General features: G+C 45.1%; 1 protein-coding gene across 1 annotated transcript; it reads right to left on the bottom strand.

The window, feature by feature from the left end:
- Window positions 1-58587: 58587 nt before the first annotated feature.
- Window positions 58588-232923, bottom strand: PHF14 (PHD finger protein 14). The gene is made up of 20 exons (XM_044293783.1): window positions 232810-232923; window positions 226818-226928; window positions 221993-222654; window positions 220653-220797; window positions 204622-204781; window positions 191901-192012; window positions 190403-190540; window positions 187648-187794; window positions 183025-183319; window positions 182211-182317; window positions 179246-179341; window positions 155833-155936; window positions 155477-155608; window positions 148549-148717; window positions 120817-120960; window positions 118262-118381; window positions 112146-112202; window positions 111919-112043; window positions 78351-78468; window positions 58588-58664 (listed from the first exon to the last, which is right to left on the bottom strand). Coding segments are annotated over exons 1-20 (2958 nt in total). The 5' UTR covers window positions 232811-232923; the 3' UTR covers window positions 58588-58649.
- Between the last annotated feature and the right edge of the window lie 55435 nt (window positions 232924-288358).

Genomic DNA, 288358 nt, shown 5'->3' with positions numbered 1-288358 from the left:
GTTATAGTCTTGCACATAGGAGCAGTATTATAGTAGTTATATTCTTGTACATAGGAGGCAGTATTATAGTAGTTATAGTCTTGCACATAGGAGCAGTATTATAGTAGTTATATTCTTGCACATAGGAGCAGTATTATAGTAGTTATATTCTTGTATATAGGAGGCAGTATTATAGTAGTTATATTCTTGAACATAGGAGGCAGTATTATAGTAGTTATATTCTTGAACATAGGAGGCAGTATTATAGTAGTTATATTCTTGTACATGGGAGCAGTATTATAGTAGTTATATTCTTGTACATAGGAGGTAGTATTATAGTAGTTATATTCTTGTACATAGGAGGTAGTATTATAGTAGTTATATTCTCGTACATAGGAGCAGTATTATAGTAGTTATAATCTTGTACATAGGAGCAGTATTATAGTAGTTATATTCTTGTACATAGGAGGCAGTATTATAGTAGTTATATTCTTGTACATAGGAGGCAGTATTATAGTAGTTATGTTCTTGTACAAAGGAGCAGTATTATAGTAGTTATATTCTTGTACATAGGAGCAGTATTATAGTAGTTATATTCTTGTACATAGGAGGCAGTATTATAGTAGTTACATTCTTGTACATAGGAGGTAGTATTATAGTAGTTATATTCTTGTACATAGGAGCAGTATTATAATAGTTTTATTCTTGTACATAGGAGCAGTATCATAGTAGTCATATTCTTGTACATATGAGCAGTATTATAGTAGTTATATTCTTGTACATAGGAGGCAGTATTATAGTAGTTATATTCTTGTACATAGGAGGCAGTATTATAGTAGTTATATTCTTGTACATAGGAGCAGTATTATAATAGTTTTATTCTTGTACATAGGAGCAGTATCATAGTAGTCATATTCTTGTACATATGAGCAGTATTATAGTAGTTATATTCTTGTACATAGGAGGCAGTATTATAGTAGTTATATTCTTGCACATAGGAGCAGTATTATAGTAGTTATATTCTTGCACATAGGAGCAGTATTATAGTAGCTATATTCTTGTACATATAGTAGTTCGATTCTTGTAAAACTCTCCCCTGATAAAAGATGTGAAAGGAAGAAAGGATTGTGCATGCTGTATTTCAATGTCTTTTCTTTTTGTTCTCACAGGAGATAAGCCGCTGTCGCCATGTGTATGTGGGAGTTGGGAAGAAAACCTATTGGAAGAGTTAGTGTTCTGATTCACCTAAACATGAACAACACACACTACTGCCCAGAAAACCATGAGGGTAAATAATCTTCATTTAAAGAGGACCTCTCACCACAAAATGCAATGCATTCTGAAAGCACCATGTTATAGAGCAAGAGATGCTGAGCAGGTTGATATATATTTTTGTGGGGAAAAGATTCAGTAAAACATGTCATTTATACATTTATATCTTTGATTTTTCCACTTCCTGTGAACAGATATCGGTACAGGGAGGAGGCATTAACAGTGACTTACTTGAAACCGAACACTGCTTCAGTTCCGACTAGTACCTTGGAACCAAGTGAAGTTCGGTTGCAAGTTTTAAAGTGGTTTTCTACACGCGACTTTGTGAATAACTTATTTCGGCTCATCGGAACCCATATATTCTAATACTGTATGGAGACTAATCTCCGTACAGTATTATTCCAAAGTTTTGAACAAAGCAACTTCAGATTAAGCATCTGAAGTTCGCTTCGCTCAACTCTAGTGATGACCTATCCTCAGATGCAGTTGTGAGTTGTGACGGTGAGCAAGTAAATAATCAAGAGAAGGCAGCACTGGCTCGACGCGCACCAAGCATCAGCTGGAGTATCATTTTCATAAAGAGGAACATATGCAGTACAAATATCAATATGAAGGACATCTTTCATGCCGGATTGCAGGATTTAGGCGCTCATGCCCGACAGCCTCTTAGGTCAATATCATAGGAGGCTAATGTACCTCTTAATCTTTCTTTGTAGTGTGTGAAGAAACAGGAGTAACCCAACTTAAACGGAGAATATACAAGCTCCATGCAGAGGTACTCTTGGTCAGATTTGAACCCAGGACCACAAGAGTTGCTACCCTTGAGTTTCGATCTATTTTAGTGAGTTATTTACTACCAGGATAGAACTAGTTGTCTTGTAATCTGGGATGACCCAACTTTCTGAAATAGTCAACGACACAATGAAATTGCAAACCTATTTCACAGGGTTTTCAGGTTAAGAAACCTCAAATCATGTGCTCTGCAAAGTATCTTCATCTAATGCGCAAGAGCATCTGTCTGGAGTACCTAGGGCTGTGATGGCTAACCTTCAGCACTCCAGCTGTGGTAAAACTACAACTCCCAAGATGAACACTTGCTTGGCTGTTTTCAGAACCTAATGGAAATGAATGGAGCATGCTGGGAGATGGAGTTTCAACACAGATGGAGTGCCGGAGGTTAGCCATCACTGACCTAGGGCGTGCATTTCGTCCTGTATCATTTTAGGAGGTTGGCCAGGATGCCAAATTCTTTAGCAAAGGACCTCACTGATCACTGTCTTTCCATTTATGATGCTTACTGGCTTCCAGACAGTATCTGCTTCCTGGTCTGGTCTAGACACTCAGGAAATGCCAGGAAAAAGTGCAGAGTCTATGGCTGAGTAGGCTATTTTAGGCATTTCTCATGTGTCGAGACTAAACCAGAAACGAGAGACCAGAGGGATCCAGTAAAAAATCCAACGAGAGGGGTAGAGGATCGGTGAGGGCAAGTATAGATTCTTTTGTTTTTTAAAACCACTCTGAGCCCTTTGCAACATATTTTTCCCTGCTCAACAACTCCTTTAATGGACACAGTAATCCTTCATTTCACCAGTGGTGGCGCTGCAGAGGAGTTGAATATTCACTGAGGCTATAGCGGATCAATATGGCTCCCAGAAGTGAGAGACAACCTGAACAGCTTATCGGGTGATCCTTCAATTAAAAAGTCTAGGAAACTGACCACCATGTTAAGAAAAGCAATGGCGGTCATACTGGTCGTCACCCATTCTTCCTAGAACCATAAACTCTGGTTGCATACCAACAACTCATGAGGAAATGCTGTAAATATTATGAATATAATCCCAAAATTAAAGTGCTTACTGACACACAGATGGGACAAAAAAAAGGGCGGGCGGTGATAAAATATATCTCTGCGTACCCAGAAATCCAGATTTTTGTGGAAAGCCGGGTGACAACCCCTATTAACTTAATGGAGGTCACAGTCTGCTCATTGATGCCTGCAAGCAAATGGCATAATGTGTAAACCGTTCCGCCATTGCTTGCAATTAGCAACTATATGTTGCTTCTAGCAAGAGTCCAAAATACTTTATGAAGCGATAAAGCGAACAACATGAGGAATGGCCTTGGGTATGGAGATAAAATCTGATTAGCACTGGCTGGAATGCATGAGGCTTTTGCTGCCACCGAGGGACAGGAGCTCCTGTCAGATTACTGGCTGCTATGAGTCAGAAGGAATTAGTTTGACCTGCTGATCCAATGGCTAGTCATTAGTCAAAGTGCGTCTCCGGAGAAATAGATTCCCCTCTCCGCAAACACTGTAATTAACTGTGAGGTTTACACAGGTGATTATTATAGGAGGCTGGTCTCCGCCTGACGCCAACAATTTCTACAGCTGCAGGTGAACGCAGAAAGTTAACTCCGTATTCTGTGGATGGGAAGGGGGAAAAATGCACGACCAATGCGTTTGACAAGTACAGAGTTCAATGCCGTGGCTACAAGGGTCACTGAGGCATCACTACATTGCCGTTCAAAACACGCTTCTCCTGGAAAATGAATCCAGATTAGATAATTTCCAACTGGTTGAGAAGCATTTTGGTTTTGGCACCCCTACAAAATGGGAGATGGGTTTGTAGGGTTTGTCTTGGTCTCTCCTTCCACAGTGAGTGGGATAGCCCAGAAACTATATGGGATTGCTCAGTCAATCTTGTTAACTTCATTGTGTTTTTGGTTCACCTAGATGTTCAACGATGAGGTACCCATGTAGACCTTGCACGCTTGTCTGCCGACACAGGTAGTCCAGATTTAGGCACATCACCATATTGCCATACTGTGTTGTAAGGAGCCATAAGACATCCAAAAATCAGTTTCAAACAAAATTATTTGCAAAAAGTCTTTATTTTTGTAGAAATACATTTAAAAAAATGTTGCAAAGGTATACATACCCTGGGAACCTGCCAAAAGCTTCATACAGTCCAAAGCACTGGAAGCACGAAATTCCAACAGGCTCCTTGGTTACATTTATGTTTTATATTGAAAAGCTGGGGTGAGAAAGCAAAGGAGCTGGGCATCAGGAGATGGGTCATATTAGGCCACCACTATGGCTCTTAGCGTATTAGAGAGGTTTATGGGGTAAAGGTGCTCAAAGCTGAGCGCTTGAGTTGCAAGGGGCCCACATACTGTTCCTGCCTAGGGGCCCTCCGCTCCCTACATCAGCCTCTGAAGCTCTAAATTCTCCATTATCTGTATGAAAGGGTTTCATCATAGCTTGTGTACTTCACATTGGATGACTGACTGGTAGTTGACATGGGCTGCAAATATACACTGAAGAACCAGACAGACCATGAACGTTACATGATTTGCCTTTGTCATGGTCAATTACTCATACAGAGAGTGTGCCCATTCTTTGTCACCTGTCAGCCAATGATCCAAATTATAACCTCACCGCACAACAAGGCATCAAGTGAAGGCGGTAATTCCTGCATGTCATGCCCAATGACAGCACAGCAATGACTTGTGAATCATCTTACTTCCTTATAGTTAAATATGAAGGCATCTACGCTACAGGAGCCTTCTCATCATTAGCATGATCGACAAACCTGGCGGAGCACAGTTGTGTAGTTTTGGAACATAAAGTGGAAACCCATTCAAAATTAGTCTTCTGAGATGTAGTCCAAGAGTTCAGACCACCATAGGTTTCCAGAAAAGGGGCTACATCACTCCTTAAACCTCAAACCTATCCAGCGTCACTGAGAGTTCAGTTTCAGACATAACAATCTAAGTAAAAAGCCTCCTAAAACTACCCAGGCAGGAGATGCTGGGAAAAACAAGGTTCAAACATGTTGATTTAAACATGCCTGATCATTAGCGACCTCGGAAGATAAGCTACTGCAAAAGAGATCCAGCAGAGGCTTATTCCCGTCTACCCATTGAATAGTTGGTTGCTGAAGGAGCAAAAGTTCCCCAAAGAGTAGGGGCAGCTTTAATTAAGGTTTAACCTAATGCTGTGCCTATTAAGTTTGTTTCGCACACAGTTTTTAACTGTCATTTTTTGCTGACTTTTACTGTACTTGCCGTTTGGTGTTTTTTTTTATAAAAAATAAATCAAAACGCCACCTCCAACTGTTAGCTATGGAGATTATGAAATGCAGTATACACATTTTTAGCTGTATTTTTATCACTTTTAGTGCACTTTTTATTTTTGGTCATTTGCATTTTCTTAATTCACAGTATGCTCTGGCCAATACTCCCCCCTCATTTGCTGGTGTTTTTCTTCCATAAATAGATACCCAGTGCTTTGTTTGACCCCTGCATCGTGTGCCAATGTGTGTTGCATTTTTAATGTCGTTTTCACAATGCATTTTATTCCAATGGTTCCTTATTTTGGTCATTAAAGACACCTATCGAGACAGTGACATTGGCCGGGGTGCAAAACTTCCAGTGGCCTCATATCACATGGCTTCCAATAAAGTGCCACAAAAATGCATGTTGTAAAAGACAATATTTGTATAAAAAAAAATATATATAAAAAAAAATAAAAAAAATGCGTTGGGCTACTTTCACACTTGCGGCAGAGTGATCCGGCAAACAGTTCCGTCGCCCCCTCGCTGTGACTGACAGCGCTTATGCCCGACAGCCGGCTGGCTTTGCCGAACAGCCGGCTGTCAGTCACAAAAGAAGGGGCAGGGAAGGGGGCGCCGTTACCTTGACTTAAAGCAAGGACGCCGCTGCCCTCTTGACTTCAAGAGTGACTGGAAAATAGCGTGCTCAGGGGATAAAAGATCGTTATTTTTCCTGCTTTTACCGTATCTGACTGCAGGAAGAAAATCATTATTAGAAACACATTGCCGGCTACTTGAAGGTACTGCTGGCAGTTTGGGGTGGTTTTTGCCTCTGACAGGTTCCCTTTAAAGGTTTGAACACTGACTTATAAGATGGCTGCCTTACATCTGGTGGGATTAGAGGCGGAGCTTGTTAAGAGCTAATTTTCATCCCTTTCTTCCCAGAATTCCAGAGGAGCGTGTATGGCCTTTAAGTCTCCTCACGCCGACTAAAGTGCTCTCTCCCCAAGGAGAGATCGAACCCCCCAAAACATGCAATAAAAAGACCAGTGGTATATCAGGAATTTTTTTGCACTGAAAAAAAAAAAAAAAACAACATCAAACCAAAATTTACATGTGATAGAAGCCTAAAGGTCTTTCATTCTGTAAATCAGGTGATGGTCTGAGATCATGCATTTCACCAATGAGAAAACCATTCCAGGATTTTGATATTAATGACTTATCCTCAGGATAGGCCATCAGTATCTGCTCGGCAGTGGTCAGACATCCCACCCCCTATGATCAGCTGTTTCAGAGAAGCTCCGTCCTTTCCCTTGAAGTGAATAGGAGCAGAGATGGAGTTACAAGATCCGTCCAGTGCACAATGGGTGGAGCTGTGTAGTTCTGGCACTGAAGCTACTACTGAAACAGCTGATTAGTAGGGTGTCGAACTCCACCAATTAGAAATTGATGGCCTATCCAGAGCAACCATTTTTGGTTATTTTGAGAGGAAATTTTTTTTTTAATTTGTGATCAACACCATTTCCCACATTACAATTTGACTGAACTTTATGGCATTTTTTTCTTTTTATCTACAGCATAAAAATACAATAAAAAAAGAACTTTGATTTGATCCTTGCAGGTTAGCCTTCACCTTCCTTCTCCATGAGTAATCTTACATTTAACTCCTCTCCAGAGTATTTTGATGCACATCCACCAACTCAATAAGGAAAAACTGATGTCAAGCATATTCCGTTGCATTAAACTAATGTAATTTATGACATACAGTTCACTAAAAGCATCTGGAACCTTCATTTAAGTTTTGCTGATCCAACTCAGAGTCTTCTAATCAGAAGCTTCTTAGGAAATAGGATACATATTTCTAAATGCAATCTTCATACAGGTATGCAAAGTGAGCTAATTTACTAAACCCACTCACCGATAAATTAGTCTCACCAGCAAAATACAAAATCTTCTGCAAACTAAGATACAGAGGAATTAAAGTGGAAAATTAATAGACAAAAAAAATCTAAATATATTTTAGAAATCAAAACTGTGTTGTTAACAGTATTTATAACAGCAAGTTACACTCCGAGCATAACGAAGTTATGCAAAAAATTAAAGTCTCCTAGGAAACTCTATATGATCTGAAAAAAAGAGAAAAATTTAAAAACTAAATATCTTAAAGGGACACTGACAGGCCCAACAAGCATATTTAAGTATCTATATGACAGTACAGATCTTATAAGGGGTATTAAAATCATCTAAGTATCCCCCCTGTCCACATTCTAAATACAGTAAACTGAAGTTTTATAACTTGCTTGAACCGTCTTCAATCTGCCCAAGGGGCGGCGTTTCACCTCCACTTGCGCCCAGCCAGCCGCTCCCAACTGCCGTTTAGAAGCGCCGCCCAGCTCATCAATATTCACTTTGCTGGGCGGCTTCTGCTGTCCCCGCTCTGAAGCGCTGCGCTGAACAGTGCCCGGCGCATGCGCCGGATCTTGTGAAGTCCGGTACAGTAAGCGCCGCCCAGCTCATCAATATTCACTTAGCTGGGCGGCTACTACTGTCCCCGACTTCACAAGATCCGGCGCATGCGTCGGGCACTGTTCAGCGCAGCGCTTTAGAGCAGGGACAGCAGAAGCCGCCCAGCAAAGTGAATATTGATGAGCTGGGCGGCGCTTCAAAACGGCAGTTGGGAGCGGCTGGCTGGGCGCAAGTGGAGGTGAAACGCCGCCCCTTGGGCAGATTGAAGACGGTTCAAGCAAGTTATAAAACTTCAGTTTACTGTATTTAGAATGTGGACAGGTGGGATACTTAGATGATTTTAATACCCCTTATAAGATCTGTACTGTCATATAGATACCTAAATATGTTCCTTGCCTAACGGAGATCATTCGTAGGCTAAATTCTACTTATATACATGAGCGTGCGCTGGCGGGAGCCGGCGAAGCAGCCGCGAGGTTCGAGAGGGAATGGGGCATATGGAGAGTTTCTTCGCTCGCTTTACCATCCCCCGATTGACATACTTAAGCACATTTAATATATAGCCGATCTCCTGTTATATAAAAGTATACCTCTATAAAATTATACCTGTGTAAATGTTGCCTAACGATTGCACTGTACGTTTTTTATGTCTTCTTTATGTTTTTCGTTTAGTCTAATTTTGTTTGTTTGGTATTTTATTGTGGTATGTATATCGGCTAAGCTAGTGTTGTTAACGTGACCGTGTATAGGGCTGATTGTGTAGTTTGTCTTTTTTTATGTATAACAATGTATGTTTTTTTCTAAAAACTAATAAAATATGAAATATAAAAATAAAAAAAAACGGCAGTTGGGAGCGGCTGGCTGGGCGCAAGTGGAGGTGAAACGCCGCCCCTTGGGCAGATTGAAGACGGTTCAAGCAAGTTATAAAACTTCAGTTTACTGTATTTAGAATGTGGACAGGGGGGATACTTAGATGATTTTAATACCCCTTATAAGATCTGTACTGTCATATAGATACCTAAATATGTTCCTTGCCTAACGGAGATCATTCGTAGGCTAAATTCTACTTATATACATGAGCGTGCGCTGGCGGGAGCCGGCGAAGCAGCCGCGAGGTTCGAGAGGGAATGGGGCATATGGAGAGTTTCTTCGCTCGCTTTACCATCCCCCGATTGACATACTTAAGCACATTTAATATATAGCCGATCTCCTGTTATATAAAAGTATACCTCTATAAAATTATACCTGTGTAAATGTTGCCTAACGATTGCACTGTACGTTTTTTATGTCTTCTTTATGTTTTTCGTTTAGTCTAATTTTGTTTGTTTGGTATTTTATTGTGGTATGTATATCGGCTAAGCTAGTGTTGTTAACGTGACCGTGTATAGGGCTGATTGTGTAGTTTGTCTTTTTTTATGTATAACAATGTATGTTTTTTTCTAAAAACTAATAAAATATGAAATATAAAAATAAAAAAAAACGGCAGTTGGGAGCGGCTGGCTGGGCGCAAGTGGAGGTGAAACGCCGCCCCTTGGGCAGATTGAAGACGGTTCAAGCAAGTTATAAAACTTCAGTTTACTGTATTTAGAATGTGGACAGGGGGGATACTTAGATGATTTTAATACCCCTTATAAGACCTGTACTGTCATATAGATACCTAAATATGCTTGTTGGGCCTGTCAGTGTCCCTTTAAGTTGTCGTCCTCAAATTTGATTCAGTCATTGCTTAATTCTGTCTCTGGGAAAGCTGAATGACAAAAAACATATTCACTATTATGGCCTTTAAAGGGGTTGTCAGCCATTCTCTCTAGAGATGGAAAAATCCACAGGTTCTGAGCAGGAAAAGGGAAGCTACCTTTGGAGATCCTACCTACTGGGAGAATGGAAGTACCCTAAAACCTGTCCCTCAAGACAAAGAAGCTGGACACTTCTATGAATTAATGTGTGTACATATCTCTATTAAAGTCGCAGGAGTTACAGATACAGCCATTATAGGTTGGCTTCCAGTTGGGAAGGTTTGCTAATGAAATTGAGCCAGAATTTTGATGCTCATACCATGCCCCATATTTATAAAGTGTTCTAGATACTTTTTTTTTTCTATGTTGCTTGACAAGTTACATGACTTAGCAGGAAAAACTGTGTGCCCCAACCTTTGGCGGCAAATTTTGGCTCAAAATATGCCAATCAATAGGTGTAAAGTTAGACCAAATATTCTAAAAACAAAAATAAATAAAAAGTTTATCAAACGTATCTAAGTGTGCACCACTATGATAAATTTGGCCAATTTTTAGACTGTCCAGTCTAAGTTTACATTATCTAAATGTTAGATAGGATTGGAAAATCTGACCTAATATTTCACAAAAAAAAGATAACTGGAAGTTTGAAAAGGAGAAAAAGAAGAAAAGCAACAAGATGGGTAAAGAGAAGCTGAAATCATAAAAGCTCAAAAAAGAAGACTGCATATTGTGGTGAAAAATTACTGGGGGTCTAATCTCAATGTAGGCACTTAATATAACCTGACTAGCAATAAGAAGAAGCTAAAATGGGAAACAGGAACATTAGAAACAGTTAAAAGGCGGGAATGCAGAGCAATAAGAGAAAGGGGTGAACAAGAGGAATAGAAAAAGGATATAAAAAAGTGGAAGAAAAGGAAGGGTGTAATGAGGAAGAAGACATGCAAAGTGAAGAAGGGAAACAAGAAAAACAAAGAGGAACAAGAGATGAAGAAAGTGAAAGAGGAGATGAAAGGGTGAGAACAAAGAACACAAGAAGTGGTGGAAAAGGAGGATACAAACAACAAGAATAGAAGGAGAAAAAAAGATGAGGAAACTGAAGGAAGAGGTTAAAGAACTAAGACCAAGGACAGGATGAGAAAGTGAAAGAAGAGGCGGAAGAGTGAGTGAGGATAGAAGAGGAGAATGGAGAGCAGGAACAGAAAGAAGAATGTGTAAGAAAGAGAGAGAGAAAAAACCGGAGGAGAACATGAACGAGGAGGAGAAAGAGGAAGCAAGGTTGTAAGAGAACAAATGAGGAGAACAAAATAGAAAGAAGAGAAGGAGAACTAAGAACAAGAAGAGGAGAAAGTGAAAGGAGGAAAGAGTGAGCAGGCATAGAAGAGGAAAACAAAGAGGAAGAACAGGAAGAAGTGCTGGGAAAGGAGGATACAAAGAACAAAAAGAGAAAGAAAAGTGGAAGAGCAGGAGATAAAGTACGCTAAGAAATAAGAAAAGAAGAACCAGGAAGTCAAGGAGAATGAACAAAGTACAAAAAGACAGGAAGGAAGAACAATAAGAAAGTTACAAATAGGAGAACAGATATTAACAATAAGGAGGAAGTGGAAAACAAAGTGAAAGTGAAAGTGGATAAGGAGAAGTAACAGAAAAAGGGAAGCAAAAGGTGGATGAAAGAGTAAGAGAGGTAACTGGCTATGAGTACTTGTATATCTGGATGAAGCTGTCATTTATTTAAAGTAGTATTTCCATATTCTAGAGTGGTGGGTAGGGGTTGACCTCTGGGACCCTCACTGCTCCTGAGAATGAAGAGGCCACAGTGCCGATTTAAGGCTGCATCTCCTTTATGTCATACCTACAAAGCGACACTTATGGCAACTTGACGGTGCAAGGAACAGCAGCTTGAATGGTGGCACGCTGCAGTTTCCTGCACACCTGGTGGCCCCGCCACCGCTATGCAGGCAAAAGCAGAAAAGTAGATACAACGCTAAATCAGGGCTACAGCACGTTCCTTCTCAAAAGATTGGCTGGAGATCCAAGAGGTAAGACCCATCTGACAATAAGGTGATGGCATATCCCAGTAATATGTTTTCTCTTTAGAAGATGGGAATACCTCTTTAACCCCTTAAGTATCCTGGGATTTTAAATTTTGGTGTTTTCATTTTTCACTCCCCGCCTTCCCATAGTCATAACTTTTTTATTTTTCCATTCACATAGCCTTATGAGGGCTTATTTTTTGCGGGACAAGATATACTTTCTAAGGGCACAATTTATGGTTGCATACCATGTAGTAGGGAGCGGCAAAAATATTCTGAATGGGGTAGAATTGGGGAAAGAAAAAAAAAAGCAATTCTGATAAAGTTTTTTATTTTTTTTTTACACTGTACGCTATGCGGTAAAATTGACCTGTTATCTTCAAGTCTCCAAGTCAGTACGGTTCCAACGATATTACACTTGTATAATTTTTCCTACAACCATATTTTTTTTTATAACCATATTCTGTACCTTATAACCCTTTTGTAGCTATGTGTACGGGGCTGTGTGAGGGATCATTTTTTTCGGGACGATCTGTTCTTTTCAGTAAAACCAATATTAAGAGTGTGCGACTTTTTGATCACTTTTTATTAAAAAATTATTGGGTAGTTGAAGTGACAAAAAATGGCAAATTGTCTGTTTTTATTTTTTTTTCCTGTTACGCCATTTGCCATTAATATTGTTATATTCTAATAGTATGGGCATTTTTGGGCGATGCCCATGATTTTTATTTTTTTATTGGTTAAGTATTTTTATTTTACGGAAAGGGAGGTGATTTAAACTTTTAGTTTTTTTAATTTATTTTTTATATTTGTAAAAACTTTTTTTTACTTTTTTGGGTGACAATAACTGGCAATCATTCGATTGCCCATAGTATTAAGTGATGGCTAAATAGCCATCATTGAAGACTTCATTTGCACTATATCAATACAAGGCTGCCACCTAGTGGCCTGTATTGATATATACATCTAATCTACTCTGAAGCCTGCTTGAGGCTTCGGTCAATTAGCGCAAGGTAACAGATTCCTCGATCTCAGCCGGGGAAAGCACGTGACTTCCGGATCCGGTCTGCGCAGATGCCATGGTCACATTTGACCATGGCATCTGAAGGGTAAGATCTATGCGATCAGAATTATGGCTGATCGCATACATGTGCCGCGGGTCTCTGCTATTTAAAATAGCAGAAACCCCGCGGCTAAGGCAGCTGCTGCACGTGCGAGCGGGCGCCATGTTTATATGACGTACAGCTACGTCATGGGTCCTTAAAGGGTTAAAGGAGTTATCCCACATAATCTAGTAACAACTATCTCCTTCTAATAAACTTAGAACCAGCCCTGTACCTCACATGGATCCAGAGATCTGCCCATTCATTGCTCCAATTGTTCTGCTAGATTTATTTCAAGCTGGCATTTGATCTCTCAGGGGACGTGTCCTTTCTACTGCAGCTGGTGGCAGTTGAGGAAAGGAACTGAGCATGTGCTTCCATCTCAATGAGCAGGACAGAGAAATGAGAAAAAGAGCAAACAGCAGGTGTCGCTATACCGACAGACTTCAGTGAATAACTTAGGGGGTACACTCAATTTTTAATTACAAGCAATTACAAAATTATTCAGATCCAGGTGCTGGTTTGAAAAAAGCTGATTTTTTTTTTTTTTTCCGTGGGACAACCCCTTTAATATAAATCTTATCCAAATGAATACCCTGGTAGTATACAACCAATGGAATAAAAATACGGTACACATTCCATGGGCAGGCCAATAAGAAAAACAGAACGGTGAATATTCCCAAAATAAAATCAGCTACTTATTTCTTAGCGGCATAAAGTGATCTTGACTTTCACATCATATACTGAAAATAGCATGAAAGAGGATTAACAAAAGAAAAATGTAAAGTTCACAGTAGGCATACTGGATGGCTCTCCGCAGCTTTGAAACGCGGTTGTGCGGGGACCAGGTGCTTATTCATGTAATTACACAAAGTGCAAGGTCCTGTTGTGTAGTCAAACACAAGTTCTCAGGCTCCAGGAAATCGGCTGATTACAGTAGATACCAATCTTCTGAAAAGTATTTTTAGAGCTTTCTATGTTGTCAAAAGTGTAAAAACATAAAAAAATAGAAACAAATAACTATAGAGGAGCTTTAGGGCTTACATACGTGTTCCTACTGAAAACTGCAGGACCTTTACATACCCCTTGCAGCCCCATTACCACATACAACCTGTTTCCCTGCACCCTATATTTTGCGGATGGCAGAGGCCAGCAGGGGACACCCGAACTTCTATGGGTAACTGTGCAGATCATTATTGCAACCATTATTGTGGTTGTGTCCAACATAAGAGTACAGAAACCGCAATCTATACATAGTTACCACGCGATAACCCTATGCAAAGTCATATTTTATTTTTTTCTCTCCCAATGAATGGTTTCTGCAGCAAGTTGAGCTGCTCTCTGCCTCAACCACAGCAGGAATTCACAGCACGTTCTATAGCGGTTGGAGCCTTGTCTAAACATCTGAAGATGAGCATCACCGCCGATACTAAAGTGCCAGCAGAAAAAACAAATGTCATATTTTTGATTGATGGGAAAAAAAACTTTCATTCAATATAAAGAAGTGAACTTCTGACCCGTCCCGTTCAAATGGTCCCGATTTAAGGTGGAATTATTCCATATGGAATCTGAATACTGAGCATGTCAACTGGCTCCTGCAACACCGTTCACATGCAATGGGGAAAAAATTAGTAAACTTTGAGCGGGGAATAAAAAAAATAAAAATTCTGCGACTGTATAAATGTAACTATGCCAGTCAGGTGTAGCTAGATTTATAGCCTGTTAAAGTCAAAATTAACATATTGTTAAATAACACAAAACAGGTTTATAAAGATGCTTATCTATTTTGTTTTCTGAATGGTTGTCGGACACTGTTTTGTCACCACAGGGCCTGCCGCCACACTGCCCCCACAGAGCCTGCCGCCACACTGCCCCCACAGAGCCTGCCGCCACACTGCCCCCACAGAGCCTGCCGCCACACTGCCCCCACAGAGCCTGCCGCCACACTGCCCTCACAGGGCCCGCCGCCACACTGCCCCCACAGGGCCCGCCGCCACACTGCCCCCACAGGGCCCGCCGCCACACTGCCCCCACAGGGCCCGCCGCCACACTGCCCCCACAGGGCCCGCCGCCACACTGCCCCCACAGGGCCCGCCTCCACACTGCCCTCACAGGGCCCGCCTCCACACTGCCCTCACAGGGCCCGCCGCCACACTGCCCTCACAGGGCCCGCCGCCACACTGCCCCCACAGAGCCTGCCGCCACACTGCCCCCACAGAGCCTGCCGCCACACTGCCCCCACAGAGCCTGCCGCCACACTGCCCCCACAGAGCCTGCCGCCACACTGCCCCCACAGAGCCTGCCGCCACACTGCCCCCACAGAGCCTGACTCCACACTGCCCTCACAGGGCCCGCCGCCACACTGCCCCCACAGGGCCCGCCGCCACACTGCCCCCACAGGGCCCGCCGCCACACTGCCCCCACAGGGCCCGCCGCCACACTGCCCCCACAGGGCCCGCCGCCACACTGCCCCCACAGGGCCCGCCTCCACACTGCCCTCACAGGGCCCGCCTCCACACTGCCCTCACAGGGCCCGCCTCCACACTGCCCTCACAGGGCCCGCCTCCACACTGCCCTCACAGGGCCTGCCTCCACACTGCCCTCACAGGGCCCGCCGCCACACTGCCCCCACAGAGCCAGCCGCCACACTGCCCTCACAGAGCCTGCCGCCACACTGCCCTCACAGGGCCTGCCTCCACACTGCCCTCACAGGGCCCGCCTCCACACTGCCCTCACAGGGCCCGCCTCCACACTGCCCTCACAGGGCCCGCCTCCACACTGCCCTCACAGGGCCTGCCTCCACACTGCCCTCACAGGGCCTGCCTCCACACTGCCCTCACAGGGCCTGCCTCCACACTGCCCTCACAGGGCCTGCCTCCACACTGCCCTCACAGGGCCTGCCTCCACACTGCCCTCACAGAGCCTACCGCCACACTGCCCTCACAGAGCATGCCTCCAACACTGCCCTCACAGAGCCTACCGCCACACTGCCCTCACAGAGCCTGCCTCCAACACTGCCCTCACAGAGCCTGCCTCCAACACTGCCCTCACAGAGCCTGCCTCCAACACTGCCCTCACAGAGCCTACCGCCACACTGCCCTCACAGAGCCTGCCTCCACACTGCCCTCACAGAGCCTGCCTCCACAGTTGTATATGATTATGGGGAGCACACCTCTTCAGAGTGGCTAGAAACGCGGTGTGGGTCATACATATCCGGTCCCCGCCACTCGATTCCGGCTTTATCGCTACACGTTCGCCTTGGCAGATCCCTGGGAATCACCATCCTGTTGATGGGTGTCACATGAGCAGTCATATGACGCCCATCAACAGGATGTTGATACTCAGAGATCCGGAATCTGCCGAGATGGCTGTGGAGCGAAGCAACCGGAACCCAGCAGTGGGGACGAGGTAAGAATGAACCCCACCACAGGTCCAGACACTCTAAAAAAAATGTTTAGTCTTGGATAACTGCCTTAATTTAAAAAATATATATAAAAAATAAATAAATTCTGCATTATCACACTGATCCGTGTGAAAGTTGCAAGTCAGGTACTAAACGAACAGTGAAGAACAAAAGCTGGAAGAGAGCGGTGGAGAGCAGGTACGTATAGATCTCTTTAAAAGTCCCTCTAGATGGGAAGGGGGGGGCAGGGTATTTTAAAAAATAAAATCCTAGATCACCCCTTTAAGGGCCTTCAACATGAAACCATTCTACTATCATGGATTTGGTGCATAAACTAAAAATTGCAAAAAAATAAAATAAAAGAATATTTGGCAGGGACGGGGAGAGGTCAACAGATCAGAGCTGGCGGATGATAGGTATCGGTCCGTTTCCCATTTCAGGCACTACTGTATGGTGCTGGAAACGGAAGATGTCAACAGATCAGAGCTGCGTGACATATACCGTTCTCGAATACAAACCAATACATAAGAAGCAAATGTAAAGGAGACTTAATAAAGCTGAATAAAAATGTCCGCTGATGTAAGCTGTTTAGGATACATTCGTGACAAGGACACAGAACATGTCCCAGTATAAACCCGCCCACCTTTCATTTTATATGATGACCTCTCATGTGACAGCAAAGAAGAACTCACAATAAAGTCAGTAAGAAGGGGAAAACACGAGGTGACAGCTGCACGGCGCTCATGGCAGGCAGCCTATTATTTACGGTACCAGACGATACAGGGTATGGAAATTGTTACTTGTCACCGCTCGTTACTGTCAGCTTCCCTCTGTCATTAGGGGAACGCCCACCTAACAAATGACAGACATTCAAAAACAGGAAAGTCTTCGGTCTGTTTCCCACTTCAGGCTCTACAGTACGGTGCGGTGGTAACGGGTCGGAAGCAATTTCTATGGCAGGAAACGGAAGCCGTATCACCCGATCACAGTGACATACAGCTCTATGACCTTCCTAAGGGGTGAGGATAGCGGTACCTGCCAAACCTTTCTTGGCCACAGTCGCAAACTTTTTAGACCGCTGCTGTTCATGTAGCATCTGAATTATGCTGCCTGAGCATTGACCTGATATCTGGCTTCTCCTGTCCATCTCCGCATGTGACTCTTGCCCAAGTATAGGTATTTCTATATGAGGAGCTCTACAACCCATCATTATCCTTGCGGAGCGGACTTCATTCCAATACAAAAATATCACAGTTCTGCTAAAATATTCACTGTGTGGACCAAGATGGTGCTTACAGGAACGTCAGACATATTTAAGTGCTGCTCAAGATGAGAGCTTGGAAGTCCTATTAAGCAATCATTCTCTACCTCTAGTGTCTTCATAAATCTCTACCGCAGACTTTAACCTACCTTAAATGGGTTGTCCCACGAAAAATATTCTACAGTTTTCAAACCAGCACCTCGATCTGAACTCTTTTGTAATTGCATGTAATTAAAAATTTAGCATAACCACTGAGTAATTCAATAACATGTATCTGTATAGCGCCACCTGCTGTTTTTTTCATTTATTTCTTTGTCCGACTTACTGAGATGGCCGCACATGCTCAGTTTCATCCTTCAACTGCCCCCTGAGTTCTGATAGGGGGAGCGTGGACACACCCCTTTACCTGCAGCAGAAAGACACTCCCCCTGGGCTGTCAGCTTGATATAAAATCTAGCAGAGCAATTAAAGCAATGAATGTGGAAATCTCTGGATCCATGTTAGGTACACGTCTGGTTCTAGCTTTGTTAGAAAGAGGTTGTCAAGTTCTATGTGAGGTCTGATTTTAATTTTTTACATTACTCATAGGATAACCCCTTTAAGTTTCTGTGCAGGGCCGTCTTTAACGCGGAGCAAGAGGGGCAGCTGCCCTGGGCCCAGTTGCTCTTGGGGGGCCCAAGGCAGCTGCCTCTTGAGCCTCGCTGGCCACTGGTGACGTGGGGGGGGGGGGGGGGAGCGCGGTGCCAGGGCACAGGGAGATGAGCGCTTCCATTGTGGAAGTGCTCATCTCCATAGTCATCTGTATCGCCATCCTCAGGACAGCGATACAGATGGTAGTGCTGCGGCGGTGCAGGGGTGGGAGAGGCATCACCCTTCCCCATTCCTCTGATAGGCTGCAGGCCTAGTGCTTGCAGCCTATCAGAGGCCAGTGCAGGCGGCTCGATGACATCATCACGCCGCCTGAGCTGTACAGCGCGGGACACAGGCCGGAAGAGGCCTGCATCGCATCGCTGCCAGCATGATGGAGGCAAGTATAAGTGTTTATTTTTTTTATATGGTACTACTACTGGCACATGATTGGGAGGCATCTATGGGGGCACCTGTTACTAGCACATGATTGGGGGCATCTATGGGGCACCTGTTACTGGCATATGATTGGGGGCATCTATGGGGGCACCTGTTACTGGCACATGATTGGGGGGCATCTATGGGGCACTTGTTCCAGGCACACTATTGGGGGGGCATCTATGGGGGAACTTGTTACTGGCACATAATTGGTTGGCATCTATGGGGGCACTTGTTTCTGGCACATGATTGGTGGGCATCTATGGGGGCACTTGTTACTGGTACATGATTGGGGGGCATCTATGCGGGCACTTGTTATTGGCACATGATTGGTGGGCATCTATGAGGGTACTTGTTACTGTCACATGATTGGGGGGCATCTATGGGGCACTTCTTACTGGCACAATATTGGGGGGACTATGGGGGCATCTACTGAGGCCACAAAGAGGAGGTATTTTATATAGGGAAGGGGGGAGAGGAACACTATGGGGGCTTCTACTGAGGCCACAAAGAAAGGGTATTTTATATGGGGGGGCTCTGTATAGGGGTACTTTATACGGGGACATAATGTTGGGTACTATGCGGAAGGGGAGAGAGGAGTACTATAGGTTCATCTACGGTGGGCACTAAGAAGGGGTATTTTATACTTGCAAATTATGGGGGACACGGAGGGCATCTACTGGGGCACTATAAATGGGGCATTTTATACTGGTACATTATGGGGGGCAGTAGGAAGAAGGAATGAGAGGAGCACTATGGGGCATTTACTGGGGGGACTATATAGGGGTATTTTATACTGGCACATTATGGGGGCACTATGGGCACATTAGCTCAACTGGGGGCATTAAAAGGGGGTATTTTTTGCACTGGCACATTATAAAGAGAACTATTACTACTGGGGGGCATTATGATGGGCTTTATTACTATTTGGGGTCTATCGGGAACATGATTACTAGTATGGGCACTATGGGAGCATTATTACTTCTGGGGCACAGTGGGGACATGTTGGGGGCACTATTACTACCATGTGTGCTCTAGCAGAGAATTGTTCCTATTGGTGGGATTTTGGGAGTACTATTACTGTGGGGGTACCTTGGCACAGTATCAGCAAACCACAATTATTTTTGGGGGACGTTATGTTTGCACTATTAGTGTCAGGGGCACTATTTGCTGGGCGCAGTTATTTTAGGGCACCGTGTGCCAATAATTATTGAAGGCCGCTATCTGCATGGTACTAGTATTATCAGGGGGTTTATCTGTTTCTGCAGTATAGTATTAGGGAGCACAGCGGTACAGTATTGGGGGTGTTAGGATGATTTGTCCAGAAGATAGGAGGATGATGGAAAAGTAGTAAACTAAGATTTTGCTTGTCAAACTGCAGAGACAAGAAACGGCTGAGAAATGGTGTCTGGTCTGAAAGGAGAAGATGAGGAAAGAGAACATCTACATCAAAGAGACGTCACTGGATGTATTACCCTGAATGTAGGGGTGGATGAAGGGGTTAGTAGTACAGTACTATCTGCACATTGTAAAAAATAATCTGCAAAATACTATATATTTGTGTCAGAAGTTGTGCTTTTTTAATTTTTAGAATAATCATACAGCCATTTTATTTGATACTTTTGTGCCGATTCTTTTTTTTCCCCTCTATATTAAGGGACACTATAGTCACCAGAACCACAACAGCTAAACGTAGTAGTTCTGGTGTCTATAGCATGTCTCTGCAAGCTTTTTAATGTAAACACTGCCTTTTCAGAAAAGTAGTCAGTATTTACATTACTGCCAATGAACATCTCTAGTGGCCACTCATTATTATTGCAGTTTACTACTCTACGAGGTGTGTGGATTTTTTTTGTGTGTTGTGGTGGAGGGCGTGAGTGCATGCTGGGGTGTGGGAAGGCGGGATCCAGGGGGCCCAAGTAAATTCTTGCCCAGGGTCCAATCAATATTAAAGACGGCCCTGTTTCTGAGACAGTACATAGCTGCCTCAAAGCTGGCACTGTCAGCCATATCAGCTTCTATGAGGCTACCCATTTCGTCAAAAAAATGGATGTTACTGACTTATAATGCAGTTTGTTGGGTATTCTTTGAGGTTTCTGTCATTATGCATGCTGCAGTATTGCTGCAATAAAAAGTGACAAAACTGCTGACAGATGCCCCCGAATGGCAGTGTGAACATAGCCTATCCCAAAGAGGTTTTCCCCTTTCCTCTGTCGGTTCAACTTGGCAATTAGTTTTCTGGAGTAGGGGTAATTATACTAAACCATCCTACAAGTTAGGCCTTGTTCACACTTCAGTTATTTGATCAGTTATTTCCATCAGTTATTGTGAGCCAAAACCAGGTTTGGGTCAAAAACACTGAACTTTTCATTATTTCTTATGTCTGAGTAGCCTCCACTCCTGGTTTTGGTTCACAAAAACTGATGTAAATAACTGATCAAATAACTGACGTGTGAACAAGGCCTTATTGGAACATTTTGCCACCATGTATGTATTATTTATCCAGAATGTCCTGTCTCCTGCTTGGTGTGTTGTGTTTCTTTATAAATGGTCCATGATTTTCACAAATATTACTACACATCCAGACTGCTGTTATAGGGGGTTCTCCAGACTACACTTCCAGACTGCTCTTATAGGGGGCGCTCCAGACTACACATCCAGACTGCTGTTATAGGGGGTGCTACAGACTACACATTCAGATTGCTGTTATAGAGGGCGCTCCAGACTACACATCCAGACTGCTGTTATAGGGGGCGCTCCAGACTACACATCCAGACTGCTGTTATAGAGGGCGCTCCAGACTACACACACAGACTGCTGTTATATGGGGAGCTCTAGACTACACATCCAGACTGCTGTTATAGGGGGCGTTCCAGACTGCTGTTATAGGGGGCGTTCCAGACTACACATCCAGACTGCTGTTATAGGGGGCGTTCCAGACTACACATCCAGACTGCTGTTATAGGGGGCGCTCCAGACTACACATCCAGACTGCTGTTATAGGGGGCGCTCCAGACTACACATCCAGACTGCTGTTATATGGGGAGCTCCAGACTACACATCCAGACTGCTGTTATAGGGGGCGCTCCAGACTACACATCCAGACTGCTGTTATAGGGGGCGCTCCAGACTACACATCCAGACTGCTGTTATAGGGGGTGTTCCAGACTGCTGTTATAGGGGGTGTTCCAGACTGCTGTTATAGGGGGTGCTCCAGACTACACATCCAGACTGCTGTTATAGGGGGCGCTCCAGACTACACATCCAGACTGCTGTTATAGGGGGCGCTCCAGACTACACATCCAGACTGCTGTTATAGGGGGTGCTCCAGACTACACATCCAGACTGCTGTTATAGGGGGCGCTCCAGACTACACATCCAGACTGCTGTTATAGGGGGTGCTCCAGACTACACATCCAGACTGCTGTTATAGGGGGCGCTCCAGACTACATATCCAGACTGCTGTTATAGGGGGCGCTCCAGACTACACATCCAGACTGCTGTTATAGAGGGCGCTCCAGACTACACACCCAGACTGCTGTTATATGGGGCGCTCTAGACTACACATCCAGACTGCTGTTATAGGGGGCGTTCCAGACTGCTGTTATAGGGGGCGTTCCAGACTACACATCCAGACTGCTGTTATAGGGGGCGTTCCAGACTACACATCCAGACTACACATCCAGACTGCTGTTATAGGGGGCGCTCCAGACTACACATCCAGACTGCTGTTATATGGGGAGCTCTAGACTACACATCCAGACTGCTGTTATAGGGGGCGCTCCAGACTACACATCCAGACTGCTGTTATAGGGGGCGCTCCAGACTACACATCCAGACTGCTGTTATAGGGGGCGCTCCAGACTGCTGTTATAGGGGGTGCTCCAGACTACACATCCAGACTGCTGTTATAGGGGGCGCTCCAGACTACACATCCAGACTGCTGTTATAGGGGGCGCTCCAGACTACACATCCAGACTGCTGTTATAGGGGGTGCTCCAGACTACACATCCAGACTGCTGTTATAGGGGGCGCTCCAGACTACACATCCAGACTGCTGTTATAGGGGGTGCTCCAGACTACACATCCAGACTGCTGTTATAGGGGGCGCTCCAGACTACACATCCAGACTGCTGTTATACGGGGCTCTCCATGTAATACGTCTAATAAGCAACACAATTACTTATGTTTGAGGCTTAGGCTACTTTCACACTAGCGTTTAAGTTTTCCGGGTATTGATTTCTGTCATAGGGGCTCAATACCAAAAAAAAAAACACTTCAGTTTTGTTCCCATTCATTGTCAATGGGGACAAAACTGAGGTGCACAGAACAGAGTGCTCCAAAATGCATTCCGTTCCGTTTAGTTGCAAACCACTGAAAATGTATTTTGCTTTCCGTCCTGGGATGCGGAGCAAGACTGATCCGGCATGACCCCCAATGCAAGCCAATGGGGAGGAATCCGTTTTCTCTGCCACAATAGAAAACTGATCCGTTCCCTATTGACTTTCAATGGAGTTCATGCCGGATCCGTCTTGGCTATGTTAAAGATAATACAACCGGATCCGTTCATAACGGATGCAAGACGGTTGTATTATCAGTAACGGAAGCGTTTTTGCTGGACCCTGCTGGATTCAGCAAAAACGCTAGTGTGAAAGTAGCCTTAGTAAAGTAAGAAGACGTCTGTAAACTTCAGCTACTTCGTGGTTCACGATGGCCTCCTCCGCAGCGCCAGGCTCGCTTTATAAACAAGTTTCTATTAAGCTACAAGCTCTATAAATGCTGTAATGGATGAGAATGCAGCGACTGATGTGACATGCCAGAAGAGTTAAACCCTGGCACTCGCATTTTCATAAAATACAACTTCTTTTAATTTACCGCAGATATATTTTCTAGGAGGAAACTGCTGATGTTATCTTGCTTATAAGCTTGCCACCTAAATGATTTAGATTTTCTCTCTGCCCAACAGAACTATACGGCCTCTCTACGCAGGCAATGCATTATATTTGACACTTGCAGCCCATTTTATCGGTATCTTCTAGGTCAGAAAAATGAGGAAAACAAAATATTTATTTTACACAAACCGGAGAGGAAAAAAAATAAAAAATCCTGATAAAAAATGACTCATGGTGGGAAGATAAATCCTTGTTACTCATATTACTGGTAGGACTGGGATGAAACAAAAAGCATTGACTTTCAGCTTTGATTAACTCTAGCGAACAGAGACTTTACCTGTTCTTCTGCAGAGTTGTGCTGCTACAAGACAAGTCTTATTTTTTTTTATTTCTTAACAACAGCATCATTAACATTTTTATAAATGAAGGACATGACATTTTGAAGCAGGAATGGGCCTAGAGAAGAATAATGCTCTACAAACTTTGAGAACTTTGGAAAAGTTCAAAACTATCAGCAAAAGAACAACTGTGCAATAAAAAAGATGGACCGGCTTCTTTTCTTTAGAAACAGCGCCACTCTTGTGTGTTGGACGTAGGTGGTACTGTATGGCAGCTAAACCCCATTCAATTGAGGCTTGCAATGCTAGAGCAATTCATGGATAGGAGTGTTAAAGGGGTACTCCCGTCTCAGATATTGATGGCATATCACTAGAATATGCCATCAATGTCAAAGAGGTGTGGGTCCGCCTGTTTCCAGAACGGGGACCTCCGCAGCAAGGGAAAGAGCACACCGCGCATGCACCGCCACAGAGTGCAAGGCCACATCTCCATTCACCGCTAGGGGACTGTTGGAAATACCTGAGCCGGAACTTCCATAGCGGTGAACGGAGGGTGGTTGTGCATGCTCGGCTGCTCTCCCTAGACTTTGCGGGGCCCATTCTGAGGATAGGTTCCCAGAGGTGGGACCTGCACCTATCTGACATTGATGTCAAAAGTCTTACTCACTTTTTAAAAGTCCCACCACTCCACCTGGGCCTGCAGATGCCATTCATATTTCCATTATTCCTGCAGCCAATCGCTGACCCCAGAAGTTTATTTATTTATTTTTTATTTTACATGGACAACTACAAAAAATCTTGGAGAACAACTTTAACTGTTCTTTAAAACAAGCTTGGATCAAGAAACTAACACAATTATTTTTTTTTTTAATCATTCTTGTGTTTTTACTGCTAATACCAACACCGCCCCCGCTCCCCCCCCCCCCATACACACTCGAATCTATGTGCTTCCTCTTCAGAGCAAGTAACAGAACTTCTGAAGATATTCCTGATGCAATAAATCTTGGGCTACATTTTTTTTTGCCTGATGTGACAAGATTTGCTTCCATGAATTTATACATGATTTGGGAAAAAAATGCTGTTTCTAACCTTGAAAGTCTCAGAAAGGCACATTAATCTAACGGAACGTCGCTTCATGCAGTGGGTTTCGTTGTCAAGGTCAGGCATTCTCTATGTAGAAAGCAGAATGCCACAAACTAATGGAAAGTTTGCCAAGGTTCACTGCAGGTTACAGAACATAAAACAAGATTTTACTACATTAAATGACTCCAAGGTATCGAACAGAATAAATTCAACGAGGAGCGAGACACTGAAGTGGTATATACAGCCTTCACCAACCTATGGTCAGCCTGTATCTATTTTTCTTACCACTGTTACTTCAGCTCTGTTCTTTGCACTTCTCAGTTGATGGTGGGTCCCAATCAGGTGAGATCTTTTATTAATTCTAATAGAACAAACATAGGGGAAGGACTGAAGGGTAGGCCAGTCAGATGGTTGGTTGAAGAAATGAAAAATCTCTGTCTCCATTTCCAGTTTTAGGTAAATTGTTGTTCCTAGGTCCAACACCAACTAAAATCTCAAAGGAATCAAAGGCAATGGACTGGCCAAGTTGAGTTTGTCTTGAGTCTTCCATGGGGGCCATTAAATTGCTTGTTGAAGAAAACTAACCTTTGGTGAGCACGAGAACTTTCTGAGCGAAAATGAAAGAGTACCATATGTCAAGTCAAGTGGTCATCTGTGAAGACTACGACCAATATAGGTTTGGTGGCTCCAGGACTGAACACTTTAGAAAGTGGTGAGAGCCCTTCGAGGAGGCAATAGGACCTTTTAGTAAGAACTCTCAAACACATCAATAGATGGAGTTCTACAACACTTGGCAAATGGATGTATTGACTACAAGGCTCCAGGGGTTTGTCCACCCATGAGATACGTCACTGAATGAGGTGGAATTGACTTTAAATACATTTTATATTTGGCTGCTTATATTATTAAAGACTAACAGTAAGATTCAGTTCCACCCGATACCCCTGCTTTTTATCACAAGGCGCCTTTCACCATTTGTTGCTCAACATTTAAAATAGCGACAATTGCGTTTGCATTTCCTTATTATCTAATCTTTATGGAAGACTATACTAATGAGAGTCTGCGACTGTGACATTCGCTCTGTTGCAATGTTGAGATAACCCAGAAACAAGGAAAAGAAAATCTATACAGCTGCATTATTAATGACTGTTGGGTGACCTCTCCTTATCTCCACCAACTTAAAGGTGACATTGAATTTTTCAATAAAGTTTCTACTTTCGTCTTCGACACTTGCGCTGTAAGGATTGTGCACCAGGCCTATGGAAGGCTTGAAAGAGTCTTCCTTGTAACTTCTTTGTATTTAATAAAATAAACTTTGGAAAGAAACGTCTACAGTGAATCTATTATAAGCTGCGGCTTCTTCTAGTTTTTTTTTGTGTTTACTTTAACAGAAATCTTTCAAAAAGTTGCCCAAGCTTAAAAAATGTCACTAAATAAAAAGGAGATCAGTAAGATGCTTAATTAATACTGCAGATTAACCATTAAAGAGAACCTGTCACCGGGATTTTGTGTATAGAGCTGAGGACATGGGTTGCTAGATGGCCGCTAGCACATCCACAATACCCAGTCCCCATAGCTCTGTGTGCTTTTATTGTGGAAAAAAAAACGATTTGATACATATGCAAATTAACCTGAGATGAATCCTGTCCCTGACTCATCTCACGTACAGGACTCATCTCAGGTTAATTTGCATATGTATCAAATCGGTTTTTTAAAGCAATAAAAGCACACAGAGCTATGGGGACTGGGTATTGTGGATGTCCTAGCGGCCATCTAGCAACCCATGTCCTCAGCTCAGTACACAAAATCCCGGTGACAGGTTCCCTTTAAATGGTTTGTCCCACTAAAAATATTCTACATTTTTGAATCCAGGGCCTGGACCTGAATTCTTTTGTAAATGCATGTAATTAAAATTTTTGTATAGTCATTGATTTATTCTGTGAAGTCCATCTGTATAGCGCCAACTGATGTTCATTCCTTTACTTATTTCTCTGTCCACCTGAGCAACATCACTGAGGTGGTCGCACATGCTCAGTTTCATCCTTCTACTTGTACCAGCTGTATCTGTTAGAAGCTATGACATTTACAGGGAGAGAGTTGCAGCAGAAAGGACATGCTCCCTGAGCTATGAAAGAAACAGAGCTGCAGCAGGATGGTCATGCTCCCAGAGCTGTGACATGAAGAGAGCTGCAGAAGAATGGACATACCCCCTGAGCTGTGACATGAAGAGAGCTGCAGAAGAATGGACATACCCCCTGAGCTGTGACATGAAGAGAGCTGCAGAAGAATGGACATACCCCCTGAGCTGTGACATGAAGAGAGCTGCAGCAGAATGGACATACCCCCTAAGATGTGACAGAAAGAGAGCTGCAGCAGGATGGACATACTCCCTGAGCTGTGACAGAAAGAGAGCTGCAGCAGAATGGTTATGCTCCCTGAGCTGTGACAGAAAGAGAGCTGCAGCAGGATGGTCATGCTCCCTGAGCTGTGACAGAAAGAGAGATGCAGCAGGATGGTCATGCTCCCTGAGCTGTGACAGAAAGAGAGCTGCAGCAGAATGGTCATGCTCCCTGAGCTGTGACAGAAAGAGAGCTGCAGCAGAATGGTCATGCTCCCTGAGCTGTGACATGAAGAGAGCTGCAGAAGAATGGACATACCCCCTGAGCTGTGACATGAAGAGAGCTGCAGCAGAATGGACATACTCCCTGAGCTGTGACAGAAAGAGAGCTGCAGCAGAATGGTCATGCTCCCTGAGCTGTGACAGAAAGAGAGCTGCAGCAGCATGGTCATGCTCCCAGAGCTGTGACATGAAGAGAGCTGCAGAAGAATGGACATACCCCCTGAGCTGTGACATGAAGAGAGCTGCAGAAGAATGGACATACCCCCTGAGCTGTGACATGAAGAGAGCTGCAGAAGAATGGACATACCCCCTGAGCTGTGACATGAAGAGAGCTGCAGCAGAATGGACATACCCCCTAAGATGTGACAGAAAGAGAGCTGCAGCAGGATGGACATACTCCCTGAGCTGTGACAGAAAGAGAGCTGCAGCAGAATGGTCATGCTCCCTGAGCTGTGACAGAAAGAGAGCTGCAGCAGCATGGTCATGCTCCCTGAGCTGTGACAGAAAGAGAGCTGCAGCAGCATGGTCATGCTCCCTGAGCTGTGACAGAAAGAGAGCTGCAGCAGCATGGTCATGCTCCCTGAGCTGTGACAGAAAGAGAGCTGCAGCAGCATGGTCATGCTCCCAGAGCTGTGACATGAAGAGAGCTGCAGAAGAATGGACATACCCCCTGAGCTGTGACATGAAGAGAGCTGCAGAAGAATGGACATACCCCCTGAGCTGTGACATGAAGAGAGCTGCAGCAGAATGGACATACCCCCTGAGCTGTGACATGAAGAGAGCTGCAGAAGAATGGACATACCCCCTGAGCTGTGACATGAAGAGAGCTGCAGCAGAATGGACATACCCCCTAAGATGTGACAGAAAGAAAGCAACAGCAGGATGGACACGATCCCTCAGTTGTGACAGGAAGTGTGCTACAGCAGAAAGAACATGTGCCCTGAGAAAGGACACACCCTCCGAACTGTCATAAAGAGAGCTGTAGCAGAAAGAGCACACCCCCTTAGCTGTCAAAGGAATGAGAGCTGCAGCAGGAAGGACACAACCCCTGAGCTGTGACAGGAAGAAAGTTGCAACAGAAAGAGCATGTCCCCTTAGAAAGGTCACACCCCAGCTTGAAATAAATCTAGCAGAGAAATTGGAGCAATGAATGTGGAGATCTCTGGATCCATGTGAGGTACGAGGCTGGTTCTAGCTGTGTTAGAAAGAGGTTGTCATGTCCTATATGATGTCTGATATTCATTTTTTTACATTAATCATGACAAACCATTTAACTTCTTAATTGCCATATAGTGTCTTTACAGTAGTCAATCAAGGGACTTTTTCTGATGCTGCGTTCTGGTTTATGTCCGAAGATTAGAGAATCTGCTCTATAGAATCCCCACGCCCAGGTGTTTGCCAACGTGGGCATCAAGCACTGATCGAAGACCAATGACGCCGGACTCCTATTGTTTAACTCCTTAGATGTCAACAGCCATGATATATTAGGTGCATGAGAGACATGGGTGGGGGGCTCCCTGTGTCAGCGGCCTGACACAATCACGAGGGAGCGATCCTTTACTATCACAGCCTGGGGCCACAGAATTGGGGCCAGTGACATGGCCTAATAGTTTGCCTTAAATAGTCCAGCATATAAAACACATATTTGGTACCACCGCAATCACAACAACCAACAGAATATGGTTAAATATGAACCCATTATCTATCCTATAGAAAGGTAATAAGTGTGTGATTGCTGGGGTCTGACAGCTCCCACAGTCATGAAAACAGGGGTGCCCCTGGTTTCCGTTTTGAATGGAGCGGTGGTCAGAAATGTGCACTACTGTGCAATTTATTCTCTACGGGACTGATGGAGATCGCCAAGTACAACGCTCAGCTATACCCGACAGTCCCATACACTTTGAATGGAGAGTAATGCACATGCGCGACCATCGCTTGATTGAAACAGGGATCCCCATTCTCATGATCGTGGCGTTCCCTGTGCTCGGATCCCCAGCAATCAGGCACTTATCACCTATCTGTAGACAAAGTGCTGATTGCAGGAAAACCTTTTTACCTTTTTTTTGTTTTTTAAACCCAAAATAACAATAAGAATGTCAAAAATTACGAAGTTATTGCTTTTGGAATGTAGCTACATACAAAATGAATATTTCCATACTTAAAGGGGTTATCCCACTTTGCGTTTTTAAACTTACCTGCTGCCACCGCGCGTTCACTTCCTGGATTCTGGCTGGGGGCGGGCTTCATCTTGATTGAAGTCTTCTCCCGGCCGTGCCGCGCGCTGGACTGAATGCGCACGCCGCCGCGCATGCGCAATGGTGACTTATTCCTACAGAGCCGGCGTGCGCGTTCGCAGCTCTGTACTATTCTGGCCGGGAAGAAGTCACCGTCGCGCATGCGCGGCAGCGTGCGCGTTCAGAACAGCGAGCGGACCGGCCGGGAGAAAAGAAGGAGTCTTCTGGGCAAGCGCGACCTTCCGGCTTTTGGAGAAGAGCGGAGGTCGTAACCAGGGGAGACCGAGTCACAACAATCAGGTAAGTGGGGATGAATTTTATCCTAATCGGTGGGGATTTGTTAATAAAGTATATTTACAAAAATGATCACTGTCAAATCATTAACAGATTTAACAGTGATCATTATGATGGGATAACCCCTTTAAAGGGGTTTAACTGATGACCCATCTTCTGTATAGGTCATCAGTATCTGATCAGTGGGGGTCCGACGACACCCGGGACCCCTGCCGATCAGCTTCTTGAGAAGGCACTGGCAGTCTTAATAGCGCTGTTTCCTTCTCCAGCTTTTCCTAGGCCGAGTGACATCACATTCATCAATCACATGGCCTAGGTGCGGCTCAGCACCATTGAGGTGAATGGAGTTGAGTTGCAACACCAAGCACAGCCACTATACAATGTACGGCGCTGTGCTTGGTGAGCTGGGAAAAGGCCGTGGCGCTAGTGCGGGCGCCGATGCCTTTTCAAGCAGCTGATCGGCAAGGGTCCCGGGTGTCAGACCCCTACCGATAAGATACCGATGGCCTGTTCAGAGAATAAGTCATCAATTAAAATATCTTGGAAACCCCTTTAAACCAAAACACTTATTGGTTATCACCATATTCGTACCAAAACATCAAAAAAGGAGGAATTTTAAAGCCAATATTATTTTTATTTAACCACCCCTCCCCCTCCAAAAATAGATATATCCCCAAATTATGCCAGTGAAAAATAATTGGCCCACAAAAAAAACAAAAAAAAAAAACACGCTCCACATGGTGTTATTGGTGGAAAAACAAAGCTATGGCTCGGTGGACAGGACATAAAGGTCCATTGTGGGACAACTGCTTCAAACTCTGATTCTAACTTTTTATTAATTTGTAGAACTACTAGCATTAAAAGTTGGTAGGGAAGTACTCCGTTACACAACACGGCTCTGAGCATTTTGTCCACCCAGGAAAATATTTTCTAGCATTTATGCCGTACATGCCTATTAGTCCATGAAGGTCCCCGAGGCTGGTGGATTCTGCTTACATAAGGACTATGGCTGCAGGCTGCCCCGAGAGGAAATAAAGATACCATACACCGGAGGACAGATGAAAGAGGCGCTCTGCTGATTCTGACTACACTGTAGAGCTGCGCCAATCACCACGTTAAATGTTAATGATGTATGGAAAACGGCATCGGACTAAATAATAACAAGTGCAGGATGGAAATCGGCACATCACCTCTAGGTGAAGAAACCAGAGCTCATAGGAAATTCAAGAGAAGGGATTCTGCAGCAATTATTTCCCTGCTGATTAGATAGATATGAGACAGACAGATGGATAGATATAAGATAGATAAGTGGACACAGATTGATGATTGATAGATAGAGTAAATGGTACTTCAAGTGGCACTGTACTTCCAGTAAACTTTTGGTATGTCAAAGGGACATATCAAAAGTTTAGATCGGTGGGGGTCTAAGCGCTGAGACCACCACGATCTCTAGAATGAGAAGAGAAAAACACGTGCTTAGCGTTTCAGCACTCCGACCCAAACTTTTGATATGTCTCTGTGACATATCAAAAGTTTACTGAAAGTACAGTGCCTCTATAATCATTAAAGTGAGCCATTTGTGTGAGGGAGTTTGACCATCAATGATCATAGGTGTGATGATAGGTGGATGATTTAAGTATCTCAGAAAATACAAATCTCCTGGGATCTTCACAGCTAACAGTCTCTTCTAACAGAACGGGGCAATATACAAAAACATATAGTGAATGCAGTTCTGTGGGCACAATGCCTCGTGACTGAGAGGAGTCAGAGGACAATGGCCAGACTGGTCCAAGATACGAGGGAGGTCAGATTAAAGTTGTCCTTACACATGACAGAACTGCCAGCCAAACAGTTATCCCTTCCAATACTTCACACACATATATGCTAGACTCAGCCAAGCGTGCATGTGTGCCAAATGGGACATGGGTAAAATTAGCTGCTGCCACCACTAGTAGGCAGCTGATCTCTCCAAGAAGAATTTGGCATGTTGAAATCCAACCATCCTTCTCTCCCCAGGTATCTGTCATAAATAATCTGACATACAGCTAATATGTAGCATGAGTCAGTTTACCATGTGTTACACCCGTGGCCTACATAGGAATGTCTTTGACACTGCACCATATCCATCCCTAATAAGGATGGTCTACACCAGTAGAAGAGCATGGGTAACATTCCTTGTGGCTACAAAATGGAAACTTAAGCTATGGTGGCCAAATGCCAACAAGACTAGGAAGATAGGGACTAATCTACCGAATCAAAAAGAAAACCCATTCTTATATACAGTTTTTAGGAAATTCTTAATTAATAGTAGGGTGTTGGCCAAGAGAATTACAGAGTGAACATGCAATGAAAAATTTGCAGAGGCTCTAATGAACGTGTCCACCCTCATTGAATCCAAGCGACAAAAAGGACAAGAAGGTCTCCTATAAGTTCTAGAAAACCAAATCTAACAAAGGACTTTGTATAATCTACTAGTCCTAAAGTTAGAAAGTCCCTGGCCTACAGAGACATACTTGGCTTGGCAATAGCGCTTCCCTACATTTTTTGGTTGCCGCTCTCCTTAAAGTGGCCATACACGTTAGACAGAAGTTGGTTGATTGTTGGACAGCAATTGAACAAACAAACAAACATCTAAAAAACATTCATTTCGCAGACATGGCCATACACATTTTAGTCCACATTGGCCGTTACAGTTGTTCACACATGACCACACATGTTCATTCACAAACAATCTTTCGTCCGACTACTGGACGAAAGCCAACTTATTTTCAAATGATAATAGTCCATCACCGGTCGGAAAAATGATTGTTCATAGTTGAATTTCTACGAACATTCATTTTGGTTGAAATTGTCAGTTTTGATCAACTTTAGACTATTGTGTATGGCCACCTTCAGACTTTACTTCTTCAAGTCTCATATTCCACCTCGATAGTGCCATGTTTCAACTTTGCAACTTTATATGGCTACTTCTAGTAATCTTAGGGTCTACAACAGATGGTACATTATCCTTGATGTAAAAGATGACAATAGGACTTCACCAAATCCAAGGCAAACCCTAAAATGGTTCTCGGATGTGGACAATCTACACTGGTTAGAAGTGTTTGTGGACAAATAAGCTATTCATTAAGTCTCCCTGCTGGGACCTCTGGTGATCATCTGTAATCTGTAGAGCCACCTGGCAGTAAGTGTTCAATTACCCTGCAGCACCACAACAGGAGAAATGAAGTATTACACTGTGTCCAGTTCCATCAATGGTTGTCTCTGTAATGCAGGGCTGGACAGATCCTTAAGGAGCAAACAACGTTCTTTATAACCACTCTTCACTCAGCTCAAAAAAATGAGGATCTTAAACAGAGGACCCCCTGTAATAATTCAGAACTCCCTAATAGAGTGTATGGGAAATATTTTTTTCAAACCAGAGAACCCAATTAGGGTAGGCTTTATATAGTAAAATTTTGAAGGCCACATAGTTAGGTAAGATCTTCCCCCCAATGTCAGACTACCACCAGTAATATACGGGAATCGTCTCCAATCATCAGGATCTTTGCATAAAACCAGCCTCATTTATGAGTATTACAAGTCGGAATCTTCCTCTGATGGACTTGAAGCTGCTATTTCAAGTAAAAGGTCTCAACTGATAACATAAGTGCATGCAAGATACCAGCTGAACGAGGTTAATTCAATTTAAATCCAAGATATTGAGGAAATTAAGTGTGTGACTGGATGTTCTCAAATTGACCTTGCGGTAAAGGTGCAGTAGAAAGCAGGAGCGGGTAAACGGAATATTCTGCACGGATTAATAAATCTCTATCTATACATAGCAATTAGGATTTACAACACATGGCCTGTATCCTCTGAGCATGGTGATTAGCACAAGCAACCTTAAAGGGGGTTTTCCAGTTATGATTTTTAAGCAGGTGCCTGCAGCCTGCCTGCTAAAACAGAAGATTCATACGTACCTGATCCACGCGGCTCCGGTGGTCTGCGCTGCCTCTTCTGGTTCCCGGACTTCTTCTGGTCGTGCATAGGCATGGTCACATGCACCGCTCCAGCACTGATGTGGCCACAAGCAGCACATCACTAGTGAAGCCAGTTATTGGGTGGAGTGGTGCATGTGACCATACCCATGCACCACCGGATATAAGCAGTGCCGGGACTGGAAGACCCGGAAGTGCGAAGGAGAGAAGTGGCGTGGAACATTTTAAGGGCATATGTCAGAAAATTTGCCTATGACACTGGCTTCGGCGCTCGGCAGCTAAAGGCATCTGTGTTGGTCCCATGTTCATATGTGCCGAGATAAAGTATGTTTTGATATATGTAAATGAGCCTCTAGGAGCAATGGGGGAGTTGCCATTACACTTAGAGACTCTGCTCTCTCTGCAACTGCCACGCCCTCTCCACTTTGTCAGGGCCAGGCAGCGAAAGCGTCATCACGCCTGACCCTGTAAATCAAAGTGCAGAGGACGCAGCAGTTGCAGAGAGAGCAGAGCCTCTGTGTGTAACAGCCACGCCCCCGTTGCTCCTAGAGGCTCATTTGCATATAATAAAACATAATTTTTCTCAGCAATGCGAGCACCTACGAACATGGGACCGACACAGATTCCTTCAGCTCCTAAGCGCGCATGTAACAGGTCAGACAGCGTCATAGGTACAAATCTGCTGACAGATGCCCTTTAAGTACGAATCTTCAATTTCAGCAGGAAGTCTGTGGCCACTAACTGGAGAACCCCTTTAAGGAGTATGCAGGGTTTTTAAGGAATAAAAATGCAGTTCACAAAACTTTTAGCTACAACCAAATAGACTTAGGGCCCTTTTACAATGGTTGAGGATTCGGCCAATCTTTCAAAGAAATTCTCATTTCCAATTACTGGCCTGTGTAAATGGGCCGCTCATCATCAACATTATATTGGGGTGGAGACGGGAAAGAAAGTTAAAAGGATTTGGGTGCCTATCTCAAGAACGGGGGCCCTGAAGTCAACGAGAGCAAACTGCACATGTTCTCCATTCTCTTCTATGGGAGTTCCGAAAACTGCTGAGCAAGTGTGTTTGGCTATTTTTGGAACTCCCACAGTGCGCATGCGCAGCTTTCCTCTGTTCACTTTGGGGGTCCCATTCTAGAGACAGGTGAGGGTCCCAAAGGTGGGACCAGCATCTATTTGACATTGGTGGCATATCCTGATGATGTGCCACCAATGTCTGAGGTGAGGCAACCCCTTTAACGATTGGCTGAGCGAACACTTCCAGTGTGTCAAGTCCAGACCAGGAAGAAGTGGAGATTAAGGACCCCGGCAGTATCGTGTGCAATTGGTCTTGTAAGTAATGCTTATTTATTTTTATTTTTTTTAAATATTCTATTTTTTTTTTTATTGGTTTTATTTCCCCCAGGACACCCTCTTTAAAGTGTCCCCTTCCTCTTATCCGAGAGGTACTTGCAGAGCCCTGCTGAAGACAAGATGCAAATGAGTTCACTGACGACCACAGTATAGGCAGGCGTGGAGGAGAGCACAATGGGGGACACACACAACAGTCTTCGTAAAAAGGTTGCCAGATTAAGATATGGCCAATATAGTAACCTTGTTGCATCTGTGCCGTCCATGCACCGGAAACCACTGATGTCAATTATTTCTGAAATCTACGCTAGCTCCCCGTCGGTGTAGATTTCAGATATAATTTACACCAGTTTACATCCTCTTTCGTTAAGTTCTGCTCACTTTTTGAAAAGTGATGAGAGCAGAAAAAATTAAGTGTCTAATAATTTTTCAGAAAAAAATGCCCCTTGCGCCAAATTTTGAGATTTTATTATGCCAAAAACCTGGAGTAAAGCCTTTGTAAATGACCCCCAGAATATATATATGGTTTGTTAGACTGCAGGTAAAGAAGCTGTAGGCTACTATGGTTTTGGTTACATCCAGCTGATTGGTTGGATTTATGTAAGCTGTTTAGTTGTAAAAATACTGCTAGGACTTCCTGCTTGGAGAGGGGATAAGAAAGATACTTCAATCTCAGTCTGGACACAGAGAAGGGGTTGTCTCACTTCAGCAAATGGCATTTCTCGAGTAGAGAAAGTTAATACAAGGCACTTACTAAGATGTATTGCGATTGTCCATATTGCTTCTTTCGCTGGCTAGACTCATTTTCCCATCACATTATATACTGCTCGTTTCCATGGTTACGGCCACCCCGCAATCCAAAATCGGTGGCTGAGCTTGCTCACTAAAGGATAAAGCGCCGTCCTATGTGTGCTACCATGGTCCCAGCCACCAGAGAAGCCAGCGCTTTTTTCCATAGTGTGCGAGCACAACCACCACTGCTGGGTCACACGGTGGTTGTAATCGTGTAAATGAGAAGTATATAAGTATATATTTGATGGAAAAATGGATCAAGCCAGCAAAGGAAGTAATATGAATAACAACAATACCTTAGTAAGGGCCTGGTATTAAGTTTCTTTATATAAGGGGTGCACAACCTGTGGCCCGCGGGCCGCATGCGGCCCCCAAAGCCATGTTTGGCGGCCCCTGTCCTGTTGGGCAGAAACACCGCTGATTCTGTGATGGACTACAGCTCCTGCTCCCTCACTGTAGCAGGAGCGGAAAGGGTCCCCGGCTGTTAGAGAGAGCGGGGAAGGCGAGGAGAAGACAAAAGCTTATTATCAGCACTTCTGCCTTCTCCCCTATGAGCGCTCTGCAGTGTGGAAGCAGCGATCACTTGATCGCTGGGTGTCTCGGAGGCAGAGGAGCGCAGGGCTGCAGGGTGAGTAGACCCTGATCAGCTCTGCCCTGGCACAAAGCCCCGACCACCCCCAGCAGGCTTGCTTCCCTGTAACTGGGGCTCCTTTAGATGCTCCAGTTACAGTGGAAATAGTACATAAAAAAGTCTCTTATTGTCTCCCAAAAGGTCTTTCAGCGACCTCTTGGGGACAAATTATGTGGTAATAATATATAAAAAAAAAGTAAAAAAATAATGTAAATTTTTTTTTGAAAAATGTAGACAATATAATAAAATACAAATAAAAGAACTAAAATATTATGCAGCAATTTTTTTTAAATTATTTAAAAAATTAAAAAATTAAATACAGTAGAAAGGAAAAAGTGCTAAATAAAAGAGTGTTCACTGTTCCGCAACAACCTTTTTGCCATATGTGGCAAAAATATATTAAAAAAAATAGAAAATTAAAAAAAAAAAAATATCTATATATAAATAAAATAAAAAGGAAATTACAAAAATAAAATAAAAAACAAATAAAATAAAAAGGAAAGTGTTCATTGTCCTCCAAAAGTCTTTTTATGACCTCTTGTGGGACATATTGTATAAAAAAAATAATAATAAACAAATTCTAAAAAAAATTTTTTTACACAATAAAATATTAATAAAATACAAATAAAAGTAAAAAATTTTAATTGCAACATTTAGAAAAGTGACGGTGTTCCCCAAGGTCTTTTTATGACCTCTTGGGGGACATATTATGTAGCAGAAATATATTAAAAATGAAGTTAGAAAAAAAGATTTAAAAAAAATGCAAATACATAAAAGAAAAAACACCCACACCAACCATAACCGTCAACATTACCACCCCATTCACGTGAAACTATACATATTATATAACAAAAATAATGCTCTGTGCCTCTCTGTGATCTTTTTACTACAAAATCACGGTGACAACTTTCTCTCACTGATCACAGAGAGGCACGGAGTATTATCAATCATGTTACTGCTCTGTGTTGCTGCTGTCCAGAACGGGGCTTGACATTCTTTCCCGCAGCGGATTCCACGCACGGTATCTGCTTGTGTGAAAGAGCCCTAAGGAGCTATAGTTTGAAAAAAAATAAAAATACTTTTAAAAAACGTTTTGTACACTTTCCCCCCAAAATAAAAATGGTTGCAAAAATTATTTTGGTAGTCCAACAAATAAGATAGTTACAACCGTTTGAGACACCACACGCGCTAAATCACAAATAAGTGTCTGGTCATTAAGGCCTCTTGAGGCCTGGTCATTCAAGCGTTAACCAATAAGCACCTTCCCCAATAGCAAGGTAAAGTGATGGCCATGCACTGCCAGGTGTAAACAGCAGGGGCAGTGCGAAGAACCGGAGCGGTGGGGAGCAGGTAAGTCTAACTCTTTGGTTTCAGGGGCTATGCTGCAGCACGATATTCGGGACAATTACTGGGAACAAGTGTTCATAGGAGCGCTCATATCTTATATCTGGCCGGTATAATCGTGCAGCTGATCAGTCGATAAACAAGGGATCGGCTGATTTGCATATTTTTGTCAGGATGAAAGACGTAGGACTATCTGCAGCACATCTCTGTGTAATCTAAATGAAGGCGGAATGACTGTGATAGTGATCATTCCTTCCCAGTCACTTTGCATTGGCCTGTGTAATAGGCCGATGAGCGCCGATCAACACCTTGAAATAGAGCGATGTGACAATGCAGCCCCCAGACCAAAAAAGGTTGTGCACCCCTGCTCTACATGATAAGTGCCATTTGCTGAAGTGAGACAACCACTTTAAAGTGCAGCTACTGAAACCCAAAACTACACAAGATAGACAAACTAAATACCCAACCATTTAAAGTGTATTTCCCATACAAAGAGATTATAATTTCTGCTGAGCTGCAGCCTTAAAAAAGTTGTGCCAAATTTTACTACTGACGTACATTTAGCAAAATAAGCCACCGATAGTTGATCAGCAGGTGTTCGACACCTTGAGCCCCACAAATCCCCTGCTTCGGGGTTGCTCTGCTGCTGGAACTGGCTCCACAACTACGAAGCTTCGCCCACTGTAAAGACGCCGCACCCATTCAATTCAAGGGGAAAAGCACAGTAGTAACCAGCTACATCCACAAGCTGAGTAGGTTTGGTGCCGCCTTCTGACTTTGGACTTGCTGAAGAAAAGTCGATCCGCGGGGCGTCGGACCCCACCTATAAGATATAGATGGCCTATCCTGAGGATAGGCTGTCAAAATTAAAATCCTGGACAACCCCTTTAAGGTGTCATGTTCACCTGTAATTTTTAACAGTACATTACGTTCCAATTAAAAGACTGCAGACGCAGTAGACAAAGATAATATACAGCTATAGTCCAAAAATGCCACAAAAACAATACAGGAAGCTGCTTCATTAGAAGTCCATTAACAAAAAGGGAAAAAAGAAAAGTAAAAAAAAAACTGCCATGTTTTGGCACATGGGCCCTTCTCAAGCTGTAGGCAACACACAAACATCATCACCACCATATAAACCAGTGCTTTGACACCCCCTGGGGGTAGGAATGGCACTGAAAAACTGGTTTAAAAAAGGTGGTGATGTTTTTTTTTTGCTCTATACAGCTTCAGAAAGGCCTGTGTGCCGAAAGGTTGCCGATTTTGGTTTAAGTGCTCCAGGTAAAGCAGCTTATGCTTTATTTGGTGGCTCCTTAGAAGTTGCAAATTGGTTCAGACTAGGGCTGCAACTAACGATTATTTGAATAATCGATTATTTGCAGATTAATTTCTACGATTAATCGGGAAAAACGACAAAATTACAAAACAGAGGTTTATATGATCTTACTTGAAAAATTATGTTCAAAGGCCATATTAAAACAATTTGTGGACGACACTATTATGGGGGATCTGTGGAGGACACTATTATGGGGGATCTGTGGAGGACACTATTATGGGGGATCTGTGGAGGACACTATTATGGGGGATCTGTGGACGACACTATTATGGGGGATCTGTGGACGACACTATTATGGGGGATCTGTGGACGACACTATTATGGGGATCTGTGGACGACACTATTATGGGGGATCTGTGGACGACACTATTATGGGGGATCTGTGGACGACACTATTATGGGGGATCTGTGGACGACACTATTATGGGGGATCTGTGGACGACACTATTATGGGGGATCTGTGGACGACACTTATGGGGGATCTGTGGACGGCGTAGTTATGGAGAGGGGGATCTGTGGACGGCGTAGTTATGGAGAGGGGGATCTGTGGACGGCGTAGTTATGGAGAGGGGGATCTGTGGACGGCGTAGTTATGGAGAGGGGGATCTGTGGACGGCGTAGTTATGGAGAGGGGGATCTGTGGACGGCGTAGTTATGGAGAGGGGGATCTGTGGACGGCGTAGTTATGGAGAGGGGGATCTGTGGACGGCGTAGTTATGGAGAGGGGGATCTGTGGACGGCGTAGTTATGGAGAGGGGGATCTGTGGACGGCGTAGTTATGGAGAGGGGGATCTGTGGGTGGCGCAGTTCTGGAGAGGGGGATCTGTGGGTGGCGTAGTTATGGAGAGGGGGATCTGTGGGTGGCGTAGTTATGGAGAGGGGGATCTGTGGGTGGCGCAGTTATGGAGAGGGGGATCTGTGGGTGGCGCAGTTATGGAGAGGGGGATCTGTGGGTGGCGCAGTTATGGAGAGGGGGATCTGTGGGTGGCGCAGTTATGGAGAGGGGGATCTGTGGGTGGCGTAGTTATGGAGAGGGGGATCTGTGGACGGCGTAGTTATGGAGAGGGGGATCTGTGGACGGCGTAGTTATGGAGAGGGGGATCTGTGGACGGCGCAGTTATGGAGAGGGGGATCTGTGGACGGCGTAGTTATGGAGAGGGGGATCTGTGGACGGCGTAGTTATGGAGAGGGGGATCTGTGGGTGGCGTAGTTATGGAGAGGGGGATCTGTGGGTGGCGTAGTTATGGAGAGGGGGATCTGTGGGTGGTTCAGTTATGGAGAGGGGGATCTGTGGGTGGCGCAGTTATGGAGAGGGGGATCTGTGGGTGGCGTAGTTATGGAGAGGGGAATCTGTGGGTGGCGCAGTTATGGAGAGGGGGATCTGTGGGTGGCGTAGTTATGGAGAGGGGGATCTGTGGGTGGCGTAGTTATGGAGAGGGGGATCTGTGGGTGGCGCTGTTATGGAGAGGGGGATATGTGCACTGTTATGGGCATAACAGTGCACAGATCCCTTTCCTCATAACAGTGCACAGATCCCCCTTCCCATAGCAGTGCCATACACAGACCCCCCCTCCTCCCCATAGCAGTGCTATACACAGACCCCCCTCCCCATAGCAGTGCCATAGACAGATCCCTCCCCCCTCCCCATAGCAGTGCTATACACAGACCCCCCTCCCCATAGCAGTGCCATAGACAGATCCCTCCCCCCTCCCCATAGCAGTGCTATACACAGACCCCCCTCCCCATAGCAGTGCTATACACAGACCCCCCTCCCCATAGCAGTGCTATACACAGACCCCCCTCCCCATAGCAGTGCCATAGACAGAGCCTCCCCCCTCCCCATAGCAGTGCTATACACAGACCCCCCTCCCCATAGCAGTGCCATAGACAGATCCTCCCCATAACAGCCCCGGCCCCGATGCTTATAAGTCGGACTAATCACTGCATCTTTATTTTACCTTTTTACAATGACGCTCCTGTAACAGCCAGGCAGAGCGGACGGCGGCGCAACGTCACTCACTCACGTGACGCACCTGCTCCGCCCACCTCATGAATGAAGGTGGCGGAGCAGGCGTGTCACGTGAGTGAGTGACGTTACGCCGCCGTCCGCTCTGCCTGGCTGTTACAGGAGCGTCATTGTAAAAAGGTAAAATAAAGATGCAGCGACCGCCCGCCCGCATAGCAACGAATCGGCGATTATTCGATAACTGGATTCGTCGACAACGAATCCAGTTATCGAATATAATCGATTACATCGATTAATCGTTGCAGCCCTAGTTCACACACCCAATGGATATATATATATATAAAGGCTACGAGCAGCACCACAAAAAGTTATCAAAATGAAATCAGGCTGGTGGAAGAAAGGTGATCACTCTGGGAATTCTTAGTTAAATTTTTTTTAATGACTTCCTCCTCTACACTAATTTGCTCTAACTTAAGAAAATCCTGCACAATATGATGGGAAACTAAACAGATGTTGATTTTCTATTTGCTTTTAATTTCCTCTTAATACTTCATTCATCAGTGTGTGACAATTAATTAACTTAATTAGGCTAACTAAATTATGCTCTATCCTGGGTCAATACAGAAAGCCACTGCGACTAATAGCGGAGCTTGTAAAGCTAATCTGTTTATATGAGGCAAATTATGTCACAGAGAAGAGAATCCGTTCAAAACTAAAGGGGAAAATGTTATACGGGGAGCGTACAGCCTGCCTGCTACTTACGTCCAACCAAAGCATAAAAGTACAACTACGTAACAGTAAATCTACCAATTATGGTAATGTCCGCAGACAGCAATTACAAAATAAATTCCCCTAAAAACTGTAAACATTTTATCAAAAGGGGCAGTATTATAGCAGTTATATTCTTGTACATAGGAGCAGTATTATAGCAGTTATATTTTTGTACATAGGAGGCAGTATTATAGCAGTTATATTCTTGTACATAGGAGCAGTATTATAGCAGTTATATTCTTGTACATAAGAGGCAGTATTATAGTAGTTATATTCTTGTACATAGGAGCAGTATTATAGTAGTTATATTCCTGTACATAGGGGGCAGTATTATAGTAGTTATATTCTTGTACATAGGAGCAGTATTATAGTAGTTATATTCTTGTACATAGGAGCAGTATTATAATAGTTATATTCTTGTACATAGGAGGCAGTATTATAGTAGTTATATTCTTGTACATAGGAGCAGTATTATAGTAGTTATATTCTTGTACATAGGAGCAGTATTATAGTAGTTATATTCTTATACATAGGAGCAGTATTATAGTGGTTATATTCTTGTACATAGGAGGCAGTATTATAGTAGTTATATTCTTGTACATAGGAGGCAGTATTATAGTAGTTATATTCTTGTACATAGGAGGCAGTATTATAGTAGTTATATTCTTGTACATAGGAGGCAGTATTATAGTAGTTATATACTTGTACATAGGAGCAGTATTATAGTAGTTATATACTTGTACATAGGAGCAGTATTATAGTAGTTATATTCTTGTACATAGGAGCAGTATTATAGTTGATATATTTTTGTACATAGGAGCAGTATTATAGTAGTTATAGTCTTGTACATAGGAGCAGTATTATAGTAGTTATATTCTTGTACATAGGAGCAGTATTATAGTAGTTATATTCCTGTACATAGGAGCAGTATTATAGTAGTTATATTCTTGTACATAGGAGCAGTATTATAGTTGATATATTTTTGTACATAGGAGCAGTATTATAGTAGTTATAGTCTTGTACATAGGAGCAGTATTATAGTAGTTATATTTCTGTAAATAGGAGGCGGTATCTTGTACAAATTAGTTATCTTCTTGAAATATAGTAATTATATATGTATCTATCAGAAGCCGTATTAAAACGGTGTGGTAAAAATCTGATACCAACCCTTTCATGAAATGCATTGGAGGTAGGTGACACATGAATTCCCCCACTCTCACTCAAGCTGGTACAGAGTAAAGTATAGGAACAGAAGAGAAATGAAACAATCAGTATTAATACTATACACGTATCTGTGTAGACTTTATTCCTTAATCCTGGCATGGAATACAGTTCATAGGGGCAGGTGCTCCCTTATCAGAGGAAATGAAGTGTCACTTGTCAGACAGTACAGACGTGAGGCTGATCGGTGGTCACACTACACTGTACAGACGGAGTTAAAAATGTGTGCGTCTCCTTTCGCCTTTACCACATTAATGGAATTAATTTAATGCCTCACAAGGCACTTGCCAATGTCCCTAATCCTTTTAAGCTGCTTGTAGAGTACTTATGACTAATAGCAGTCGACTTTAGAACATGGCACATTTTTACCCATAAAACAGAGCGCTGCTCTGCAGCTGTGAATTACTGATGGGAGAAGTCTGCACCTTACACGCTCGTGCTGCAAGCTGAATGCTTAATAGCTCTGAAACAGATTAATGAGCGCCTACTTTAATCTTTCTCGAGATCTCTATTTTGAGTACTTTTTGCACAGTTTGGACGACTTTTTTTTTAAAACACAAGAGGAGTCGAGAACGTATCAGAAGATTACTCTGTGTGTGAACCGTTTCGGCCGAAAAAAAAAAAAAAAGTATCAAGATAGTGTCAAAATACAATCTATCTTAGGCCACGAAGGACAGTCTCTATGGCGACAACAATGAATCGCTCTACTGGATGTTTGTGTTCTGTTACGTACGTGGCGTTGAGTAAAGTGTCTGGTACGGTATCGGAGCGGACAAACTTTTCACATGAAAGATTTGCAAAAAAAATAAAAAATAAAAATGCATTAAAATTATTTTCTTAAGAACACAGGTTTTCCATGGTACTCTGGGAGAGGACCTGTCAGCTAAAAGGTGTTTTAATAAAAGCTTACATCTCCCTAAAATGCTGGAGAATCTCTTCTTAGAAAATTGCTGTTATTCTATTACTCCTCCTGGAAATGTACAAGTAAACTGCTAGGTGTTACCATAAATATGGCCGTCCTGACTAGACAATACAAGCGTATAGGGTCAAGCACCACTGACAAGGGGATGGTAACACCCAATTGCCAATTTTTCCAGGAGGAGTAATAAAGGAATTGTACAAGGGAGAGTGCTGTAAAAAAAAAAAAAAAATACTCCAGCATCGTTATTTTACAAGGAATACAAGAGTTTACATTTCAGGAGAGCTGACGGGTCCTTTTTGAACCATTTGGGGGAAAGATGAAAATATACTATACTTGCAGTGATACGATATAAAAAAAAAGGATTAGTTATAGCAAACTTGCAACATTCAAAAATCTAATACGAAAGTTACAATGGAGAATGACACAGGTCTAAACAATTAGAGATGGACTGGCACAGAGGTAACCATGAATGGCACACAAATCTCCACTCCTGTGCAGAGTCCATGGACAATGGAAAGACATGATAAACGGATTGTTACCGATAAATGATTGTTAGGACATTATCAATGTGTTGGATGTGTAGGAGGCAAATATAATACAACGATAACTACAGAGAATATTAATAACTTAAAAAATTACACTTCAGAGTCAAGTTTCTTTTTACCTAAATCAACACTTAAATCTAGAAGGCAGGGCAATGTCTTCACCTCAAGGACTAAATTCAGAAGGGAGGATACATTGAAAATGACAACTAAGAAGGGTCTTCTAGCTGGGAAAAAAAACCGAGCAGAAAACAAACACATCAAGCAGTTAAAGGGAAAAAAAGAAGTTTAACTGTTGCCGTGACAACAGAATTCTAAAAATGTGAACTTATTTTAATTGTATTTAATAGCTTTTAAATGATGCCTGGTGCTGAGCAGCACACAGAGAATGCCACGCTGATGAAGATATAAAAATAAACACCATAAAATATTGCCATAGTCCATCAAGGAAAAAAACAAAGCATAAAAAAATTCATATGATACAGTAACTTGCTAGGAGAGAAGAGTACTGCTTCCTACGTACAAGAAAATAACTACTATAATACTGCTCCTATGTACAAGAATATAACCGCTATAATACTGCCTACTATGTACAAGAATATAACTGCTATAATACTGCTCCTATGTACAAGAATATAACTACTATAATACTGCTCCTATGTACAAGAATATAACTACTATAATACTGCTCCTATGTACAAGAATATAACTACTATAATACTGCTCCTATGTACAAGAAAATAACTACTATAATACTGCTCCTATGTACAGGAATATAACTACTATAATACTGCTCCTATGTACAAGAATATAACTACTATAATACTGCTCCTATGTACAAGAATATAACTACTATAATACTGCTCCTATGTACAAGAATATAACTACTATAATACTGCCTCCTATGTACAAGAATATAACTACTATAATACTGCCTCCTATGTACAAGGATATAACTACTATAATACTGCTCATATGTACAACAATATATCTACTATAATACTGCTCCTATGTATAAGAATATAACTAGTATAATACTGCTCCTGTGTACAAAAATATAACTACTATAATACTGCTTCCTACGTACAAGAAAATAACTACTATAATACTGCTCCTATGTACAAGAATATAACCGCTATAATACTGCCTACTATGTACAAGAATATAACTGCTATAATACTGCTCCTATGTACAAGAATATAACTACTATAATACTGCTCCTATGTCCAAGAATATAACTACTATAATACTGCTCCTATGTACAAGAATATAACTACTATAATACTGCTCCTGTGTACAAAAATATAACTACTATAATACTGCTTCCTACGTACAAGAAAATAACTACTATAATACTGCTCCTATGTACAAGAATATAACTACTATAATACTACCTCCTATGTACAAGAATATAACTACTATAATACTGCTCCTATGTACAAGAATATAACTACTATAATACTGCCTCCTATGTACATGAATATAACTACTATAATACTGCCTACTATGTACAAGGATATAACTACTATAATACTGCTCCTATGTACAAGAATATAACTACTATAATACTGCTCCTATGTACAGGAATATAACTACTATAATACTGCTCCTATGTACAAGAATATAACTACTATAATACTGCTCCTATGTACAAGAATATAACTACTATAATACTGCTCCTATGTACAAGAATATAACTACTATAATACTGCCTCCTATGTACAAGGATATAACTACTATAATACTGCTTCTATGTACAAGAATATAACTGCTATAATACTGCTCCCATGTACAAGAATATAACTGCTATAATACTGCTTCTATGTACAAGAATATAACTACTATAATACTGCTTCTATGTACAAGAATATAACTACTATATTACTGCTCCTATGTACAGGGATATAACTACTATAATACTGCCTCCTATGTACAGGGATATAACTACTATAATACTGCTCCCATGTACAAGAATATAACTGCTATAATACTGCTCCTATGTACAAGAATATAACTGCTATAATACTGCTCCTATGTACAAGAATATAACTACTATAATACTGCTCCTATGTACAAGAATATAACTACTATAATAATGCTCTATGTACAAGAATATAACTACTATAATACTGCTCTATGTACAAGAATATAACTACTATAATACTGCTCTATGTACAAGAATTTAACTACTATAATACTGCTCTATGTACAAGAATATAACTACTATAATACTGCTCCTATGTACAAGAATATAACTACTATAATACTGCTCCTATGTGCAAGAATATATTACTATAATACTGCCTCCTATGTACAATAATATAACTACTATAATACTGCCTCCTATGTACAATAATATAACTACTATAATACTGCTCTATGTACAAGAATATAACTACTATAATACTGCCTCCTATGTACAAGAATATAACTACTATAATACTGCCGCCTATGTACAGGGATATAACTACTATAATACTGCTCCTATGTACAAGAATATAACTACTATAATACTGTCTCCTGTGTACAAGAATATAACTACTATAATACTGCTCCTATGTACAAGAATATAACTACTATAATACTGCTCCTATGTGCAAGAATATATTACTATAATACTGCCTCCTATGTACAATAATATAACTACTATAATACTGCTTCTATGTACAAGAATATAACTACTATAATACTGCTCCTATGTACAAGAATATAACTACTATAATACTGCTCCTATGTACAAGAATATAACTACTATAATACTGCTCATATGTACAAGAATATAACTACTATAATACTGCCTCCTATGTACAAGAATATAACTACTATAATACTGCTTCTATGTACAAGAATATAACTACTATAATACTGCTCCTATGTACAAGAATATAACTACTATAATACTGCTCCTATGTACAAGAATATAACTACTATAATACTGCTCCTATGTACAAGAATATAACAACTATAATACTGCCTCCTATGTACAAGAATATACCTACTATAATACTGCTCCTATGTACAAGAATATAACTACTATAATACTGCCTCCTATGTACAAGAATATAACTACTATAATACTGCCTCCTATGTACAAGAATATAACTACACATAATGGTGTCCTATTAGATCTTTAATAGATTGGTGGAGGATTGACTCCTGGCTCCCCCACTGACCAGCTGTTTTGGGCAGTGGTGGTGCTGGAATGTATATATTGTATAGAGAGGAAGTACACGGCTCTGTATACTGTTTAGTTTCCAGTGCTCAGCTCAAATTCACTGTAATGGGCACTGAGCTTCAGTATCTCGGTACAGACACTACTCAGTGTACGCAATGGTTTTCTTCCAGCTCCGTACTGTATACTTTGGCTCTAGTTGTTGCCGAAACAGCTGATCGTTGGGGATGTTGTGTTTTGGACTCGGATATGTCGGACTTGGATATGACATTGGTGATTTGCCTTGAGTTTAGTTCATCAATATCTGTAGCTCAGAGAACCCTTTTAAGGAGTAACATCATTCTGCCACTCCACCTCCCCATGCTTTTCACTGCAGCCCTTCTTCCTCAGACAGGTTGCAGAGTAAGCACATATTCAGTACATGCAGAGCAGAGATTGTAAACTATACCACAAGCAGACTGTCCTGCAGCTACCACACACAGAGGGGGGACGAGGCTTAGTGCCCCCCGCACAGCAATAATGTCTCTTTTAAAGTGCTCCTCTGCAAAAATAACTGCAAAAAGTGAGAAGTTTAATGACAAATCGAACAAACAGTTTTATTAAAAGAAGAAATGATGTTTTCATTTCGGAGGAAGCCGCATGAAGACGGTAATTATTTTCCTTAATAAGCAAACCTTTATATATAGACTCTATGGAAGATAAAGAGGCGTCCGCCGCAAATTACATTCCGATAACGAAGGATATTTTACTTTGTGACAACCTTCATTTCCAATTAACTCCTACGGGCGAAACTTAATAACGTTTCATATTCCTATTAAGTGATAGAACATATTTTATAATCATGTAAATAGGACTCAGTTGAATGTGCTGTAGCATACTGCAGGGGCCAACAGTGCCGAGGTAAGAAAAAAACATGGCCGCTCGCAGTTAGACAGGAGCGCCACTCATCTACTTAGGGTGCGTCTGGCAAGGTAATGGAGTTCCACGCACTTGACACAACCCACTGGCAGTAATGCCGCTGTTTCTAGAAGAAAGGATAGTAAATTAATATCAGATTGTTGAAGGTCCGACACCCAGCACCCCCAGCGACCGGCTGTTCTGGTGCCGGCAGCTCAGCTCCCAATCTCTGGCCTGCAGTACCCCGCACCACCACTACACAGTGTAACACACTGGCTATGCAGTTCTCATAGCTGTGTGGGTAAGTGCTTGGCCTTTGATATAGAAGGTTGTGAGTTTGAATCCCATCATAAACATTTCTGAAAGACAGGCTAAATAAGAACACGAGCACCAAATCTCCAACACTAGAGGCTGGTGGGAACACAGGAAGAGGAAGAGGCCTGCATCACATCGCTGACATGGAGGTAAGTATAAAAGTTTTTATTTTATATTTTTTTTCCTAATACCGGACTGTTACTTTACCGCCACGGGGAGGGGGGGAGGGGCTATTGGCGTCATGATACTGGCACATGGAGGGGGGAGGAGAGATGCACTTGATACTGGCACATTAGGGGGCAGGGGGGGGAGGATGGCACTATGATATTGGCACATGGGGGGCGGGAAGAAATGGACATGAATCATGAGGGGCAGAAATGTGAAATGATTGGGGGGGGGGGGGGGGGGGGGGGGGCAAGAAATGGACATGAATCATGAGGGGCAGAAATGTGAAATGATGGGGGGGGGGGGGGGAACGCCAAAATGTAGATTCACTTGTGTTGACAAAAATCCTTGCACCGTCCCTGAGTGGATTGCCGGTACAGATGATTGTTGGGGGTATGGGGTGTAGAACCCTCAACGATCTGAAATTAGTGATCTATTCTGACGATAGGCCATCAATCATGGAAAACCCCTTTAAAAAAACGAACTTAATCCAGTGTATAGGAAAATGCAAGTTATCCGCAAGTAGTCATCGGGGTGAAGCACTTCTGAAATCTTGGACATGTGCCGTTAATTCCTTTTTCCCCGTGTATGCGCAGTGTAGCAAACTGGCACATGCGCAGGAAGAGGTAGCAGCAGAGCTTGTAGTAAGATGTCAATCACGCCACAATGGGGTTGATTAGACTATTCACGGGAATGACTCCTCCCAGATGACTGCTTGCAGCTAATTAGCAAATTGCATGCGCTGGACTGAAAGTTTGAATGTGACTTTTAATAAAAGTGTTTGTTTTTTTCTGGCAGTCCACAAGATTTCCTTTCTCTTTTTGGTGGTACTGCTGCATTTGCTGCATTGCTGTTGCTTTTCACATGTCTATGTGATATTTTGGTTTGAAACAGGGGACCTGCTTGAAGGAGGCCTGAAGAAGGGACCGATGGGGTTAAAATGCAGAATTGCTGATTCTCAAGTGGAGCTGAAAACATTCACACTCTGCTGCAGAGCGGCTGACGAGGCACAAATCAGAGCAGTCTTCAGGCTGTCTGTGCAGGGAAAGATTAAATGTGAACATACCCGGCCTTCACAAGGCCTCTCCGAAGCCGCACTCTAGGTAACTCATAACTTAGAATAAAACCCGACTCAGCAAAATAAAATTACAACAAAAAATTTCCCTTATAAATAAATAAACGCCTATCTGTCTTCCTGCAACAGTGATCAACTCCGGGGGATACATGAGGAGAAAAAAAAACATTTACACACAGAATTCGGAGATGCATGACGAGTTCAACATGTAGTTTCAATAGTAAAATAATAATATTTTTTAAATTAAGTGATATAGAAATTTGCTACGGTAGTTATACCATTTTCTATTAAATGAAACTGTGTGACTACAGCAACTAACATCAGGGCTAGAGAGCAAATGGAAGGCTATGGACACCTTTGGGGGTGTTTTTTGTTTATTATTGCATCTACTTATTTTAGGCAAAAATATTTTTTTTCAATAGGGCTTTATTAAATTTTCATTTTCTTCTACAGTTTCCACTTTCACTGAATCTGCTTTTCCGTGAAGCCATCAAAAAGCTGCTCTGATGATTCCATCTGTAGCCTTTATTTCTGATCTTTTAACAGCTCCTAAACCAAGCATCCTCAAACTGCGGCCCTCCAGCTGTTGCAAAACTACAACTCCCAGCATGCCCGAACAGCCTACAGGTATCAGCCTACAGCAGGGCATTGTGGGAGTTGTAGGAATACAACAGCTGGAGGGCCGCAGTTTGAGGATGCCTGTTCTAAACACTTGTTTAAAGTGGTTATCCAATATCATAAACTGCCCCCCCCATATGTGCCGGGCCCCTCACAGGGAATATACTTATCCCACTCTCTGCACCGCTCCTGGTGCCCGCACCGCCGCTGCTGCTTCTCCCCATGCGCGGATGAAAACATCCTCGGGGAGAGCAGCCAATGGCAGGCAGGGATGGGGGGGGGGGGTAGGAGCCTCCCTAGCGTCACTTGCGATACTAGGGAGGCCAGTCCCCATCTGCCATTGGCTGCCCTTCCCCCCCCCCCAACACCGAATGTTTTCATCCACGCACGGGGAGAAGCAGCAGTGGCTGTGCCTGTGAGGGGCCCGGCAGATGGGGGGGGGGGGGGCAGCTTATGATATTAGATAACCCCTTTAAGCTCAATTCTTATCAAACTGGTAAGAAGTTAGCTTAAATTTGTGTTTATGAGCTGCTAGAAGACCAGAGATAAGGGCACCAGATCGAGCTGTCAGTGCCTCTCTAGCGGATTCAGTGTGCAAAAGCAGTGAAAGCAAAAGCTGTAGATGGAAAAATTGTTGAAAACTTTTAATAAAAAGCAACTGCAAAATAAATATTTTTAGCCACTAAATAAGTAAAAAATAAAATGTTTAATATAACTGTTGCCAAATTTGTCAGTCACCTGCGATGCTCGGGAGGCTCGTCCCCGAGGCGGCCTGCCATTGGCTGCCCCCTTCCTCCCCGTCGCCAGATGTTTAGATTACCGCAATGGGGAGATGCAGCGGCGGCCGTACGGGAATCACGAGCAGGTGTCGGGGAGCAGGCTAAGTATGAGGTGTCTAGGCATGGGGGGGGGGGTCATTATAGGGGTTGGATAACCCCTTTAACACTGGTCTGGGTTCTTACCAAAAGTAGCATGATGTGACTATGACGTGGCTTGATTTCCCTCCTATGAAGAAGGGGGGGGGGGTCGGATTTAAATAAAAATGTACAATACTTGAAGACAGATGAGGATTCTCAATAAGGGAGAAATACTGTGCCGACAAAGACTGAAAACGAATGTGGAGTAAAAACTGAACAAATAATCATAATAAAAAAATAATGAATAAAAATAAAAAAGGGTGGATAAGGTAGAACAATCCTGAGCTATCATTCGATAAGAGTAAAAATTAACGACAAAGGCAAAAAGGTGAGGAGACAGTGACTGTAATATCTTATCAGAATGCAGAAGGGCAACTGTCAGGAGGGAAAAAAAGTAGCCAGCCCGAGGCAGGGAACATTTCAATAAAACTGATTTACAGGTTTAGAATAATTTAAAAGGGTGCATGCGACAGTAAATTACCGAGGCTCTTCTTCACTTTCCCACCTTAAGCCAAAGAAAAATTGATGTTTTACAATCTTTTTTTTTTTCCCAGTTAATAACACAGATATAAGCAGAAAATAATACAATAAAAACGCATCTCCATTACTGAATAATAATAAAAAAAAACATTTAATATAAATATTTATTATAAATATTTAATAATGAATAAATATTGTATAACTATACATATAGAGCTGTCTTTATATATTTATATACTGTATAAGCTATAAAATAGTTACCATAAATTATTTTATGTTAAAAACACAAGATACCAGAGAGTGCCACACATTCAAATATTCCAGTTCCTGAATACGTTCGTAATTGCATGTAATTAAATACAGCGCCACCTGCTGTTTGTTCTTTTCTTTATCTCTCTGTCCACCTTGCTGAGGTGGAAGCACATGCTCAGTTCCATCCTTCAACTGCCAACAGTCGTATTTATAAGCTGTGACAGGTACAGGTAAGGGAGCTGCAGCAGAAAGGAAACGCCCGCTGAACTGCGATAAGGTGAGAACCGCAGTTGAAAGAACATGTCTCCTGAGATGTGACAAATAGAGAGCTCCAGCCAAAAGGGAAGATATGAGCTGTTAGAGGGAGAGAGATGCAGCAGATAAGACACACCCTGAGCTGTAATAGGGAGAGAGAGATGCAACAAAAAGGGCACATGTCCTAAGATGTGATAGGGGGAGAAAGGACACCCCCCGCCGACATAGGACATGCCAGTTAAGCTCACATATTCAAATAAGTCTAGAAGAACAATTAGAGCAACGAACAAGGAGATCTACGTGAGGTACAGGGCTGGTTCTAGCTTTTATTTTAAAGAGAGATGGTCATGTACTATATGATGACTGAATTTTATTTTTACTTTAATCATGGGATAACCTGTTTAAAAACAAAAACAACATCTTCATATTTGCTTTTGGGGAATTCTGAGTTAATCAAGGAAGGTCTCCATTAGAGACTGACTACAAAGAGCAAACAGGCAACGTTTCGGCTTAAGGGTACTTTCACACTAGCGCTTTTATTTTCCGGCATAGAGTTCCGTCCTAGGGGCTCAATACCGGAAAATAACTGATCAGTTTTATCCCCAGATAAAGGATGCATCAGGATGTCTTCAGTTCAGTCTTTTTGACTGTTCAGGACGGAGATAATACTGCAGCATGCTCCAGTTTTCTCTCCGGCCAAAAATCCGGAAAACTTGCTGGAGTGCCAGATCCGGCATTGTTTTCCATAGGAATGTATTAGTGCCGGATCCGGCATTAAAAATACCGCAATGCCGGATGTGTGAATGCCGGAAAAGTGAAAGAAATAAATGCCGGATCCGTTTTTACGGATGACACCGGAAAGACGGATCCGGCATTTCAATGCATTTGTAAGACGGATCAGGATCCTGATCAGTCTTACAAATGCCATCAGTTGGAATATGTTTTGATGGATCCGGCAGGCAGTTCCGGCGACGGAACTGCCTGCCAGAATCCTCTGCCGCAAGTGTGAAAGTACCTTACCACAAGGTGACCGTGACGCTTCCAGAAGGTGGGACATTGGTGCTGTCCTTGAAACAGAATTTTCCTGACTAGAAGGAGCGTCTTTCTTGCTTTGGAGGACCCAACAAATCTATCCCATACTGATGTCAATGGGCACCATGTAATGCTTCATTCCTCCTGTGGTGGTGCTGCAGGGGAAATACATACTTGCTCTCAGCAGTGGGAAAACCTGGAATCTGCTTATAACAGGAGAAAACACAAGACACTGCGATGCCCAGTGAAGCCGCAGCACAGGTTTAGTACTACTAAGAGCTGCTAATGAGAAGGGAGCATGGCATTTCTGAAGGCTGTACACTGCTTTGTCAAAGGGAATACCAGGACATGAGCCAAGAGGGTAGTATATTTAGTGTCCTTTCTACCTCACACACACAGGAGACACAACGTCGCTCCTTTACTGTACCTCTAACGGGCTGACCCTGGGTTTCCCACGTGAAGTTGGTCTGGTCCCGCTTTCAAATCACGAACCATGATGACGTCTCATGGTATGTAGTTACTCAATGTCTGAAGATAATCAGTGGCTGCTGAACTCCTTTGTTTGCATCTGAGCTCTGCACGGTCTTGTTGTAGTTCGACATTTTGGGGCCCCTCGAACAAAAAGGTGCTGTACCCACTGTTACGGGCAGTGGGTGGAGACCCATTGTACCAACCAACCGGTTTGGCTTTGGGCTAACTCTAAGGCCATTATCCTGGCAATCACCCGTATTCACCCCCATACTGGGATCTGGACTTTGCTGCGGGAGAGCTACCAGAACGCTATCTGAGACAGTCCCAGTGCAGTTGGCCACAGGGGTCCGAGTAACCGATGTAAAGTACCAAAGGGTCAGGCAGTACTTGTAGTCCGAAACAGATAGAGGTCAGGGCAGGCAGAGTACACACAAATCTGTGAAACCCCTCTGAGGTCAGGGTAAGCGTCAGAAAAGCAATCAAAAAGACAGGCAAGGTGAGGGCAAGCGGCTAGGAGACAGGGTCAGTAGTCAGGAAGGAACTGGACATGTGCATGCTGGCCCTTTACGAGGCCAGGAGTGAGCATGTGACCTAGAGAACAGGCCGGGAGGCTTACAAGAGGATGCAGGCCCCAAAGTCGGGAGAGGCCGGGACTGGCAATGGCTGGGGAGGATCAATCGATAGGAGGAGAGCGGAGCCCGCACCTGCTAGGAGGAATGGGCTGTGGCAGGCACAGGATGCCAGGCAAAAACACATGATCAATACACCAATAGTATCACCCGCCGGTATATTTTGCAGTCACGGCCGATGCTTTACTAGACCACGGACACCCCAACCTAAGCACATGGATCAAACTACAACCAGCAATACCCCCATAATCCCCCAGTCAGTGTCCTAAGTACCCCAATGCCGCCTTCAGGTTTAAGCTTATCTCCCCTTTGAACATCTCCCCCAATGCAAACTGAGCATATGTGGCTGTATTTCCCTGAGGCTGTGCCTATCACATGAGACCACCTGTGGGGACGGCACCGCTGGGTCTACCAGTCACCATCCACATAATGGGAGTAGTGGCGGCTTGGAGAACAATGGCTTAATTGACACTAACTAGGCTAATGGAATGACTGTTTTAGGCTACTTTCACATCTGTGGCATTGATTTCGGCAGGCTGTTCTGGCAAAGAACTGCCAGATGTAACCGGAATGCCTGCCGTCCCATTAAAGGGGTTGTATCATTTCAGACAATGGGGGCATATTGCTAGGATATGCCCCCATTGTCCTATATCGGGAACGGACTGCGGTCCGGCCACCACCAGGCGCTCTCCCCATACAAGTGAATGGGAGCGCTCCGCACATGACCGACCACCTCTCCGATTCACTTCCATGGGCCTGACGGAAAAAGCCGAGCGCTAGCTCGGCTATGTTCGGTCGCCCCATAGAAAATTAATAGAGGGTGGCTGCACATGCCCAGTGTTCCCTCCTTCACTTTTTGGGCCCTGTTCTCGATATAGGTGCAGGAACAACACCTATCAGACAATGGGAGCATATCCTAGCGATATGCCCCAATTGTCTGAGATGAGACAACCCCTTTAAATATGATGGGGTCCGCCTGCAATCCGGCAAATATGCAGGCAATCGGCTGGAAACAAACCGCTGCGCGCTGCGGCATTCTCTGACGGAACTGGAGGCCGGATGGTAGCGCCGCAGATGTAAAAGTCTGACTCTAATTACCAATTTTGTGCCCGGCTATATGTAAACCTAAGGTCTGTCCAGCACGCCTCACCTCATGGCTCCAGGGTCTGGATGAGCATGGCGTGTGTATGTGTGGACCGTGTCTCCCACAGAGACCCTTCTAAATTTCCCAGACAGGAACCGCTCTCGTCCTCCGTTCCCGCTGCCTGCACTACCCCAATCCACTAACAAAGTTTATATGCGCCTTAAAAAAACAGGAATACACCTTATAAACCACAGTAATAAAACTCAACGTAACCGGCGCTCAGAGCTGTAGATTCCGCGCCAAGTCCCTTGGTCCAGTAATCTTTAGTCCACGGCCAGCTCTTTAGTGTTACAATGCATCATTTTTTGCTGTGACACAAATGTAAGAAACTAAGTTACCCTATTTATTCTAGATGGTATCCATTTTATTTATTTTTTTTACTTTTTTTGTAATTTTTTTTGTTAACAGAGGTCTGATTTTCCAGAACGCAACAAATGCAGCGCTGTCAGAAGAGAAACCTTGTCACAGCCGTGATCAACACCTCTGGCTCCGGGGTGACAGGCAATATTACCAATTGTGAAAAAAGCAGATTTCATGCCCCGCAGTCACTGTCTATCTAGCGCTTGACACGCAGGGTAAAAAGAAGTATATTACGCTGCTTAAAAGCAACATGACTCCTATTAAATCCCTATGCACGCTGTCAAAAAAGATAAAAGGCGCGGACATGAACCTGAAAACTCGACTGCTTTTTTCCACTGTCAACTTTGTCAGGGGGGGGGGATGGGCAATATCCATCTTTCTCAGACCGAGTCTAACAGATATCTGGTCACCAGGAGAAAAGATTTAAAGGTCACCGAATTCACTTCTTCTGATGACCACTCAAGAAGACAAGTTACATGTATATCAGCTCGGCGTCTTAATCACCACTTTACATACTGCATCTTGGAAAATGTAAAAAGAAAAAAAAAACGCATTCGAAATTGGTTTCATGGTCACTAGGGATGAGAAAATCGACTTCGGCGGTCAAAATTCCGTGCTGGAAACCATAGGAATTTCTGGATTATTGGAAATCGAATTAAAGGAGATGTAGGTATTTTATCCAAAAATGGGAACGGGTCCAAAGCATTGCAAAGGTATTCCTTCTAAATATTTTCCCCTAAAAATAGGAACCTAAAAGATCCATTTGCTTTCTCAAAAAAATAAATAAAAATAAATGAAATATTTTTTTTATATATTTTTTTAGATATATACAGACACACACAGAGAAGGGGAAAAAGGGCAAAAAATTGGTGTCGGTAAGCTAGACCTTATCAAGCTGTAGTTTCATATTTTATATCAGGATACATTCACGGGATTTGATTTCGGCAACAAATCTGGACCCAAAGCCAAATAGGCACTTACTCCATTCACACCCAGAGCTGCATTCAGGAGGACAGTTGCTCTAGTCGGAATCAGTCGGCATTGTGCTGACAGGCAGAGCCCACCCAGAAAATGACTGTCAAAATTTTATTTTTATTTTTTTTCATAAATCACTAGCACACTGATTTTGGTAATATACTAAATAGTAGACGAAAGGGGGAGGAGGGGGATGCAGCTGGAAGTCTGTGAAACTGAATGCTGTGAGAGGGGAGAGGGAGCGACAGCGGAGAGTCAAGAGCTCTATAAGATACACAGAATATTACGCTAAAGCAAGGCTACTTTCTCACCGTTTGCAGTGTACGTTTGCCGCCTGAACTGGAAAAGTTCCCAGCGCATACGTCAAACTTGTTTACACAAACCCATTCACCCGACCAAGGCCAAAAGAATCTCCTTTGGTCTCCGTCAGCTCTGTATACATCAGCATACTGTATGAAATATCATGACAGACTGCCCTATTCTACACAGAGGCATGCAGAAGAAAAACCCATACTGCGCAGTAAGGTTTTTTGGGATCCTATAGACAACTGATGTGGCGTGAAAAGAGCTGCACGGAAAACATAACGTCTGGAGAAGCCATGAAAAGAGACGGACATTAGACACCACATTTCTAGTCTCCCTTCATCTCAAACACATCTACATCTGCACAACGATAAAGTTGGAACGGTTTGAAGGGGTCCCCTGGGCTACAGATATTAATGACCTACGTGTCCTCAGGATAGGTCACCCATATGGGAACGGTGGGAATCCGGCACCCCAACCGATTAGTTGCTTTGGGCACCTGCGGTGGTGGAGTTGGAAGCAGGCAGCACCGTACACGGTTTAGTGGCCGTGTTGGGGTACTGCACCTCAGATGCCATTCAGGTGAACGGGAGCTGAGCTTCAGTATGCCTGTGCCACAAACTACACAGTAGATGGAGCCTTCTGCTTCTGCTCCGCACACTGTATAGTTTCTGTTGCTTCAGCTGCCAAGTGTTGGACCCCCACCAATATGACCTTGATGACTTATCCTGTAAATAGGTCACCAATATCTATAGCCCAGGCAACCCCTTTAACTTTACACCACTTTAAAAAAAAAAAAAAAAAATACATAACACACAGAGGATAAAATGACCCTGCCGTACCTTGTTGGCTGCAGACTGACGTTGGACTGCAGCAATCTGAAAGGCTTTCTTCCCAGAGCATTCAATGTGGACCCTCCTGCAGAAATGTGGTTTAGATGGGAAAAGGAGGGAAGAGACATGTTGACGTTAAAGTCTAAGGAGATTCTAAAAGGAGGAGAGAGTGAATTAGACAGAGAAGGAGAAAGGAAGCAGACTGAAAAGGAGCAGCGCAGGAGAAGACACAATTGGGGTGCACAGCGCGACCGGACCACAGGATAGCAGTGCAAAGGTTTAAGCAAGGAGCATGGGATCCCAGAGAGCTCTGCATGACTATCTGTTCACAGCTTCAGGCGAGTGACGTCAGTGCATGGACTAAGAAGAGACTGTGTCTAATGTGCAGTCAAAGGCGTGGCCTTTCTACCTCGCTCTACGGTCAAAAGGGTCTCCCAAGTGAAGGTGACAAGGTCCCACTTTTCAACCAAAACTCTGCTTTAATAGCACAGCCCTTGAAGATGTGCCCCAGTATGTAAAAACTCAATGTCTGAAGATTGAAATTCGCTGTCAGACTCCTTTGTTTATGTCTCAGTTCTGCCCCAGATCATTTTTGGTCACATTTGGAGGTGGTACATAGGACAGAGCATGAAGATGATGGGGCATTTCTTTTTGATTATTTCAATCCAGAACATAAGAGAACCTCTCACGCCCTTTATGCTTACTTCCACTGCAACGTTTTGCACGACCGATGGACTTCACTGACTTATAATGTGGGGGGTGTCAGGTTTCCGATATCCAGACGAGAAGAACACTGCTGCGTACAGTGCTATTGCTTCTGCCAACAGCAGTGTGAACAGAGCCATTACCACAACTTGTCCATCATTTGCTTTGTTTTTTTACTTTATTCTGCTTACATCAATGAGCAATATTCTCTACGATTCCCCAAAAAATTACTAGATTGGGCCTAAAACAAGTCAGTGTGGAAGGGAAGTTTACAATACAGCAAATAGAACTGCTTTCCTTCCTTCAATCAGTCTAGCTACATGAACCCATATGGTGGTCACCTAGACAGGAAGTGAAGTAGTAGATAACCTGAAATCTACCATGTGAATTAGGCATATTGGGAAGCAGATTTTTACTGAGCTGTGCTTCTGGCTACAATCATAACTGTGAAGGAATAAGTCTTTTTATTTGGCTTCTCTAATGTCTTTCTGCCAGATTATTACCAGTTTCAGCTGCACAGCTAGATGCATTTCACTCAGAAGCAGGGGTCTTCTACCTTCTGTGGAATCTGCCAGCACTATATTACTGTGACTGTCTTTCTCTTACTTCCTACTATGTTTGTTATCAGCTCTGGAGCTCACAGAGCAGATAAAGAGGGGGAAATCACACTTACAGGCACAGAGAAAGCTCCTATAATCTTCAGAAGCCGCGCAGAAGCAGTTTTTGTATCAGGCTCAGGATCTCCGCTAGCTCTGACACGCCCCACTTCCTCTGATCCGTCTAATATGTCTCCGTTACCTTACAACAGGCTCTTGCCTTACAACAGGCAGTGGACTTTAAATTAGGTGGAAGTGAGACCCCTAGTGGCCAGCTTTTTTCAGGTGGATGCAGGCAGATTATTTTAAATGAAGTGATTTACAAATTTACTAGTTACACCATGTTCTATTAAATGAAATCGTGATAAAGTGCAGTGACTCTTCAAAGGCCCTGTTCACATGGGCATAGTGCCTTCTGTTCATACTGACGACGTATGGACCTCTCATACAATGGATCCCAACCGCATCCAATGAACACCCATGACTTATAATGGGCTACTTCAGAGCTCAAAGGTGTGTCCATTGGTAAGATTAGCTGTGTGCGGCACTATTCTTCATTTCCGGGATTGCCCAGCCTCCTGCTCAAGTGTGAACATAGCCCAGTAACATATGTAGCGGGGTCAGGCAGATGCACACATGAACATATATATGGAAGGGTATTTTCTGTACTGTAGTGTGGAATATGCCAGGGCTATACGATATACATGAAGACTACTGTATATGTATACACATGAAATATTTACGACTCTGCAGTCGATTTATAGATTATATCTCCATTCCATGATCTACTGATTAATTATTTTAGATTCTGAATGACAATGAAACCCCTTTTAACTAATAGTAAATCCCTTCTATTATAAGCCTGTGACAGGAATTCAATACCAATTCTTATTCACTCAAGGGGTGCCCAACATGCTTAAGTGGTAGAGGAGAGAGATCAGACAGCTGCAAACCAGGGTCGACAGCTCATTTCCCGCAACCACCTGCCCAAGTCCATCTCGACCACTGCTTCTGACGCCCCCCGCCCAATAAACAAAGCAATGAACTTGTAATTTCGGTTACTTCAGACTCCAAGGTTCCTTCCAAGTTCTACCTTAACGTGGATTCTCCAGTTATTTCTTCAAAGTCTCGAGGAAAAATATGAAGGTGTTATATTTTAAAACTATATTCCCTAAGGCTGTTCCCGCCATTAAAATTAAAGGAATTCCCTGCTAGCAGTAGTGTAGAAGGAAACACATGGTGGAGGCGGGGATGTGGTTGGGTAGACTGGGTGAACAGCGTCCGCTCTCGAAGGCCCCCAATATGGCGGACATTGGATTTACCCTCCTGTCACAAGGTTGAAATGCTGCTCTGGAGCATAAACTTCAGCTATAACATGAAATATTGTGCAGAATAAGAAAAAAATATATATATACATGTCATGGGTACAGGGTGTAGACCCTATCCACAAGATTGTGATAAATGTATGAGAGCGGGGTGTCTAATAGCTGGGACCCCCACTAATCACGAGAATGGAGGTCGAGGAGTCCACTATGCTCCATTTACTTCTATGGGACAGATGGAGACTGAGCTGTGTCAAAAAAGCTATGGTCCACAGTTCTTGTAATCGGTGGGGGTCCCAGCTGTCTGAAGAGATTTCCCTATTAATCTCAATAACTGTTTTGTAATACGACTTTTCTCCTGCAGTGGGCGCTGCAAAGGATATGGTGGACAGGCCAGGGCTTCCCACAGCAGTAATGTAATGTATGTACACAGTGACTCCACCAGCAGAATAGTGAGTGCAGCTCTGGAGTATAATACAGGATGTAACTCAGGATCAGTACAGGATAAGTAATGTAATGTATGTACACAGTGACTCCACCAGCAGAATAGTGAGTGCAGCTCTGGAGTATAATACAGGATGTAAACCAGGATAAGTAATGTAATGTATGTACACAGTGACTGCACCAGCAGAATAGTGAGTGCAGCTCTGGAGTATAATACAGGATGTAACTCAGGATCAGTACAGGATAAGGAATGTAATGTATGTACACAGTGACTGCACCAGCAGAATAGTGAGTGCAGCTCTGGAGTATAATACAGGATGTAACTCAGGATCTGTACAGGATAAGTAATGTATGTACACAGTGACTGCACCAGCAGAATAGTGAGTGCAGCTCTGGAGTATAATACAGGATGTAACTCAGGATCAGTACAGGATAAGTAATGTATGTACACAGTGACTGCACCAGCAGAATAGTGAGTGCAGCTCTGGAGTATAATACATGATGCTACTCAGGATCAGTACAGGATAAGTAATGTAATGTATGTACACAGTGACTCCACCAGCAGAATAGTGAGTGCAGCTCTGGAGTATAATACAGGATGTAACTCAGGATCAGTACAGGATAAGTAATGTAATGTATGTACACAGTGACTGCACCAGCAGAATAGTGAGTGCAGCTCTGGAGTATAATACAGGATGTAACTCAGGATCAGTACAGGATAAGTAATGTATGTACACAGTGACTCCACCAGCAGAATAGTGAGTGCAGCTCTGGAGTATAATACAGGATGTAACTCAGGATCAGTACAGGATAAGGAATGTAATGTATGTACACAGTGACTGCACCAGCAGAATAGTGAGTGCAGCTCTGGAGTATAATACAGGATGTAACTCAGGATCTGTACAGGATAAGTAATGTATGTACACAGTGACTGCACCAGCAGAATAGTGAGTGCAGCTCTGCAGTATAGTACAGGATGTAACTCAGGATCAGTACAGGATAAGTAATGTATGTACACAGTGACTCCACCAGCAGAATAGTGAGTGCAGCTCTGGAGTATGATACAGGATGTAACTCAGGATCAGTACAGGATAAGTAATGTATGTACACAGTGACTCCACCAGCAGAATAGTGAGTGCAGCTCTGGAGTATAATACAGGATGTAACTCAGGATCAGTACAGGATAAGTAATCTAATGTATGTACACAGTGACTGCACCAGCAGAATAGTGAGTGCAGCTCTGGAGTATAATACAGGATGTAACTCAGGATCAGTACAGGATAAGTAATGTATGTACACAGTGACTGCACCAGCAGAATAGTGAGTGCAGCTCTGGAGTATAATACAGGATGTAACTCAGGATCAGTACAGGATAAGTAATGTATGTACACAGTGACTGCACCAGCAGAATAGTGAGTGCAGCTCTGGAGTATGATACAGGATGTAACTCAGGATCAGTACAGGATAAGTAATGTATGTACACAGTGACTGCACCAGCAGAATAGTGAGTGCAGCTCTGGAGTATAATACATGATGCTACTCAGGATCAGTACAGGATAAGTAATGTAATGTATGTACACAGTGACTCCACCAGCAGAATAGTGAGTGCAGCTCTGGAGTATAATACAGGATGTAACTCAGGATCAGTACAGGATAAGTAATGTAATGTATGTACACAGTGACTCCACCAGCAGAATAGTGAGTGCAGCTCTGGAGTATAATACAGGATGTAACTCAGGATCAGTACAGGATAAGTAATGTATGTACACAGTGACTCCACCAGCAGAATAGTGAGTGCAGCTCTGGAGTATGATACAGGATGTAACTCAGGATCAGTACAGGATAAGTAATGTATGTACACAGTGACTCCACCAGCAGAATAGTGAGTGCAGCTCTGGAGTATAATACAGGATGTAACTCAGGATCAGTACAGGATAAGTAATCTAATGTATGTACACAGTGACTGCACCAGCAGAATAGTGAGTGCAGCTCTGGAGTATAATACAGGATGTAACTCAGGATCAGTACAGGATAAGTAATGTATGTACACAGTGACTGCACCAGCAGAATAGTGAGTGCAGCTCTGGAGTATAATACAGGATGTAACTCAGGATCAGTACAGGATAAGTAATGTATGTACACAGTGACTGCACCAGCAGAATAGTGAGTGCAGCTCTGGAGTATGATACAGGATGTAACTCAGGATCAGTACAGGATAAGTAATGTATGTACACAGTGACTCCACCAGCAGAATAGTGAGTGCAGCTCTGGAGTATGATACAGGATGTAACTCAGGATCAGTACAGGATAAGTTATGTAATGTATGTACACAGTGACTCCACCAGCAGAATAGTGAGTGCAGCTCTGGAGTATGATACAGGATGTAACTCGGGATCAGTACAGGATAAGTCATCTAATGTATTTTCTTTTAGGTAGAAATCACAAGTGTGGATAACAAGGAAAAGGGCTGACATATCCGTACATTAGCTGAGCACACCAAAAATATCTTCTGCAGCACAGATGACTTAATGACCCGTGTGATAGCTTGGGATTTCATATAGTTTTGAAGCCACTCCAGGCTAATTATGTGACACATTATGGCTGTTACTTTTACTGCTGCCAGCAAGTATATAAGAATACAGTATTTTATACAGAAGGTCCAACTGTGATGAGCATTAACTCTATGTGAAGCATCTAACATCTTAATAATGTGTTGTTTTTTTAATGTTCAGCTAGAAGCCATCAACAAACTGCTGTTGATGGATCTTTTATGTTTCCACAGCTCCACTCATGACACATGAATACCCAATTACATTATTAGCCAAAAGTTATTTAGCCAGTAAATATCAATCTCCAAAACATCTACCCCCCAAACCGTCCCCTACACACCAGGAGCATATAGAGTCTGAATGAGACAATATGTAATGTAAGTGAATGGTTGGGTCTGTTTGCTCCTGCACAAAACCATAGCTGTTTAAAGAGTCCCTGTCAGCAGGAGCAACCCCTGTTCTCAGGGCTCATCATGCTGATTAAAACGATACCTTTCTTTTGTCTGTATGCTGAACAGCTGCAGAGATATATATATATTTTTTTATTCATATACAAGTGAGAAAGTTGGAGCACCAGAGGGAAGGCTGGATCCTTACAGCACTGCTTTTGTACCAGCGCCTGTGCTCTGCACACTTCCCCCTCCCCTTGATTGACAGGGCCGGACCTCAGCATGGTGAGGACAGAGCTATGTCCTAGCACAGGGATCAGCAACCTTCGGCACTCCAGCTGTGGTGAAACTACAACTCCCAGCATGCACAGCTCCTTGGCTGTTCTCAGGACTCCCAGAGAAGTGAATGGAGCATGCTGGGAGTCGTAGTTTGACAACAGCTGGAGTGCCGGAGGTTTCTGATCCCTGTCCTAGCATGTACATATCATATACACTTAATACTACAGTCTTACCACAAGAGTGGATTTCTATTCTTAGAAAGCTAATACATATTAATGCTTTATTCACAGGCACAATATACGATTATAATGAAACCAGTAATATGTATTAGCTTTCGACATGTAGAAAGTCCTCAAAATAAGGCTGTGAGCCTGGAGTTCAGTGGTTAGCTTTGTATGTATAGATCCCAGGTTTCAATCTTGGAAGAGACTTTCAGATTTATTTCCCCCCCTCATTTAACCCATAAAACAGACTATCGTTTTAGCATATTGAGAATAGTGTTTTTAATGCTTAGAAAGCTAATACATATAGTCGGTTTCTTTACAATCATATATTGTATATATATAAAATCGATAGTTTTTATGCTTAGGGTACTTTCACACTAGTGGCAGGGGACTCTGGCAGGCTGTTCAGCCTGTTGGATCCGTCCTGCTGCTAGTTCACGTAGTGCCCCCAGACTGCCGCTCCTTTCCCATTGACTATAATGGAGGCCGGGTGTGGAGTTCCGGCGGCAGCACAGCGCCGCACTCCGAGAGGCTGCCGGACTAAAAGTACTGCATGCCTCCCCCGCCCCTATTATAGTCAATGGGAACGGAGCATCAGTTTGGGGGCACATGTGAACTAGCGGCAGGACCGATTCGACAGGCTGTTCACCCGCCGGAACTCTAAGCATAAAAACTATATTCCCTATATAGTAAGACTACATATAAAGCCTTTATTATGGCTTGATTGACCATATATAAGCCTTTATTATGGTTTAACCACCTCCCAACCGCCATTGACTATAAACGTCCTGGGCGGTCGGGTTTCTATCTGATCGGACGTTTCTGTCAGTGACAGCAGGGCACCCCAAAGAGAAGGCAGGAACCATTCCTGGTTGTCCCAGCCTTCTAAATCGCTGTACACACAGCGCTCAACGAGCGCTGTGTATACAGCAAGGAAGCGCTATGCTGCTTCCTGTCCCGGCCCGGTGATCAGGTGTGTATTTTCCCTATAACTAGGGCTACTATGTCAGCCCCAGTTACAAGAGAAATCAATAGTTAAAAAAATAAAAAATAAAAAGTTAAATGTCCCCCCCAGTGGTCTTGTATGACCTTATGGGGGACACAGTGTAAAATAAAAAACTGTTTTCTGGAAAAAAAAAAAAGTTTTAAGTTGAATGAATTTTTTTCCCTAAAAATGCTCTTATCGTGTAAATCGTAATAAAATAAATAAAAAAGACATTTGGTATTGCCGTGTCCGTAACAATTGGCTCTACAAAAACATCAGATCTACCCCAGCAAGTCAACGGTGTAAAAAAAAAAAACATTATACCAAAACAACTTTTTTAGTCACCTCACAAAAAAACATAATATTAATCAAAAAGTCATATGTACCCCAAAATGGTAGCAATAAAAATGTCACCCCGTCCTGCCAAAAACAAGCCCTCACACAAGACTATAGCCAGAAAAATGAAAAAATATGGCTCTAAGAAAAAAGCAACACAAAAACATGATTTTTTTTTCCCTAAAAATGCTCTTATCGTGTAAAACGTAAACAAATAAATAAAAAAGACATTTGGTATTGCCGCGTTCTTTTCTAAGAATGTTTTTATTGTTTGTCATACCCGATTTGTCTTTCACAAGATAAACTGATTGGGCTTATATTAGCCTTGCTTTGTACATGTTTATTTGAACTACTGTTGTTCTTCTCTTGAATAGTACGAACATGCTTGTCATCTCATTCTCCTTTCAATAAATTATGATTGAACCATAAGAATGTTTTTATTGTGTGAAACGTAAAAATAAAAAATAAAACTAGACATATTTGGTATAGTTGCGTCGGTAATGAGCGGATCTATAAAAATGTCACATGATCTATCCCATCAAGTGAACAGTGTAAAAAAAAAATATATATATAGAAAAATGACACCTCCCCAAAAAATTGGATAAAAAGCAACCAGGAAGCCAAATGTACCCCAAATTGCTCATTCAACAAAAAATATAAAAAGTTATCGCTCTTAAAAACCATGACAGAAAATTCCATGTTGTTAGAAAATCCAGATACCGCTCCTTCCCTTCTGAGCCCTGGCATATCCCCAAATAACAGTTTACAACCAAAATTGTACAGTATTCAGGAGAAAATGGGCAGAAAATTGTGGGTGTGTGTGTGTGTGTGTGGGGGGGGGGGGGTTATTCTCCTGTTATCTTTTGTGAAAAAAGAAAGTTTGGGCCTAAAGCACCATTTTCTTTAAAAAAAAATTCACACAAGTATTAAAAATTCTATGAAACACCTGTTGAGTGAAGTACTCGCTACACCCCTTAAAAATTCCTGGAATGGTGTAGTTTACACTTTTTTTTTTTACACTGTGGGGTTACCTCAGGGCCTCTTGAAATGCGACATGGTGCCCAAAGACTATTCCAGCAAAATCTGTCCTCCAAAAACCATATGGCGCTCCTTTCCTTTTGTGCCCTGCCGTGTGCCCATACAGCGGTATACGACCACATATGTGGTGTTTCTGTAAACTGCAGAATCAGGGTACAGTAATAAATATTGAGATTTGTTTTGTTGTTAACCCTTGATGTGTTCCAAGAATTTTTTTTTATTAAAATGGTAAATCTGCAACAAAAATGTAGAAATTTCACCTCTATTTTGCTTTAATTCCTGTGGAATACCTAAAGGATTAACAACATTTCTTAAACCAGTTTTGAATAGTCATTTATGGGCTGGTTCTATTATGCAAGGCCCACAAAGTGACTTCAGAACTGAACCGTTCCTTAAAAAAGCTGACTTTGGAAATTTTATTAAACATTTCTAAAATTGCTTCTAAAATTCTAAACCTTCTAACGTCCTAAAAAATAAAATTACATTACCAAAATTATGGCAACATAAAGTAGACATATGGGGAATGTTAACCATTTCACATCCGCCCATAGGATATAAACGTCCTATGGTTGGATGTTTATCTCTGAATGGGCACCCCAAGGTGGGCACCCCATTGCAACAGTACGGCACCCCAAGGAGAACAGGTTAAAGGTCAAAACTAGGCCGTCAACGGCTGAAACGTCAAATCAAGACGAACCAGCTTACGTATAAAAACAAACAACGTATTTAGAATGGAATAGGTATTGATAGTGGCCTGGCCCAAGAACAGGCCTCTAAGTCGATTAATGAAACAACCAGATGATACAACTTTCTATTCTCAAGAAAAGGTTTCTGGATAAAGGTTATCCCAGGAATTTGATACCAGGGGGCTGGATCTCACAGGCACGTCACAGGAAGGCAGCGCGATGCCTTCCTTAGACAACGCGCTACCTTCCATGCCATCGGGTCCCCCCTACAGTCGCATGGGGACCCGATGGCACCGCCCGCCGCAACTAAGAAAAGCCGCAAACCGCAGGTCTGAATTGACCTGCGGTTTGTGGCGATCGCCGACATAGGGGGGTCACGGGACCGGGCGGCGGCGATCAGAAATACACAGGGCGTACAGGTACGCCCTGTGTCCAGAAGACGTTAAGAGAACGGATGAACGATCACCGTTCAAATATACGACGTAAAATAGCAACCCATAGTGTATGCCGTCATTTTTCATTGCACCATGACGGGGATCCATCTACATTGAGGGTTAGGCCCCTTGAATGGATCCCACATTCTTATCAGACATTACGTAGAAAGGAAATGTTTTGGATTTTTAAGCTTAATACCCTTACCCCATTTGGTGTTAATGAATCGCTTGAATACACAAACTACTAATGGTCATCAGTTTTTATTGCTATATATATTTTGTACAATATTCATATAATCATGTCTTGTTAATGATTTTATCTATGCTTCTATTTATGTTTTACCCATGGAATACATCACCTTTTACACTACTATAGGTTCACCGTTTTTAAATATCACCACATTTTATATATCCTATTTGACTGTATCAACAGCGTCCCTTAGCGTTCACTATGTCCTCTAGTAGTGATTCAATATCATTAATATATGTTCCTTTTAGCTACATTTATTTTATTAATTTATTTTTTATCTCCACGATACCTTTTGCAGACAGGACCTCTCATTCCCTAATTTGCATATAGTCGTCTAGTGTTTTTTTTTGCCTCCAGGTCCCCCCTATGTTGTTACACCCCATTCTCCCACCCCGTCATCATAGGTGCTTTAATAGTACTATGTAGTGATTTTAGTTTCCTGTATGTGAAACACATTTTATGTTCTTTGCGCCGTCGCAGGGCGCATGCGCGCGGTCCGCCTTGCTTCCCAACTGTGCGTTCCACTATACATCATACCGGATGTTAGCCCATTTCCAGCCCCCCATGAGTTCTACTTGAGTAGTCCTTTCTACCCCAAGATGTACACATTTTTGCTATTTTGCTGCTATACCTTTAATTTCTACCCGGGTGTCATAGGCGCCTCTATTATAACACTATTCTGTAGTGATCTTAGTTTTTTGCATTCAGAACACATTTTGTCCATTGCGCTCCAGTAGGGCGCATGCGCACTGGCCACCTTGCGCCCCAGCCATGCGTTCCACTTTACAGCAGACCGGAAGCTAGTCCACTTCGGGTTCTCGTGCGTTCCACCTTGTGCTCTCCATTCCAGCATACCGGAAGCCAGTGTACTTTCCGGTCTTTTCACTGTGGACCGAGCGCCCTGATTTTAGTACTATTTTCGATCATCAGCCTTTTATATTGAGCCCTTATATACATTTTTACCAGCCTCTATTTGAATACATGTAATTGTATGTGCTGAGTTCACTTATTGTCAGTTTATATCACATGCGTTTCACAGTGGAACGCACCGCTTCCGGTTTGTCTCCGAAACCGGAAGTGAGGTTCATTTGGCGGGAGTTTTGTATTATCCATGTGTGTGTACACACAGGTCCTTCTAAAAAAATTAGCATATTGTGATAAAGTTCATTATTTTCTGTAATGTACTGATAAACATTAGACTTTCATATATTTTAGATTCATTACACACAACTGAAGTAGTTCAAGCCTTTTAGTGTTTTAATATTGATGATTTTGGCCACAGCTCATGAAAACCCAAATTTCCTATCTCAAAAAATTAGCATATTTCATCCGACCAATAAAATAAAAGTGTTTTTAATACAAAAAAAGTCAACCTTCAAATAATGATGTTCAGTTATGCACTCAATACTTGGTCGGGAATCCTTTTGCAGAAATGACTGCTTCAATGCGGCGTGGCATGGAGGCAATCAGCCTGTGGCACTGCTGAGGTGTTATGGAGGCCCAGGATGCTTCAATGCGGCGTGGCATGGAGGCAATCAGCCTGTGGCACTGCTGAGGTGTTATGGAGGCCCAGGATGCTTCGATAGCGGCCTTAAGCTCATCCAGAGTGTTGGGTCTTGCGTCTCTCAACTTTCTCTTCCCAATATCCCACAGATTCTCTATGGGGTTCAGGTCAAGAGAGTTGGCAGGCCAATTGAGCCCAGTAATACCATGGTCAGTAAACCATTTACCAGTGGTTTTGGCACTGTGAGCAGGTGCCAGGTCGTACTGAAAAATGAAATCTTCATCTCCATAAAGCTTTTCAGCAGATGGAAGCATGAAGTGCTCCTGTATCTCCTGATAGCTAGCTGCATTGACCCTGCCCTCGATAAAACACAGTGGACCAACACCAGCAGCTGACATGGCACCCCAGACCATCACTGACTGTGGGGACTTGACACTGGACTTCAGGCATTTTGGCATTTCCCTCTCCCCAGTCTTCCTCCAGACTCTGGCACCTTGATTTCCGAATGACATGCAACAGTCCAGTGCTGCTTCTCTGTAGCCCAGGTCAGGCGCTTCTGCCGCTGTTTCTGGGGAATGCGGCACCTGTAGCCCATTTCCTGCACACGCCTGTACACGGTGGCTCTGAATGTTTCTACTCCAGACTCAGTCCACTGCTTCCGCAGGTCCCCCAAGGTCTGGAATTGGTCCTTCTCCACAATCTTCCTCAGGGTCCGGTCACCTCTTCTCGTTGTGCAGCGTTTTCTGCCACACTTTTTCCTTCCCACAGACTTCCCACTGAGGTGCCTTGATACAGCACTCTGGGAACAGCCTATTCCTTCAGACATGTCTTTCTGTGTCTTACCCTCTTGCTTGAGGGTGTCAATGATGGCCTTCTGGACAGCAGTCAGGTCGTCAGTCTTACCCATGATTGCGGTTTGGAGTAATGAACCAGGCTGGGGTTTTTTAAAAGCCTCAGGAATCTTTTGCAGGTGTTTAGAGTTAATTAGTTGATTCAGATGATTAGGTTAATAGCTCGTTTAGAGAACCTTTTCGCGATATGCTAATTTTTTTAGATAGGAATTTTGGGTTTTCATGAGCTGTATGCCAAAATCATCAATATTAAAACAATAAAAGGCTTGAACTACTTCAGTTGTGTGTAATGAATCTAAAATATATGAAAGTCTAATGTTTATCAGTACATTACAGAAAATAATGAACTTTATCACAATATGCTAATTTTTTGAGAAGGACCTGTATATGTGTGTACCACCGGTATTCCGGTTTCCATTATTATCTCTGCTCCTGGTGAAGGGGATTATTTGTCTTCCCCGAAACGCGTTGAGCCGAATATCATTTGAATAAAAGGATCGAGGAAGAGTCGCTGTCCCACGTGCCGTTTATCTCCTTGCTGGTACGTCTGGAGCGCTGACGTCAAATCTTCAACATACTACAGGCGATCCCGGCTGGGGGGGTTGTGCTCCAGGTGTCTTGAGCTTTATCCTGGTGGCATGCCCCCTGTGAAGCGAGTCCATCAGGGTGCTCCCCTGTTTGATTTTAACACATCTACTATCACTTATGGTATGTGATATATGGTTTGACTTTTATTTTAATTTAATTCTAATCTTAATATTAATTTAACACTAATTAAGTGTCTATTTAATCATTTTTCTACTTTCTATATTTCTTCTTTTGGTACGTCCGAAAGTATTACCATTTTAACATTACCAGCACGTTAGCTCTATTGGTATCATCTGGTTGTTTCATTAATCGACTTAGAGGCCTGTTCTTGGGCCACTATCAATACCTATTCCATTCTCATTACGTTGAGAGTGGCGCTGACATTTGTTTGTCCTCTGTTTGTTTTTATACGTAAGCTGGTTCTTCTTGATTTGACGTTTCAGCCGTTGACGGCCTAGTTTTGACCTTTAACCTGTTCACTAAGTGTGTAGCTTTGCTAGCACTGATCCCAGCTGCCTTCTCCATCACTTTTGCACACCCTTCTCATTCAATATCTTCCATTTCCATCACCTTTGGAGCCTCTGGTTCATTACTACCTTTTGTGTAACCTGTACCTAGGTAGCTTTTGTTAATCTCATCCTCCATTTTTCTCTCTTTTTTTTAACATATCCATTGTCACCCCAAGGAGAAGCCAGGGACAGTTCGACGGTGTCCCTGCCTTTTAGATCACTGAGCGTTGTGTATACAGAGCAGGAAGCGCTGTGCACTTCTGGTCCCGGACCGTTGGTCATGTGAACGCCGGGTACGGGAGAGTGCAGGAGCTGTCGGGTCTTCTACAGACCTAGATCAGCCCTGCACTGAGGCTGTACAGCGTTGTATTCAGCTGGACAGCCTCTCTGGAGGCTGTAGTAGCCCCAGTTACAGGGGAAATATGTCAAACCCAGTTACAGGAGAAATCAATGGTGGGAAAAAAAAAAGGGAAGGTAAATGTCCCACCGAGGTCTTGTATGAGTGTAAAATAAAAAATTAAACAAATAAAAAGGTCTCACGTGTAAAAAAAAAAAAAAAAATTAAGAAAAAAAAAGGTTAAAAATAGAAAAAATAAAATAGACATATTTGGTATTGCCGCATCCATAACGAATGGCTCTATAAATATATCACACGATCCACCCTGTCCGATAAAAATATATTATTTAAAATAAAAACTGTAAAAAAAAAAGGCATTTTTGCCTCCTATCACAAAAAGTGCAACTCCAAGTGATAAAAAAAGGCATATGTCCCACAAAATGGTACCAATAAAACCATCATCTCATCCCGCAAAAAATCTATAGCTCTCAGAACATGGAGACGTTAAAACATCATTTTTTTGTTTCAAAAATGCTATTATTGTGTTAAAGTGAAATACATTAAAAAAAAAGTATACATATAAGGTATCGCCGCATCAGTAACAACCAGCTCTACAAAAATATCACATGACCTAACCCCTCACGTGAACATCGTAAAAAAAAAACTGTGGCAAAAAAGCTATTTTTTGTCACCTTACATCACAGAAATTGCAACACTAAGCGATCAAAAAGGCATAAGCCCCCCAAAATAGTGCCAATCAAACAGTCACCTCATCCTGCAAAAAATGAGATCCTACCTACGACAATCGGTCAAAAAAATAAATAAAAAAAATATGACTCTCAGACAATGGTTTTTTTTTTCTTTAAAACTGCTATTATTGTGTAAAACTTAAATGAGAAAAATATACATATTAGGTATTGCCACGTCCGTAACGATCTCAAATTTTTTGGTCACCTTGCCCTATAAAGTGAAATAATGATCAAAAAATCATATGTACCCAAAAATGGTACTAACAAAAACATCAACTCTTTTTAACCATTTTTTTGTTACCTTGCCTCTCAAAAAATGTAATATAGAGTGATAAAAAATTATATGTACCCCAAAATAGTACCAATAAAACTGGCACCTTATCCCTTAGTTTCCAAAATGGGGTTACTTTTTGGGAGTTTTTACTGTAAGGGTGCATCAGGGGGGGCTTCAAATGGGACATGGCATCTAAAAATCAGTTCAGGTAAATCTGCCTTCCAAAAACCATATGGCTCTCCTTTTCTTCTGCGCCCTGACGTGTGCCCTTACATAAGTTTACAACCACATGTGGGGTGTTTCTATAAACCGCAGAATCAGGGTAATACATATTGAGTTTTGTTTGGCTGTTAACCGTCGATGTGTGAAATTTAGAAATGCCATCTCCATTTTCCATTAATTAAAAGTTTGTAAAATCCGTTTTGAGTAACTTGAGGGGTGTAGTTTCTACAATGGAGTCATTTATAGCAGGTTTCCACTATGTAAGACCCACAAAGTGACTTCAGACCTGAACTGGTCCTTAAAAAGTGGGTTTTGCTTCTAAAATTCTAAGCCTTCTAACATCCTAAAAAAATAAAATGACATTTCCAAAATGATGCCAACATAAAGTAATAAATATTTTATGAGATACAACTTTCTGTTTTAAAAGCAGAGAAATATAAATTTTGAAAATTGCAAATTTTTCAAAATTTGGGATTATTTTATAAATTAAGGTGAAATATATTGACTCAAATCATGAAGTACAATGTGTCAGGAGAAAACAATCTCAGAATGGATTGGATAAGCAAAAGCGTTCCAAAGTTATTACCACATAACGTGACACAGATTTGCAAAATTAGGCTCTGTCAAGGAGGAAATGGCCCGGATGTGAAGTGGTTAATAAATGAATATTTTATGAGGCATCACTGTCTTAAAAGCAGAGAGAATCAAATTTAGAAAACAGTGAATTTTTTTCAAATTTTGGTTAACTTTTGGATTTTTTAAAATAAATAAATGTAAAACATATTGACTCAAATTTACCATTAACATGAAGTGCAATGTGTCACGAGAAAGCAATCTCAGAATGGCCTGGATAAGTAAAAGCGTTCCAAAGTTATTACCACATAAAGTGAAATATGTCAGATTTGCTAAATTAGGCCTGGTCAGGAAGGGGGCAAATGGTCCGGTCTGGAAGTGATCAAACGAGAGAGGAAAAAAATAGAAAAAAAAAAAAACATATACAAGCCTCTACTGGGACTTGAACTTAGGATCTCTACATGCAAGGATGACTACTTACCTCCAGACTAAAGCCTTATCATATTGAGGACTGTGGGTTTTTAAATACTTAGAAAACTTAGAAAGCTAACACATATTACTGGTTTAATTATAATCATGCCTGAGAATAAAGCAGTCATATGTACTGTATATTAGCTTTCTAAGCATAGAAATCCTCTCTTCTCAATGTGGTCAGGCTACAGTAAGTGGTGCATATAATATGTACATCTGATGTCTAGCCCTTTCAATCAAGGGGAGAGTCGAGTGTGCAGAGCACAGTGGGCGTTACAATAGCATTGCTCCAAGGATTCAGCCCGATGCTCCAACTTGCTCATTTGCATATGAATAAAAACACATATCTCTGCAGCTGTTCTGCATACAGTCAAAAGAAAGGTAATCGCTTTAGGCTAGGTCTACACAACGACATTTGTCGCGCGACATTTTGTTGCACCAATGTCCCGCGACAATTTTTTATAATGGCAGTCTATGGTGCCGCACTGCAACATGCGACATGCTGCGACTGCGACGCAACAGTCGCAGAAAATCCATTCGAGATGGATTTTTCGGCGACTATCGCGTCACAGTGGCATGTTGCAGTGCGACACGATAGACTGCCATTATAAAAATTGCCGCGCGACATTGGTGTAGCAAAATGTTGCGGTGTAGTTGCGACAAATGTCATTGTGTAGACCTAGCCTTAATCAGCATAATGAGCCCTACCAGGCTGTATGCCTGGTTTAATAGGGTTGCTCCTGCTGACAGAGCCTCTTTAAGGTAAATTCCGATACAATGAATCAACCAAAGGAAATAAAGATGCAGCAGGGCTGAACTTGGCATTTAACTGTTTAGTGCACCACAATAAATCTAAATTCACAGTATGGATCAGTGTTTCTATTAGGGCTGCAGCTAACGATTATTTGAATAATCGATTAGATGTCGATAATTTAATCGATTAATCGGGAAAAACACCAAAATTACAAACCAAAGAGGTTTATATGATTTTACTTGAAAAATTATGTTCAAATGCCATATTAAAACAAATTGTGGATGGCACTGTTATGGGGGGGATCTGTGGACGACACTGTTATGGGGGGATCTGTGAACGACACCGTTATGGGGGGATCTGTGGACGACACCGTTATGGGGGGATCTGTGGACGACACCGTTATGGGGGGGATCTGTGGACGACACCGTTATGGGGGGATCTGTGGACGACACCGTTATGGGGGGATCTGTGGACGACACCGTTATGGGGGATCTGTGGACGACACCGTTATGGGGGGATCTGTGGACGACACCGTTATGGGGGGATCTGTGGACGACACCGTTATGGGGGGATCTGTGGACGACACCGTTATGGGGGGATCTGTGGACGACACCGTTATGGGGGATCTGTGGACGACACCGTTATGGGGGATCTGTGGACGACACCGTTATGGGGGATCTGTGGACGACACCGTTATGGGGGATCTGTGGACGACACCGTTATGGGGGATCTGTGGACGACACCGTTATGGGGGATCTGTGGACGACACCGTTATGGGGGATCTGTGGACGACACCGTTATGGGGGATCTGTGGACGACACCGTTATGGGGGATCTGTGGACGACACCGTTATGGGGGATCTGTGGACGACACCGTTATGGGGGATCTGTGGACGACACCGTTATGGGGGATCTGTGGACGACACCGTTATGGGGGATCTGTGGACGACACCGTTATGGGGGATCTGTGGATGGCGCCGTTATGGGGAGATCTGTGGATGGCGCTGTTATGGGGAGATCTGTGGATGGCGATGTTATGGGGATCTGTGGATGGCGCCGTTATGGGGGGGGATCTGTGGATGGCACTGTTATGGAGAGGGGGATCTGTGGATGGCACTGTTATGGAGAGGCGGAGCTGTGGGTGGCACTGTTATGGGGAGGGGGATCTGTAGGTGGCACTGTTATGGGGAGGGGGATCTGTAGGTGGCACTGTTATGGGGAGGGGATCTGTGCACTGTTATGGGGAGGGGGATCTGTGCACTGTTATGGGGAGGGGGATCTGTGCACTGTTATAGGGAGGGGGATCTGTGCACTGTTATGGGGAGGCGGATCTGTGCACTGTTATGGGGAGGCGGATCTGTGCACTGTTATGGGGAGGCGGATCTGTGCACTGTTATGGGGAGGGGGATCTGTGCACTGTTATGGGGAGGCGGATCTGTGCACTGTTATGGGGAAGGGGATCTGTGCACTGTTATGGGGAGGCGGATCTGTGCACTGTTATGGGGAAGGGGATATGTGCACTGTTATGGGGAAGGGGATATGTGCACTGTTATGGGGAAGGGGATATGTGTACTGTCATGGGGAAGGGGATATGTGCACTGTTATGGGGAAGGGGATATGTGTACTGTCATGGGGAAGGGGATATGTGCACTGTTATGGGGAAGGGGATATGTGCACTGTTATGGGCATAACAGTGCACAGATCCCTTTCCCCATAACAGTGCACAGATCCCCCTCCCCATAACAGTGCACAGATCCCCCTCCCCATAACAGTGCCATACACAGATCCCCCCCCCCCCCCATAGCAGTGCCATAGACCGATCCCCCTCCCCATAACAGCCCCGGCCCCGCTTCAGATGATTACACGTGACGCACCTGCTCCGCCCACTTTATGAATGAAGGTGTAAGGAGTAAGTGACGTTACGCCGCCGTCCGCTCTGCTTGTTACTGGAGCGTCATTGTAAGGTAAAATAAAGATGCAGTGATTTAAAATAAACCGCCCGCCGGCATAGCAACGAATCGGACGATTATTCGATAACTGGATTCGTCGGCAACGAATCCAGTTATCGATTATTATTGATTACATCGATTAATCGTTGCAGCCCTAGTTTCTATTGAAAAGCTCAGAAAAAACAATGGCCCAAGAATTTGGCCTAAAATGTCCCCCCCCAAAAAAAACTGGGGCAGAGGATTCCGGCAGGCAGTTCCGTCACCGGATACTATGTAGAGATGGGTCACCTCCGGTTGTCCAGTCATATTGATGACTTATCATCAGGATAGGTCATTACTATCTGATCGGTGGGGGTCCGACAGCTAGGACCCCCGCCGATCAGCTGTTTGATGAGGAAGCGTCGCTTCCTGGTTTTTCGAATACGCGTAGTCTCCTGTAGAGTGGCAGCGTAGTCTAATTACCAGCATTCGCTCCATAAACTCCCCGAGACGAAGTGCAGTGCAATAGTGCAATGAAGAGGAAGCAGCATGCGCATGGAGCGCCGCCTCCTCTACAAACAGCTGATTGGTGGGGGTGCCTGGTGTGGGACCCTCACCGATCTGATACTGAACCTGACCATAGGTCATCAATATTAATGGCTGGACAACCCCTTTAAAGGGGAAGCATAGCAACTCCGGCAATGTCAATAGATACGTGTGATGGGTGGGGTCTGAGAATCTGCACTGCCACCGACTTCCAAACCCTGGGACTTACTTTGGAAGAAGAAGAGTCACATTCCTGGCAAATCCATCCATATCCCGTCTGCTTTGGAGACTTTTTCAGAGGAGGGTCCAAGCAGCCAAAGTGGTAGCAGAGCCTACATTCATCACACCTGCAAGAGAAGAGAAATACACCGGGGTAGCAAAACCTCTGAAAGTCACAAGGAAACAGCATGCGCTGCAGGACGAAGCCCGGGGACGGATCTTGTCTATTATACACGGGTGTTTAAATCTGGTTTACTTGCCCGGTAAATATAGGCCCATGTAAATGAAGGCTACATGTAGAAAGGCTCATCCCATCGTGATCTTCGCCCTTGTCACACACCAACTATAATGCCATTCTGCCTTCCCACTCTTCCCCTCTCACAGCATGCGGTCTCAGACACAGAGGGAACGTTGCAGCTGCATCCCCCTCCTCTCTATCTAACAGTATTAGTGCAAACAAATCTTTTTGAAGACTGATGGGTTTGAACATATACAAAGAGAGAAAAAGAAGAGGTGGCCACGTGATGCGGAGGTGAGGAAGATACAGCTTCAGTCAGGTAAAATTTGGTACAAAGTTTCATGTAGTCGCTAATTCAATTCTGTTAGACTGTTGTATCTGCATTGGAGAAAGCAGTGCGACTGCCTGGCTGTTATTACGCTATTCCACATTTACGAAGACTGGTGGATTTTTACACCCAAAAAAAAATAAAGGAGATTAGGGATGCAGCTATCAACTATTTTTGTAATCGAGTATTCTATCAATAAATCCAACCATTAATCAAGTACTCTGATATCAAACAACTATTTAAAAGAACGTTTTTCTTTATAAAACTCATCAGCTGCACCCTCAGTGCCACCAGCTTGCCCCACAGTGCCACCAGCTGCCCCCTCAGTGCAACCAGCCTGCCCCTCAGTGCCACCAGCCTGCCCCTCAGTGCCACCAGCCTGCCCCCCAGTGCCACCAGCTTGCCCCCCAGTGCCACCAGCTTGCCCCCCCAGTGCCACCAGCTTGCCCCCCCAGTGCCACCAGCTTGCCCCCCCAGTGCCACCAGCTTGCCCCCCCAGTGCCACCAGCTTGCCCCCCCAGTGCCACAAGCTTGCCCCCCCAGTGCCACAAGCTTGCCCCCCAGTGCCACAAGCTTGCCCCCTAGTGCCATAAGCTTGCACCCCAGTGCCATAAGCTTGCCCCCCAGTGCCATAAGCTCCCCCAAGTGCCACCAGCTTGCCCCCTCAGTGCCATAAGCTTGCCCCTCAGTGCCACCATCTCCCCCTCCTAGCCATATCCCCAGCACCAGTAAGATAAAATACTTACCTCTCCTGTAGGGGCGCCGCTCCACAGCTCGTCCATCTTCTTCTCCAGCTCGCTGCACTGTCGTCCTGACGATGTGTCGGGTGGAAAGTGCAGAGCGGTGCGGGCCACCACGGAGCGGTGAGTAAGAGCAAGTGCTTTACTCCCGCTCCGTGGTCACATGACACAAATGAATCCTCAATGCAAAAAATTTGCATCAAGGACTTTTTTGTGTCGAAATACTCGATTCAATCGAGTAGTCGTTTCAGCCCTAGAGGAGATACTGGAATGATTTGCATCTTTTGGATGGTCAGAAAAGGAGATCTTCCCATAGCTTTGGCCCACTTGCTCCTGTCTACTCTACTAAGGTTGAGTTCATTGGTCAGTGATTTCCAGCAGTTATTGTGAGTCAAAACCAGGTGCGGGTCAAAAGCACGGAACAGGTGCAAATATTTCCATTGCACCTTATAGCCTCATTCACAAGTCCGTGTCCGTGCTCAAATCCGTGAGCAGGTGGTCAGTGATGCATCCGTGAAGGATCCGTGTTGGGTCCGTGGGTCCATTTTTTTTGCTGTCCGTGTTGCATCCATGTTTCACTGACACTGAACAGCTGAAAAATTATTTTCAAAGCATCTCTTCCTAATGATCCGTGAAACACGGATGCAGCACGGATGGCATCCGTGGTTTTCAAAGAACCATAGACTATAATGGACGTGATGGATCCATGAACATGGACAAAATAGAACATGCATCCGTGCTGAAAACACGGACCGTGCTAAAACACTGATGTCTGAATACACATCAAAACGAATGAGGACGTGTGGAGAACACTGACGTGTGACTGACGCTCATCTCTGAGCAGGCTTCACTACTGGTTTTGGCTCAAAATAATTGATGGAAATTCTGATCAAATAAAAAGTGTGAACTAGGCCTTAAAAGGATCGTGCCACAAAAAATAGTCTGCGGGTTTTCAAACAAGCACCTGGATGTGAATACTTTTGCAATTGCATGTCATTAAAAATGTATGATAGCTGAGTTATTCGATGAAATACATCTGTACAGCGCCACCTGCTGTTTGTTCTTTTTTCTAATTTCTCTGTCCATCTTAGTGAGGTGGACACACATGCTCGGTTACATTATTCAACTGCCACCAGTTGCAGCAAAAGGACGTGCCCCCCTGAGCGGCCAGCTTTACATAAATCTAGAGAGCCTTTGGAGCAAGGAATGTGGAGAGATCCCCATGTGAGGCACAGGGCTGGTTCTAGCTTTGTTAGGTCTGATTTTCATTTTTTACATGGAAGGCCTTGCATATTTCAGCAAGACTATGTTAAACCACATACTGCATCCATCACAACAGCATGGCTTTACAGAAGAAGACTCCATCTGCTGGACTGACCTCCTGCATCCAGACCTTTCACCAATAGAAAACATTTGGCTCGCCATAAAAATTTAAAAATCCGGCATAGAAGACCCAGGACTGTTGAGCAGCAAGCATCCTACATCAGACAGAAATGGGGCAACGTTCCTCTCCCAAAACTCCAGCAATTCCTCTCCTCACAGGGGTTAAAAGAAGAGCTGATGCTACACAATGGTCAGCATGGACCTGGCCCAACTTTTTTTTTTACATGCTTTACTGCCATCAGGTCCTAAATGAGTAAATAAAAAGTTTTTTTCATGAAATGGTAAAATGTCTTACTTTCAATATCTTATTTGTGTTCTCTGATCTATAAGGTGAGAAATATGGGGCTATGAGATTTGTAAATCATCGCATTGTTATTATTTACATTTTACACAGCGCCCAGACTTTTTTTGGGAATTGGGGCTGTATTACATATAATATTTGCTACTGACAAGACAGATCGGCAAACAAGCAATAATTACGAGGAGGCGGAAGAACCACAGAAGAACAGACGGAGGAAATATCCTGCCACGGGGAAAGGACAAGTGAGCGGTTATATATTTCAATCTTCCACAATGAGCTTTAGAAAGGTCATTCCGCTGGAAATATATGTGGCCGTTCCTCCTCTTATTACACTGCAGGATTTTTATGCCGCACACATCACCTCTCTGCGCCTATTAATAAAGCTGGAATGAGGCGCTTGCCCTACTGTAATTCAGGAAGCCGGGGAGAAAGCGCTTCTGTACAGATCATTTCTGGCAGTAATTAAAGGGATATGTAGACCTTCGGAGGCAATTTTTTTTATGACTGCATTTCACAAATGTTTGGTCAAACATCATGTTTTCAATTGGCCTTTATTAAAAATATTGAGCCGTTCTGTCACAAACGGTTAACTGTTTTTTGTTTTGTTTTTTAACTGTGTGACTGGTACTTTCACTTTGTGCCGATCATCTAATAAACCTTATCTCTTAGGGCTCTTTCACACTTGCATTGTCCGGATCCGTCGTGTACTCCATTTGCCGGAATTACACGCCGGATGCGGAAAAACGCAAGTGAACTGAAAGCATTTGAAGATGGATTAGTCTTCAAAATGCGTTCAGTGTTACTATGGCAGCCAGGACGCTATTAAAGTCCTGGTTGCCATAGTAGTAGTGGGGAGCGGGGGAGCAGTATACTTACCGTCTGTGCGGCTCCCGGGGCGCTCCAGAGTGACGTCAGAGCGCCCCATGCGCATGGATGACGTGATCCATGCGATCACTTCATCCATGCGCGTGGGGCGCCCTGACGTCACTCTGAAGCGCCCTGGGAGCCGCACGGACGGTAAGTATACTGCTCCCCACTACACTTTACCATGGCTGCCAGGACTTTAGCGTCCCGGCAGCCATGGTAACCATTCAGAAAAAGCTAAACGACGTTTCCGGTAATGCGCCTTTCAATGGGCATTAATTCCGGATCCGGCCTTGCGGCAAGTGTTCAGGATTTTTGGCCGGAGCAAAAAGCGCAGCATGCTGCGGTATTTTCTCCCGCCAAAAAACGTTCCGGTCCTGAACTGAAGACATCCTGATGCATCCTGAACGGATTTCACTCCATTCAGAATGCATGGGGATAATCCTGATCAGGATTCTTCCGGCATAGAGCCCCGACGACGGAACTCTTTGCCGGAACAGAACAACGCAAGTGTGAAAAAGCCCTTAACTATTAAGAGGTCATAAACACTTTTTTAGGCCACATTCTTATCAGTAAGATAAGGACTGAGCTATAATGAGAGTTTATAAGGTCAGAGAGCAGAGATAAGGAGACCGTCAGCTCCCCAACTGATGGAAAAGAGAAAATGAGGAGGCTACTACAAAATTTATAGAAATTACATTTCTACAGACAAATCTATATATATATATAAAGAAAGACATATATATGTGTGTATGTATGTTCCACGATCACTCAAAAACGTAACTATCGATTTCAACGAAACTTGGTGTACACATCCCTTGCTACCTGGAAAGAAATCTTGTGGGGGTCTCAGCTCTCTAGGACGTACCGTTCCTGAGATATTTCCAAAAAAATTACCTGCATTATCCAATACAAGCCTTCAAGTCTTTCTCTCCATATCCCAGCTGCCATACACACGGTCACATGACCCTTATCAGCCAATAGAATCTCACAAGCCTTTAGTCTCCACATACACACACTTTTACTCCAGGTTTCCATAACAACCCAGCCATGTTTCTTCACTGCTGTAGGTCAGCTTTAGGCTAGGGCTACACGACGACAATAAGTCGCACAACACATAGGGCACAACTACACTGCGACATGTGCCGCGTGACAATTTTTTATAATAATAGTCTATGGTGTTGCACTGCGACATGTGAACTGCTACGACTGCGACAGTCACCAAAAAATCCATCTTGGATGCAGCATGTCACATGTCGCAGTGCGACACCACAGACTATCATTAAAAAATTGTTGAGACAAAATGTTGCGTGACACATGTCGTCGTGTAGCCCTAGCATTAAAGGGAAGAACACTGTGGAGGTCACAGGGGGCAGGGGCCACTATTAAAGGGGCAACTGCTGTGGAGGTCACTGTTAAGAAGGGAGGGACCCTGAGGGGGTCACTGTCAAGGGAGTGGGGTGCTGTGAAACTCACTGTTAAAGGGACAGGCTACTGTGAAGGTCAAAGTTCAGGGGATGGGCTCCTGTGGAGGTCCCATTTTAAAGTGGCGGGGCTCTGTGGGGGTCAGTGTTAAGGGGTTGGGGACTGTGGAGTTCACTGTTAAAGGGGCGGGTGCTGTAGAGGTCACTGTTATGGGGGATAGTGTCCATATCTTAACGACACACACAAACATTAAATGAAATAGATTAAATATACCCGTGCAAAGCCGGATCCTTCTGCTAGTATCAAAAAAAATGCAGCAAAGTCATCGGGATCTGCCCCCCCCCCCCCCCCTCAACAGGAAACGTGTTGCAAGACCAAATGTCATGAATTTTCCGCTCAAAATGAGTTAGTACTTGATCGATACAGTTGATCCTAATTGTACAATGTAAATGAGATAAACAAGATAATGACTGAGACAAGCGGAAGGTGGAGAGGGGGGGGACACTCATTTTATTTACCGCGCTTCCTGAGCCCATCCAATTTCATTACAGTGGAGGATCTCTTATCAGGCAGCCTGCAGAAGGCTAAATGTGCACACCAGGGGCCTCGCTACACTACGTGCATGGACAAAGCCGAGCCAAGAACACAACATGCGACATGAGGGACGAGCCGAGGACCGGCGCTGCTGAATCTAGGAGAGCGGATGAAAAATTCACAGGGAGTGACCGAGATAAGGCGTTAATATTCTGCAATTCAAGTAAATAATTAGCGCAATGATTTAAAGGGGTCTTCCAATTACATTTAATCGTTTAAAATTTTGATTTAATAAGGCATAACGACATCTAACCTCTTCTCTCCTTACTTCAGTCTGGCAGCCTACAGAGCTCTGTCCATCATGTCCAGGACAGAATGACTCCCACAGCTCGTCTTAGCATAGTGGCCACAACGCAACAGTATAAAAGTCCCTGGAGCAGGACCTGCAGAGCATTATGCGAGGGCCATGGAGACAGTCCTGTGAGTGAAGAGCTCCAGTTCATGCTACATTTCACCCAGTACAGGGTTAAATACAGGTAGACAAGCAAGCTGACCTTCCCACTCGATGAGAAGAGCAGCTCCCAGCAGGGAAGACACTATTACAACTCTGAGGCGCATGCCGATCCAGGAATGATGAGCAAATTGCTAATTTTCTCCTACAGGTGTGTAATCAAGGTGAGTTTACGGGACATGCTGGATCCCGAAAAATCCCTTTAAGACTAGATTCACAGGTGTACGATACGTCCATATTACGCAGATGTGTAACAGCCCAACTGACCCAAACTCACAACACCATAGATCCCTATGATGCTTAAAGGTCATCTGTCAGCAGTTTTGTACCTATGACACTGGCTGACCTGTTACATGTGCGCTCGGCAGCTGAAGACATCTGTGTTGTTCCCATGTTCATATGTGTCCGCATTGCTGAGAAAATGATATTTTAATATATGCAAATTAGCCTCTAGGAGCAACGGGGGCGTTGACATTACACCTAGAGGCTCAGCTCTCTCTGCAACTTCTGCGCAAGCAAGGTTTAAGGGTACTTTCACACTAGCGTTTTTGTTTTCCGGTATTGAGTTCCATCACAGGAGCTCAATACCGGAAAAAAAAACGGATCAGTTTTACCCTAATGCATTCTGAATGGAGAGCAATCCGTTCAGGATAAATCAGTTCAGTCCCTCTTACGTTTTTTGGACGGAGAAAATACAGCAGCATGCTGCAGTTTTCTCTCCGGCCAAAAATACTGATCACTTGCCGGAATGCCGGATACGGCATTAATTTACATTGAAGTGTATTAGTGCCGGATCTGGCCCCAAGTGCCATCAGCTTGTGTCTGGATTGCCGGATCCGACAGGCAGTTCCGGCGACGGAACAGCCTACCGGAATCCTCTGCCGCAAGTGTGAAAGTACCCTAAGGGGGAATCTGTTAAGGAATGGCTTCTTATTTATACTCTCTGTGGGACACATGTAAAAGATGTAATACCGCTGGACCATACCGTTATAATATGAAGGGGTCTGAGGACCTCTGCAGGGCAAAATAACCATTTTGCGGCTGCGAAAGTTTTCACAATAAAACTTTAATTATAACATAAAAATCTGACTATAACCCCAGCGCCATATATTTGGGGTCACTGGAGGCTGCAGAAGGGGGAGAGAGGACAGTAACAGGCTGTGATTAGTAAGAGGGGTGATGACACAAAGAAAGGTCCCAATAGCAGCAGAGATCTCGCCCTTTTCTGGTACAATGTATCATTGAAGGGAACACGAAGTCTACATTTACATTTTTGCATAATGATTTGCAATCACCAAAATAATTTGGGCAGCAAGTGAGGTCTTGGAGAAATCGTAACATCTAGACCCAGGCAATAACAAGGAGTCGGCAGTCTCATCCTCCACTGTATGCGGCCTAGATGTCGAGAGAACATTAAGTGAACGTATCCTTAATTAGTAGGTGGAGGAGGAAGAAAAAGACAAAGATACAAGAGATCAATGAAGCAAAAGGAGAGAAAGCAAAGCAAATGAGACTAACACTACATCACCGCGGCTGCCAATTCCACCTCTAATTAGCCTAATGATTCATGCCCTCTGAACACACCGCCATCAGGCACATGGCCGAGGCTCGCACTGATGACATCATTAACATCTGCCTCTGACAAGTCAAAAATGTGGATGCGTTTTATAGAGTCCATGAACATGTAATATACAGCTCCAGAGACGCTCCAAAAATATAATAGGAAGCAAAAGACAATGAGAACAAAGGCAAACAGGAAAAAACTGCTGCCGCACATGTAACGCCCGGTAAGTATTCAGAGTTCACATTCAGAGGGGACAGTGATCAGCTCTCATCAGAAACAGATTCTACTTTAAAGTTTTTTCAGCCCAGGGGCTTTTTTTTCAATTCAAACCATCTTATCTTCTGTAAGATCAAACACAAGGCAAGAGCACTCGGCAAACACCGAATACATGACCTAACAGTATTATAGTATTTATATTTTTGTACATAGGAGCAGTATTATAGTAATTATATTCTTGTACATAGGAGCAGTATTATAGTAGTTATATTCTTGTACATAGGAGGCAGTATTATAGTAGTTATATTTCTTGTACATAGGAGGCAGTATTATAGTAGTTATATTCTTGTACATAGAAGGGAGTATTATAGTAGTTATATTCTTGTACATAGGAGGCAGTATTATAGTAGTTATATTCTTGTACATAGGAGCAGTATTATAGTAGTTATATTCTTGTACATAGGAGGCAGTATTATAGTAGTTATATTCTTGTACATAGGAGGCAGTATTATAGTAGTTATATTCTTGTACGTAGGAGCAGTATTATAGTAGTTATATTCTTGTATATAGGAGCAGTATTATAGTATTTATATTCTTGTACATATGGAGCAGTATTATAGTAGTTATATTCTTTTACATAGGAGGCAGTATTATAGTGGTTATATTCTTGTATATAGGAGCAGTATTATAGTAGTTATATTCTTGTATATATGAGCAGTATTATAGTATTTATATTTTTGTACATAGGAGCAGTATTATAGTAATTATATTCTTGTACATAGGAGCAGTATTATAGTAGTTATATTCTTGTACATAGGAGGCAGTATTCTAGTAGTTATATTTCTTGTACATAGGAGCAGTATTATAGTAGTTATATTCTTGTACATAGAAGGGAGTATTATAGTAGTTATATTCTTGTACATAGGAGCAGAATTATAGTAGTTATATTCTTGTACATAGGAGAAGTATTATAGTAGTTATATTCTTGTACATAGGAGGCAGTATTATAGTAGTTATATTCTTGTACATAAGAGCAGTATTATAGTAGTTTTATTCATGTACATAGGAGGCAGTATTATAGTAGTAATATTCATGTACATAGGAGCAGTATTATAGTAGTTATATTCATGTACATAGGAGGCAGTATTATAGTAGTTATATTCATGTACATAGGAGCAGTATTATAGTAGTTATATTCATGTACATAGGAGCAGTATTATAGTAGTTATATTCATGTACATAGGAGCAGTATTATAGTAGTTATATTCTTGTACATAGGAGCAGTATTATAGTATATTCTTGTACATAGGAGGCAGTATTATAGTAGTTATATTCTTGTACATAGGGGCAGTATTATAGTAGTTATATTCTTGTACATAGGAGCAGTATTATAGTAGTTATATTCTTGTACATAAGAGCAGTATTATAGTAGTTATATTCTTGTATATAGGAGCAGTATTATAGTAGTTATATTCTTGTACATAGGAGCAGTATTATAGTAGTTATATTCTTGTACATAGGAGCAGTATTATAGTAGATATATTGTTGTACATAGGAGCAGTATTATAGTGGTTATATCCATCAACTAAATAAACGTCCTTGTATGCATAAATGCAATTGAGGCAACAAAGAAGGGAAAAATGATATGTACATACATATATAATTTTATAGAGGTCATACATATGCATGTGTTTGTACATTAGCATCTGAATGTATCTCGACACATCTTATGTAGAGTCTGTGTAAATAGGGTGCATTTAGCCAGCGATTAATATCTTTCTTTGTTACTCTCGTTCGTTACCTTTAATTAAATGTGATTTTGAATAACATCTTTAATATAGTGCCGCCATGAAAACCGCTGCAGGGAATCGCAGTGCACAACTGATAACGAGAGGTTGCTATTTCAATCCAAGGATAAGAAAAGGAGCACATTGCTTTTGACTCTCCCCGGCTTCTGTCACTTTCGAGTGGATTCAAGTACAGCGAGTCATCAATTGCCAGACAAACCAGGGAAAGAGACATTATTTATTAGGACAAGTCTGACAAGGCATTTATCCGCTATTTTCCAACAACGCACATATCAAACATTCTTGATGAGTGCGGGGAAACTGAACAAGAAAATAGAGAGCTTTGTCATTCTAAGTAGTGAGCTAATCAATTACATCCATGCTAACGGGATGAAAAGGGGGGACGCTGGAGGGGAAGATTCACGACTGGCTTATACCAGAGGCCTCCAAGACGACTTCTCTATCTTAGGCTACTTTCATACTTGAGTTTTTGCCTGATCCGGCAGGGATCAGCAAAAAAACGCTTCCGTTCTGATAATACAACCATCTGCACCCTTTATGAACGGATCCAGTTGTATTATCTTTAACATACTCAAGATGGATCCATGATGAACTTCATTGAAAGTCAATGGGCGACAGATCCGTTTTCTATTGTGTCAGAGAAAGCGGATCTGTCACCATTGACTTGCATTGGGGGTCATGCCTAATCCACTGTGTTCCGCATTCCATGACGGAAAGAAAACCGCAGCTTGCTGCGGTTTCCTCTCCGGTATGGTAACGCAACGAAAAGGAACGGAATACATTTTGAGGCATTCTGTTTAGTTACGTTTTTCTCTGGTATTGAGATCCTGTGACGCTATTGTGAAAGTAGGCTTAGATTGCATTACCGCGTTTGTTTGCATTACCGCTGTGTTCAAATTTCTGCTGGTCGCCACATGGAGTCTGTCGACACTGTGACGACAGACATGCCCACAGCTCCTCGTGGTTCTTTTTCTGGTTTCTAGGTTTGGTTGCACTACTACAGACACTGAGCTAGCGCATATGTGAGGTCCTGCATTCTGAACAGAGTTCTGAATGCAGCTCTGGGTATGAATAGAGTACAGTATGTCACTCTAGATGGCAAAATAATATACAGCAATCATATGCCGCTTCGAGCAACGTTGCAGATGACTGCGCTTTCGCATTCTGGCCGATGCATATCTTAGGTGTAGGGCCAGATATAAGTGTGCAACGTGATCCCAGGGAGGAAGATTAGAATGGGCTTCAAAACTTTTCCAGTTCTTTGCTTTCAATAGATCAAGCAGCATTGTATAGTATACTAGTTCACCAAAGTTTGTGTAGTACATAAAATCCTAAATGAACTCCTAAACTTTGCAGTTTGAAAGGGACGTTGTCGGCAAAGTTCAGCATTGTCATGCTCCACATGTCCCCAAACTGACAAGGGGGAAAAAAAACATCAAATTAATTAGCTTAGGAAGAAAAAAAAAAACTTCCTCTCTATAGGTCAATCCAATCTTCCCTTTTAATCATCAATAATAATGGTCTTTTAAGTTGCAGAGATAAGAGGAGCGGCTTTATCACGAGAACAGGGACATAATTAAGCCAAGAGTAGCTGTGTGATAAAATCAATAAGATAAAATGCACTCATAGATTGATTTGTACCACTGGCATGTAAGAAAAGCCGGGCGGTACAACAAACAAGGGCTTGTGTCTGCCTTCCCATGTCTTTATTCCGGGCCTGCTCTGAACGGACCTTCAAATCTTAAGCAAAAATATATCCATTTCCAACAATGCATCCTTAGCGACACTTCAAGCTGTCAGAATCAATATGACATTGTGGAGTCCAGAAAACGCTCTTTGTTAGCGCTGACTCCCTAGACCACAGAGAGCTACAAACCACATATCCTGAGGACAGAAGACAAAAGTCTTGTGAGAATGTTACAAAGGAATGGAAACGTATGACGAGGGAAAGGGGAAGGCACGACGAGGGAAAGGGGAAGGCACGACGAGGGAAAGGGGAAGGCACGACGAGGGAAAGGGGAAGGCACGACGAGGGAAAGGGGAAGGCACGACGAGGGAAAGGGGAAGGCACGACGAGGGAAAGGGGAAGGCACGACGAGGGAAAGGGGAAGGCACGACGAGGGAAAGGGGAAGGCAAGGCACGACGAGGGAAAGGGGAAGGCACGACGAGGGAAAGGGGAAGGCACGACGAGGGAAAGGGGAAGGCACGACGAGGGAAAGGGGAAGGCACGACGAGGGAAGGGGAAGGCACGACGAGGGAAAGGGGAAGGCACGACGAGGGAAAGGGGAAGGCACGACGAGGGAAAGGGGAAGGCACGACGAGGGAAAGGGGAAGGCACGACGAGGGAAAGGGGAAGGCACGACGAGGGAAAGGGGAAGGCACGACGAGGGAAAGGGGAAGGCACGACGAGGGAAAGGGGAAGGCACGACGAGGGAAAGGGGAAGGCACGACGAGGGAAAGGGGAAGGCACGACGAGGGAAAGGGGAAGGCACGACGAGGGAAAGGGGAAGGCACGACGAGGGAAAGGGGAAGGCACGACGAGGGAAAGGGGAAGGCACGACGAGGGAAAGGGGAAGGCACGACGAGGGAAAGGGGAAGGCACGACGAGGGAAAGGGGAAGGCACGACGAGGGAAAGGGGAAGGCACGACGAGGGAAAGGGGAAGGCACGACGAGGGAAAGGGGAAGGCACGACGAGGGAAAGGGGAAGGCACGACGAGGGAAAGGGGAAGGCACGACGAGGGAAAGGGGAACAGGTGACTAGAGAAAGAAAAATGGATGACAAGGGAAAGGGATGATGAGAGCAAGGGTAAGGGGTGACGAGAGAAAGGTACGGCAAAGGGATGAACATAGGAAAAGTAGAAGGGAAATTAAAGTATAACTATCATTTTTTTTTGGGAGTATTGGATTGTGGTGATTAATATCTCCTTGGTGGCCCTATTTTAACTTTTCACTGTGTATTCAATTACCCCTTAATTCCACATTCTTGTTCCCTGTACTGCCTACTTTTACCTGTGCTTAAAATAGGGTTGCTAGGCATGGTCCGTCTCTCTGTTGAAGGACGCAGAATTTCGTGCAAGGTCACATTACTGACAGCTAGGGACTGTAAGCAAATGATTAAAGCCAGGTCCTCCCCAGCAGCTGATAACAGTGCCTGGGCTGTGTGCACTTCTCCCTGTCCCTGCGCTTGGCAGACGCTCCCTCACTCCACAGAGCTGTAGAAGTAGAGTTGGTGCAGTGCAGACCAGGTGTATAAATGAAAGCAACATGTGGTAAGAGGACCCCTTTGTGCTGCAGGAGATTAACCCTTTAGGGGAAGGGCTGTGGTTACTGACACTTTTGGGGGGCTATTGTTACTGGCTAGTGAGGGCAGGCGGGATTAGCCTCAGGTTGAGGGCAGCGGCGGCCATCTTAACTGAATAGTGAAATTGCAGTTTTATGCAGACTGGTTGCTAAGGGCTGAATCTTATTAAATATGGGGTAAGTCAGTCTAATAGTAACTGATTCTGGAATATCATGTTATTAGTAACTACATATATGAAAATTGAAATTAGGGTCTAAGTGTGACAGTTATCCTTTAATAGAGAAGACAGAAAAGAAAGGGACAGTGGAAAAGAATATAGAAACTGAAGGGATATCGATGAGAAAAGGGGAAAAGATGTAAGAAAATCAGAAGAGGGATGAATAAAAACAGTAGAAATAAAAAATTAAAAAAAGCTAAGGGGGAAATAGTGCAAAGGAAAAAGAAAGGATACAGAAAAGGAATTAAAAAAGAATGAAACAGAAAATGAAAGTAGAAACTAAAGGGATAAAGCTACAGAAAATAAGGTAAGGCCTCATGCACACGACCGTTGTTCTGGTCCGCATCCGAGCCACAGTATTTGCCGCTCTGGTGTGGACCCATTCACTTCAATGGGGCTGCAAAAGATGCGGACAGCACTCGGTGTGCTGTCCGCATTCTTTGCTCTGTTACGTAGCCCCGAAAAAAGTGAAGTGAAAGGGGTGTAGGAAAAGTGAACATACAGAGGAAAAGAAAGTAAAAGTCAGTCAAAAAGGTTAGGGAAAAGGATATGCAAAGGAGAAGGGATGAAGAAAATAAGAAAACGCAAAGCAACAATAAAAAGCAAGATAAGGGAAGTACAAAATGACGGAAAGCACAAAATATTTTACATACGGACAACTTGTAAACAAATACCACACCTTCCCCATAGCATTAATCTCCTCAGAGATCGAACTGCGTCCTGGATCTTACATGCTACACTAAAGGGAACCTAAAACTTTACTGAAACCACTGCAGCGGCGCTACTCAGCGCGCTCCGCCTTCGGCTTTCATCGGTTCTGCTCATCTCCTTCTATATATCTGTATTCTGCACACTGGAAAAGCAGAGCCCATGGAAGCTGAAGGTACAGAGCGCTCTCCGCACCTTTCTGGTTTCAATAAAGGTTTAATTGCCCCTCAAATAAACCTTACTTTCGAAATTCCCACAGAACCCTCTGAAAATTCTCCAAATGTGTTTACATCAAGGACCCAAAGTGCCGCCTGACAAACTTTTGTTTCCACAGTGTTTGCGGCCGAACAAAATGGTCTCAAGTCGGGCAGGAGCAGGAACTGCGAGTGCACTTTACAATACCTTCTACAGCGCGAAAGGACAAATTACCTAAATCAGCACAGCAGTTTACTGCTCACAATTAGAAGTTTGCAAAGCAGTAATTTCTTTAATTATCCTTTCGGTGAATGCATTTAGAAGCCCCATGAAAAACAGATTTCCTTGACTAATCATAACATTTGTTTTTCTTTCGAAGCAATGATATGTGAAGAAGGTTATAATGCCCCAAGGAAAGTAAGCCAACCTCTGCAGCAAGGCAATAAAGGCGTGACACGAGTCGCTGTATAAAAGTCAAACAATATATATTACATATGGAACGTTTATGGGTTACCTTAGTCGACTATACAAGGAACTGATATTCAGTAACCACCCATGAGGCAGCCTGAGGTTTAAGGAGCTTCCCATAGCATATGCAATACATTATATTAGGGTCCCAACTCTGGCACCCCTAACAATTGGGGAAAGGGTGGTCCACTGATGCCCACTCTGCAAGTCAACAAGAGTGGCTACTTCTTCCTGTAGAGTTCTATGCAGAGTTGGGTGACTCCCATTTATTCTATAGGCGGTGGCCCTAGAAGCGAGACCACCCAACATCATCACCATGCATGCAGTCCAGCTTGCCAAGGACAAAGAAGCAAGTCCTGCAGAAACACCTGGGGTGTCATACGGTTGTTGAGCCATCTGGACCATCCTGTCTGACATTGCTCTGCAGAAACAGCACTGGGTCAAGCGGTTGAGTCTGGGATCTCAAGCCACCGATTGTAGATTTCAGAGGCACATGTACCTAGAAGATTGGGGCATTGTCTCTTTAAATCAAAGCAAAAAGTTGAGGCCTCCAACTTTGTGATTATTTTTGCATTTATTGGATCCAGCAGGCTGTTCTCTGCCGATGTTCACAGGATCGGGACTCGCGGGATACTACTGTTCACCGCAGTACCCCATGGAATATAATTAGATTTGGCAGGGATCTGATCAGCAGGAGCTCCGTACAGTATTAGGATGTATTGGCTCCGATGAGCCGAAGTTATTGTTTCGCAAAGTCTCGAGAGACTTCGTGTAATAACTTCATAAATTAATTTGTACTGTAAAAATTTATTTCCTGAACTTGGGTTCGGTTCCAAGTGGAACCTAGTTGGAACCGAACCGGAGTTTAAAGGGCTTCTGTCACCCCACTAAAGTCATATTTTTTGGGGGGACTAGTTAAATTCCTTATACTGCGATATATGAAAATATAATGGTCTTACTTACTTTCCTTCAGCAGTTTCTTCTAAAAACAAACTTGTATAATATGTAAATCAGGTCTCTACCAGCAAGTAGGGCGTCTACTTGCTGGTAGCCGCCGCAAAAAACCGCCCCCTCGTCCTGTTGATTTACAGGGCCAGCCGCGATCTCCTCCTCCGGCCGGCCCTGTCAGCATTTCAAAAATCGCGCGCCTGTGTTCATTCGGCGTAGGCGCTCTGAGATGAGGAGGCTCGCCTCCTCAGCACTCTCTCAGTGCGCCTGCGCCGATGACGTCTTCTCTTTCGGTGATGTCATCGGCGCAGGCGCACTGAGGGAGTGCTGAGGAAGCGAGCCTCCTCATCTCAGAACGCCTGCGCCGAATGAACACAGGCGCGCGATTTTTGAAATGCAGACAGGGCCGGCCGGAAGAGGAGATCGCGGCTGGCCCTGTCAATCAACAGGACGAGGGGGCGTTTTTTTGCGGAGGCTACCAGCAAGTAGACGCCCTACTTGCTGGTAGAGACCTAATTTACATATTATAAAAGTTCGTTTTTAGAAGAAACTGCTGAAGGAAAGTAAGTAACACCATTATATTTTCATATATCGCAGTATAAGGAATTTAACTAGCCCCCCCAAAAAAATGACTTTAGTGGGGTGACAGAAGGCCTTTAAGAATATATTTTTTTTTTACAGTACAAATAAATTTATGAAGTTATTACGCAAAGCAAAAACTTCGCCTCATCGGAGCCAATACATTCTAATACTGTACAGAGCACCTGCTCTATACAGTATTGGAACAAAGTTTTATGCGTATCGAATTCGGATGTTTCATCCAAAGTCGATTCGCTCATCACTATTAGGAACCTTCCCTAAAAATTGAAAAAAAAAATATATTTTATCTCTCCGCAAAGTACTTTACCAAACCCCAAAGTCACGAGGTGAACACCCCATCAACGTGTCTCCCTGCTCTCGTTCTACCCCTTTTATGGTGCACACACCTGCATACAGTACCTTTTGTCCGATGCTGATAGCAATCTGGGCCAGGGCTTATTCTTCCGGTTGAATGGCGGCAAAAAAAAAAAAAAAAACACCTGCTATAACGACATCCTTGGGAGGATAATTATTACAGAAGTCTTAAAATAACTTCCGAAAACAAAAGGCATAAAAGCTAAAACACTGACTTGATTCTTAGTTCTTTGCAGATGTAGCAAGGGGAGGGGGGGAGAGGAGCAAACATGGGAACTGTATGCAAAAATCTTAACAGTTGATGTAAATTGCTTTACAATATTCCAGGGGGAAAAAAAGGCGCTTTGATAAGCACACAAGTGCAGTATTAGAAAATGCAAATTGGCCGCCTTTGGTTGCTGCATTGTTTCCTTCATGCACTGAGCGTGCATTGCCACTGGTGTTTTTTGATTCCGGTTGGCTCACTTATCTCTGTTTCACAGCGAGAAATATTACAAGCTGTTTCCGTGTGTTCCAAGCCGGCGCATGCTGTCTCTATGCAAATAAGAACCAGAGCAAAACAAGATGTCTCCTTCATCTCTGACATAATATTAAATATTTCTTTTTATACGCCGTCCTGTATCTGAAAGGAGCAGTCATGGTGACTGCAGCAAATAGAGTGTCTGACTGTATCGGGAAAAGAGAGCGTCACTTGAAGGTTCATAGGGAAGAAAAGTTGGTCAAAGACGAATGGTCCTGCAGTAACCCAATCCATACATAAATACACACATTGACGGGGTTGTCTCATCTCGCCGGAGCGCGCGGTATTAGTAAATCCCACTGAAATGTATCAGAGCTATAGAAACAGTAGAGAGTAAAGCACCGCAAGCCAAGGTGTTTCTGAATTAGAGAAATATCAAAGCTTTCTGTGCTACGTTGTATCCGTAACTCCGAAGCACCGCAATGGGATCTACTGAAACAGCGAAGGCGCTCTCCACTGTCTCCCGGCCAGCTAGTCTCATCACGCCTTAGTAACGGTGAGCTAAGTTATATTCCTGTACACAAGAGCAGTATTATAGTAGTTATATTCTTGTACATAGGAGCAGTATTATAGTAGCTATATTCTTGTACACAAGAGCAGTATTATAGTAGTTATATTCTTGTACATAGGAGGCAGTATTATAGTAGTTATATTCTAGTACATAGGAGCAGTATTATAGTAGTTATATTCATTGTACATAGGAGGCAGTATTATAGTAGTTATATTCTTGTACACAAGAGCAGTATTATAGTAGTTATATTCATTGTACACAAGAGCAGTATTATAGTAGTTATATTCTTGTACATAGGAGGCAGTATTATAGTAGTTATATTCTTGTACATAGGAGGCAGTATTATAGTAGTTATATTCTTGTACATAGGAGGCAGTATTATAGTAGTTATATTCTTGTACATAGGAGGCAGTATTATAGTAGTTATATTCTTGTACATAGGAGGCAGTATTATAGTAGTTATATTCTTGTACATAGGAGGCAGTATTATAGTAGCTATATTCTTGTACACAAGAGCAGTATTATAGTAGTTATATTCATTGTACATATGAGCAGTATTATAGTAGTTATATTCTTGTACATAGGACCAGTATTATAGTAGTTATATTCTTGTACATAGGAGCAGTATTATAGTAGTTATATTCTTGTACATAGGAGCAGTATTATAGTAGTTATATTCTTGTACATCGGAGCAGTATTATATTAGCTATATTCTTGTACATAGGAGCAGTATTATAGTAGTTATATTCTTGTACATAGGAGCAGTATTATAGTAGTTATATTCTTGTACATAGGAGCAGTATTATAGTAGTTATATTCTTGTACATAGGAGCAGTATTATAGTAGTTATATTCTTGTACATAGGAGCAGTATTATAGTAGTTATATTCTTGTACATAGGAGCAGTATTATAGTAGTTATATTCTGGTAATAGGGGGCAGTATTATAGTAGTTATATTCTGGTAATAGGGGGCAGTATTATAGTAGTTATATTCTGGTACATAGGGGGCAGTATTATAGTAGTTATATTCTGTACATAGGGGGCAGTATTATAGTTAGTTATATTCTTGTACATAGGGGGCAGTCTTATAGTAGTTATATTCTTGTACATAGGAGCCAGTATTATAGTAGTTATATTCTGTACATAGGAGCAGTATTATAGTAGTTATATTCTTGTCCATAGGAGCAGTATTATAGTAGTTATATTCTTGTACATAGGAGCAGTATTATAGTAGTTATATTCTTGTACATAGGAGCAGTATTATAGTAGTATATTCTTGTACATAGGAGCAGTATATAGTAGTTCTATTCTTGTACATAGAGCAGTATTATAGTAGTTATATCTTGTACATAGGAGCAGTATTATAGTAGTATATTCTTGTCCATAGGTAGCAGTATATAGTAGTTATATTCTGTACATAGGAGCAGTATTATAGTAGTTATATTCTTGTACATAGGAGCAGTATTATAGTAGTTATATTCTTGTACATAGGAGCAGTATTATAGTAGTTATATTCTTGTACATAGGAGCAGTATTATAGTAGTTATATTCTTGTACATAGGAGCAGTATTATAGTAGTTATATTCTTGTACATAGGAGCAGTATTATAGTAGTTATATTCTTGTACATAGGAGCAGTATTATAGTAGTTATATTCTTGTACATAGGAGCAGTATTATAGTAGTTATATTCTTGTACATAGGAGCAGTATTATAGTAGTTATATTCTTGTACATAGGGGCAGTATTATAGTAGTTATATTCTTGTACATAGGAGCAGTATTATAGTAGTTATATTCTTGTACATAGGAGCAGTATTATAGTAGTTATATTCTTGTACATAGGAGGCAGTATTATAGTAGTTATATTCTTGTACATAGGAGCAGTATTATAGTAGTTATATTCTTGTACATAGGAGCAGTATTATAGTAGTTATATTCTGGTACATAGGGGGCAGTATTATAGTAGTTATATTCTGGTACATAGGGGGCAGTATTATAGTAGTTATATTCTTGTACATAGGTGCAGTATTATAGTAGTTATATTCTTGTACATAGGAGCAGTATTATAGTAGTTATATCTTGTACATAGGAGCAGTATTATAGTAGTTATATTCTTGTACATAGGAGCAGTATATAGTAGTTATATTCTTGTACATAGGAGCAGTATTATAGTAGTTATATTCTTGTACATAGGGAGCAGTATTATAGTAGTTCATATTCTTGTACAATAGGAGCAGTATTATAGTAGTTATATCTCTGTACATAGGAGGCAGTATTAATAGTAGTTATATTCTGTAGCATTATGTAGTAGTCATAAAGAGCAGTATTATAGTAGTTATATTCTTGTACATAGGAAGCAGTATTATAGTAGTTAATTCTTGTACATAGGCGGCAGTATTATAGTAGTTATATTCTTGTACATAGGAGGCAGTATTATAGTAGTTATATTCTTGTACATAGGAGCAGTATTATAGTAGTTATATTCTTGTACATAGGAGCAGTATTATAGTAGTTATATTCTTGTACATAGGAGCAGTATTATAGTAGTTATATTCTTGTACATAGGAGCAGTATTATAGTAGTTATATTCTGGTACATAGGAGCAGTATTATAGTAGTTATATTCTTGTACATAGGAGCAGTATTATAGTAGTTATATTCTTGTACATATGAGCAGTATTATAGTAGTTATATTCTGGTACATAGCAGCAGTATTATAGTAGTTATATTCTGGTACATAGGGGTAGTATTATAGTAGTTATATTCTTGTACATAGGAGGCAGTATTATAGTAGTTATATTCTTGTACATGGGAGCAGTATTATAGTAGTTATTTTCTTGTACATAGGAGCAGTATTATAGTAGTTGTATTCTTGCACATAGGAGTAGTATTATAGTAGTTATATTCTTGCACATAGGAGCAGTATTATAGTAGTTATATTCTTGTACATAGGAGCAGTATTATAGTAGTTGTATTATTGTACGTCACTGAATTCTACACATGTATGGGTCAGCTGCATATAGCTCCTGAGCTTCACTATGGTTATTCTGAACAAAAAAAACAGCAATAGGTGACAGATTGCCAAATGTAGAGGAGCCGACTTAGTTTTTTGCTTTATTGGTCTGCAGAGAAATCTACAATATTATCTCAGCAAATACAGAAATAATGCAGCGGCAAAAGACAAACCCAGCTCTGCTGCAACTGATCTGCACATTCATTAAACGATAAATGAAGCTCATGCAAATCCCTGCCTACTGTTGTTCTCGGAGGGGATATTCAACCACTTATGCTATTGCTCTGTACATTAATACACCACATATAACATTTGCTAAATATATGGCTTTAATTAGCCATTATCTTAATGCTCATATAAAAAAAAATAAAAAACAGGTCCTAAAAGCCTCCAGACTCCCCTTACACACAAAGGATTTCCTATCTTCTCCTCAAGGACGAGAATGGATGACGTTTCAGCCACTTAATCGTCTCCAATAATGTTTCGAAGCCTGCATTTCTTTAGGTGCCGCTTCCTGGATAGATATTAATGCCGGCCGGATTTTATGTATGCGCTCCTCATAACAATTTATCCTTTAGTGACAGGCAGTCAGTGACCTTTCGGGGGGCCGAGCTCCTCTAGTACATCGCTCTCTTCCTGGTAATGCGCCTCAACAAATGACAAGTGGCGCGCCGTATATCTCATGACTGCGCTCTATGTAAATTTTAATTAGAAAGAATGCTTCACTGATTCAGATTTCTCCCTAGTATGCAATTACTGCTGAGGAACAACATAAATTAAAACCTAAAAAGAAATGCTTTCCAGTCTACATGCAGTCATTTCCTTCCCCAGTCACACCTCACATTCATCTGTGCAGCCTCCACTGCGGCCGGGATCTGCGATCCCAATCCCGGGAAGCAACGTTCGCCCGACTTCATGCCTTGACACATACGACTCTTCCAATATAAGTCAAGTGCAAACGCCTGGGGACAGCATCATTGGAGTAGCATTTGGAAAATGCGTGGCGAGGAGCAGTAAGGTGGCCTTCACCATGCAGCTGCTTCTACACTTCAATTGTCAGTGTATTTAGAGGATTTCCTGATGTATACCTCCAATGGATGCTACTGTATGAGCATATATAGCAGCAAATAGACTAAAAGTAAAACACATACCGCACAAATGGCTACATGGCAGACTGCAGAAAGGGGCCGGATGAATGCAGAGATCTCCTAGATACATTTGGTGACCACAGCCATAGAGATCCATGTTAATAGTCTGGCTTCCTGCTGCCACCACTAGGGGGAGCGCACTACTTATGGATTTATACAGATCCGATTGAGCTGAATAATTCTGTATGCGGCGAAGTCCTAAAGCTCCCCCTAGTGGAGACTGCAGAAAGCCATCAAATGTATTATTCATATTTATGGCTATACAAGAGATTCGGGGAACTACACATGAGTAACTCAACTAAAGAACAGCTGAAAGAGAAGAAGGTTTGTTTTTCGGAACGTCAGAGTATGGACCTAAACCGTATCGAGACACTGTGAAATGATCTGAAGAGGGATGGGCAAGCAAGACATCCTAGTAAGGGTGCATTCATACGCCTGTGAGTGTTTTGGGGTCCACAAACTGTGGATACCAGCCATGTGCACGCCGCATCACGGTGCGGAACCACTGACTTGGTATGGGACATGTTCTATCTTTTGCAGCGCAGCCGCACAGATGCGGAAACACATAGAAGCCCTTCCGTGTGGCTCGCAATGCAAAAGATAGGACATGTCCTATACTTCAATGCAAGACGCGGACCACGGAACCCACTAAAGTCGACGGGTCTGCACTGTGATGTGGCAGGCACGTGGGCGGTATCCGCGTTTTGCGGACCGCAAAACATTTACGGTTGCGTGAATGCACCCTTAAAATGATGAACTAAAGCAGATTAGCGGAAAGAATGGTTCAAAATTCCTCCTCAACGCTGTGCAAATATTATCTAGGGCGAAAGTCAATCTTTGGTGGAGCCGATCCACTGGTAAAGGGAATACACCGATGATTGCATTCACCTACTTGTTCTCCCTGTGGATGTTCACTTAATCTGCTCAATAAAAGACATGGACGGCCCAGCTGTTTGTGCGCTATTAGGTTGGTTGCATTGTGTTTGTCCGTATTTGTGAACACATTTTATTAGCAATCGAGGCAGAAATCAATGCATTTCCAAAGGGTTCACTTACTTTTTCTTGCATTATTATAGTCCTATGGCAAATACAGAGCTGCTCAACCAAGGATCCTCAGCATTTTCACCCTTACATTATGGCGATAGAAAATGAATGGGAATAAAGGAAAAAAGATCACCGAAATAAAATGCCAGCATTAAATCAGTGCACGGCTTTTCATGTCTAGACTGAGGCAGGAAAGGTTAGGGATCCTTCCAGCGCATCCCTTCGCGTGGTCAAAGGCGCATTTCTCAGGGAGCCCTACCGACTGCTTTCCTCCCTGGACTTAATGTGGCAGCTGACGGATTACGGCATTTTGAGGAAACCACAGAGCGGTAATTTCGACGGCTATCTGGGCGAAAGCAATTCTATGATTCAGGAGAACTACTGCATTTATGAGAATTGGGGAAAGTCGGACAGCAGCGAGCGCGCTTTGTTTAGTGTGCTTGGTTTAGGAAATGGGTTTGATGCGAAACAAATCAGCGCCGTAAAAGATTGATGCAAAGAATGTGAGGAATTAAAGCAAATCAACTGCAACATTTTACGCTGGACTACCAGTCATTCATTGAAGTATTCCAGTTTTCTTGTCCTCCGGGGAACATTAAAACCATGTATGTCGATTACTTAAAAAATGCAGACAGAGCAATAGTTTCATAGTGGTCCCAGTACCTGCGGGTCTGCTCTGGAGAAGGGATTGTGCACCCCAAAATGCATCATGTATCAAAACTAAATGGAAATTTCTTGGATTCAAGATAGAAAGTTTCCCTGGAGCTTTCCTTACTACTACTGCCGAAGGATTCCTGTGGCGACTGCCTGACACCTGCAGCTGACAACTCCATTGCCACCATATATGTGATCCTAGTTGCAGTGTTTATCACATCAACACAAGGTGAGAACAAACGCTCCGTTTTTTTCCCTATTAACACGCCTATACCTTATGTTACTACCCTACATAGATCCCTGAAAAGAGATCGCTGAAAACACTAATAGGAAGAAATAGGACTCCTTTTTTTCCCTCTAGGAAATTCATGTGGGCATTCGTGCTTCAGTACCATCTTCTAGTGTACAAATACCCAATTAAATATAGTAAAACAATCATAGCTGCAAAAGATAGAGCTTGAGTAATACCAATTGTATGTGGATGTAAAAAATGATAACTACTATAATACTGCCTCCTATGTACAAGACTATAACTACTATAATACTGCCTCCTATGTACAAGAATATAACTACTATAATACTGCGTCCTATGTACAAGAATATAACTACTATAATACTGCTCCTATGTACAGGAATATAAATACTATAATACTGCCTCCCATGTACAAGAATATAACTGCTATAATACTGCTCCTATGTACAAGAATATAACTGCTATAATACTGCTCCTATGTACAAGAATATAACTACTATAATACTGCTCCTATGTACAAGAATATAACTACTATAATACTGCTCCTATGTACAAGAATATAACTACTATAATACTGATTGTATGTACAAGAATATAACTACTATAATACTGCCTCCTATGTACAAGAATATAACTACTATAATACTGCGTCCTATGTACAAGAATATAACTACTATAATACTGCTCCTATGTACAGGAATATAAATACTATAATACTGCCTCCCATGTACAAGAATATAACTGCTATAATACTGCCTCCTATGTACAAGAATATAACTACTATAATACTATCTCCTATGTACAAGAATATAACTACTATAATACTGCCTCCTATGTACAAGAATATAACTACTATAATACTGCTACTATGTACAAGAATATTACTATAATACTGCCCCTATGTACAAGAATATAACTACTATAATACTGCCCCTATGTACAAGAATATAACTACTATAATACTGTTCCCATGTACAAGAATATAACTACTATAATACTGCTCCTATGTACAAGAATATAACTACTATAATACTGCTCCTATGTACAAGAATATAACTGCTATAATACTGCCTCCTATGTACAAGAATATAACTACTATAATACTGCTCCTATGTACAAGAATATAACTACTATAATACTGCCTCCTATGTACAAGAATATAACTACTATAATACTGCCTCCTATGTACAAGAATATAACTACTATAATACCGCTCCTATGTACAAGAATATAACTGCTATGGGGCGGAGCTTGACTTCTGGCCAGACCAGACGCATGTGAGAGAGCTCCTCTCCATGTGAGCCAGCAAACTGGTTTATTTCGCTTTCCAGCCTACACAGAATGGGTAAAGTGGGACGATATATCCCTAGAGACAAGCCAGAACCTGCCAGATTGGACCGAGGTCCTCAGGACATGGATAAATTCCTGAACAAGAGGCCTTCGGCCGCGAGTGCTGCCAAGATGGCGCTGCCTGAGCACGAGGATTGGCTGCAGGAAGCGGAGGGAGCGGACGGCGTCTCATCAGATCTGGATGCCGGACCCCGCACCTCCTCCACCTCGGCGCCTATTTCGCGCCAATTCATCCAACAAGCCCTATCATCGGCGTTAGCCCCGGTGATTCAAGATCTTACTGAAATCAAGTGCGACGTGAAGCACATCGGGCACCGCGTGGAGAAGCTGGAGCACACGCAGGCGGCCAACCTTTGCTCACACACTGGGCGACAACAGTGCCGCACTTGCTGCCTCTTTAGATACTGCCTACGCTCTGATAGAAGACCAAGAAAACCGCAGCCGACGAAAGAATATCCGGCTGCGGGGTCTCCCAGAGCAGGTTCTGCATGAAGTGCTACCTGAGGCGGCAGCCGCCATTTTTTCCGGCCTGCTAGGTGCAGAAAGAGCAGCTGAAGTCTGCATAGAGCGCATCCACAGAGCACTTAGGCCAAAACCGAGGGACAATGACCCACCGAGGGATGTGGTCTGTGGCCTGTTACGGTACGTGGACACAGCAGCAATTCTTAAAGCTGCAAGAGAGCAGAAAGAACCGCTCTATGAGGGGGCGAAGATCCTCCTATTTCAGGACTTAGCACCCTCCACATTGAATAAGAGAAGGATACTCCGTCCGCTTACCGACCACCTGAGAGCTGTTAAAATGCCCTACAAGTGGCTGTTCCCGTTCGGTCTGACTTTCGCATCCGATGGCAAACGATGCACAATCCGCACACCAGCGGACTTACCAGCAGCGTGGACTCTGCTTCACACGACTCCTCTGGATATACCATCATGGCTCCCGTCGGCCGACACAGGAGTCCCTTTGCCAGAGTTACCGGAGGAGCAGAGATGGGTTAAAGCCTCTACAAAGAGAAAGCTCAACAATAGGCCATAAGGTCTGCTGCCCTGATTTAAGACTTTTGCCCCACTCGCAGATGGCAGCTCCTTGAACCGATGCTTCCGGGCTACTGGATGTTGTGGACGATCTTCAGTCCCTGAACGCAAGTATTTGTTACAGCCATCTATGACTTCTTTGTTGGTTGCCTGCTTCTAGTAGCCAGCTGTGATCTGCTGATCCGAGGACTTGGCCTGAGATATCTCGGTCCGCTGGTCTACAGGCGGTGGAACCCTGGGTCGGGTTAGCCCGGACGGGCAATCCGTGAACCGCTGCCATACCATCGCACCATCCCTGCCCTGGTTATTATGCATTACCCGATTCCACATGTTTAACCCACATGTTTGTATTATGCTTGCTTTTGAACTTGTTTGTCCCATGGCAATGGCAGGGCGGTAAGGGGTGTCAGTCTTATTAATTGGCCCCTGGTTCAGTCAGGTCATTCAAATGATACCTAGGCTACTCTACGAAATGTATTCAAGGTTGTGTTTGCTGTGGCTCGTGGGACTGGCTGGCTTACTCCCCCCCGTATAGCCGCTTGCCTTAGACCGTCATGGCACTCACCAGGGACCTAATGGCGCAACCCTGGTGCAAGCGCCTTACAATAGACTGGCTTGGGCCATTCGCGCTTTGCCTTGCTTTGCTGGGCTGCGCGCTGGGCACAAGCCACCCGACCCCTATGTTGGAGATTTTCTCCGTTCCCCGGTTGTTTTTGAGGTTAGATACTTCACTTTATTTCCCTGATCGCATGCAGGATTCCCAGCAACTAGCAGCTCTAAGGTCTACACTTGTACTATGTCATGGCATTGATTAAGTGTACCTCCTTTAATGTCAGAGGATTTAACACACCCCAGAAGAGGTCACAGGTTGTGCGTATGTTAAAAAAGTCGCACACAGACATTTGTTTTCTTCAGGAATTACACTTTAAATCAGCGCACGTGCCCACTCTCCCCAAGTCATACTTCCAGCACTGGTTCACTAGCGCATTCAGCAGTGCAGCTAGAGGAGTTGGCATTGCCATATCAAAGAAAGTTCCCTTCCAGTTGTCTTGCATACAGGATGACCCAGAGGGACGCTATGTATTTGTAAAGGGCTCAATAGGCACACAGATCGTGACCTTAGCCAGCCTGTACTGCCCCAATCGTGGTCAAACAAAGTGGCTTGTCAGTACCTTGAAGACGTTTGCCTCCTTCGCTGAAGGAATTAGAGTAATAGGTGGCGATCTTAATATGGCGCTGAATCCTTTAATGGATGCGTCTGACGGCTCTTCCCAACTGACCCAAGCGGCTTTAGGTAGGGTTAATGCCTATCTAGCAGAAGCCAACTTAGTGGACTCCTGGCGGCTGCTCCATCCTGCTGACAGAGATTATACCTTCTTTTCGGCACCGCACAACACTCATAAGAGGCTGGATTATGTCCTGATCTCGGGCAGTTGTGCCGACAGGGTGGAGCAGGCTACCATTGAGCCCGTTACGGTCTCGGACCATGCCTCGGTGTCAACCTCAATCCACTTTCCCACGTTACCTATACAAACCAAACAGTGGCGTCTAAATGAGACACTCCTAGATAAGCAGTCAGACCTAGACACCCTCAGTCAGAAGCTAACGTGGTTCTTTACCGAGAATTCCACTGAGGGGATGCCACTCGCCACTATCTGGGAGACGCACAAGCAGGTTATGAGAGGCGAGCTCATTGCGCTGGGCAGTAGGGTTAAAAGAAACAGACAGGAGCACTTGAATTCCCTACTTAAGCAAATTGCGGCTATTGAGTCTGTACATAAGCGCTCTAGAGCCCTAGAGGCCAGGGAGCAGTTAACTACCCTGAGGAAGCAACTAACGGATCATCTAAATATAGGTTATGCAAAAACGTACCAATACTCGCAATTTCGCTTTTATTCTCACGGAGACAAGGGCACGAAACTAATGTCCTCTCTCCTGAAACAGAGGAAGGACTCAATGTATATAGCAGGGATTAATAAGAGAGATGGTACTACTGTACACAAAACGTCGGATATAGCCACTGAGTTCCAAAAATTTTACCAAGACTTGTACGGTCTCCCCGAGGAGGTAACCGGGTCCACTGCGGATAGGGCCTCCTTGATCGATGACTTCCTGCACCGCCTGCAGCTCCCCACACTAACTGAAGAGGAGGGTCAAACTCTTCTATCCCCAGTAACGGAGAAGGAAGTCACAAATATTTTAAGCTCCATGCCAATGGGGAAAAGCCCGGGCCCTGACGGCTTCCCCGTGGGATATTATAAGAAATTCTCAAAAATTCGGGCCCCACACCTTGCTGCCTGGTGCAATGAGCTCCTGAGTGGCTCACAGCTACATACGCAGTCCCTTGAGGCCACAGTCACTATTCTCCCCAAACCCGGTAAAGACCCTAAATTATGTGGCAGCTATAGACCAATTTCGCTTTTGAACATTGGCATTAAGGTCTGGGCGAAACTTCTTGCAACTAGAATTAGTGTCCTTCTTCCGAAACTCATTAACCCTGAACAAGCAGGATTTGTCCCTGGCAGGGAGGGCAGTCACAACTCCTGCAGAATACTGTCTACCATACAGCTAGCGATGAAAAAACGCCTCCCCCTGGTCCTGCTGGGTGTAGATGCGGAGAAGGCCTTTGACCGGGTGAACTGGGCTTATATGATTAAAACTTTGCAAAAATTTGGCTTCCCCGAGCAATTTCAGAGGGCTATCATGTCACTGTATGGAGGCCCTAGCGCCCGGATCAGAGTTAATGGCACCTTATCACCTCCCTTCCCTATCAGGAATGGGACGAGGCAGGGTTGCCCCCTGTCCCCTGCCCTGTACATATTAGTCATGGAAACCTTGCTCCAGGCCATTAGAGACCATCCTGGCATCAGGGGACTCCAGTTGGATAAAAGCCCTATAGAATATCTCAACGCAGCTTATGCTGACGACCTCTTGGTCATGGTTTCAAACCCGGTCGAGGCCTTCCCGCATCTATTATCCTTGTTTGAACGGTACGGACAAGTGTCCAATTTTAAAGTGAACTACACAAAATCTGAAGCCATGAATATATCGGCTCCGACCAAACAAATTCACCTGCTAAAGACGAAAACCCCTTTCATATGGCAAACGTCTCACTTGTCCTACCTGGGGATTAAGATCCCTTGTAGAATGGATGAGCTTTTCCGGCTGAACTATGCTGCACTGCTGAATGACGCCCAACAACAATTGCACACGCTGAGAATTCCGTATATTTCCTGGATGGGCCGAAAAAATTTGTTGAAAACTTATATAATGCCCAAGATACTGTATGTGATGCAGATGCTGCCTGTCTTTCTCCCCTCCTCCTTCTTTACACAGATTAGAAGGCTCTTCAGCACCTTTCTTTGGGGGGGGGAGGGGAGCGAGACTGGCACATCGCACGCTGATACTGAGGAAGAACCAGGGAGGTATGGCCCTACCTGACGCTCAGCTATACTATAAGGCCATTCACCTGAAGAGGTGGCTACACATCCATGCCCCCTGGTCTACTATCCTGGGTAAGGAGCTTGAGATCTCCCAGCTCGACAAAAAACAGAGAGCGGGGTTATGGGGTCTGACCTCATCCTCACTCCACTCACAGGTGCTGCTTAAAGGCACGGCGGCCGTTATCAGACAACTGAACAAAGACAAAGGCTTATTACATACTCTCTCATCGCTGATGCCGGCTGACCTTGCTCCATTCATTGTGAGACCCACTGCTGACACCGTGTCACCTGTATGGAACAAGCTACACAAATACACCGTTACAGAGTTCTTAGATGGGGCATCAGGGGCTCTCCCTGCACAGCACTCTCTAAATCGCATTTTACATTCTAGCAACTTTTTAGATGCCATAGAATATAACTCTATCAGCAAGCCATTATTAGCGTCTAGATCACCCACCACAGAGTCAACATGGTTTGAGAAATTGCTGCTCTTAAAATCCCCCCCCAGCAAAATAATCTCTAAGCTATATTTGGCTCTTACTGTCCAGACTCCTATAGGGGTCCCACAGTACCTGAAAACCTGGGCATCCGAGCTCAATTTAGAATTCTCAGAAACGGACATACTACGCATACATGCTCATTCCCACGGATTCTCAAGATGTGTGAAGGTGCAAGAGCACTCATACAAAGTGATGACCCAGTGGTACCAAACACCTAAACAACTGTTCTTAAAAGGTTTCAGTCAGTCAGACACGTGCTGGAGGTGTAAGGAGGCATCAGGGACGCAAACACACATTTTTTGGGTCTGCCCAAAAATCCGCCAATATTGGGATGGGGTTTCAGCTACGATAAATAAAGTGACGAACACTTGTATTCAGCTATCGCCTGAACTGGTGCTTCTCTGGCTCCCCACACCGACCTTCACACCATCCAAAAAGAACTTGGCAACACATTTAATACAGGCAGCGAGGCTACTCATACCACAGAAATGGCTCAGCGAAGACCCACCGACACTTCCTCACTGGGAGCAGAAAGTAGATCAGATATGTAGATTGGAGGAGTTGGCGGGATGGGAAGCCAGACAGCACGAGAAGTATCTAAAAGTTTGGGGACCATGGCTGGCATTTCGTAACAATAGGAAGGGCTGCATGGACCCCCCGAGCATTAGCATGGCCAGTTAGTCTGATATACCCTGTAATCCCCCTGTGATCTCTCCACAATGCCATGTGATCTCAATTACATCTGCTAGAGTACTGCTTACATCAGATTGCTAATACAAGAAGCAACACTATCATGCGTGCACAGGAGGGCCTCATTTCGAGGCCTGTTCACCCCGTCTCCCCACATAACTCAATCCAAGTTGCAGGAATGCAGTCCCCCCCCCCCCTTTTTTTCCCCTACCCTAGTTTGGGTTTAGGCCTTCTTCTTACCAATGGTGCCTAGGTTGTCTTTAGCTGGATGACACGGAGACAGGTATGAGCAGCGCAACCTGCACTTAACAGATACCTATTAAATAGTGTATTCCTGCGTCTTTTGCACAATAAGCCCTCTACTTGACAGCACTTGAAAGCGCCTTACAATGTGTAATGTAACGTTGCAGACTTTAACTTGTCATCATCAGAGTTGTAAACTTTGCGATGTTAGCATCAGTGTACATTGTCATATGTTCTCATGCATCTGTTACATTTGACTGCTTTATATATGCATTTGTGTGACTTGTTGTTACTCTGTATGTGCAAAAGTGGTAAGGGGTTGGATCCTTCCACCCAATTGATGGCATTTTCCAATAAAAAGAAATTTGACAAAGAATATAACTGCTATAATACTGCTCCCATGTACAAGAATATAACTGCTATAATACTGCTCCTATGTACAAGAATATAACTACTATAATACTGCCTCCTATGTACAATAATATAACTACTATAATACTGCTCCTATGTACTAGAATAGAACTACTATAATACTGCTCCTATGTACAAGAATATAACTGCTATAATACTGCTCCTATGTACAAGGCTATAACCATTATAAAATGGTCCCTCTCTACAGACATGATTATATTACAGTAGGTACAGTATATACAGTAGGTACAGTATATACAGTAGGTACAGTATATACAGCTGACAGACAGGATCTGCTATAAATGAGGTTTCCTTGCAGCAGGAGGCTGAAGATGCTAAATCACACAAAGCTATTCATTAACAGCCAGTGATCGGGAGCAGATGTGAGACACAATTGACTTCCAAGTATTGAAGACTGACCCATCAATTACAGAGTAACACAAATCTCATCAGTACAATGGAAATAAGTGAGTGCTGACAAGGACACAGCCAATGGACACTTCTCGTATTCCCCTAGGTTTCACCTGGCAATGAATAAGTGACCCCGGTCAATAAGGCCCTGGAGGTAAGAAGACGACCAAGAAAGCCCTTGGTAAGATGAAAGGGAAAGTTAATGAAAAGAAACGAGCGATCGATTTACAATGCAAAACACAACCAGGATCAATTAGATTAAATCTTGATATTCATCATGCACCTGTCATATGGCCTTAATTCAGTGCAACATGAGAGTCTGTATCACGTCTCATTAGGGTAGGATTGCTCGCGCCTCTTTGCCTACTCACCGGTACTGACTAAAAAGTGGGTCTCCAGTAAAGGTTATAGAAGACAGAAGAGAGGGGCTGGGGGGATGATGCTGCAGGCTCTCTGCCTCTCTGTGAGACCCCAGCTGTGAGAGGGGGGAGGGAGCTCCACAGATGGAAGAAAGATGGAGAAGGAAGAATACCTAAAAAAAGTGGTTTCCCTGAATGCATCATCATATGGAGTTTACAATGCACTTGTTTATATAGACAAAAGTATGTGAACCCCCTCATTATTATTGAATTCAGGTGTTTCAGCCATTGCAAAAGGTGCATAAAATCAAGTACCCAGCCACAGACAAATACTGCTAGTAGTATGGGTCGTACTGTGCTCACAGGATCTCAACTTACTATTATGTCACTCCAATCCCAGATGTTCGACCCCTGAGATGTCGTAGTCAATAGCAACTGTGCCACCTAAGGTGTAGGGGCTCTCCCTATCAGTACAACGGCTCCTAGTGTCTCCTTCGTGGGGTGCTGATGGCAGCCAGGGGTCCTTACAAAGGCGTCCTGGTCTGCCCATTAGGTCATGACACAGGCGGTCAATAGAATACTGACCGTATATAATGATTTGGAATAGTATGTATGAAGACATCGATGCTTCAGGACAAAAAAAAAAAGTAAATTGAAGTTTTATACCCCCTCAAATTTTTATTTTTTTTTTTATTACGGTAATTTGCATTTAAATACGTATTTGCTACAACGGCAATCAGAGTGACCCAAAGAAGATTACGATAGTTTTACATGGATCAATCCTCCTCCTCCAAAAATGAAAAGGTTTTTCCATAAAATATGTTTTTATTATGGACTAATAAAAACCCCATACATATTGTGGGGTACTAACCTGCAGAATAAATGCAACACAAAACACTAAACACTGCCTGCATTGTATTTTTTCACCCCCTCCTCATATGGCCGTATCGACAAAAAAATAAAGTTATGGCTCTTGAAATGCAGCAATGAAAAAAAAAACTTATTTTTTTTTAATGGTCGCCCTCCTGAACCAGTTGCGCCCAGGATCGCCGTGTGAGCCGAGCCTAAAGCATGTCATCATTGGACTCTGGAGCAGGTGAGACGTGTACCCTGGAGAAATTAAGTACCTCTCGTGGTCGCAAAAGGAGCACAAAACCATATTAACATGGTTTTGGAAGGGGGTGTCTGCAGATGTGATGGTCAGGGGTTCACATACTTTTGGCCATACAGTGTATGTAACTGCCTAATAATGGAACCTTGTGATTTAGGGGCTGAAGACCAAATATGTGGTACCTGACAAGGTTCTCATTGTCTCCAATGCCTTTACACGACGCACATTCGGTTCTTGGGTCTTCCGATTTAAGCTTTTTTTGTAGCGCCATGGGTTGTCTTCTCCGCCTCTCCCTCCCCATCCGTTCCTGACAAAACCAGAAAGATACAGAGTGTGAAGAATACAACAGAACCACATGAAGGCGGCAGGAGATTTCTACAGGGTCCATATATAAACCTGTAACCCTCACCTCGGGTTTGTCTTCTTCAAGCAGGTAGCTTCTCTTCCTCTTCTGGCCTCTGGTTCTCTGAAACAAAAATGAAGGTTTGAGGACACGTCATCAAAATACAAAACTGGATGATGGAAGTTCTGTACATTTAAGAACTTTGGGGGCAATAGGACATCTGGCGTTAAAAAGTTACATAACCCTGCAACTTTTTAAAGGTCATTGCAACTTTTTTTTAAAGTCGCATCAGCTATTTTAATGTCGCCCTCGCCAGTGGGCGCTGGTAGGGTGGGGCCTTTGGTCCCAGCACTTTTAGCATTATTACGCCAGAAAATGCATAAATTATTATTAAAATCTATGCCAGTTGCAAGCTGGTGTAGATTTTAACCTAGTGCACAAACTACCAGAGGAGGCATCTCTGCTTGCCATCAGTGAGTAAAAAACCTTCCAACAATGCCTCTAAAAACCTGTGGAGTCCAGATAGCGAAAAGGCAAGTAACCGGCTATATCCAACTGCCGCGCCACTGGCAGAGGATCGGCGCCTCCACAGATTGCCAAATCTAGAAAAACATTCTGGCTCCCTCCCATATCTCACGATTCCCTCTCTCTACCCTCCAGTCTATCTATTCCAACTTCTCTCCAGCATCTCATCTCTCTCCTTCTCTATTATTCTCTATCTCTCTAATGTCATTTCTATCCTTTCATCTCTTTATTTCTCTATCCTCCCTTCCTCTATTACTCTCTCCATCCTCCATCTCTCTCTATCCTCCAATCTCTATATTTCTTGCTCTAACCTTCTCTATCATCCTTTCTCTCTCCATTGCTCTTACTTGCTTTCCATCTCTTTATTCCTCTATCCTTCGACCCCTCTGTTCTTCTCTATCTTCCCATCTCTATCTCTTTCCATTCCTCTTCAATCTTTATCCCATCATTTCTCTATTCTACCATCCCTCTTTATTACTCTCATCTCTCTATCCTTCTCTATCATCCTATCTCTCTATTGATCTTTCCATCCTTCCATCTTTTTATTCATATGTCTAATATTCTCTATCCTGTCATCCTCTATCCTTCCATCTAACTATTCCTCTCTACCCTCCAGTCTCTTTATTCATATTCTTTCATCGCCCGGTTCCTCTCTTTATCCTTCTCTGTTCTATACTTTCCCATCCCTTCCACTCTTCTATCCCCCATCTCTCTTTCTGCTCTATCCTCCCATTTCTCTATTCCTCTTTATATTCTTCTCTATCTTTCCATCTCTATCTGTTCCTCTTGTTGTCCTTCTCTGTCCTCCCATCTGTCTGTTCTTCTCCATCTTCCAATCTCTTTCCATTCCTCTATCCTTGTCCATCCCCCATCTCTATATTCTTCTCACTATCTTCTCTCATCTCTCTCGGTTCCATCTTTCTATTCCTCTCTCTATTCTTCTCTATCCTCTCACCTCTCTCTATTCCTCTCCATGTTCCCATCTCCATCATTCTCTATAACCTCCTCCACTTTCCTTTCCATTTTTCTCCCTAAAATCCCTTCTTTTTCTATTCCCATCACCAATTCTCTCACAATTCCTAATTTCTCTTTCTCACCTCTTTCTGTTCTTATTCATCCCCTAGTTTTCCCTTTCAACCAACATGCCACCCCCAATCAGGAAGTAGGGTGAGGAAGCATTTAGTCATTTTATCTAATACAGATCCCATAAATGTGCTTAAAGGGGTTCTCCCACAAAAAAATATTCTACAGTTTTCAAACCAGCACCTGGATCTGAATTGTTTTTTAATTTGCATGTAATTAAACATTTATCATAGCCAGTGAGTTATTCAATACAATGTATCTGTTCAGCGCCACCTGCTGTTCGTTTTTTTATTTATTTCTTTGTCCTGTTCACTTTGACGGCCGCACATGCTCAGTTTCATCCTTCAACTGCCTCCTGAGCTCTGATAGGCAGAGCATGGACACACCCCCTGAGCTGTGATAGGCAGAGCATGGACACACCCCCTGAGCTGTGAAAGGCAGAGCATGGACACACCCCCTGAGCTGTGATAGGCAGAGCATGGACACACCCCCTGAGCTGTGGTAGGCAGAGCATGGACACACCCCCTGAGCTGTGATCGGCCGAGCATGGACACACCCCCTGAGCTGTGATCGGCCGAGCATGGACACACCCCCTGAGCTGTGATCGGCCGAGCATGGACACACCCCCTGAGCTGTGATCGGCCGAGCATGGACACACCCCCTGAGCTGTGATCGGCCGAGCATGGACACACACCCTGAGCTGTGATAGGCAGAGCAGGGACACACCCCCTGAGCTGTAGCAGAATGAACACTCCCCTTGAGCTGCCAGTTTGATATAAATCTAGCAGAGCAATAAATGTGAAGATGTCTGGTTCCATGTGAGGTACAGGGCTGGTTCTAGCTTTGTTAGAAAGAGATTGTCATGTTCTACATGATGTCTGATTTTCATTTATTACATTAGTCATGGGATAACCCCGTTAAATAAAGTGCTGTCTGGCAAAACATCATCCTTCAAAGGACATCTGAAGATGTGGCCTATAAAACTGTCTGACCTGTTAGACTACTTTCACATCCACGTTTTCCTTTCCGGCAGAGGATCTCAAAAACGCTGGAAAATGCTTCCGTTTTGTCCCCATTCATTGTTAATGTATTCCGTTCTGGTTTGTTGCTTTCCCATGACGGACATATAACCACTTACAATGGTTTTAGTGCCGGATCCAGAATGTTCATTTTCGATATAATACAACCGGATACATTCTGAACGGGTGCATCGGTTTGTATTATTCAAACGGATGCGTTTTACTGTGGTTTAGAGATCTCAAAACCGGACAGCAAAAACGCAGATGTGAAAGTTGCTTTACAAGTGCACTTGGCAGCTGAAGGCATCTGTGTTCGTCCCATGTTCATATGTGCCGGCGTTGCTGAGAAAAATGATGTTTTATTATATGCGAATGAGCCTCTAGGAGCAACAGGGGCGTCGCCCTTACTCCTAGACACTCTGCAACTGCCGCGCCCTCTGCACCCTGATTGACAGAACCACGCAATGAATATGTGACCACTCCTGGCCCTAACTTCTCCTAAAGTCAAAGTGCAGAAAAAGTGGAGCTTCTAGGCGTAAAGGGAACGCCCCCGTTGCACATAGAGACTCATTTGCATATACAAAATTATAATTTTTATCAGCAATGTGGGCACATATAAACGAGGGACCAACACAGATGTCTTCAGCTGCCAAGTGTACATGCAGCAGGTCAGCCAGTGTCATAGGTAAGAAACTGCTGACAGATGCCCTTTAAGCATAACTCAGGAAGTGCAGTACAGCAGACTGCCCCTCCATGTTACACAGACTTGTTTTCCAGGAAACCTGTAAAAAATGAATGACCGCTCATACAGATTCAGGAGGAAATTTCCAACGCAGGGTGAAATGTGCATGACACCAGAGATGGTGGGGGTTATCATAACAAAACCTGGGAAACAAGGTTGCAAAGGCACCGGCAACTATGAAAAAGGAGACATTCATTGGGAAAGCTTTCGGCAGGTTATCCTAAATGAATCCTGCGTCATCAACACGACCGGAAATTAATGATTTCATTTAATTTATTTTCAAGCCTTCAAGGGCTTTAAACACGGCATCTTACATCCACTAAAGAGAGTCCATAAAAACGAAAGACGATTGTTGGGGATTAAAACTTATTACATTTGAGGCAGAGTTGAAAAAAAATAAAAAAAATAAAATACTTAATATTTGGCGGCCACATAAAAAAATGCAGTGAATATACGAAGAGAAAGCAGAAAGTGGCTTCAAACATAATTTAATTACAGTTCAGATCCTCGTGGTCCTGCTATAAATCAGATTCCTGAGCGGAGTGAAAATGATGTCGTGTTCATGGCGGAGGCCGCGTTTGGCGAGGGGGGAGACTAAAGGACGGTTTTCTATGGAAGAACTTAATTACTTATCAGAACTTTATATGTTTCTGTTAAAAAAATACGGAATGGTAGGTGGTAGGTGTGCGCCAAAACGAGAGGCTCAAACAAACCCATTCTCAGGGTCTATAATAATGCTTCCATGTTGCGCCCCTGTATATCTCAGCTATCTTCATGTTCACACTGAGAAGTTAACAATTTCCTCCTATAAAGGGGTCGCCCAACAAAGAAATCTTGATATTTTTTTTTTTAAACCTACACCTGGATACTGCAGCGGTCCCCGGGCTCTGTACTCACCGCATCCTGCTCCTCTGCCGTCGGCTGTGCTGTGGCGGTGCACAGCGTGAGGGCGCTCTGATCTCATGCTCTACGTGTCGGGTCACAGCACAGTCAACAGCAGGAAGAAGAGAGAGCGCTGGAGGTGAGGAGCGGTGGCGTCCGGAGCAGGAGAGGTCAGTGGATTTTATTATTTTATGTGATCTGAGGCTGATCTATGGCATAAAGGCTTATCTGAGGCCTGGGGGGGGGGGGGGGGGGGGGGTCTGAGCTGAGGCCTGGGGGGGGGGGGGGGAGGGGGTCTGAGCTGAGGCCTGGGGGGGGGGGGGGTCTGACCTGAGGCCTGGGGTGGGGGGGGGGGTCTGATCTAAGGCATGGGGTGGGGGGGGGGGTCTGATCTGAGGCCTGGGGAGGGGGTCTGATCTGAGGCCTGGGGAGGGGGGGTCTGATCTGAGGCCTGGGGAGGGGGGGTCTGATCTGAGGCGGGGGGGGGGGTCTGATCTGAGGCCTGGGGGGGGGGCTGATCTGAGGCCTGGGGGGGGGGCTGATCTGAGGCCTGGGGGGGGGGGGGGTCTGATCTGAGGCGGGGGGGGGTCTGATCTGAGGCCTGGGGGGGGGGCTGATCTGAGGCCTGGGGGGGGGGCTGATCTGAGGCCTGGGGGGGGGGCTGATCTGAGGCCTGGGGGGGGGCTGATCTGAGGCATGAGTGGTCTGATCTGAGGCCTGGGGGGTCTGATCTGAGGTTTTATTGAGGGTCTTATTAACATTGGGGGTCTGATCTGAGGTCTACTGAAAAATACTCCCCGAGTTGTGATAGGGAGAGAACACGCCCCTAATCTGTGACGGGGAGAGAACTGCAGCAGAACTGACACGCCCAAGCTGTGACAGGGAGACCGCTGCAGAGAGAAGGGAGAAGGCATGTGCGCACTGCATGTGCAGTCTCCTCATACAGCTGATCGGCGGGGGGGCTGGGTGTCGGACCCCGCCGATCTGATATTGAGGACCTATTTTGAGGCTAGGTCATCAATAGTAAGAGTCCGGACAACTTCTTTAAACTTGGTATTAACCCATTCACTGCTCTAAACCAGAGTTCTTACCATTACCCCCTGAAAAGGTTGTACAGGATTAGAAAAACATGTATTTTTTTCAGATACAGCGCCTCACCTGTCCATGGGTTGAGTCTGGTATTACAGCTCAGCTCTTTTGAAGTGAATGGCGGCGAGCTGCAGTATCAGACATCACTTATGGACGCAAGTGGTCCTGTTTTTGGCAATAGCCATTTCTTTTTAATCCCTTTAATAAACTTAAAGGGATTTTTCCAGGATATCAATACCCCTACTGACCTAACCTCGGGATTGGTGGATCGGCCGTTTGAAAAGGCTGCGATGCTTGCGACCAGTGTTGCGGCCTCCTGGCAGCTTACCAAACACAGAGTTGTCTACTGTAAAAGTGTCTGTGTCTGACATTGCAGTGAGGGCCCATTCACATGAATTGGGCTTAGCTGCAAATACGCCAAGTGACCAGGAAGAGGCCGTGGGGCTCCGGAGTGCCACAGCCTTGGCCGGGAGTTGGACCCCCATCGATCAGATATTAACCTATCCTGAGCATATGGACATCCCAGAGACATTACCTTTGGCCTTTCTGACACCTAGGGTGGAACATTTTTCTTTTCATGTGATGGGGTAAGGAAAACCTACGGGTTCCCCTAATTTACTGTCTATTGTATAGATACTTATAAGAGCTCTGCATGTTTATATAATGCCGCTTTGGATCCCCCGATTCGAAAGGAACAGTGGCCCGGTTTAGCTTCGACCGTAACGGCTGGACCACCGATTTCAATAAATACTTGATAATATTTCAAAAATGAACTCCTACAGTAGGGGCTACGAGATCATCACAATCTTAGGATTCCCTTATGATTAAATACCCCCCCTCACCCAATTTGCATTAAAGAGTGGTCTTCTAGAGGGGTGGTCTTCACACAAATTGCATAATACGTGATGGAATCGAAATCTGGTCACAGAGGTGGTCTTTCGGATAAGCTTCGCTTTGCCAAACTGAGATGTAACACAGAAAGGGGGGGAAATAACATACAAAAAGTTACAAAAATATAAATATCGTAAACTAAATTGTCAAGTAAAATCCTGACTGCAGCAAAAATGACAAATAAACCAACGAAGAAGAAGGTTTTCTTTGAGCAGCGACCACATCTATTTATTAGAGCATGCAGCAGAAGAACGGCAGCATAATAGCCGCTGATTGGGAACTTAGATTTTTTTATTTTTGGAAGGATTTATACAAGCACATCCAGAACAGACAACACAATTCAGAGCTCAGCACAAGCGCCGGATTCATGTGAAGGACCTGGGAGGTAAGAAGCCAGAAGAGCAAGTATGAGAGTTTCAATGTCTGACTGATAGAATTTATTATTCAGACTTTGCTTTTGTGGTCCATGGGAAAAAAAAAGTTAGTACTTTAGCTTAAAAAAAGTTTGTAGCCAGCACGCCATTCCTTGTGCTTCCAGGATCCGTGCTGCACGGACTCCGCTTGTAAAAGTAAAAAACTAAAGTGGAAAATAGTCCAGCATCTCAGAATCCATAAATCAGAGCTTTATTTAAAAAAAAAAAAAACATAAGTCGTTGCAAAAAGATCCAAACAATGCCTACACGTTTCGGACAGCTGGCTTATCCTTGCTTATCTGAGCCTTCCCCTTCAAACCTTGGTCATTTGTGCTGAAGACTTCTCTGTCCTAATACACAAAATGACGTTGTCGTCATTGTCTGCCGTGTACCGAAGCTGCAAGCCTGCTAGCAAACATTGCTCTTGCTACTCCCACGCAGTACACTTCTAAACACTGCAGAGGCTGCTGTAATCACCAGACTTTATTAGTCAGCAGGTTCTCTCAACAAACACACCAACTGCTTGTAATTCCCTCTATCGGCAGGACACACCAGTTATTTTATCTCTCTTTATCCATTTCTTTAATCTATCTGCTTCTGCAGAAGACGTCGGCGGGAAGGAAGTAAAGGGCTGTAGTAGTACTCTGCTCCATAATTAAATAAAGTGTGCAGCCTACAAGTGAATAAAGCTAATAAAGTGCTTAAAGCACCCATTTTTAAGATTAGATTTAATCACTGAAGGCACGTTTTAGTGCATGCGCTCACTCCGTGTGGCTTTCATCGAAACTTTCTCCAGAGCTCTGGACAAGGTAGTCAAAGAGAAGGAGAAGCCACAACATTGTAAGGAGCCTGATGGTCACTCACAAACCATTTGGGAAGGGGGAGGGTGGCATAGCTTTGATGAAAGTGGTGTCCAGTCATTTACACATGGACCCCTGTTAACCCCTTGATTACTATAAAGCCTGGCTCACTGTCATTGGTGGGCTGGAATTACGATAAATAAAAAAAAGCTTAAAGGGGTTTTCTGGGATATTGATGGCCTATCCTGCGGATCAATATGATATTAGTGGGGCTCCAACTCTCATCACCCCTGCCGATGGCTGCATGAAGAGGCTGTGGCTCTGAGAGCACTTAGCCCGCTTACTAGGCCTCACATTCGTCAGTAAAGGGAATGGGCTGAGCAGCGATACCAAGCGCGGCGATGTGCTGCGAGGAGGCCGTGCTGCTCACCGGAGCACCAAAGCCTCCTCAGACAGCTGACTGACGGTGTCCCAGGAGTTGGAACCCCGCTTAACTCACATTGATGATTTATCCTGAGGATAGGTCATCATTATGAAAATCCAGGAGAACCCCTTTAACCCCTTCCTGACAAGACCATTTTCCATTTAATAAAAAAAAAAAATTGTTTTGTTCTCTCCTCCCAGCTTCCAAAAGCAATGACGTTTTACTTTTCATACAGCCAAACGGGAGTGAAGGGTTCACTATACTTTTATTCTGTGGGTCAGTACAATTACAGCAATAACAAATTAGACCACATGCGTCCATCGGTGATGTTTTTGTTAGGTTTTAATATTAAAAAAAAAAAATTATGAAACGACTTTGAAAGTAAATGTTTTTTGCACGCCCATGTTCTGACACTCATGACTTATTTATATTTCCGTCTACAAAGCTGTGTCAGGGCTTCTTGCTTTATTTTATGTTTTTGCAGGACGAGGTGTAGTAATATTGGTATGATTTTGGGGTATGAATGACGTTTTGATCCTTGTTTTTTAGTCCTTTTTGGGATGCAAAGCGACCAAACATCTGCAAATTGGGCATTATGAGTCTAAGTGGAAGCTTACAATGCCAGGCCTGTATCAGTGGGGGTCCCAGAAGTCAGACCCCCCACTGATCCTAAAGTGGTGGCATTCAATAGAGGATCCTGGTATAAGATGAGAAAACACTCTTTAACCTAAGTTAAAAGGCCAAGAAGCTCTTTGCTAATGAGCTCCGTAAGACAAAGATCTGTGCACAAATGGCTATATCTCGGCCACTAATGCCATATTTACCGAGACTGTCCAGTTGCTGCTTATTAGTGAAAGTATTCACATTACCGACAAAATCTCACTCCTCGGCGCCTGCTCAGGAAGGATCTCTGCTTGCTTGGCGGTCTCTGCTGGTACCTTCTCTTTCTTTAGATCCTCTGAAAGTTCATATTGTAACTGAGCGCTTTTCCGCCTTCCTCTAAAGCAATGTCTCTGAAAGATACAGGAGGAAACACAAACGGATTTAGCAAAACCTTCTCTTGCGTCAATGTCCTTACTCTTAGGCTTAGTTCACACGAACGTGTGTGATCTGTGGCCGTATTGTGGCCCGCAAATCGCGGGCCGCAATACACGGCCACAGTTCCGTGTGCATTCCGCATCACGGATGCGGACCCATTCACTTCAATGGGTCCGCAAATCCGGAATAGTGGAACGGCCGCACAGGACGGGACCCCTCTGAAGCACTACGGAGTGCTACCGTGGGGTTACGTCCCATGCGGCCGTTCCACAAAAAGATATAACATGTCCTATCTTTTAGCGGAACGGGCGGATCCATTAAAGTAAATGGGTCCGCGATCCGATGTGGCTGACCTACGGCCGGCGATCGTGCCGCAGCATGAGCGACATACGTTCGTGTGAACTCGGCCTTAAAGGGCACCTGCCAGCAGGATCAACTCTTGAAAGAAGGTCACCATGTAAATGTTCTGTATACTCCCCAGTTAATGTTTTTTTTGTTTTTTTTTTCTTGAATTGGAAGGTCGCTTTAAGTACATAGAGACCTATTCTAATGTTAGGTTATCAATGTGCCAAACTGCCTTTTGAAGGGGCTGCTGTGCTGCAGAAAAGTCACTGGAAGTGCCCAGCTCCACAGAGTATGCAGTGGCCATAAATGGTACTGCAGTGCTTCACCAAAATCTGAGCAGAGCTGCAGTACCTCTCTTGGCCACTACCCAGTGTATGGAGCTGTGCTATTTCACAGCACAGTAGCCCGTCAAAGCAGCTGATCGGTGCTCGAAGTCAGACCGCCACAGACCTGATAGCCACTTGTATTGAATTTTTACGATTGCCCCTTAAATACCCCAAAGACCTAATACTGAGTTCCTCTTAGGGAAAACACATCACACTCAAGCAGTGATGAAGCATTTTGAAGCAAGGAGAAGAGCGTTAAAGAAAAAAAAAAAAAAAAGTAATGATTTCCAAAGCTGAAAGCTACAAGTATCTGATTTTCCCATAATCCCCGTGACCTTTCATGTCTTTGTACAAACGAGTCCTCTTGATCTATAAAGCTCGCCGATAAGTGACCCTCCCCGTCCTAAATTCATTATAACAGAACCTATTAGAGGAGCTGTGTCCTCTTTACAAGATGCTCTTCAAGGTTTATCTCGGAGCAAAGGAAAGGAGAGGGGAAAGAAGGAGGAAAAAAAAAGTTAGAAGATCAAATCAATGAGGCCGGGAATTGAGTCAACATGCATCAGAAGGTACAATCTGCACTTAAAGACCAGAGCGGGTGGCGGGATGAAAGTTGAACATCGCTAGAGTCAGTGCACCATGCGTAGCGTCTAGGATTATTGGCATTTTCAGAAAGTGTGAAAACAGGACACGGGGGAGGAAAAAAAAGAAGGTTAAAAAGCATTTCATGGAGCACTGGTTATTTAATTCCAATAACAGCAACCTAACGACACAAGCAAAAAGAAGAAATAATAATACACTCCACAGGACAATTATGTGATATGTGCGCTGTAGAATTTAAAGGGCATGTCCATCAAAAAGTCTAGTAAATGTAGATCCCAGTCATCTCCAGCTGTCATGTTCCAAAATCGGTTTAATCTTATTGTTACTTGATTTTTGCATCTTTGTATAGTTAATGTACATATTAAAAACAGTAAAAAAAAAAGATACAAGTCAATCAAGTTCAACCAAGGAATAAGTAAGGGACGTGAATGTTAGAAATAGAGGAGCGAGAAAAAACATTTATTTTTAAGAATTTGTCTAAACCTTTTAGTACCCACTTTTCCTGCTGTGACCACGTCCGGAGGTGACTGTTTCACAGATTTACAGCTCTTACATTAAAGCTTTGACGCTTCTAGACACTAAACTTTTTCTTCTCCAATCGGAGGCAGTGCCCCTTGGTCTTTTGAACAGTTTTTTACTGTATTTTTTTTGTACGGCCCATTTATATACACCGGCTCGGACTGGCCCACAGGGGTACAGGGGAATCCCCCGGTGGGCCCCTGAGCAAGGTGGGTCCCTAGTCTCCCACCCCCTGCACAGGTGACACATAACACATTAGATTTACTGCACAACATACATATATTCAGTGTACAACACCTCAACCAGCCTATGTTTATATAAAAAACTGGGTGGGCCCTATTTACCCCAGTCCGACACTGTATATACAGTATTTGTACTAGCAGAAGGACCCGACTTCGCACGGGTAAATTTCATTTAAAGGAGTTATCTGATTTCAGAAACATCTCCCCCATGTGTCGGGCCCCTCACAGGTTATATACTTGCTCCTCGTCCCCGCACCGCCGTTGCTGCTTCTCCCTGCACACCAATAAAAACATACGGAGTCAGCCAATGGCAGACAGGGGACGAACCTCCTTAGCATCACGGGTGACGTTAGGGTCTGGCACATGGGGGGGATGTTTCTGAAATCGGATAATCCCTTTCATGTTTGTGTGTGTCGTTAAAAGATAGACCGTATCCAATACAATAGTGTAATCTAAAGTACCACGCCCCTTTAACAGTGACCTCCACAGCGGCCACACCTTCATTAGTGACATCCACAGTACCCGCCTCGTTAACAGCGATTTCCACAATAACCCGCCCCCTTAATAGTAACCTCCACAGAGCTCCGTTCCCTTAAAATGTAACCTCCATAACACCCCGCCCCTTAAAAGTCTACAGCACCCCGCCCCTTAACACTGACTTCTATAGCGTACCGCCCCCTTAACTGTGACCTTCACCGTTCCTTGCCCCCTTAACAGAGACCTCCACAGCGCCCGCCCCCTTAACAGTGACCTCCACAGCGCCCGCCCCTTTATTAGTGACCTCCACAGTACCCCATCTCCTTATCAGTGATTTTCATAACACCCTATACCCTTAACAGTGACCTCTACAGCAATCTGCGCCTTAACTGCCCTCCATAGCGGACTGTCACCTTAACTGTGACCTCCACAGCAGCCTGCCCTAGGGTGGCCAGAGGTCCAGTTTTAGGCCAGACAGTCCAGCTTTTAGACTCCCTGTCCTCGGTCTGGCGCAGGGCCTGGACAGACACAGGGATGTCCTTTTGAACAGCTCACTCTCAGACAGCAGCACTGTGCTGTCTGAGCATGAGCTGCAGAGAGGAAGTCACCCTCCCTCCCTCCCTCCCACCCACCCCTGCAGCTGACAGAAGTTGATTAACCACTGAGGAAGGGAGAGCGACAACTCCCGAAACGCGTCTGGGTTTCTGCGCCATACACCTGTCAGTATCTCTTTAAATTGCATGGCCATGCAAACAGGTTTTTAACAAAGCTGGGAATCAAAATTCTCTACGAACGGAAAACCACAGTCCGGAATCATTGGACTTAACAAGAAGTAATACGTCACTGCAGGAAGTGACGTCGGCAGTATCCCGCTAACATCCAACGCGGATACTAGGCAAAGCAACGTGCGACGCCAGCCCTTTACACCAAACAAGGACTTTACACGCTGCCTCTGCACCGCAAGATCAAAAGTGTTTAGAGGTAAGCGTTCGGCAATTCGGTCATCAAATCGCCGAAAAAAAAGCTGCACCCGACGAACCCTTCCGACCCAGTCTGAAGCATCCGGCAGGACTAAGGAGGTATATGAAGGAGAGGTAAGCAGCTGCAAAGCTGAAAGCTGTCAGTTATTATACCGTTGTGATATACAGTCCCACTGGGCAATACTAACAGATGCGACGAGACTACCAACTACATTATTCACTCCAATAGACTTTGGAAAGTGTGGACTTACGTTCGTATCGATTCCACCTCTTGGGATCCTTTTTTGGTCTGTCGGACATTAGACTATCAGGACCCGATCATTTCCATTAGGATACCTTAGAATCACTTGATACCAGTGCAATTGTATTTTACTTTACTTTATTTTATTCCATATTATTTTATTCCATTCCATTTTATCGTATTGATCATTGTTTTATTGTAACTTGAGTACACCGTTATCAAATTGCATTAATTAATAAATAATTTATAAATATATGCCAATTGTTAGAGTGCTCATCCTTATATTCCTATCAGAAGTTGATTTTTACCTTCATTTTCTCAATCTCTGTCGGCTGCGGATTGGGGGGGGGGGGGGGGGCGTGGTCTAACCTGGGGTCAGGGTTTTAAAATCCGTCTTTTGAGGGTAGCCTGAGTGGCCACCCTACCTACCCCCTGAACTATGACCTCCACAGCACTCCGCTCCCTTAACAGTGTCATCCACAGGGCCCTTCCCCTTTAAAGCTGACCTACAGCAGTGAAGAAAAAAGGCTGGGTTGTTCTGGAAACCTGGTGTAAAACTGTGTGTATGTGGAGACTAAGGGCCTGCGAGCATTGGTGCGGCCTCATCTGGAATATGCAGTTTAGTTCTGGGCACCAGTCCATAGAAAGGATGAGCTGGAGAGAGTACAGAGGAGAGCAACTAAACTGATAAGGGGCATGGAGGGTCATGTGACCAGGCTTCTATTGGCTAATGCATTTTTTGGGAATATCTCAGGAACGGCACATGCTAGAGAGCCGAGACCCAGTCTAAAACCTTCCCGGACACCTGATCTACCTGTGTGCCAAATTTTTAGATAGTAAATGTGACGGTGCAGATTCCTTAAGCAGACATGCACACATACATACATTCAACTCCGCTTTATATATTAGGTTAATCATGTCCCCCCTTTAGACGTCTCTTCTCAAAGACTAAATACATTTCATTCTTTTAATTTTTTTTTCATAACTAAGACCCACCATGCCCCTTATCAGTTTAGTTGCTCTCCTCTCTCCAGCTCCAGGGCATCCTTTCTATGGACTGGTGCCCAGAACTAAACTGCATATTCCAGATGAGGCCGCACCAATGCTTTGTAAAGTGGTAGTATTACATCCCTGCCCCGCGAGTCCATGTCTCGTTTAATGCAAGACAATATCCTGGTGGCCTAAGAAGCAGCTGATTAACATTGTATGCTGTTATTCAATCTATGATCTACAAGGACACCCAAATCCTTCTCTATAAGTGACTCTCCCAGTGTTACATCCCCTAGGACATATGAAGCACAGATTATTACGACCAAGATGCAGAACTTTGCATTTATCCTCATTGAACCTCATTTGCCAAGTTGCCCAATCACTCAGAGTGTTCAAGTCAGCTTGTAGTTTATGGACATCTTCCATAGGCTCTACAGTACTACATAGTACTTAATACAAGTTAATACAAGGCACTGGCTAATGCATTGTGACTATCCATATTGCTTACTTTCCTGGCTTGATTTAATTTTTCCATCACATTATACATTACTTGTTTCCAAGGTTACGACCACCCTACAATCCAACAGTGGTGGTCATGCTTGTACACTGTAGGAACTCACCCTTTGGCACGCCCATGTACACTTGATTGACTTTCGAGTTCTCCTCAACGTCCTGTAAATCCCGCGCCTGTGCCGCCCGTTTAGTATTCGGCGCAAGCGCAGGGAGTGAAGCCGGCAGCAGGAGCGCGTCCTTCACTCACTGCGCCGAATACTAAACTGACGGCGCAGGGGCAGGATTTACGGGACGATGAGGAGAACTCGAAAATCTATCCATTGTACATGGGCATGCGAAAGGGTGAGTTGACCGAGCCTCTAGGTGCTGAAGCAACACCCTAATAGCCTCATTAGCATACTGGTCCGCATCTAACCAGTAGTTTTAAAGCATACTGTTATGTACTGCTGACATTAGCACATCGCTAATGTCAGTCAGCTACATAACGTTATTTCTGATGACAGAAACCCTTTAATAAATATATATTTTTAATTACCACTGCCTTCTTTTTGTCGTCTAACTTAGCGCAGATCGCGAGCTCTCTTTAGCTTGGTATTTATGATAATAGGTCAGAATCCCCTCCTTTACAGATTCTAATTTATTCACATAAAATAATATAGACTGTTAATTGGAGATAGCATAAATATTCCAACATAATTGGAGGTCCCACCGAGATCTGCCTAGTTGACAAAAGATTTGGGGTGCAAAATATATATTTGATAAAAAGTGAAAAATGTCTGAAGGCAATGGTGCACAAGCAAGGACTGATATGCATAACAAAGAAAGGCAAGCAACAATGAAAGATCAAGTATTACTGCATATTCAAGACAGATTAGAGATCAAAGAGGATTTAAAAGTCTGGGGGACTATTCTGGAAAGGACAATTACAAGATATCCAGGTTTGCGGATTAGATCTCTAGCATAGCTCAAGCTAAACACAAAAAGGACAAGGATGCGATGATCCTTCGATCTTGGCCTGAATTTATGCTTGTAATTTGTGAATTCGCAAAACGATTAGAGAAGGCAAAATTTAAAAATGAACAACAGGCTGAGGGGATTGATCAGGTACAGAAAGAAATAAGTGAGATTGAATTTAAGGCCGCCACGGTTTCTGATGAATTAGCTAAATTGTCTGCTAAATCATCAGAATCCGAAAACAGAGATATTCAGAACAGTGAGATGATCAGAACTCTGGAAAGAGATTAGGATCAAGTCTCTAGAGCAGGCATGTCCAAACTGCGGCCCTCCAGCTGTTGCAAAACTACAACTCCCAGCATGCTCTAATAGCTGTAAGCTATCCAGGCATGCTGGGAGTTGTAGTTTTGGAACAGCTGGAGGGCCGCAGTTTGGACATGCCTGCTCTAGAAAATTGGCAGGATGTCAACAATTAAAATCAGAATTAGAAGAAGAATGCGAGAAGTTGTCTAATGACAATAAAAAGTTACAGAACGAGATAGATAACCAGGAGGTAACATATTTGCCGTATAGACAGGAAGAGTCTGCCATTAAAGTGAAAGTTAGACATTCAATATGGAGGTCAGAGGCAGAAAGTGAATATAGTGGCCCCTCTGAAGGAGAAGAACTAATGTCCCTGAGAGAATGTTCTATTCCTATGTTAAAACCCATATCACCCCCTGGGTCTTCTAAAAGTTTGTCACAGCCTATGATTGATACAACCAAAGTGATTAAGCTTCTAAAAGAAACTGTGGGTCAATTCACCAAAAAGGGATCCGACTCCATAATCAATCATGTAGAAACTTATGAAGAGGCAATGAAAACATTACATTTAGGCTACATGCACACGACCGTTCCGTTTTTTGCAGTCTGCAAACCGCGGATCCACAAAAAACGGAAGCCGCCCGTGCGCCTTGCACAATTTGTGGAACGGAGCGGGCGGCCCATTGTAGAAATGCCTAGTCTTGTCCGCAAAACGGACAAGAATAGGACGCTGTTTTTTTTTTGCAGGCCTACGGAACGGAGCAATGGATGCGGACAGCACATGGAGTGCTGTCCGCATCTTTTTCGGCCCCATTTAAGTGAATGGGTCTGCATCCGAGCCGCAAATACTGCGGCTCGGATGCGGACCAAAACGGTCGTGTGCATGAGGCCTTAGAACGTGACAGAATTGAATTTATTGCCTGGGTATTCAAGCCAAAGCACCAGTATTTTTTTTAATTCCCTCAGAGATATGGGCAAAGATACCTGGTCAGAGGTAGTGTCAGAGATTAAGGGCTCGTTCACACGAACCGCATTTGCTTATCCGCAATACAAGGGCACCGTTCCGTGGCAATTCCGCATCACGGATGTGGACCCATTCATTTCCATAGGTCCGCAAATCCGGAGGTGCGGAACGGAAGCATGGAACGGAACACTACGGAGTGCTTTCTGGGGTTCCGTTCCTCGACACCGCAAAAAGATAGAACATGCTCTATCTTTTTACAAAACAGAGGGATCGCGGACCCATTCAAGTCAATGGGTCTGCGATCCCCATGCGTCTGTCCCACGGAAGGTGCCAGTGCATTGCGGACCGCAATTTGCAGTCCACAGCACGGGCACTGGCTTGGTCCCTATAGGTCAGCTAGTGCTGCCAGGAGGGCCATGTTTACACTGAAATGCAGGCCAAATCAAAGTCCCAGGGAATTTTTGTTCGTCCTTAAAAATGCTTATAGCTTAGCTGAAAAAGATTCCAATTTTGAAAACTGGGAATTCAGCCAGTTGTTTTATGACACTTTGCCTAATAAAATAAAATTTATTTTGGCTAGGGATCACCATCCCAGAAAAACTTTGGTTGCCAACAGAGAGTACAACTTTGTATGCCACGCTACAAAATAGCGATGAGTCTCCAGAGAGGAGATTTCAAAAATCCAATAAAAAGAGATCAGGGAATATTTGAGAGCCCCAAAATGAGTTATGCGGAGGTGGTATAAAGCTCTAGGCCTTCCCAGCCAAATAAAATTCAGCCTAAGGCTACATGCACACGACCGTTCCGCAATTTGCGGAACGTAATGGGCGGCTCATTGTAGAAATGCCTATTCTTGTCCGCAAAACGGACAAGAATAGGACATGCTATATTTTAAAAAGTTTTAATGCTAACCTGGTAAGTGTCTCAGGCAATGCCCTCAAGGTATTAGGTAGAGCTTAGCTGGATTTTAAAGTGGGAAATAAAGTAATCAGCCATCCCACATTGATCGTGGATACGCCCATTGATCAATTAATTATTAGTATTGATTTTGTTAAAAAGGTTATATGGTCTCAAGTGAGGATGCCCATAAATTATGAGCAGTCACAATCCTATCACAGTCGGCGTAGCTGCCATGAGATAAAGGAAAGGCCAGATTCTATTAAAATACATTTCAGAAATAGCCAAGTCCCTGATGTCTCTTTCCTGCAAGCAACCCCTAAAGCCACTGTAGGTGGACAGGAGGATAACACCATATGTGTAGCTCCTGAACGAGTTAAAGATGTCTGTTTGGAAGGGGATGTTCTCACAATCCATCTTCATCCAGAAACCACTGACCCTACTGGGTTCAATGGTCATGAACAATTCGTAGTGGGGATTGAAAAGGTGGATGATGAGGTGTTCTTCCCAGTACAGGTTAATGACCCAGGAAGAACTAAAAGGGCTAAATTAGATTTACACCATGAAAATAGTTATATTAGTAGGGATCTATTACATCAATTAACCAATCCCAAGGGAATTAGGTGTCCAAAGCCTTCAGGATAATTTGGTCCATGACTTGGATGATGACTCTGATAATCATAAATGTGATTGCGAATTGTATGTTAACCATTTCTACCGCAGGTAAATAGGCTACTCGTTTATTCCTGGGTACTGAATGAGCTCCAATATCCCATTTATATATACACTCACCTAAAGAATTATTAGGAACACCATACTAATACGGTGTTGGAGCCCCTTTTGCCTTCAGAACTGCCTTAATTCTACGTGGCATTGATTCCACAAGGTGCTGATAGCATTCTTTAGAAATGTTGGCCCATATTGATAGGATAGCATCTTGCAGTTGATGGAGAGTTGAGGGATGCACATCCAGGGAACGAAGCTCCCGTTCCACCACATACCAAAGATGCTCTATTGGGTTGAGATCTGGTGACTGTGGGGGCCATTTTAGTACAGTGAACTCATTGTCATGTTCAAGAAACCAATTTGAAATGATTCGAGCTTTGTGACATGGTGCATTATCCTGCTGGAAGTAGCCATCAGAGGATGGGTACATGGTGGTCATGAAGGGATGGACATGGTCAGAAACAATGCTCAGGTAGCCCGTGGCATTTAAACGATGGCAAATTGGCACTAAGGGGCCTAAAGTGTGCCCAGAAAACATCCCTCACACCATTACACCACCACCACCAGCCTGCACAGTGGTAACAAGGCATGATGGATACATGTGCTCATTCTGTTTACGCCAAATTCGGACTCGTACCATTTGAATGTCTCAACAGAAATCGAGACTCATCAGACCAGGCAACATTTTTCCAGTCTTCAACAGTCCAATTTTGGTGAGCTTGTGCAAATTGTAGCCTCTTTTTTTCCTATTTGTAGTGGAGATGAGTGGTACCCGGTGGGGTCTTCTGCTGTTGTAGCCCATCCGCCTCAAGGTTGTGCGTGTTGTGGCTTCACAAATGCTTTGCTGCTCTTCTATCAGCTTGAATCAGTCGGCCCATTCTCCTCTGACCTCTAGCATCAACAAGGCATTTTCGCCCACAGGACTGCCGCATACTGGATGTTTTTCCCTTTTCACACCATTCTTTGTAAACCCTAGAAATGGTTGTGCAGGAAAATCCCAGTAACTGAGCAGATTGTGAAATACTCAGACCGGCCCGTCTGGCACCAACAACCATGCCACGCTCAAAATAGCTTAAATCACCTTTCTTACCCATTCTGACATTCAGTTTGGAGTTCAGGAGATTGTCTTGACCAGGACCACAACCCTACATGCATTGAAGCAACTTCCATGTGATTGGTTGACTAGATAATCGCATTAATGAGAAATAAAACAGGTGTTCCTAATAATTCTTTAGGTGAGTGTATATTACATCGTTTTGCCATACACGTGGATATGGTGAATTACACATTGTGGACAAGATTAAAAGAAAATCCTGAAAGGAGTATGGATGAACATGAAGCCCTCAAGTCATCCCAGATACTGCCATATGCAGTCAGTGTATTAGTACCACAAGATGTAATCATCCCTCCAGGTACTAATAATTTCCTGTTACCCATTCAGGTATCAAAAGGCCAAAAATTAAAGAATTCTGATGCATTGATATGCCTATCAAATGGAATGCGACAATTAGGTATTTCAGTAAATCCTACCCCTATGGTGAATTTACAAACCTTTAAAACCCAAATAATTGTGAATAATGGTATTCCAACTGAAATCCATTTGTCTAAAGACACAATCATTGGTATGGCATTAGATTCAGATTATTATACCTTTGGGTTTCAGAATGTAATTATTGGCCTAATACCTGAATTGTATCTAACAGAAGAACAATTGGTTGAACAAACATTTTATTGTTGTCCTGAAGGATTGTTCACCATCAGTTCAGTATATCCTTTTATTCTTGAAGAAGGTACTTGTAGAGTAGAGGAATCCTCCCTTACCTTTAATCATACAATTAATGATCAGGAAGCTAAGGAATATCATGAGTTTGCTGAAAAGGTTTATATTTGTCCGGCTGGCCCGTGCCATATATAGATTAATGCTTGGTACAAATGCAAGGCGCCAGGATCTTTACCACATTAAATTGTGCTCAAGGGTATTGGACCATCAAGGTGAGTCCTGAAGACCAACATAAATTGGCATTTACCTTTGGTAAGGAACAATTTGCCTGGACCAGGCTACCGTTTGGATACATAAACTTAGGTCATCAATTTGCAGTGTTTTTACATAAGGCTATGCCGGATGCTACGGAAAGAGGAAACTTAACTTATGTAGATAACATTTGGATGAAAAGTACTTCATTTGACCAGCATATCCAAGAGATTAGGCATGTGCTAAATCAGCTGAGAGAGGCAGGTGTAGAAATCTCTTTACAGAAGGCCCAGTGGTGTCGGACCAAGGTCAATATCCTTGGACATGAGGTTACCTCTGAAGGCCTGAATCCCCAGAAGAAAAAGGTGGAGGCTGTGATGAAATCTAAAACGCCTACCAATATCAGTAAACTAAGGTCATTTCTGGGTATAATAAATTACTCATGGAAGTTCATTGATAACTATGCAGAGATCAGTAAACCGTTATTAACATTGTTAAAGAAAGTCATACCGTGGACATGGCGGGAGGATCAGGAACAAGCCGTGACTGAACTTAAAAGAAAACTCACCCAAGCCCCATGTCTAGCTTATCCAGAGGGGGGTAAACCATTTTATCTGGAAACTGGTTTTACCGATCTTCGTATTAGTGCTGTCTTATGTCAAAAACAGGATGAACTGCAGAACGTTATTGCTTATGCAAGTAAGTCCCTGTCACCGGTAGAAGTAAAGTTTAACGACTGTGAAAAAGCTTTATTAGCCACAGTCTGGGCACTTCAAAACTTTAGAAGTTTTATTCAGGGTGAGAAAATCATTGTTGAAACGGCACAACAACCCCTACAATACGAGTGAGAAAATTAGGGATGGTAACTTGTCTAATAGCCAAATCGCTGCTTGGACCTAGTCTTTACAAGCATGGCCGTTGGAAGTCCGGTACAAGCAAAATAAAAAAAGTGTCCGGTAGCCCAAGGACTTGCCGAACTTCATGACTGTGCCGCTCATTCTCAGAAGGATGAGATGGTAGAGGATTTCCTAGAGGAACAAAAATCTTCCCCTTACAAAGCATATGATGAAGATTATTGTCCTTTACTTCCCTGTGTCTATATTGATGGTTGTGCTTATTACACCATTGTAGGGGATGAAAGAACATTTGTGGCAGGAATTGGCATTACTTGGACAGATGAATGCCCTAATATTTCAGTAGGATACAGTATTGGTGCTAGAAGTAGCCAGGTAGCAGAATCAGCTGCTGTACACCAAACTGTTAAGAATGCTATAGAGCAGCGTTTCCCAAACAGTGTGCCTCCAGCTGTTGCAAAACTACAACTCTCAGCATGCTTGGACAGCCTTTGGCTGTGCGGGCATGCTGGGAGTTGTAGTTTTGCAACAGCTGGAGGCACACTGGTTGGGAAACACTGCTATAGAGCACAATATCAAAAGGATTCGTCATAGTTACGGATTCAAATTATGTACGAAACAGTTTTGTTGAATATATGCCCACATGGAAAAGGAATCACATGTTACGGTCCAATAATAAACCGATGAAACATGCTAAATTATTTTGTGCCATAGATTAATTAGTTCAACGTAATGGTCTAACCATTTATTGGAAGAAAACCAAGGGTCATTTCAAAACCCAGAATATGGATAAAGAGGGTAATGATCTAGCTGATAAACTTGCCAAACAAGGAGCCATAAAAGGTGACCACGTGGATATACCGTATTTTTCGGTCCATAAGACGCACTTCCCCACCCCAAAATGGGGGGAAAATGCCCCTGCGCCTTATGGGGCGAATGCTGAGATTTTTACATCGCTGGCTGCGATGTATGCGAGAGCGGGGAGGGACTGGGAGGAGGAGCTGGGGGGCCGGCAATTGCGGCGGGGCTGTGCAGTCACTGTAGTCCGGCCCCGCCGCTCCAGTGCTGCACTATGCAAATACAAAATGTCTCATTCAATTAAAAGTGATTACACATGCCCCCCTACTCCTAATATTACCGTACATCCTAACAGCTTCTGTAGAATGCAGGCAGGCAGGCAGGCCGGGCGGCAGCGTAACTCCCTGATGTCACGTGCCTGCGCCGCCTACTTTATGAATGAAGCAGGCACGTGACGTCAGTGAGTGACGCGCCAGCCTCCCGGCCTGCATTGTACAGAAGCTGTTAGGATGCACGTAATATTAGGAGTGAGGGGGCATGTGTAATCACTTTTAATTGAATAAGACATTTTATATTTGTATACTGCAGCACTGGAGCGGCGGAGGGGAATCTGAGGATGACAGTTTTATGGGGAACATCTGTGGATGGCACTGTTATGGGCTAGGGGGTCTGTGGATGGCACATATATAACAGTGCCAGCCACAGATCCCCCCTGTGACAGTGCCAGCCACAGATCCCCCCCCCCTGTAACAGTGCCAGCCACAGATCCCCCCCTGTAACAGTGCCAGCCACAGATCCCCCCTGTAACAGTGCCAGCCACAGATCCCCCCTGTAACAGTGCCAGCCACAGATCCCCCCCTGTAACAGTGCCAGCCACAGATTTCCCCCGGTAACAGTGCCAGACACAGATCCCCCTGTAACAGTGCCAGACACAGATTCCCCCCTGTAACAGTGCCAGCCACAGATTTCCCCCGGTAACAGTGCCAGACACAGATCCCCCCTGTAACAGCGCCAGCCACAGATCCCCCCTGTAACAGTGCCAGCCACAGATCCCCCCTGTAACAGTGCCAGCCACAGATCTCCCCCTGTAACAGTGCCAGCCACAGATCCAACCTGTAACAGTGCCAGCCACAGATCCCCCCCCTGTAACAGTGCCAGCCACAGATTTCCCCCGGTAACAGTGCCAGCCACAGATCCCCCCCCTGTAACAGTGCCAGCCACAGATCCCCCCTGTAACAGTGCCAGCCACAGATCCCCCCCTGTAACAGTGCCAGCCACAGATTTCCCCCGGTAACAGCGTCAGACACAGATCCCCCTGTAACAGCGCCAGCCACAGATCCCCCTGTAACAGCGCCAGCCACAGATCCCCCCTGTAACAGTGCCAGCCACAGATCTCCCCCGGTAACAGTGCCAGCCACAGATCCCCCCTGTAACAGTGCCAGCCACAGATCCCCCCTGTAACAGTGCCAGCCACAGATCCCCCCCTGTAACAGTGCCAGCCACAGATTTCCCCCGGTAACAGCGTCAGACACAGATCCCCCCTGTAACAGTGTCAGCCACAGATCTCCCCCTGTAACAGTGCCAGCCACAGATCCAACCTGTAACAGTGCCAGCCACAGATCCCCCCTGTAACAGTGCCAGCCACAGATCCCCCCCTGTAACAGTGCCAGCCACAGATCCCCCCCCCTGTAACAGTGCCAGCCACAGATCCCCCCCTGTAACAGTGCCAGCCACAGATTTCCCCCGGTAACAGTGCCAAACACAGATCCCCCGGTAACAGTGCCAGACACAGATCCCCCCTGTAACAGTGCCAGCCACAGAGCCCCCCTGTAACAGTGCCAGCCACAGATCCCCCCCTGTAACAGTGCCAGCCACAGTTCCCCCCCCTGTAACAGTGCCAGCCACAGATCCCCCCCTGTAACAGTGCCAGCCACAGATCCCCCCTGCAACAGTGCGAGCCACAGATCCCCCCTGTAACAGTGCCAGCCACAGATCTCCCCTGTAACAGTGCCAGCCACAGATCCAACCTGTAACAGTGCCAGCCACAGATCCCCCCTGTAACAGTGCCAGCCACAGACCCCCCCCTGTAACAGTGCCAGACACAGATCCCCCCTGTAACAGTGCCAGGCACAGATCCCCCCTGTAACAGTGCCAGTCACAGATCCCCCCTGTAACAGTGCCAGACACAGATCCCCCCTGTAACAGTGCCAGACACAGAGCCCCCGTAACAGTGTGTCATCCACAGATGCCCCCATAACAGTGCCATCCCCAGATCCCCCCATAACAGTGCGTCATCCACAGATCCCCCATAACAGTGCCATCCCCAGATCCCCCCATAACAGTGTCCTTCACAGATCCCCCCATAACAGTGCCATCCACAGATCCCCAGTAATAGTGCCATCCACAGACCACCATTAGTTCCAAACCCACCATTTGGTTAAAAATATTTTTTATTTTCCTCCCCAAAAACCTAGATGCATCTTATGGGCCGCACCGGCGAAAAATACGGTAGATAATTTAGAGGTGATTCCCATTGACGCTATCACTAGACAACAAGCTAGAATACAAACTGAAAATAGTGTAGCTCAATGGAGTCAAGAATCTACTAGTGAGGATCTGATTAAAAGCCAGAAGGAAGATCCTATACTTGGAATCTTCTATAGGCATATTGAGGATCCTGGTAATAACTCCATATCGGAGAAGAAGAACCTTGAGAAAGCCGCCGTAAGTAATAAAATTTATTACGATTTGCAAACTACCAAGAAGGAGTATGAGGTAGGAGATAGAGTGTATCTCAACAATTTTGCCCGGGATCGGGTAAAAGAGAGGAAGTTCCTTCCATCTTGGAAAGGTCCGTATGACATTATTAATAAAATATCACCTCCAGTATACAAGGTGAAAATTGATTCGAAAGATGGGTTCATGTAAATCAATTGTGAGTATGTCATCTGAGGTCACAACTGAGAATCATAGAAGGTGATGCTGAAAAAGAGACCGAATAAGGATAGCGTTAATCCGATTTCTCTCAGTTCACAGATGTTCCGATTTTGTGTTTACTTGCAAAGTATTAATACATAGCAAAGCTAGGGAAACTGTATGCATCAAATTATTAAAGAATATGTATTCATACTCATTTTCTTTTATAGAAAAAGGACGGTTTGAACAAAGACATGATCCACCAAGACGAGGATGACAACCAAAGATGCAGCCGTTGTATGGATGGTGTTGATCCCGTTCAAGACGGAACCTGTAAGCGAACCGGATCCTTCAGCAGGAATCGTGCTACTGATGTTCCAGGATTCGTATTGACAGAGGAGAGTGTAAAGCCGAAAATCTTTGTGAAATTGGATTCAAGGACATTCATTGGATGAAGATACCGGATATCCCCATTTTAGCTTAGGAAAAATACCAAATTGGTACATTGTGCGTGGGAACAAAGTCACAGCTATAACGGCATGATTGGTGACAAGTTTTGCTTTTTCTTACATGCTGAAACCATTGGACACAGGACCTCTGTGATAGTATACCTTTCCAGGATATGGCCTTATGAGACGAAGAAAAGACTCGGAAGAAGAATTGATGAACAGAATTCCAAGGAAAAACAATACCTTTCTTATCAGAATGAACGGAGAAGGTAGAATCCTCTGCCCAATAAAAATATATATTTTGATGGACATAAAAATTTTGACCTTTTTCCCAGTTATTTACAGTACAGTCTGGAATAACGGAAAAGGAGTGTGTGTGGGGGGGGGGGTTGTCAGAACTATTGGGCATAATAGGAATCCATTTTATAAAGGTCTATACAGATTACAATATGGACTGATATATCTGTGCTGTATGGGAGCAATTTTGTCTGGTTTTGAAAGGGCAGGAGAAGTTCAAAATCTTTGGATTTAAAATAGCCAACTCCCAGATTAAGTATCTGTGTAGAAATGTTTGTATGGTCTACTATTGTGTGAAAGAGGTTTAGACAGATACAATAAAATGCATTTACTCAGATAAGACAATGGAGTAGAAATGTGCTTTCTAAGGCCCCTTTCACACGGGGCGAGTATTGCGCGCGGATGCGATGCGCGAGTTGAACGCATTGCACCCGCACTGAATCCGGACCCATTCTTTTCTATGGGGCTGTTCACATGAGCGGTGATTTTCACGCATCACTTGTGCGTTGCGTGAAAATCGCAGCATGCTCTATTTTGTGCGTTTTTCACGTAACGCAGGCCCCATAGAAATGAATGGGGTTGCGTGAAAATCGCAAGCATCTGCAAGCAAGTGCGGATGCGGTGCGATTTTCACACACGGTTGCTAGGAGATGATCGGGATGGAGACCCAATCATTATTATTTTCCCTTATAACATTGTTATAAGGGAGAATAATTGCATTCTGAATACAGAATGCATAGTAAAACAGCGCTGGAGGGGTTAAAAAATAAATAAATAAATAATAATTTAACTCACCTTAATCCACTTGATCGCGCAGTCTGCATCTCCTTCTGTCTTCATCTTAGCTGTGTGCAGGAACAGGACCTGTGGTGACGTCACTATGCTCATCACATGGTCCATCACCATGGTAAAAGATCATGTGATGGATCATGTGATGACCGGAGTGACGTCACCACAGGTCCTGTTCCTTCACACAGCAACGATGAAGACAGAAGGAGATGCCAGCTTCGCGATCAAGTGGATTAAGGAGAGTTAAATTTTTTATTTTTTATTTTAACCCCTCCAGCGCTATTTTACTATGCATTCTGTATTCAGAATGCTATTATTTTCCCTTATAACCATTATAAGGGAAAATAATACAATATACAGAACAACGATCCCAAGCCCGAAAGTCTGTGAAGAAGTTTGGGTATCAAACATGCGCGATTTTTCTCACGCGAGTACAAAACACATTACAATGTTTTGCACCCACGCGGAAAAATCGCACGTGTTCCCGCAACGCACCCGCACATTTTCCCGCAACGCCCGTGTGAAAGAGGCCTAAGAGTTTTAGTTTATCTTCAGTGAATAGAAAGAGAGTGATTCACATCATTAGATTACATGTTATTAGTAAGTATATTCATGGTATATATCATAGAAATAGCAGAATTTCTTGTATAGTCTAAATATGTAGGTTACTCTGTCAGTGCGGGGAGTTAGTCATTCTGGAGAATTGTAGAGAGACATCGTGAACATATAGTGTATCTTCACTTTAAGACAATAGACCAAAATATCAGCAGAAATTGGTCTCTCCCAATGAATAGAAAAGGCACTTTTCTAAACCCAAAAAGATGGGTTTAGTCCTGGATTTAGAAATAGATTGGATGTCTGGTGGAGTTGTATACTAAGGTGTCTGTGTGAATAGAGGGCTAACTCTCGATACACATTCTTATTTGCTTCTAATATTAGGAAATGTTGTCCCAAAGATTAGGTCAAAAGTCACAGTTTTTTCTCTTTTTTTTTAAGAAAATATAAAAATTAGCTGTACTGGTAAAATGTACTCATCGATCTCCCAGGTCATCTAGTGGTCGAGTAAAATCAAGATATGAATTACGAAATAGGTGGGTGGAGTTATAAGCTGATGTCACTAGTCCATGATGAAACCTGACCAGTCCCATTTTGAATGGGATATAAAGGGCAGCATGAGACGATAGGGGGAAATCTTCCTGATCATCTCATTGAGGCCATCCATCCAATCCATCCTATTTGATCCACTTACCTGAAGAAGCCATCTGACTAGAAATCCAGCTAGTAGAGGCCATCTTGAAAATTCTTTCGAGCTAAATACCACACCCCGAGAGGAGATAGGACTCCACTGAATTATAGTCCTGAATATTGCAACTGATTTCTGTTAGCCGATACCCTGGTATAGTATAAACTTACCTATCTTTTATAGGAGAATATTTATATATATATATATATATATATATATATATATAATTATTTTTTTTCTTCAATTAACCATACTTTGTTTATAGTATCTGTTTCGGAATAAGGCTGGGGTGGAGATTGTAAATATACTGGTGAGAACACGGTATCATCTCCAAGGAACCGAGTTCAGTTCTAGGCCTGTATGGTTGATCATCTATATATATATCTGTATAGATAAAAGATGAAATATGGTATAAACCAGATTTGGGTTTAGTATATCTGTTGGCTGAGAGAAATCAGGTATCAAATTGCTTCAAATATAATTGGAGGGATTGTCATAATAAGGCATTGTAGAGGATATATATATATATATATATATATATATATATATATATATATATATATATATATATACACACTCCACATTACCTGGGCTTTCTTAAAAATTTGCCCATCATTGATTGAATTTCATTTATCACCATTTTTTTTTTATATATTAGTTTTAATATATTATTTTGATTTACCACTGCCTTCTCTTTGTCGTCAGATCGCGAGCTCTCTTTAGCTTGGTATTTATGATAATAGGTCAGAATCCCCTCCTTTACAGATTCTAATTTATTCACATAAATATTATAGACTGTTAATCGGAGACAGCATGAATATTCCGACAGGGTTTTTATGTTCTCCTCGTGTTTGCCTGGGTTCTCTGGTTTCATCCCACACTCCAAAGACATAAAGATAGGGAACTTAGATTGTGAGCTCCACTGGGGACAGCAAGTGCATAAAATAATAGCTGTTCCCAATCTATGCCCTGAAACCCTGCCCTCAATCTAGGGAAATTAGCCTTTTTAAAATGTTATGTTTTTGCTCTCCCAGCCACAGTTTGCTTCTATAGTTCAGGAGGAATATAATTATATTGTGGTCAACATAAAACCCAATATAGCCGTCACCATGGCATCTGGAGACTAAGACAGCTCAAGTGATACCTCTAGAGTCGTGTGCCCAGCTGGGCAAAAGTGAGGCATGCCAAGAAGGATTTGCCATTCAGTATATAGTAAATGTGAGTTTACAGCAAGTAAGAAATGTATGCACACAGCAGAATAGTGAGTGCAGCTCTGGAGTATAATACAGGATGTAACTCAGGATCGGTACAGGATAAGTAATGTAATGTATGTACACAGTGACTCCACCAGCAGAATAGTGAGTGCAGCTCTGGAGTATAATACAGGATGTAACTCAGGATCAGTATAGGATAAGTAATGTATGTACACAGTGACTGCACCAGCAGAATAGTGAGTGCAGCTCTGGAGTATAATACAGGATGTAACTCAGGATCAGTACAGGATAAGTAATGTAATGTATGTACACAGTGACTGCACCAGCAGAATAGTGAGTGCAGCTCTGGAGTATAATACAGGATGTAACTCAGGATCAGTATAGGATAAGTAATGTATGTACACAGTGACTGCACCAGCAGAATAGTGAGTGCAGCTCTGGAGTATAATACAGGATGTAACTCAGGATCAGTACAGGATAAGTAATGTAATGTATGTACACAGTGACTCCACCAGCAGAATAGTGAGTGCAGCTCTGGAGTATAATACAGGATGTAACTCAGGATCAGTACAGGATAAGTAATGTAATGTATGTACACAGTGACTCCACCAGCAGAATAGTGAGTGCAGCTCTGGAGTATAATACAGGATGTAACTCAGGATCAGTACAGGATAAGTAATGTAATGTATGTACACACTGACTGCACCAGCAGAATAGTGAGTGCAGCTCTGGAGTATAATACAGGATGTAACTCAGGATCAGTACAGGATAAGTAATGTAATGTATGTACACAGTGACTCCACCAGCAGAATAGTGAGTGCAGCTCTGGAGTATAATACAGGATGTAACTCAGGATCAGTACAGGATAAGTAATGTAATGTATGTACACAGTGACTCCACCAGCAGAATAGTGAGTGCAGCTCTGGAGTATAATACAGGATGTAACTCAGGATCAGTACAGGATAAGTAATGTAATACAGGTCCTTCTCAAATAATTAGCATATTGTGATAAAGTTCATTATTTTCTGTAATGTACTGATAAACATTAGACTTTCATATATTTTTGATTCATTACACACAACTGAAGTAGTTCAAGCCTTTTATTGTTTTAATATTGCTGATTTTGGCATACAGCTCATGAAAACCCAAAATTCCTATCTCAAAAAATGTGCATATCATGAAAAGGTTCTCTAAACGAGCTATTAACCTAATCTGAATCAACTAATTAACTCTAAACACCTGCAAAAGATTCCTGAGGCTTTTAAAAACTCCCAGCCTGGTTCATTACTCAAAACCGCAATCATGGGTAAGACTGCCGACCTGACTGCTGTCCAAAAGGCCATCATTGACACCCTCAAGCAAGAGCGTAAGACACAGAAAGAAATTTCTGAAGGAATAGGCTGTTCCCAGAGTGCTGTATCAAGGCACCTCAGTGGGAAGTCTGTGGGAAGGAAAAAGTGTGGCCGAAAACGCTGCACAACGAGAAGAGGTGACCGAACCCTGAGGAAGATTGTGGAGAAGGACCGATTCCAGACCTTGGGGGACCTGCGGAAGCAGTGGACTGAGTCTGGAGTAGAAACATCCAGAGCCACCGTGTACAGGCGTGTGCAGGAAATGGGCTACAGGTGCCGCATTCCCCAGAAACAGCGGCAGAAGCGCCTGACCTGGGCTACAGAGAAGCAGCACTGGACTGTTGCTCAGTGGTCCAAAGTACTTTTTTCGGATGAAAGCAAATTTTGCATGTCATTCGGAAATCAAGGTGCCAGAGTCTGGAGGAAGACTGGGGAGAGGGAAATGCCAAAATGCCTGAAGTCCAGTGTCAAGTACCCACAGTCAGTGATGGTCTGGGGTGCCATGTCAGCTGCTGGTGTTGGTCCACTGTGTTTTATCAAGGGCAGGGTCAATGCAGCTAGCTATCAGGAGATTTTGGAGCACTTCATGCTTCCATCTGCTGAAAAGCTTTATGGAGATGAAGATGTCATTTTTCAGCACGACCTGGCACCTGCTCACAGTGCCAACACCACTGGTAAATGGTTTACTGACCATGGTATTACTGTGCTCAATTGGCCTGCCAACTCTCCTGACCTGAACCCCATAGAGAATCTGTGGGATATTGGGAAGAGAAAGTTGAGAGAGGCAAGACCCAACACTCTGGATGAGCTTAAGGCCGCTATCGAAGCATCCTGGGCCTCCATAACACCTCAGCAGTGCCACAGGCTGATTGCCTCCATGCCACGCCGCATTGAAGCATCCTGGGCCTCCATAACACCTCAGCAGTGCCACAGGCTGATTGCCTCCATGCCACGCCGCATTGAAGCCGTCATTTCTGCAAAAGGATTCCCGACCAAGTATTGAGTGCATAACTGAACATAATTATTTGAAGGTTGACTTTTTTTGTATTAAAAACACTTTTCTTTTATTGGTCGGATGAAATATGCTAATTTTTTGAGATAGGAAATTTGGGTTTTCATGAGCTGTATGCCAAAATCATCAATATTAAAACAATAAAAGTCTTGAACTACTTCAGTTGTGTGTAATGAATCTAAAATATATGAAAGTCTAATGTTTATCAGTACATTACAGAAAATAATGAACTTTATCACAATATGCTAATTTTTTGAGAAGGACCTGTATATACATACACAGTGACTGCACCAGCAGAATAGTGAGTGCAGCTCTGGAGTATAATACAGGATGTAACTCAGGATCAGTACAGGATAAGTAATGTAATGTATGTACACAGTGACTGCACCAGCAGAATAGTGAGTGCAGCTCTGTAATATATATAATAAAGGCTGTGACTCAACTGTCTATTTAGCTATTTGAAGTTCCAGCACATACTGTACACTTAGGCTACTTTCACACCAGAATTTTTGCTGGATCAGTCATGGATCAGCAAAAACGCTTCCGTTATGATAATACAACCGTCTGCATCCGTTATGAAGGGATTCGGTTGTATTATCTCTAAAATAGCCATTACGGATCAGTCTCTAAAACTATTGTAAGTCAATTGGGGACGCACTCAAAAACACTGCGTGCAGCGTTATTCTGTCCGTGATGGGAGCGCAACCAAACAGATCAGAATGAATTCTATTGCACTCCGTTCCCTTCAGTTCAGTTTTGTCCCCATTGACAATGAATGGGGACAAAACAGAAGCGTTTTCCTCCACTATTTAGATCCTATGATGGATCTCAATAGCAGAAAGGGAAAACACTGGGTGAAAGTGGCCTTACCCTGTTACTCGGACATCTGGTGGCATATTCTTTTAACATTCGTATAGGAACTCTGACCCCATAAAAGTAAGCTAAAGATACAAATACACCATGAAATTACATTTTATGGACAGCGAGGTGCAGACACGGCCGAGTGTCAGGCCCTTCTGGTACATTTACATAAAGCGTTTATTAGGTCTTTCCATAATTAATAAGGGCTGATCCGGAGCCGTGAACAGTTCTGGGATACTGTGGCCCATACTAGACAGTACAGAGCCGCATTCCTATTAGCACGCGGTACATCTGTTAGCAGGTAGCGCTGTCTGTGTTGACATGTAACGCTTACTTTTAATGAGTTTACCAGTGTCTGTTGCTCGCGCTCCTGCACCTGTTTTTTTTCCCCTTAGGGTCTTCTGGAATATCTGAAAACCAACATTGCGCTTCAAACTGTGACAAGGTGCATTTGTAAGCACAAATATAGATAATGAAATCTCTCTTGGATGCCAGGACACGGCACAGCAAATGCGAGAAATAAAACTACACAAACTTATGTGGGCCACGACTAAAGCAGATCTGTAGCCTTCCCTCCTTTTCCCCATAGGTACAAGAGTCGCCTGATAATCCTCTCTTTCTCACCGGAGGATTTGCTCATTGGACCATATGGCCATTCAGTTCTCAAAAGTAATCTAAATTATCTCTTTATATACTGACAGTGCTGAGCCTGTGCTTATACGGAGCAGCCAATCAGAATAAGTCGAGGTGCAGTGTAAAGCACAGAGTATTGAAAATGCCACAGGGGTAGACCTTAGACTACTTTAAAGCATCCCTGAGTTGTCAAAAAAAAGTTTGCATAATGCTTTTGCTGTGAAGGAATAGGTCTTTTTGGGGATTCCCTAATGTCTTTTTCAGCTGCACAGCTAGACACATTTCTCTCACAAGCAAGGGGGTGTCTATTTCTGTGGAATCTCCCAGTACTGTACTGCTGTGAAGTCCTTTCCCTTAATTCCCACTATGTCTGTTTTCAGCTCTGGAGCTCATAGAACAGATAAGGGGAGGGTGAAAAAAATAAAATAAAAATCACACGTACAGAAAGGCAGGACATTTCTGTGATCTTCAGAAGCAGAGTAAAAGCAGTTGTTTTATCAGGCTCGGAATTTGAGTTAGGGTCCCACCTCCGGCATCTTTACCTACAACGGAGCCAGCAAAGTGAAGGAGGGCGGATTGCAGATCGCGCATGCGCTGTCAACCTTCATTTATTTTTATGGGAATAGATGGGCTATTTTTGAAAGTTGCACAAAAATAAATGGGTAGCGCAACTTGCAAGCGTGGCCTCGGCTCCATTCACTTCTATGGGGCTGACGGAAATAGCCGAGCCTGCCCTGGGCTACTTTCTGAAGTCCCATAGAAAAGAGTGGAGGGCGAACGTGCACGTGCAGTCTTCTCGTCTTCACTTTGCAGGCCCCGTTCTAGAGATGGGTGCGGGTCCCAGAAGTGGGAGCTGCACCTATCAGACATTGGGGACCTATCCTAGCGATGTGTATGAGATGGGTCAACCTCTTTAAGGGTTATAGCCCCCTCTCCCAGAGAACAGGCCAGCTGCATACAGAGCCCCCATCAATGTGTACAGTGTTACTATTCTGTCTTATCTTGGTCCCCCAGCAGTCATATGTGACTCAAAACCCTGCCTGCCAATTATGAGATGACTCTGCTGGTTCTGACCCAGTCTATAAAAGCAAATTCAATCCATATAAGGCTCCTTGATCTGTGTCTTGGCCAACATGAGCAACTACCCCTGCCTGGGGAGATCTCCATGAAGAAAGAAAAATGGAAGACATGGACTTTGTACAAACGAGCTTAGCCGTTATACTGTACAAAATGTGACAGACCAAGCAACATTTTTAGTAAAATCCTCAGACTCAGATAGAGACTTCCCTTTTAAGAGTTACAAATTCATCTTACAAACAACCCCTGTCATGACACCTCACCCCTCTCCGCAGGAGCAGCAGATGTGATCAATCTGCACGCTACAGCTGGCCATACTCTTTAGTAATATGGATTTCCAGATGAAGGCAAAGCCGATTAATTTCACTTAAAATTGAAATTAGGTGTAATTAATTCGCTATATGTACGGCAAAGCTGCGGTCGAGCGATTCTGCTTTATTGTTATTGATTTTACACCAGAAACACGGCAAAAAAAAAATAAAAATAAACTATTTCAGCTCTATAAACATATAAAGTAGATTAATAGATCTGCTATGGGATAAAATACCAGTCAGCAATATTGAGATGTCTTCATTTAAAGGGACAGTCACACCAATATATACACATGCTGCAATTAGTGGGGAAAACTATTCCACAGTAACACTGCACTCAGCAGTCCCATAGAAGTGAATCACACCAGGGGCGTTGCTAGGTTACAACATTCAGGGCCTGGGCCCCTGATGTTTTGTCCCAGGCCCCGAATGTGGAATATAACTGCAGGGGGCACTGCAAATCCAGGGGACATTAGGCATTCTTATTACTACTGGGGGCTCTATAGGAGGGACTTATAGATCTGTCACTATGGGGGCCTTATTACTACTGATGGGTCTGTAGAGAGCTTTATTACCACTGGGGGAACAATAGGGGGGCTTATTTATACTGGGGGCTCTGTGAGGGTATTACTAATACTGGAGGGCTCTTCTACTAATGGGGGCACTCTTGGGGAGCATTATCACTGCTGGGGGCAGTATTACTAATGGAGGCATTCTAGAAGGGAATCGCTATTGGTGGGACCTTGAGGAGCACTATTACTATGGGGGACTCTCTGTATAGCAGTCATTTTTCTTCAGGATAGTATTTGGGGGTATCGGGGGGCACAGCAAGCGGCTGGATAACACTGTGGGGACTCCAGGTTGTTGGATGATTATAGAAAAGGGAAGAAGCTAAGATGTCCGTGTGTCACACTCTGCAGAGACGAGGCGGCTGAGAGAAGTTGTACGGACGGAATGGAGAAGATGATGACAGAGACGATCTACATCCGAGGAGACGTCACCCTGGAGGCCCTGGATGTGACAGGTATGTGCTGCTGTATAGTGAGTACAGCAAAATGCGGTGTGGGGGGGAGGGGAGACATAGAACTAGGCCATATTCATTGGGGCTTGGGCCCCGGATTCTTTGAGACCCTAGCAACGCCCCTGGGTCACACATTCGCAGCACTTTGGAGGAAGTTTATCAAATCAGTTTCTATACTCTGGAGTAAGATGCGCCTAATTTATTAATGAATACATCGGTCGCATCTCTGGCGCTCCGTACACCAGAAACTCACATTTTCGCCGACCAGGGGCCTTGGTGTAGAACTGTAACTGACGCCAGTTTCTGGTGCAAGTTATAGTAAATCCGGTGGGCTGTGATAGGCCTCTTGCTATGCTCCACCCTTTGAGGATCAAAAAGTTGCAAGTTATGGCAAATATGGTGTGCGCCATGAATTGCAATTTGTTTATAAATATCTCCACAAATATGTCCCATATGAGATTACCAAAAAGAAAAAAAAAATCTACGGAGGACACGTCCCTTTTACTTTACAGTTTTCCACAATTACTGGGGCATACAAAGAGCCGCCACATCAAAACAGCCCCATGGCGACATTAGGACCCCGCAGCTCCGCCATGCCGTGGGGTGTCACCACACATTGTCGCTGCCGCTAAGCACTATACAGAGCGCTATGAAGCTGGGAAGAGAGAAGACTGGCGCTCAACCTGCTTTTTCCAGAATTGTAGGAGCTTTAACACAGCGCAGGATTAAAGGGGTTCTCCGGACTTTTATATTGATGGCCTATTCTCAGGATAGGTTATCAATATTTTATCGATGGGGGTCCGACACTTGGCACCACCGCTGATCAGCTGTATGAAGGAAACGCTCAGTGCCATCTCCCTCTTCTCTTCCTGCTATGTCTTTGGCGCACGCTAGGGCTGGGCGCTATGGCCTAAAATCTTTATCACAATATAATTTGAAGCATGTGTGATATAACGCTATATATTTATTATTTTCTTTTGTATGTATACAAATTATAAAACGCCATCAGCCCCATGTGCCATTGCCACCATCATCATGTCCCCCAGACAGCGCCATCAGCCCCATGTGCCATTGCCACCATCATCATGTCCCACAGCCAGCGCCATCAGCCCCGTGCCATAGCCACCCCCCCCCCCCCCGCCCCTCTGTAGATATGGGCCCCTGCCACTTACCTTTCCTGCACGTCTGGCTGATGGAGTCTGCAGGAGACGGGCCACGACTTCTTCCCAGCATGCACTGGGAGGGACCTGACGTCACACACAGCGTCAGCCAGGGCACTGACGATGTGTGAACGCAAGGCCCTGCAGCGCGGTGCAGAGAATCGGGAGGCCACGGAGCGGTGAGTGAGAAGCTTCTTCAATTCACTACCGCTCCATGGTTATCTATTGCGATATAACTAAAATCTATATCGTCTGCCGAATTGATGATGATATTATCGTATATCGTTTATATCGCCCACCCCTAGCGCACGCCTTTCCTTCATACAGCTGATGGGAGGGGGTCCCGGGTGTTGACCTACCCTGAGGACGTACTTGTGAGAAACTTGGCTGTTATTAGGTTAAAGTTGCCCTGTCACCCTACAGATGCTTTTGCTTGGCCAAGGGGGCCTTACAAACCCAAAAATCACAGCCTCCCCAGTTGGACAGCCACTTGCAGCTCTACTTTGTGACCTACTGATACTTACTGTGCCCCTTAAAGGAATCTTCTTGGGGTCTTGAGGCATGTCCTGCGACACAAACTTCACTGGTTCCTTTATCTGCCTTCTGGATCTCTTGGTTCCATTCGGTAAAGTTTCCATGGCGAAATCCGCTTCTATGTCGCTGCTACCGGCCTGGTCGCACTCCGAGCACTGCCTGCACAGGCAAGGGAAATCAGAAAATGTTTTTTTTTTCTCTTCTCGAGCACTTTTTTTTAAATAAAATATTTATATAACTTGGCATTGTGAACAGTAGAAAGATACAGAAAAAAACACCTAAAACAAATCCTTCAATGACCTGGAGTGTTGGCTATTGTTGTCCAGGGCTAAATTTCCCCTTTTTGGAACGTTGCATTCTAAGGGGGATTTCAATTTATTTGTTTTATCTCTTATCTTGGCCAAATATATATTTTTATATTTCTTAGTTTACCCATATTTTTTTTAGAAGTGTACCTAAATTTGCATTTCTTTTTTTTAATTCTTAGTTTAGCCAACTTTAGTTTCTTTTGTGCTTTCTTATGATTTAAAGAGAATCTGTCACCTAATTGTACTATATTTAACCCATTGCAGTGCTAACAAAATTAAAACCATACTTTGTTAGCATTATCCTTATTTTTAAAAAATGAACTTTGATTGGTATGCTAATGAGAAGCCTAATGACGGGCATCAACGACTGTTCAGAGCCCAAGACCTCCTCCAAGACCCCGCCTCCTCCAAGAGCCCAAGAGCCCGCCTCCTCCAAGAGCCCGCCTCCTCCAAGAGCCCGCCTCCTCCAAGAGCCCAAGACCCCGCCTCCTCCAAGAACCCAAGACCCCGCCTCCTCCAAGAACCCAAGACCCCGCCTCCTCCAAGAACCCAAGACCCCGCCTCCTCCAAGAACCCAAGACCCCGCCTCCTCCAAGAACCCAAGACCCCGCCTCCTCCAAGAACCCAAGACCCCGCCTCCTCCAAGAACCCAAGACCCCGCCTCCTCCAAGAACCCAAGACCCCGCCTCCTCCAAGAACCCAAGACCCCGCCTCCTCCAAGAACCCAAGACCCCGCCTCCTCCAAGAACCCAAGACGCCGCCTCCTCCAAGAACCCAAGACCCCGCCTTCTCCAAGAACCCAAGACCCCGCCTCCTCCAAGAACCCAAGACCCCGCCTCCTCCAAGAACCCAAGACCCCGCCTCCTCCAAGAACCCAAGACCCCGCCTCCTCCAAGAACCCAAGACCCCGCCTCCTCCAAGAACCCAAGACCCCACTTCCTCCAAGAACCCAAGACCCCACCTCCTCCAAGAACCCAAGACCCCACCTCCTCCAAGAACCCAAGACCCCGCCTCCTCCAAGAACCCAAGACCCCGCCTCCTCCAAGAACCCAAGACCGCTTTTTCAATTGTTCCCAGTACCTCCTCTTTGCACCTTCCAGTCTGCACCTCTTCTGCAATGTCACTATTTTCATTTACTTCTGCCAGCAAAGCAGGTGCTGTACCTAATGCGCGCCTGATGCCCACTGCAGGGAAGTGCGCAAGAGCAGGCAACTTCAATGAGAAGTGAATGAAAATTGTGACGTCATAGAGGAGGTGGTCTTGGGCTCTTGGGAGGAAGCCGTCTTGGGCTTTTGCAAGGAGGCTGCCTTGGGCACTTTAAACAGTTGTTGGCGCCCCGCTGGGCACTTTAGGCCTCATTAGCATATCAAAGCTCATTTTATGGAGTTCAGAAATAAAGATAATGCTAACAAAGGACGGTTTTAATTATGTTAGGTAGCATTACATTGCACTGCCATGGGTTAAGTACAGTAAAATTAGGTGACAGATGCCCTTTAAAATTGCAGCAGATAAGTTTCTATTTTGTAGGTCAGAAACGGGAAACATATATAAATGTTTGACTTTTTTTCATGTTGTTTTTTAAGGTAATTTACTCAAGCAATAGAGAGTTTCCCTGTTGTATGATCTAACTCTCAGTGATGTCACCGTGATGTCACTGTATAACATAGAGCACCAAAAATAAAAAAACTATTTTAGTTTTAGGTGTAGCTCTTTCTCCTAGCTTTGAATCTGTCCATACAAGTAACGACATTTTCAATGAAGGAGCAGTTGGGTCTCACCGCCCAAAGTTTTTTTTTTTCTTTTCCGTTACAATAATAATAAAAAGTCACACTAAAACTAGTAATCCTGGAATAATAACTGAACAAGCCTGTGATATTTTCAGCAGTCGGGAGCTCGCAGGAAGCGAGAACTTTTACAAACTGCTATTTCACAAAAAAGAAAGTAAGTATAAAAGCTAAGAGGGTGTGGGTGACATTTCACCGCACATTTTATTGTAGGGAAATTGGACTTGAAATTCCTCAAGTGGTTAGATGGAAATGGACGTCAGCAATGTTAAGAAGTGACTGAGGACACAAGCCGAATATCCTTTCCTGACATGGTGACTAAAATGGTTGCAAATGCAACAAAAAAAAATTATTATTTGCCACCCAAATTTTAAGACTCTGTGTAGAAGCCAGAATTCCAGGTTTTTTATTTTTTTTAGCCCTGTGTGGACTACATACCTGGCGCACAGCTAGTCTGCAGAGGGCTTCAGGCTGAAAAAAAATAAAACACACTTGGGTGCCTACGGCTTCTACAGAAGGTCTCAAAATTTGGGAGGCAAATAAAAAAAATTTACACCATTTTAGACACCATCTACAGCCAGGGTCTATGGAAGAGAGCACATATCCTTCAACAAGCAGCAAAGGTAGAGAAAAACATTAAGAAAGAGAGCGACCGAGAGCAAGTAAAAAAAAAAAGCAAGAGTCAGCAAAAGAGCGCGCGACAGCCAGCAAGGGAGCGAGCGCGCGACAGCCAGCAAGGGAGCGAGCGCGCGACAGCCAGCAAGGGAGCGAGCGCGCGACAGCCAGCAAGAGAGCGAGCGCGCGACAGCCAGCAAGGGAGCGAGCGCGCGACAGCCAGCAAGGGAGCGAGCGCGCGACAGCCAGCAAGGGAGGGAGCGAGCGCGCGACAGCCAGCAAGGGAGGGAGCGAGCGCGCGACAGCCAGCAAGGGAGGGAGCGAGCGCGCGACAGCCAGCAAGGGAGGGAGCGAGCGCGCGACAGCCAGCAAGGGAGGGAGCGAGCGCGCGACAGCCAGCAAGGGAGGGAGCGAGCGCGCGACAGCCAGCAAGGGAGGGAGCGAGCGCGCGACAGCCAGCAAGGGAGGGAGCGAGCGCGCGACAGCCAGCAAGGGAGGGAGCGAGCGCGCGTCAGCCAGCAAGGGAGCGAGCGCGCGACAGCCAGCAAGGGAGCGAGCGAGCGACAGCCAGCAAGGGAGCGAGCGCGCGACAGCCAGCAAGGGAGCGAGCGAGCGACAGCCAGCAAGGGAGCGAGCGCGCGACAGCCAGCAAGGGAGCGAGCGCGCGACAGCCAGCAAGGGAGCGAGCGCGGGTGCAAAAAAGAAAAAGCAAGGTGCAAAAGACAACAAGCAAGAGGGTAAAAGACAGGAAGCAAAAGAGAGCGACCAAAAGACAGCAAGCAAAAGTGACCGAAGATAGGAAGCAAGATAGAGTGACTGGAAGAGAACAAGCTATGGCGAACAACTGACTAGAAGAGAGAGCTAGAGCGAGCAACCAGAAGAACAAGCTTGAACTCATGACTGGAAGAGCAGGTAAGAGCGACCAGGAGAGAAGGTGAGAGACCAGAGGGGGAACAGAGAGAGAGAGAGAGAGAGAAGAAAATATGAATTTAGGACCTTTGGAAAGATGGGTACTGTTATGGTGGCCATTAATGGCAGACATTCTGCATCTGTTATCTAAGAGACCAAGATTGCTGAGAAATGGTTGAATATCAAAAGGCATCACTCAAGAAGGGGACTCAGAATAATGATGGGAGTTTTTTTTTATGGTTTTATTTAATAGGGAACCTCTTCAGTCGGGGGCCACCCTGAATAAGAAAATAAAAAATGTCATCAATGCGGCTCCGTTTCACCAAAACCCATCCCTCTCCGAGAACATTTGGACTAATTAAAAGCAAAGAGAATAAAATTAGCCAACCGTAACAACCAAGATGAAAGGAGCTTGTGCTTATAACCCAGGGCAAAGGCAGGTGGTAAGCCGAAAATGAAAGGCTTCAGAGTATGTGACCTACTCTACCTGGTCTCCCACCGGGAAAGGAGCCTCTTTGTCCTCCAAACAGATGACACTTAATGCTCCTTACAATTTACTTAAAAGGAAAGAAAAAAAAAAAAAGAAAAAAAAAAACAGGCTTCCCGCTCCACTATTCTGGAGACACGGTGGGCCGGCAAAAAATGCACAAATGGAGGATCATACAAGTCCAAAGATCTAAGTTCACATGTAGGAGTAAAGATCATAGATGTGATGTAGATGTCTGCGAGCCACCATCGGGGGAGGTAGGTGGCTACTGGACATCTCTGGCACCGGTTATCAGACAAACACTGAGAGGCTGAATGAGAGCGGAAGAGAGTGAATGAGATAAATAGAAAAAGGCACTGAATGAGAGAAAGACCCTGAACAAGAGAGAGAGAGAGAAAGAAAAGGAGCCCCTGAACGAGAGAGAGAGAGAGAGAGAGAGAGAGAGAGAGAGAGAGAGAAAGAAAGAAAAGGAGCCTCTGAACGAGAGAGAGAAAGAAAAGGAGCCCCTGAACGAGAGAGAGAGAGAGAGAGAAAGAAAAGGAGCCCCTGAACGAGAGAGAGAGAGAGAGAGAGAGAGAGAGAAAGAAAAGGAGCCCCTGAACGAGAGAGAGAGAGAGAGAGAGAGCGAGAGAGCGAGAGAGCGAGAGAGAGAGAGAAAGAAAAGGAGCCCCTGAACGAGAGAGAGAGAAAGAAAAGGAGCCCCTGAACGAGAGCGAGAGAGAGAAAAAAGGAGCCCCTGAATAAGAGAGAGAGAGAGAGAGAGAAAGAAAGCGAGAGCAACCCTAAACAAGAGAAAAAGCCCCTGAACAAGAGAGAAAAAGAGACCCTGAGCAAGAGAGAAAGAGACCCTGAACGAGAGAGAGACCCTGAGCAAGAGAGAAAAAGAGACCCTGAACGAGAGAGAGACCCTGAGCAAGAGAGAAAGAGAGACCCTGAACGAGAGAGAGACCCTGAGCAAGAGAGAAAGAGAGACCCTGAGCAAGAGAGAGACCCTGAGCAAGAGAGAAAGAGAGACCCTGAACGAGAGAGAGAGAAACAGAGACCTTGAATGAGAGAGAAAGAGAGAGAGAGACCCTGAATGAGAGAAAGAAAGAACGACTGAACGAAATAGATAAAAGAGACTGAACGAGAGAGAAAGAGTAAGGCACTGAACAAGAGGCAGAGAAAGGCTCTGAACGGGAAAGAGACTCGGAACCAGAGAGAGAAAGAATCTGAACAAGAAAGAGACTCTGAATGATACAGTCTCTGAAGGAGAAAGATATCTAAGATTAGAGAGACTGAGCGGGTCTCGTCAGCGGCAGCCTCAGACAGTAGCAGTAGTCCCCCTCCTTACTCATGTATGTTTTACCTACACAAACCATGGTACCTCTTGTATGACCGCTACAAGCAGCTTGATGCGGTCACTGGACGTTCTATCTGCTCTATAACAGACTGTCGCCTCATGCTAAACAGGCTTACATTAGATTGTGGACGGCATGGTGGCTCAGTGGCTAGCCCTGTTGCCACTAGGATCGAATGAGACCACAGAAAACATCTGCATTGAGTCTGTACGTTCTCCTGCGTTTTTGTCTGATCTCTGGGGGCTCTAGCAGACTGACTCTAGTGAGCAGTGTCCCAATGCGGTGTCACGACCATGGTCACCGCAAGCAGTTGCCTACGGTCTGGTCTGGTTGTCAATCACAGGTGAGGGCTGAAGTATGTTGCCTCACCTGTGGTTGCCGCTGGCAACATTATTTATGTGGCAGCATAGCAGCCTGAGCTGGTGCTAGGCAGCTTGCTGTAAGTGCATGCGGTTGCACCTGGCAACCTGTCTATGTGCCTTGTCTCTGTTTTTGTGCACAAGGTTTATTTATGGGTGCACGTCCCCTTTAAGTGGCTGTCTTCCCTTCCCTGGTGTGAGAAGAGTTAATTCCCTTTCTAATGTGTGTGCACTGGGTGTGTCTGTGTGGGTGTGGCTACATGGGCTATTTAGCCTCAGTTGAGACCTGATGTCTGAGGGGTACTTCAGGCATGTTGCTGGAGTCATCCTCCTGGTCTTTTACCATCTGCCAGTGAGGGCCACCCTTGTGGTCATAAATGTTATTCATGATGTTTAGTTGATGTTGTTTTCCTTTTCATGTTTAATGCACCTATGGATCTGGGTTCCTGTGTGTTTGTGTGTGTGTGCTGTGTCCATTTATGTTTGGGTGTGGACACTAGCTTGTTGAGCACGGGATCCCGTCAGTGTGTCTGTGGCAGGTAGGTGTGGAAGTGCTTTTCATCCTCCTGCCATATCCATAGGCTGTTCATGTTTATATCCCCTTGCAGCTTGGCCAGTTTAGACTCCTGTTTCTCCGCGTCTAGTAGGAACAGGTTGTCTACCCAGCTCCTAGCTCAGGGATCTGCGGAGAGTCAGTAGGGATCCGAGGTTCCCGAGTATGAGCCCTCCTACCATCAAGGTCGGCTCATACAGCTAGGAGTCGGGGTCAGATTAGGGATGCGTTAGGAGGTGACCTGCTCCCTAATTCTGTCATCCTGGCCGAGCAGCCACTAACATCTTCTGGCATCGCACGGCTGAGGGTTTCCCCCATCCTCAGCCGTGACATGTGGGAAAGCTGGCACAAGAAGGGGGTTACCCTTTAAAGAGACTTAAACAAAAAAAACACCACCAGGACTGCCTGCAGGTTGTGTGTGGTATTGCAGCTCAGGTCCATTCACTTTAGCAAAGCTGAGTCGTAATAAAAGGACAAAACCCATGGACTTGGAGCCGCCATTTCTTTCTAAAACTGTACAACCCCATTACACAGAAATATGAGTAAAGGCCCACTTCACTCACCAGTAGCTGTTCTTGGTTTTCTTGGGCATTCTTGTAAGTGGGGGATCCAGGCACCCCAAGTGATAGTGCAGCTTGCAGGTGTCACACAGCAGGAGGAGATGCTGGTCATTGTTCTTCTTACATATTCCACAACTTGAAGTAAAAAAAAAAAAAAAAAAAAGGAGCTGATAAATGCGTCAATCACAGGCGTCTGCCCTGCGGCCGTGAAAAAAAATTATCACAAGGCTGGAGTAGCAGTGCAGAGCGCGTCGGTGCTCCCACAAACACGTGTCCTGCTGCTTTGATTTAAAACATTAACCAGCTTTTCCGGAGGAAAATGAAATTGCAATGCTAATCAATCCAGGGATAACAATTACCTGTAGAGGATCGCCGGCAACAGCAGCGTCTTCTGCGTCCCCCCCTCTCGCTTACTGGGTTTTCTCTCTTTCGGCGCCCGGAGGATGACTGGCAGATTTGGCTTCTGTACCGGGAAAATAAATGATAAAATTATAGGATGTATTGGACCCTCTACACACTAAAATCTTAAATAAATCATTGACTGAGTTAATTTAAACGGATCCTCCCAAGATTAAATCTTACATTACTCTTCTAGAGCAGGCAAAGCGGAACAGGTTCGGAATCTAGAATGCTCCGGTGGCTAGATACTGCAGCCACACACTTACTTTGGCGCCCCCTGCTGTGCAGTACCTGTTATGGCGCCCCCTGCTGTGCAGTACCTGTTATGGCGCCCCCTGCTGTGCAGTACCTGTTATGGCGCCCCCTGCTGTGCAGTACCTGTTACGGCGCCCCCTGCTGTGCAGTACCTGTTATGGCGCCCCCTGCTGTGCAGTACCTGTTATGGCGCCCCCTGCTGTGCAGTACCTGTTATGGCGCCCCCTGCTGTGCAGTACCTGTTACGGCGCCCCCCGCTGTGCAGTACTTGTTACGGCGCCCCCCGCTGTGCAGTACTTGTTACGGCGCCCCCCGCTGTGCAGTACTTGTTACGGCGCCCCCCGCTGTGCAGTACTTGTTATGGCGCCCCCCCCGCTGTGCAGTACTTGTTATGGCCCCCCCCCGCTGTGCAGTACTTGTTATGCCCCCCCCCCGCTGTGCAGTACTTGTTACGGCGCCCCCCCCCCCCCCGCTGTGCAGTACTTGTTACGGCGCTCCCTTCCATCACCTACATGTTATGGTGCCCTGAGAAGTTCTGAGAGAAATTTAAAGGGGTGCCATAGCATGAATATGACAGCAGGGGGCACCATAATAAATATGTAACAGCAAGGAGCACCATAACCAGCATGAAACAGAAGTAGATACCATAACATATATGTAACAGCAGGAGGCACTATAACAATTAAACAGCAGGGGCACCGTAATATTTATGTAACATCATGAGGCACCATGACAAGTATGTAAGAGCAGGGGAGACCATAACATGTACAATATGTACGGAAGGGGGTGCAATAACATCAACGGCGGGGGCCACCATAACATTTATGTAACAGTAGGGAACACTCTAATATTTACAGAAGTCTCAAGAGGCACAACAGAGCTTTTCATTTTCTCACCCAATCTCTAATGAGAAACGAGGTGACCCTGCTCCCTCTGTCCCAGTCTAGAAAACAAAGCTAACAAGTCCTAGGTTGGTGCGAGTGATGTGTTACGTACTTGTGCACTAATTTCAGTCTTGTTTTGCAACAGGTAGAAGTGATTTGCAAAAAAATATGCATTGATGGGGGGTGTCAATGTACTTTATAATGGTGGCACAAACCTTAAACAGCTTTGCCCAGTATAATGACCTATCCACAATGCAGCTCAATTCAGTCCAAAAAAAAGGGTCGTCTTCAGCTATCTACGTCAGTCTCCTAGAGACAGAAAGGAGCAGAAGCACACAAGCTCAACCACAGCTAAATTCAAAAGGGGGGCATGGGATCCCTAGTTCTTGTGAGTGGAGAGCGCCACAGTGCTCATAAATTATGATTTTGAGAAAACGTCATTAATACTGAAGAGATGACTCTGAGACAACCCCTGGGCGATCCGCTGATGGTACCAAGCCCCAATTCCCCCCCCCCCCCAAACAGCCTGCTGATTCTTCCGGGGCTGGCTGCAACCATACAGATGGCGGCAGTCATTCAGATGAATGGCCAACCAAGTTATACAAGGAAAGCTCAAGTCAGCCAGAATGAGCGTCACCAAGATGCAAATATGCCCTGAAAATGTATCAAATCAGTCTGCATCACAAATCACCATGGAATGGAGGGGACTCTGCTCCTCTTGACCCAATCTGAACAGCAAAGCTGACAAGCTGCAGAAACAAGTCATCCTATTACATCTGTACTTTTTTGTGAACTGTCACATAAAAAATACAAATTTTCGTTCTTTTTTAATTGTTTATAATAAAAACCTGAATGATATGATTAAAGGGCACCAGATTTGTACCTAGGACACTGGCTGACCTGTTCCATGTGCACTTGGCAGCTGAAGGCATCTGTGTTGGTCCCATCTTCATATGTGCCCACGTTGATGAGAAAAGTGATGTTTTAATACACTCACCTAAAGAATTATTAGGAACACCATACTAATACAGTGTTGGACCCCCTTTTGCCTTCAGAACTGCCTTAATTCTACGTGGCATTGATTCAACAAGGTGCTGATAGCATTCTTTAGAAATGTTGGCCCATATTGATAGGATAGCATCTTGCAGTTGATGGAGATTTGAGGGATGCACATCCAGGGCACGAAGCTCCCGTTCCACCACATCCCAAAGATGCTCTATTGGGTTGAGATCTGGTGACTGTGGGGCCATTTTAGTACAGTGAACTCATTGTCATGTTCAAGAAACCAATTTGAAATTATTCGAGCTTTGTGACATGGTGCATTATCCTGCTGGAAGTAGCCATCAGAGGATGGGTACATGGTGGTCATAAAGGGATGGACATGGTCAGAAACAATGCTCAGGTAGCCCGTGGCATTTAAACGATGGCCAATTGGCACTAAGGGGCCTAAAGTGTGCCTCGAAAACATCCTCACACCATTACACCACCACCACCAGCCTGCACAGTGGTAACAAGGCATGATGGATACATGTTCTCATTCTGTTTACGCCAAATTCGGACTCTACCATTTGAATGTCTCAACAGAAATCGAGACTCATCAGACCAGGCAACATTTTTCCAGTCTTCAACAGTCCAATTTTGGTGAGCTCGTGCAAATTGTAGCCTCTTTTTCCTATTTGTAGTGGAGATGAGTGGTACCCGGTGGGGTCTTCTGCTGTTGTAGCCCACCTTTCTTTCCCATTCTGACATTCAGTTTGGAGTTCAGGAGATTGTCTTGACCAGGAACACAACCCTACATGCATTGAAGCAACTGCCATGTGATTGGTTGACTAGATAATCGCATTAATGAGAAATAGAACAGGTGTATAATAATTCTTTAGGTGAGTGTATATGCAAATAAACCTGTAGGCTCTACAACTGCTGCGCCCTCTGCATTTTGATTGACAGGGCTAGGTGTGATGACGTTTATACTGCCTGGCCATTTCACTAAAAAGCGCAGAGGGCACAGCAGCTGCAGAGAAAGCAGAGCCTCTAGGTGTAACGGCAACGCCCCCATTGCTCCTAGAGGCTCATTTGCATATAATAAAACATCATTTTCCTCAGCAATGTGGGCACATATGAACATGGGACCAACAAAGATGCCTTAAGGTCCCAAGTGCACATGTAACAGGTCAGCCAGTGTCATAGGTACAAAACTGCTGACAGATGCCCTTTAAAATTTTCCCTTAAATGCTTTCCTTAACTGCAAAGCTCTTTGGTAGAGCAAAAAAAAAAAAAAGGTGAAGTAAACAGAACCTCACAGGAATAATAGGAAAGAGGCAAAAATAAATACAAAAATAAAATTACTAAAATATATAAATTATGATTTGGCTTAGAAATGAGCCCGCAGCCACTCTCCGCTTTGCCTGACAAAAGAATAGTGAAGCGGTTTCTTGTGTTCGGCGTCCTCGCTCCATCAGAGCTCTATAGGTTAATTAGAAACATTATCTTATTGGACCAAGCTCTCTACAAAGCAGACGAGATTCTCTTTGGGTTTGCAATAATCTGTTGTATGCTAGCTTCTCAGACAGCAGCCATCTATCAAAGTCATTTCTCGAGGGCCCCGTGGGTCTACATCTGTTCAACCAACTGGAAAAAAAATGGCATGCAAGCTGTGCAAATGAATTCTGCTCCTGCCACTATCATTACAGACACAGGCGCACAAGCAGTCGTCTTGTACAGGGACAAAAGACACTCTTGCATATGTGTATAATGATAGCCGACCAGCTACATTTTAACCACTTTTATCCTACGGAATAAACCGCCTCTAAACATTGCTGCGAGAGGGAGGAGGGAGGTGCCGCTAAGTAAAGATGGGAAATGAGGAGCTCCTCTTTTCCACTTTATAAATAACCATTTTTTGGGGCCCTGATTTTTTCCCCCCCAATTACATAAACAAATTACCTAGACAGAAAGTCGTCCCGCTCTACGGGTCATATGTAGGGACAGGTAGACCTACTTAGAGTCACGTGATTGGGTCACAAACTGTACATGGCCAACAGAGGGAGAAGGAGAAGTCATGTAAGAGAAGTCTGCACCGGCAGGCTTCGAGGCTCTAGTCTGACAACCTCCTACTTGAAACAAGTGTTCACTGACAACAAGAAGAGATCTTGGAAATGGTGAGCAACTGAAACATAGTAGACAACTCAAGCGTGACTTCTGTAACCCAGAAGATTAAAGCTGCTTTTGGGTCACACGTCTTCCTGTAGAAGAAGAAATGTGGTATTACAAGCCAGCCATTTCACAGGTATGTGAATGAGTGTCCAAGTAGTGGCCGGATGGCAGCAGGCCCCTGCTCTAGCAGACCAGGTCTGCTGGAGCAGGAGCATCTCAGACATCCATAGGCACTAATGGGCCAAGTAGGAGGGAGCTGACTTGATGAGGAGACCCTATAACACAGATAGAACATGCTCAGGGTTTCATGTCGAAGGGGGAGACAGTGAAGCTGTAAAGGCGCACTCCATAAAATCAGGCTACTTTGTGCAGAATGGGATGAGGAGAAAAAAAAGATTAAAAAAAAATCTCTCCTTGGCCCCATAAACAGTACCTTACCAAATCTCTAGTGTTCAGAACTTGAGATGAGTGAATTTCCGCTAATGAAATTTGTTCACACTTCGATTAAAGGTAAAACGAGAATTGCGTTACCACGGACCATAACGCAATTCTATGACGGGAGGCAATCCGTTATTCATTCCGTCATAATAGAAGTCTATGGACTGCAAAACGGATCCGTCCCATTTCCATTATGCCGGGGGGTCCTCTCCTGCATAACGGAAACGGGACGGATCCATTATGCAGGCCATAGACTTCAATTTTGACGGAATAAATAACAAAATGCCTTATGGTCCGTGGTAACGGAATCCATAACACAATTCACCTTTTACTACCAAACGAAGTGGGAACGAATTTCAAAATATGACGTTCGCTCATCTCTAGCATGTACTATTCAGAACCTCTGCATATATCAGTACCTGACTGACAGACATAACTTTTTTTTATACCGTCATATGTCGGCACAGCTCCCCTGTAAAGCCAGGCCTTTCAGCCTGATGCAACCTTCTCTTCCACTTTCCCTCATCAGACCTGACGAATGCAAAGTATTCTGGTTGGTGACTGTAATTATCAGAAAAGCTGCTCAGTAAGGAGAAGACCTGTGGCCAACATAGAGGAAGCCAAATTGGCATGACCGACGGGATTTCACACCAGCTGATTAAATCAATGGAAAGGCTGAGCACAGAAATGTCAGAACGACTTCAAGTCATCTTTTTTTCTCTCTATCAAAAAAAAAGTCTCAGGAGACGACTCCATGTGATTTCTTCTGTAACACTCACCTGAAGAGATCACTGGCAACAGATGATTTATACCGAACTAATGAGTCTACCACCAGGAAAGACCAAAAGAAGGATGGTGAAAACTGTAGAAGTTATATTCTTGTACATAAGAGCAGTATTATAGTAGTTATACTCTTGTACATAGGAGCAGTATTATAGTAGTTATATTCTTGTACATAGGAGCAGTATTATAGTAGTTATATTCTTGTACATAGGAGCAGTATTATAGTAGTTATATTCTTGTACATAGGAGCAGTATTATAGTAGTTATATTCTTGTACATAGGAGCAGTATTATAGTAGTTATATTCTTGTACATAGGAGCAGTATTATAGTAGTTATATTCTTGTACATAGGAGCAGTATTATAGTAGTTATATTCTTGTACATAGGAGCAGTATTATAGTAGTTATATTCCTGTACATAGGAGCAGTATATAGTAGTTATATTCTTGTACATAGGAGCAGTATTATAGTAGTTATATTCTTGTACATAGGAGCAGTATTATAGTAGTTATATTCTTGTACATAGGAGGCAGTATTATAGTAGTTATATTCTTGTACATAGGAGCAGTATTATAGTAGTTATATTCTTGTACATAGGAGCAGTATTATAGTAGTTATATTCTTGTACATAGGAGCAGTATTATAGTAGTATATTCTTGTACATAGGAGCAGTATATAGTAGTTATATTCTTGTACATAGGAGCAGTATATAGTAGTTATATTCTTGTACATAGGAGCAGTATTATAGTAGTTATATTCTTGTACATAGGAGCAGTATTATAGTAGTTATATTCTTGTACATAGGAGCAGTATTATAGTAGTTATATTCTTGTACATAGGAGCAGTATTATAGTAGTTATATTCTTGTACATAGGAGCAGTATTATAGTAGTTATATTCTTGTACATAGGAGCAGTATTATAGTAGTTATATTCTTGTACATAGGAGCAGTATTATAGTAGTTATATTCTTGTACATAGGAGCAGTATTATAGTAGTTATATTCTTGTACATAGGAGCAGTATTATAGTAGTTATATTCTTGTACATAGGAGCAGTATTATAGTAGTTATATTCTTGTACATAGGAGCAGTATTATAGTAGTTATATTCTTGTACATAGGAGCAGTATTATAGTAGTTATATTCTTGTACATAGGAGCAGTATTAGTAGTTATATTCTTGTACATAGGAGCAGTATTATAGTAGTTATATTCTTGTACATAGGAGCAGTATTATAGTAGTTATATTCTTGTACATAGGAGCAGTATTATAGTAGTTATATTCTTGTACATAGGAGCAGTATTATAGTAGTTATATTCTTGTACATAGGAGCAGTATTATAGTAGTTATATTCTTGTACATAGGAGCAGTATTATAGTAGTTATATTCTTGTACATAGGAGCAGTATTATAGTAGTTATATTCTTGTACATAGGAGCAGTATTATAGTAGTTATATTCTTGTACATAGGAGCAGTATTATAGTAGTTATATTCTTGTACATAGGAGCAGTATTATAGTAGTTATATTCTTGTACATAGGAGCAGTATTATAGTAGTTATATTCTTGTACATAGGAGCAGTATTATAGTAGTTATATTCTTGTACATAGGAGCAGTATTATAGTAGTTATATTCTTGTACATAGGAGCAGTATTATAGTAGTTATATTCTTGTACATAGGAGCAGTATTATAGTAGTTTATTCTTGTACATAGGAGCAGTATTATAGTAGTTATATTCTTGTACATAGGAGCAGTATTATAGTAGTTATATTCTTGTACATAGGAGCAGTATTATAGTAGTTATATTCTTGTACATAGGAGCAGTATTATAGTAGTTATATTCTTGTACATAGGAGCAGTCTTTATAGTAGTTCTATTCTGTACATAGGAGCAGTATTATAGTAGTTCTATTCTTGTACATAGGCAGCAGTATTATAGTAGTTATATTCTTGTACATAGGAGCAGTATATAGTTAGTTATATTCCTTGTACATAGGAGCAGTATTATAGTAGTTCTATTCTGTACATAGGGCAGTTATTATAGTAGTTAATTCTTGTACATAGGAGCAGTATTATAGTAGTTATATTCTTGTACATAGGAGCAGTATTATAGTAGTTATATTCTTGTACATAGGAGCAGTATTATAGTAGTTATATTCTTGTAACAGGTGCAGTATTATAGTAGTTATATCTTGTACATAGGAGCAGTATTATAGTAGTTATATTCTTGTACATAGGAGCAGTATATAGTAGTTATATTCTTGTACATAGGAGCAGTATTTAGTAGTATATTCTTGTACATAGGAGCAGTATTATAGTAGTTATATTCTTGTACATAGGAGCAGTATTATAGTAGTTATATTCTTGTACATAGGAGCAGTATTATAGTAGTTATATTCTTGTACATAGGAGGCAGTATTATAGTAGTTATATTCTTGTACATAGGAGCAGTATTATAGTAGTTATATTCTTGTACATAGGAGCAGTATTATAGTAGTTCTATTCTTGTACATAGGGGCAGTATTATAGTAGTTATATTCTTGTACATAGGAGCAGTATTTATAGTAGTTATATTCTTGTACATAGGAGCAGTATTATAGTAGTTCTATTCTTGTACATAGGAGCAGTATTATAGTAGTTATATTCTTGTACATAGGAGCAGTATTATAGTAGTTATATTCTTGTACATAGGAGCAGTATTATAGTAGTTATATTCTTGTACATAGGAGCAGTATTATAGTAGTTATATTCTTGTACATAGGAGGCAGTATTATAGTAGTTATATACTTGTACATAGGAGGTAGTATTATAGTAGTTATATTCTTGTACATAGGAGCAGTATTATAGTAGGTATATTCTTGTACATAGGAGCAGTATTATAGTAGTTATATTCTTGTACATAGGATGCAGTATTATAATAGTAATATTACATTATTTTACATATGGACATTATTCTATTAGTTAAATAATTTTTGTCTACACAGTGAGTATGGCCATTTTGGTGGAAGGAATTTACAAGTTAGCAATAATATAAAATACATGTCCTGACAGTGCCAAACATGGTACCAATAGTACCAGCTGCAGCATATACACAAAACCACCTATAAAACAGATCATGCTAGTTATACTGTAATAATTCCTCTCATGACTGCATAATTGTGCACATTTCAAGCCGGGTATCATGTGGAGGTATGCAGGAGACCAAACTCTCTCTCTCTCTCTCTCTCTCTCTCTCTCTCTGTTTATACCCATACAGTATCTCACAGAAGTCAGTACACCTCTCACATTTGGAAAAGCTGGGTAGCACTTTTTGTAGTGTCAGTGGCCTAGTACTTTTTACTTGCACACACACAGGGGGAGGTTTTGTAAGAAGCTCTGTCACAGTGCTCAGAGTGTCCATTGAGGTGTATTGGAATGAAGCGCCACCCCTTTCGCAAACTTCCCGCGTGAGGTCATGCTAGTGCACATATACGGAGAACAGCCTGTCTCTTGCAAAAGATGGAGAGACAGGGGAGGAGAGGGGCATCTCCTAAAACTGATTTCTGGAGAGGTTTGTAGGTGTCCAAGCAGAAAAAGGTAAAGACAAAACTTTCCTTAGCAGGTTATGTTTTTTCCTTCCTTGTTTTTTCAGGGTTTAGTGGCCCTTTAAAGGGAGTGTCCAGAATAGAGATACTGATGACATCCTCAGGATGGGTCTTCAATTATCTGACTGGTGGGTGTCCGTCTCCTCTACTGATTAGCAGACAGCACCATTCACTACCATTTCTTCTAATTCCATTAACTAGGACATTCGTCATCTCCGTATCATTCTGCAAGGAAACCTTACGATACAATGGTAGTGAATGGTGGGCTGGTGCCGAAGACTACAAAGGTTAGGGAGCCACCATGGCTGCCTAAAACAGCTAATCGGCGGGTGTTGGATCCACACCAAAGTATGGTGACCTATCCCGAGGATGAGTTATTGAGGTCTGCTTACAGCTAGTGGATGGACGTCACAGCTTCATAACTTCAAAATGACTAAGAATGATTGCACTTTCCAGCCACCAGTGAAGATCAGCTCTGAAGCACAAAATGTAGGTCTAACAAGGTAAATCATATGAAAACTAAGACAAAAGCCTACATGAGCAACTGGGCATGTTCTGCTCTAAAACATTGTCTGGGAGTTTTATCTAAAGACGTCAGCCTGGGACTCGTGACACAAATTCAGAATCCTTTTAGACAAGTGATCGGCCATTGGGGATCCAAGTGGCTCCGAGCTCCGGCACCGTCAGAGGCACAAGCTTCAAGGGAGAGGTCACAAGGAAGGAGAGCGAGACGTCTGCTCAGCAGCGTGACACGCTTGTAAACAGAGGAAACTTAGGATCCTTCTTCTTCTGCACCATCTGCGGAATTTAACGCAATTGTCTTCTCAAATAAAAATTTCAGATTGAAGAATTTCATTGTTCTGAAATAGAATTTTCAATACCTCTGCTTGCAGGTCAGTGAATATAAAAAGTCAGCTTTTAATGCACTTGCAGTTTTATAGAAACTTTTTTTTTTACTTTCTGAGAAGTCCATATAACTCCATCTAAAGTCAACCATATTCTGCAGATAACCTTGGAAAAAACAGGATCACTATTTTTCTATTGGGGGGGGGGGGGGGGGGGGGGGGAGTGCACAGAAGTGCCAGGGATATACATTTTTATTTCTTAGAAAACCAGCCCCCAGGCTGTCTTGGGCACCATCAGATTAACATCTTCCCCACGTTTCCAGACTGCACCCCAATGTCCTCACAAGGAGGTTATCTTGCAGAATGATACACAGAGATGGTGAATTTCAGAAATGTTAAACGTATGGCATATCAACAGGGTGCCATAAATGTCCGATAGGTGCGGGTCCCACCTGTGAGACTTTCTCTTATTGCAAGAACAGGGCACGCAGTGAAGGGGGAGCACGCCTGGCTTTCCCCATTCATTGCTATGGAACATGATCTGAAATATCCCCCCCCCCCCCCCCAATTTCCTTAGACACAGGGGCGTAGCTAAAGGCTCACGGGCCCTGGTGCAAGAGTTTAGCTTGGGCCCCCCTTCCCTCAGTGCTTGTTGGCAAGGGGTAGGGGAGCACATACCCTTGCTGCTGCCTGAGGCAAACATTGAAAGGGCACCCCCTCATGCCAAATTCTTGACCTAACCGCTTCCCTCTTGCCAGAGGTGTAAATTGACCAGCATGAACTTTCTATAATGCCAGTGTCTTATGTGGCACAAGGGTCTTTGGGCCCCATCAGGCTCCTGGGCCCGGTAGCAACTGCTACCTCTGCACCCCCTATAGCTACGCCCCTGCTTAGACATGTTTTCTGTATTTTTAGAACATGTTTCTTGCTATACAAGTCATTTTGCACCTTTTCCGGTGATACATGAGGCATTATTTTTACACCATTTTTAGCTTAGAATTTGTTTCATTTCGAGTTTGGCATGGTTTAAAAAAATAACTGAATAAATAAGTATTTATTCAATAAGATAAAGTACAAATTACTTTTTTAAATTTCCACAACAGTCATTTTAATATAAGGGGATGTGGTTTACAGCCACAGGGGATGGGGCTAGAAGATGTGTTTTTTTTTTATATATTTTTTTTGTCAAATTTTTATTTTATTTTTACAACTTTGGGGGTATCTAACATTACATTTATTTTTTTATTGCCGATTTCTTCTGTAATTGGGAAATTGAGCCCACAGAGGCAATAGAACTGAGACTGCGCCTCACAGCAGAGCTGATCTGGGTCTGCTGAGATCCAGCGGCTTGTGCAGTCACCCGGCCCCCAACGATCACATGATCACTAAAAAGCAGGAAGCGGCATGACTTATTCCTGTTCTGTATGCACAGCACTCATTGATTAGTCACGCACTTTTCACACAACTTCACATAATTCAAAAGTAATTCAAAAGTACACGCGACTACCAGAAACTTTGTAATATGTTTTTATCACTGAGAAATGTCTAGTTCTCCTATTATCAGTGGATTAACTGCCTGAAAATAATGCTTAAAATTTATTTTATTGAAAATTATTTAAAAGTATTTGTGGCTATCCGCCAAGACAAAACTCAGGCTAAGTGTGAAAGAGTGGCTCACACCGCTGTATGTATATAGTGCAGCCTGCTTCTCCCGCACTCTTTAGAAACCGTGTATACGGCTGGAGAGATATAGTTATTTGTTTTGAACACTCCAAGTAGCATACACCTTTAAGAACTCTGCTGCCACTAGTAGACACACATGCAACAACTAATAAGGCTATTCTTTTATCGCGTAGCAGCAGCACTAGTCACAATAGCAGTGATATTCACCATTCAATCACTGCTATTGTTCTATGTAATATCCCCTGCCTATAATTGCGTTTGCTCAACGCGTTTCAATGTCGCCACTGACACGGTGACATATCATCAGGAGCATTGTGCTGTTGCCGTAGGTGTAGATCGCCCCATATACTTGGCAAACATCTACACCTTATGGCTACAGGGAGAAGACGCTGCTCGCTGTTTTTGGCGCGCGCGCGCAGCATCGTAGAGTCACAAAGGCTCTGGTACGGCCGTAGCGCGGTCGCTCTGATATAGAAGGGGCCACACCTCCTGGGCGGAGCTATAGGAATATATGTCTAAGCGTCCCCTTAGTAATATTGTATTGAAATGGATCTATTGCGGAAAGGCCTATCCTTTGTCCCAGATTGTCACTTCAATCCGTTTAATTGGGATAAGGACCTTAACTTATTTATAAGAAAGCTCAAATGGCGCAAATTCTTCCTCGCCAATGACCACGAACAATGCCAAAAACTTGGCATTGAAGTGGAGGAATTACAGGATGCGAGTACTTTTGGCTGGCCTCCTTGAAGAGGGTGAGAGACAAATAGGCCGGGGTCCTTTCACAAATCTACGGGTACCATGATTATTCCCCTCTTGACACATTCCTTACTGTGACTACGAAATGTACACAGATCTCACATATCCAATGTCACTGATGAAGAAAGAGTGGCCCTGGATGAGCTAAAAAAAGGACTCCACTATAGTAATCAAGTCCTCGGATAAAGGGGGAAATGTGGTTGTCCTTAATGATGACAAATATGTTGAGATGTGTATGCGGATACTGGATGACAAGTCATATTATAAACCACTTGATCAAAACCTAAGGCCTCTTTCATACGGGCGAGTTTTCAGCGCGGGTGCAATGCGTGATGTGAACGCATTGCACCCGCACTGAATCTGGACCCATTCATTTCTATGGGGCTGTGCACACGAGCGGTGATTTTCACGCATCACTTGTGCGTTGCGTGAAAATCGCAGCATGCTCTATTTTATGCGTTTTTCACGTAACACAGGCCCAATAGAAGTGAATGGGGCTGCGTGAAAATCGCAAGCATCTGCAAGCAAGTGCGGATGCGGTGCGATTTTCACACGGTTGCGAGGAGACGATCGGGATGGGGACCCGATCATTATTATTTTCCCTTATAACATGGTTATAAGGGAAAATAATAGCATTCTAAATACAGAATGCATAGTACAATAGGACTGGAGGGGTTAAAAAAATAAATAAAATTTTTTAACTCACCTTAATCCACTTGTTTGTGCAGCCCGGCTTCTCTTCTGTCTTCTTCTTTGCTGTGCACAGGACTAGGACCTTTGATGACGTCACTGCGCTCATCACATGGTACATCACATTATATTTTCCCATGGTGATGGATCATGTGATGGACTAGGTGATGAGCGCAGTGACATCATCAAAGGTCCTTTTCCTGTGCACAGCAAAGAAGAAGACAGAAGAGAAGCCGGGCTGCACGAACAAGTGGATTAAGGTGAGTTAAATTATTATTTATTTTTTAACCCCTCCAGCGCTATTGTACTATGCATTCTGTATTAAGAATGCTATTATTTTCCCTTATAACCATGTTATAAGGGAAAATAAAATCTACACAACACCTAACCCAAACCTGAACTTCTGTGAAGAAGTTCAGGTTTTGCACTTGCGCGGAAAAATCGTGCATGTTCCTGCAACGCACCTTTTCCCGCAACGCCCATGTGAAAGCAGCCTAATAAAAACTTAGACGTGTGAACTAAGTGACATTCTAAAGAAGGCCCTGCAGCAACATGTCATTGATGGGACAGTTTGCTTTTTACTACCAGAACGTCCAACAACGGCAGCTTTCTACAGTCTGCCAAAAATCCATAAAGGGCCCGTTGAAGGGGAGGCCAATTGCGTCAGGGGGTCAATGGTCTCACTGAAAAGATCAGCATGTATGTGGATAAAGGAATTAAGGCCATTTGTTATGAACCTCCCATCATACGTGAGAGACTCGATGGACATCCTGAGACGTCTCAATGACATCTACTGTGACAAAGACACTTTGTTGGCAAGTCTGGATGTAGAAGCACTCTATAGATCAATACCTCACAAAAAAGGCTGTCAAGCAGTGAAGACGTTCTTGGCAGAGAGAGGTTCACACCAGACCACCCACAATGAGTTCGTGGTTATACTGCTTGAATTCACTCTGAGCCATAACGTGTTCATGTTCAATCGTAAATTCTACCACTAGCTCAGGGGAGAGGCTATGGGGAGCCCATGTGCTCCTACGTTTGCCAATCTCTACCTGGGCTGATGGGAGCGGGTGATGGAAAAATGGACATTGTCTATTTCCTTGTGGCTTAGATTTATAGACTATGGATTCATTCTGTGGATTGGTACAAGCAGGGCCTTCAATGAATTTGAGTCACAATGACCTGGGCCTGTTTTTTACGAGCGAAATCGATGAGACTCATTTGACATTACTGGATCGATCTATCTATAAGTATTGATGGTTCTAGGAAAATAACTACCAAGATGTTCCGCAAACCGACTGCTACAAACACCCTACTCAGATGGGAGAGTGCGCATCCCAACAAGCTCAAGTATGGCATACCAAAGGGACAATACTTGAGGGCTCGACGCAACTACTCTGAGTGGGTTGATTTCAAACAGGCAGCATATGATCTACAAAAGAGGTTCCTCCAGCGAGGAACATGCCTCAGTGAGAAACAGAGATGACCTCCTGATCACCAAAGAACGGGTAGTGGACGACAAGAGAGTCCGGATCATGAGCACATACGATCAGGCCAACAGGGAGGTACGGGATATACTGAATATTGGGGGATCCTAAAATGGGATCCTATAGTCAGACATCTTGTGGGTGGGACCAATTAGTACACAGTCTGTATAGTTCTCCAATACAGTCCACATGGTTAATAACAGACGACCTGGAACGTTTAAAACGTGGTAATTGTGTTGGATGTAACCACCTACTGCGTAAGTACCACCACCTACTTGCGGACGGTCAAACTATTTGGTCTTAATGACTTCATTTTATACACGTGTTTTATCTGAACGTACGCTGCCATGAGGTTAAAGTTCTAAATTCCCCCATGTATACAGTTGTTTCCCTCCCAATAATAGTGGCCTAGTTATATGAGGAATATCCCACTGGATACATTTGTATGTCACAGCTTTACATCAGTGGGTATTTATTTAAAAAAACGAGATTTTTGTATAACTTACCAGTAAAATCTCTTTCTCGCTCTTTCCTTGGGGGACACAGAAGACCTTGGGTATAGCTCATCTCCATAGGAGGCGTGACACTAAGTGAGAACTGTTAAGCCCCTCCTCCACAGCTATACCCTCAGCCTGGAGAGAGAGACTGCCAGTTGCGTGTCCAAGTAGTGAAAAAAGGCAAAGTCCAAAAGTGGAACCAACAAGCCAACTACCCAACGGGTAACACAAACTCGGAAACCGTGTAGAGAAAAACAAATGAATGGGTGGGTGCTGTGTCCCCCAAGGAAAGAGCGAGAAAGAGATTTTACTGGTAAGTTATACAAAAATCTCGTTTTCTCGCCCAGTTTCCTTGGGGGACACAGAAGACCTTGGGACGTTCAAAAGCAGTCCAAAAGGGGAGGGACCACAGCACCAAGGCGAAGCACACGAAGGCATCCAGGAACCGCCGCCCGCACACCCAGGCGGGCCAAGGCAGCATCCGCCGAAGCCAGAGTAAGCCCCCTGCAGAACTCGGTAAGGCGTGCAAGGAAGACCAGTGGCCGCCTTGCCCAAATGCATGGCCGAAGCCCAATGCCTCCGGCCCAGGAGGCACCGACCGCTCTGGTGAAATGAATGGTGACATCAAAGGCAGACCCCTGCCCCTGGTGCGGCAACCTCAGCAATAGCCAAACTGATAAAGCTGAGAAAAGCCATCCCGGAGGCAGTCAACCCTAAGCACGGACCGCCTGGAAACACAAGAGACCGAACGTCGACAAGAGTCGGAGATCTCCAACCAAAACTGCAAAGCCCAAACAACATATAGGCAAACACCACCTTCAGAAGGAAGGAAGACATGGGATGTAGAACAGCGCTGACCTGGGGAAAGACAGAAGGCTCGGAACAAGAAGGGCCGCCATTCAGGCACCCGTCCGAGACACGACGGCTACGGAAACAACCGTACAGGACAGAAGAGGTAGAGAGAACTTCTGTAACGGCTCCAAGGGAAAGATCGGAGCGCCGAGAACTCAGCATGCAGCTCCCAGGGCGGTACCGGAGGACAGTACAGAGGAACCAAAGAGCCACTCCGAGGAAGAAGGTCTGGACAGGCCCCGAGGGCCGGGGAACGCTGGAAGAGGAAGGACAGCGCCGACACTTGACACTTCAAGCAAAAGAGTCCTAGTCCCAGGTCCAGGCCGGACTGGAGAAAGACAGAACCATGGGGGGGGGGGGGAGAAGGGCAGAGTGGGGAATGCCCAGCTACCCACAGACACCCAGACAAAAAAAACCTAAGTCCAACGACAGATCCTGGACGAAACCCAGCCAGGAGCGAACAGTAGCGAGCCCGCTGGAGTCACCTGGGCAAGCTGGTAAAAACCCAATGTGACCAGGCGCAGACCAGTAACACGGGCAGAAGGGTCGGCAAAACTGGTCCCGTCGGCCTCCGAGCAACGTTGTCCCGTATCCACCCGGAGTGGGGGAGCAGAAGGACAGATGGAAGGGAACCGAAGGGTCCGCCCAGCATCCGCCAGATGCCAGGACAAGACAGGCTAAAGTCCATGCTGATGTAGCCATCACAGGAAGACTATCTACAGTCCTGGTGTGGGAGATCTAAGGACGATCTGGACCGAAGGGCAGTCCCCCCAAGTTACCAGAAGGTAAGTCTACAGCAGGACCATAGCCTAGAATGGAAAGCGCAATCTGCACCCAGCGGGAGGACAGAACGCGGTAGACCCAGCAAGAGGCACACAGCTAATACAGCCAGTGTGAACAAGGGAGACAGTACGAGACCAAAGGAACACCGGAACCATCCACATGAACAACCATGCTCCCCCCAGAGGGGAGGACAGTGAAGGAACAGCCTCTGAAGCCTGGCCGGGGCAGAAGCCACATCGGAGTGATCTGTACCGAACGGGGAGCCAAACAGAGCCGGCGAGACAAGGTAGTCGAGACAGAGGCCGGCATCACACCCTCCAACCGAAAGGAGGAGTGGGCAGCAGGGAAGCCATAGGACAGCCCAAAAGCAGAACCCTGCTACACTGTGAGACGCCCGGTTCACCGCCTCGCAGAAGGCAAATACCCTGAAGAACCCAAGGTGGAGGTCCTCCGGACCTGGGTAATCGAGCATCCAAGAGAAGTTGGGTGATCTTCCCGAGAAGAGTGGCCCGAACCTGGTAGCAGATCAGACCGAAGCGTAGAGGGCGCCAAGAGGAAGGACTCATACCACACTGCATCCGAAGAGGAGGAAATGGTAGTAGGCGAAGGAACCATAGTCCCGACAGAGCCAACGAAGAATCCGAGGGCGCTGCAGACAACAGCACGCATCTAGGAACCACGAACACTTCCCGGGGGGAAGGGCCAACGAAATGAATGAGTACCACCCAGCTCGGTGCAGTAGAGAGCATAGAGCCCTCCGGGTCAGGTGGACAGAACGATCTCTGTAGAGACGAGTGCAAGGCTTGCGGCAAGTAACCCAAGAGAACAAAGGGATGTCGCAGGAAGGAGGGGAGGCATACGTACGAGCAGCCCCGTAAGCAGTGAGAAGGCCAACCCACCTACGGGAGGAGAAGGCATAAACGGCCCAAACAACGCACAAGAACGGCCGCTCCCTGCAAAAAAGCCACTCAGAGAAGAGGGCCAGCCACAGAGTGCCCCAGCATCTATGGAAGTGCAAAGTGCAACCTGAAAGGGAGTTATGCACAAGCCTAGCATGGCACGCGATGGAACGTAAGCAGTCCGCCCCGAAAGGGGGGAATGTACCTGGCAAACTGCAGTCGGCAAGAGTGCAAAGGCCCACCCCAAAAAGGGGATGACGCCTAAGGCCGTACCTACTCCAGAGACATAGGACATACCATATAATCCAGCAGGAACGCAGGAGGTCCACCTAGTGGAAGGGGGACATGCACAGGGTGATCCTAGCATTAAGAGAGCGTGCAATAATTCCCCCAACACCGAACTTTGTGAGAGTGCAACCACTCCGCCAATGAAGGGGACATGTACAAGTCCAGCACAGCACGTACAAGGACAGCCGTGAATCTCATGAGCGTGCAAAAGTCCGCCCATGGAATGGGGTGGTCACGCACAAGGCCAGCACCGAATCCAATGGGAGTGCAAGCGTTCCACCCATGTTAGAGGCCATGCTCATGGCCAGCAACGTATCCGGCTAGAGTGCAGTATGCCGCCCGGAAAAAAAAAAAGGGGGGGGGGGGGGGCAGCATCTCATCCAGGGAGAGTGAGAGCACCCTGCCATGTACGGGAATCATGCACATAGCCAGCAACGTACTGGCGAGAGACAAACACAGTCAGTGAGAATGTGTGTATGTCGCCTGAGGAAGGGAGGCATGCCCATGGCCGGCAGCGAATCCAGTGAGAGTGCGTACACCGCCCACGGAAGAGGGGCCATGCATATGGCCGACAGCGGATCCAGCGAGAGTGCAAGCACCCCGCCATGGAAGGGGTTCATGCACATGGCCAGCAACGCACCGGCGAGAGAACAACCACAGACAGAGGGAGTGTATGTATGCCGCCTGAGGGAAGGAGGCGTGCCCAAGGCCGGCAGCGAATCCAATGAGAGTGCAGCATACCACCTATGGAAGGGGGTCATGCCCATGGCCAGCCGCGAATCCAGTGAAAGTGCAGCGTTCCGCCTATGGAAGCGTGTCGTGCACCTGGCCAGCACCGCATCCGGTGAGAGTGCAGATTTCCGCCTAAGAAAAAGGGGGACATGCACATGATCGGCAACAAATCCAGTGAGAGTATAGCGTTCCGCCAATGGAAGGGGGTCACGCAAATGGTCGACCGCGAATCCAGCGAGAGTGCTGCGTTCCGCCAATGGAAGGGGGACGTGCACATGGCCAGTACCGTATCCGGTGAGGGTGCAGTATTCCGCCTATGGAAGGGGGTCACGCACACGGCCGGCAGCGAATCCAGTGAGAATGCAGCGTTCCGCCTAAGGAAGGGGGACGTGCACATGGCCAGCACCGTATCCGGTGAGAGTGCAGTATTCCGCCTATGGAAGGGGGTCACGCACACGGCTGGCAGCGAATCCAGTGAGAGTGCAGCGTTCCGCCTATGGAAGGGGGACGTGCACATGGCCAGCACCGTATCCGGTGAGAGTGCAGTATTCCGCCTATGGAAGGGGGTCACGCACACGGCTGGCAGCGAATCCAGTGAGAGTGCAGCGTTCCGCCTATGGAAGGGGGTCGTGCACATGGCCAGCACCGTATCCGGTGAAACTGCGCAGCCCACAAGAATCTGTTAGACATCTGTTTATTCATTATTATTTCATATTTTATCTATTTCTTTATTTTATTTTTTATTTATTATTATTTTTTTTTTTTTTTTTAAACAGCCTCTCTGAGGCTAAAGGGGAACCACCAAATAGGGGCACAGATTCTCTTGAGGCAAGAAAAAAAGGGGTGGCCAACCATACAGGCCCATTGGGAGCCGGCCTGCACCCAAAGTGTTAACAGGGAGCCGGCCTGGGGGCCGGCGCTGCGATCCACTGGGGGCGGAGGAAGCCCCAGGCGGGAAGAATTCGCGCCGGGAGAAGTACCCGCCCCCTCCAACAAAGGCCAGAATTTCGCGGCCTAGTAGGCCGTAAAGCCGGGGGCCTAAATTTGTGCGGCGCCCGGCCGACCGGGGCCGCATAGTATTATATACCGCCGGGACTGAGGCGGAGCGGCGCATTAAACCGGCCGCGGGAGGCCACCCCGCAGGCCGGAAGAGTCAGGGGCCCAAATGGAGTGCCGGGACTGAGGCGGAGCGGCGCATTAAACCGGCCGCGGGAGGCCACCCCGCAGGCCGGAAGAGTCAGGGGCCCAAATGGAGTGCCGGAATTGCGGCCCCGCAGGTCATTGCGGCGCCCGGCCGCACCGGACTGTCCATGCCGGCCGGAGGCGAGGTCTGTCAGGAGCGGGCCCCCAGGCCCTGAGCAACGCTCCGGTAAGGAGATGGGGGGACCCTGAGATCGGGTGCCCGCGCAGTATTATATACCGGCGGGACATCAAAAGATAAAGGGGGACAGCAGCTGCCTGTCCTATGGGGGCCAGGGGGGGGGGGAAGCAGGGAGCAGATTGCCGCCCTGCGACACCCCAGGGGCCAGCCTAGATCCAGCAGTGGAAGGGTTAAGGTTTGTCCAGGGATTCGAACTCATGACCTCTGCCATCAGAGGCAAGGCATTCACCCTCACAGCTATGAAAGCTGTTCAGAGAGGCACAGTATGGGGGGTCAGGCCCGCAGGAGACCGGGTGGTGGTGGTGGAAAGGGGGGGGGACGTAGGGCTGGAGAAGCCAATCTCTCACCATAGCCGTCTTCACCCTCGGTCCATTCCAGCAGGGTCGCCCCTTCAGCTACTGGCACCGTAGTGGCAGGACGCTGGAAGAGGGGCTTGGCGTGCGGGCGACCCTTGCGCTGGCGGGATACAGGGGAGCTGGGCTGCCCTGGTCCTCCTTGCCTTCTGTGGGGGAGGCAGCAGTGCGGGTGACCGGCACTGGCGCAGCTCGACCCCGGGAGAAACAGAGAGGTCTAGTGCGTCTCTGTTGTCCCTGATTATCTGGAACAAAAAGAAAAAGTAAAAATCAAAAATTAAACAAGGAGAAAAGAGCCCTGCAGAGCAGGGAGTGTCTTGCCTCCTTGGACACTAAGCAAAAACTGGCAGTCTCTCTCTCCAGGCTGAGGGTATAGCTGATGGAGGAGGGGCTTAACAGTTCTCACTTAGTGTCACGCCTCCTATGGAGATGAGCTATACCCAAGGTCTTCTGTGTCCCCCAAGGAAACTGGGCGAGAAATTAGAGGTTCATGTGGATTATAAAGTTTAATAGCTTTAGGGAAACCATGTTTTCTGTACGTCCCTCAATTTACTTATTAAATATCCCCCTCTCCCTCATTATGGCCACTTATGACTCCTTTTTGTCTCTACCTCTGGTTGCTATTGGTAACCTTGCACTGATGATAGTGATACAGGTGAAACTCAAAAAATTTGAATATCGTGGAAAAGTCTATTTATTTCAGTAATGCAGCTTAAAATTAGAATTTTGGGAAAAGGTTCAATATTTTAGGCTCAAAGTGTCACCCTCTAGACAGCTAATTAATCCATACCCCCTGAGCAAAGGGGACCTGAGATTGTGACTTTGGGGTTTCATAAGCTGTAAGCCATAATCATCCAAATTATTACAAATAAAGGCTTGAAATATCTCGCTTTGCATGCAATGAGTCGCATATGTTAGTTTTACCTTTTAAGTTGCATTACTGAAATAAAAGAACTTTGTACGATATTCTAATTTTTCGAGTTTCACCTGTGTATACTAAGCATTATGCCGTCATGCATCTATATTGGCCCTGAATACTAGTGTCTGTATATTTCATGAATTGTCTCTGATACATTAGGCTATTTGTTGCCAAGTAATGATCCCCCTTTTTGGTGCGATTAGCAAATAAGGATTTGGCAGTTATTGGGTTGGAGAACTTACCACTCCTCACAGTGTGGTCCCCGCTGCCTATAGCTCCGCCCAGGGGGGGTGGCCCCTTCTATATCAGAGCGGATCTCGGCGGCCGCGCTACGGCCATACCAGAGCCGGAGGCTTGCGATTCTCTGATGCTGCGCGCACACCAAAACCAGCGTGCTGCGTCTTCTCCCTGTAGCCATAAGGTGTAGATGTTTTGCCAAGTATATGGGGCGATCTACAGCTACGGCAACAGCACAATGCTCCTGATGATATGTCACCGTGTCAGTGGCGACATTGAAACACGTTGAGCAAACGCAATTATAGGCAGGGGATATTAAATAGAACAATAGCAGTGATTGAATGGTGTGGTGGGCTGGATGGGCTGACAGGATGATAAGTGCATGAGACGTAAAGCACTTACCTACAAGTATCCAGTCCACACTACCACTGCTATTGTGACTAGTGCTGCTGCTACGCGATAAAAGAATAGCCTTATTAGTTGTTGCATGTGTGTCTACTAGTGGCAGCAGAGTTCTTAAAGGTGTATGCTACTTGGAGTGTTCAAAACAAATAACTATATATCTCTCCAGCCGTATACACGGTTTCTAAAGAGTGTGGGAGAAGCAGGCTGCACTATACACATACAGCGGTGTGAGCCACTCTTTCACACTTAGCCTGAGTTTTGTCTTGGCGGATAGCCACAAATACTTTTAAATAAAATACATTTTAAGCGTTATTTTCAGGCAGTTAATCCACTATATGATGTTTCCTTTCAGTTAATTATTCTCCTATTATCAGCTGCTTACCACCTCCCCCTCCACCCCCCACCAATTTCTTGTGACAGTGAAAAATACCTTTTTCCCCTTCCAGGATGGGATCATCTCTGCAGGCGGATCATATTACTCATGCCAGTGCAAGTCTATGGAGGGGAGTGAGCAGCAGCATGAGTGACTCAGAGAACACAGGCCCAGACGAGCAGGACTGCACAGTTACATAGGAAGGTATTAGCTCATCACAAGTGCTGCTTTCACAAAGATACAGGCCAGTACTTTTCTGTAATGTCCTCCATTGTCCTGGGACTGCTTCTGAGTGAGACAGAGTGAGCTTCTGTCTGTAAGACAGTTAGGAAGGAGATTTTCCTCTACTTTCTGGGCGTGTGCAATGGATGGCAGCTAGTCACCGCCTACCAGAGCTACAAACAGATAATCAGGAAAATTGCCAAAAAATGCCTGAATGTTAGCCATATTTAGTTATTCCTCATGTACACACTGTACTATTGATTAATGCAAAGTTTGTTGAAAGCTCAGCGTTGTGCATGCTGCGATGCTTTCTTTATTGGGAGCTCAAAGTCACTGAGAGTAGGTTCCCCGATTCCCGCACAATTATCTTGCAGCTTGTTCATGGACATCCTGGCAGAGTTAAAGGGAACCAGTCGCCTGCACTACACCGCGCAGCACAGAGTAGAGGCAGCCCCTCTGATTTCAGCAGTCTGTCACTTCCGTGATGGCAGTCAGTACTTCTAGACTACTGACGTGATTGATGCAAGAGTGGTGAACATGATAAGACTCCCTGACGATCCCTGCCTCTGGACAACGAGAGACAGTTTTTTTTTTTTTCCCCTGTTGTGCATAGATAATAAACCTCATCGTTCGGAGGCAGGGGATGATGAGGATAGTGAGCCTCATCAGACTCATCTCCCTCACAGTGCTGAGGGGTTCTGAATGTCACTAGTGTAAGAGTACTGGCTGTCTACACAGAAGTGAGACCAGCGAGTCCGTCACTGCACTATGCTGCAGGTGTGGCCTGCCCGGGCGTCTACTGTCAACGGGTGGTCCGGAAGTAGGTTAAAAAAAAAGTAACGAATCAATAAATATGCCTACTGCCAAAAAATACGTACCTGACCTGCAACTTTACACATCATAATCCACAGAGTCTGCCCCTCGTCCCGCAGGTTGCTATTGACGTTCTGCAAATCATCCAGAGTTTCACAGAGCTAGAAAGCAAAGAAAAAAGATTTCATTTCACCGTCTGGTAAAAGCATGGATATCTCGTCAACCAGAAATAATTCTGAGTCGTTCAGTCCTCAATTGACGATAAAAGTTCTATTCAGCAATTTATTAGAGATACCTACTTTTGCAAAAGCTGGATGAGAACCATTATAGCACCCGCAGGTAGTGTTGAGCGAACTTGTGTTTTAAGTTCGGCGTCTAAAGTTCGGGTTATCGAAGAATCGCGTTATGGATTCCGCTACCACGGACCATAACGGAATTTAGAATCCATAATGCGATTCTTCGATAAACCGAACCCGAACTTTAGACGCCGACACTACCCACAGGGGCCGTCACCCAGCTTCGATAGACTCCTGCACAGTAAAACTGCCTCTGCTCCTATGCAGGGTCATAGCATGCCAGATATGCTTGGAAGAAATAGATCTATGGAAGCTGTCTCATGCCAAGACCATGTCCATAACCGATCAAGGATTTGGTATGAGTGCTGAACCCAGAATGGCTAAATTTTACATATTATGTACTTAAAGTATTGCAAAAGTGTCCATAGATTTTGCTATTCATTTGCTTCCTAAATGCAAAATTAAGCCGTTGTCTAAAACTCCCTACCATTTTCTCCTGCAGTGTGTATGTGTAAGCCCTTCACCTAGCTGCTGAAGAATCTGATACAGTGCTCTGCATCCGTGAGTGCAAGGGAGAGGAGATCCCTCTGAAGAAGGAGAAATCAGTCAAGGAATGAAGACGTGCTGATACACGAGAGCTAGTGAAGGCAGCAACACCCTGGACAAACTGATCTGGCATGTGTTCGTGGGAGAGACAATACTACATGAGAGAAGTCTGACACTAGGACGAGGTTGTAACCTGAATATCAAGGGGATCTGATGAAGATTGCAGCCTGGAATCTTTACATATAGAAAAAACATTCTTTTCGTGTTCTTCAGAATTCAGATGGGGGATAAGAAACTTGTCCATGTGCGGTGCATTCACTTTAGTCTTGAGGGAAAATTTGAACTACATGGTGCTCACTTTCTCTCGGAACAGACTGATGGTCCGTAAGAAAGAAGAGTGCTCATGTGAATTTACCCAATGACTTTCATGTCTGTTCTACACAGCACCGAGGCAGAAATATCACTTGTCTCGATAAGCCCTGGAGTATCATCTACTACAGGGGTCAGCAACCTTCAGCACTGCAGCTGTTGTGAAACCACAATTCCCAGCAAGCTCCTTGATTTCTATGGGAGTTATGAGAAGAGCAGAGCAAGTGTGCATGCTGGGAGTTGTAGTTTCACAACACCTGGAGGGCCGGAGCTTCCTACCCCTGAGCTACTAAGTGCCTAAAGGGATTCTGTCATCAGAATTTAGGCCTATAATCTAAACATATGGCGAGGTCCCTACTAATAGACAGAATCCTAAAGTGACTTTATCAAATGCGCCTGTGGCTCTATAATCATATAAAACAGGTTAATATAACCCGTCACTCACGTCAGAAATGTGTCCAAGGGGACGTCTCATGATGCAGGGTGCCCGGCTGCAGCCATCTCCTTTCGGTGCCCAGCACCGCCTTCTGAATTGAAATCGCCGCACTCCTTTTCATTAGAGCCGCCTACCTCAGTTAATCGCCGCCTCTCTAACGTCAGCTCTCCTCAGCCAGATCCCGCGCGTGCGCACTAGGTATAACCTGAGGAGAGCGGACGATTTCAGAGGCGGCGCTGACATTAGAGAGGCGGCGATGAACTGAGGTAGGCGGCTCTAATGAAAGGGAGGGCGGCGATTGTAATTCAGAAGGCGGCGCTGGGCACCGAAAGGAGATGGCTGCAGCCGGGCACCCTGCATCATGAGACGTCCCCTTGGACACATTTGGGACGTGAGTAGAGGTTATATAAACCTGTTTTATATGATAATAGAGCCACAGGCGCATTTGATAAGGTCACTTTAGGATTCTGTGTATTAGTAGGGACCTCGCCATATGTTTAGGTTATAGGCCTAAATTCTGAAGACAGAATCCCTTTAAGGAGATTGCAAGACTGTATGATTGATCATATGCACTGGTTGCCAATGGGTTTGGTTTAAATTGGCCACACTAATAATTCTAAGGGGTGCACATACTTTACCATTACGCGTACTGACATGCATCACATTACTTCATAGCTGTATATGTAGTAGCGTGGCGGTGCACGTGTCCGTGGGTTGGAGTCCCAGGAAACAGCAATATGGAAAGGACAGACACTCGCACAAGGTAGCTCTTAGAATGCTAGATTTATTGGTCACGTATCATTGGTTAGTGACGTGTTTCGGGACTATGTGCCTTCCTCAGACTATACTTTCAGCTAGATGAAGGCACTATTAGTGCCAAAACGCGTCGCTAACCACTGATATGTGACCAATAAATCTAACATTCTAAAAGCTACCTTGTGCAAGTGCCGGTCCTTTCCGTATTGCTGTTGCTTCATAGCTGTCCACCCATCCTTCTCTGTCCGTCCCCCTCACCCATCCCATGCACACACAGATTCAGTATCTATCACACGTATCCTTCTGGACTGTGGCCTGCATCACCCTCTTGGACCTTTAAAAAAAAAAAAACTATCATTGCATTTCCATCTAGAAAGAATACAGCACCAGAAACAGAAATAATATCAGGACTGCACGGGCTGCGAGTTATCAATGGCCTGTTTTACTGGCGGACACCCCGGAGTCTGAGTCTTGTCATTGTAAAGTCGCTGATAAAGCAGATTTCAAAAGGATAACAGAAAATAATCCTTCAAAGCCGGCGCACATAAATCACAGCGGCCTGTACGTTTCTGCATTAATATTCCGGGTGGCGAGGGACACGACGCTGATCAGACACACGCTACAAACCTTGTTATACTCAACGTGGAGTTTCTCCTGCTCGTTCTCCAATTTGTCTTTTATAGTCTTCTGCTCGGCCATATTTTCTTGCAGTTGCATCATACGCATGTTCCTCTCTGACATGCAAGGGAAAAAAAAAACAATTCTCATTTGTAGGAAACAAAGGTATGTACTGTAGGTAGGCGTAGGGCGGGAGTGAGAGGTTGAAAGACAGCCAGGAACTCTGAGGAGACAACTTTTTTTTTCTTTTCCAGGCTACACGGAGTTCGATGAGAGCAATTTGCTGGAGACTGAGGGCAGGAGCTTCATCGTTGTCACTGGGCATGCGCCGAGCCCAGTGACGTCCGATGCTCGCTCTTCCCTCAGTCTCCAGCAAATCGCACTGGCGCAGCCCTCAGTGGGTACTGCGTCTGCGCGAGACTTCGCTCGGCCGTCAGGGAGGGGGAGGAGAGGGATGAGAGGCTCTGGGCGGTTAGGGATTCAGGAGGAAGGCGTTCTGGGCACTGCAGGGGGGCGTTACTGGGCACACAAAGTGGAACATAACGCCCCTCTGGGCACCTTCAGGATTAATTAGCATAATTATAAAAGTCGTTTTTCAGCAAAACTACTGGACGGATTACAGTATAGAACAGCAAAGCCGATTCAAGGTAATCTGTGGAGCATGACTGGTTTAAAATCTGAATTTGTGTTATGAGAGGTGACAGAATCCCTTTAAGTGTCTGCTCATTTAAGAGCGAGATATTCTGGTCTTAATGGGTTAATTACTACTCGTAGGACACATGCTCTACAGTCCCATCCACCTGGTAACACAAGGTCATCTTACCCAAGTAGTAGTTGACAAAGTCGGCAGTGAGAGCGGGCTGCTTGTGCTTCCTTCGGCCATCGACGCTGGAGGTCGTGTCGGAATTGTCCACAGGGAAAATGTCTGTGCTGATCCCCATCAGTTCTGCTTTGCGCATAAGTTTCCGTATGGCGGAAGCGCAGCTGGTAAGCGGGCGAGGCAGCTTCTCTCTTGGGACCCACGCTTGGGGTCTGGTATTACGAGCCAGCTCGGACTTCACTCTGTACTGCTGGAGTCTGGTGGAGATGCGAGCCTGAAGAGAAACAGAAACGGTTCCCTAAGAAACCATCAGCGGATTATAGGCTGCAATTTGTGGGGTCTATTATTATCAAATGGGATGAAGACTACAGATTGTCACAAAACAGGCAGAAGACAGCTGACCGATAATGGAGGGGGGACAGCTGGAAACAGACGTTCAGACAAATCAGATTTATGTTCACATTGCCATAATCAATTACTGCGTACGCTCTCTGGGGTGTAATACTATTGGCTATGGCTATTAGGTTATCAGCTAAAGGGCACTGAAAACCCCTGCCCATATGCTTTTTTTGACCATATAGATGTCAGAGAGTGGAGATTGCCTGCTTTGCATACCTGCTTGGAACACACGCACAATAATTCTGCAATGGTCACAAGTTACATCCTGTATTATACTCCAGAGCTGCACTCACTATTCTGCTGGTGCAGTCACTGTGTACATATATTACTTATCCTGTACTGATCCTGAGTTACATCCTGTATTATACCCCAGAGCTACTCACTATTCTGCTGGTGCAGTCACCGTGTACAGACATTACATTACTTATCCTGTACTGATCCTGAGTTACATCCTGTATTATACTCCAGAGCTGCACTCACTATTCTGCTGGTGCAGTCACTGTGTACATATATTACTTATCCTGTACTGATCCTGAGTTACATCCTGTATTATACTGCAGAGCTGCACTCACTATTCTGCTGGTGGAGTCACTGTGTACATACATTACTTATCCTGTACTGATCCTGAGTTACATCCTGTACTTTACCCCAGAGCTGCACTCACTATTCTGCTGGTGCAGTCACTGTGTACATACATTACATTACTTATCCTGTACTGATCCTGAGTTACATCCTGTATTATACTCCAGAGCTGCACTCACTATTCTGCTGGTGCAGTCACTGTGTACATACATTACATTACTTATCCTGTACTGATCCTGAGTTACATCCTGTATTATACTGCAGAGCTGCACTCACTATTCTGCTGGTTGAGTCACTGTGTACTAGAGATGAGCGAACCAGGCAAGATTCGCTTTGTTTGAAGTCCGCTGAATTTTTTTTAAACAAATTGATTTGTGCCGAACAAGAGAGAGAGAGACATCTTAGTACACAAATGTGTTTTTCAACAATATATATGCGTTGTCTAAGGAGTACTCTTTCTCATTATGGAGATCCCATGGTACGCAGAGTATGCATGTACAGTATTGTAGGCCAAGCGATGCCTCTAGTATGCAGAGTACACATGTACTGTATTGTAGGCCAGGCAATGCTCCTCTGGGTTGCTGGCGAAGATATTCAAATGAGATTTTCTAAACCTGACACCGGCAGATGTTAGACATGATAATTTGCACATATTTTACCCCAGAAATCCAGAGAAGCGTTGTCTAGTCTACAATAGTCGTCACATATATCAACTGGTCTCCATAATAGAAATAGTACCCACCCAGAGGTTCCCCCTAAGGCCTTGCAACTAGAAATGTTGCTTTCTAGCTTTGCTACATAACAATGTTTAAAAAGCAGGAAGGCAGCTCTGACAATCCATCTGTGTGAAAGTAATGCAGCACTCATATTGCTGCTGTGTTCTTACCCTTTGCCTCATTACTGTGCAGAGTGCTGTCTCACTTCAATGGGACAGCTCCTTGCTTTTCACCTGATGTTATTAGTATAGCAAAGACAGACAACACATTCAGCAACTTTATTTCACTATGTTGGATCAAATTCAGACACACCTCCAAAGAAACCTTCAACTGAAAGTGAGACAAGGAAATAGGAACATTTCACAATGTTTACACTAATCTATGCCATATGGAAGCTAGTTCTCTTTATAGAAGGACAAGTGAACCAGAAGGTCTTACTTGGTTGACTTGTGGGGTACACTATCATTAGGGAGACAAAAAAAAAATCAGCATGAGTATTTAATAACAGGCGACACTACTCTTGGAAGAGTATATGCAAATCACATATCCTAATTCGACTAGCATGAGAAAAGATTAGCATTCTTTTCTGTTCTGGAAGAAAAGCTAATTTGAATGCCTTTCCCAGAAAGCCAAAGGTATGCTAATCAGCTTGCTGAAAAAAAAAAAAGAAGGGATATCCTATCAAATGGCAGAAGAATTAAGATATATGATTTGCGATATACTCTATCTAGAAACCAAGAGTAGTGTCGTCTGGCATACAATACTCATGCATATTTTTTGTCTCTCTAATGATAAAGAGCACCCCCAAAGAGAACCCCACAAGGAAAGTCAACCAAGTAAGACACGTTTCTCTTGAGGCATTCTGGTTCTCTTGTCCTTCTAGAAAGAGAGCTACTGGAGCTTGCATGTTTCGTTGAGAGATGTATACGTTTTGTGTGATGTTGTTATTCTCTTGTTTCACTTTTAGTTGAATGTTACTTTTAAGGTCTTTCTGGTTCATCTGATGTTGATCTAAAATGGTAAAATAAAATTGCTGAAGGTGTCGTCTGTTTTTGCTATAAAGTATGCTCAGGTGAATAGGAAGTAGCCATAATTATATCTACTTTCTACTGCACAGCAAGCCGGTAAACAGTAAGGAGAACACAGCAGCAATATGAGTGCTGCATTATTTTCACACAGCAGGATGGCAGAGATGCCTTCTCGCCTTTTAAAGATGCATAAATAGCTAAGCCAGCCTCATATCTGCAAGTAACTATTTCAGGACAAAAGCCTTTAATCAGAGAAATACGAATTGGAACATTTCTAGCTACAAGGCCTTATGTTGAACCTCTGGGTAGGTGCTATTTTTATTAAGAAGACCAGTTGGTATAAGTGACAACTACTGTAGGCTAGACAACGGTCCTCTGGATTTTTGGGTAAAACATATGCAAATTATCACGTCTAATATCAGCCGAAATCAGATAGGTTAAGGAAAGCTAATATTAGTATATTTCCCAAAAACCCAGAGGGACCTCACCTGACATGTGTACTAGTCTCTCTTTAATCACAATTCGGGTTTGTCTGAATCCAAACTTTTTAAGAAGTTTGGACCGAATCCCAAAGCGGTAGAACCAGTTCGCTCATCCTTTCTGTGTACATACATTACATTATTTATCCTGTACTGATCATGAGTTACATCCTGTATTATACTCCAGAGCTGCACTCACTATTCTGCTGGTGCAGTCACTGTGTACATACATTACATTATTTATCCTGTACTGATCATGAGTTACATCCTGTATTATACTCCAGAGCTGCACTCACTATTCTGTCGGTGGATCAGTAATGTAATGTAACAAGCAGAATAGTGAGTGCAGCTCTGGAGTATAATACAGGATGTAACTCAGGATCAGTACAGGATAAGTAATGTAATGTATGTATGCAGTGACTGCACCAGCAGAATAGTGAGTGCAGCTCTGGAGTATAATACAGGATGTAACTCAAAATCAGTACAGGATAAGTAATGTAATGTATGTATGCAGTGACTGCACCAGCAGAATAGTGAGTGCAGCTCTGGAGTATAATACAGGATGTAACTCAAAATCAGTACAGGATAAGTAATGTAATGTATTTACACAGTGACTCCACCAGCAGAATAGTGGGTGCAGCTCTGGAGCATAGTACAGGATGTAACTTAGGATCAGTACAGGATAAGTAATGTAATGTATGTATGCAGTGACTGCACCAGCAGAATAGTGAGTGCAGCTCTGGAGTATAATACAGGATGTAACTCAGGATCAGTACAGGATAAGTAATGTAATGTATGTATGCAGTGACTGCACCAGCAGAATAGTGAGTGCAGCTCTGGAGTATAATACAGGATGTAACTCAAAATCAGTACAGGATAAGTAATGTAATGTATTTACACAGTGACTCCACCAGCAGAATAGTGAGTGCAGCTCTGGAGCATAGTACAGGATGTAACTTAGGATCAGTACAGGATAAGTAAAGTAATGTATGTACACAGTGACTGCACCAGCAGACTAGTGAGTACAGCTCTGGAGTATAATACAGGATGTAACTCAGGATCAGTACAGGATATGTAATGTTATGCATTTATAAATGCCTAGTTCTATATGTGGAAAATGATAATTAGTTGGGGGTCCCTGGAAACCACCTTAGACAAGTGATCTCCCCAGAGGAAGCTTTCCGGCAGCACATGCATGCACAGCTGTAATGAATGCTGTCATGACACCCAACGAAAAGACTAACATTCAGAGATTTAATGAAGCCTATGTAATCTTATGCAGACCAAATATACAGTCCCATTCAAAGACTCCTGTGACTAAAGGTAAACAGCGCGTGCCCCCGCTGAAGTGGATGGCCTTAGCCCTGGATTTACATTTGCTGCGCTTGTTTCATATGGAAAGATCACAGAAGTCATTAATACCTGTGCTTCCGGCGTCAGGTGCTTGTCTCTCTCCTTCAAGGACATTTTGCAGTAGGATTGCAGAGCCAAATAGTTTTTCCTCTTCCATTTTCTATCAAAGCGGTCGGCATGCTGCTTACAGTACGCAAAGAAAGGATCTGCGATATCCTGTGGAAAGATATTAGGGATACAGCTCAATAGTACAAGTTAATCAGCATGTGCCAGACTTTAATGGTCATTACAGTGGGGGAATGGCGGTATGGTATCTGTCCGGCCTGCAGCACAGGCTACACGCTTTCTTGCTGAATGCTTTTACTACAAGTAGGCTCCAATGCAGGGAACAGACTGGAGTAGAAACAATCTGTTGAAAAAGGTGGTGTGGGGGGATAAAAGAGATATTCGCTGGTGAGCAGAAGACTGCATGTAGTCAGTACACTGCAGTGCTCCCAGAATACAGTACTAAGTTGAGTAGGCATTGCAAACTAGGGGAGGAAGCGAGAAGGCAGCAATACAAGGTAAGGAAAGGAAAGGTGCCCCACTGAAGGGAGAGGAGAATGCATAACAAGGGAAGGAAAGGAGAGGTGCCCCACTGAAGGGAGAGGAGAATGCATAACAAGGGAAGTAAAGGAGAGGTGCCCCACTGAAGGGAGAGGAGAATGCATAACAAGGGAAGGAAAGGAGAGGTGCCCCACTGAAGGGAGAGGAGAATGCATAACAAGGGAAGGAAAGGAGAGGTGCCCCACTGAAGGGAGAGGGGAATGCATAACAAGGGAAGGGAAGGGAAGGGAAGGAGAGGTGGCCCACTGAAGGGAGAGGAGAATGCATAACAAGGGAAGGAAAGGAGAGGTGCCCCACTGAAGGGAGAGGAGAATGCATAACAAGGGAAGGAAAGGAGAGGTGGCCCACTGAAGGGAGAGGAGAATGCATAACAAGGGAAGGAAAGGAGAGGTGCCCTACTGAAGGGAGAGGAGAATGCATAACAAAGGGAAGGAAAGGAGAGGTGCCCTACTGAAGGGAGAGGAGAATGCATAACAAGGGGAGGAGGAGAGAGTAGTCCCAACGAAGGAGGAGGTGAGGAAAACATATAACAAGGGAAGGAGGCGAGAGGCGTCCCAAAGAAGAGGGAAGTGAGAAAACAGTGCAACGAAAGGAAGAGGCGGCTCAACACGGGGAGGAGGCGAAAAGTATCACAATGAAGGGGGATGTGAGAAGGCAGCACAACAAAGAAAGGAGACAAGAGGCGGCCCAATGAAGGATGAGGGGAGACAGCACAAACGGAGGAGGCCAGAGGCAGCTCAACAAGGGGAGAAGGCAAAAGACAGGCCAATGAGGGGGAGGTGAGATGGCAGCACAAGAAGGGGAGAAGGCGAGAGGTGGCCCAATTAAGAGGAGGTGAGGAGATAGCACAACAAGGGTATGAGACAAGAGGTGGCCCAATTAAGGGGAGGTGAGAAGGCTGTGCAACAAAAAAAGGAGGTAAGAGACATCCAAATGAAAGGGAGGTGAGAGGACAGCACAACAAGGGGAGGAGATGGGAGGCGACTCAATGAAGGAGAAGGTGAGAAGGCAGCACAACAAGAGGAGTATGCGAGAAGCAGACCAATAAAGAGTGAGGTGAGAAAACATTGCAACAAGGGGAGGAGGCAAGTGGTGGCCCAATAAGGGGGAGGTGAAAAGGCAGTGCAACAAGGGGAGGAGATAATGGGGCAACCTAATGAAGGAGATGAGAAAGTGCAGTAAGTAGAGGAGACAAAAGATAGCCCAACGAAGTGGAAAGTGATAAAGCAGGATAACAAGGGTAGGAGGTAAGACGTGGCTCAATGATGGGGGAGGTAAGACGGCAGTTTAACAAGTAGAGGTGACTAGGGACAGAACAAATAAGGGGAAGATGTGATGGCCACAGAACATGGGAAAGGAATCGAGTCAGCCCAAAAGAGCAATAAGAAGCCATTGCAACTAGGTGAAGAGCAGAGAGATGACCCAGTGAAGGAGGAAATGAGAAGGCAAGGCAACAGGGGGAGGAAGGCTCAGTATCCAGGATGCAAGTAAAAAGGCATCAAACCAAGGAAAGATGGTGTGATGGGAGCTGAAAGAAGAGGTGTAGTGAAAAGGCAGCAAACAGGGACGCAAGTGGGCATGAGGACAGCAAAAAGGCAGCAAACATGAGACAGGAGTCATGAAAGGTGCTAAACAAGAGGGAAGATGACGAGGCAGCAAAACAAGGAAACCAGGCATGGCGTAAAAGAGTGAGGCTGCAAGATGAGAAGGATTATGACAAGGGCAAGGAACGCAAGATCTGCAGTAAGGGTGACACAAGAAAGCCACAACGAGGGCAAAGCAAAATATGCTCAAAACTGTAAGTCAAAGTGTCACATCTAGGAAATGCTAACAATCTGCCAAAACTAGGGGCCAAGCTGTACAAGAAGGTATTTCCATCTATATATTATAAATCAAGAAACCAATTTCTTCTTCCCCGAAATTTCAAGGTACTGAAGTACGACTCCCATCGTAGCCGCTCCCCTGACACCACTGCACACTATTAAAAGTTAAGTATCCGCTGAACTTTCTAAAGCAAAGCAAAATGCAGAAGACGCAGCCGTTCAGATGAGAGGCCTTTCATCTCCGTCACACACCCATAGCATTTACCAGTGATACTCCATGTCCTTTTTCCCCTCTGACTACCACCCAGCTCCATTTTTGATCAGGATTTTCATTTTTTATGCTTCAATTACAGTTTCTTAAGGAATCTTCAAAAGAAGAACGTCTGTTAATTTACCTCTTCAGCAGCGGCTTCCGAGAGCAAGCCTTCCTTCTGGGCACAAGTCACATGAAAGTAAGCTCTGCACATCCCTGCGTCGCAGCTGATACACACTCCGGTCCTGGCAAATCGCGGATCTTCACAGAAGCTGCATTCCTACGCAAAATGAGATCTACGCTTACCAGGCTGGATTTAACACATCTGAGAGCGAGCGACATTAGCAAGGTTTGCTTAAGCCGGCTGCCATTAAAAGAGGTGCGAGGCAAAGAAAATATCTCATGGGAAGAATCTCTTCGAGGGCGGATCGCATGTTCATTAACTATCAGAAAACTGCTTTTTAAAGCAAACACTTTTTATATTTTCGCTGACAGATATTTACTAACTGTGTTGAAAGCTGCGAGCATTAAAAACTGTAGCCCCCCATCCCCCCTGACTACAGACTGCTGACTACCTGTAGGGCTCGTATTACACACTACTGTAAATCTCCTAATGGAAACCCCAACGTTTCTCTCTACAGCAGGGATGTCCAACTCTTGGACCTCCAGCTGTTACAAAACTACAACTCCCAGCATGCCATGCATGATAGTTGTAGACTTTCCAGGCATGATGAAAGTTGTAGTTTTGGAACAGCTGGAGGGCCATGGGTTTGACATCCCTGCTCGACAGGCATTGACGGCACATGCCCTAGAGTCCTATAGGCATGAAAAAGCAAGCATTTTACTAGAACATGTCTTCGGTTCATGATCGTGGGGAATCCTGACCTTTGGGAACGAGACTATCACTTTTTTTTTTTCTTTAATTACATCTATGGGTTAGGACTCCAGCGCACAACAGTAGCCGATCCGCAAATTATGGATGCGGCCTGTATGCATATTGCAATTTTCACGGGACCCACAAAGCCTAATAATGTCCACAAAACAGACAAAAATTGGCCAGGTTCTATAATTTGCAACCGGGTCACGGATTACATCCATGTGCTGCCCATAGAAAGTTTTTTGCGAATCCATAGAAATGAACGGGTCCATGTATTTCTCCTGGGTGCGGTTATCTTCTCCAATCAATCAGAGCGCCCCGCTCTTAGCCAGGGAGAAGGAGCTCAAGTTCTCGCCAAAATTGCAGCTCCTTCTCCCGCGAGAACTTGAGCTCCTTCTCCCTGGCTTAGAGCGGGGCGCTCCGATTGGAGAAGGTAACCGCGCCCAGGAGAAATAAAAGTCCACGCCTAGTATAGCCCAGTCACCTCATTAGCATGTGAGGCGCCAACAGATACGGAACTACAGCGGACGAACTTTAGAAGAAGAAAAAAGTGGCAAGACATCAGTAAGACTATAAGGTAGGAGAATAATTAGATGAAGGATATCCAGGTCAAAGGTCCTCTTTAACCAAGACTCCCAAGCGCGCTAAAGTTGCCAGGAATTTATTTTCAAGTCATTGTGGAGTTCGCTCCTTCCCGCTAGCAACACTTACCTGTTACCTGGTGCTAACCGGATTACTTTCAGTACCTTTTGCCAGGACTTACCTTTGCCCCATACTTCGAATAGTTCATTTCTGTTAAGGTCACTGGACGTAATTTGTCAATGTCTCCAAAAGCGACCCCAGGGACGTAGAGCGCACAAACTATGTGGACCCATCTGGTAATAGAAAAAAAAATAAAAGTTTTTTATTGTTCAACATTTAGTAAAAAAAAAACAAAAAAAATAAATAAAAATTCAAACCCTCTTACGTATAAGTAGGTCAGAGATTTCAAAATTTTATTTTCATTGGCCAGAGGTTACTTCGTAGTGAATGACATTTTAAAATCACGGCATTATAATCATAAAATGGACAGAGGGCAGACTTTACCACCATACAAAATAAGAATGTTTTGGGGGACCCCAAAAATCAGGAGGACCCCAGCTAGCTATAAGCAGTAGGCTGAAAGGGATGATCACACCGCTTCAGCTGCAGGGGCGGGCCCTTCCTAGTCGTAGAGCAGTAGTGCTTACCGGGTGGGCGGTGCTTACCGGGTGGATGGGGCGCGGCATATGATGTGGGCAGAGTTTAGTGGTGAGACGAGGCAAAAGGAAGTGAAGCTTTGAAGCTCAATGGGGGTCCCTAAACTTCACTTTGCTTAGAAATGCCAATGCAATTTTTTTTATTCATTTACGGTATTTTAGCATTTTTATATTTTTTCCTGATTTTAATTGTTTTCTGCATTTTCCCTTTTTTTGCTTGACGCGAGGAAAAATGTTTTATGGCCGACACTGCGATGCAGTCGTAGGGGTCTGCCAGGCTTCGTTAGAGACAGCTACCATGCCACAGATTTTAACGGAGCCCAATTTAGATTTTTATATATATATATATTTTCTATGCTGGTCCTGTAAATAACGAGTTCAAAATGTATAATTATAAGGCCTATAAGGATAAATGGTCCTTCAAATAAACCAGAAAAGCAAATTTTCCATCCTCAAGCATAAAAAAAAAATAAAAAAAATATAACACAAGCAATGATCTGCTCACCCGCTTAAAACGTCCTAGCATAAATGTAATTTTTCCCTGACGTTCCACACAATTGGCTCCGATAAATGATACAGCGTAATACATATCTATAAGGGGGAACCTAAGACAGGCAGAATTAGCTGCCGCTGCTCGGCCTAATGTCCCTTAATATAAAAATAAAATAAAAATATATAAAAAGCCAGGGCCGGGGGATTTTGCTTTTTTTCCCGAGATGTATGATAGGAGGTTAATACAACCTCGGGTACGTATCCTGCAGAGTTCAATATAAAGATACACATCTTCAACAAGCAGCTGCTTCTCAATTTAATTTGCACATTCTGTTCATGCTCCACTGGTATATTAAATGCTGCTTCACTCTGTAGGAGTTTACTGTGATAAACCTACCAGCTGGCTGAATCCTTCATACTGACCTTCTTCCAATAGCTTTGTGCATGCCCCGCTCGTAGTAAAAAAAAATGCTATTTTCCTAGATCCTACTATTTTTGCCTTTTGTGTTTGCTTTTTTTTTTTATGGTCTTTTTCAGTTTAGGTTTTTACTTTTTTTTTTTTATAGTTTGATCTTAGAGAGATTCTACCGGTTTCATAATTACATTTTTGCCAAGAGTACCTCAATCACTGCGTATTTTTGCCCCATATATCTGTTTTTCATGTCAGCTTTACTTTCCCTGTCCTCAGCATCGCTGCATCCTGGCAGGATGTTTACAAGCAGAACTTCCTGTTTTCATCAGTTTAGAACATATCCTGGTTTTCCATATGAAAATATCCCAGTTTTGCATGTCAGCACTTTACTTGGGCTACTTTCACACTTGCGGCAGAGGATTCCGGCAGGCAGTTCCTGTCGCTGGAACCGCCTGCCGGATCCGGCAATCCGGATGCAAACGGATTCATTTGTGAGACGGATACGGCATTCCGGCAAGTGTTCAGGATTTTGGGCCGGAGAGAAAAATGCAGCATGCTGCAGTATTTTCACAGGCCAAAAAATGTAAGAGGGACTGAACTGATGCATCCTGAACGGAATGCACTCCCTAGGACGGAACTCAATACCGGAAAAACAAGATTTTTGTATAACTTACCAGTAAAATCTCTTTCTCGCTCTTTCCTTGGGGGACACAGAAGACCTTGGGTATAGCTCATCTCCCTAGGAGGCGTGACACTAAGTGAAAACTGTTAAGCCCCTCCTCCATCAGCTATACCCTCAGCCTGGAGAGAGAGACTGCCAGTTGCGTGTCCAAGTAGTGAGAAAAGGCAAAGTCCAACAAGTGGAAACAACAAGCCAACTACCCAACGGGTAAACAAAACTCGGAAACCGTGCAGAAAAAAACCAATGAATGGGTGGGTGCTGTGTCCCCCAAGGAAAGAGCGAGAAAGAGATTTTACTGGTAAGTTATACAAAAATCTCGTTTTCTCGCCCAATTTCCTTGGGGGACACAGAAGACCTTGGGACGTTCAGAAGCAGTCCAAGAGGGGAGGGACCACAGCACCACTAGCGAAGCACCCGAAGGCAGCAAGGAAATGCCACCTGCAAAAACCAGGCGGCCCAAGGCAGCAGCCGCCGCCGAAGCCAGAGTACGCACTCAGGAGAACCTGGTAAAGAGTGCAAGGAAGACCGTGGCCACCCTGCACAATGACATGGCTGAAGCCCAATGCCTCCGGCCCCGGAGGCACCAACCGCTCTGGTGAAATGAACGGTGACACCAAAAAAACAGAACCCTGCCCTTGAGCAGTAACCACAGCAATAGCCATTTGGTTAAAGCGGAGGAAAGCACCCAGGAGCCGTTAACCTTGGCGCGGACCTCCTGGAAACAAGAGACCGAGCGTCGACAAGAGTCGGAGACGTCCAAGCAAAAAACTGCAGACACTTCAAGTAACAGAGTCCCAGTCGCAGGTCCAGGCCAGACTGGAGAAGACCGAATCATGGGAAGAGAAAGGCAGAATTGGGTGAATGCCCAGCTTCCTAAAGAACCCCAGGGAAGACCCTAAGTCAGACAACAGAACCTGGACGAAGCACGGCCGGGAGCGAACACTAGTGTGCTCGCTGGACTCGTCTGGGCAGACGGGAGGAAACCCAATGCGAGTAAGCGCAAATCAGTGACACGGGCAAAAAGGTTGGGAAAAACTGGTCCCGTCGGCCCCCGAGCAACGCCGTCCCGAATCCACGCGGAGTGGGGGAGCAGATGGACAAATGGAAGGAACCGAAAGGGACCCGGCCAGTATCCAACAGACTCCAGGACAAGTCAGGCTAAAGTCCTTGTCGTTGTAGCCACCACAAGAAGGTGTTCTACAGTCCCGGTGTGGGGGCTTGAAGGGTAATCTTGACAGAAGAAAGTAGGCCCGCCAGGTTACCGAGAAGGTAAAGTCCAAGTAGGACCATCGCCCAGAATGGTAAAAGTAATCTGCACCCAGCGGGAGGACAGAATGCGGCAAACCCGGTAATAGGCACACAGCTAGTACAGCCAGTGTGAACAATGGAGACAGTACGAGGTCATAAGGAACACCGGGACCATCCATATGAACAACCATGGTCTCCCCAGGGGGGAGGGCAGTGAAGGAACAGCCCCTGAAGCCTGGCCGGGGCAGAAGCCACATCGGAGTAAAACTGACCCAGGAGAAGCCAAAACAGAGCCGTCGAGAGAAAAATAGCCGAGAAGACGGATGACAGCCTCCAACCGCAAGGAGGAGTGGGCAACAGGGAAGCCACAGGACCGCTCAAAAGCAGAACTCCGCTACTCCGAGATGTCCGGCTCACCAATTCGCAGAAGGCGAATACCCTAACGAATCGAAAGTGGAGGTCCCTGAGACCTGGGTAATCGAGCAACCAAGAGAAGTTGGGCGACCTGCTCGAAAAGAGCGGCTAGAACCTGGTAGCAAAACAAACTGAAGCACGGAGGGTGCCAACAGGAAGGACTCAAACCAAAACGCATCCAAGAGGAGGAATGGCAACAGGCGAGGGAACCGTAATCCCGCCAGAGCCAACGTAGACTGCGAGGGACGCTGGAGACAGCACTCTCGACCATGTGACCGCTTGCGCTGGGAAGCAATGCCACAGGGTAACTAATGGGTACGCATCTAGGAACCACAAACACTCCCCAGGCGGAAGGGCCAACGAATATGGTGGATACCGTCACAACGGAAACACCAAATATACCCTCCGAACAGAGAATGGATACCACCCAGCTCGCTGCAGTAGAGAGCAATAGAGCCCGTCCAGGCCAGGTGAACAGAAAGATCTCTTCAGAGAAGAGTGCCAGGCCGGCGGCAATCACCGTATCCCAAGAGAAAAACGTCAAGTCGCAGGAAGAATGGAGGCATACGTACAAGCAGCCCCATAAGCAGTGAGAAAGCCAACCCACCTACGGAAGGAGAAGGCATACACGGCCCAACAACGCACAGAGTGCCCAAGAGCGTCCGCCCACTGCGAAATAGTCATACAGCAAGGAGGGCCAGCCACAGAGTCCCACAGAATCCACGGAAGTGCAAAGTGCAACCGGAAGGGGGGACATACACAAGACTAGTATGGCATGCGACGGAACGCAAGCAGTCCGCCCAGAAGAGAGGGCAATGTACTTGGCAAACATTGCGGGCAGCAAGCGTGCAAAGCCCGCCCCACAAGGGGGTGATGCCCAAGACCAGCATCTACTTCAGAGAAGTAAGACATACCATATTCCGCCCAGAAGAGGGCCATGCACATGGCCACACCGCATCCAGCAGGACGTCCACCTAGTGAAAAGTGGACATGCACAGGGTAATTCTAGCATTAAGTGAGTGTGCAATAATCCACCAAACACCGAATTTTGTGAGAGTACAACTACTCCGCCAATGAATGGTGACAAGTACAAGTCCAGCACAGCATATACAAGGACAGTTGTGAGTCCTGTGAGCGCACAAAAAGTCCACCCATGGAATGAGGGGTGGTCACGCACAAGGCCAGCACCGTAACCAATGGGAGTGCAAGCATTTCACCCATCTTAGAGGCCAGCAACGTATCTGGTGAGAGTGCAGTATGCTGCCCAGAAGGGGGAGCCATGCCCATTGCCAGTATTGCAACCAGGGAGAATGCGAGCACCCCGCCATGGATGGGGGTCAGGCACCTGGCCAGCAGCACACTGGCGAGAGAACAACACAGTCAGTGAGAGTGTGTGTATGTTGCCTGAGGAAAGGAGACATGCCCATGGCCGGCAGCGAATCCAGTAAGAGTGCCGTACACCGCCCACGGAAGGGGGAACATGTATATGGCCGGCAGTGGATTTAGTGAGTTGCAAGCATCCCACCATGGAAGGGGGTCATGCACGCGGCCAGCAACTTACCAGCAAGAGAACGACCCCAGTCAGTGAGGGTGTATGCATGGCGCTTGAGGGAAGAAGGCATGCCCAAGGCCGGCAGCGAATCCAATGAGAATGCAGCATACCGCCTATGGAAGGGGGTTATGCACATGGCCGGCTGCCCAGCACCATAACCAATGAAGTGCAGTATTCCGCCTAAGGAAGGGGGTCATGCACAAGACCGGCAGCGAATCCAGTGAGTGCAGCATTCCGCCCCTGGAAGGGGGTCATGCACAAGACCGGCAGCAATCCAGTGAGTGCAGCATTCCGCCTATGGAAGGGGGTCATGCACAAGACCGGCAGCAATCCAGTGAGTGCAGCATTCCGCCTATGGAAGGGGGTCATGCACAAGACCGGCAGCGAATCCAGTGAGTGCAGCATTCCGCCTATGGAAGGGGGTCATGCACAAGACCGGCAGCGAATCCAGTGAGTGCAGCATTCCGCCTATGGAAGGGGGTCATGCACAAGACCGGCAGCGAATCCAGTGAGTGCAGCATTCCGCCTATGGAAGGGGGTCATGCACAAGACCGGCAGCGAATCCAGTGAGTGCAGCATTCCGCCTATGGAAGGGGGTCATGCACAAGACCGGCAGCGAATCCAGTGAGTGCAGCATTCCGCCTACGGAAGGGGGTCATGCACATGGCCGGTATCAAATCCAGTGAGTGCAGCGTTTCGCCTATGGAAAGGAATCACGCACATGGCCGGCAGTGAATCCAGTGAAAGTGCAGCGTTCCCCTATGGAAGGGGGTCGTGCACCAGACTAACACCGTATCTGGTGAGAGTGCAGATTCCACCTATGGAAGGAGGACATGCACAAGACCGGCAACGAATCCAATGAGTGCAGCATTCCGCCTATGGAAGGGGGTTGTGCACATGGCCTGCAGCGAATCCAATGAGTGCAGAGTTCTCGTGCACATGGCCAACACCGTATTCGGTGAGAGTGCAGTATTCCACCTAAGCGGGGGGTCATGCACCAGGCAAGCCTGCAACCCGAGAGAGTGCAGTATCCCGCCTAGGAAGGGGTTGTCTGCACATGGCAGGCACCATAGCTGGAGGGTGACGAACTCTGCCTACAGAAAAAAAGAGAGCGCATGCACTTGGCCAGCGCTGTATCCCGGAGAGGGCAAGAAACACTTAGAAGGGAAACATGCACCAGCCGGGGAGTGCGACACCATGCTGCTCATGGAAGGAGCACGCATACAGGCGGCGCTACCGAGATAAGGCTGCAGCGTCCTGCGCAGCGCATAAGAAATCCATTAGTTAACCATTTTATGCATTTCTAAATAAAAAATAGCCTCACTGAGGCAGAAAGAAGTGCCACCATACAGGTGCCCAGCATAGAAGTAGAGGGGGGAGGGGGCGCCAGCCATATAGGCCCATCGGGAGCCGCCGGTACCCGAAGGGTTAACAGCCAACCAACCTGGAAGGGAGGAGGAGGCGGCGCCGCGATCCCCTGGGGGCGGGGAACCTCCAGGCGGGAAGGATTCGCGCCCGGAGAAGTTCCCGCCCCCTCCAACAGAGGCCTGGAAGTTTGCGGCCTAGCAGGCCGTGAAGCAGGGGCCTAAATTTTCTGCGGCACCCGGCTGACCGGGGCCGCACAGGAAACCGGAGCGGACTGCCCGGACAAACCGGCCGCGGAAGCCCACCCCGCGGACCGGAAGTCAGGGGCCCGGGTGGAGCGCCGGAATGCGGCCCAGTAGGCCCGAAGCCTGGGCCAAAATTTGCGGCGCCCGGCCGACCGGAAGTCGCCGACGGCCGGCCGGAATCGTTGGAGCATCGTGCTCAGCCAAATGCCGGCCGCGGGAGTCTACCCCGCAGGCCAGAACAGTCGGGGGCCGGGAAGGAGTGCCGGAGTGCGGCCCCGCTCGGAGGTGCGGCCCAGCAGGCCGGGAAGAAGCGCCGGAGGTGCGGCCGAGCAGGCCGGGAAGTAAAAACCCAAGCAGCACTGCCGTCAGGAAAAGGCCCCCGGTCCAGAGCAACGCATCGGTGAGGGGATGGGGGGACCCTGAGACTGGGTGCCCGTGAGGATGCGAGCACAGCGTTCCCAGGAGGGACGCTGATAAGTGAATGCCTATTCGCAGCATTCTGCTGCTAAAATGTCCCATGAGGGCCAGAAGGGAGGAGAGGGAGCAGGAGTAGAATGTCGCCCCGCAGCACCCCAGGGGCCAGCCTAGGTCCAGCAGTGACCGAAGGGTCCAGAGGCCCAGTATGGGGGGTCAGGCACGCAGGAGACCAGGGTGGGGGGTGGGGGACATAGGGCTGGAGAAGCCACTCTCTCACCATAGTCGTCTTCACCCTCGGTCCATTCCAGCAGGGTCGCCCCTTCAGCTACTGGCACCGTAGTGGCAGGACGCTGGGAGAGGGACTTGGCGTGCGGGCGACCCTTGCGCTGGCGGGATGTAGGGGAGCTGGGCTGCCCTGATCCACCTTGTCTTCTGTGGGGGAGGCAGCAGTGCGGATGACCGGCACTGGCGCAGCTCAACCCCGGGAGAAACAGAGAGGTCTAGTGCGTCTCTGTTGTCCCTGATGATCTGGAACAAAAAGAAAAGAAAAAAGTAAAAATCAAAATTTAAACAAGGAGAAAACAGCCCTGCAGAGCAGGGAGTGTCTTGCCTCCTTGGACACTAAGCAAAAAACTGGCAGTCTCTCTCTCCAGGCTGAGGGTATAGCTGATGGAGGAGGGGCTTAACAGTTTTCACTTAGTGTCACGCCTCCTAGGGAGATGAGCTATACCCAAGGTCTTCTGTGTCCCCCAAGGAAATTGGGCAAGAAAGAAAAACACTAGTGTGAAAGTACCCTTACCCTGTTCTCAGCATCACTGCATCCATCCTGGGGATGTTTACAAGCAGAACTTCTGCTTTTTTTATCAGCTTCTAACATATCCCAGTTTTCCAAGTCAGCATTTTACTTCCCCAGTTCTTGGCTTCAATGCAACCATAATTTTCACCCGCTTCCTGTTGGGTTTTCTAACCAAGCCCAGGTATGCATTGCTCTGTAATGTTGCTCCACCTGCCACACAATACTCTCTACAATAGTCATGCCCCTTACACCTTCCCTCTCCATGTTATCTAGACGGAACAATCCTGAGAAACATTACAGAGCAAAGCATCTTGGGATTGGTTAGGAAACCCAACAGGAAGCTGAAGTAAACAGGAAGTTCTGCTTGTAAACATCCTGCCTTTTTGCAGTGATGCTTAGAAAAGGGGAAGGAAAGTAAATGTACACTGCAACAAAATAAAAAGTCCCCAACAGTGCCCATAGACTTGAAGGGGTATCCAGGATTTTAATATTGATAGCCTAACCTCAAGATAGGCCATCAAGGTCAGATCTGTAGGAGTCCGACATCCAGTACCCACTATTGATCAGCTCAGCTGTTACCTTGTAGCACCAAAACTGCACAGCTCAGTTCATTCTGTACCGGATGGAGCTGATAACTGCAAAGCTTTTCCCACTGAAGCAAATGGGAGCAGAACAGCAGTTACAAACTCCGTCACCTGCTCCATCCACTGCACAATAGAAGGAGTTGTATTGTTCTGGCATCAGAGCTACTCTGAAACAGCAGGGGTGTGAGGTGTAGGACCCATCCCCTCCTGTTCAGATATGGATGGCCTACCCTAACCTTAGAAGAGGACAACTCCTTTAGGCTGGGTTCACACGGGCGTGACCAATTTGTTCAGGATGCGTCCCGGGTGTACTGCGGCAAACCCGCACGAGTAGGTACCCAATTGCAGTCAGTTTTGACTGCGATTGCGTTCCGTCGTTCAGTTTTTATCGCGCGGGTGCAATGCGTTTTGCATGCGCGTGATAAAAACCTAAATGTGGTACCCAGACCCAAACTTCTTCACTTAAGTTCAGGTTTGGGTTCAGTGTTGTGTAGATGTAATTATTTTCCCTTATAACATGGTTATAAGGGAAAATAATAACATTCTTTAATACAGAATGCTTAGTAGAAGGTCAATTGAGGGTTAAAAAAATAAATACCGTATATACTCGAGTATAAGCCGACCCGAGTATAAGCCGAGGCCCCTAATTTTACCCCCAAAAAATGGGAAAATCTATTGACTCGAGTATAAGACTAGGGTGGGAAATGCAGCTATAATGCAGAGTGTATGTGTATATAATGCACACACTCTACATTATATACACACATCTGCAAGAGGGTGACTCAGATTGATGGGAGTCTGACTCTGACTCCCTGTATTTAATGCAGAGTGTGTGCATTATATACACACACACTCTGCATTAAATACAGGGAGCCATCCACAGATCTCCCCCCTAAACAGTGCCATCCACAGATCTCCCCCCTAAACAGTGCCATCCACAGATCTCCCCCCTAAACAGTGCCATCCACAGATCTCCCCCCTAAACAGTGCCATCCACAGATCCCCCCTAAACAGTGCCATCCACAGATCCCCCCTTCCCTAAACAGTGCCATGGTGACACTGTTTAGGGGAGGGGGGATCTGTGGATGGCACTGTAGGGGGATCTGTGGATGGCACTGCACTCCACAGATCCCCCTCCCGGACGCTCACAGCAGTATATTTATAAAGTAGTATTTATCAGTAACCTTTAACTTTGGATATCTTACTTTGTCCTTGCTCCGGTAATAGCAGGCAGTGCGGGGAGCGGCGCTCACTCACTGACGTCACGCGCCTGCTCCCACTAGGCGGCGCAGGCGCGTGACGTCAGTGAGTGAGCGCCGCCCCCCGCACTGCCTGCTATTACCGGAGCAAAGACAAAGTAAGATAGTAGACTCGAGTATAAGACGAGGGGGCTTTTTGAGCACAAAAATATGTGCCAAAAAACTCGTCTTATACTCGAGTATATACGGTAAATAATAATTAACTCACCTCCTCCAATTTATCGCGCAGCTGGCGGTATCCTGTTCTTTCTTCAGGACCTGTCAAAGGACCTGTAGTGACGTCACTGAGATCATCACATGGTCCAATCACATGGTCCATCACCACGGCGATGGACCATGTGATGTGACGTCACCACAGGTCCTTTAGCCGGCAGCTCATGATTAAAGAAGTAAGAAGAGACCGCCAGCTACGTGATCAAGAGGAGGAGGAGAGTTAATTTTATTTTATTTTTTAACCCTCAATTGACCTTCTACTAAGCATTCTGCATTAAAGAATGCTATTATTTTCCCTTATAACCATGTTATAAGGGAAAATAATACAGTGAATAGACTGTCATCTTAGCAACAATGCGTAAAAATCGCACCGCATCCGCACTTGCTTGCGATTTTCACTCAGCCCCATTCACTTCTATGGGGCCTGCATGGCGTGATAAACGCACTATATAGAGCATGCTGCGATTTTCACGCAACGCATAAGTGATGCGTGAAAATCACCGCTCATGTGCACAGCCCCATAGAAATGAATGGGTCAAGATTCAGTGCGGGTGCAATGCGTTCACCTCACGCATTGCCTACTCGCCCGTGTGAACTCAGCCTTAAAGGGGTTATCCATGAAAAGATATTTATGACAAGCTTATATTACACCTGCAGATTTTAATGGCGTTTGTCAGGGGGGAAGCGTTCCGTCCCGGCAATCGCCTGTTCGTAAGCGGAGAAGACTGCTGCTTTTACACGCAGCGATCTCCTCCTCAGTAAGGGGAGGAGCGATCGCTAATGCCATCCACATTGAATCATTGCGGGATTCGACACCATGATCTGAATGAATGAATAGCGCGCACCGCAACATGACCCTGAAGTCAGTGGTGTCTGTCGGAACAGCTGACATCAATCATCATAAATAGAAGCCAAAACGCAGATGCAAGCAGAGCCTAATGCATATCATTTTCTTCAATATTTTTGTATTTTTAATAATATATAATAATTAAATAGAATAATAATAATATATCCAGTTTATTTATTTTTTTAAGAAGAGTCTCTTCCAAATGAGTGCAGATCAGCTGCTTGCCGCCTAGCCTTGCTTGCTTGTTTTGGTGGCACATGGTCCAAAATCTTGTAATTAAGACAAATTGGGTAATCAGAGAAGAATAATCCATCCTTTTAGTTTCTCATCTATTTCACTTACAGCTATGATGACAGATGTTGAATTAGACAGAGAGCGAGAAGAGGAATCTACGTCAGATGACTGACTGGCCCATCGTAAAAAAGAACAACAAAAACCACAAGGGTGTAGAGAGCTGGACTAATATATATATCTCTATCTTTATATACACATATATACACACATACACGTATATATATATATATATATATATTAAAGCATGTATTACCTTTTTGCATCAGGCTACTGTATAAGCCCCAATATATTTGAATGCATATTACATGTGGACCAGTGTGGAAAAGCATGCACATTTGCTGAGTGGGGTCCGCTCCATAAAGCAAATATAAAGAATTGTCACACAATGACAACCCTCTGCCGCAAAAACAGCCCCTGCAGCAGCTCATTGACCTGTGTGTGGCTTCTATAAAAGGGGTCGCCCCGCTAATAATATTCTACATTTTTCAAACCAGCCCCTAAACCTGAATACTTTTGTAATTTGATTTAATAAAAATTTTTTTTAGTTTAGCCACCGAGTTATTTAATAAAATGGATCTGTATAGCGCCATCTGCTGTTTGTTCCTTTTCTAATTTCTCGGTTCACCTCACCTAAGGTGGTCGCACATGCTCAGTTCTATCTTTCAACTGCCAACTGTGACCGTTACAGTGACAGAGCTAAAGCAGGAAGGACACTGTGATAGGGAGAGAGCAGCAGCAGAAAGGACGCTCCCCCCTGAGCTGTGACAGGGAGAGAGCAGCAGCAGAAAGGATACACCCCCTGAGCTGTGATAAAGAAATGCAGCAGAAAGGACGCTGCCCCCCTGAGCTGTGACAGAGAGAGAGCAGCAGCAGGAAGGTCATGCCCCCTCAGGTGCCAGCTTATAATAAATGTAGCAGAGCAACGAAGGAGGAAATCTCTGGATCCACGTGAGACACAGGGATGGTTCAAGCTTTGTTTGAAAGAGGTTGTCATGTCCTATATGATTTCTGATGATATTCATTTGTCATGGGATAACCCCTTTTAACACCTGTGATCACCTGCCCCCATTGAAAAATTACAGAGGATATAATTAAAGTAAATCCTCCAGCTCTGAGCTCTTCCCTTCTTGCAGCTCCTCCGCTCATGTGCCTAATCATCTATAAGGGGTCACCTCGCCCTGAACTGCAATGGATATCAGCTCTCTGTGCACTGACGGTCAGAACAAGAAAAGATGCAGTGTAAAGCATGAGAGAGGGACAGAGCAGCAGCCACTGATGTGACACGAGATCATGGAGTTAAGTTGGAGTCAAGGATCATAGCTGCATCCAAATAAAACAGAACAGCTAAGCAGCAAACCTTCCTCCTCTATTAGATCCTTCAAAATCCACAAGGAACATACTAGAGACGACTCATGGACCATCTCACCTTCCTGCATCGGTCTCCTTAAATATACCATCTTGGTTCGGGCACAGCTCACAGCTGGGGGACACACCGCACTTGCAGGCATCACAAAACCAGGGCTCAGTAGAATTTTCAGAGGCCGAGCTCATGATCGAATCGCTCTCTCCATCGACACCATAACAGCCTGAAACGAGAACGAATCATTATCAGCCCTGCAGAGCCGCCATACCCCTCTGTTTCATCAGAATCATTTGTAACCGACTGCTTGCTAGCGACCCATAGGAGTTATCACCCATCATTCACTGTGTTAATGCCATAATGATCCTGAGTTATACTCCAGAGCTGCACTCATTATTCTGCTGGTGCAGTCACTGTGTACATACATTACTTATCCTGTACTGATCCCGAGTTACATCCTGTATTATACTCCAGAGCTGCACTCACTGTTCTGCTGGTGCAGTCACTGTGTACATACATTACATTACATTATCCTGTACTGATCCCGAGTTACATCCTGTATTATACTCCAGAGCTGCACTCACTATTCTGCTGGTGCAGTCACTGTGTACATACATTACATTACATTATCCTGTACTGATCCTGAGTTACATCCTGTATTATACTCCAGAGCTGCACTCACTATTCTGCTGGTGGAGTCACTATGTACATACATTACATTACTTATCCTGTACTGATCCTGAGTTACATCTTGTATTCTACTCCAGAGCTGCACTCACTATTCTTTAGTATAGAACAGGATGTAACTCGGGATCAGTACAGGATAAGTAATGTAATGTATGTACATAGTGACTGCACCAGCAGAATAGTGAGTGCAGCTCTGGAGTATAATACAGGATGAAACTCAGGTGCAATACTATTTAAGTAATACACTGCATTTAAAAAATAAGACAATGTTGCAGTTCTGGGCATACACTGTAAAATGGTTTGCATGCACGTAAATTTAGTGTGCCCGTGTGCAAACATTTTCAAACCACAAATTGTAAAAAATGCCCATGTAAATGGTTAAGTAAAAGTAATTTACTTTGTTATTTTGCTTTTTTTTTGTAACTAAACCAGGACACAGTTTTCTCCGACTGAAACACATTTTGCTCCGAGGTTGAAAAGCATTTATTTTTCTCTCAAGCACAAAATAACACGGACAAAAAGGAATAGTAATTGGGAAATATTAACATTCAATAAAAGAAATGAAACATGAATGCGTAAATTGAACTATTTGATATTAATTTGTCCGGCACACAAATGTTCTTTATTCATCTGCTCCCTGAAATTATATGTTGTGAATTTACCCTTGTAATTGCTTTTCGGAACATAAAATTGGTGCAGAATTATCTGTCAATTCACACAGTTACCAGAGTGACAATAAATGTATAGGTTACTGGGCAAGGCGGAGAGGACCGGGCGCATTTAAAGGAGTATGGCGCCTAATGGTGTTTGCTCTGGACAGAAGACAAACTCAATACACTGAACCAGGGACAAGCAATGAAGACGCCACCTATGGTCATAACTTGAGGGTGGACATGAAAAGTGGACTTATTGATGTCATGATGAGGGGTCCACCACATTTGGAACAGCTATCTGTAAGCCAAAGCACTGAAGGATCTGGCCCATCTGTGGTCACTCATAATTATACTTCAAGACTATCTATCAGCAGGATTAACCCTACTGAACCGGGTATACTGTCTGGTAGAGTTGATCGTGCTAATTAAAATGATACCTGTCCCGTGAAAATTGGTTGCAGCGTTCCCTAGAAAAGGGACTTTGATTCTTTACACCTATAACGGCTTCCACGCACAGAGGGGCGTGGCCAACCCTGGGAAGCTGAGGAGCACTGAGAGGCTAGGCCACACCCCTCAGTACACTGAAGTGCTAAGAAGCATAAAGAATCAAAGTCATTTTTCTCAGGAATGCTGCAACCGATTTTCACAAGACGGGCATCATTTTAATCAGCAGGATGAAACCTGCCAGGAAGTATGCCTGGTTTAATGGGGATGATCCTGTGGAAAGGTGCTCTTTAAAACTTTCAGAGTGGTGCATATACAGAGGGGTTTACATACATGATATGAATGAACAATAGAAACAACAATTACAGTAAACCTGAGCTTACTGAGTGATAGACTGGTACTGAGGAGGAACTGCAAGGGCCACAAAGAGCTTAAAAGGGGTTTTCCAAGATAATTTTTTTTTTACTGATGACCAATCCTCTGGATAAGTCATCCGTATTTGATTGGTAGGGGTCCGACACACGGGAACCCCACCGATCAGCTGTTTTGAGAAGGCAGAGGCGCTCTTACAAGTGCCACCACTTTCTTGCAGCCTACTAAGCACAGCGCCGTACATTGTGTAGTGGCTGTGCTTGGTATTGCACTCAGCCCCATTCACTTCTATGGGATTGAGGTGCTCCTAGGCCACGCGATTGATGAACGTGACATCACTGGCCTAGAAAACAGAGAGAAGGCCGCAGTGTTCACAGGGGTGCCGGTGTCTTTTTAAACAGCTGATCGGCGGGGGTCCTAGGTGTCGGACCCCTAACGATCAGATACTGATCTATCCATACTGAAAATCTTGGAAAACCCCTTTAATATCTATGAGGGACGAGAGAACGAGATGGTCGGTGAGGGTAGAAGCTGCTTATACAGTTGTGCAGCGGTAGAAGCTTTGATGAAGAGGTCTGCAGATTGCTTTTGAAGGTTTAGATGAAGAGAGGGAGTGTGATGTACTGGGGTATCAGGAGACCAGGGCAGAGATGTTGGTATTTTGATATGTACTTGTTTGATGGGTGAAGGGACTGGTGGAGAAAAGAGCCGTGACAGTAACAGAGTTGAGAATGGACTGGAGAGGAACAAGAGTTAAAAGGTGTATTCCAATGTTCAATGTCCGATAGGTATGGGTCCCACCTCTGGGACCAGCTAGTATCTCCAGAACAGTCATGAAGAAGAGGGCACTGGGCAAAACTTGGCCACCTTCTGCTCACTGCTATGAGAGTTCAGATAATAGCAGAGCAAGCGAATAGCCGCACATGCGGAGTGGGCTCTCCTTCACATTGGGACCCTTGCTCTGGAGAAGTGGGACCTAGGGATGCTAGTGATACGCCATCAATGTATGAGATTGGTCAACCCCTTTTAAGGCCCCATTCACATGAATGTATGGCTGCTGTGCCCGTGTTGCAGACCGCAAAAACCGCGAACCGACTGGGTCAACAATGCATCGCAGTGCTGACCTACTGACTTCAAATAGGTACGAGATCTGCAACATACGGCAAAAGATAGGAGTCTAGGACATTTCTTATCTTTTGCTGTACGTTGCGGATCGTGGACCCATTTAAGTCAATAGGTCGGTAGTGCAAAAAGGAGTTCACATGGCCGGTGCCTGTGCTTTGCGGACCCGCTGTTTGCAGTCCTCAACACGAGCACAGCAGCCACATGGTGGTGTGAATTGCCATTTCTACTGATGGGACTGAAAAAAATATGGAATGAAAAGAAACGGCATCCGTATTTTGCGGATCCGTGTGGACTGCAACACTGATACGGTCATGTGAATGGGGGCTAAACAAGATAATATTACTAACATTTTTTGATGTGGCAAATACCAATGACTTTTTTTAATATGATAAATGGGAGAAGGGGTGTTTTTTTTTTTGTTTTTTTTTTTGTCCCCTTAGGGGACTTGAACCTGTGATCGCTTGCACTATACAATGCAAACCTTTTGCACTGCAGTGCCTAGTGATTTTACCAACATCTTATTATACCCTGTCTATGGCGGGGTGTAATTGGAAGTGGCCTTCAATGGGTCTCCAGCACTGCAGGGGGCGATCTGGGAAAGGGATTAAGTTACCTTCGGTCCTGGCCACTGCAGGTGTGTGACACAGTCGGCACCTGCATTGTATGGCATGATCTCCGCTCCTGAGCACGTGCCATGCATTCCCTAGCGAACAATGGCACAACTGTACATCACTGGTTAAGGGGTTAAATCGGAGGAATTTCCTAATGGGTCCGTCTTCTGCTATTGATCTTGGAAAATTCAATTTGCTTAGCAAGTTCTGTGATGGACATTTCATTGCATCTTCAGGGCAGGTTCGCTTTAAGTGACAGCCTTGAGGTCGCTTCTCGGACATGACAGCGGCCACAGGGCTTTCATGCATTGTTAGGACCTCCTGGGCGGCTGCACCGCACCCCAGCACTTATCAGCTCATCGAGGTTACAGAGTAAGGTCTCGCACCAGCGAAAAACCGGAGGACACTGACGAGAGCGAGAACATGCACAAGACAGATTTCTGTAGACACGCTGCAATCAAGACGTCAAAAGCAGCGACAATGCGGCAGGGGCTCTGCGAACATGACACACCAACGCCAGCCGCATGGCACTAACAGATCTGCCTGAGCGACAGCTCGAGAAAGAGGCCTTCATCCTCCAAACTGATCCTGCCGGATAACAATGTCTTAAGTAGGGTTTAGTTTAAGGAAAGGAAAAAAAAAAAAAAAGGGGGGGGGGTTAGCAGTTACCACACGACCCCCATAGAAGCACTGCATACAGGCAATCATAACACCTGTGTTCTTCCATGCTCCCGTTTCCTTATCTCAGGGTCATCCTGAGCTCTCTGATTCATTAATGCAATACCATAATTACCAACCACTAAGCAGCTGTTTACAGCCCCATCCCTGCCCCTCGCTGGGGTATTAACGCCCCTAAAATATTGGGCCAAGAAGGAGGCAATACCCTAAACCGCCAGGGGCTTTACAAGACCACCAATAAAGGAGGCCTACACTCAAAAAACTGGGAATTAAAGATTAACACTCTTCTACGACAGACCACCAAAGAAATAAGCATTAACCCTTTTCTACAGCAGACCACCAGGGAATTAAATATTAACCCTCTTCTACCCTAGAACAGCAGGGGAGTAAATGTTCACTCTTCTACTCCAGACCACCAAGAAAGGAAGCATAACAATTAATCCCCTGATTTCTGGGGTTAACCCTCTTCTACCTCAAACCACCAGGGAATCAAATAGTAACCCCTCAGCCAAGACCACCATAGGAGGAGGCATAAACCCAAACACCAGGGGATTAAAGGGGTATTCCCATCTGAGACAATTGGGGCATATCACTAGGCCCCATAGAAGTGAATGGGAGCGGTCGCTGCGCAAGCGCGGTGCACTCCCATTCACCAGTATGGGGAGAGCACTTGGTGGATGTCGGGGTCCTCCAGCCACCACTTTCCCCGCTCCGTTTTCCATATAGGTGCTGGGACCCGCACCCATCAGACAATGGGGACATACCCTAGCGATATGCCCCCCATTGCCTCAGATGGGAATACACCTTTAAATAATAACCCTTTTCTACACCAGACCACCTGGGGAATAAATATTAACACTCTTCTATCCTAGACCACCAAAGGTGGCGGCATAACCCCGAACATCAGGGGATTAAATATTAACCCTCTTCTACCCTAGATCACTAGGGAATCAAAGACAAAGCCCATACTCAAGACAATAAAGGAAGTAGACAAAATCCCAAGAGGGAATTAAATACAAACTCCCTCTTCTATCCTAAACTCCCAATAAATTGAATATCACCCCCTTTACTACCCAGACCATTAAGAGTTGGCAACATTAGACCACCAAATATGTCTTGAAGTGGCATAATCAAGACCTCATACAAATGTACAGCACTTACAAGTGTTTTTACTAAAGATTGACTCAATCGGACCCATTTGCTCCTCCATCCCTGGCATTCAACCTGTCCCCGTGCGACTGCAGGCAGAGGGGGGCTGGGAAAGCATGGCTCGACAAGTCGCTGTCTCCTCAAGTCTACCATGTACTTGCAATTGGAGGAGTGTTCCTACTGCAAAGGCAGCTCGGCTACAGGTGAAACTTGAAAAATTTGAATATTGTGCAAAAGTTTATTTATTTCAGTAATGCAGCTGAAAAACGAGATTTTTGTATTACTTACCAGTAAAATCTCTTTCTCGCTCTTTCCTTGGGGGACACAGAAGACCTTGGGTATAGCTCATCTCCATAGGAGGCGTGACACTAAGTGAAAACTGTTAAGCCCCTCCTCCACAGCTATACCCTCAGCCTGGAGAGAGAGACTGCCAGTTGCGTGTCCAAGCAGTGAGAAAAGGCAAAGTCCAAAAGTGGAACCAACAAGCCAACTACCCAACGGGTAAAACAAACTCTGAAACCGTGCAAGAAAAAACAAGAATGGGTGGGTGCTGTGTCCCCCAAGGAAAGAGCGAGAAAGAGATTTTACTGGTAAGTAATACAAAAATCTCGTTTTCTCGCCCAGTTTCCTTGGGGGACACAGAAGACCTTGGGACGTTCAATAGCAGTCCAAGAGGGGAGGGACCACAGCACCAAGGCGAAGCACCCGAAGGCATCAAGAAAACACCGCCTGCAGACCAGGCGGCCCAAGGCAGCATACGCCGAAGCCCGAGTATGCCCCCAGTAAAACTCGGTAAGGTGTGCAAGGAAGAAGTGACCGCCCTGCACAAATGAATGGCCGAAACCTAACACCCCCGCCCCAGGAGGCACCGACTGCTCTGATGAAATGAACGGTGACACCGAAAGCAGAACCCTGCCATTGGTGCGATAACCACAGCAAAAAGCCACACTGAGAAAGCGGAGGAGGCCACCCTGGAGGCCATCAACCTTTGCACTGACCTCCTGGAAACACAAGAGACCGAACGCCGACCGGAGTCGGAGATCTCCAAGTAAACAACCGCAAGGTCCAACAACCTCCCAACGGCAAAGCGTCCATACCCGGGGATGGGTGGAAAAGGACGAAAGCCTCGTTGATAAGAAGGCAGATAACACCTTCAGAAGGAAGGAAGGAAGAAAGGAACAGGACGGAGAACAGCCCTGTCCTGGAAAAGGACAGAAGGCACAGAACACGAAGGGCCATCAATCAGGCACCCGTCAGACATGATGGCAACAGAAACACAACCGTACAAGACAGAAGGAGTAGGAAGAACTCCTGCAACGGCTCCAAGGGAAAGACCGGAGCGCAGAGAGCTCAGTATGTAGTTCCCAGGGCGGAACCAGGAAACGATAAAGAGGAACCACAGAGCCACTCTGTGGCAGAAGGACATGACAAGGCCCAAGAGGGCCAGGAAACGCTGGAAGGGGAAGGACAGCGCAGACACTTGACACTTCAAGTAACAGAAGTCCCAGGGTCAGGCCGGACTAGCGAAAGACAGAACCAAGGGCGAGAAGGCAGAGTGGGGGAATGCCCCGCTTCCCACAAAACCCCAGGTAAGAACCCTAAGCCCGACAACCAAACCTGTACTAAACAGTCGGGAGCGAACACTAGCGTGCTCGCAGGAATCACCCAGTAAGCGGAAGAAAACCCAATGGGATCAGGCGCAGACCAGTAACACGGCCGAAGGATCGGAAACCACGGTCCTGTCGGCCCCCGAACAACATAGCCCCGTATCCGACCGGAGTGGGGGAGCAGAAGGACAGACGGAAGAAACCCGAAGGGTCTGCCCAGCATCCGACAGATGCCCAAACCAGACAGGCCAAGTCCAAGTCGATGTAGCCACCAAAGAAAGGAGTTCCACAGCCCCGTGTGGGAGATCCAAGGACAATCCTGACCGAAGGGCAGTCCTCCCAAGGCACTGAGAAAGTAAGTCCCACAGGACCATACACCCAGAACGGAAAGGCAACCTGCACCCAGTGGGAGGACAAAACGCGGTAGGCCCGGCAAACCGCTAGCACCGCCAGCGAGAACGAGGGAGATGGTACGAGACCGCAAGTAACACCGGAACCATCCAAGCGAACAACCATGCTCACCCCAGAGGAGGGGGGGGGGGGGGGCAACGACGGAACAGCCACTGAGGCCTGGCCGGGGCAGCAGCCACATTGGAACGACAAACCCAGAGCAGAAGCCAAAAAAACCGAGCCGGCGAGGAAAGGAAGAGCCGAATCCCCTCTACTCTGTGAGACTACCTGCACACCGTCGCAGCAGGCGAATACCCTGAAGAAACCAAGGTGGAGGTCCCCAGGACCTGGACAATCAAGCACCCAAGAAGAGTTGGGCGACCTACCCGAGAGGAGCAGTCTGAACCTGGCAGCAACAGACTGGAGCGCAAAGGGCGCCAATAGGAAGGACCCACACCACACTGCATCCGAGAAGAGGAAATTGTAGTAGGCGAGGGAACCGTAGTCCCGCCAGAGCCAACGTAGAGGTCGAGCGGCACTGTAGACAACACTCTCGACCCCGACCGGTTGCGTAGGGAAACAATGCCACTAAATGACGAATGGGTACGCATCAAGGAACCCCGAACACTCCCCAGGTGGAAAGGCCAACGAACATGGTGGGTGCCGACAACAACGGGACCCCACCGGAGAATGGGTACCACTCAGCTCAGTGCAGTAGCGAGCCAGCAGAGCCCGTCTACGTACATACAAGATATACAGCTGTGAATACATTGAGCATCCATTGTCGCGTGTCGGACAACAACACCTTAGGCTCACAAGTGGACAGAACGATCTCCTCAGAGAAAGTGCAAGCTTGCGACAAGCAAACACACCCCAGAGAGAAAAAAAAAAAAAGTATGTCACAGGAAGAAGGGAGGCATACGTACTAGCAACCCTGCAGGTAGCGAGAAGGCCAACCCACCCAAGCAAGGAGAAGGCATACACGGCAACAACGCACAGAGCGCACAGCCACAGCGTCCCACAGTATCCACGGAAGTGTAAAGTGCAGCCCGAAAGGGAGTTATGCACAAGACCAGTACCGGCATGCGAAGGAACGCAAGTAGTCCGCCCGGAAAAAAAGGGGGGGAAGGTACCTGGCAACTCTGCCGATGGCAAGAGTGGAAAGGCCCTGAAAAGGGGGGGCATGCACCGGATATCCTAGCAATAAAAGATTGTGCAATAATCTACCCAACACCGAATTTCGCGAGAGTGCAACTACTCCGCCCATGAAAGGGGAACGTCCAGTACAGCATACACACGGACAGCCGTGAATCTCGTGAGCGTACAAATTTCCACCCATGGAATGAAGCACAAGGCCAGCACCATTCCCAAAGGGGGTGCAAGCAGCGCACCCCTGCTAGAGCCATGCTCACGGCCCGCAACGCATTTCAGGGCTCCAGATGGCGACCAAAATGGTCGCCAATGCGACTTAGAATTGTGAAATGGTGACAAGACTTTATAGTCTTGTCGCCATTTGCGCCTAGACCCTCCGCTGCTCTGCCGCTTTAAGATCGGCATTTCATCCAGCAGGCAGAAGGCAATCCAATAACAGAGCTCCGCACAGTGGATAGAGCTCTGTTAGAGAGGAGGCTGCTGATTGGTCTTAGTATTCCCGGGCTGCCCTGCCATTGGCTGCTCCTCTCACCCCGCCCCCATTCTCCTGTGCTGAACACAGCAGACGCTTGATCTCAGTCAGAGTAATGAAGAAGACAGGGAGCCACGCCATGCGGACTGCTCCATAGAACGGAGGTTAGCTTGAGAAGGAATAATTAACAATCCACAAAGAGACAGTCACTCACCCCTGCGCTGATAAAGGCTAATCCTTGTCTTTACAACCCTGATAACACTCAGGGGGCCCGCTGCTGGTGCTCCGTGTGAGCTCCCTGCCTGGGCTCACAAACATTCTTAATAAGGGAATAAAAGGGTTAATAGGAGCCCGCACTGGTCAAGACACTAAAAAGCCAGCGAACCATATCTCTTTCAATAGTCGTGCTTAGTAGGAGGGGAGGTTATCTCCTAAGCACAAGAGATATGGTTCACTGGCTTTTTAGTGTCTTGACCAGTGCGGCTCCTATTAACCCATTACATACTTAACATTAGCAAGTGGCGAGATGACTGCTGATCACCCCCCCACTTGCCAATGGCTGCCGCTGCCCAGTATCCCCCCCCCCCCCTAACTTTCTCTGCGCATCTCCTATTTTATGCTGAAGTGTTGGGGGGGGAAAGACACCTTTTCTTGTGTGAGCCTGATAAGTGCAATTGTGACCAGATCCATCAGTTGCCGCACGTGTGGCGGTATTGAGGGAGCACTCCGCCATTTGTACAGCCTACAATGTACTCCAGAGCTGCACTCACTATTCTGCTGGTGCAGTCACTGTGTACATACATTACTTATCCTGTACTGATCCTGAGTTACATCCACCCCAGCTGCAGATTACATCGCTACGCTCCTTACTCTTTGCAGTCTCCGGTCTGACACAGTCCCGCCAAGTGCCAGAGTCTGCTAAAAACAACTCAGCGCTCCAGATGGCGACTAAAATGGTCGCCAATGCGCCTTAAAATTTGCAGATGGCGACAAGACTTTTTAGCCTTGTCGCCATTTGCGACCGGGCTGCCGCGCTGTAGCTGGATATTGTGGCGGGGCACGGGCATAAGTGACGCGCTGTCATCTCAGACTCCTAGAGAAACAGACAGGAATGGAGCGGAGCTGAAGTAAGTGTCCATGGTGCTGTAACAGGAAGAGGCAGAGCCCACAGTCATGACAACTTAGCGGCGGCCTCGCTTTTTGGCAGTGTCGGGAGCAGCTTTCAGCCGGGGTGTGTGAGGTAGGCGCTCTTAGCGGGAAACTCTGTTGTTCTCGGGGCTGCTGTGTGAGTGGCACTGGTGTTCGGGGAGCAGGGCAGAGCCAAAATGAGCGCAGCCGATCGGGAGATCATCCGTATCGCTAAGAAGATGGAGCGGATGGTGCAGAAGAAAAACACGGTCAGTGGTGCCTTCTGTGCCCGGCGGGTGAGGGGGAGCTGCCTGCTGTGGGCTCACTGAGGACGACTTACCTGCGGCCAGCGGGAGTCACCTGAGGACAAAGCAGGCTGACTGCAGGAGCTCTGCTCTGGGCCCTCAGGTCCTTCTCGGGTGGTATCAGAAGTGCCCCCTGATGCAGCAGAATACAGGCTGCTGTGAATGGAGGGCTGTATCTGAGGCATCAGGGTGACCAGCCTCACATAGGGTACTTTCACATTAGCGTTTTTCTTTTCCGGCATAGAGTTCCGTCACAGGGGCTCTATACCGGAAAAGAACTGATCAGGCATATCCCCATGCATTCTGAATGGAGAGTAATCCGTTCAGGATGCATCAGGATGTCTTCAGTTCAGTCATTTTGACTGATCAGGCAAAAGATAAAACCGTAGCATGCTACGGTTTTATCTCCGGCCAAAAAAACTGAAGACTTGGCATTTTTTCCCATAGGAATGTATTAGTGCCGGATCCGGCATTCAAAATACCGGAATGCCGGATCTGTCCTTCCGGCATGCGCAGACCGGTAAAAATACAAGACCGATCCGTCTGTCCGCATGACATGCGGAGAGACGGACCCATCCTTGCAATGCATTTGTGATCCGGATCCGTCTCACAAATGCTTTCAGTCAGCGGCGGATCCGGCGGGCAGTTCCGACGACCGAACTGCCTGCCGGATCACACTGCCGCAAGTGTGAAAGTAGCCGAATACTCTAATTATTCCCTTTCTGATCAGGTTCTGACGTTAGGGATCTGTTCAAGTTCATCGGTCTGTCAGGATCTCCAGTATCTGTTATACAGTAATTACATGTATTTTAAATTTGGCGACTAAAAATGTAATTTGGCTCCTAAATTTTTCAGGTTAGGAGCCAATGGCTCCTTGATATTTTTTTTAGTCTGGAGCCCTGCATTTGGTGAAAATGCAGTGACCCAAACAAAAAGGGGGGAGGGGGGTTGCACAAGGCTACCATCGCATCCCAGGAGAGCGCGAGCATCCGCCATGGATGGGGGTCATGCACCTGGCCGGCAACGTGCTGGCACAATGACACCCAGTCAGTAAAAAAGGTGCATGAATGTCGCCTGAGGAGAAGAGGCATGGCCACGCCGGCAGCAATCCAGCGCGAGTGCGGAACACCGCCCACGGAAGGGGGCCATGCATATAGCCGGCAGCGGATCTGGTGAGAGTGCAAGCACTCAGGCACGTGGCCAGCAACCTACCGCGAGAAATGCAAACCAATAAGAGTGCAGCCGTCCGCTTACGAAAGGAAGTCATGCACATGGCCGGCAGTAAATCCAGTAAGAGAGCAGTGTTCCGCTTATGGAAGGGGGACGTGCACATGGCCAGCACCGCATCTGGCGAGAATTCGGAATTCCTCCTATAGAAGGGTTTCATACACATGGCCGACAGCGAACACAGCGGGAGTGCAGCGTTCCGCCGAAGGGGGTTACATACATGGCCGGCAGGGAATCCAGTGAGAGTGCCGCGTTCCCCTAAGGAGGGGGGGGGGGGTCGTACCCATGGCCAACACTGAATCCGGTGAGTGCAATTATTCCGCCCCAGAAGGGGGACATGCACCTGTCCAGCATTACAACCAGTGAGTGCAGCGTTCCCCTAAGGAAGGGGGGTGTCGTGCCATGGTCAGCACCGATCCGGTGAATGTAGTATTCCACCTATAGAAGGGGGTTATGCACATGGCTAGCCTGCGGCCAGAGAGCGCAGAATTCCACTCAGGAAGGGGTTCATGCCCATGGCCAGCACCATAACTGGAAAGGTGATGTCCTGCCATAGAACGGGCGGAAGAGGGGGCGCCTACACTTGGCTAGCGCCGTATCCCGGTAGATGGCAAGGGTCCGCCTAAAGAGGAGACTTGCAGCCGGTCAGCACCGCAGCCGAGGAGCGCGACATGCCGCCTACGGAAGGGAAGCATAGCATGCAGCCAGCACCACTGTATCATGCTGCAGCGTCCTGCGCAGCCATTCCGTTATTTAATAACTCCGCCATGGAAGCCCTTTTTTTTTTTTTTTTTTTTTTTAAAACATAGCCACTCTGAGGCAAGAAAGGGCCACCATACAGTCCTCCCAAGGCACTGAGAGACATAGCCTCGTATAGGCTTATTAGGAAGCCCACCAGGACATAGAGGGGGTCCTCCAGAAGGGAGCCGGCCCTTGGAGATAGCCGGCACCCAACAGGTTAACAAAGATCCGGCCTGGGGGGCGGCGCTGCGATCCTCTGGGGGGGCGGAGGACGTGCGGGCGGGAAGAATTCGCGCCGCGAGACGTTCCCGCCCCCTCCAACAGAGGCCGGGATGTTGCGGCCTAGTAGGACCCGAAGCCGGGGCCTAGATTTTTGCGGCGCCCGGCCGGCCAAGAGGCAACGACGGTGAGCCGGGACCTGGAGGGAGCCGGCTGTCGCATGTACCAAACGGCCGCGGGTGCCCAACCCGCGGGCCGGCAGAGACAGAGGTCCGGAGCAGCAGGCCAAAGCCTGGGTCAAAGTCTGCGGCACCCGGCCGATCGGAAGCATCAGCAGTCGGCCGGGGCCTGTTGGAGCATCGTGCAGGCCGCGAGGCCCTGCGTCTGGCAGCGCCTGGAGCGGCCCTTTGGCTCTAGCACACCGGTAAGGAGGGAGACCCCGGAAGCCAGCACTGCACCCCCTGCCCTAATGGACATCTGTAGTTCCCCTAAGGAGGGAGAGAGAGACAGGGGCAGCTAGCGTGGGCCCCCTACTGAACTGCGACCGGCAAGGGGGATGGACGGCATAACCCCTGTGTTAGGGGCAGCTAGGAGCAGGTCTCTGGCCCTATATTCCTCCACAGCAATGCCATGCTCACCCCTGTGCAATCCCCTATGGAGGGGCATTGTATTGTCGCCCTGCGGCCACCAGTATGGTGGTGGTGTGGGGCTATATAATTATTGGGCAACAGCTAGCCCAGGAGCCAGCGTAGGTCCGCCGGGACCAGCATGGGAGTCCAGCACGCAGGATGGCCAGGGAGGGGGACGTAGGGCTGGAGAAGCCTCTCTCTTACCACAGCCGTCTTCACCCTCGGTCCGTTCCAGCAGGGTCGCCCCTTCAGCTACTGGCACCGTAGTGGCAGGACGCTGGCGAGGGACTTGGCGTGCGGGCGACCCTTGCGCTGGCGGGATGCAGGGGAGCTGGGCTGCCCTGGTCCACCTTGCCTTCTGTGGGGGAGGCAGCAGTGCGGGTGACCGGCACTGGCGCAGCTCAACCCCGGGAGAACAGAGAGGTCTAGTGCGACTCTGTTGTCCCTGATGATCTGGAACAAAAAGAAATAAAAAAGTAAAAATCAAAAAATTAAACAAAGGAGAAAACAGCCCTGCAGTAGCAGGGAGTGTCTTGCCTCCTTGGACACTAAGCAAAAACTGGCAGTCTCTCTCTCCAGGCTGAGGGTATAGCTGTGGAGGAGGGGCTTAACAGTTTTCACTTAGTGTCACGCCTCCTATGGAGATGAGCTATACCCAAGGTCTTCTGTGTCCCCCAAGGAAACTGGGCGAGAAATTCGAATTTTGTGAAAAGAAAGGTTCAATATTCTCGGCTCAAAGTGTCACACTCTCGTCAGCTAATTAATCCATACCTCCTGAGCAAAGGGGACCTGAGATTGTGACTTTGGGGTTTCATAAGCCGTAAGCCATAATCATCCAGATTATTACAAATAAAGGCTTGGAATATCTCGCTTTGCCTGTAATGAGTCTCATGTGTTAGTTTCACCTTTTAAGTTGCATTACTGAAATAAATTAACTTTGCACGATATTCTAATTTTTCAAGTTTCACCTGTATATGCCAACAATATCTGGGGTGAGACAACCCCTTCAATACTTGTGGCTAAAAGTCTGACCCAAAGAGAACCTTAGCTATTACCTATTAGGTACAAGACATGCAGCTCATACACATCACTTATGTCTGTGTCACCTGCATGTGTCATCGCCCATTTCAGAAACCAGTAGACATCCGAGCCCGATAGGATGCAGTCATGGGGCTCTCAATGTTTGAAATTGGTTGTCCTAGGTTATGTCCATCAACTGTACATTCGAGAGGTGGACATGCATGCTCAGTTCCTAGAATGCTTCTCACACTGACAGGAGGAGCTGCAGAGTAATCTGAGCATAAGCTGCTGGAGAGGAACCAGAGGATGACTGGTGTAGGCCCCCTGCATACGAACATGTGCGCCCCGTGGTCGTGCTACGGCCAGAAAAATGCGGGCCGCAATGCACGAACACCGTCCGTGGGGCGGCCGCAGCGGATCACGGACTTATTCACTTTAATGGGTCCATGATCCGACCATTCTGTAAAAAGATAGAACATGTCCTATCTTTTTGCGGAACAGAAGTACGGGACGAAATCCCACGGAAGCACTCCGTAGTGCTCCCGTAGGGTTCCGTTCCGCATCTCCAGATTTGCAGACCCATTGAAGTGAATGGGTCCGCATCCGTGATGCGGAATGGGACCCGTGTATTGCGGATCCACAAATGCAGTCCGCAATACGGCAACGGAAAGCACACGTTTATGATGCTGCTCTGTGCAGTGATTGGTACCTACCAAAAGTGGCCCAACCAAGGAGAGGGTCATGTGTGGCTAAGGCCTCATTCAGATGGCCGTAGTGTTTTGCAGATCCGCAAAACACGGATACTGGCCGTGTGCGTTCTGCATCTTTTGCAGCCCCATTAAAAGGAACGGGTCCGCACCCGTTCCGCAAAATTGCAGAGTGGGTGTGAACCCGTTCATACGGCCCTCTAAATGGGTGTGGTATGTGTCTGCTCCGATCCCACTGAAGAGCGGCTGTAGAGCTGGCGATGATAATGCCGTAGGTGTCAGAAAGCACAGCACAGCTGACACCAATGTCGGAGATGGTAAAACCTCTTTCACGTTTATGTAGTTTTTTTTTTTTGCATTACATTTTGAGGCAAAATTGAATGAGGACGCCCAAGGATTGTGAAGTGCTGGGTGGAATTTCACATGTGCTAGGAGTCTAAATCAGTGTTTCCCAACCAGTGTGCCTCCACAGTCTCTGGTTGTGCGGGCATGCTGGGAGTTGTAGTTTTGCAACAGCTGGAGGCACACTGGTCTAAATACACTGGCTGAAAAGCTGTAAAACCCTCCAATGAGGACTGCAATAGCAACCATTGTCATCCCATGTGAATCTGCAGCAAAACCCACATAGCTCTCGTACAGTAGATTTCACCACGGATTCAACACCGCGTTTACAGCAGATCCACTGATGTTTCTGCTGCTTTCTACATCCTGTGCGAATCTATCCCTTTAACCTCCCACAGAACCCCCGACACCCAGGAGACTGAATGGAGCCGAACGTTACCTTCATGCACGGTGATGCCACAGTTATCGCACTGGATAATCTCATCCGCATCCTCACTATTGTCCCCTAGACACACGCAGCATATTAATATGTGATCCATTTTCTGGGAGCACCACTTGTCACTTTTCTCCAGGATAAGCGAGTCCTATTAAAAATTCAAGAAGTGAAATTAGAATTGCGCCATAATGTTGCACAACACGGGTATATATTATAAGGACCTGTCACGGCTAACCTAAAAGGCGACCAAACAACGTAATTCTATTTGCTGCCTGTCTTTGCTTTACTTGTGCCTTAGATCAGACTTAAATAATATTTATTTATATAGCGCCACCATATTCCGCAGCGCTTTACTAATTCCTAGGGTTCATCTACAAAACAAAAGTAACTGGCTAATATACAACTGAAACGCTAGGAGTCGGGGCCCTGCTCGCAAGAGCTTACAATCTGTCATGTAGAGGACGTTAATACAAGCCACTTACTAATGTATTGTGATTGTCCATATTGCTTCCTTTGCTGGCTGGATTCATTTTTCCATCACATTATACACTGCTCGTTTCCATGGTTATGACCACCCTGTAATCCATCAGGGGTGGCCGTGCTTGCACACTATAGGAAAAAGCACTAGCCGATGTGCGGTCCCACAGTCCCAGCCACTGTAGAGGTAGGTGCTTTTTCCTACAGTGTGAAGCATGACCACCACTGCTGGATTGCAGGGTGGTCGTAACCATGGACAAAAAAAAAAGCAGTGTATAATGTGATGGAGAAATGAATCCAGGCCAAAAAAAAGTAGCAATGTGGACAATCCCAATACATTAGTAAGTGGCTTGTATGAACTTTCTCCACATCATAGACCACTTTAAAAGGGGTTGTGCAAGATTTGGAGGGTTTTGGCAACCTTCCCCCCCTCATTCTGCCGAACCTGTAAAGGGAAGAGGACTTACCTGATTCAGGGCACAGGCTCCCCACTCCTTCTCCTGCGATGCTCGGCTCCATCAATGTCAACATCCGGTTTGACATCGCGGCAGCCGACCGAAGGCTGTGACGGTGTCTGTCTCCCCTTGCGTCATGTGACCATTTGGCAATGTCAAACTGGGTGTTGACAGTGAGGGAGCCCAGCGGAGCATCGCAGGCCTGCAGTAGAAGCAGCCAGCGCGGGGAAGCAGGTAAGTTATCTTCCCTTTGCATTTTTAAATTTTTTTATCAGGCAGACAATTGGTAATTTTAAGATGGAAAGCTGAAACCTTCAGTGACTATAAAGGATAACCAGGTAATAATAAAAGGATCGGCTCTCTATAGCTCCTCACATCTTGATGAACCTGTCAGGACACTTTATAAATTACCTCATTACTTTTGCTTTGAGACAATGTCAAGCTGTCATTCGTCAGCTCCTCATCATCACCGCTGTTCCTACTGGGAATCTTGATTTTTTTCTTCTTCCTTTCGTCGTCGCTTGAACTGCAGCTGTCGTCTTTATTGCCGGCTTGGTGATTTGATTCATCTTCGCTCCCATCTTCTTCTTCTTCTTCTTCTTCATCATCCTCTCCATCGCTGCCCTCCCCGGTAGAAGATTTTCCTTTCCTCCTGCCTCCTGTGGGTCTCCAATCATTGTCATCTTCGCTGTCATAGTCGTCCATCGCGTTTAACTCTTCCATGGTGATGAAGTCCAGCAGTGGACGGTTCCTTCGGAGGTTCCATTTCTTGGGTTCACTTGCTTGCTCGTCAGTAGCAACGTCGGCCTCGGGAGGTCTCTCCTTCTTCTTCTGTTGTTTGTCAGTCTCGTCTTTCTTTGTGTAGTCTTTCGTGGGCTGCTCATCTGTAGCTTTGTCTTCATTCCTTTGGTAACCTGTAGCGGCATCTTCTTGTTTGAGGGCCCTCCTTTCTTCTTCTTTAGGGACAACAATCGACATCTCTTCCTCCTTTAAGTTGTCTTCTGAGTCAGTGCCAGAGCATTCACCGCTGTCTTTTGACTCATCATCGCTACCAATGGCGCTGCCTTCAGAATCTGCAAATAAAACACATACACAATGTCCGAAAAGTAGAGGATAAAGCCATACAAGATTGGTAAAGAATAAACTCATAACGCGCATCGCTGTATTGGAGGTTGGAATTGGTAAGGTTCTAATAGCCAAACCAGTTTTCAAAATGTCCCTCAACGAGATACCTACTTGGGGATTCCAGGATTGAAGGGGTTTAATGGAGACTACCATAACTATACTGGGGGCCCAAACCAACTAGATTCCAGTTGTAAAAGGTACCCGCTGTACTCAGCTATCTCTGACTTTGAATGGGGAGTCGCATAGGGGTTTTCTGTGATCTTGATATTCATGGTCTATCCTTAGGATAGGCCGTTAATATCTGATTGGCAGAGGTCCAACCAGCTTGCACCCCTGTCGTATCAGCTGTTTTACAGTATCTTCAATAGGAAAAGTGTTTCAGTAACCGATTCCATCCACTACAAAATGGATGCAGCTGTGAAGTTCCATCACTGGAGCCACTGCAGAACAGTTGATAGGTAGGGCTGTGGGGAACTGGACCCCCATCGATCAGATATTAATGGCCTATCAGGACAAGCCACCAGTATTTAAATCCTGGAAAACCTCTAAGTCATTTTTGGCCTTCAGAACAAAAAATTCTAATAAATAAAAGAAAAAAAAATTTCCTACCGCCATTCTTATTTTTGCATCAATGCAGCATTTTAGCATATACACACACATACATACATACATACATATACACACACACACTAGTATTTCATTAAGTTAGTCTCGTTTGGGGGGAGCAAAAAAAACATTCTGCCATGTTTTTTCTTTAACATTATTCATCTAATTCACGCACCTACAATACGTGTATATATTTATACTAAGGATGAGAGAATTATTTGTACCGGTTCAGAATTAGTCCTGTATTTCCCAAAAAGTTCAGATTCAAACTAAATTTTTTTGTGATTTGTTTCAGGCAAATTGAGAGACAGAGAAAGAGAGACAAAGAAAAGAAAAAGTCCTCCACAAAGTCTCTCTCTCTCTCTCATTTTGGTTCCAGCAGAATCGATTTGTGTCTGGACCAAATTTTTTTAAAAAATTAGGCAAACCTAAAAACGAACCAAATCTTGACAGATTTGCCTACGTCTAATTTATATGCCGTGTTGCGATAGGATGTGGGCGATAACAAATCTGTGGGAGCTATGTTAGGATAGGTGATATTTCAAATTAAAGGAGGAGGGATCTTCTTCAAGCTCTGCATTAGTGTTGTCCTTGAAGTTTCCACTAACTTATGAAATTGAAAAAAACCACCATGGACATGCGTTACGGTCTGTATGTTATACAGCAGAAGGAGCTGAGCAGATTGATATACAGTTGCAAGAAAAAGTATGTGAACCCTTTGGAATGATATGGATTTCTGCAAAAATTGGTCATAAAATGTGATCTGATCTTCATCTAAGTCACAACAATAGACAATCACAGTCTGCTTAAACTAATAACACACAAAGAATTAAATGTTACCATGTTTTTATTGAACACACCATGTAAACATTCACAGTGCAGGTGGAAAAAGTATGTGAACCCCTAGACCAATGACATCTCCAAGAGCTAATTGGAGTGAGGTGTCAGCCAACTGGAGTCCAATCAATGAGATGAGATTGGAGGTGTTGGTTACAGCTGCCCTGCCCTATAAAAAACACACACCAGTTCTGGGGTTGCTTTTTACAAGAAGCATTGCCTGATGTGAATGATGCCTCGCACAAAAGAGCTCTCAGAAGACCTACGATTAAGAATTGTTGACTTGCATAAAGCTGGAAAGGGTTATAAAAGTATCTCCAAAAGCCTTGCTGTTCATCAGTCCACGGTAAGACAAATTGTCTATAAATGGAGAAAGTTCAGCACTGCTGCTACTCTCCCTAGGAGTGGCCTTCCTGTAAAGATGACTGCAAGAGCACAGCGCAGACTGCTCAATGAGGTGAAGAAGAATCCTAGAGTGTCAGCTAAAGACTTACAAAAGTATCTGGCATATGCTAACATCCCTGTTAGCGAATCTACGATACGTAAAACACTAAACAAGAATGGATTTCATGGGAGGATACCACAGAGGAAGCCACTGCTGTCCAAAAAAAACATTGCTGCACGTTTACAGTTTGCACAAGAGCACCTGGATGTTCCACAGCAGCACTGGCAAAATATTCTGTGGACAGATGGAACCAAAGTTGAGTTGTTTAGAAGAAACACACAACACTATCTGTGGAGAAAAAGAGGCACAGCACACAGCACACCAACATCAAAACCTCATCCCAACTGTGAAGTATGGTGGTGGGGGCATTATGGTTTGGGGCTGCTTTGCTGCGTCAGGGCCTGGATGGATTGCTATCATCGAAGGAAAAATGAATTCCCAAGTTTATCAAGACATTTTGCAGGAGAACCTAAGGCCATCTGTCCACCAGCTGAAGCTGAGTGTTGCAACAGGACAACGACCCAAAGCATAGAAGTAAATCAACAACAGAATGGCTTAAACAGAAGAAAATACGCCTTCTGGAGTGGCCCAGTCAGAGACCTGACCATAACCCGATTGAGATGCTGTGGCATGACCTCAAGAAAGCGATTCACACCAGACATCCCAAGAATATTGCTGAACTGAAACATTTCTGTAAAGAGGAATGGTCAAGAATTACTCCTGACTGTTGTGCACGTCTGATCTGCAACTACAGGAAACGTTTGGTTGAAGTTATTGCTGCCAAAGGAGGTTCAACCAGTTATTAAATCCAAGGGTTCACATACTTTTTCCACCTGCACTGTGAATGTTTACATGGTGTGTTCAATAAAAACATGGTGACATTTAATTCTGTGTGTGATATTAGTTTAAGCAGACTGTGATTGTCTATTGTTGTGACTTAGATGAAGATCAGATCACATTTTATGACCAATTTGTGCAGAAATCCATATCATTCCAAAGGGTTCACATACTTTTACTTGCGACTGTAAAGTTATATGGGAAAAGCTTTAGGATAACTTGTTATTTTACTCTTTAGGTGATAAGGAGTCATGTAGGTGGTCCTACTTGGCAGGACCACCCACTGGACTCCTAAGAAAGCAGAGACTTAAATGAAAAAAATATATATACATTTTGCTGAATCTTTTCCTTTAAAACGAGATATCAATCTGCTCAGCTCCTCCTGCTCTGTAACAAGCTGCCTGCACTACAATTCACGGCAACAGCTCTCCTACTCAGAAAAAAAATCTCCAAATTCAAAAAGGCAGTATGGGAAAGGGTCATGCTTTGCTTGGTGGAAAGTCAGGGTTCCTGGGTGTGTAAGGGCGAGTACGGGCGGACAAGTAAAAGTTTAGGCTTTATATATGTAGGGTCTACCATTGTGTATTTTCCGTCATACATCCATCCATCAGAAAGTAAGGTGTACTGTATAGACTGCCTTCACCTAATAGAGCAAAACGGACCTTAAGTTGGCCATTCACATTCCATTAAATTCACCGCAAGACTGGACGACCATCTAAGGATCCTTTTTAAACAGGTCAAGGATCGGGTCAATGGACCAGGTTAATGATGTATAAAGCTACTACCAATCACCCAATGAATCTGCAAAAGAGGACCCGAATGTGTGTTGGGGGCTTCCTGACTCTCTTTCAAGGCAGATGTCAGCAGAGACAAAGATCAGGGAGGTGGACTTCATTGATATAAATGCTGTATCTGAAGAACAGTCTTCTAGAGTACAAGACGCAGGAATCTCCACACACTGTTGTAGGGTTCTGGGGAAATACCGAGGTCCACGGTCCATTTGATTTGGGAATTGTTTGGGGTCCCATTCCAGTTTCACCCTTACTACAGTGATATAAATGCACCACAGCATGCTCAACCACAAAGCACAGCAGAAAACATATGTCAGATAACTTTATAATTAGGCAGACATGAAAGTTTTGGCAAGAAATGATAGCCCGGGTATATACAGTGTCAGCATCAGGACAGTGTAGGCTCCACAAGCTTACAAGAACGTAAACGCCCTTGTAAACCGCTGACTTACACCACACCGACCCAAAATAGGTCTTTTAGGACATGACAATTTTTTATAAATCACGGTAATCTGAAAAAATTGTCATAATATGAATTGTTACCAAGCAAAACATAATGTACAAATTTTTAGAAAAAAATGTTTTAGAAAAATACCTGAGGCATCTCCAACTTTAAAATCACTGTCATCTGAGCTATCATAATCCAATGCTTCAAGAAGGGAGGCTGCCAAAGGCTTCACTTGTCGTCTTTTCGAACTCCGGTCCACTGTAACGAAAGTTGTTTTTTTGGAAATTTTTGGTGTTTTTTATTTTATTTTATTATTTCTTTAATGGATTGAGTGGCGTCCAATAATATTACCTAATTCATAATAAATATTATAGAAACAAGGACACCACCATTGCTCGAGAGCAGTCATATCGATCTATTTCTCTATGCTGACACGTCATTTTAAGGGCTATCACCATGGGGGTATTAAAAAATGACAGATAAACAAAAAACAGCATTAAAGAGCATTGCCACTTACAAAATGCAAGTTCTTGAGATGTCCTCTTCCAACAAGTCGTAAAACAGTTTTGGTTTCTGGAAAATCTCAGGATGGCAACCAGTACGGCTTCTATTACACACATTTTCTAGACTCCTAAATAGTAAACTGCACCTTCACCTAGATTTAGGAGTTGTTTCACAAAGGCAACCCTGTTATCTGGCAGATCAGTTCAAGTTTGGCTTCTGAATCAGTAGTGATCACCAGAAGAAGTTGCAGCTGGCTATAAATATCCCTGGCAGTGGCCACTACAGGGGAAAAGTGGTATTACACGGTGGTCATCCACATGTGCCACAAAATGGGAGCTACTGAGTGACTCCTTTGTATGATATCCACATGCCCCCAAGGTCATGGTCATAGCACAAACCTTAAAGAGGTTTCCTGGATTTTGATACTGATGACCTATCCTAAGGACAGTATCAGTATCTGATCGGTGGGGGTCCTACACCCACGACTCCCACCAAAAGGCACCTGTTAGTGCCGCAGCCTTCTTGCAGCTAACCAAGCACAGCACCGTACATTGTATAGTGGATGTGCCTTAGTATTACGTTCAACTCCATTCAGTCCTCCCTCTCCTGAAAGTCATACCCAATTACTTAACTTTTTGCCAGTAGAACAGATCACCCCAACTCTAGAAACTTATTTGGTGGCTCCTAAATTTTTCAGTTGTGCGCCAAATGGTGCATACTTTCTTTGTTTGAAGGTAGAGACACAGACGGTAGAGGGAGAAGGGTGGAATAACCATCGGTTACCTCCTCAGTTGCCTACTGCAATGGCGGCATGGTGAGGGTGCCCTTTATAGGATCACACAGCCCATGGGAATGAGAGAACAGAGTTGAGCTGGGCCCCTCTTACTCATAGGCCTGTCATGGTATGAGTTCTAAGCCCAGGTTTATTGTAGACACCCCATCTCTTGTGACAGGGTAAAGACTAAAGGTCTGAAACGCATTAGTTCAGAAGGTCTTAAATTTCACTAGTAAAGCAGTGAGGTTAGGCTAAAAGTTGTGTTTTTTGGTTCTGCAGTTGATCTGACGGAGACTGATGCACAACTGTAAAATCCTGGGATCCAATGGACTTACTCATCATGGACACTGAAGAAACAACTGACGGAAGAAGACAATTCAAGGGGTCGCTTTTTTTGGGGGGGGGGGGGGGGGATTTTCCCATTTTGGTGGATGCTCTTAACACTGTATCACAGATATTACATACACTGTACTCATGTTAGAGGTTGCACATGCGTCACTGCATAGTCAGTTAGGCAAATTAAAGGGTTATCCAAAAATTTGATATTGATGGCCGGTGGGCACTGTGGTCTCTTCACAACTTACCACCAACCACAGCGCTGTCCATTGTAAAGGTGCAACTCAACCCCTTGCACTAGAATGAGAATGTAAAAAGTACTGTGATGTCACTGGCCTAGGAAGAGGTCTAAGCGCCTTCGAACAGCTGATCGGAGGGGGTTCCTGGGAGTCAGACCCCCGCCAATCTGATATTGATGACCTATCTTAAGAATAAGCCATCAATATCAAATTCTCGGAGAACCCATTTAACGCATAATAAAAATAAAAAATTAATAAAAGTTGTTTTATTAATGAAAATACAATATATGAGTAATGGGTCAACAGACGATGGGAAGAGCCAAGTGGTTAGGGCTGACGTAAATGCTACATGCAAAGCCATACAGTATGCTCTGCCTACATGATGCTCAAGGTCCACCAGAGAGAACAGAAACAGCATTCATACTATAAGAAAGGAGGTTTTTTACAGTGCCTCGTGCATCAAGTCATTACACTTCATTTAAATATCCTCTCCCAGATGATGTTCGTAATAAAGCTTGAACAGAAGCAATTTTTGTTCACTAGATAGGTAACAAGCCCTAGTTAAGCGAGGGTCCAACCGCTGGGACCCGCACCTATATCGAGAACAGAGCCCCGCAAGTGGAGGGTGCACTGCGCATGCGCAGCCACCCTTCATTCATTTACTATGGGGCCGGCAAAAATAGCCAAGCGCTGGCTCGGCTATTTCCGTCGGCCCCATAGAAATTAATGGGAGCGAGGGGCGCGCATGCGCAATGTGCTCTCCTTAACTTGTGGGGCTCCGTTCTCGATATAGGTGCGGGTCCAAGCAGAGGGACCCGCACCTATAAGACAATGGGGACATATCTTAGCGATATGCCCCCATTGTCCATGATGAGACAACCCCTTTAAATCCTTAATAGTCTTCATCGGTGCCATAGACTTTGAATGGAACAACAGGATGGTCGACCACCATTCCATTCAAACAACTCCCAGCTGTGGTCTTGTGGCCAGAGATCGGCAAGAGCCACAGCAGCTCGATCCCCACTGATCTAGTAATCATCACCCACCCAGTGAATAGGTGATAAATGGTTATTCTCTGCAGTTAAGAAAGCGGTTTCTGACATAGAGCTGCTCTAACCCTACAACCAGCACGATAGGTTTTGTAGTTTCGCAGCTACTGAAAAGACACAGGAAGGACACCACTGGCTCAAGGAATCAACCGCAGATAGATTTTGAGCTTTGCACCTCACCAATAACCTGAACCAGAATCCGCAACAAAGGCCCCGAACTGAGCCTCCAACGCAGATGTGAACAAGTGTAAGCCTACGTATTCTGTATTTAAATTACTGCAACTTTCAAACTCGTGAAAAATGGTAAGAGGAGTATTTTTCTCTTCCACAAAAAAAATGTAGCGCAACCTCTGCTATGGACATATGCTTCCCTCTCCTCTGTGGAGGACACGGCGTATAGTGGTCCTATGGACAGATTCTTCCATCTCCGCTGTGGAGGACACGGCGTATAGTGGTCCTATGGACAGATTCTTCCATCTCCGCTGTGGAGGACACGGCGTATAGTGGTCCTATGGACAGATTCTTCCATCTCCGCTGTGGAGGACACGGCGTATAGTGGTCCTATGGACAGATTCTTCCATCTCCGCTGTGGAGGACACGGCGTATAGTGGTCCTATGGACAGATTCTTCCATCTCCGCTGTGGAGGACACGGCGTATAGTGGTCCTATGGACAGATTCTTCCATCTCCGCTGTGGAGGACACGGCGTATAGTGGTCCTATGGACAGATTCTTCCATCTCCGCTGTGGAGGACACGGCGTATAGTGGTCCTATGGACAGATTCTTCCATCTCCGCTGTGGAGGACACGGAGTATAGTGGTCCTATGGACAGATTCTTCCATCTCCGCTGTGGAGGACACGGCGTATAGTGGTCCTATGGACAGATTCTTCCATCTCCTCTGTGGAGGACACGGCGTATAGTGGTCCTATGGACAGATTCTTCCATCTCCGCTGTGGAGGACACGGCGTATAGTGGTCCTATGGACAGATTCTTCCATCTCCGCTGTGGAGGACACGGCGTATAGTGGTCCTATGGACAGATTCTTCCATCTCCACTGTGGAGGACACGGCGTATAGTGGTCCTATGGACAGATTCTTCCATCTCCACTGTGGAGGACACGGCGTATAGTGGTCCTATGGACAGATTCTTCCATCTCCACTGTGGAGGACACGGCGTATAGTGGTCCTATGGACAGATTCTTCCATCTCCACTGTGGAGGACACGGCTTATAGTGTCCTATGGACAGATTCTTCCATCTCCTCTGTGGAGGACACGGCTTATAGTGTCCTATGGACAGATCCTTCCATCTCCTGTGTGGAGGACACGGCTTATAGTGGTCCTATGGACAGATTCTTCCATCTCCTGTGTGGAGCATACGGCCTATAGTGTCCTATGGTCAGATCTTTCCATCTCCTCTGTGGCGTGTACGGCTTGGGTTCGTATAGACAGATCCTTCCATCTTCTCTGATTATCTGGGGGGGGGGGGGTCCTTGATCTTCATGTTGCAGTCTCGGGGGTCTCTCAGAACGGGTGTATTTTTCCTAATGATGTGACCTCTGAAGTAACTTGGTTGGACCTTTATCAGGGAGCTCATAGTCACCCACGACTTCTGAGTAATTTAGTTTCAGTCCACTGTAACTATTTGGACTGTTTTGTCAGATCCTTTACATAAAATCTAAATTAAAATCCATTTTACTTCCAGGTTCTGATGCAACAAAAACAGGAGAAACATCAAGGGGGTGAATACTTTCGCAAGGCACTGAATAGTAACATGCACAGTATACAGATGTTCCTAAAAAGTAATTGAAGACACCTCTGCGTTATTATTACGATACTAAAAGCGGACCACAGAGGTGACCACGGCCATATTATAGAATGCAGCGTAATAAAGGAGTATAAGCCGCCCCATACTGCACCCCAATTTATACCGGGGTCACCATGCACCATCAGGCGCCACGTGTACAAAGGTCGTTTGCTGTCAATGGATTCAAACATTCTCATCTCTATCCGGAGACTAAAGACCAGTGACCTCCACAGACCCGATATTTCTCACAGCTGTAGATTTGTTACAATTGCATCCGGTCTAGAGAAATCCTGTTGAAACGACGCAAAGAAGCCACAGGGGTAAATATCACATCCTCTGCACGGATCTGAACCGTACAGAACGTCTAAGTGTCCTAGATCACAAGAGATAGTCATGTATGTGCTAGAGATCACATGTCCCAGACCTGCAAGCAACACTACATCACATACCCCTGAGATGTAGGCCCCATGTATCACATGTTACATACAGTAAGCAGCATATATCATATGCCCCAGTCATGTATGCGCCATTTATCACATACCAAAGACATGGAGACATATCACACGCCGCATACAGTATGTGTCATATATCACGCCAATCATTCATCACACAGAGGCAACATAAATCACATACCCCAGTCACGTATGCGCCATTTATCATACCCCAGTCACGTGTGCGCCATTTATCACATACCCCAGTCACATACGTGCCATTTATCACATATCCCAGTCACGTATGCGCCATTTATCACATACCCGTCACGTATGCGCCATTTATCACATACCCGTCACGTATGCGCCATTTATCACATACCCCAGTCACGTATGCGCCATTTATCACATACCCCAGTCACGTATGTGCCATTTATCACATACCCGTCACGTATGCGCCATTTATCACATACCCCAGTCACGTATGCGCCATTTATCACATACCCCAGTCACGTATGCAGCATTTATCACATACCCGTCACGTATGCGCCATTTATCACATACCCGTCACGTATGCGCCATTTATCACATACCCCAGTCACGTATGCACCATTTATCACATACCCCAGTCACGTGTGTGTGTGTGCGCCATTTATCACATACCGCAGTCACGTATGCGCCATTTATCACATATCCCAGTCACGTATGCACCATTTATCACATACCCCAGTCACGTGTGCGCCATTTATCACATACCCCAGTCACTTATGCAGCAGGACAAGGATTGACAGATTATCCCATACAGCCTGTCTCCTACACACGATCTACATGCATCACATGAGGGCAGCTGCTCCATGTCCACAGGACACTACTCATCCTGTGTGCAGCTGATCACGTGACCCGGGCATGTATGTATCACGCATGTAGGTAGATGATTACATGATATATGAATGTGTGCACGGCGGCGGCGGGCGGTGACGCGTCTGCGGTATCGCACTCACTTGCAGGGCCGGACGTCACAACACACAGGTAACAGCAGAAAGCCGGCCACACACTCTAATACACAGCACAATGGGACCAGACATCGGCCGAGCCACCGCGCAGGCGCCGCCCCTCCCCGCGACGTACGGCGTCACGTGCGACTACCATCCAATCCGAAGGGCGGCGTTGGAGCACGTGATGCGGAAAAACAAAAACAAATCGTCAGCTGGAGCGCAGAGCTCTCCGTGGGTTCTTCTGCTGCGCAGCCATCTTTCAAGAAGGGCAAGGCGCTCTTTCCAGTGGTAGTCACTGATTGAAAAGTGCAAATTCCTGTTTCATTATTAGTTTTTATAAAACTGTTTATTATTCTTAATTGCGGAGCTAATGTGGCATTTTTTCACGGGGAGTAGTTTTATTTTGCTCTGTAGAGTATATAAATCACTGTCACTGGCTGCCTGCCTTCTCTCGGTGCCACTGTGGAGGTGAAAGAGCAACCGCAGTCACAATGGATATCACTTATCAAAGTGTCGCCTCCAAATACATGTCCTTGTTGTCCATAGTAACCAATCTAGAGTTCACCTTTAATTCGTGTGACAGTTTCTGGGGCCATAAATGTGTCAGGAATACCTAGGTTTTAGCAATGATGGCATATAACTATGTTCACATCACATTTGTACGTGCGTCTGACGTACACGCTGCACGTTAGCCCAATGGACTTGGTATATACCAGTATGGTAGACATCAGAGGCATCTGTATTACGTATGTGTCCCCACATATCTAACATGGCCACCAACAGTCCCAAATTTGCAAGGACTGGCCCTAATTTTCAGAGACAGTCCCTGCACATTTGGGCTGATAATGGGTTAGGCTTGTGCAATCCCCGCCATTGAATTTGCAGCCCTATCCTGTTTGGGCTGAATTTACCAGCTGCATAGTAGATAAGCATGGTATACTTTACACGGAGGCCGTAAACGTGATGCGAACGGAGCCTTACATACAGGCCAGAACCCTGTGGACTTGTCATGTGGGGTCGAGGGAGGAAGTTGATTCCCCAACACAATATCGCAGACACGGAGGAGATGGCGCAGGTAAAATGTCTTCTCTTTACTGACAAAGAGGCGCCAAATCTTGTTGATTACAGCTCAGTCGAGTCTCTCAGTCACAGAACAGTCCTACATAAACAGCAGCACCCTCTCAGCACAGTACCCGGTGGTATCTGGCAATGAATTTTCAATGTCTCCTATGCGTAGTTTCCAGGCCATTCATAGCCACTAAAAGGGGTTGTTTCAGGGTTCAACCCCTCAGAGCATTGAAGTATTTTATGCTCCGACGCTCCCCCTTGCCATGTGCTGCATCTTGCAGAGCAAGGGCTTTTTCTTTACCTCCGGTGACATACCGGGTCTCAGCATGGGTATGCTAGGCGGAGGCTTCCACCTAGCAGTGAGCCCGTTGACGTCGCTGGCACTTATGGGTGGTCTTTAGCGCTTCCCTAGCCTTTAAAACAGCGTAGGGCAGCACTATAGACCGCCTATTAGTGCCGGAGACTTCAACGGGCTCACTGCTAGGTGGAAGCCTCCGAGGAACATCGGAGCATAAAATACTCTGATGCTCCACTCAGAGAAGAAGGGGTTAAGTCCGGGTTCAGCTCTGAACCCCGACAACTCCTAGGGGTTGTCTGCATTATATAAAAATTCAGGCATCACCTGCAAATGGACTAAAATAATAAATGGTTGATGCTCAGCTGTTTTCTTCCCTGTGTCTTTGGGCACTGCGTTCTGTTTCTCCTGCTGCTGATGTCATCTATTTGGCTGCAGTAGTGACGTTCCGTTCACACGTCACCACTGCGGCCAATCGCTGTCTCTCTGCTAAGGCCAGTGATTGGCTGCAGCGGTGACCTGTGTGCACAGATGATCACCACTGCAGCCAGAAAAACAAAGAGCAGCAGTAAGAAGAAGCATAGGCGAAAACCAGCGAGTATATACATTCATTTGTTATTTTAGGTTTACAGGGGTTGCCCAAGTATTTATATAACTTTGACAACCCTTATGAAAGGGTTTTCTGGGAGTACAATACTGACGACCTATCCTCGTGATGTCATCAATATCAGATCGAAGGTCCGCCGAAACGCGCGTCGGGGTTGGCGCCATCCTGGACGAGACACAAGATAGGCAACTGATTCTGTCCTTTATACTTTTTGCACTTTATTTAGTTTTCCCCATCGATCAGATACTGAAGTCACGGAAAACCCCTTTGAAGGCCCCCAAAACTGAATAAACTCTTTAAACATGCAAAAGTTATGACTGACAGAATGCAAAAATTTAAAAATATATATTTTGGTCCTTGAAGGGGTTTTGCAGAGTATAATATTTGTGACCTATTCTCAGGATAGTTCATCGATATCTGATGTCACTTTTATCGGTCACCTGGCCTATGTGTAGCTCAGCCACATTCATGGGCCTGGGCCGCAATACCAAGAACAGTCACTTTTAATCTTAAAAGGGGTTTCACTTTTTAACCCCTTTTTCAATGTGCCCCGTAAAGTGCACAACAAAAATATAGCAAATGCACTCACCTCCTCCTCCGGAAAGCACTCAGCATGTAAACATATGGACAGGGTAACGTGCACCGCTGCAGCCATTCAATGACCTCAGCAGTGATGTTTTCCCACGTGGCATGTGACCCAGCAGTGATGTGCTGCTTGGGACCAGGGCCGGTTTTAGACAAAATGTGGCCCTGGGCAAAATCAAAAGTGGGGCCCCAAATCTTGTAATAATGTACTAAAAACAAACACAGTCTGACGTAAGACACCTGACACCCCCGCCGATTAGCTGTTTGAGCAAGCGGCGCGTGCTGTTCACTGCTGCTGTTCCATAGACATACAGCGGTGAGCAGAAAGAGAGAAGGGAGACGGCACGTGCGCACAGCACACGCCATCTCCTCAAACAGCTGATCGGCAGGGGTATCGGGTGTCCCTACAGTACCCTAGTATATTATAACCATAGTGCTCCCAGTGGCTCTAATGTCCCGCTGTAGTGCCCCCACTAGTTCCAATATACAGTCAGGTCCATAAATATTGGGACATTTTGGGCTCTATACACCACCACAATGGATTTGAAATGAAACAAACAAGATGTGCTTTACCTGCAGACTGTCAGCTTTAATTTGAGGGTATTTACATCCAAATCAGGTGAACGGTGCAGGAATTACAGCAGTTTGCATCTGTGCCTCCCACTTGTTAAGGGACCAAAAGGAATGGGACATAATAATAATCATAAATCAAACCTTCAGTTTTTAATACTATATTTAATATTATATTGACAAAGCGGCTTTTAATTAGAGCCTTTAAGATATACTCTAGTGCTCCAAATCAAGGTACCCCCCAGGGGTTAATATCCACGCGTGGCTGAGAGACTAGACGCTGACACATAGATGGTCAATGCAATCTCTACTTTTTACAGAAAGTAAGCGGTATATACATCTTCAGAAAAGGGCAGTACTTTCTGAGGCCCAGGCATTATTTCATTGGCTCAAAAGGAAGAAGAGATAACACTCTAGCATCTGCGCACTGTGCACTACTTTGGAATGTGAACTAATGTAAACATCTGGTTATCGTCGCCATGTTGTAATGGCGTCTATCCTAACAATAATACTGCACACGTCATATATGACACTTCAAAGAGGCGTTCTTCTATAGGCAGTGAGTAATATGTGTGTATCATATTCATCCAGCCAAGGGAAAGATCAAAAATGGCTTGGTCCTTAAAAGGGTATGCTTTGCATAACATTGGAAAACTGCAATAGCAGAACAAGATGATCAGGGAGAATGGAAGTCAGCAACCGAGCATGTTTGACCACCAGCACTGGTTGCATTCAGTGGACGTTCTGAGAGAAAATCAGCAGGGGCACCATAACAAGTATGTAACGGAAATGTCTAGACCAGGGGTTGGCACAAGGCCATGTTCCACTGGCACGCCAAATGACAGCAAGACTTGTCTTCTCGCCATTTGTTAGTAGCTGCACCGCTGCCTGCAACTTTAATGGAAGATCTTCAGATGCGCCAAGCAAGGCGCATCTGCTGGGTCCACCCCCATGTTTCCTGCCTTAGTGCTAGCTGCCAAAGAAGAGCTTCTACAGTAGAGAGTGGGACTCCACTGGCAGGTAGCCAGTTTACCTCGCTGCTCCTCCACTACTCCTCTGCCTCAACTGGAATAAGACAACTGTGTAATGGGCTGGAGACAGGTAGAACGAGGAGGAGGTTATCTTGGGGGGATGGGGTTCGAGCATCATGACTAGTTTGGGGGAGAGGGAGGATGGTGAACCTGCATGTAATTGCTGGGGGCGAATGAGAGGACAATGGGGATCAAGCTTGGGGTGGAGGAGGATGGTGGGTCTGCATATGATTTCTGGGGGTGGATAGGAGGACGATGAGTAACAAGCTTCTGACTACTTTGGGGTGGAGGAGGATGGTGGGTCGGCATATGATTTCTGGGGGTGGATAGGAGGACGATGAGTAACAAGCTTCTGACTACTTTGGTTGTGTGGGAGAGGATGGTGGGTCTGAATGTGGTTGCTGGTGGCAGATGGAAGAATGATGGGGATCAAGAGTCTGACTACTTTGGGGGGTAGAGATGGTGAGTCTCATGAGGGGTTGTGATATTGATGGCATTTTTGCATGGGGGTGAGCTCTTATTCTTATCACTGTGATGGGTAACCCCTATTTTTGGGAGACCACCCTACCAGCCATGCACTTACTGACAGAAGGGCAGTCCTTGGTCAGTTAAAATGACTGTGTGATGGCTGCCTTCCACCACCACTGTCAGTAAGTGTATGGCTGTGGGGTCCCCATGTACTGGTCCCCTAGTCGGACTCAGAGGAGCAGTGATAGGCTGCACACTTCATTTGAAACATCCAAAGAAAATTTACAGTCCCTTCTCATGTGCTGGAGGAGACTCGCAGAGAAATGTGACTGTTTGGAGAAGATGGCATTTGCAATGCTGTCGGTCTTTAGGTGGATGTATTTGTGCAAGCAGATCTTCTCACATATGAATGCCATCCTCTGCCCCTCATAAAGCGGACATACTGCAGACCACTCTGAGGCCTGTGCCCAGCTCAGTCACATCGTGTGAACCACAGCAAGGAAAGTCGAGGACAAGGGTCACACTGAATGGTAAGTGGAACTGATTATTTGGTTTCTGTCACATACAGTTTGTCTTATATGACTTTCTTATACTTCACTGTACACTGAGCACTTCAACTTTGAAGTTTGCCAACCCCTGATCTAGACACAAAAAGGTTTTTTAACCCCCTTCAAAATCAGAAGTGCTGGTTTAAAAATGGCGCACACACACCAACACTGCAGTCACCATAACCACTAATGTCTGCGATCGGCGATAACCCCAATTGCATACATTTAACCTCTTAAGCTACTTTCACACTGGCGTTTTGGCTTTCCATTTGTGAGATCCATTCAGGGCTCTCACAATCGGTCCAAAACGGATCAGTTTTGCCCTAATGCATTCTGAATGGAAAAGGATCCGCTCAGAATGCATCAGTTCAGTCTCCATTCCGCTTTGGAGCCGGGCACCGAAACACCGCTTGCAGTGTTTTGGTGTCCGTCTGACGAAACTGAGCCAAACTAAGCCAATCCGTTCTGACACACAATGTAAGTCAATGGGGACGGATCCGTTTTCTATGACACAATCTGGCACAATAGAAAACGGATCCGTCCTCCATTGACTTTCAATGGTGATCAAGACGGATCCGTCTTGGCTATGTTAAATATAATACAAACGGATCTGAACGGATGCAGACGGTTGTATTATCTGAACAGATCCGTCTGTGCAGATCCATGACGGATCTGCACCAAACGCGAGTGTGAAAGTAGCCTGTGCCGTAGTCAACTATGACCACGGCATCTGAGAGCAGAAAACGTGAGTGCTGCCCTGCCGGGGCCTGAACAGCTCCCCCACACAGCAATTGAATAAGCCATTGGTTGTATGCGAAAGCCCTTGTCTGTCTGAAGAAATAATGGCTTTCACAGCAGTAGTTCCTATGGAACCTTGCAGGTGGCAAGGCTCTGTAGGAACATAGTAAATCTGCAATGACTTGCAATAGAAATCCATTGCCATGCATTGTAGAAGCAATCTAATGATTGCTTTCTGTAGTCATCTAGGATGACTTTAAAAAAGCAAAAAAATATATAAATTAACATAAAAAAATATAACAAATATCAAAATTTTAATCACCCACTTTCGCTAAATAAAAATAAATAATCGTAAGAATAGCCGCATCCCAAAATGCTTGTAGTATAATGTAAAAATATCTCTCACATAACGGCAAATGGCTTAACCGTAAAAAAAAATCTAAATGGCCAATTCGCCATTTTTTTGTCACTTCGCTTCCCTAAAAAATTAATAAGATGTGATAAAAAAGTCATAAATACTTAATAAATTGTTATGAATAAAAACTAAAGATTGTCCCGTCAAAAATAAGCCCTCACACTGCTCCATAGAAATAACCATAAAAAGTTATGGGGGGTCAGAATATGGTGATGAAAAGAAAACAATTTCCAAAGTTTTTAAATTTATTTCAGTATTAGAACACAAGAAAAACTATATACAGTAGATGTGCAGTTCGCCTCCTGGGAGAAACAGATTAAACTAGTTATAAGCATAAAATTTCAGAGGGATAAGTCGGATGCCGAGAATGATAGAGTCTATAAGTGGAAGATACAAAATCATGGATTGAGATCTAGATCGGCATCGATGTCCTCAGTTACCTCTACAGGAGGTGAATCTAGCGGATCAACATATGGACCGACGAGACCCCCCAAAAGACACACCAAACGTAAATCTAATGGTACATTACGACAGACTCGCAAAGGGCGACAAGACATCCGCGATGAGGGACATCAGGTGTTGCAGGTAATCAACCTCTCTAACCACCAGTTAACTGAAACCTAGACTTGTGTCTTGACTAGTGTTGAGCGAACTTGTGTTTTAAGTTCGGCGTCTAAAGTTCGGGTTATCGAACAATCACGTTATGGATTCCGCTAACACGGACCCTAACGGAATTTAGAATCCGTAACGCGATTCTTCGATAACCCGAACCCGAACTTTAGACGCCGAACTTAAAACACAAGTTCGCTCAACACTAGTCTTGACACTTGAGTAAGGGGCTAATATTTTGCCCCACTGCTAACTTTGACAGTTTTTCAGCCGAAAAAGGATCTGCACCTGTTTGCTAGAAAGTTTTTAAGAAGTTTACCGGAGGAATTTGGATCCTAAACTATGCACATTGGCTGAACAGGAGGCGCTTGGAGACCTAATAACATTGCTGGAGGAGCAAGAACAGATGGGTGGTGAGTTTCCTGCATCCTTGATCCCTAGATCTGTGAAATTTCCACCTTTTTCCATTTTTCCTGACATTGACCTCTTTGTGCGGATGGTGAGCAGAGAATTTGAGAAGATCTCAAAGAAAAGACACTATGATAATTGTAGTGTAGTGGAGAGGAAGGCAATAAAGGAGCTGAACAATTGGAAGGATGTGGTTATAAAGCAAGCCGATAAGGGCGGCAACATAGTCATTTGGCCCATTTCAATGTATGAAAGGGAAGCATACAGACAATTAACATTCAACCCATTGACCAAGTTTACTGATGAAGGGCTGTGAAAGGGGATGTATCACTGTGAAACAATCATCTTATTTGATGAGGAATGAACCAACTATTCCCACTTTCTACCTTCTTTCCAAGGTTCACAAGAATGCCACGTGACCCCCTGGTTGGCCAATAGTGTCGGGGATCAATGGTATCTATGACCCCATCTATAAGTACATTGATTCATTTTTGCACCCACTTGTGAAAACCCTCCCATCTTAACTGAAGGACACCACGGATGTGCTAAGGAGGGTGGAAGACATGCACTTGGAACCAGAGATGCTCTTGGCCACATGCGATATCAAATCGTTAGTAGTGCTGAGTAGTGATGTCCCGAACTATTCGCCGGCGAATAGTTCCCGGCGAACATAGCTTGTTCGCGTTCGCCGCTGCGGGCGAACATATGCGATGTTCAGTCCGCCCCCTATACATCATCATTGAGTAAACTTTAACCCTGTACCTCACAGTCAGCAGACACATTACAGCCAATCAGCAGCAGACCCTCCCTCCCAGACCCTCCCACCTCCTCAGTGAGAGGAGGGACAGTGCTGCTGCTGATTCAATAGGGAAAGCGTTAGCTAGGGCAGTGTTCTGTGTCCACAGACTCATCTGCTGTAAGGACAGCATCCAGACAGCACCCCAAAAAGCCCTTTTCAGGGCTGGTACATCAGTGTGCTTTTTTTTTATATATATATATATATATATATATTGCAGTTGCCTGGCTGCCCGTGTGTGAGAGGCTGCAGGCTCAGTCATAAACAGCACTGTGTGCACGCCATTCATACAGGGTGTGACAGAAAATACCTTGCAGATAAAAAGAAATTCTATTTAACATTTTTCTGTGATATAATCACATTTGCAAGCCCATGTGTGTGTCAGGCCCCCACACATACTGTATTGTGGCCACTGGCTAGTGTCTAGGCCTGCACTCATAACGTTACAGGGTGTCATTCACTCAAATACCTTGCAGATAAAAAAATATTCTATTTAAAAATTTTCGGTGATATAATCACATTTGCAAGCCCGTGTGTGTCAGGTCCACACAGACTGTACTGTGCCCACTGCCCACCACTTATATAGGTTGGAACAGTACCTTGCACGCATAGTACCACTTCACATAAAAAAATAAATGACAGGCAGAGGCAGGCCACCCCGCAGGGGCCGTTGTGGTCGTGGTGCTGTGATTTACACTGGCCCTGGAATAATGCCCAGTGTTCAGAGGCCATGTACTCTGAACCCAAAAAATTCGGAGAAAATAGTTGACTGGCTTACACAGGACACCCAATCTTCAACAGCTTCCGCTAAGAACCTTGACGCACCATCCTCCTCCAGCTCAGCTTTGGTCACCTGCTCTCAAGTTACCACTCTCCCGCCCGCCGCCGCCACCACCACAGCCACCACAGCCGCTTCACTTGATCCCTCAGAGGAGTTATTTACACATCAGTTGGATGAAATTAGTGATGCGCAACCATTAGTGCCAGGGGATGTAGATAACAGGGATATGTCTCAGTCAGGCAGCATTACACACATGGACGTACGGTGTGATGATGATGATGATGTACCTGCTGCTGCTTCCTTTGCTGAGGTGTCAGATACAAGTGAAGTGGTTGATGATGACGATGTGTCCGTGGATGCCACGTGGGTGCCTGCTCGAAGAGAAGAAGAAGAGGGGGAAAGTTCAGAAGGTGAGACAGAGAGAAGGAGGAGACAAGTTGGAAGCAGGGGGAGGTCGTCGCAAGGATCTAGTGGCACAGTCAGACAGCATGTATCGGCACCCGGGGTCAGCCAGACAGCACGCCAATCAACGCATGCTGTTGCCACCACCAGAATGCCGTCATTGCAAAGCTCAGCAGTGTGGCATTTTTTTTGTGTGTCTGCCTCTGACAACAGCGATGCCATTTGCAACCTGTGCCAAAAGAAACTGAGTCGTGGGAAATCCAACACCCACCTAGGTACAACTGCTTTGCGAAGGCACATGATCGCACATCACAAACGCCTATGGGATCAACACATGATGACGAGTAGAAGCAGCACACAAGCTCAAAGCCACCATCCTCCTCCTGGTCCAGCATCTTCAGCCACGTCAACCACTGCTGTCCTCCTTGCCCCCTCTCAACCACCCACCACTCCGCCTCTCGCCTTGAGCAGTTCCATCTCATCTGCCCACAGTCAGGTGTCTGTAAAGGAAATGTTTGAGCGTAAGAAGCCAATGTCACAGAGTCACCCCCTTGCCCGGCGTCTGACAGCTGGCTTGACGGAACTCTTAGCATGCCAGCTTTTACCATACCAGCTGGTGGAGTCTGAGGCCTTCAAAAAATGTGTCGCTATTGGGACACCACAGTGGAAGGTACCCGGACGAATTTTTTTTTCTAATAAGGCAATCCCAAACCTCTACTCAGTGATTGAAAAGGAAGTCATGGCATCTCTGGCATACAGTGTTGGGGCAAGGGTCCATCTGACCACTGATACCTGGTCTGCAAAGCACGGTCAGGGCAGGTATATCACCTACACTGCGCATTGGGTCAACCTGCTGACGGCTGCCAAGCATGGAATGCGTGGCTCTGCAGCGGATTTGGTGACACCGCCACGACTTGCAGGCAGGCCTACTGCCACCTCATCTAGTCCTCATACTCCATCCTCTTCCATAACCTCCTCGGCTGAGTCCTCTTCTGCTGCGGCGTCTGGCTGCACATCAACTGAATCCCCCCAGCTCCCCAGGGGCTATTCAACACCCCGGATACAACAGTGTCACGCTGTCTTGGGGTTGATTTGCCTGAAAGCAGAGATAGCCACACCGGACCAGCACTCCTGTCCGCCCTGAACGCACAGGTGGATCAGTGGCTGACCCTGCACCAACTGGAGATCGGCAAAGTGGTGTGTGACAATGGAAGCAATTTGTTGGCGGCATTGAATTTGGGCAAGTTGTCACATGTGCCGTGCATGGCACATGTGTTGAATCTCATCGTACAACGCTTTGTGTCTAAGTACCCAGGCTTACAGGACGTCCTCAAGCAGGCCAGGAAGGTGTGTGGCCATTTCAGGCGTTCCTACACGGCCATGGCGCACTTTTCAGACATTCAGTGCCGAAACAACATGCCAGTGAGGCGCTTGATTTGCGACAGCCCGACACATTGGAATTCAACACTCCTAATGTTCGACCGCCTGCTCCAACAAGAAAAACCCGTCAATGAGTATTTGTATGACCGGGGTGCTAGGACAGCCTCTGCGGAGCTGGGAATTTTTTTGCCACGTTACTGGACGCTCATGCGCAATGCCTGTAGGCTCATGCGTCCTTTTGAGGAGGTGACAAACCTAGTCAGTCGCACCGAAGGCACCATCAGCGACCTCATCCCATTTGTTTTCTTCCTGGAGCGTGCCCTGCGAAGAGTGCTGGATCAAGCCGTAGATGAGCGGGAAGAGGAAGAGGAAGAGTTGTGGTCACCATCACCACCAGAAACAGCCTTGTCATCATCGCTTGCCGGACCTGCGGCAACGCTGCAAGAGGAGTATGAGGAAGAGGAGTCAGAGGAGGAATGTAGCTTTGAGGAGGAGGAAGACTAACCACAGCAGGCATCCCAGGGTGCTCGTTGTTGTCACCTATCTGGGACCCGTGGTGTTGTACGTGGCTGGGGGGAAGAACAGACCGTCAATGACATCAGTGAGGAGGAGGAACGGGAAATGAGTAGCTCGGCCTCCAACCTTGTGCAAATGGGGTCTTTCATGCTGTCATGTCTGTTGAGGGACCCTCGTATAAAAAGGATGAAGGAGAACGACCTGTACTGGGTGGCCACGCTACTAGACCCCCGGTATAAGCAGAAAGTGGTGGAAATGTTACCAAATTAACGGAAGTCAGAAAGGATGCAGCAGTTCAAAACCAAACTAAAAAATATGCTTTACACAGCTTATAAGGGGGATGTCACAGCACAACGGGAATCTAACAGGGGAAGAGGGGAAAGTAATCCTCCTCCTACCACGACCACGGCGGCAAGGACAGGACGCTTTACAGATGTGATGTTGATGGAGGACATGCAGCGCTTTTTCAGTCCTACTCATCGCCACAGCCCTTCGGGATCCAGCCTTAGAGAACGACTCGACCGACAGGTGGCAGACTACCTCTCCTTAACTGCAGATATCGACACTCTGAGGAGCGATGAACCCCTTGACTACTGGGTGTGCAGGTTTGACCTGTGGCCTGAACTATCCCAGTTTTGCGATAGAACTTCTGGCCTGCCCCGCTTCAAGTGTCCTGTCAGAAAGGACCTTCACTGCAGCAGGAGGCATTGTCACTGACAAAAGAAGTCGCCTCGGTCAAAAAAGTGTTGATTACCTCACCTTCATTAAGATGAATGAGGCATGCATCCCGAAGGGACTGACAGTGGGGGATACGTTTAACTAACAAAAGGCCTGATGACATGCCTTGGCCTCAAAATGGTCCCCACGCTGCTGTATTTAATGTCTGCATACCGGATGACTTTCGTGAATTCTCCGCCACCAACTAGGGTTCAAGCCGCAATGTTTTAGTCACCTTTCTGCACTGAAAACATCAGCGGCTGCAACAATAACATTATTTTTCAGGCATGTGTACATGCCTATTTTTTCTGGCCTCTGGTGCTGCACTGTGGCTGCAAAAACAAAACAAAAAACAAGGCACATACATGTGCCAATTCCCCTTTCATGATCGTTACCTTGTTGTGGTGAAGGGGCTTGCGTATCACAATGAAGCGATCACTTCTATGAGTGTGTTGGCAATGTTGCCACACCCCAAATGATAAGGCCGTTGCTTCATTATGATCAGACCAAAAGCGATCGGCTGGATGTTTTTTCAAGTACCCCAACTTGGGAGTAAGAGGACCGACCAAGCTGCTTTTTCCATCTCCCGGTTCCTAAAATCAATTCAGTTTGGTGTATCAGAGTTTGGTCTGTCACTGTGCAGGCAGTCGAAGATACCCGGCCTAAATTTTTTTTCACAAAAGGCAATCCCTGATATGGGACGTAACAGGGATTAAACTGATGAGAATAGCACTACAGAAAATACCACTCGTATCGGGTGTGACAGTAAATTGCACGGCGCAGACGCAGTGACCGTGGCGTGGATTCAAACAAAGGGGAGGGGGCCAGCGTTTTTTTAACCATCTCCCCGTTCGAAAAATCTATTCAATTCACCTTTCGGGGACCCTTGGTGTTGTACGTGGCTGGGTGGAGGAAGAAACCTTAAATGACATCAACGGGACATGGCTAGCTTGGTATCCAACCTTGTACAAATGGGGAGTTTGCGGTTGGGCAAATGGACTGTTTGAGGTGCATTAAAAGGGGAGTTTGGTCTGTCAATGTCTGTGAAGCGGGCGTAACCCTTACACTACCTGATCGATACAACATCATACCTGATCGTATACACACACTGGATGTTTTAAACCACGTTGTTCAAAAAGAAATTGGATTGTTAGGTGATTTATGCCCTTTATGGATTAAAATCCAACTCTGCGTCAACTATGTAATTTTCCATGGGAGTTTTGCCATGGATCCCCCTCCGGCATGCCACAGTCCAGGTGTTAGTCCCCTTGAAACAACTTTTCCATCACTATTGTGGCCAGAAAGAGTCCCTGTGGGTTTTAAAATTCGCCTGCCTATAGAAGTCTATGTTCGCGAACATTTGTAGAAATTTGCGTTTGCCGTTCGCGAACGGAAAATTTTATGTTCGCAACATCTCTAGTGCTGAGCGGCAGGGGCAATATTCGAATTCATAATATTTCGCGAATATTTGGCCAAATATTCGCCATATATTCGTGAATTCGAGAATTAGTTATCTCCAGTCATTATTTTCTTGATTGTGGAAATCGACAATTGAAAAATTTGCGATCAACACTACTCCTAAAGTCAAAGATACTGCAGCCTTCTTATTGGCCCACAAGCTAGAAGCAGGGAGGGATCATGTGTACTGATAAAAAAAAAAAACTTAAATATTCGAAATTACGAATATATATCACTATATTGTAAATATTTGCGAATTCTCGAAGTGCCGATGTTCTCGATAAAAATTAGAAATTCAAATATTCGTAATCAACACTAATCGATATATACATCTATCCGCCACTCTGATGGTCTGGACGCAGTAGAGTTCTTCCTGAGTACATCAGAGATCCATGAGGACCGACGGAAGTTTTTGATGGAACTTTTTGAATATGTCTTCTATCATAATTTTTTTCTTTTTAAAGGTGCGATTTTCCTACAGCGCCAGGGGACAGCAATGGGGGCGGCTTGTGCGCCCTCTTATGCTAGTTTGTTCCTGGGGCTGTAGGAGAGGCGCATCTTCCTCACGAACCCCCAGGCTGTGATCGAGCGGGTCCTCTTTTGGGGAAGATACTGGGATATTTTAGGGCTTGAGCCTCAACAATCTGCAATAGTTGGCCAATTTCCCTCCGTGGCCTCTCGTAGATGTAAAAATCTTCGCGATACATTAGTTAAGAGCCATTACCCAGGACCGACTATGGGTCGGATATTTGGCTCCAAAGGTGCAAGATGGGGGTGTAAACCGTGTGGCGATTGTGTGGCGTGCAATAACATCGATAGAGCAGACCGATTTTAGAATGCCTCTAAAACACGGGAGGTTGACATCACACACACAATCACTTGCATGACTGTGGGAGTGGTGTATTGGGCAACATGCCCATGCAGAAAGATTTATATTGGCATGACTTCGAGACCCTTAAAACGGAGGGTACGTGAACATATACTGGCAATTGAAGCGGCGAAAGAGGTAGAGGATGTGGACACATTGCTCTCTATTCCCAAACACTTCCTTGAATCACACGATTCGGATGGGTCTGTGTTCAGGTTCAAGGGCATAGACCGGATCCTGATATCACCACGGGGTGGCAACTGGAAGAAGCTGCTAGCACAACGGGTAACCAGATGGATATATCTCCTGGACACTATGGCACCGAATGGCCTGAAAACAAACAGGTTTGCTCCATTTCTTTGATCATTCTCTCTGGTCGGGAACTATTTTGTTCCCCCCTACTATCACACTATTGCTGACACCGTATTGTTTTTAATTACTTTTTTATTGATTTTACTCATTTATCTATTTCCCTAGGCGTTTGCTCGTGCCAGTGATATAACATCATGTGGACTCCTAACTCACCTGTGGATTGTTTTTTCATTGCTTTTTCTTTGTTTCCTTTAAGAACATGTCCCGTTTGGAGGGGTGGACTCCGTAGCGCATTGAGAAGGATGGATAAGATGACGGAACAGAAGATAACACCAAAATAAATAACACTAATATAAAGAAAGATAGAAAAAAGAAAATAAGATAAAAGGAGAAATTAAAGAGAAAAATATGCTATATGTGAAACTATGATGTTATTAAATTTATTGCACACTTGTGATATGTATATATATGAATTGACACTGATGTGTTTATATACCTTATTAATCACCGGTGATTATATTTTATAATAGAACTATACTTGCCTGTAGGATTAATTTTATCTCTCACTGTAGATATCCTGGTTGGAATATACAGTTTTTTTTTAAATGCTGGTGGCATTAGGGATAAGGTGAGACTTTTTGGCGTTTGACCTATCCCAAGATGGTGTCTCCTGATTTTCCTCCTGTTCCTGCACACGCGTGGCATGCCGCGATCTTGTGGGTGTTGGCACTCAGACTGCAGCTCGCCGTGCTGGCGGGGTAGCTTATTCCAAGATGGTGTCCGCTTCATCTTTCCCTCCTTCTGCACATGCGCGGCATGCCGCGAGATCGCACACTGACTGTGACACGCCGCGCCTGTAGGGAGGTGGTGCTCCCCAGTGATACGCCTTAAGACGGGATGTTTTTTTTTTTTTTTCATGTAGGCAGTAACAACTGATTGATACTGTTTGATTCTGGTGTGAGTGACACTCAGACCAATAAGGGTTTAAAAGAGCGCACCTAGAGTTATGTAGATACACCCCCTGGAAGAAGCCGCTGTGCGAAACGTGCGTCGGGGAGTCGCTGGAGGTCACACCACCTTGCGGTCTTTACCATGTGTATAATACTTTACTTGTTCCGTTTGTCAGCAGTATTCAGTGATTGCTTACCTATCTGGTGTGGTGGCACACTGCTGCATACACAACTACATGGGCTTCCATAACCCTGTGCATTAGTCATTGTGCCGGCATACATACATAATTCCTCTGGGTAGCCATCTTATATGCTTCTGGCCTATGTTAAAAAACTGTGAACTCTCATCTTCCTGAAGCCTGGGTCGCCTATGATATAGATGGACACTTTTATTACCACTACTCTTTGAAGCCAGCTATAAAAAGGTCATAAAGGCTATACCAGGCCCAGCTCATCCTGTTCTTTAAGATAAGATCAGCTCGCTGTCAAGCCTGGCTGGAGCGTGACGTCATTAATTTCCAGGTCTGGTTTGAGGAGAGCTAATAGCCCTTAATTAGCTCTGGGCAAAAAAAACAGTCCACTTTCATATTTCATTTATGAATCAACTTATGCCCTTTCTGACACCAGATCCAGGCTCTACAGAGTATTGTGGTTAATTGGGTATCAAATATGACTAGAGGATGTGATTCCGTAGCTGACCTATGGGTGGTAGAAGAACTACAGGTCCCAGCATTACCGTGTGTGGTCTCATTCTGTATGTAAATAAATAAGGATCGCAAATATGTATTCTGTATAAAAATATGCCGACGTATCAAGGAGATACGAGCTTAATTATAATCCTCATTGTAGGAACTGAACTTTGATGGGGTCATAAAACACTTGGGGGCCACTCCCTAGGATTGACAGTCACTCTGCTGCCATTGGCTGACAGGAGTAAGTCTCCTGCCCATGGGAGAGTTCATAAAAATCCGTGCACAAGGACAGAGGAGAGAGACCCATGGAACATCACCAGACACTTAATTGGACATTGACGGCATATCCCTGTATCAGAAGAACTTTGAGGGTCTCCCCTGATACATACTGAAAAGGGGTTTGCAAGGATTCAAAAAGGACATATGAACGACCATCTGAAACCCTCCAGAGAAACTAAGTATTCTTTCATCTTTTTCCCTTTCATTTAAACTGTCGTGATTATTTATATCGTTATTATTATTCTGTAGATTTATAGTCATTTTCATTAGACTTGTCTGCACTGCTTTTTACCGCTTATTAAAGATTATAAAATCTAAGTGGCCAAGTCTTCCGTATTCTAAGCTGCTGAACAACGTACCTTGCCTTTGAAGAGACGTTACCAGGTAGTTAGTTAAATTGCATTTAGGAATTGTAGCTGGGGGTGATTGACTGCGGTTGGTCAGTAAGTGATATCCGGTTCATCCACTGATCTGTGTGATAGTGAATGACCCGGATAGTCGGCTCGTGGACCGGGAACCCACGTGGTGGCAGTTACCGAAGTGTAGTGGGGGGTGCTAGCCGAATGGTAATACCCCGGTCACGTGAGGTCTCTGTGTGTGCGCAGACTCCGTCACAGACCACTACGTCACAGCTGTGGGATCCGGAGCGATCGGATCCATAGTTCGTGACAGTCATCACCTTTTAAAGTGAGTTTAATGGGATTTTTTGGAGTTCCGGTACTTTCTTCTGGCTCTCCCGGTATTGTAATTATGTAACTAGCTGTTATCTTACTCACTTTTGCTAATTTGCACAGTGGTTTATGGACTCCATGTTTTGGTGGTCCAGTTGCTATATTGTTGGTATTTGTAGACCACTTTTAGTGTGGGTGATTTACTTAGCGCTGCTACATAGGATTCTACAGTATTTTAACCGCTTTAAAGCAATTACTTTGATATGTATTTTTACTGTATTGGATTGAATAAAGATTGTGGATTTTACTATTTACTGTTGCGTGGCTCTTTTGGTGTTAACATGTTAGAATATGGAGCAAAGAACTCTGGGAACGAGGGATCACCCACAATCATGCATGCAGCCAATCAGCTGTGATGTCACAGCCCTATAAATAGCCTCAGCCATCTTGGATTCTGCCATTTCCAGTGTACTTAGTGCAGGGAGAGACGTCAGCAGGCGCTAGGGACAGTGCTAGGAAAGACTTTACAACTTTTTTTTGGCTGAATAGAAGTTCAGGGAAAGATCATTAGAAGTGTACGAAAAGGATAGGGAGGAATTATTTCACACTATATAAGGAGAACAGGGTCCAATAGGAGAGGTTAGAGCCTGGGTAATAGGAACAATCCTATTACACGTTGCTGCACTGACTTCGGATCCAAATTGCCATTATACTGCTGCTTTCAGGTGTGCAATAGATGATACCTCTGTAATTCCACCAAACCGTTCTTGTTATTGGGTGCAAGTGCTGTGTGATACAGCCATTAACAGGGTGTATTACTAGGAAATATTTATATGTCTTATCTGCCCTTGTGTGGTGCAGTTATATGTTCTAAAGCATTTTTTGGGGTGCATTAGTGGGGAAAAAAAGGGGCTTATTAACCGTTGTGTGGTGAAGTGCGAAAATTACAGCCTTTTTTGGAATGTATTCATTTATTTTTTATTTATTTATTTGATCTAACAGTATGTCAGACAGAGAAGTGACAGGCCCTGCACAGGGCAGTGGCAGAGGTCTAAATGTTTCTGGCGCAGGCACAGGTCACAGCAGCGTAAGAGGCCGTGGCAGAAGGGGTCACTTTGAGAGGCTTGAGCTCCCGGTGTCATCTAGCGGTCGTGTCTTGAGCAGCAACCCAGCGGTTCTTTAATGGTTGACTCAGTCATCAACTTCGTCCCAAGTGACATCAGACACCCCCAGCCAAGAGTCAGTATGTTCGTCAAAGACAAGCCTTAGTTGGCATGGCCCGGGAGCAGGCCCTGTGCCCTCACGTGTCCTCAACCTGCCTCTGTCCTTTTCTGTTCCCTCAGCCAGAGAAGTATTATATGCTGTAGGCTCAGCTCCACTATACAGCGAGGACGAGCTACTAGAGGATGGTCAGCAGGTACTGCCCAGCCAAGATCTAGAGGAGACATCCGCTGCTTGCTCCGGTAGGTGGGCAAGTAGTGATGATGACAGTGGCGTGGGAGCTGGTGTTGTGAGCGGTCAGGCTCCTGGCTCAGAGACCGTTGAGCAGGACATCAGTGATGTGCAGACAGTACTCAATGATGATGTAGCCGATCGCAATTAGGAGGCGGGTGACGAAGGGGCTTCATCATCATCGGGAGAAGAGGGTGGCAGCTTGCGTTTGAGGCAGCGGAGGAGCCAGCAAGTCGCTAGCGTGGCCAGGAGTCAGCGGGGTGGCAGCAGTGGGAGGTCGGAAGCCAAACGTGCCCAGGGTAGACCACCTGCTTCTCAGGAACCTACCTGCATGGAAAGTAGTCAGTAGCAGTCAGTCAGTGCAATGTGTTAGGGGTAAAATCACCTACTCGGCGATGTGGCAGGAGGTGAACATGGTTATTTGCAGAATATGTGGGCAGAAGGTGAAGCATGGCCAGGGTGCCACAGCTCTGCATCAACATATGCAGCATCACCATAAAGTGGCCTGGGAGAACCGTGGCTCCAATGTGGTGGTCCAGCCTGCCGCAGCAACCGCTGCATCACCCAGTGGCACAAACCCCATTTCAGGCATTCAAGCCTCCACCAACTCAGCTGAAAGGAGTTGTCTGTCCTTCCCATCATCTACCGTCCCTGATGCTCCTGCTCCTCGCCCTCCTACTCCTCGTCAGTCTTTCCATCAGCAATCCATCACCGAAGCGATTTCCAAGAGACAACAGTATCCATGCACTCATCCAACGGCGCAGAACCTGAATGTGCTCCTGGCCAAGTTGCTGGTGCTGCAGTCCATCCCTTTCCAAGTGTGGACTCTGCACTTTTCATACAACTGATGGCTTGTGTCGAGCCAAGGTGGAGAGTCCCAAGCCGTCATTTATTTGCCAAAAAGGCAGTACCAGCCCTGCACAAATATTTAGAACAGAAGGTGGGCCAGTCCTTGAGCCTGTCGGTGTCTACCAAAGTGCACGGCAGTGCCAACATGTGGAGCCTCTGCCTAATCAACTTTATGGCTCACTGGGTAAATGTGGTTCCTGCCCAGCCAAACCAGCAACTTGGCCAGGTAATGCCGCTTCCGCCTCCATGTTTTCACGCCGTTGGTGCTGCGACAATCTCCGCCTCTGCCTCATCATCCTCCACTGTGTCCTCAGCCTCCACTGCAGGGACAATTCACATTGCCCCTCCAGCATACCACATGTGCAGGGCACGGCGGTGCCACACTGTTCTGCACCTAGTTTGCCTGGGCGAACGGAGTCACATGGGAGGAACTGCTCCGCGTCCTTCATGAAGAAATTGATCCTGGCTTTCTCTTCAACAACTCAAAATCGGAACCATGGCTGCTGACAACGAGAAGAACATGGTTTTCATGCTGCATCAAGGAGGAATGAGACATGCACCCTGCATGGCGCACGTGTTCAATCTGGTTGTTAAGCATTTCCTGAAGTCTTCGACCCATCTGCAATACATTCCAAAAATGGCCAGGAAACTTTGCATGCACTTCAGCCACTCTTACACCACAAAGTACACCCTCCTTGAGCTGCAGCGGCAGAACGGCATCCCCCAACATAGGCTGATATGTGATGTTTCCACCCACTGAAATTTCACCCTCCATATGTTGGACCGACTATACAAACAGAGAAAGGCCATAAACGATTTCTTGATGATACGGGCGGACAGAGATACTCCCCTATGTAACTTTGATGTTATCCAGTGGCAGCTTATGCCTGACACCTGCCATTTGCTTATGCCCGGAAAGGATGAACAACGTCATTCCACTGATTCATGTCCTGGAAAAGACACTGTTAAATCTGGCTGGTCAGGGGACTGGAGACATGGTGCCTACATCTCACGGCCACATGAGCCTTGTCGGGGCTGAACTGGAGGAGGACATTGGAGCACAAGCAATGTGTAACAAAATGGGTGGTTTTTCTACACAGGGGACAGAAGAGGAGGAGCAGGAGCAGCCAGAGGAGCAAGAGGGAGATGAGCAAGAGGAGGCAGAGGAACCAGACACACCGTAGCAGTATGCAGTGGAGATGGAGGCAGGAAGTCCCTCCAAGTCCTTGCGCAAATGGCCGATGCATGCGCAGTTGCTTGCGTAGTCACAGCCGAATTGTCACCATTCGGCAGAGGAATGACTACTGGCTCTCCACCATGTTAGACCCTCACTACCGGTCCAGAATGGGGCCTTTTTTACACCCGCTGAGAGGGAGGACAAATTGAACTACTATCGAGACATCCTATGTAGTCAGTTGGCCGCTGCCTATCTGCACCATTGTCCATCCTCTTGCAGGTCTGACGGGGGGGCCTCTGCACTCTCGTTCCACTGCTGTGGTGGGAAGGGTGGGGGTAGAAGCAGTGCCAACTCCATCAGCAGCAACTTGAGTATAGAGTCTCTGATGAGCAGCTTTCTTCACCCGCCTACTGAAGAAACTACTCACCAGCAGCAGCAGCTAGACCTGGAGCAGAACCTAAACCAGAAGGTGGTAGCATACTTGGAGTGCTCCCTGCCACCCAACATTGAAGATCCACTGGACTACTGGGCAGCAAAACTGGATTTGTAGCCGCAATTGGCCGAGTTTGCCCTGGAAAAACTTTCCTGCCCGGCCAGTAGTGTGGCATCAGAGCGGGTGTTTAGTGCGGAAGGGGCCATAGTTACTCCAAGGAGAACTCGCCTGTCCACCTAAAATGTGGAGAGACTGACATTTGTCAAGATAAATCAGGCGTGGATCAGCCAGGAATTCCACCCACCAATGCCTGATGCATCAGATTAGATCATCCATGCTGCCTTACCCAAACCTTGACAAAAGAGACCGGTTTCTTCTGGCTACCTGGCTCAGCTACTATTCAGATGCTGCCACCCGCCTGATGCCACACATCTGATGCCAAGTGCTCCTTCTTACACCCCCCATCATCAGTGAGTACTGTTATTGCCACCCACCTCCCCACTCTGTTACCGGGTCACTCTGTGGTCTACTGATGCTGCCGCCACCTCACCATTCAGGTCTCCTCATGCTGCTGCTGCCACCTCCACACTATGTAACCTTGCCACTCTGTGGCCTCCTCATGCTGCTGCTAACACAATACTAGGTCACCTTGACAGTCTGTGGCCTTCTTATGCTGCTGCCACCTCCACACTATGTCACCTTGCCACTCTGTGGTCTACTCATGCTGCTGCTAACTCAACACTATGTCACTGTGCCAATCTGTGGCCTCCTCATGCTGCTGCTAACTCAACACTATGTCACTGGGCCACTCTGTGGCCTCCTCATGCTGCTGCTGCCACCTCCACACTATGTCACCTTGCCACTCTGTGGCCTCCTTATTCTGCTGCTAACTCAACACTATGTCACTGGGCCACTCTGTGGCTTCCTCATGCTGCTGCCACCTCAACACTATGTTAATGGGCCACTCTGTGGTCTTATCATGCTGCTACTGCTGCTGCCACCTCTCTACTATGTCACTGGGCCACTCTGTGGTCTCCTCATGCTGCTGCTACCGCAAGACTATGTCATTGGGCCTGTGTCCTCTGTGGATTTCTCAAGCTATTCCCACCCTCCCCACTCCATGAGTGGGCCACTATTTTGCCTTTTTGGCCTGGTTGACATCATCATTTATTTGACCCTTCTCCTGATCCATCAGAAGGAAGGAAAAATGAGACACACAACGGATCCTGTCTATGTAGCAGCTGTAAGGCCTGCGTGACATGGTCCCTCTTTTGCATCAGAATTGGCTTATGATTTGGTAGCAAAAAGCAGGAGTGGGTACAAAACACAGAAGACATGCAAATATTCCGTTCATGTGTCATCTCTGTTTTGGATCAACTCCTGTTTTCTTTGGCTTTAGCAATACTGATGGATTACTGACCAAATTCTGACCAAGTGAAGGCGGATGTGTAACACCCCAGAGTTGTGTTACTGCACTCCTCTACTCCGCTACTGCCCTTTAGGAGCCGTTATATTGTCATCTGATGTGATTTTGATTATGTCTCCACATATGTGCATGTTAAACCATGTTAAATGTAATTCGTTCCTTGTCATTTTCCATGTTCACCAGCAGGTGGCAGCATCATTGGTAGAGATAGTTTTAATGTTATGGCCGTTCAGAGTGTAACAATCCTGTTCTATTCGGCCCCCTTGCTGAAGAGAAGTGGAGGTTCCCACATCCTGCAGCAAGGGAGGAAAAAAGCCATTCCTCCTCAGCTAGTCTGACCCCATACAGTAGAAGGTACAGTTCAAAGCAGAAGCCTCTATTCCTGCCAATGATAGACAAAACCTGCTGGGACCAAGGACCAAAGCTGCATACTGTTTGGATACAAGTTATCTTCAGTAAAGAAAAGTTTGAACTTCATCTAAAGAACTTCATCTGCGTTCATACTTGAGTTAGTTGGTCAGTTTTGGCCCCGTAACTGCCAAAATAAGTGAAGTGTGCAGTGATTCTAAGAGCGACGCCTGTCATCTGCATGTCATACTGACTCACAGTATTGTTTTACTACCACAGCAGACTCCCTATGCGTGTTACTGCAAGGCACAGTGTTCTACACCACTATACAGGCTCTCTGCAGCCAGGAAATAGCCGTTTTTAACTCGATTCACTGCGAATAAATTCGGATCAAATCAAATCTTTTTGAAAAATTGGGCAAACCAGCTGAATAAAATTTTTGAGAAATTTGCCTATCTCTAGTGTCCATCCATGGTAGCTCCACCCAATTATTTTAATAGGACATTGCAAATTTGTACAAATGATTGCAGATATCTCTGCTTGATGTGTCAATCTAGTGATTAGAAAACCATCTGTAAAGCTTTTTCAATAGAAAAAAAAGAAAATTTAAAAACCACAGAGATGTTCAAGACCTAACGGCACTGGCAATGGGTCTCACTTTGAATGATAACGAGATAAAAATCCACAGGTAAAACCAGTTTCCCACCAACTTCAATGTGCTAGTCTACAAAAGAGGCCATCATTCTTCATTCTCCTGTTCCCCAACACCTTGACTCTATTATGTTACTTTCTGTTTTACATCCACTTTCATCCTTTACTCTTTATAGACGCTGAATGACGGCAATCTATAATTCACTCTCTATAAAAGCGTCCGCTGAAAGTGTCCTTTCAATATGAGCTTTTTGAATGCGCTGGTATCCACCACAATGTTAAAACTTCATTTTATTTTACATAGCGTGACCTCAGCTAACCAAACTTCAATTACATGCTATGGCAATGTTGATTTACTGTACAGAAAACATCTAGTCACAATTGATATTAACGTAAGTGCTCCAGTAAATAAGTTTTGCTAAGTACTTTTTTATTTTAGTCTAAAAGTGACTTCATTCTACTAAATTTGAGAACAAATTTCATGTTCTTTTTATGTTTGTAGAACATGTCATTTTTATTACTTGCTAACTACAAGAATATAGCTACTATAATACTGCCTCCTATGTACAACAGTATAACTACTATAATACTGCCTCCTATGTACATGAACATAACTACTATAATACTGCTCCTATGTACAAGAATATAACTACTATAATACTGCTCCTATGTACAAGAATATAACTACTATAATACTGCCTCCTATGTACAAGAATATAACTACTATAATACTGCTCCTATGTACAAGAATATAACTACTATAATACTGCCCCCTATGTACAAGAATATAACTACTATAATACTGCTCCTATGTACAAGAATATAACTACTATAATACTGCTCCTATGTACAAGAATATAACTACTATAATACTGCTCTTATGTACAAGAATATAACTACTATAATACTGCTCCTATGTACAAGAATATAACTACTATAATACTGCTCCTATGTACATGAACATAACTACTATAATACTGCTCCTATGTACAAGAATATAACTTCTATAATACTGCCTCCTATGTACAAGAATATAACTACTATAATACTGCTCCTATGTACATGAACATAACTACTATAATACTGCTCCTATGTACAAGAATATAACTACTATAATACTGCCTCCTATGTACATGAACATAACTACTATAATACTGCTCCTATGTACAAGAATATAACTTCTATAATACTGCCTCCTATGTACAATAATATAACTGCTATAATACTGCTCCTATGTACAGGGATATAACTACTATAATACTGCTCCTATGTACAATAATATAACTACTATAATACTGCCTCTTATGTACAAGAATATAACTACTATAATACTGTTCCTATGTACAAGAATATAACTACTATAATACTGTTCCTATGTACAAGAATATAACTACTATAATACTGCTCCTATGTACAAGAATATAACTACTATAATACTGCTCCTATGTACAAGAATATAACTACTATAATACTGCTCCTATGTACAAGAATATAACTACTATAATACTGCTCCTATGTACAAGAATATAACTACTATGGGGGCGGAGCTTGACCGGCGTCCTGATCGGCCGCATGTGAGAAGAGCTCTCCTCTCCATGACCCTATAAAGTGGTTTATTTTGCACCCTTTCTAAGCTATGATGGTGAAAATTGGCAGATACACCCCCAGAGAGAAGACTGATTCCCCTAAACAAGATAAAGGACCCTCCGACATGGAGAAATACTTCAACAAGAAGCCTACATCTACTGCACCGGAGCGGCCTAAGATGGCGCCGACAGACCCGGATGAGGGTATTGAAGACGCTGACAGAGCGGACAGCCCTTATGCAGAAAGCTCCCGGAGTTCGCAGGCTGAAGCACCGGAGCCTATTTCCAAAAAGTTTCTACAGCAAGCGCTTACTTCGGCGTTATACCCTGTGCTGCAAGAGCTGACAGAGATCAAGGGAGATGTGAAGCATATCGGCCACAGAGTGGAGAAGCTAGAGCAGACGCAAAGCGCCATGTTGGAGCATGCCCGCGTGTTGGGTGACAACTCCTCCGCTTACCTGTCCTCCCTGGACCACGCATACTCCCTGATTGAAGACCAGGAGAATAGGAGCCGGCGGAAAAATATCCGGTTCCGAGGCATCCCGGAGACAGTGTCTCATGATGATCTGCCTGCGGCCGCGACCGCCATTTTTGAAATCCTGCTGGGCCCGGAGTCTGCTTCAACAGTCGCAATTGAGCGCATACATCGCTCGTTACGCCCCAGGCCTAAAGAAGGGGACCCCCCCCGAGATGTGGTTTGTGGCCTCCTGCGATACACAGATACAGCGGCTCTATTTAAGGCAGCTAGAGATAAAGGGGACATTAAATATGACGGTGCTAAAGTGCTACTGTTCCAGGACCTCGCACCCTCTACATTGAGCAAAAGAAGAGCCCTGCGCCCGGTTACAGAGATACTGAAGCTGAACAGAATCCCGTTCAAATGGCTCTTTCCTTTCGGCTTGACCTTTGCCAAAGAAGGAAGAAGGTGCACTGTACGAACCCCCAGTGACCTGCCGGCGGCGTGGGAGCTGCTAAATACTGCGCCACAAGTGATACCATCATGGCTGCCATCGGCGGACACTGGGGTCCCACTACCGGAGCTGCCAGAATGCTCCAGATGGACCAGAGTCCCCTCAAGGAAAGGCCCGGGGGCTAAGCAAAGAACCACCTGAACTGTTGCGGCAGGTTGTATAACTCTCTCTTAATCAAAGGCCTCCTGGGTTCCGTTAGTAGAGGAGTGCCTTTGGTCTGGCGGGACTTCTGTTCCTTATCACATTTTTCGCTTGCTGCGTAATGGATGGGACCGGCCGAGACAACTGCCATTGTTGTTTACCCAGTGATATCTGCCTCTCTGAGTGCATTAGGGGTTATCAGGTTACTTTCATGATGTTTTGAACTATAATTATAGCGAATGTACGGTTATGTTGGGGCTAGTACATTTGAGGAAAGGATTAAGGGGATTACGTATGTAATTTACATTTGCACGCTTTATAGAGGTTGGGGTGCCAGACTGTGGTATTGGGAGCAGCACCGACTGTGGTCACACGTTTGGGCTGCTTTCACATGGCTATGGGAGGCCCCTATGTCTTGTTCTGGTGTTTTCCCGCCTCGGGTGGGCTCCTCATATTTGGCGCTCTGCATGTTCTGTTACACTGGCGATGGGGCCCTGGGGAGCCGCACCTGCCACGGGAAAGCACCAGAGCCTCCTTTGGAGATTTTCTATTGGTTTTGTTCACCCAGTTTACCTATCCATGTCTCGTCCTATTAATGCATATGTGTTCCCATGTCACTTGAAGTACTGATGGCTACGGTTAATTGTACCACCTTTAATGTACGGGGCTTTAACACCCCTCAGAAACGATCACAGGTGATCCGACTTCTGAAGAAACAACACACTGATATTTGTTTTTTTCAGGAATTGCATTTTAAGTTAGGACATATTCCTAAGCTCTCTCAATCCTACTTTCAGCACTGGTTCATCAGCGCTCACGTCAAGGCTTCCAGGGGTGCGGGGATCGCCATATCTAAAGGGACTCCTTTCTCCCTCATTGCTTCTTTAGCGGACCCAGATGGCCGATACATGTTTGTCAAAGGTAAGCTTGGGACGGTTCTGGTGACACTGGCGAGTTTATATAGCCCGAACAGGGGCCAGGGCCCATGGCTTAAAAAGACCTTGCAGGCGCTGACCTCTTTTGCTGAGGGTGTGTGGCTGGTGGGAGGTGATCTAAATGTTGCCCTAAACCCCTTAGTGGATGCATCGGACCACTCCTCACAACTAACCCATGTAGCACTGAGTAGGATTAATAAACTCCTGGCTAGAACCCAGCTAATTGACACATGGAGGTTGATTCATCCCACAGAGCTGGATTATACTTTTTTCTCGGCCCCACATAAGGTATATAACAGACTGGACTATATTTTCGTTTCTACTTGTCATGCTGGGCTAGTGAGTAATTCAACCATTGACCCTATGACTGTGTCTGACCATGCCCCAGTGACGACATCCGTGGTGTTCTCGGAATTGCCGCAACGCGCCAGGCAGTGGAGGCTCAATGAGACTCTGTTGGATGGTGAGGAGGACGTGAGGAATATTCGAACTAAACTTCAACAGTTCTTTCGGGAGAACATCACGGATGACGTTTCCATTGCCACTGTGTGGGAAACTCACTAGGCGGTCATTAGAGGCGAGCTGATAGCCCTGGGTAGCAGGAAGAAGAAAGAGAGGTTTGCAACCTTCCGTTCTTTGCTGGATAAAATCTCAACCCTAGAGTCACTGCATAAAAAGTCAAAGTCCATTGAGACTCAAGAGGAACTCAGATTAACTAGAATAAAGCTGAAAGACCATCTCAATTATCACCACGCTAAGTCCTATCAACGTGCCCAATATCGCTTTTATGCGCACGGAGACAAGGGCACTAAGCTCATGGCTTCGCTTATCAAGCAACGGAAAGATGCATCATATATTCATGGGATTAGGGATAATCAGGGACAGCTGAAGTATAAAACTTCAGACATTGCATTTGAATTTCAGCAGTTTTATAGCAATCTATATGGACTAAAATGTGCAGAAAGCGACTCAGAGGTAGATATAGCGCAGGCAGCAGATACGTTTCTAGCGGATCTGACCCTACCGACACTCAGGACGGAGGAGAAAGAGCAGCTCCTTGCACCGGTGACTGGGGAGGAATTATCTAGCATTTTAGGGTCTATGCCTTTAGGGAAGAGCCCGGGTCCGGACGGGTTCTCCGCAGGATACTACAAAAAATTTGCACCTTTTTTAGTTCCACACATGACCACTTGGTGCAATGCCTTGTTAGAAGGAGCCATCCTACACAAACAGTCTCTGGAGGCGACAGTCACAATATTGCCCAAAGCAGGGAAGGATCCTAGTCAATGCGGTAGCTACAGACCGATTTCGCTCCTCAATGTAGATGTAAAAGTGTGGGCCAAAGTACTGGCGTCTCGCCTGGCCACGTTCTTACCTAGGTTGATCCATCCAGACCAGTCGGGGTTTGTGCCTGGGCGCGAGGGCTGTCAAAATTCATGCAGAGTAATCTCAGCAATGCAACTGGCCAAGAACAGAAGTACCCCATTGGTGCTGCTGGGTGTGGATGCGGAAAAGGCCTTTGACAGGGTGAGCTGGAGCTATATGAGAAAAACATTGCACAAATTCGGCATCCCCGAGAGGTTCCAGGATGCTATTATGTCCCTTTACAGCGATCCCAGTGCTCGTATCCGGGTAAATGGGACTCTGTCTCAGCCATTTCCAATCACGAATGGGACTCGCCAGGGCTGCCCTCTGTCCCCCACCTTGTATATTATGGTGATGGAGACTTTATTACAAGCTATTAGAGAACACCCCGGCATTAAGGGCATTCAGGTCACCGGTAGCTCAGAAGACTTTGTCACCGCTGCATATGCAGATGACCTCTTAGTAATGCTTTCTAACCCTGTCGAAGCCTTTCCGCATCTCCTATCCCTTTTTAGACAATATGGGAGAATCTCTAATTTCAAGGCCAACTACACAAAGTCGGAAGCTATGAACGTCTCGGCGCCCAAAAATACGGTGTCTACCTTAAAGGATACAACACCGTTTATATGGCAGACTTCCCACCTTTCTTACCTAGGTGTCAAACTTCCGGCTGGTCTGGATCAGATTTTTCCTTTGAATTATAGCCCCCTATTGAAGGATATACAGACACAACTCCACTCACTCAAGGTTCCTTACGTGTCCTGGATGGGTAGGAAGAACCTTTTAAAAGCATTCATCATGCCCAGGCTCCTGTATGTTCTCCAAATGCTGCCCATTTTTCTCCCCATGTCCTTTTTTGGTACAGTAAGAAGACTGTTTAGAACGTTTTTATGGGGAGGGAAGACTGCCAGGATAGCCCATAACAGACTGATTCAGAGGAGGAATACGGGGGGATTTGGACTACCGGACGCTCATCTTTATTACCAAGCAATACATTTGAAGAGGTGGATTCAGCTACATGCCACTAAGTACCGTATTTGGGGTAGCGACATGGAGCTTGCCCAACTTTCTCCGGTGCAGAGGGCGGGACTATGGGGACTTAACACTTCTAACCTTAGGTCGCAAGTCTTACTAGGGGGCACGGCTTCAGTGATTCAGCAACTGAATAAGACGCTTAATCTGTTGAATAATCCCTCGCCTTCTATGCCAGCAGATTTACTCCCCTTTGCCGCACGCCCAAAAGCGAGACAGGTTGCGCCAGTTTGGTCTAAGCTACGTAAATATAAAACTGAAGAGTTCTTGAACCTGTCCTCAGGGGCTCTGACTGGGGATCATCCCCTACACTCACTACTGCAATCATGCAATTTCCTGGAGCAGATTGAGCTTAACTCTGTTTCCAAACCAATCATAGGGAATAACAGACATTGCCTGACGCAGTCGTGGTTTGAGAAACTCCTGGTGTCCGAGACCGTCCCTCGCAAGCTGATATCCTTGTGTTATTTGGCCTTGGTTAGTCCCCGCTCTCCTGGAATGCCGCAATATGCGAGGCACTGGGCCACTGAGTTGAATCTGAAATTGAGCGAGACAGATGTGATGCGTATGCACGCACATTCACACGGATTCTCTAGATGCACTAGGATTCAGGAGCATTCATACAAGGTCCTTACCCAGTGGTATCGGACTCCTAAACAATTGTTCATTAGAGGGATGAGGCAGGATGATTTATGTTGGAGATGCTTGGAGGGCACTGGAACGTTGTCCCACATTTTATGGTCGTGCCCGAAGATTCGCCCTTATTGGGAAGGGATTTTGTCCACTATAAAGAATATCACAAAGGTTTCCACTGAAGTAACTCCCTCGCTTGTGCTTCTGTGGCTCCCAACTCCTGCTTTTTCGCCCTCTAGAAAATGCTTGATTACACAACTGCTCCAAGCAGCCAGATTACTCATTCCACAGCTGTGGCTATGCACAGACCCTCCCACAGTAGAGGCGTGGCTAAATAAAGTGGATCATATCTGTCGGATGGAGGAGCTGGCGAGTTGGGAGAATAGGAGCCACAACAAATTTGTGAAAATGTGGACCCCTTGGTTCCTGTACAGGGGAGTTGAGTAGTGTGCATTAGATAGTGTCAAGAGATTTAGGAGCACACCAATAGGTCTTTAATGGAGTCGGCAACGAGCTTTCTCTCTCCTGATAGATCGTTTTTATAAAAGTAGCGATCAGGATTTCTCTAACGCTCCTAGTGATAGGACACCAAACTGGGAAACACTTACGAGGCTCTAGATATACAGGGCACATGGATGGGTTTTTGTTCTCGTTCCCCTCCCTGCAGTTTCTTCCCTTCCCTGCTCTTCCTTTCCTCCTCTCCCTACACCCTGTTCCGGCCTTCCTATTTTTTCCACCCTCCCTCCTTCCTTAATCTCTAATGTCATTAAAGAAGTGGATCACTTTGCGATACTGATGATGCCTTGAACCATGTACATGTACTCCTGCAGGTCGGACCTAGAACTTATGTCATTACTGAGATTATTTACTACCTGCTTGATCAATATTTGTGTGTGTACCATGGAGCTGTAATCCCGCTCTCTTACAGCGGCTTATAGCGTTTATGCTGTATGTGGCGAACTGTGAGAACTGTTCACTTATGATCTGCTTTGATGTTCATATTTTCAATAAAAAGAAAATTGTCAAAGAATATAACTACTATAATACTGCTCCTATGTACAAGAATATAACTACTATAATAGTGCCTCCTATGTACAAGAATATAACTACTATAATAGTGCCTCCTATGTACAAGAATATAACTACTATAATACTGCTCCTATGTACAAGAATATAACTACTGGGGGCGGAGCCTGACCGTGAAGCTGAATGGCAGCAGCTTCCTGAGCTCCTCACTCACACCGGGGAATTAACCCCTTTCTACGCTATCAAATTGCTCACCAATGGGGAAAACTGGCAAGGATCGAACCAAGGATCATCTGGAGCTGACACCTGCCCGCTCCAAACAACAGATATGGAGCAGTACCTCAAAAAGCAGGCAAAATCGCGCCCTATTGAAGTCTCCAAGATGGCGCCACGCACGCCACAGCCATCAGACACTAAAGATCCTTCATAAGCTGGAAGCGCATCGGAGGCCTCGGAGTGCAGACTCCCTCGGAGACACTCGATACACTGCATTAGCCCCTCTGAAGAGGGATCTGGAGGGCATTAAGGACGACCTCCGTGGCTTAGGCCATAGAGTAATGGCGCTTGAAAATTCCCAAGACGCTATCCTCCAGCACTAAGAGAAAACCTGCCAGGCCCTACAAGCGCATCGGGACCTGATCAATGATGCCCTCCTCCGAATAGAGAACCAGGAGAATCGTAGTAGGCGCCGAAACCTGTTGATTAGAGGCCTACCTGAATCCATCGCAGCAGAGGCCCTCCGCAAGGTGGCGGCTGAAATATTTTCTCAGCTACTGGGCCCAGACAGGGCAGCCGCGACCAAAGCCCTCAGACCCGCCGCGTGATGTGATTTGCAGTCTTCTTAGTTTTGTGGATACAGCCGATCTCTTGAGAACCAGCAGAGAAGCCGACGAACTGAGGTATGAGGATTCCCCTCTCCTGTTTATCCAGGACTTTGAACCCACTACATTGGCAAAGCGGCGCATTCTCCGTCCTTTACTGGACGCTTTGAAAACATCTGCTACTCCATTTAGGTGGCTGTACCCCTTTGGCCTGGCCATCTTGAAAAATGGCAGGCAATTCACGGTTCGCACGCCGGCGGACTTGAAATCCATCTGGGGTCCGCTCGGCCTAACGCCCATAGATGTTCCCTCTTGGATGCCAGCGGATCAGGGGGACCCCCTACCTGCCCCACCAAGAGTAGATGCCTGGCTTGACGTATGCCCAGGGAAGGCCGAAAGAGGCAAAAAAGACCGGCATAACACCTGAAGGATGTGGATCCATAAACTCTGCTACCTCAGCAGGGATTCTCTCCCTTATAATGCACAGTTGTTATGTCTGTGCCTCAAGCTACCGGGCTATGTGCCTATTTCTCCAAGATCTCAATTCATACATGTATGGAAATGTTCTCATGCAAAAACTTCATATCACAGGATTGACTACCTATTCCTCTCATCTGCCAATGCCCAATTGGTCTCTATTGCTAAAATTGGGAATATTTTACTTTCAGACCATGCCCCAATATTCCTAACTCTCTCACTTACCTCCCAAAGAAAGATTAGACATGGCGACTGAATGACACCCTTATCCAGGACCCTAATAATATAGGCTATCAGCTTCATTGTCTGAGTTTTTTTTAATATAAACACATCTGGTTCTTCTCCTCCATCTATCCCCATCATCTGGGAGGCGCATAAAGCCGTGATTAGGGGCGAATTGATTGCTCAAGGCTCTCATGTCAAGAAAAAGCGTTCTCATACCCAGACCCTGTTAATGTCCCGCATCACAGCTCTTGAGCTTACCCATAAGCAATCCCAGGCCTTCCATGTGGCTGCAGAGTTGTATGAAGCCAGAAATGACCTAAAAAATCTTCTAAATGCCACATCTGCCAAATTGCTGTTTAGCTCTAAATTCAAAGCCTATGCCCATGGTGACCGGGGGAATAAATTGATGACAGCACTTTGTAAACAACAGCAGATGGATTCCTTTATCCCCGCCATTAAGGATGCTTCGGGCATCAAACGTAAAGCCACACCTGACATAGCGAAGGCGTTTTGCGCCTTTTACTCCAATCTACACAATTTGCCGCCCCCGAATCAAACGACTCCAGAACTGATAGCCAGAGCGTCGGATGAATTCCTTAGTGCACTTAACCTCCCATCCATAAGCCCCGCAGAGGCCTCCCAACTCACCTCCCCAATCACAGACGTGGAGATACTGAGTGTACTGTCCTCAATACCTTCTGGGAAGAGCCCCGGCCCGACGGTCTGAACATCTCATATTACAAGACCTTCAAAGAAACATTGCTGCCACACTTTAAGTCCCTATGCAACTATTTACTAACTGGAGGGTCACTGCCTCCACAATACCTAATGGCCCATGTAACCATGCTTCCCAAGGAAAACAAAGATGCCCTTGAATGCGGCAGTTACCGACCCATTTCCTTATTAAATGTGGATGTCAAATGGTGGGCAAAGATCTTGGCCTAAGGCCTTCAACTGGTACTCCCGGATATAATTTATGGTGAGCAAGTTGGATTTGTCCCTGGCAGACGGGGCAGTGAGAATACCATACGTCTATTGCACTTGATGTCTTGGGCAAGGAATAATTCAGTGCCAGTGGCATTACTGAGTACTGACGCAGAAAAAGCTTTCGACAGGGTGAGTTGTTTTTTTATGTCCAAAACATTGTCGAAGTTTGGAATACCAGAACAATTCATCGCAGCCGTTTTCTCACTGTATCTAGCCCCCTCTGCCAGGGTCAAAGTCAATGGGACCCTTTCCCTGGCGTTTGACATTACTAATGGCACACGCAAGGGATGCGTCTTTCCCCAGACTACTCACTATTTTTGAAGAGTTTGGCTTCGTTTCCAATTTTAAAATAAACTATTCCAAGTCCATGGCCCTTAATGTCTCTTGTCCTGCAAACGTAGTGCAATTTCTTAAGGACTCCACCCCTTTCAAATGGGCCCCAAAAGATATACCATTCATTGGTATACATGTGACAGCTGATGCCAAAGAGTTATTTTCCTCCAACTACCTATCTTTACTGCAATCTGTCAAAACAAAACAAGTTCCTATACCTTATACAGACATTACCAATCTGGGTCCCACAGTCGTTTTTCATAGAAGTCCGCCGGATGATGTCCCTCTTTCTTTGGAGAGGCCGGTCCCCTAGAGTGGCCTACACCATTCTGACTAGGGAAAAAAGGCTTGGGGGATTCAGGCTGCCTGATGTACATATGTACTACAAGGGCAATCTTATGTGTAGGGGCATGAGTCTCCTCTCAGAACATCCTGAGAATATTTGTTCCCATTTGGAACAGACATTATTTACTGACCGTGAGAAATTGATCATGTGAGGTGTACGTCCATGTTCCACCAAAGCCTCCAAGTTACCTCTACTTTGGAGAGGGGTACTACTCACCTGGTCTATGCTATATCATTCCAAGACACTTCATTTCCCTAGCCCCGGGCTCCCACTTCACCTACTACAGTAATTTATTCATGCCTCAGTTCGGGAAGCCACAGGAGTTTGGGCCCTGCTCAAGAAACACACCCTGCAGGATGTGATGACACTGGAGGGGGTACTGGACTGGGATGGGGTTCTTCAATTGCCTAGAGTCAACTCTGCGGCGTTTCTACATCTCTACAGATTCAAATGGGACATAAAACACCTGCAACTGCAGACCTCTCACTTTCCCTCGCCCACTTGGCTGGAGCGGAGGCTGAGGTCCACGCGGCCCTCCGGTAGACCTTTCTCCACGATGTATAAGGAACTACTATCCTCTACCTATTCTTAACCACATTTCTTGAGTTCTTGGGAAAATCTATCCATTAAACTATCTGACCTAGAAAAAGTACATACTGCTCCTATGTACAAGAATATAACTACTATAATACTGCCTCCTATGTACAAGAATATAACTACTATAATACTGCTCCTATGTACAAGAATATAACTACTATAATACTGCCTCCTATGTACAAGAATATAGCTACTATAATACTGCTCCTATGTACAAGAATATAACTACTATAATACTGCCTCCTATGTACAAGAATATAACTACTATAACACTACTCCTATGTACAAGACTATAACTACTATAATACTGCTCCTATGTACAAGACTATAACTACTATAATACTGCTCCTATGTACAAGAATATAACTACTATAATACTGCTCCTATGTACAAGAATATAACTACTATAATACTGCCTCCTATGTACAAGAATATAACTACTATAATACTGCTCCTATGTACAAGAATATAACTACTATAATACTGCTCCTATGTACAAGAATATAACTACTATAATACTGCCTACTGTGTACAAGAATATAACTACTATAAGAACAGCTTCCCGACCAGCTCCGTAATAGTATGGTGCTGCGGGAAGTAACTTCATGACCAGCGCTGTACAGGTACGGTGCACTGATCGTTCAGGTGCAGGAGCTGCACCCGCCCAATCAGCAGCAGGGGCCCGCCTGTCACTGACAGCCGAGCCCCTGCTGTTTGCTCCGGCATTGGTGAAAACACAGATGCTGGTGCATTAACCCTTGGCGCTTACCATGACATGTGCAGGGTGCCCTGTCTCCATGGCTGGGAAGGCAGCCCAATGCCTTCCATAGGCATCGTGCTGCCACCTATGGAAGCCTGTGAGACCCAGCCCTCACCTCATTATGAGGCATTACTCTCTGTCTTAAAGAGGCTCTGTCACCCTGATCAAGCCTACCCTACCAGGCATGTAGCCTGTTGGGGCTGATGATGCAGACAAAAACCATACCTCTATTTCTCATGTAGTAGGTCCGGTGTGGCATAAAAAGCAACTTTTATAAATATGCAAATGAAGAATTAGAGTGCGGAGGTTATGCCTTCCGAGCACTGCTTCTGCGTCGCCCCCGTTCCTTGCTAATGCCTGCCTTCTGCACCTAATACCGGTCTAGCTCTGATATCCCACGTATGTGCACTCACTTCTATGATGGTTCGTGCGTACTGGACATACACACAGTAAGGAATAAAAACATCCAATGCGCACGCATCGGCATGGGAGCAAGTGCGCAGATGCGGAATATATCGGCGCTAGACCGGTCGGTCTAGAGCTGTCAATCAAAAGACATAGGGGCGTGATTAGATGCAGAAGGCAGGCATTAGCAAGGAACGGGGGCGTCGCAGAAGCAGTGCTCGCAAGGCATAAGCCCGCCTCCAAGTGCTTGAATTCCTCATTTGCATATTTTTGGACCTACTACATGAGAAATACAGGTATGGTTTTTGTCTGCGTCATCAGCCCTGCCTGGTAGGGTAGGCTTGATCCAGGTGACAGAGTCTCTTTAAAAGTAGAGAAATTCTAATTTTTCTAAATTTTTGGTAAATTAGATATTATTATTTTTTTTATAAATGTGAAATATATTGACTCAAATTTACCACTGTCGTGAAGTACAATGCGTCACAAGAAAACAATCTCAGAATGGCTTGGATTAGTAAAAGGATTCCAAAGTTATTACTACATAAAGTGACACTGGTCATATTTGCAAAAAATGGCCTGGGCAGGAGGGCAAAAACTGGCCCGGGGTAGAAGGGGTTAATTTGGGAGCCATTTCCATAGTGGCAGCCATGTCCGTTATTAACATTTAGCTTCCCCAGTATAATATATACCCAAGTTACAGCTGAATATAATTTTTGGCATCTTGACAATAGAGGAAGATTTAAGATCGTATATTTCCTGGGAGTTTTCGATTTTAGATGGAATAATGTTTTAACGGCATAAAGTAAGATCTGACGATGGGTGAATCTGCAGCTACAATCATTTCCCGATAGCAGAAGGAATAAATAGAGTGTTAGGGGAGATCTACGACTGGGTGATATGTTTCTATTAGCACATGACAGAGGAGATTGCTTTTGCACTGAAATAATTTATAGCCGCCATGCGCGATGCAATTATAATAATAGAAATTGATGTCGGAGCCTTATTTTATTCTTACAGTCGTAGTGTTCCAGGAAGAAGCAATAACTGAAAACATCATCATAGCGCTATATAACGGGGATAATGCAGGCGTGGCGGTGCTCTCACTCAACCGAAGAACCAGTTTAGGGGATTTATTGTATACTATTTCATTGAATGACTTTTCAGGCACTTCAGGGGTTATACAGGAGATATTATAATTGTCTGCGTACGTGTTAAGGCTCTGTTCAGGTGTTTTAATGGCTGCTGCTGCTTTACTTGCTGGTTTTGTGTTTTTGTATTCCGCTGGTGGATCCTGTCTCCTACTCTCCCCTTTCCCAGCGAGCCCAGCAGCCAGGGTTGCACTGTCTCTCCTTGCAGGTTTAAAAAGGACCTTTCACCTCTCCTGACATGCCTGTTTTAATAGCTTCTTACATTCCCCCATGTAATAACAATTCTGGAGCATCTATTCTTATGGGTCTGTGTTGTGCCATTCCTGTTACTTGCACTAGAAGTTATGAATGAATTGCTTAGCAGTCTGCAGTAAGGGTACAAAGGGGCGGTAACCAGTTGGGGGTGTGTACCTGCACGGACTCACTCTATCCAATCAGTGCTGCCATTTTTACACTGTGCAGGTACACACCCCCCAACTGGTTACCTCCCCTCCTTTCCTGCTGTAGCTCTTTCCCTGTAACTGTCACAGCTTCTAACAGACAATAGGGCTGGCGGCAGTTGAAGATTTAATCTGAGCATGTGCAACCACCTCAGTGAGGTGGACGGAGAAATTACAAACAGAAAAAACTGCAGGTGGTGCTATACAGATACATTTTATTGATTAGCTCAGTGGCTTAATTTTTTATGACATGCAATTACAAAAGTATTTGGTACTGGTTTAAAAAATGTAGAATATTTTTTGTGGCGCAACTCCTTTAAATGGAACCTGTCACCAGTTTTATGGTGTCCTAACTAAGGGCAACATAAATAAGTGACTGATTCTCTTAGCAAAATGCTGGCTCACTTTCTTTTATTGACCCAGTCAATCTGCCAACATCTTGTATTAAAAAGCTCCAGCTCATAATGATGAGTCCTGAATATTTATGAGCTCCTGACTCTCCCCGCCTACCTGCTGCTGAATGACAGTTATTTTCCATATGAATCAGCAGCAGGCGGGCAGGGGAGTGGCTATAGCTCTGAATTAAATATACGCTGGACTCAATGACATCACGCTGGACTCAAATTAGCTCATTAGTATGCGGCATGCGGCATCTTTGTGTATATATTATGAGGTAACCATCTGTCACACCAGTAAGTGAATACATCTAAGGTACTTTTTAGTAGTTAATTATTGTATATAATAAGTTAGATTATAATAAAATATCCACATGACAGGTTCCCTTTAAGTGCACTAGGGGCAGTCCCAAGCCACTCTGTGCACTCTAGCCCTTCCTCTGCTAACGCATTCCTCTTTTTGATTGACAGGCGAGAGGACTATTCAGGAACCTGGTCCTAAAAATCTAAATCTCTACTTTATTTTGTAGATCACTGTGAATTGTGAGCAGGAAACTGACAGAACCACAGATGCAGGTTTATAGCAATAACTGGTTGCTGGAAAAGTATGGTTATCATCAGAATTTCGCCTAAAGGGGTTGTCCATTTTCAGGAGGAAATACAACATTTGGAGTGCATGTGCAATAAAGAAAAGATGATCACTTATCTAGCAGATCCTGCGCTGCCTCTCCAGTTCTCCCAGCTGGGCTCTGTTTTCCTGGTTGCAGTGGTGACTTCACGTCAACAACACGTGACTGCTGCAGCCAATCACCGGTCTTAGAGGTGCACATGTTGAGGCCAGTGATTGGCTGCAAGCACATCCCAAGTGTTGGCCAGTTTCCTCCTGAAATTGGGCAACCCCTATAAAGCTTAGCCATGAGACTATGCAAGAGAAGACTGCGCAAGTCAACTTTATGGTTTCAGCCTTCATGCACACCTCTCGACTCTTGAGCAGGAGTGCACATGTAGCCTTTCTGCTGCCTGAGGCAAAAACTGAAACGACGCCTTCCCCATGTCAATTTCTTAACCTAACCCCTTTGCCACAATGAAAGCGCTCATTTCCTATGGCCCTTCCGCTGCCCCCCTCTTCCCCCTACCTGGTGCTACCTGAGGCAATTGCCTCATCTGGCCTCATTGGTGGTGCACCCCTGGTCTTGGGGTATATGTAAGGTTAGAGTGTCTGATCTGGGGTCTGTATTTATTTAGGTGGTCTGCTCTAGAGTCTGTATCAGAGATAGGATTCTAGATCTCTTCTCCAAATCTCTCAGATGTCATTGCTCATAATATGGTAAGTAATTTTGCAGCTGACTGTAACTTTGGAAGCCGCCATATCTATTGTCTCGAATGAAGAGCCGAATAATCTCCGACTTTTATTTACCTTAATTTTTTCCATATAATTTTTTTTTCAAAAAACTAAATCTAACCTTCCTCTGAAATCAAAGACAAATGCAACAGACAATGAAAATATTCTTATGTTAATGTCAATAAAAAAATACCCTGCTTTATAATACTCCGGAATAAAAATTAATGTAGCAGCGAGGAAAATACATCTTGTAGGCAGCAGCTAATCTCTGAGTCCATTCAATTTCACACTGGGTAAATGCTCTTTTTTATCACCACATTGTAGCCTAAAGATGCCAATATTTACTGACATCTCATAGCAGTCCGGTGTTTACAGATAGAACTGAACCGCGATGGCGTTCTCGCCTCAGGTGGTGTCATACGCCTGTAGCTGCTGGGGGCCAGACGCCATCACAGCGTATCGTCTGCCAGGAAGACGCTGAGCTCCTAGACTGATTTCTAATTCATCATTTTCACTTAATTTTTAAAAAAAGGACATTAACCTCTTCCCACGAAACCCCTCTACATCATTGTCTTATCTAAGTTAAAAGGATATTCCGTTCTGGGTCATTGATGACTTACTGCTAGGATATGCCATCATGTCAGATAGGTGCAGGTCCCTTCTCTGGGACCTTCTTCTATCTCCAGAACTTGGCCCCTGAGAGCAGCTGTGCATATGTTGCTTTCCCTCCATTCACCGCTATGGAACTTCCGAAAATAGGTGAGCGTGCTCGCTCGGCTGTTTTTGGAAGTCCCATAGCATTCAATGGACAGCAAGCTTACTTTGGGGTTCCCATTCTGGAGATAGGAGGGAGTCCCAGAGGTGGGACCTGAACTTCTCTGATATTGATATGCCATTAATTAATGTTCCAAATGGGAAAACCCTTTAAAGGCAATGTGACGTAGAGTTATGTTGTGGTGATGGCACGGGCACAGCAGTTGTGCATGCTCGATCATCTCTAATGTACAGCTGGACTCCCACTGCAACAGCCAAGATCAGTGCCAGATCCTCTTCTGGCCATTTATCTCCTTAGGTGCCACAGTTAATAGTGACCATGGAATTTAAGTGGTTAGACAGAAGGAGGAGGCTCTTTCTGTCATTCCATTGTCCCCAGCTACACAATCTCGGTGGCTCCCAGGTCTGCTATCGATATATGCATATTAGACCTTGTTCGAGGCTGCCTGTCAGTAGTATGGGACTAATGAATGAGGTAAAAAATGTTTTCAAGTATAAAAAACAGAAAAGTAACCCCACCAAAATTAGCATTTTTATCAATAAGGGTCTTTATTATAGAAAAAAACAACAAATAAAACCTATGCAAGTTCAGTATCACTGCATCCATAACAACCTATGAAGTAACCACATTAAACAAAACATTAAAAAACACTGCTGTTTTTGTTCATCCTTCAAAAAAATTTTAATAATAAGCAATCATAAAGTTGCATGCAAGCCAAAATTGTACGAATAAAATTAATGCTCCTTCGAGAAGTAAGCTGCATACATCTGCATCTATTCAAACTGGAGAAGAAAAGTTAGGGTGTTAGAATATGGCAACCCCAAAAATGATTTTTATTTAAAAATTTTATATATATTTTTTTTAAAGTCATATGAACCCTAAAAAGGTACCAATGAAAAGCACAGTTGGCTGCTCTAAAAACAAGCCCCGATACAGCTCCCTTGAGAAAAAAAAATTATGACTCTCAGATCATACAAAATGTTACAAAAACTAGAAAAATGTGGTATTACTGTAATCATATTGACCCCCAGAATGATGTTAACATGTTAATTACGGTATACTACACTGTGAACACTATGGAGGAAAAAATAAAACTATTTAAGAATTGCTGTTTTTTGTTCCCCTTCATAAAGTGGAATAAAAAAGTGCTCAAAAAGACCTTTGTTCTGCAAAAGACAAGAAGCCTCCAAGAATACAAAAAGTCACCATACATCTTCATCTGCATTGTGCTGGGTTGCAGGAAAGGCATAGTGGCGGGATTTGGAGAAGATAGGAGTGGTCCTGGCTGTGAGGGTGGTTGGTCCTTATGGTGGCTAATTCCTCTCCCTTTATCTCTTCCTGGGGCCGCATGTGCAGTGAGAGGAGGAGTTCAACCCTTATTTCACAAGGCTTGGAGCTCCTACCTGGTGGTGGCCAGGGTGACCTTGATGTTGGGTTGAAAAGCGAAGTGCAAGGCAGGAGAGCAGTGATAGGCCCAGCGGATGGTCAATGACCAGGCCCGTTTGGTTGTAATAAATAAAGTCTCTCCTTACTGAATAGCTGAAGGGGGTTTTAGTACATATATCCGCCATAGGCACAGTTCTGAGGTCTATCCCAGAGTGACCTTTTGCAAAAGCTATGTATATGCTGTGGAAATGATGGTGGCAATCCTCCCCGAGTCTCTCTCTAGATTCTTCATGCAATCTAACCACAGGTGTGCAATAATTTTCAATATGCTTTCTGCAACGCTCCCTTTTGGTGGGGTGCAAAAGTCAGTCTCAGAAATGTGGTGGGCACCGGGGAAAAGTAACCCTATCAGTATGCAGTAAAGTCTATTGCCATAAACGTGTGTTTACCTTACTGTCTCAGCCCAGCACAGGTTTTTTAGTGGCCATCAATCATCTAGATCAGGGATCAGCAACCTGCGGCACTCCAGATGTTGTGAAACTACAATTCCCAGCATGCTATATACATTTCTTTGAGAGTTCTTAGAAGAGCAGAGCAAGTATGCATACTGGGAGTTGTAGTTTCACAACAGCTGGAGTGCCGGAGGTTGCCTACCCCCGATCTAGATAAATATTCAGTACTTCCTTGTTGTTCTGGCAGCTTTAATTCTCAGGGATTAATGTTCCCTGGACTAGATCTAGTTGTCAACAGCTCTCACACACACGTCCTCGCCCTAGGCCTGCTCAGCAAAAACTCCTAACTGGGGGGAGTGGACCAACGCATCATCCTGGCATCTGTACTAAAGATCTTCTAGTTAACAATTCACTGCTTCCCTACAACCATCAGGGATATTCAAGGCACAAGAAAAAGAAAACTTTAACCATTTGAGTACTTTGGCAATGAATCACAATATTAACTCTTTGGCAGTGATCCACCCAGTCACTGCAAAAATGTTGTAGCTCTATGGTGAGACAAAAACAAAATTATTATTTTTTTAAACAGTGTATTTATTGTGCACATGTAGAACATAAAAACGATATCGATTTTGTATCGCTGTAATCATGCTGACCTACAGAATAAAGCTAACAAGTTACAGAAAGCTAACAAACACTACAAAATTTATAACACATTAAAAAAGTGACTTCTTTGGTTGAAAATTACAAAAGTTTAAACTTGTCATTTCTCCATAAAAAAAAAGCAATTGGGTGGAGGTTCACCTCCCAGTCAGCTCCCTTTCAGAGAAACAGCCTCCTAAGCCCCTCACCATTTCTGAAAATTATTGTTTCTCAGGTGCTAGCACTGGAGGGGGATATTTTGTTCAAAATTGATGTGTCATGGAACACAGGACCCTTGAATATTTTGGTAGATAATATACACTCAAGTCTTCACATACAGGTTAACAAAAAAAATATAGCATGTCCTATTCTTGTCCATTTTGCAGACAAGAATAGGCATTTCTACAATGGGCCGCCCGTGGCTTCCATTTTTTGCAGATCCGCGGTTTGTGGACTGCAAAAAACAGAACTGTCGCGTTCATGAGGCCTATATGTGAGAGACTATATTCTAGGCAAGAGAAGAATGGGTTAACAAGAACTGAAAGCAAGGCATCCTAGGAGGTGTAGGTGCTTCATTGTCTCAGGTGAGCTGCTGCCTGTCTAGAAAAAGGGAAGAAAGCACTCCAGATAAGCAGATCAATGAGTATAAAAGGTATAAAAGAGATTTAAAATTGTAGGATAACCCCTTTAATCATACCAAGTTTAGATAGAAGTGTAGAGCATGGCACAAATGTATGTTCTTTTTGGTGTAAAATAATAATAAATGAAAGCAACCAAACTGCTCAAAAAACACATGAGCAAACATAATATTGAAACTGTTCATGTATGTCCTGTCTGATCACTCACATTTTCTCTAAAAATATTAAAATATCTTACAAATTCTGCTGGGAGGGGGGGATTGTAGACTTATAAGCACAATTGTATTACTATTGCATCACAATAAATTAGAATATCATTATAAGCTGTGTAGTGGGGTGGGCTCCCCAGGATACAGCGAAGTCACGGACAAGGAAAGCGACACTGACACCAGTTTTATATGCAGAAACAGAAACTTTACTTTAACAATAGTAATAACACAACAATATAGGTATACACAGACCAAGTTATATCCCAGGCCCCGAGTCACTGTCCCTGTAAGAGGCACAGGCCTAGCCCGGTGGCGCACACAGCAGAGCCTGCAATTCATGCTGTGACACTGAAAAAGACACACCTAGCCGGTGGCAGATGCAGCAGAGCCTGCAAGTCAAATACTGCGCCACAGAACAGTTCTGTACGGCCCAGCAAAACATATAACCTTAACTAGCTAACTACTTAAGGCCTAGGCTTAGTCTCTGTTACTTCAGGCTCCACTCAATATAAGTCAATGAATAACCAGGTGTACTGACCTGCGTCCATTCTGAGCCCGAGTATGCTGCTTACTCGGGATGGCCACCAACCTCTCAGCAACCGTGCAGCCTTTTTTGGTAGTCAGATGTCACGGCCATGGTCATGGTCGTGACTCCTGAACCGCATGCGGTTATCAGCGGTTTGGTCTGTTGTCAATCACAGGTGAGGGCTGTGGTATTTGCCTCACCTGTGGTTGCCGCTGGCAACAGTATTTATGTGGCAGCATAGCAGCCTGAGCTGTATCCTTGCAGCTTGCTATGTTGTGCATGCGGTTACACTTGGCTTGTGTGTATATGTATGCACTTTGTATGTCTGGTGTGCACAAGGTCTTATGTTAGGTGTGCACTGTGACATTTCCCTTCACTGTGGCTGTCCGTGGCAACGTTTGGTTTTATGTACATGTGGTGGCAGTGTCAAGGCCTTCTGGCTAACTCCCAGGACATGGTTGCCACCCATGTCGTTGCCTGCGGTAACAGCTGCAGTGTGTTGTGCTTTTTGACACTTCCCCTTTAAGTGGTTTCACTTCCCTGGTTAGTCTTGGAAGGGTTAATTCCCTCTCCTTGTGTGTCTGTGTGGGTGTGGCCACTTTGGCCTATAAAGCCACTTTGGAGTTCAGTAGCTGAGGGGTTCTTCAGCCATGCTTTGCTGGAGACACCCTCCTGGTAATTCCACCTGCCAGTGGGGGCCACCCTTGTGGTCATAAAATTATTGTTATATATTTTTATACACGATGTTCTGTTGATGTTTTCCTTTGTGATGTTATGCACCTATGGATCTGGGTTCCTGTGTGTTTGTGTGTATGCTGTGTCCATTGGTGTTTGGGTGTAGACACTTGCTGTATTGCACGGGATCCAGTCTGTGTGTCTGTGGCAGGTAGGTGTGAAAGTGCTTTTCAGCCTCCTGCCATATCCATAGGCTGTTTATGTTCTCTTCCCTTTGCAGCTTGGCTAGTGAGACTCCTGTTCCTCCGTGCCTAGGAAGAACAGGTCGTCTTACCCTGCTCCTTGTTCCAGGGCAATCCTGAGGGCTAGCAGGGACCCCAAGGCATCCGGTGTATGAGTCCTCCCACCTTCAGGGTTGACTCATATGGTTAGGAGTCAGGGTCAGTTTAGGGACGCGATAGGAGGTGACCTGCTCCCTAATACTGTCGTCCTGGCCAAGCAGCGCTAACATCTTCGGGCATCGCACAGCTGAGGGTTTTCCCCATCCTCAGCCGTGATATCAGACTTCTGCCCACACGCTGTAAACGGTCTTCCTGGAACAATCTCCTCTTGTTGTCCCTTACTTGCCAGATCCAAGTAAGGGACAACAACTAGTCTCCTTCCTCTGCATGCCCGTTAACTCCTGGACACCCGGAAGCCAAGATGGAATCAGATTCAGTCTCTCACAGAACATTGCTTCCACCATGTCAGAGCATCTCACACTTCCTGGTGCACTCAAAAAACAGCCTGCATGAGTCATCACCTGCTTTACATATGCAAATCCCAGAGTGTGCTGGTTGTAGCTGCAAAACAGTAGCCTCTAGTGCCTGGAATGCCAAATAACAGGTTCAGTACATTTTAGGCACAAACATTATACAGGAAGAGCTGTTTCACAATCTCACATACCACCCCACTAGAGGTTTGCTTTCCAGGGCAACTCTCCCCATACAAACTCATCCTGTGCATAGCGCTGTGGAGGCACACCAGCATTGGGCCTCGCTGACCTTCTCAGATTGAGGGGCTCAGAAATACTGGGGACATCAGGCATATTTGACAAGAGAGGAGCTGTTGACTGTTCAGTATTACACCTGGGTGGCAAACCTGCCACGGCCGGAACCTCTGTGGACACCTGGGCAGGGACAACCCACCATTCCTCCTCTTCCTCATCTGAGGGACTTTCCTCCATACTCTGAGCGTGAGGAGGCACCCCCTCCACGCACACCGGCTTATCTCAACATATTACGGTGTAGGTTCCGTGAGGGTCCCCCTGTCCCTACTGACTCTACCTCATAGACCGGAATAGCGGGGTCTACCCTTCTCTTCACCATGTATGGAACCGCCTCCCACCATCCATCCAATTTCCTAGATGGCTGTTTGGCTTTGACCATCACCCGATCACCCTGGGCATACCCATCTTTCTGCACTGGCCTTTGGTTAGAGTGTACCACCTGTCCCAGGCACTCCGCCACAACCTTTGTGTGGCGAAACCAACCTCGCCACTGGGTTTTGGAGGGGCCTGGCTACCAGCCCCTTCCCCCAGGATTATGGCACATACTAACTTTGAAGGAGAAGACAGACCGGCCGCACAGCTTAAATCTGTGGAACTGTTTTTGGCAGGAAAGCCATGCTTGCGGCCGGCCAAATGTGACTTCCATGGAATTCAGGAACCCCTGCTCGGATCTGGGTGATTTTTGGATATGTTGTTCACCCCGATCAGAGCTATCCATGGATGTATACATTATGGGGAGGTGTGGGTTGAGGCGTTTTCTGTGTGTTGGGAAAAATGTGTGTTTTCTGTCTGTGAGTGATTAAGTTAGCCCATTACGTTTGGTAATTGTATTTTGTTGATTGCGTCTCAGACAATGCCAGTGTGTTAGTTAATTGCGTCAAAGACAATGCTCAGTGTATTTTGTTGATTGAGTTACAGACAGAGGGAAGGGGGTTTTGTGTACAATTGCTGGGAAGGTTTCAATACTGTAAATGCATGTGATTGGCTAAAATATAAACTGTCACAGTCTTCTACAAGGGCCCCAGGGGGAGTGTCCCTTGCTAGGAGACCTGCATAAAAGGCTGAAAAATAACCCATTAAAGAGTTGCTGTTTTGCATTCAACATAGAGCCTCGTCTCATGTGTGTGGGGATTTCTATACGCTGAAGATTTGCTATACTCCCCTGGCTATCACTACTAGCTCTTGTAAGAGCTGTTCCTGGCTCCTGTGGTGGTTTTGGTGTAGAGCGGAGTGCTTGCAGTCCTCGGGAATCACTGGGAGCATCCATCAATGGAGGTACCCGGTCGGGGTGCTAGTAGATCCGTTACACTTGTGGACTGCTCTCAATCGGCAGCGGTGCTCCTGCACCCATGCAGTGGTACTTCTCAGTGGGGGCTCCATCGAGTTGGACATGTGGAGATCTTCAATCTCCCGTCCGGCTCTTCCAAACATGAGCATATGTGGAAAGTATCCAGTGGTACTGTGTACCCGGTTGTTATAGGCCCACATCAATTCGGGTAGGTACGCGGGCCACTGGGCTTTTTGACTGTCTTCCAGAGTCCGCAGCATGTGAAGCAAGGTGCGATTGAAGCTTTTGCACGCCCCATTTCCTTGTGGGTGATACGGAGTGGTGCAGGAGCGTTCAATCCCATACAGCTAAAACAGTTCGTTCATTAGAGTACCCTGAAAGCATACTCCCTGGTCAGAATGTATCCTCCGTGAAAACCTGAACACCTGTATAAAGTGTTTACAGACAGCTTTGGCGGCCGACTCTGCGGTTTGGTCTCTGGTGGGCACAGCCACCTCATACTTGATAAAGTGATCTGTCATGACTAGACAGTATGAGTGTCCCGAGGTAGAGTATCCAATCTGTACATAATTGATCATCAGAAGTTGTAGGGGCGTTGAGGTGCGGATTTTCTGTACAGGAGCCCACTGTTCAGTACTCTTATTCAGCCCACAGGATCGACACTTAAGACATGCCACGGCCACCATGTCAGCCAGATCTGTACAGTATACCAGCCGTTGGAGCCACTTGAACGATTTGTGGCTCCCAAAATGAGGTCCCTTTTCATGAGCTTCCCTGGCGGCCTCCGGTCCCAACGACATGGGAATGACAATCTGTTGCCGCTACTGCAGCTCTGACTGTAGGTACGGTATATGATCCGGCACAGGAGGTCCCTGGTAATTGTCAGCTTGTCCCACTGCCTTAACAACTTCTGACCCTCTGGGGTCAGATGGGCTCGTTCTTCTGGCCGAGGCCAGATCTTGCTCCGAACCCATTCTTTCACTTTCCACAAATCCTGGCAGCCATTCTGGAATCTCTCCCAATCACTCAACGTTTTCCCCAGCACCAGACGCCTCCCCTTGAATGTGCCACATCTGGGAACAGAGGCAAGCAACCAAGGTCAGGAGTTTCAGTGTCCTCTAACTCCTCATTGGCTCTCTGAGTCGACTGTCCTACTGGAACTCGAGAGAGTGCATCGGTGTTTCCGTTCTCACTACCGGACCGGAATTTGATGTGGTATTGGTACTTAGAAAGGCCGGCCAACCATCTTTGCTCGAGTGCACCAAGCTCAGCATTCTTCAGGTGTGCCAACGGGTTGTTGTCCATCATCACGGTCACTTCTGCACCAGTCAGGAATTCTACAAACCTTTCGGTCATGGCCCACACTATTGCCAGTAGTTCCAGTTTAAAGGAGCTATAGTTATCAGGGTTGCCTTCTGACTCTCTCCCATCCATCCTGGACTTGGGATAGTATGGCCCCAGACCATGTAGGCTTCCTGTCAGTGTACAGCAGGAATGGGGTAGCAAACCGCACGTAAGCCAGGATCGGGGCATTGGTCATCGCCTCTTTCACCGCTTCAAAGGCCTCTTGTTGTCCGTGCCCCCAGTCAACGGGACGTTTCTTCGGGCCCCCAGCCATGCCTCTTAGCAACTCGTTTAACGGGCCCACCAGATGAGCGAATTTGGGAATAAACCTCCTGTAGTAGCCGGCCAGTCCCACGAAACACCCGTACCTCCCGTAGTGTAATTGGCCGGGGCCAATTCTGAATGGCCTCCACCTTGCTGGGGGCTGGTTTTAACCCCTCCTGGGTGACCACATGTCCTAAGTACTCTATCTGCTGTCGGAACAGCTGGCACTTTTTGGGCTTGATCTTGAGCCCATGGTCTCGTAGCCGTCCCAAGACTTGTCGCAGCTTCTGGAGGTGATCTTCAAAGGAAGCCCCAAACACTACTATGTCATCCAGGTATATCAATATTGATTTGAAGTTGAGGTCCCCCAGGCAGTGTTCCATCAATCGCTGGAATGTCCCCGGAGCATTGGAGAGGCCGAAGGGCATCCGGTTGAACTCGTAGAGTCCCATAGGTAGAATGAAGGCCGTCTTGGCTTTGTCCTTTTTGGCCACCTGCCAGTACCCACTAGCCAGGTCAAGAGTCGAGAAGAACTTTGCTTGGCTTAGGGCTGACAATGACTCCTCAATCTGCGGAAGGGGGTAGGCATCCCAGACGGTCTGAGCATTCCACTTCCGATAATCAACGCAGAACCCGAGACTCCCATCTTTCTTCCGCACCAAGACTACTGGAGCAGCCCAGGGACTTTGACTCTCCTGGATCACCCGGTTCTCCAACATGCTTGCCACCATATCTTTCACCTCCTGATACATCTTAGGTGGGATCTGCCGGTAACGTTCCCTGATCAGTGCAGCATCGCCGGTTGGGATTTCATGTACGATGGCAGTAGCACACCCAAAGTCCTCATCATGTCTCGAGAAGGCCTCCCGAAATTCCCAGAGGGTGTCTTCCAGCAGCTTTTGTTCCCCCGGGGTCAGGGTTCTACAGTCCACCCCCATACGTGCCATGATCACTCGACCTTTCCACTCCGCTGTCGGGGTTTCTCTTGAATGGATCTCCGCAGCATATGTCCAGGCTGATCTCCTATCTGGCTGCAGTGTGAAGCCCCTTCGTTGAGCGATACCCCCTTCGGACACATAAACTTTGACCAGCAGGGTGTTTGCGGGGACGGTTAACTCGCAGTCCTCAACATTACAGCAGCATATAGGCACACATCCATCCTTCACAATGGCGAGGGCCCGGGCTATCTGGGCGAATCTGCGTTTCTTCTTGATAAGCGGGCTCGATCAGGACCTCCAGTCTATTCAGTCATTGTCCAGCCCCCACTGGCAGCATCAATATTCGCTCTTGTCGAGTTGGTATCCTCAACGGGTCCTCCGTAGCACCCTCACGTCTCCAATGGCCTGACCGGACAGGTTACTCTGTTGCAGGCTACAGCTCCTCACCATTTGTTGTAAGACCTTCTGGGTAGGCTGGTGTGCGGTGGCCCGTTGCCAGTACTTCAGCCCTTCCTTGGCAGAGAGTTGATGGTCTAGGTCTCTCAGTACATTCATGCCCAGGGTCACATCCATTCCTTTCCAGGACGAATGGTCCACCAGCATGACCCCCTTTTTGCCGATGTCTTGCCCAGTCGGACCTGCATCCAGACTATCCCTCGAACATCCATCTCTCTGTTAAATCGGCAGCCGTCAGCCTGATGACGCTCCCGTCTTCGGGCTCCATCATATGCCTGAAGTGCCTCCCGAACAACTCCAGAGGCATAAGGGTGCACTCTGACCCTGTATCGACTAGGCAGCAGACCTTCTGGCCTTCCAACTCGGCTTCTAATACGGGGCTGCTGGCATACAGATCATGTTCTTCCCATAGAGGGCTTAACTTCTGTTGCACCGCCGCAGGATGCCCAGCTACTGCAACAGTCGTAAGTTTAACGTCGGCTCAGATGCTACCTGTTCTGGGCACTCTCTGGCCATATGGCCGTACTTCCGTCAAGCCCAACTAGTATTTCCAATGTTTTCACTGAGAGATTTAAAATTCTACCCTCTGGATTGTAAAACACACATTGCAAAACAAAACAAAAATAAAACTTTCAACTGCCTGGAGATGCCCTGACACACATTTCAGAATAACATTTCACATGTTTTCACTGAGGGATTTAAAATGCTACCCTCTGGATCGTAAAACACGTATTGCACACTTGTATTGCTATTTTTCACTGAACAAAAAAACCCTAGATGCCCTGACAAAAATGTTGGACTAGTATTTGACCCAAAGATTTAAAACGCTACCCTCTAGATCAGAGGTGCACAACCTGCGGCCCGGGGGCCACATGCGGCCCTTGATACCATTCTGTGTGGCCCCCAACCATCTGGTAACAGACATGTATGCCTATGTCTTGTGGCTGCTCACATGTATTTTTTATGTATTTCTCCCATTAGATGGGAGTCCTGGAAGTTTAACTAGACATTAATGGTACATAATGTGTGTTCAATATGCCATAAGTACAATATTTCAGTTGTTAATACACATTTAAATTTAAATTTCGGCCCTCATCATTGGTTAAGTCTGGCAATGTGGCCCCCAACCAAGAAACGTTGTGCACCCCTGCTCTAGATTGTAAAACACACACTGCACACTTCTATTGCTTTTTTTGGCAAAACAAAAAATATATATTTTCTGGAGATTCCTGGCTTGGATTTCGGTCTAGTATCTCACGTGTTTTCACTGAGAGTTAAAATGCTACCTTCTGGATTGTAAAACACGTGTTGCACATGTGTATTGCTATTTTCCCAAGAAAAAATAATAATTAAATTGTCTGGAGATGCTCTGTCCCAGGATATCAGACAATTGTTTCAGGTTCACTGAGATTTAAAACGCTATCCTTTTGACGGTAAAACAAGTTGTACTGACCTTATTCCTCCCACAACAACGCTTGTATTTCTGTTCAAATGGGAAAAAAGAAATGTCCTTGCAGGTAGCTGTTTTTTAAGGTTCTGCAGCAGCTGCAGCTGTGTTATAAGGCAGCAATTGAAGCTAGAAGTCACTGCCAGGCACACCCAGCCTCAACTCCTTACTTCTTACTCGCTGGTTGACCACTTTCCCTACCTGTCCCTATTTTACACACACATTTCTTCTTCTTTCTAATTCCCTCCAATGTGCCTCACATGAGAACAGAAGCTTGATTATGAGTGTACACTGTCCCTAAGATCATTTTCTGTCAGACACTGCAGCCTCATTCACAGCCTAACACAGAATCTGATCGTTCTGCTAGGCTAGGTTACCAACCATCCAACATTTCTCGACAGTCCATAAATAAAATTGATGTGTCAGTGATTTTATTTTTTAGGCTGGTGGTTCTTGACTAGATTATTTTGGTAGTAATTATCATCATTTTACAGTTCACAATAAATGCTGGTAATGAGTTATTATAAGTATATTGAGCTATAGACATGGATTACTTATAATCTTTGTCATTTTATGGTTTCCCAATTTGTCCGTAAAAAACGCTGGCTGCCCGTGTTTTTGTCTGTGGGCTTAGGAGCCAATCAGGGCAAGCCATTTTACTAGATTTGTCTGAAGTGAACCTGAAATGCTTTGGGATTGCCTGGAGAATGAATTTTTGGGAAGTTCAGTTTGTTACAAACTGATTTGCTCATCTCTACTTTGGTTGTATAAAGAAAGTGCCACATACTGGATGTAAATAAGCCAGAGAGATCAGAGGGAGTCCGAAAGAAAGTTGAAAAGTAGTCACAACTACCATTAACATATCTCTAACCTTATTCTATATGCTTGGTTCCTGGAGGTTTTTCTTTTTAATTTTGCTTGTTTTTCTTTTAATTTCTTAGGGCCCTATTAACCGAAATGATGTTTTGTCCATCATTTTTTATGAAAAAATAAAAAATAAAAATATAAAATTACAAGAAAAAGATAAATTAGTAAATATCAATTTTACTTATAATAAATGTCTTTAAATTGTGCCATTATGACAATGTTTCCCTTCATTATTCCTATTCATAAATGGCAATTCAATTGCTTTTTAACAAATGGGTTTAATTGCTTTGTCATCATTTCGTCATATCGTTTCCACCTAAATTACATAGATATGTATATATAGTATGTATGTATATATAGCTGCTATTTGACACTGGGTGAATAAATCACGTTGATTTCTTGACCTTACTGGAGTGCTGCTGGCTTTTTGAATTTTCTCTCTCTCTCTCTCTCTATATATATATATACACATACTTTTTTTTCCTTATAATCAATGAATAAATGAAAGTAGTCTGCAAGAGTTATTCTTCATCCTAAACGGTTTTCTCTCTAATTTTCTCGCTATTTCAGTCCATGAAATACCTAAAAGGTCTCATTTATTTTACTTAGCAGAATATTAAGAATTTAAAGAGTACAAGATATCAATATTTCTCTGATGGCCTCATGAAATATTCAGGCATTATTATACTCTTTATTGGAAGTGATTATATTCAAATGGAATTTACTGTCATGTTATAGGAGCCTGAAATGTGCCAGTCCCACAGGAGCAACACACCCAAGCGTTCTCACTCATATCATGGGTGAGTTTTTTTTTGTCTTGTACTAGACAAAGTAATTTTTTCCTAAATTTTATATGTTTTAGAATAATAGGTTTATGCAAAACTAGGTAACATCCAAACACTGGCCCTGATTCCTTTACTACAGAATTATGGCTTCAAAAAGTCGCATTTTTCGGGCTTTTGCGACTTTTTGGCCTCCCTTGCACAAAAACTTTGCAACTGTCATGGATGGTGTAACAGAAAACAAGAAGTTACAAATAAGGATCCAACTGACTTGATCCGAAACTAAGGAACAAAAGGGTGACCCCTATTCAAGCCCTGAAACTCTCCCTGTCTTCTCAGCCCATGCAAAGATCTCTATGATAGAAAATTTCATGCCCTCGTGCCTCGACTGTTTGACACCTGAACACCCTATAATAGTGAGGGGACATGACCACCGGCTCCCTACACTCAATACGGAGGAAGTCAGGGTCACCTAAGATCAAGCAAACAGGAAAACACAAATCAATGAACAGACTTATCCGTAGAAGCATTAGTTGTAGCATCCAGCATGTACACACTCCAGGAAGTTGTATAAACCGCAAAGTGATTCAGTATGGGAGGGGATTTAAAGGGATTCAATCAGTGCAACTAGATGACAGCTGAGAGAGGGAAACGAGATGACAAAACGAAAGCAAAACAAAAGAACCTCAAGCAGGAGGTTCTGAAGAACGTCTGTCAGAGCTTCTCAGATGTCTGACGGTGACAGTACCCCTGCTTCTACGAGTGGACTCCGGACACTCAGAGCCCACCTTCTCAGGATGGGACCTATGGAAAGCCCTGATGAGACGAGTGACCTTAATGTCTGTCACTGGGACCCACATCCTCTCCTCAGGACCATAATGAACCCTCCCAATGAACTAGGTACTGGAGAGAACCGCGGACAACATGAGAATCCACAATCCTATAAACCTGAAATTCAAGATTACCATCAACCACAATCGGAGGAGGAGGCAAAGAGGAGGGTACAATGGGTTTGACATAAGCTTTTAATAGGGACTTATGAAAAACATTATGGATCTTCCAAGTCTGAGGAAGATCAAGACGGTAGGCAACAGGATTGATGACGGACAAGATTTTGTAAGGCCCAATAAACTTAGGACCCAACTTCCAGGAGGGAACCTTCAATTTGATATTTTTAGTAGACAACCACACCAGATCACCAACATTCAGGTCCGGACCAGGCACACGTCTCTTATGCGCCACATGTCTCACTCATGCTCTTTAGATTATCCTGAATCTTTTGCCAAATAGATGACAAAGACAAGGAGAATCTGTCCTCATCAGGTAAACCAGAAGACCCCTCTCCAGAGAATGTCCCAAACTGCGGATGAAACCCATCTGCACCAAAAAATGGTGACTTATCAGAGAACTCCTGATGACGGTTATTTAAAGCAAACTCAGCAAGGGACAAAAAAGAACACCAATCCTCCTGATTCTCCGCCACAAAACAGCGCAGATATGTCTCCAGATTCTGATTGACGCGCTCTGTCTGGCCATTCGACTGCGGGTGGAAAGCAGAAGAGAATGACAACCGAACCCCCAAGCGAGAACAGAAAGCCTTCCAGAATCTGGAAACAAAATGCGTGCCCCTATCAGAGACTATGTCTGAAGGAATACCATGCAATTTGACAATGTGATCAATAAATGCCTGCGCCAGCGTCTTAGCATTGGGCAACCCAGGAAAAGGAATGAAATGCGCCATTTTGCTAAAACGATCCACCACCACCAGAATCACAGTCTTCCCCGAGGAACGAGGCAGGTCCGTAATGAAGTCCATGGACAGATGTGTCCAAGGATGGGAAGGAATGGGTAACGGAAGGAGAGGACCTGATGGCCGTGAATGAGGGACTTTGGCACGAGCACAGGTCTCGCAGTCTGCCACAAAACCATCAACCGATTTACGAAGCGCCGGCCACCAGAATCTCCGAGCGATGAGATCCACTGTGGCTCTTGCCCCCCGGGTGCCCAGCAAGGACAGTATCGTGGTGCTCCTTAAAAACTTTGTGTCTTAAAGCGAGAGGCACAAACAACCTCCCAGGAGGACAAAGATCAGGAGCCTCTGCCTGGGCTGCCTGAACCTCTGCCTCCAATTCAGGATAAAGAGCAGAGACCACCACACCTTCAGCCAAAATGGGACCCGGGTCTTCAAAATTCCCACCTCCCGGAAAACAACGTGACAGGGCATCTGCCTTCACATTCTTAACCCCAGGGCAGAACTTGACAACAAAATTAAACCTTGAAAAGAACAAAGACCATCTGGCCTGTCTCAGGTTCAGAGACGCTTGGCTGACTCCAAGTAGGCCAGATTCTTATG

The sequence above is a fragment of the Bufo gargarizans genome, chromosome 5 (genome assembly GCF_014858855.1).
Source record: "Bufo gargarizans isolate SCDJY-AF-19 chromosome 5, ASM1485885v1, whole genome shotgun sequence".
Classification (NCBI taxonomy): domain Eukaryota; kingdom Metazoa; phylum Chordata; class Amphibia; order Anura; family Bufonidae; genus Bufo; species Bufo gargarizans.
The sequence above is the reverse complement of the archived record's forward strand: the minus strand, read 5'-3'. Positions and strand labels throughout refer to the sequence as shown.

Bases quoted from the DNA above. Each gene is read 5' to 3' on its own strand.
- PHF14 (XM_044293783.1), bottom strand. The intron at 182,318-183,024 runs GTAAGATGACCT...CTTGCATGTCAG, and splicing joins CTTTGTCAACTACTACTTGG to AGAGGAACATGCGTATGATG. The intron at 148,718-155,476 runs GTGAGTGAAGTG...TTGCCTGTGCAG, and splicing joins AAAACCAAGAACAGCTACTG to GCAGTGCTCGGAGTGCGACC.